The 243793-nt window shown below is 55.6% G+C and overlaps 13 protein-coding genes and 2 non-coding genes across 18 annotated transcripts; 7 read left to right on the plus strand and 8 right to left on the minus strand.

Annotated features, from left to right (window-relative positions):
- Positions 1 to 21477: 21477 nt before the first annotated feature.
- On the minus strand, positions 21478 to 50636 carry RTN4RL1 (reticulon 4 receptor like 1). Its single transcript, XM_030962676.1, has 2 exons — positions 50605 to 50636; positions 21478 to 24610 (listed from the first exon to the last, which is right to left on the minus strand). The coding sequence occupies exons 1-2, from the start codon at positions 50615 to 50617 to the stop codon at positions 23253 to 23255; spliced, it is 1371 nt and encodes a 456-aa protein (XP_030818536.1). The 5' UTR covers positions 50618 to 50636; the 3' UTR covers positions 21478 to 23252.
- Positions 50637 to 52399: 1763 nt separating this feature from the next.
- On the plus strand, positions 52400 to 69699 carry DPH1 (diphthamide biosynthesis 1). The gene is made up of 12 exons (XM_030962906.1): positions 52400 to 52465; positions 53114 to 53260; positions 55424 to 55487; positions 62756 to 62877; positions 64549 to 64703; positions 65325 to 65446; positions 66589 to 66657; positions 67354 to 67510; positions 68356 to 68456; positions 68686 to 68764; positions 69066 to 69197; positions 69560 to 69699. Exons 1-12 carry the CDS (start codon positions 52417 to 52419, stop codon positions 69632 to 69634), a joined length of 1272 nt encoding a protein of 423 aa, XP_030818766.1. The 5' UTR covers positions 52400 to 52416; the 3' UTR covers positions 69635 to 69699.
- Positions 69700 to 70007: 308 nt separating this feature from the next.
- OVCA2 (OVCA2 serine hydrolase domain containing) lies at positions 70008 to 70763 on the plus strand. The gene has a single exon (XM_030962907.1). It carries the CDS (start codon positions 70029 to 70031, stop codon positions 70728 to 70730), a length of 702 nt encoding a protein of 233 aa, XP_030818767.1. The 5' UTR covers positions 70008 to 70028; the 3' UTR covers positions 70731 to 70763.
- Positions 70764 to 83371: 12608 nt separating this feature from the next.
- Positions 83372 to 87809, plus strand: HIC1 (HIC ZBTB transcriptional repressor 1). Its single transcript, XM_030962932.1, has 2 exons — positions 83372 to 83708; positions 84373 to 87809. Exons 1-2 carry the CDS (start codon positions 83657 to 83659, stop codon positions 86316 to 86318), a joined length of 1998 nt encoding a protein of 665 aa, XP_030818792.1. The 5' UTR covers positions 83372 to 83656; the 3' UTR covers positions 86319 to 87809.
- A 285-nt stretch (positions 87810 to 88094) lies between these two features.
- SMG6 (SMG6 nonsense mediated mRNA decay factor) lies at positions 88095 to 196272 on the minus strand. The gene is given in 20 exon segments (XM_030962928.1): positions 88095 to 90122; positions 91660 to 91741; positions 91979 to 92190; positions 95397 to 95550; positions 102278 to 102424; positions 105362 to 105538; positions 134062 to 134263; positions 142351 to 142519; positions 143001 to 143117; positions 166820 to 166965; positions 170533 to 170594; positions 185023 to 185235; positions 185821 to 185931; positions 186619 to 186697; positions 187325 to 187431; positions 188104 to 188214; positions 188891 to 188940; positions 188943 to 189082; positions 190900 to 192649; positions 196152 to 196272. Coding segments are annotated over 20 exon segments (4224 nt in total). The 5' UTR covers positions 196216 to 196272; the 3' UTR covers positions 88095 to 89991.
- Positions 193685 to 195775, plus strand: SRR (serine racemase). 2 transcript variants are annotated; one of them, XM_030962935.1, is made up of 7 exons: positions 193685 to 193849; positions 194045 to 194180; positions 194365 to 194468; positions 194538 to 194657; positions 194750 to 194824; positions 195031 to 195240; positions 195501 to 195775. In XM_030962935.1, exons 1-7 carry the CDS (start codon positions 193685 to 193687, stop codon positions 195696 to 195698), a joined length of 1008 nt encoding a protein of 335 aa, XP_030818795.1. In that variant the 3' UTR covers positions 195699 to 195775. The 2 variants fall into 2 exon arrangements, with proteins under 2 accessions (XP_030818795.1, XP_030818794.1); XM_030962934.1 differs by having other exon boundaries at positions 193698 to 194180.
- Positions 196108 to 202185, minus strand: TSR1 (TSR1 ribosome maturation factor). Of its 2 annotated transcripts, none has more exons than XM_030962930.1 (15): positions 201970 to 202185; positions 201778 to 201881; positions 201274 to 201490; positions 201059 to 201193; positions 200324 to 200754; positions 199899 to 200058; positions 199445 to 199608; positions 198955 to 199139; positions 198393 to 198555; positions 198057 to 198167; positions 197630 to 197762; positions 197158 to 197274; positions 196751 to 196891; positions 196568 to 196642; positions 196108 to 196471 (listed from the first exon to the last, which is right to left on the minus strand). In XM_030962930.1, exons 1-15 carry the CDS (start codon positions 202073 to 202075, stop codon positions 196293 to 196295), a joined length of 2421 nt encoding a protein of 806 aa, XP_030818790.1. In that variant the 5' UTR covers positions 202076 to 202185; the 3' UTR covers positions 196108 to 196292. The 2 variants fall into 2 exon arrangements, with proteins under 2 accessions (XP_030818790.1, XP_030818789.1); XM_030962929.1 differs by having other exon boundaries at positions 198955 to 199157.
- Positions 197490 to 197582, minus strand: LOC115911793. The gene has a single exon (XR_004061291.1). It is a non-coding gene; the product is annotated as a small nucleolar RNA SNORD91 family (small nucleolar RNA).
- Positions 198807 to 198897, minus strand: LOC115911792. Its single transcript, XR_004061290.1, has one exon. It is a non-coding gene; the product is annotated as a small nucleolar RNA SNORD91 family (small nucleolar RNA).
- A 133-nt stretch (positions 202186 to 202318) lies between the features above and the next one.
- On the minus strand, positions 202319 to 211437 carry POLDIP2 (DNA polymerase delta interacting protein 2). The gene is given in 12 exon segments (XM_030962933.1): positions 202319 to 204440; positions 205924 to 206003; positions 206406 to 206531; positions 206717 to 206743; positions 207687 to 207823; positions 208064 to 208171; positions 208762 to 208837; positions 209308 to 209404; positions 210159 to 210256; positions 210840 to 210921; positions 211260 to 211383; positions 211386 to 211437. Coding segments are annotated over 12 exon segments (1122 nt in total). The 3' UTR covers positions 202319 to 204325.
- Positions 211438 to 211556: 119 nt separating this feature from the next.
- Positions 211557 to 213859, plus strand: TMEM199 (transmembrane protein 199). The gene is made up of 6 exons (XM_030962936.1): positions 211557 to 211750; positions 211828 to 211901; positions 211979 to 212068; positions 212940 to 212976; positions 213274 to 213386; positions 213477 to 213859. The coding sequence occupies exons 1-6, from the start codon at positions 211579 to 211581 to the stop codon at positions 213570 to 213572; spliced, it is 582 nt and encodes a 193-aa protein (XP_030818796.1). The 5' UTR covers positions 211557 to 211578; the 3' UTR covers positions 213573 to 213859.
- Positions 213860 to 215919: 2060 nt separating this feature from the next.
- On the plus strand, positions 215920 to 219864 carry KIF12 (kinesin family member 12). Its single transcript, XM_030962851.1, is given in 17 exon segments — positions 215920 to 216009; positions 216012 to 216160; positions 216288 to 216366; positions 216448 to 216569; positions 216721 to 216796; positions 216909 to 217043; positions 217129 to 217264; positions 217488 to 217579; positions 217806 to 217941; positions 218019 to 218137; positions 218236 to 218340; positions 218428 to 218687; positions 218863 to 219046; positions 219167 to 219241; positions 219317 to 219426; positions 219531 to 219667; positions 219800 to 219864. Coding segments are annotated over 17 exon segments (2070 nt in total).
- A 150-nt stretch (positions 219865 to 220014) lies between these two features.
- Positions 220015 to 225429, minus strand: VTN (vitronectin). 2 transcript variants are annotated; one of them, XM_030962627.1, is made up of 10 exons: positions 225317 to 225429; positions 225147 to 225237; positions 223386 to 223516; positions 222800 to 222919; positions 222049 to 222333; positions 221804 to 221943; positions 221397 to 221553; positions 221167 to 221316; positions 220390 to 220662; positions 220015 to 220208 (listed from the first exon to the last, which is right to left on the minus strand). In XM_030962627.1, the coding sequence occupies exons 3-10, from the start codon at positions 223444 to 223446 to the stop codon at positions 220090 to 220092; spliced, it is 1305 nt and encodes a 434-aa protein (XP_030818487.1). In that variant the 5' UTR covers positions 223447 to 223516; positions 225147 to 225237; positions 225317 to 225429; the 3' UTR covers positions 220015 to 220089. The 2 variants fall into 2 exon arrangements, with proteins under 2 accessions (XP_030818487.1, XP_030818488.1); XM_030962628.1 differs by having other exon boundaries at positions 225328 to 225389.
- A 1324-nt stretch (positions 225430 to 226753) lies between these two features.
- SARM1 (sterile alpha and TIR motif containing 1) lies at positions 226754 to 236781 on the plus strand. The gene is made up of 9 exons (XM_030962927.1): positions 226754 to 227369; positions 229706 to 230324; positions 230894 to 231106; positions 231231 to 231322; positions 231956 to 232191; positions 232915 to 233008; positions 233776 to 233965; positions 234058 to 234179; positions 234652 to 236781. Exons 1-9 carry the CDS (start codon positions 226948 to 226950, stop codon positions 234779 to 234781), a joined length of 2118 nt encoding a protein of 705 aa, XP_030818787.1. The 5' UTR covers positions 226754 to 226947; the 3' UTR covers positions 234782 to 236781.
- A 932-nt stretch (positions 236782 to 237713) lies between these two features.
- On the minus strand, positions 237714 to 242675 carry SLC46A1 (solute carrier family 46 member 1). The gene is given in 6 exon segments (XM_030962703.1): positions 237714 to 239010; positions 239530 to 239686; positions 240623 to 240706; positions 241072 to 241630; positions 241633 to 241926; positions 242319 to 242675. Coding segments are annotated over 6 exon segments (1404 nt in total). The 5' UTR covers positions 242553 to 242675; the 3' UTR covers positions 237714 to 238934.
- Positions 242676 to 243793: the final 1118 nt, after the last annotated feature.

The raw sequence follows: 243793 nt of genomic DNA on the forward strand, positions 1-243793 counted from the left end.
GAAGCTGATAATGAAGGTTTTTTTAGATTTCAAGTGATTTAAAAAAAAACTTCCAAATCCCAAGTGTATCAGCTATGTGGTAATTGGAGCTTGTGCTGTCATTAAAAATGACAGCTTTCTCCAAAAACATTCTTAGTGCTTGTAAAATGCAGCTAACATAACCTATATTTAACTTGTATTAGCTAGAATTTCCTTTCTGTGCCTGCTTACTTTCAGAGCTTTGGTGTGAATACCAAGGTCCTGCTCTATTCCTCAGCCATGAATTATTTTACCTGGTTGGAAGAATAGAAAGCTTTTAACCAGGGTTGGGCCGAAGGTATCTCTGTGATTTTCCCCATAGAAATTTTGTAATTTTTTTCCCCAGCCAGCAAGCAGAAGCCATTCTTTGGGCAGAAAGAAACATTAAGCTCTAATGTGTGTGACAAGAAAGCCCAGGTTGCTGAAGTCTGGGACAAAGCTGTTCTTTAACCTCCTTGAACAGCTCTTTTTTTTTCTTTTCTTTTTTTCCTTTTTTTTCCTCTTTTTTTGTCCCTCGGTGGTCAGTCAAAAACATTTGCTTGTGGAATCGTTAAGGCTCTGTCCCATAATTGAGATGCTGGGTGGCAATCTGCTCCCCTCCTCCGCCTGGAAGTGTTCCACACAGAGCCCTCTAATTAAACAGAAAATGGTTTGTCATGTGTAACTGCCTCTTCTGAATGTAACAAACTCATTTCAAGAGATGCCAACACCATCTTTATGGCTGTTTTAATAATCTTCTCTTGAATCAGAGAGGGCTCTAACCTCGTATTTCACTTCACCAGCTGTTTATTTTGCTGTTTGCTTGTTGATTTTTTGGGTTTGTGGTTTTTTTTTTGCACTGCGAATGTGTAGACTTTTTTTTTTTTTTTTTTTTTTTTTTTCCCCGTGTGTGTGGAAATCCTCATTAAGAGTAACTGAGTTGAAGTCTGTGAAACAGTCAGTTAGGGCTGAGGCTTTTAAGCTTTACTATTTACAGTGGGAGCACGTGCAGGCTTTGGGCTCCGAGCCTTGTCAATCAGCCCCCGCCTGTCACAGGGGGTGGGAGCCCAAAAAACTCCACTGCCAGCCCCGTTTGCTGGGGAATGGAGGTGTTTAGGCACTTTCCAGAGCTGACATCTATTTTGCAGACAGATGTGCATGCCACAGCCACCCTCCACACACGCCTGTAATAGAAACCATTAGCTCCCCGCTCCCCCAGCGCGGGGGAGAGCTGCAGTGTGTTCTTAATGCATGAAGTGTGGTCTGGGTAGGACACAAATAGTGTAGCAGATTACCAGGTGAAATTGGCTTTTACCTCTCCCCCATCCTTCTCAGACACTTGCCTGCCAAACTTCAGCTTTTAAGTCGGTGCTCAAAGAAATTCTCCCTGTGTAAAAGGCCTCTTGCTGCCTTTTAAATTGGCTAATGTTTGGCAGAAAATCCGAATAGCGGGTACAGTTATTTAGTGCCTTCATTACTTACTGCCTGGAGACTTTCTCTGATATTAGTGGCTCCTGTTTATTCAGGGTGTGCTCGTGTCTGCCTCTCTCTCCTGACAGCCCTTTAGGTAAGGGAGGACCTGGAGGAGATCAGGGTGCTGTGGCACAGCTCTGTGTCCTGGGACAGCACTTTCTCCTTGGACAGCTCCCATCTCCTGTGCTGGAAACCCAGACCCTGCCTTGTTGTAACAGCTTCCTGCACTGGTTAGATGAGGAGCAGCGTTCTCCCAACAAGCCACGTTGTTAACATCCAGCTGGGATGTGAAAATCACTTCTAGGTTTATGTCTCTAAATATTGCGAGTATGATGCCACCATCTTCAAAAAGGGAAGGAACAGCAAGCTGACTCCTGTCAGTTTGTTAGAGCATATTTATAACTCAAATGCTAATTCCTGCTCTTGACTCATAATAGCTTCTGAATTCTGAATCTTTAAATTCCGGATCTCGTGTTTTGAGGTTAATCCATTCAGATAGATTGGGAAGCAGAATTTATAATTTGGAGAAGTAATGTCAGTCCTTCTTTGCTTCAGTCAGTCAGTCCATGTTGGCTATAGATCCCACCAGCAAGCCGCTATTTGACCCTTCCTTATAGACTAGTCAAACCCAAACCCAACATGTTCATTTTGTCTGACTTCATCCTGCTGTTCCCTTCCTACTCATACCTTGGCCCATAAGCTTAAGAGTCACAGGAGCTGGCTGTCAGCACACTTGCCTGATTCTGATTTAACTCATTCAGCTTATTGTGAGCCTTAACCTATTTTCTGTGCTGTCTCCAAGTGTACAGCTTCTGCAAAGAGATTAATAATTCAAAAAAAATATATCTTTAGTCTTCAAACCTCTCCCAGGCAGCAGCGCAGACTTAGAGGGTTTGAAGGAAGGAGTGGCATTAATATCCCACCTATCAGTGGACATGGTCTTTAGCATCAGCCCTTAAGCCAGCCTTTGCAGTCAGAGCCTGTGTCACCACAGCTCCTGGCTGATGCTAAAGCTCCAGGAGCTGCCTTCACCTTGTAGAAAGCTTTGCTTGACTTGCTCTCATTATACCCTGGTGTTGTGAAGGATTTTGGGGAGAGCGTGCTCATTGCCAAGTGAGATTGAAGGAAAAGAGTAGCTGTGTTTTGATTTAGAATTTTAATTACTCTGCTTGGAAAAAAAATGCAAAAAAGATAAAGCAATTTGAAGGTGAATTTCTTTTTGAAATTAAAGCTTAGTGTCTGATGGGAAGGGTTTTTTTTCCCCCCTCCTCAGTTAACAAAGCTGGTGGAAGATCACAGCATCGTAATGGTCCTGTTAGTGTCATCTCCTCTGATTAATGGGATGTCACCTGGTGTTAATGACCGGTCCAGTCCTCAAGCACCAACCTATTCCCATGCTTTGCTCCTCTTCCTTGAGCATTTTGAGGACATTGGGGATCTCAGAGCGGGAGATGAGCCACATCCCCTCTCCCAGCTCAGGCTTCTCATTGAATTTACCAAACCCGAGGTGGTTGATTTAGCATTTCCCCTCAAGGGATGCTCCTGAAAATAAACTTTAGACTCTGCTTACACACCTTAGTTTATTGTGGTGGGTGCTAAGTGCTTGCAGGGGGGGCATTCATCCCAATTGAAGCCTGCAGAACGCTGTGTGCCAGCTGTGTGTGACTGCTCCCATAAATCCCCCTTCCAGGAGTTCCTGGCTGTGCACTTTATAAGTAGGCTTGTAGCAAACACCTTGCAATACATATTCATTATTTCAGCTTTGCCTAATGCATAAGGGCTTGGGGATGGGGGGAGAAGGAAGTGGCTTCTTCTCACCAATTTATGTTCCCTGAGCTAATCCACCTCCCCTGCTTGGCACCGTTAACTTTTAGTTGCAATATTTTGTGTCTCGCAGAAGCAAGTTTTAATTGCGCCACAGAAGTCCCTTTCTGCCAATAGTTCATTACACTTCATGAATGCTCCAACTGAAGAATGGTCTCTCTGGATTAGCATCATCTTCCAGCACACCCGTCCTGCTGGATGGCTGTCAGGTGAATTTGATGAAAGAGTATTTCTGAACGGAGCCAAAAAAGTGCTGGGGGTGAGATGCAACAACCTACAGGCTTCCAGACAAATGAGCAGAAAGCAGGGAAAGCCATAATTCTGCATTCAGGACGTCACAGGCATGGCAGGAGCTTTGGAAGGTCTAGATTAAAAGGGAGCTATTTTTCTTCTGGAAATAGGAAGAAGGGATTTGGTGCCAGTCAGAAGCAAAGCCTCCCTGAATCAGGCAGGAAGCAAAATTCACTGCAACAGTTCCTCCCAGAGCTGAGAGCAGCTGCAGTGCCTGATCAATAGGCAGGATCCAGAGGTGCAGGCAGGAGCATCTCTAATATGCCCACACTAATTAACTCTGAATTAGCAGGTGTCTGTGTGGAACCTTTCAATGATCATCCCAGGATTTAGCAAGCACTTCTGTGCAGCAAAGTGTTGCCTGGGCTCTTCCTCTCCACAAAGCTGTTAGTGACCCTGGCTTGCATTTGTGGGGTAAGTGAGCTCCATGCTGCTGCTAAAGCTGAAGGTGATCCAGCAGTGCAGCCACTGGAATAACCCTTGGAAATAGGGTTTAGGCTATAAACCTTGTTTCAGCTGTCTCATAAGAGCTGCTCATCCTGGCAGATAAGTCATGGTGTGCCTGTCTTTAAAAAAATGACTGGCTCAGCTATTGTCTGCATAAAATCACCTTTGTTTATAGTGCATTTTTCCTAATGGCTCGAGCAGCAGAGTAAAATTTAAATAAGTAATTATTGTGCAGAAGGCGCACGCTAAATGGAATGATTTCCCTGGCTGCTCTGCCCTTTTGGCTGCACTCTGAGCACAAGGCAACTCCCCTGGTGATCAGGTGGGTTCGACCAGGCAGGTTTTGGCAGCTTCTGCACCTCTGCTGCAGCAGCTCGTCTGCAGCTCAACATCTGCCCGAGCAAATCAGCCAAATTATTGGTGCAGCCCAAGGAAGACTCTAAAGTCTGGAGGATTTTTAAATTTTATTTATTTTTGGGAGGATTATGGGGTTTGGTTTTTTTTTTTTTTTTGGTTGGTTGTTGTTTTTTGTGGGGGTTTTTTGTTTGAAACTGAGAAAGGCAAGAAGCACAGAGCCTGGGCTTGGATTTTTCTCCCAATAACTCGATGTCCCTCCACAGAGTGGCCCTTGAGAAAGCCACCAGCACTTCTTCCGGGGCCAGCAGGTGGAGCTTGAAGAATAGCATCAATATCCAACCCCTTTTGAGCTAAAGCCCATTGAGTGGGAACTATCTGTGCTGAAATCCTGATTGAATAAAAATTGTTCATTATGCAAACTGTCTGGTTCAGTACACAGAGGCAGCCCCCAGGCACAGACCCCAAGTAGCTGCTTTCTCTTTCCCCAGATTAAAACATATGAACTGCTTTGATGTAATCTTATAACAAAGCCTAATGGACATTTTATATCCTCTGAAGTTGACTGTCATTTCTCATTGCTCTGCTTCCTCTGGCCTATTAATACTCCAACCCAGGGAGTGATTTGGGCTCTTTTGCTCGCAAATACGGTACATTTCCCATCCATATTTAAGTTTTTTTTATTTATGTTTAAATACTGTTAGATTACATTACCGTATGTTTAATCCCTTGTTTTTTCCATAGCTATTTATCATTTTAATGGAATGCTGCAGAATATTACATTGTGCAATGTGTTTAAATTGATAAATTGTATTAGAAAAATATTGGATAGGATTTTTAATGGTAAGTGGGGCTTTAGTAGATATATTTTCTCATTAGTAGAGTAACTGCACACAGACTGCATGAGGCTGGAATGTTAAGGATTTTGGGATAAGCTATATTTATGACTTATTTGACTAATTAAGGCACAATTTTATCATAAAGTTTTTTCCCAGACTTTGCTGAGCAGGATGAAGGAGGAAAAGTTGCCCCAGTGCAGTTACTCTACAACATCAGTTGCCATAACAACTTCATGCAATACTATATTTTTACTTGAAATTCCTTTTAAGACTCAGTTGCTGTAATAATTTGTTTCAGCTGCTAAAAGGCATGTTTCTCTTTGTGGTGGTTTCAAGGCTCTCATTACAGTAACAAAAAAGTGGTTGTGTTAATATAGACTCTTTTCATTTCAACATATGCAAAAGTTCAATAGACTCCAAAAATAGAATTAAAGGGTGGAGGTGATGAATCTGCTATAAAATCTCTTCCAGTCTTTAGGAAAGAGGAATGGGTTTAGCTAGTGAAGGTGAACTTTATTAACAGCCTTATGGAGAGATGCTGCTGTTACTCCCTACCTGTAATTATTGCACCCAATGGGAAGCTAAAACTGTAACTTCATGTTGTGCCTCCCTCTGCCTCACATCACACCCAGGCCCTGTAACTTCCACAGGAGATGGGGAATGTGTTTGCTGTCCAAAAGAGCTGAGGCATCAGCCAGTCACCTTCCCAGGGATGCTGTTGCTGTTTTGTGGAGCTGTCCCAAAGTTTTTTGTTCAGGAGCATCAGCTCCACCTAATCTATCTGCACCCTTAAAATTCATTAAATAATCACCTCACATGAACATGTATTGTCTAGGTTTTAGCCATGGGCATACTGAAAGTGTAAAAAACAAATTTCAGGCAGCCTGGAGCATCATCTGATTTTTGATTCTGATGTTAATTCAGTGGAAGGCAAGGAGTGCATGATAAGAAAGTTGCTCGCTTTTATTTTTAACCCTTTCCCCTAACTTTGGTGGTTGTTGCTTTCTTCCAGGAACACGCTGTGCTGGAGCAGCCCCTGCCCATTGAGCCAGCCTTGTGCTGTTTTAAATCCCCCATCTGGCTTCTGGCATCTCACGGTGCAGGCAGCAATTCCTCGAGCAAGTTCTTGTTCTAGTTCAGCATATGGACCCTGCTTCTACTGGTGCCAGGCAAATAACAAAGTTTTTAGCTATTTGGTTAATTGAGACAGTCAAAATACAGCTTTTTTTGGATCATCTCCAGGTTTCTCAGGTCCATGGAGCAAGAGGAAGAGATGTCCTGATGGTTTTCCCAGATGTTTTTTCTCCTAGGGAGGATGAGGAGGCAGGAGTTGAGATGGTGTTTTGATTTCAGTGCTATTCAAGTGCCAAAGGATTGTGGCTTTTCTAGCACAGCCCTTTTGGAGCAGGACTGAAGGTGATAAAACCACTTTTCTTCTAGGGCAGAGCCAGTGTTTCCTTTCTGGAGCTGGGGGGTGCAGAGAGCCTAAACCCTCCTTTCCTCCCTGCTCCCAGAATATGGAGAGGATTTACCCTCACTGCAGGAAGGAGAAAACACCAAACTCCTTAAAATCTGTGATTATCCCTCCCCTCCATGTCTTTGACAGGATTCTGACTCTGCTCTGCCATTTTACAGCTCTCCAGCTGGATCTTAGTCTTCCAATACATTTATGACTCTGCTGCTTTTTCCTGCATTCTGGTTTTTTTTGTTCCACCCTTTCCTAACCCTGATTCTCTCTGCTGAATGGAAAGGGTTAAAATGGTTGGGTTTTGCATCTCTTCTCTCTGTCCAGTTCCTACCACGACCCCTGGATTTTTAATAGCAGTGGAGATTATGGTCATTTAATGCAGCCCCCTGCCTGCAGCAAAATCTTCATCAAGGTTTTCCTGCCGCCTCCCTCAGGCAGCTCATCCTGTTGTTTAATTGTCTTTAAGCATTCTCACAGCTTCAGATTTTAACTGTATTTCCCTCAAACTGTAACTGTGGCTGAGTTTTGTGGCTCAGGAGAGTGACCCCTTTACAACTTGGTGTCTGTCAGCCCTGGCTGTGAAATTTGGGCTGGGCAAATTATTTTGGGTGAGTAGAGATGATAGAAAAGGGCATGTCTCACCATGAAAGATGAATCATTCCTTTGCCTTTTACTCCTTGTTGTAGTAACATTATTCCTGAGGAATTTTTTGCTGTTTATGTGATTGTCAGATGTGATTCCGTCAGAATTACAAAGGAATTCAGCCCGAATTAGTGGCCACTTAACGTTAGAGAAGGCTGCGATGTAAATGTACTCCATGATCTCATCTACAACTCAGTCCTTAGCGGATGCTTCAAGGTAGATTTTTTTCCTAAAGTGGTCATAAATTGCAACCAGTCATTGGACTCCCTCCAGTCCTAGAGCAATTACTGGGCCAGTTCAGCTGAAGGGTTTGATCAGGTGTTTTACTAGCAGGATTTTATTTCACTAAATGAACATCTCCTAAAGAACCGGGAATGTAATATTTACACCTTAAAGTGCTGCTGTAATGGCGCTGCATTTAACTTCACTAGGAGACCAGGAATCCTGTGGTAAAATGCCTGATAACTGCTGCATTTACCAGGGGGATGAATTTATAGCATTTGAATTCCTCCAGCAGAACAAAGGGCTGTATTATGAAAGGACCCTCTTCTCCCTAACAAAAGCTTCGAGCCAAGTCCTGCTTCCTTCTCTAGGAGACAGTCGTGGTGTTGCTTTGCATCACTGCAGTTGTTGCCTTGCCTGACTGCCTGGGAAATGTTTTGGATAAGTCAAAAGAGAGGGGGTGTCATCCTTCTGGTTCACCCTCCACAGGTTTTGTGTTATTTAGTGCCATGTGCAGATTCTGGGACAGATTCTGCAGTGCGAGCTCAGTACACGGAGAGGAGATGGAGGTGGGATTCGAATCCACCTCCTTCAACCTGGAGTGCCCATCCTCCCTGCAAGCTGGAAGGCCCATGGCACAACCACAGAGCTTCCCAAAGGCTCTTCCAAAGGCTCTCAGGGATGTCCCTCATCCCTGGGCCATCCTGTCCCTTCCTGGGACTATGAGCATCCTATAAACCATTGCCATCTTTACTCCTGGCTGGTGGCGCCACCTCCGTATAAATAATTTCTGTTATGCAGCTTCCCTTCCCCTCTATTTTCATCCACTGGTATTAATAGTAGCTAATTATTGCTTTTACTATTGGGTCGTGTGTTGTAAATACACTAAATGTGGATCGTGTCCCGTGCGTGCTGGTTTGGGTGCTAATGCCTGGATCCTGCCTCTACACATGCAGCCTAATTGCACTGCTCTGCCTGGCATGCTATTTTTTGGGATAATTGCTCCCAAAGTCTCAGCATTTTAATGTAGTCAGTATTACATGGTCTGGCTAAAAATTGTTCTAAGCAAACCTCGGGTCCTATCCCAAAAGAAATCATAGCAGAGCTTCCTGGGAAAAACGGGGTTTTTCTTCCTCTCTCTCTCTTCCCTCTTCTCACCCCTGCAGTTCACTGTGCTGGGATTACTGGGGTGGCAGAATCCCTCAGAGCAGAGCCCTGCTGTCACTCTGCTGCCTGCATCCATGGGCGGCAGTGAGATGAGTCGGTGACAACCTGGTCACTGGTGAAAAATCTTTTTAATTATTTAAGTGGTGGTAAACGCCTGCTCTTATTGGTATGGGCATAAGCTGCAGCTCCTCTAATTTTCCTCTTTAATCTCTCCTGGAGGAGCTGAGTGCCTGCTCTCCTTGGCATTGTGTTTCCCTAAAGAAAGCTGCTTTGAAGAAGTCGGCTCCCTGCTCAGGATGCTGATGCGGATGAGTCCCTCAGCAAACAAGTTTCAGGCTTTTACACTAAAAGCACTTGAGGGGTATTTGTGAGTGTAATGTCAAGACAGCCTAATGGGAGATATGAGCCCCGCTCAGATTTAAACCACGCAGCACTGTGAGCTTCCCAGGTGTGATCTTAGTGCTGATTTTGCCTCTTTCCCCACTTTCCATTTGGGAGATGGAATAAAGCAAAATCCCGTGCTGCCTTTCGCAAGGAGACCGTCTCCTCTACTGACAGCTCCAAGAAACCTCCCTGCTGCTCTCTGGGACCTTTGCCTTCCCCCTCCCAGGCCAGGAATGCAGATACCCTGCTCCTTTGCAGAGGGAATGCTTTGTGCATGGATGTGTTCACTCCATCAGCAGCTGATTCTGGTAATAAGCAAGTCCTACACCCTGGGCTGTACTGCTGCAGAAGAGCTCATTTTCCTCCCTTTCCCACTCTTCGGGGCACAGCAGAACATATGTGCTGTTACCTCTTAATTCTTCTGTGGAGCATTAGGACTAATAAAAACCTTTCAGGGTTTCTGATGTGAGAAGCAGCTGCCATTGCATGCTAAGAGAAAAAAAAAAAAGACTGATTAAAATAAAAAGCCCCACGCACTTCTCCCAGTAACAGGGACAGGGAAAGAGTTTGTGACCCCCTCCTGTGGTAGGTGACACTCTTCTTTGCTTGACTAATTGCAGCAGGGCTGCATACCTGGGTGGTAATGAGGGACTGAGCGGCGGCTGTACCCTTTAAATAACAGAACACTGAAGTGTCATTGCTTTCATGTTTGTCTACTCGCTTCTAATTATTGAAGGCAGCTGACTTTAAAGCACAGGCCATTTCCTCCCCTTCCTGCAGCGGGGTCATAACAGCTTGTTTATACACTCCTAAGCTGGCTTGCTGCAACAGATTGTGACTTTAAATAGAAGGTTGCTAAGAGTGAGGTAAGGGTGCCGGGAGAAACGAGCTTTCTCCAAACAAGTCACTTGGTATTTCGGGGAGATGGGAGCAGCAGGCAAAAACGCAGCGCTGGGAGGTGCGGGCTGGGCGGCGCTCGTTGGCGGTGGTTGGTGAAACAAAACAGCTCTGTGCATATGTAGGTACCTCTGCTCTTTTAGAAAGCACAGGGGAGTGGGATCGAGCCAGCCATGTCCCGGAGAAACCTCGCCCAGGATTTTCCTGGACCACCTCACGAGACCGTGCCGTTACTGGTTATTTATTCATCCTCGGCAAATGCCAGTAGCTCCTGTTTGGCGTTGGGCTGAATATCAAGAAAGTTGATTCATTGACTTGAAAAAAACAAAACAAAGCCTACACTGGACAAATGCTAGAAAATATGTGTTGGTAAAGAGGTGGACTGAGTGATGAACATATTTTCTATCTCTCATTTCTCTGACTCATGGCACTAACTTAGCGCAGATTTTATCTTATCAAAGAATTAATTACCCACATCCTTTAATTTCATATATATACAGTTTGAGATTGTTGTTTTTGTCTTCAAATGCCTCTTATCCTCTCCCCAGTAGACTGTTGCTGCTAAATAGATGGGATTATTTTCTTGGTGGCCACGCCAGATTTATTTATACTGCTAAATCTGCATGAGGAGTTGGGGTGAAGACAACTATCAGGCTGTCAAATTTAGCTTTACCCCCTTGGATTTAGTCCCTGGCAGGCTTCTGCTAAAGTCTTGGAAAGTAAAAATTCATTAGATGAACCTTAGCATGATTTTTCCATGGCTCTGATTTTAATCAAAGTGCGGATTTGAAATTGTTCTATCGTTAGAATCTGTTGACTGAACGTCAATGCAAAGCAATTCCCCCCCTGCCTGGTGTAGAGATGCATCCTGTGTGCTTAGGTAAATCCCAGACTGAGGGAGTGGAACAGCAGAAAGGGTAGAAATTGGCCTCTGAGGTTTGCAAATGCACTGCAGGCTGATGTCTCTCTGCATTTCAAGGACTGAGGTTCAATTGCAAGGCTGTTCTTCTGCTTACCCATAATGGGCAAACTAATCAATTAAAATGGTCTGTTCTTAAGCCATCGCAGAAGGGAAGGCTCGTTTCTAGTAACTGCCTTGCAAGGTCTGAAGGATGCGGGTTTAACACAACAGCCTTTTATCTCCAGATCTGCAACATCAAGGCGCTGTGTTACACGCGGGTACCTGGAGCACAGGCAAGGCAGATCCTGGGGAAGCTCTTTAGGAGGTTACTAAAGACTGGTTTTGCATAAGGCAGCGGAGTTGGTTTTCTCTGAAGACCAATTTACACAAGCCCCAGTGACTGCAGTGAGCCTGGAACTCCCAAACCTCAGGGCTGTGGCTCAACATCCTAAAAGGAGATATTGAGGCGCCAGAGGAGAGCTGGAGGAGGGTCACACTCACACCAGATTTTTTTATACTTCGAGATGGAAGCCTGTGTGTTTAAGAGCTTGTTTTAAGAGCCTGCATGCCCGTGTTTTCCATAATACCTCCTGATGAGATCCGCCCTGGGTGTACACGTTTGAATTTTAAGACCTTTGCTTTCCAGGTCAGCACGGTGCCTAACTCAGGCCCAGCTTCCTTGTGAATGAAAGATAATAAAAAAATAAAATACAGAGTAAGGCGTAGTGTGTGCTGCTGTGGTCTGAGTGTGCTGTGAGGCTGCAGGTAACCCCCCTTGCCTGGCCAAAATCCGCTGCGTGACAGGCGGCAATTTTGTGTGCTCGCAGAGAATTTTGTGTGCTCGCAGAGCATTTTGTGTGCTCGCAGGCAGGATGAGGTCAGAGCGTCCTGGCGCCGGCACCGGCGAAAATTCGGGATCAGCCGGGCTGGAATGGGCGGCTGCGGTGATGTAAGGAGCGGTGTAAGGCAGAGGTGAAGCCAGAGCCTAATGACAGCTCCTGCCTGCCCGCGGAATTCTGCATCGAGATCAGCACTTCCAGCAACAAAAGAAAGTAGGTCAGAGGCAGGTCCCCCTCCCTGCCTGCGCTGGAAGCACATGTGCTGGATTACACGCCTGCAGATTGAGGCAGGAGCGAGTGTGATGGGTGCTTTTCCTTGGGGAAGGTGCCTGTCAGAGCAGAGCGGGGCTGCTGTTCCCACCGTGAGGTTTTGTGATGGTGTTCGCAGGGGTCTGAGGATGAGGGAAGAGACGAGGATCTGACTCCATGTTTCAGAAGGCTTGATTTATTATTTTATGATATATATTATATTAAAACTATACTAAAAGAATAGAAGAAAGGATTTCATCAGAAGGCTAGCTAAGACTAGAAAAGGAATGATAACAAAGGCTTGTGACTGACTGAGACAGTCCGGACAGCTGGGCTGTGATTGGCCATGAATTAGAAACAACCACATGAGACCAATCACAGATCCACCTGTTGCATTCCACAGCAGCAGATAATCATTGATTATATTTCGTTCCTGAGGCCTCTCAGCTTTTCAGGAGAAAAAAATCCTAAGGAAAGGATTTTTCATAAAACGTGTCTGTGACAAGGTTTTCCACGGAGCTGCTGCATTCCCGATGTCTGGAGAGCTCAGGGACCCATTTGTGTACTAAATCTGGGGGGATCTGCCCTCATTCCCCCTGGTTTGGGGCGGGGGTGAGGCACCTGGTGTGCTCCTGGTCCCTGCCCATGTTTGATGCTGAGCCTCTCCTTGCCTTGCTGCAGCCATGAAACTCCAGTTCTACTTGAACGATTACCCGACACGTTAATTGGGACTCCCGCTATGATTAAAAAGAAATTTCAGATTAAGCCCGCCATGCTGTAGAGCTCAGGAAGAAAACATCTCTTTATAAACACAGCAGGAATGTGGGGACTCCATTATTACTATTTTCTTTTAACTTTGAAGAAGCTGGCTCTCTCTGCTGTTCAGACCACAAGGAAACAAGTGTGGCCATCTCTCCGCTATGGTCAGAGCTCAGTGGAAGGGATGCTTGCAGGGAGATAAAATTGCAGGGTGTTTCTCCTTCTTTTTTTTTTTTTTTTATTTGAACTGAATGTGATAACCATAATGGATTTATCTCAGGAGATTTCAGATCCTGTCTATGGCAGACTCCGCCACTCCTAGGCACAGCTCAGGGGAAGTTCTGTACAAACCAGGTGAGTGGGCAAGTGTGGTCCTGGCTCTGAGGAGCAGAATGAGGTGTTTAATTCATTGCACAACCTTTGCAGTGCTGTTGTTGGCCAGCTCTGAGAGTGTCTCCAGCTTGCCCTGTCCTTGGGGAGCATCCCAGGTGAGCCGCATTTGATTGTTGGTCCCACTGGACGCCACTGGGCAGGGGATGTGCTCCAAGACTGGTGATACTCTCTTCAACTCCCAAATATTTACTCTAATTATTTTCAGTTTGGAAGGCTGTCATGTTTCCAGTCAAAATCCAGCCCTCCTCCTCCAGACAGTGCCTTTCTGATGGAGAACATCAGCTGAGGGTGTCTCCTCCTCCTCCTCCTGGAGCTTTCTGTGTGCAGTGGCTGAGGCAGGGATGAGTTCCCTCTTGGAGGGACACGGGGGGCTTCCCCCTGCCCATCACACAGCAGGGACCAACTCCAGCCCTTGCAGAGCACCAGGAGATAACTGTGTGTGTGTTCAATATCCAGAGCAGGAATCTCTGTGGGTCTGCAGCTGCCCAGCCCTGCCTTTGCTCCGTGCTGGACTCGCTGAGCCAGTGGGTGAGGGCAGCAGTAGATTATCCCCCGCTCCCCCCTGGATTTTTTTTTTTCCCTTTAAACTTACCCTTTGGTGTTCCATCTGAAGCAGCATGAGGTGAGTAAACTCCACTGCTCAAAATAAGAGCGGATAAGCTCAGTTTACTTGCATTTATTCATGACTTCACCACTCCACTGGGGCCTGAAAATCAGAGCCAAAAGAAACTGCAGTGAAAATTGGCCTACATGCAATGGCTTTAAATAATCTGCCCTTTTGCTCTAGTTCTGGGTTGAGATGTGCTGGAAGCCTGAGGATCTGGGATCTGCCTTGATGTAGGAGCTGCTTTTTGTTTTCTTTCCCTGGTGTTGGTTTCTCCATGTACAGCATTACTTGGGGGAAGTTACAAAGTGGGGGGAAAGGGAAAAAAATCTGCTTGAGAAATGCTGCATTTAGCGCACGACTCAGAATTACCAGAATCTGCGCAATGAATTAGCTTTTATTTCCAAAGCTGTAAAAAGACAGAATACTGAAATAAAGTGAGCAGCCTGTGTCCCAAATATTGACACCTGGGAACAGAGTATTGTATTGGACTAAAACACATTGTCCTGCTGGAAGAGGAGGAGCTCATGTTAGCAGTGAATTCTTGTTTGCCCTTACTTTTGTGCAGGCTCTCAAGGCAAATACGATTCCCAGGTGCCCTGAGGAACATGCATGTGCCTGACACTTGCACCAGGCAGGGAAGGAGTCACGCAAGCCATGGGAGAGCTGAGAGCTCTGGGTGAGGCTCAGCTTCAGCATCTGAGCAGAAATAGAAATGGATCCATCTGCAAACCAGGTCATCTCTGCTCTTGTGCTTTTTCTCCTGGGCCCCCTTGAATCACATCATGATTTTCCTTTCCTCTCCCCCCCCACCCCGCCCCCAGCTCCCTGCAGCTGGGATTACTTTTCACATACTCTGTTCACATAATTGGCTCTAATAATTTCTCAGCTCTCCAGGCAAATATGTCCACCTTTCCCCTGGCAGGGCTGCACACACCCACTCCAGCCATCACGTCTGCCCTCCTTCCTGCTGCTCCTGCCTCTCCCGAGCCCTTCCCTTCTCTCTCCCTGCTCTAATCTCGATAATTCCCATCTTCCTTCCCTGAGATCCCCTCAGCTGATGGCTTGGGGATCAGCTGTGCTGTGCAGCTCCCTCATGCAGATGTCCTTGGCTGGTCCCAGCTCTGCTGCAAGGAGATCCTCCAGGCCCACGGGGAGATGGAGCCTCACAGGAGGAGATGCTGTCAGGCAGGGCTGCTCTGTGCCTCTCTGCTCTCTGGATGCTGGCACCAGCGTTTCAGGGCAGTGCTGTGTCAGCAGCACATGTGGAGGGGGGATTTTGGGGGTTTCCCATCTTTGCTGCAGAGAAAACCCTTCCAGCTCCCCGAGGCAGCCGGTGGCCGGGCGCTGCCGTGCCAGCTGGAGTGCCAGGGAGCCGAGGCAGGCTGCTAACATCCCGGGGTATATTTAGTTCAGGTTTAACAGGGGCTCCATATGTGTGTGTTCTCTTGTTTCCTTTTGCTTTCTACGTGCTAAGTAGATGCAGGGAAGAGTGGAGAAGTGAGGGTGAGGTTTTGCTGCTTTGCGCTCTGCTCTCCTTTGCTGGGCTGCCTCCCCGAGCTGTGCCTTGAGGAGCTGGAGAGGAACAAGTGTCCCAGGGACTCCTTCAGTCAGGGATCCCTGAAAAAGTGGTAAGGGACATGATTTCTCCGGGAGCAGGGCACATGGTGCAGATTCTGCACATTTGGTCCTCCCCAGGATCCTTTGGTGCCAAAATAGTCGCTGCTTTTCCCCTTAAATTATTATCTTTTACATTTTTATATTTCAGAGGGAGGTTAAGGCATGAGTTGAAAATCACACAGATAGCCTGTGATTCCCAGGAGGGGTTCCAGGAGGGCTTTTTCTGAGGACATGAGGGCATGCAAGGCACTTCATGAGCCAGAACACACAGAGTCGCTTCCTCAGAGAAGATGTGTGAGGAGCCAACACCTTTGATTACAGGATATTTTAGCTGTAGAAGGATTGACTGTGGGAATCATGATGGAAACCTTTTCCAAGGAGAGCAATTTGTATGCACTATTGAGAAATCAGGCCTGAGAGAAGTTTCGCAAGGTCTGTAGGAAAAAAAAAAGAAATAACCAAGTCATGCTGGTAGGCTCAAAGTGGAGGTGTTAAATTTCATCCAAGGGATGGGGAAGGTGCAGACAAGTCCTGTCCTGGGGGTGCTGTGGTACCTGGCCAGGTGGACAGGGATCACCTGGTGCAGCTCAGATTGAGGCAAACAAAATCCATCTCTAGGGATGGTGGCATTGCTGGGAGCTGGATCTGCTCCTCTGGGGAACAAAGTGTGTGGATGTGGGGGAGAAATGGAAATCTTCCTGGGCAAGTCAGCAAATAGCCAAGAATTTCGTTATTCCATAACAGCCTCAGCAATCCTCAGCCTGTCATATGAACAATTCTGTATTTTAATAGAAGTGTTTTCCTTTTCACCATGTGTGGCAGAGCAGCCCCTGAAAAGCAGCAAAGTTTTCACTGTTTCCATCGGGTTTTGGGTTTCCTCCAGCTCCATTTGTTTAAATTTCCTGTCCTCCAGGCAGGTTTGGGCAGGTGAGGTGCTCAGTGTGGGTGCTGGAGCCTCACAGGGTGTAGCAGGATGTAGTTTTGGCAGGATGGAGGTGTAAGACACCAGAGATGTTCTGTTGGCCAGGACATAATTGCAAATCACAATTTGGTACTTGGATTTTGAGACTCTGTAAGTACAAAACAACCCCAACTCCTGAAGCTTCCAGCAATGCCTTTTGTCCCTCAACAAGATCAAGGGTTGGGTTGCAAAACACTGATTTCTGCCTGGATATCCAGAGAGGAGAACTCGACTCTTTTCATCCAAACAAGACCCATAACGTTAAACCCATGCTTAGTATCCCCCTTTTGGGTGGAAAGCACAGGATCCAGAGCATCTGGCAGGTGCTGCAGCGTGTTGGCAAAAGGGAGACCACAAACAAATGGAGAGGAGAAATGGAGAAGAGGAAGGAAGTGTTGAGTAAAGTTAGGAAGTGTTTTACAAAGCAGATGGCAAACAACGCCTGCCTGACCCTGTGCCTGTCTGCAGCACCAGGGCTGTGACAGGGAGTGCAGGAAGCTCTCCATAAATCAAAAGAACCAAGACTATCCAATTTGTTCATTACTTGGAGTATTACTTGCTGTGTTGGACTCGTGTGGCTATTTTGTTTAGTTCCTTTTAGCTGCGTTCCCCAAAAAAAAGAAAAAATTGTGGAGCGTAACTATATCATTATTCCCTTTATCCTTAGATTCTTTCTCTCTTTTTTTTTTCGAATTATTTTCTTTTTTTCCCCGCAGAAGATAGCGAGGGAGCCGTGGTGGAGCTGGTGGTGTTAATGTTCTGCAGCAGGAGTGAAATAGCCTGGAGATGTGCAGCAAGAGCAGGGGCGTGTGCCCTAAATAGGAGGGTTAAACAGGGCTTATTCTGAGGGAAGCAGTAATTGCAGCTTGCGTGAAGCAGTAATATTCTTTTGTGCATTATTTACCCAGGAACATCTGCTAATACATATACATTCTCCGGTGCATGTAAACAACCTGTGCAGGAGGAGGATTAGGAGATTTATAAAAAAATTAGAAGGAAGTTAAAAGGGCAATTAGAAGAGCAGAAAGAGATATTGAGCAGTGAATTAGGGAGGATATTTTAACACACAATCAGAGCTCCCCAAGACGTATTCAGAGCAGAGAGAAGGTAAAAGAGAAAATTGGCCAATTACGAAATGATAGCGGGGAATTGGTGACATGAGAGAAGGTAATGGCTGATTTGTTAAACAGTTATTTTGATTCTGTTTTCACAAAGGAGGAAGAGGATGGAGGGGCAGCTCCAGAAGGGACTCAGGCTGTGCGGATGAAGGTGGGGATGAGCCTGCAGAGAGATAAAGCTGCATCTGCAGAGTGGCTGGGCGTGGGGAGAATTTCACCCGTGTTCACAGGGTGGGGGGAAAATTGGATTTACTGAGCAGCAATTTCCAGCAGGGAGCTGGGTAACGAGGGACTTGTGCTGTTCACCAAATCAGCTGCCTTTGAGTGGGGACCAGAGAGGTGGCCACTGAGCTGACACATCCTTCTCCCTGCTGAAGGCTGCTTCTCTGGGAAAGGGGAGGACAGACATGGATGGGGACCCTGCAGGGGTGCTGCTCCTGGGACTGTTTTTTTTGTGGGCAGAGATGGTTTTGGCTCGTCAGCGTGACACCTTCCCCAAAAACACACATTGCAGAGTGTGAGCACCTGTGCCCTGCTTTCTGAGCTGCTTTTGCTTCCATCTGTAACCCACAAACTCCAACGCAGTCAGGAATACAACAGCATCCCTGGCATCACTGTTCCCACCAGCGCTGGTGTCTGTATCTCACGTTTCTCCAAAGCAGGGATGAGCTCAGGGGCTGCTGGATGTGCTAAGGGGGGGCTGGGGGCACTGGGGGCTGGTGCCCACCAGCAGGACCTCAAGGAGATAATGATAAAAAGGGAAATAATCTTGGTAATGGGAAATGAGCTCTTGGGAAGTGCTCCTGGGGGAGTGGTTGAAGCTAAGACAGGGAAAGAATACACAGGCAGGGGATTTAGGGAAGGATAAACTTGAAGGGCTGCAAAAAAAAAAAAAAGTGTTATTTAGCTGCAAGGAATGTGGAGTGGTGCTTTTGTTCCGCTCTGTCCCTCTGAAGGGGAGCATGTGGCAAAGCAACTTTCTGAGACAAAGGAAAGAGTTTGGAATTGGTGCAGGGGGGGCACAAGCGTGGTCTGGGAAGTGATGGGGAGTACAGGAGAAGCTGTGGTCTCGTGGTGTTGGTTTAGGCTGATAAACTAAAAATTTATTCTCAGTATCCAAGAGGTGTTTGGTTTTTCATCCTGCCTGGGAGGATAAAAGAGATGCAGTGTTGCGTGGTTTCTGATTTCAAAGCATGTACGAAAAGCTCCATATTAGCAATTATGGGATGAAACTGTGGAAAAGTGCTACAAAGGAGAGAAAATTGGCTCCGACTCAGGAAACGGGATTCTGCCGCTGGGAGTGAGTTCCCAGAGGCACAGTCTGGGGTCTCTTCTGGGTTCTCTGGTGTTTATTTTTTTTAATGGAAAGGATTTGCATGAGCAGCCCAAAGTCAGAGTGTTAAAGCTCACTGATGGGAGGAAGGGGAAAGCAGCCACAGCGACAGGGGCTGATCTCATTTTCCAGAGCAGCACGGACTGGAGAACACTCAAGGAAAGGCAAATTGATGAGCAAATAAAGGCTCAGGTGATGTTTTCCCAGGGGGGGTGTGTGTGGAGCTCACAGCTGAGGTGTGGGGAGCTGCTGGCAGTGTCTGCCCAGGCAACAGGGCCTGTCTGTCCCCACCCTGAGAGGGGATCAGGGCACATCCAAAGGATGAGCTTGTGATAGGAGCATGGAAAGGTTCAGAATTTATAGAATCGTGGAATCATTTAGGTTGAAAAAGACCTCTGTGATGATAAAGTCCAACAGTTAACCCAGCATAGCCAAGGCCACCAGTAAACCACGTCCCCAAGTGCCACATCCACAGGTCTGTTAAATCCCTCCAGGAATGGGGACCCCAAGCCAGCTGCCCTTGGCCTTCTTGCCCACCTGGGCACACCTGGGCTCATGTTCAGCCAGTGCTGGCAGCACCTCCAGGTCCTTTCCCACTGGGCACCTCTCCAGACACTGCCCCAGGCCTGTAGGGGTTGTGTGGGGTTGTTGTGACCCAAGTGCAGGACCTGACTTGTGGCCTCGTTGAACCTCATCCCACTGACCTCAGCCCATCCTTCCAGCCCAGCATCACCTCCAAGGGGCTTCCCAGCACTTTGGGGATCAGCTCTTTACCCCTCTCATGCACCTTGGGCATCTGGGAGCAACTCTAATGAGATCTTGAGTTTCTCCAACTTATCTGAGTCAGACAATCTCTGGCAGTCAGGGTTATACCTGAGTCTGCTCCACTGGAGAGCTGCAGCAGAGGAGAGGGGATTTCTGCCACGCCTCAGAGCAGCATTCAAAATGCATGAAGACATGCTGTAGGAAGGAGCTGGGGAAAAGACACACGAGCATGAACCCAGGGCCGTGGTGAGCTGAACCCCGCAGCTGGGAAGTTCATTATTGAGCCTGAGTGTCAGAGCATGCCATAAAAATTTAGTTTATCCTCAAAGAGCTGTGGTCGTGGAAGAAGGATGGGAATGGGGAGGGATGGCAGCTGAGGAGGAGACAGGAGGAATATCAGGAACCTGTGTGTCCTGGTTTGGGCTGGGTTGGTTGATTTTCCTTCTAGGAGCTGTGGTTTGGGTTTGGGATGAGGATAATGTTGATAACACATGGATTTTGTTGTTGTTGCTCAGCAGTGTTTGCCCTGAGTCAAGGACTTGTCTGCTCCTCTGAGGATGCTGTGGGGCACAATAAACTGGGAAGGGACAGCTGACCCTAACTGGCCAAAGGGATATCCTAAACCAAATGGAATCATGGTCAGTGCATAAACTGAGGGTCACTGCTGAGGGACTGGCTGGGCATCAGCAGGTGGTGAGCAACAGCGTTGTGCATCACTTGGTTTGCATATGCCAATTCCATGGTTGCTATTATTATTTCTCTCATTTCTGTCCTATTAAACCAGCCTTATCTCAAGGCATGAATGTCACTTGTATTTTTCCCAATCCTCTCCCCCATTCCAGCACGGCCCTGTGGTGTTCAGCTGCCTGCCAGGTTAAACCACAACGTCATGTCAAGAGACATCTCCTATTTAGCAGGGTATCATGTCTCCCTTCTGGTTTTTAAACAGTTGCCTTTATCACTAGGAGTTAGAGCACTTGATTGACAAGGCTTGTAATACACCGTGGAGTTGCCTTTATTTTTCCTACATGTTAAAGGAAAAGATACTAAAAATACAATTATGGTTTTGAGCCAGGCGTAGTCTGTTCTAATATAATTCATCTCAAAGACTATCCACCGTGCCTGCTGCACCCAAATCATTTATAAAACATTAGCATCTCCTGTGCTGACATTTCACTCCTATATTACAGGAGTTACACACAGACTTAAAAAAAAATTAATAAAGTGCTTCTCTTCTTCATTCTCCCACAGAGAGCTTTGATTTCCAGAGTATGAAACGAAATAACCAACATAACAACATGCTCCACTTCTGAGGGACAGTGCCAGACTCATTCAGTTGCTATTGGTTATAGAGAGTAGGACATGAGGGAGCTATTTCAGACCACGGATTATTTGTTCTGGCTGCATTGGACATCCCTTTAGTGGAGCTTTAGAGCCCTGTAGACAGAAAAGTTTGGGTAGGAGCTGGAAGGCAGAGGGCTTGATGAAGTAACCTCTTCCTTCCTCCTCCCAGAATTACTCTTGCTATTCCCCAAGAAGTGTGGCTAAAAGAGAAGCATCCAAGCCTCTGGCTTTCCTTGCTTGCAAGATGGACAGAGGAGGCCATGCCCCTCCAGCTTCCCACTCTCAGCATCCAGCTGCTCGTAAACACAAGTGCATCGGGGAATTTTCTGCTTCTCTTTTCAGTGAGAGTTTCCCTTTCCATTTCCAGATACCTCCAAGGGATCTGTCACTGTGTAAATACCCTCTCCCCTTCCCCACAGTGGTTGGGAGAGCAGATTTCCCCAGCTAGCCCATCCTTCCTGGAGCTAATTGTGTGTCTGATGGAAAACTGCAGCTGTTTTTTTCGGTATTTCCAGCCCCCCACCTGAGCCACAGGCTCGAAACACCACCACTGAAATATGGTTATGGAAAGAACAGAAGCTTTTTCTTGTCCAAGATCACTTTTATTTCCCTTGTTTCATTAACTTCAGTGTCTGTTTGGTCTCACACATCCACGCTGACAGGGAATTCACACCAACAGCAGAATCTGGGCAGCACCTCCCCGAGCCCACGGGCTGCCGTCGGTGGAGCTGCCGGCTCTGCCATGCCCCCGACCAGCAAACACATCCCTCCAGCACATGGTTTAACCCAAGATGAAGGGAACAGGATGCCCTGCTCCCTCTCCTCCACCTCCCCACAACCCCCTTTGTACAGCTCTCTTGGACCACGGATTTCCCCCTCCTGCCATGGACCAGGAACCTCGGGCACCGCGCTTCTCGCCGGTCCTCTACAAGCTGTCGCTTCCCCCTACTCTGACTCTTCCAGAATCTGTTCCTTTTAAGAAACAAAACCCCTCCTGACTCTGTCAGGTCTGTCTGCAGCCTGGGAGCTGCTCCTTGCTGCCCCAGTGAAAACCTTAGTCCAGCTATAAAGGTCCTCACGCCACTGCCACGGCTGGGAAGCCTCTCTCTGCCTCCAGCCCCAAAACCAGCCCCTGTCCTCCCCGGGGCCTCGAGTGCTCTCCGGAGACAGAGCTCTATGGCTCTATTTATTTGGGCTAATTAATCTCTCTCTCTCCCCCCTGCCAGTTACAAATTAGGATGTAAGGGTGAATTCTGGCTCTCTGGGTATGGACTTTGCTGCATCGCACACAGCCACCCCCTCAACCCCTTCCCAAAGTTTAGTGCTCTGAATTGCTGAGAACATTGGTCCGTTGTGGTTCCCCCGTGTGTACTGAGCCCGCCCGATGGCTTTCAGCATCTGTAGGCACTGCTGCCGGTTTGTTTTCTCAAGGAAAAAAAAATCATATACTGGTCTGCTATAAATTCAATAATACAATCCTTAGTTCTGAAGATACAGTTTCCATATAGTTTATAAACATTGTAAGACATACATATGGATAATTGAGGGGAAGAGGGGGAGCCTGTGCAATTGTTGGGGTGTTTTTCTCAGATGTGTGAACATGGTTACAAAAAACACACCTCCTGCAGGTACCTCATTTCTTTATGTGTTAGGTTTGTTGGGGTTGGGTTTTTTTTTTTCTGTTTAATTCCGCCTCTAATCAGTCTTTCCTTTGGTTGTTGGCTACTCCAAGCCCAGCAGGCAAGCCCTGTTCTGCTGTAATGCCTGAGATATTCAGGGGTTTTGAGATTGTCTTCTAAGAGATTCCCAGCCAACTTTGGCCTCTGGGTTTGGAGCCAAAAGGGCTAAAACGTGGGAGAACCAAATGTCCTTATTACATCGGCATCAGTGTCCTTGCACTCACTTTCAGAGAGAAACAGTGTAGGCTTAATCGGTGATGGTTTTTACAGCAATTATGTTCCTTTCGGTAATTGGAGGGGTCGTTCGGAGCGCTCTCAAACGAATGGGATTTCACAAGAGCATGGATACAGTCCATTTATCTGGGTGCTGTCACCGACGAATTGGTTACCACCCCTGTTATCTGCTTTTTGTAAGGTTGGCTTTTTTGTTGTTATTGTCGTAGGTGCTCGGTTAGGCTGTTTGTGACAAGGTGTGATAATGCCTTTTAATCTGCTCCCGCTGCGCTCGGCACAGTCCGGCCGGGCACGGAGACAACCCTCGCAGGAAGCCGAGACAACGTTCTTCCCTTCGCCAGGCCAACGCTGAGCCATGTACAAAAAAACAAGAAGAAAAGAAACTCTGGTCCTTTGTAGATTGGTGGCAGTACAGCTCCGCTCCGTCCGCGGCCGGGGCTGGCGGGGCTCAGCGGATGACGGCCGCCAACACCACCAGGAAAACCAGGAGCGACGCCCTGAGCCCTGGGCAGCCGGCCGCCTGCTGGACCCCGCTGGGCGGGCGGATGGGCGTCCGCCGGGTGCACTTACCCTTGCGCTTGGGGGACAGCGTGGGCATGGCCCCGAAGCTGTATTTGTGCTGATAATCAGGCACATAGTCCGGGAACTCCTGCCCGTTTTTCCCCAAGGACACCGGTTTGGAGGTTCGGTTGCGGCTTTTGTGGCTGGTGCAGTTCTTGCCGGGTTTGCGGTAGCCTGGCCGGGAGCCCGGCGGGCCGGCGGGCTGGTTGCTGTGCAAACTGTTCTCAGCCCCTCGCTCCTTCCCCTTCTCCTTGGAGGAGTGGTGAGGGTGGTGGGATTTGGAGGCTCCTCTGTCCGCCGTAGAGAAGGTGTGTGTTTTCATCTGGTGGAGCGACTCGGACCCTGAACAGTTCCTAAAGTCTTCTGCTCTTAGCACCTTGAGGTCCTTGCCGTGCATCTGCTCGGGGGACTCGCAGATGACGCTGGAGCTGGAGCCTCTGAACCTGTGCAGCCATTCCCAGAGGGAACGGGCTTTGCAGTCGCAGCTCCACGGGTTCCCATTCAGCCTGAGAAACTCCAGGGCTCCCAGGTGGGCCAGGCAGTCCCCCTGCAGCTCCGAGAGGCTGTTATTGAACAGGAAAAGGGTGGTCAATCTTCGGAGGTCATGAAAAGCCCGCCTATGAATCCACTGCAGCTGATTTTGATGGATGAGCAGCCGATCCAGGTTTATTAGTCCCCTGAATGTGTTCTGATGGAGGCTCCAGAGCTTGTTTCCATGGAGAAAAAGATGGCTGAGGTTAACCAAGTCAACAAAAATATCATCCTGAAGGAACTCAATGTGGTTGTCTTGCAGGTAAAGGTATTGCAGGTTGTGGAGGCCACCAAAAATCCCGCTGGGGAGAGAGCTCAGCCCGCACTTGTACAGATACAAGGCATGGAGTTTCACCAGCCCTTGGAAAGTGTCTGCAGCTAAAGCCCTTAGGTAGCGGTTGTCCCCCAGGTCCAGCTCTTCCAGGTTGATGAACCCGTCGAAGGTGTTGGGGTCGATGAAGGTGATGTTGTTGGAGTAGATCCAGAGGGTGACCATGGAAGGGCTGAAGTGGCCCCGCAGCAGCAAGGTGATCTGGTTGTTCTGGAGGAAGATCCTCTCGCTGTCCTCGGGGATGCCCTCGGGGATGGTGACGAAGTTGTGAGCCTGGCAGCTGACAGTCATCGGGGAGGGGTAGCACACGCAGTCGGTGGGGCAGCCCAGGGCACCGGGCACCTTCAGCCCCAGCAGCACCAGCAGCAGCTCCGCAAACCCCCCTGTGCGGAGAGAGGGGAGAGCGGCGTCAGCGGGAACCGGGCACCTCCCGCCCACCCATCGCTGCTGCGGAGACTATTCCGGGTGAAAAACGCCCCCAATTAGCTCAGCCCTCCTCTCTGCTCATGAATTACCCACGCGGCTGTGATGAGTAGGCTCATCACCCACGGCAGCTAAAACGTGATGTATGGAGTACTCCCTGCCTCCTCTCCCTGCCTGCAACAGGCGCCTGGTTGTGTTCCCAGCCCGGAACAGGCAGCAGAAACTTTCTCGGTGAGAATTCACGCTGCCAGAGCAGGCAGCGGAGCCCCTTTGCCCGCAGGCAAGGAAACGCCGCGGTGTGAGAGCAAACAGGGGGAACTCAAACCCTCGCAGGTGTCCCCACTCCTCTCGAAATGCATCTGTTAAATCGCCTGCACATGTCGGAGAGGAAAAGCTGCAGAGACTCAGCAATTCCCAGCGAACCACCTAAAATTACACGTGTGCAGTGCATCCCACTCCCCGCAAAGGCACAGACCCATCCCCACCGTCTCCTTTCACTACAGTTGTTAGACACCACCATCCACCCCGAAACCCGAGCGATTTACAGGGAAATATGTTGTCAGCAGTTGGTGGAAAAGGCTGAGCCGAAAACTCCGTTTGGAAGTGGGATGCTCAGACATATTTTTAAATGGATGTCCTGTGGCAAAGCATATTGCATCTAATGCTACAGGATGTGCCTGTGACTGGGGCTTTCTCGCAGCAGAGAAGCAGAGAACGAGGCAGAACCGTCCCCTCCCTCTGCTCAGCTCCTCAGAGCTCGGGTTTCGCCGCCCCGCTCCCGTCTCGCTCCCACTCCTCGCACCAGGCTTGCTTTCAGGCTATTCCTTCTGCGCCGAGTGGCTTTTCAGACTCATTGCACTAGACTTGTCATTTCTCATTCAGATTTTCCTCCTAGATTTGGCTTTTTCCTCTTACACGCAAAATTTGCTCATGTCTAATGAATTCTGCCTCTGGACTTTGCAGGCAAAAGGAGTAACAGCGGAGCAGCGCACAGCTGCCGGTGCCATCCTGCCCACGAGTCCTACTCAGCTTGTACTAATCTGAAAAACGAGAGTGGAAGTGGAGTTCATCTCTAATTACTCCACGTCGTTATCACCAGCTAGTCCAAGAGCCAGGACCCCTTGGGCTTTTACAATCCTTCTTTTCAGTGCCTACAGCCTAATATGAGTTGGAGGCACAAAAACCTCACTGTTTTCTTATTAATTGTGTTTGAAATATAACTGCATGGCTGCTGTTGCCTTTTCCCTGGTATGGAGATCTATTGCCGTTTAGTTAACAGCAGGTGACCCGTCCATCTAGACCCACCCTTTCAAGGCAAAGTTGCCACATTTTTTAGATAAACTGGGTTATTCAGACTCTCCATAAATCACCAGTAAGAGCCAGTCATCGCTGACTGGGCGGTTAATAGGGAAAAAAATAGCATCGCTGCCCAAAGCATGGGATGGAGCTTTGCCTGGGAATGGGAATGAGGGGGATGACTTCCAGGCACTGCCCTTCAGAAACGAGGCACGGGCTACCAGGAGGGATGTCTCATCCCTGCGCCACTGCCAAAAAGGGCTGGTGAGTCGGGAACGCTGAATTCGCGACAACTCCTACGGCTGTGTAGGAAAAGGAACATTCTCCAAGTCACTGCCGTAGCATTTTGGCTTTGCTGTCGTGCCTCTGCACGATGAGCGAGGGGCTGCGCTGGTGGGAGCGTCGTGCTGACTACCCAGAGCTCCCTGCCAAAACGGGAGCCCTGGCTGCCACTCACAGCCCGGGAAACAGCGGTGTCCTGAGGATATTGTGATTATCCTACAATGGGAGAGATAAAGCAGTGTTTGCAGATATGTTCTGCTGGGTTTTTTAACTCGAGGATGTGGCTCCACCAAGGTGGGACAACTCCACGTCCCCCGTCTTACCTCGGTGACACCGGAGCACGGCGCCTTCCGTAGGTCTGATGTTTATTAGTAAAATCCTGCCAGGCACAAGTGCTGTGACGATCTCCCACATGCAGAGTCTGTTATTGCAAATACCAAATCACAAGGGTCTGAATCAATAAACCATCTCCCAGCTACACGCAGCAGGTTGGAAGATTACATATTGCTTCCAAACAACAGTTTTATGCGCTCTTCCGTGACACGACAGTTGCCAGGCTAACGGGATTACTGACGGGAGGTGGAGCTGGGCAGGGATCTGGGAGCGTACAGGATTTCACGTGTAGGGATGGTGATGACAGGAGGCTGTTAGCAATGCATGGTGATGGACCAAGGCAGCCCAGGCCTCCCTGGAGCATGGCCAAGGTAGAGGTTCCTGCAGAAAGGGAACGAAGCGTTTAACAGCTCGCTGCCTGCGGGGATAACTCCGGAGGTAAAGGTCAGAGGGAACTGAGTTCATCTCTTTAATTAACAGGCGGCTCTGAGTTGATGGCTGGAGCTCCTATGGAGAGAGAGATGGGATTCCTGCAGCCAGGGATGGCGGTGAGGATAGGCTGGGGTTGTTACTGGTTCTCAGCTTCCTGAGAATAGGATGGTGGGAAGAAAAGACAGGGATGTCTTTTTCCTCCTTGCAGCTTGGGAGTAAGGAGAATGGGGAAACAGAAGGATGGATACTTAGAAAAAAAGGGTGAACAGGACTTGGATAGAGAGTAGGTTTACATTAGGTATAATGAAGGAATTTTCCTTGCCAGGGTGGTGAGGCCCTGGCACAGGCTGCCCAGAAAAACTGTGGTTGCCCCATCCCTGGAAGTGTCCAAGGCCAGGTTGGATGGGTCTTGGAGCAGCTTGGTCCTTGTGGAAGGTGTCCCTGCCCTAGATGTTCTTTGAGGTCCCTTCCAACTCAAAGCAATCTGTGATTCCACGAAGGTCTGGACTCCCACAAGGCCTGTGGTCTCATCAAGGAGGCCTTCCCTCCAAGCCTGTAAAACCTGCTGACTGCTTAGTGCTGTGAGAAGCTGCTGCTCTGGGACTGCTCCCAGTTTAGATCTGGGAATGAGATCCCCCAAAAACCAAAGAGGTCATGGAGCCACGGAGCTCCTGAGGCTGGTAACACCAGCACTGGGATATACAGCTGCCAAATCCCACTGAGGCTTGACAGCCAGGAGCTCTTGGGTCTCACTGGGCTTCCCAGACTGCAAAACACCATGGGAGCCCCCTGAGAGGCCCCAGCCCAGCTCTCCTGAGAGTTTGACCCTGTCTAACTTGTTATTCCTGACTCAGCCCTTTCAACTTCATCTTGTAAAGGTTGTGAGGCACACGGAGGGTCACCAACCCATGTCGGAGCTCACCGGCGAGGGAGAGCTTCAAAAGCAGCACAGAAAAATCCTCCAGGAACCTGCTGGTGAAGTGAGTAAAACCAAATCCCTGCTGACATGGATAAAACCAGCGAAGGGGTGTTTATCTCCTGCCTTTCTCCCACTGACATGCTGTGTCACCCCAGCCTCTCTCGCCAAGTCCTTCTGCTGCCTCCTGCTCCTGACTGAGGTTTCAGTGATTGGAATGAATTCGTCTGACTGTCCAAACCATTTCCCTTGTAACATCCCTCTAATTGGGCATTAATTAGGCATCAGTTAATGAATGCTTGAAATAATTTATCTTTGGATGCGTCCAGTTTGCAGTCTTACTTTTAACAGCATTAGACTCATTATTAGATTAACATCTTTATAAATGTTCTCCATTACCTGCTTGTTTCCATTGTCTTAGCCTTATTACTGAGAGTGAAAATCACTCCTCCCACATGCATTATTGATGAGTAAGGACTTTCTATATGTAGCACGGGATTAATTGTTATACAGTGTAATGCATTTAGCGTGAAGCCTCAATTTGTGCAGGAGCTGAAGGCAGCCAGAAGAATGCAGACACCCGGAGCCAGCATGATCAGCCAGACACTGCACATCTCTCTGCAGCCCAGACCAGGTTCCTCCCAGGCCGGTGCCAGCACAGGAAGAAATTTGAAAAAAAACCAACAAAAACCCCTGGTTTGATACCCAGGATCAAAGACAGATGGTTTGAAGGGTTGCAGCACTTCTCTGCCACCACGGCGGGGACTCTTGACTCTGCAGTGCCACTTGCTCCAGAGAGCCAGGTGTACCTGCCCTGGCAGTTTTCTTGCTTTTTAAGGTTTAGAACACTTTGCTGTACCTCTGAGCCAGGCAGGGACTCGGCTTCTTTAGAACACGATGCCACTTGCTTTCATTAGGAGGCTCAGACTCGAGGCCAAGACATCACTTAGGACAAGGATGGGGGGATCCTTGCCCTGCAGGACGACCCCAAAAGGCAGCCCTGCCACAAACCCCAGCACCCCCTCTTGGCGAGCTGCTTCTCTCTGATGGATATTTTCACCTCTCCACCCGGACAAGCTTATGTGGGTCAGAGCCTGCCTAATTCTCCAGCAGGAGAATCCGCTCTCGAGGGTGGAGCAGGTTGCTTCTCTTCCAAATCTCTCCTAAACCCACCATCTGCTTTGGGAGACCCATCTTAGCTCATGTCTACATGCAACTTGACTGCCTGCTTACTGTGTCCATTACCAGGGCTGCTCAAGCTGTTAGATTTATAAGCTCTTTAGAGCAAAGCCCTCGTCTTCTGGTTGCTGATTTATGTATCTTTGCTGCCATAAAACACTATGTATAGCTACTACATAATATAAATAATAATACTTAACCAGAGTGCGCTACAAGTGGGGACAAAGCATCTGCTCACAGGCGGGATTATCAAAAAGGGAGAAGCTTCCTCATCACTCACCCTCTTTTGAGGCCAAACTCACACCTGCTCTAACACCAGCACCTCACTGAGCTCTACACAGAGATTTTCCTCTCCTGTTCCCACCCTGGATCTATCAAAGGATTTTTCAAAATCCACCCCTAACAAGCTGGTGCACAAAGACATGACTGCAACCCCCGGGGGGAAAGTACACTTTGAAACTTGGGAACGACCTCAGAATTGGATGTTCACATAGAGAGAAACTGTTGTTTAGGGAGAAAAAGCAGCCTCAAACGCTCACAATTCCATCAGCTAAGTGAAGGACGATGAAAGGCAAGGACAGAGTAGCAAAAGCAACTGGGCACGAGCCAAGAGCCAAACTCAGGATCTGGGATGGTTCGACAAAGCAGTGTCAGACCCTGCTTAGCAGCTGCAGGGTTTATTTCCTCTTATTCTTTTTTTTTTTTTTTTTTTTTTTTGCAACACAGAGGATAAAATAAACATGCCCATGCTGACTGTCACAAAGCCCAAATTCCCCAGCGAGCAGCAGCTCCCTTTCAGCCTCTGTGCAAAGCCCCTTAGGTGCTGCCCCACAGTCCTGCAGCAGGAGCATCCTCACTGGGATTGCTCCCAAAACATCAGCTGCAGCTCCCAGCACCAGCACACACGAGGCTTTGCTTTCTACACGAGCTGCTTTTCAGCCAGAGAGTGGCAGCCACACATCCACCTTCATCATTTTTTTTTTTTTATTTTTTTTTTTTTGCGACCGGTGTCATAAATAACTGACAGATCCCAGCTGTTTGGAGTTATGGTTTCTGATGGAGTGACAGCTGCTCCCAATCCCCCAGTCATCACCCCGGCAGTTCTGGAACATTTCAGCAACATAAAAATCATTGGAGATAATTTCGGTTTTGCATAATTTGGTTAGGCAAGCTGTGATTTAATGGCAATTATGACCTCCGAGGCAGAAGATGAGCTTGGAGGCTACTGGCTTCACACGACTTTAGCTCGGGGTGCAGCATCGGGGATGTTCCAGGGAGATGGCACTACAAGGAAAAAAAACCTTCTCCAGCAGCTGGAAATTGCCTTCCTTGGCTGGCAAGTGGAAGCTCTGTTCCCACAGGAAGAAGCATACAAGGAAATTTGGAAGGAATAGTGCTAAGGAAAGCTTTGGGAAGACACTGGTGCCAAAAGATGCATCAGGAGGTACCTTTTAAAGAAAAGCCAGGAAAAGGCTGTAGACTGGGGAGTGCTTTTGCAAACCCTTCTGTGTCACCAGTATCTCGTGTGTTAACGGGTACAAACATCCTCTTGGTCGCTCTGAGAGCAAATCCTCCTCCTGTGACTGAGATGGGAGAGCTGGAATCAGGAATGGGCAGTGGCCTTTGCAGGCAGCTGCCTGCTCTGGGCACTGCCCTCTGCTCTCCCCTCTCACAGGGTTTCTCCTGCTCTGGGCTGTGTTGTCTCCTCTCCCTGGGTGCTCCTCACCCATCCCTGAGCCCCTTGGTTTGCATTTCTCCAGCTGTGACTGAAAGGAGCAAACCCCTGGGCAGCCAAGCTGTGCTGGGAGGTCAGCTGAGGATGGAGAACCGTGCTCAGGAGCTCTGGGGACATCATGGTCTTTCTGGCTGGGGGCAAAACGTGGCTTTACAGCAGGAACAACTTTTGTTTGGAGCTGAGAAGGTCCAATTTCCCCACTCCATCATGGCTGTCAACCAGATTGGGGTTTGCTGTGAGCTCAAGCTCAGGGCAGAGACCCAGGGCCAGCAGCACCCCAAAATCCAGTCCTTTAGGATGTTGCAACTTCAATTTACATTTGCTGACCTGGTAACTGGAGCTGCTCACCTTCCCCCACCAAAGTCAAGGCCAAGGTCACCTGGAAGTTTCTGGATGGTGGTCATTAACTCCTATTGCAGTTTGAAACCAGACCATAAATTTCATAGTGTAATAATGTAAAAATCAATAACTCTGTTTGAAACAATAGCTTTGTCTTCCATTTCAGCCGGCTCTGATATCTCCCCACAGACCACGTCCCTCTGAATCACACAAACAAAGAGAGAGGAGCCATGGGTGGTGGGGCTGCTGCTCCCCCTGCCAGGTGCCCAGTCCCTCCATAGTTACAGATTCAATTAGTTCATTTATTCCTCTCTTGCAGTTAAACTCGAGGATGATTGAACAGGAAAAAATAAGGAGCCTTTTACGCTCAGTCTCTCTGACATCCCGTCCAACACGGCATCCCTGAGGCTTTCAATGTGAGAGCTGCCCAAACCCCTGCTCTCTCTTGCCATGGGCAGCAGGGCCAAAACCCCAAAATACTTCTGGAAAGATGCAGAACCAACTCAAACAGACAAAAAACAATGGAAGTCCGCTCATTTCCAGCTCTGGCTTTCTGGGCGAGGGAGGTCTGGCTTGCTCTGCTTGCTTATTTTCTGTTGTTTGCTGTAGCACTGGCTCAAAATATACATCGAGAAGCAGGATTGTCTTTCACATGTTGGTGGATGTGTGATCCTCAAAAACAAATTAGCACCGATTCACTTCTATATAGAGTGCAGCCGTCAGGGAATCACTCCTGAATTCACAGTGAAGGAAAGTAATAATGCTTCCAGCGTGCTAATCCTCTCCAAGAGCAGCCCCTGAACTCTCTCCTGGTGCTGGAGGCACCATTGGAAATTACAATTGTACTGAAAAAATAATAAATAAATGCAGAAATTGGCAGGGTTTGTGCTAGTCCAGAGGATTTGTACCCTAATGTGGAACTCCCTGTTTAATTAGCACTCCTCTCTGTCTGCATCTCCTCCTCCTGCTCTCAAGCTAAAGAAAAAGGGGGAAAAAAGGAGGTCAATGGTAGAAGTGGCTGTGGGATTGAAACTTGGCTATAGAAACTTGTTTAATTTAAATGCTTCTTTCAGCACTAACACAGGCAGAAGCAGAGGGAGTGTAGAGTGTGTTTCCCCAGTATAATCTGCCCTGCTTAACCCCAGTTCTGAGCACACCTTCCGTGGCAGGGATGCCCTTGGTGGAAAACTGCAGTGGGATGCTGCTGGTCCTGCGGCTGCAGGCACAGGGAACAGCCCCAGTACCTCAGCTTTGGGAGAAGAGTGTTTAAATCAGAGGCTGGGCTGCTGCTTGCAGCAGCTGGAGACAGATCTTTGGGATGGGATCATTGGGATGGGATGGCATGGGATAGAATATTTCTGTTGGAAGGCACCTACAATGATCATCTGCTCCATCTGCCAGAAAGATAAAGCTTGTTATTAAGGGCGCTGTCCAAATGCCTCTGGAGTACTGACAGGCTTGGGGCATCAGCCACCTCTCCAGGAAACCTGTTCCAGGGTGTGACCACCCTCTGAGTGAAGAAATGCTTCCTAATTCCAGTCTAATCCTCCCTTGGTGCAACCATTCCCACATGTCTGTCCCTGGACATCAGGGGAGACAGCCCATCCTCTTTTGCTGGGTCTGCTGCAGGGTTTATTGTGTCCCTGTGTCTCACCCCACTGGGCATCTCAAAAGCCACTGGGGCCTTTTTGGAGTGCAGGAATGCTGGAGGGAAAGGCACATCTCTCTGTGCATGGACGAGTCAAACCCTTGGGTCCTGCTGTGGCTGGAGGGGTCAGTGCACACCAGGATGCTCCTGCTTCTCCAGGAGAGAACAGCACGGACCAGGGAACACCCTGAGCAGGATTCCAGGCATGGATAAGGGTTTCACTAGACATGGCACTGCTGTCCTGACCCCCAGCAGGCACCAGGCTGGTCCCCAGCACAGGACAGGGCTCTGGCAGGACTTGCCAGCAGCCTGCAGTGAAGCTGGGATAGAATTTGCCAAAGGACAGGGAGATCTCGAGGTCCTTGAGAAGGGACTAATAATTCCAATTGCCCCCGAGGAAAGAAATACAGGAGGATGACTTGAGCTTAGTGGATTGTCTGAGGCGTCTCAGGGGATCATCAGATACTTCCACTCCCTTTTTGTCCTGAGGTGACAAGTTTTCCTTCCCATTCACAGAAATGCAAAGCAGTTCATTCACAGCAGTAATAAGAACGATGTCCTTTGTAACAAACAGCCGGGGAGTGAACCCTTCGAGGTGCTTTACAGCAAAACAATTGCAGATGAAATGACAAAACCCACCCCAGCTGAGCACCAGCCAGATCGGGTATCAAACGCTGAACAAGCTCATGTGTAGAGAAAGCAGATTCACCAACCCCTCTCCCTGCCAGCAGCTGGCCAGGAGCTCCAGAGGGTTTCTTTAGGATCAGAAATACAGCCAAAACTGAGCAAATATGAGATGGAAGAGCAAAGTGACAGCTGCCCGGGCTCTCAGTGCACGCTTGGCTGCCCCATCCAGCACACATCCACAGGAGATGGAAAAACTGGAGGCTGTGGAAAAGCAGGGATGTGCTGGATGGATCTTTACCTGGCTGGAGCTGGGAATGGACAGCAACCCAACACGGAGGCAAAGATGGTTTCATGCAGGGATGGCTAATAGGGAGGGCATTAGTCCTATAAAGTTGTAATCCTGCTCAGGTCCTGGCCCCAGCAGCGTCCTGTGCCACCGAGATCCACAGGCCAATTCTGTGCCGTGCCACATGGGCTCTCTTTCATCATCCCTTTTCAGCCTTTCTGCATTTGAGGTTTACTGGATGTCCTTGTGTTTGGTGGAGAAGAGGGCAAATTGGAGCCTGTCGTGTACCTTCTTCCTCATTCAGCAGCACACCATTGTGCCTGCAGCAGGGGGGAAGGAGACGGACGGGCAGGCATCAAAGCCGCCGGCTCTGTCACATTTTCTTCCCCCCCCAGCCAAAAAAGAAGTGTTGGCGTCATTTGGAGCCCAGTCCACAGCCTCAGGTCTCTCTCCCACACCCAAAAAGGGCAGCAGCACCTTCCCTTGTGCCCTTGGTCTCCTCTCAGGGAGATGCCACGAGCCCTCCAAGTGAACGTCCCTGCGGGTCAGCAGCCGAGCGAGCACTGCAGATTCCAGCAAAGCCCCATCCCCACTGGAGCCAGCATGCTGGGTCACGAGCACGGCTGCCTTTCAGAGACCTCTCCTGTGCTTTGCACTGAACTTTTTACCAGCTCATGAAAAAGGCAGTGATAAAAGCAGAGCAGTGTGAAGAGCTGAGCTGTGCCGCTCCTCTGGCCGGCATCCGGGGCTGTTCCGAGGCTTAATGAGCCGGTAGGAAATGCCATGTGCCCAGTTGGATATTGGGCATTGTCACTCTCCCACACAGCTCTTGGGCTGTGTGGGGATGTGAGGGACCTGAGCACTGAGCAAGCAAGGCTTTGCCACCCCCTGGAATCTGAATGTTTGGAGCAGTTGGGTGCTGGGAATTAATGCGCAAGCAATGAACGTGGTCAGGACACGGCGCTCTGCTAATATCCTGCTTTGTCTAGCTCCAGTGCCGGTATTCCATCCCAAAATATCCCCCTGAACATCCCTCTGGGAGTGGACTTTGTGGAGATGCTGCACATCCCCCAGCACCACGCAAATGCCTGCATTAAAAGCTTAATAAAAATAGCTTGATAACGGGATGTGCTCCCATCACCGGCAGCTCTCGAGCCCGCCAGCCGATTCCTGTGCCTCCAACACAGCAAGGCCAAGTAATTATGGGATGGGTCTGCAAGGTCCTGACAGTCTAATTTCTATTAATTACAGCCTGTGTAGGATCCTGTCACTGTGGAAGGGGGAGATGGGGAGATGGGAAATCACTGCAGGGCCAGGAAGATGCTGGAGGTTGGTGGAGCCGAAACATCTGGGCTGGCCACAGATGTTTGGTTTTTCATGGTGAGAAGCAATGGGTTGGGCTGGATGGAGTGATGGGGATGTTCTACCCTCCTCCTCCTCGTGTTGTGTGGCTCAAACGCACGTTCTGCAAAGTCAAAACAAATTGCAAAGAGCGGAAATCAGCAGTTTTAAGGGAAAAGAAAAGAAAACAAAAATAAGATCTTGGCAGAAGGATAAAGGAAGGCAACTGAAATGCTCATTAAAACCGAGGGGCCCCACTTCCCTGTCCAAGTGGCCACATCTCTGGAGGTTCCCAGATCCTTTGAAATGCCTTGTCAGACAAAGTCTTTCATCCTACCTGATTCTGGCTAAATTCATGGACCCAGAAATTTTCACTGGAAGCGTGAAAGACAGAACAACTCCATTCTGACTTTTCACTTCCCATCTGATCGCTGTTGATACAATTTATTCCTATGACAGCATCTGCTGCTTTCATGGGTTTTTTTATTCTGAAGTACAACTCGTCTTTGTTAGTCCCATTTCCAGGCCTTTCATCATTTGAGTCACAACATAAAAGGCATTTAAACACTCCTGCTTGGAAACCAGGCTGGGAGAGGGTGGGAGCAAGGAGATGCCATGCCACCCCAGCCCCAGCCCTCCTCTGGCACGGGATGGGCTGTCCTGTGGGTGTGCCACAACCCTTTTGTGCTCCCACAAGGATGGCAGTGATGGGGATGCAGTGGTTCCATTTTGGAGTGATGCTGTGAAATCCAGGTGTGCTTTGCAGCACAGAGCCCTGTACACCACATCTCTGCTGGGGCAGCATGTCTGTCACCTACCACCGACCCAAGGAGAGTTTCCAGGGCCTCTGTGCCCTCTTCATCAGCCAAACCTCTCATTAGACAACTAATTGCCTTTTGCTCTGCAGCTCCAGACCAGGCTGTGGTGCTCAGCTCTCCATGTCCCTGTGCTGGGGTCACTCTGCCACTGAACTCACCAGGGACCCTTGTCCCCAGCAGTGCCAGCAGATCCTGGCATCTGCCGAGCTGCTGGAGGCACTGGGGAGCTCAGAGCTGCCCACAGAAAATTGGAGTCTAATAATAGCTCGTGGTGTTGCACCAGCAGAGAGCTGGAACAGCCACGTCTGGCAGGGAGAGGCCACGGCTGCTCCTGTGTGCTCAGCTGGAAGAACAACAACGCCTTCCCCGGGCTGCTCCTCCCTGCAGCCCCCCCTGTGCCTCACAGACCACTCTCCACACCCCAAGGATTCCCTGCCCCAGCAGCGTGGCTCACATCACCCCCAAATTCCCCCTGTGAACCCTGTGACAGGGCTTGGACAACGTGGAAAAGCCACTGGGGGCACAGGACGGGCAGGACTCACCCACCACGCCCTTGGAAGAGCATCTCTGGGATGTGGTGGCCTCTCCCCCTCCTGCTTTAATTCCCCTGCTGTATTTTCCACTCCAGCAGGCATTGCTGGCACCTGAGCAGCCTCCTGCAACATCCCTCATCCCACCTGGTGTCTCTGATCCTGGATCCCTTCCCTTGTCCTCCCAGCTCCCAGGAAAGTGAGCGCAGCTGGAAACTCTGCTGCTGCTTATTGGAATAACCTTTCAGGATTCATTTAGTGCCGCTTGCTTCCACCCCACCTTCCCACCGTCAGCACTTCACTAATTGCAACTTTTAACTCCTTGTGCCCAGGTAGCCTGAGAGCAGCAGCTGCTGCCAGGAATGGGGTCCCTCTGCCCCCCATCTCCATTTCCTCCTCAGATAAAGGGTCAGCCCAGTGAAGCATGAATACCATGCCTGACCCCATTCCTGCTCCCAGCTCACCCCACAAGCTTCCTGCTCTGGGAAAACGCCACAAATCCCAGGCAAAATCCCAGCCACCACCTGGGAGCATCAATCAGCACACGGCTGGGCAGGGAAGAGGCGAGAGATCCCGACGGCAATGGGAGCACTGTCTGCCTGAGACTTATTCAATTATGGCTCTCGAGTTCAGCCTGAGCCCGGCGCGGCGGGGACGGGGCTGACAGGGGAGGGGGTGGGTACAGCCCCCTAATTCAATCACAGGGCACAGGCAATGGTGCAGCTGGTGGGGGAGAAGAGCTCTTGCTGTCAACACAGAGATAAGGAGGCTTCCACAGCCTTCCTGGATGGCTCTGCCCACTGACCCCTGACAGCTGCATTTCCCAATGCACCAGGAATGGCTCTGTGTCGTTTTTAAGGGCTGGGGTCTGGTCCTGTGCTGGTGTGGCATCGGTGCCACCACACAGGATTGCTCTGATCCAAGGCCACCTGCACTGAAAGGTGGGATGTTGCCAGCTCTGCTGCCACACAGCTTTCTGTGCAAAGAGAAAACGAGCCAAGAAACTACATTTTCAGGAAAACTGAGGTGTTTTTTACGTAAGTGCAAGAGCAGGGCAGGAGGAAGGTGAGATGCTGTTTCCCAGCTGACACCATGAACCAGCGAGTGTGACTAAAACTTGGGAACGCTTTGCACAGGGGCTCAGGCACTGTGGCGAGGCGCTGAAACCTCAGCAGCTGCTCAGGGAGACGAGGACAGAGGGACACAATCAGGTAGGAAAGAGAGGAGAGAGCTGGGAAGGCAGATGCTTTCCCTGAAAGCATTTCCAAGGTCAACGCTGCAAAGTGGAGCAGAGCGAGGGTTTGGCTCAGGCAGGGAGCGGGACCACGCCGGGATGCTCGGTGGGAGGCAGAGGAACGCCCAGCTCCCAATTCCCCAGCCCAAGGGAGGGCTGAGGGAGGCACCCAGACAAGGTCACGGTCCCAGTGGAGCAGTGAGGGAGCTCCGGCTGCGCCGGCTCTGCCTCCGCGGCAGCAAATTCAATCGTGGCCAATAACAGGGTGGAACAAAACCCAGCAATGCAATAAAACCTCCCGGCGCCTTGTTCACCTGCAGCCTGAGCAGCGCAGGAGGTGGCACGGCCTCTGCGGGCAGCCTGGTGCCTGGGGAGCCCGGCAAGGGCAGGGAGGGTTCGGGGTGGCCCTTGGTGAGCTTCCCACGGGTGACAGCTCATCCCGAGGCTCACGGGAGGAGGGGGACAGGCGGATTTCTGAGCAAGGGAGAGCTGCTGATGCCTTAAGAAGCGGGGAGGTGAAATCCAATTGTGCAGCATCCACGGCTGCCATTAACCTGTCTGTGTACTCCCGTGGCCGCCCATCCCTCTCTGCCTGACAGCCAGGGCTGCCCGGGCTGCCCGGGGGTTGGTGCCTGCCTGCTGCAGCAGCACACAGCCCTGCCGCAGGCTTTTCTCCCCTGTGCTTCGAGCTGCTTCCAAAATGGAGAGCTGGCTAAACATCCCCTGGTGAGCCGGGGAGAGGCAGGACTGATTCCTGGAGAAGGAGAAATGGTGGCAGCGTGAGATGGGCGGCTGCAGGAGGAGCTGCCGGGGCAAACCACAGCTCCCAAGTGAGGCCAGAGTAATAATGGCATCAAACTTCCTTGAAGGAGGACATTCCTTGGGAATACCCCTTGGGCATTCAGCTGGTAGCATCATCTCCGTCATCTCAATCTTTAGATCTGGGGGTCTTAATGACAGCTTTTGGAAGCACAGATGGGTTCCTGACACGTTCCTGGAGGAGGCAGCCAGGTGGGCATTAGAGGGGTGCATTTTTCCTCCTGGCAGGGGGAAAAGGCAGGATCTGGACTCGCTTTGCTCAGCCCCACACTCTTCCTGGCCCATGGGGAGGCTGAGAGCAGGCTGGTGGGGAAGGGAAGGGAGAGGAGGGGCGGGGAGCAGGGAGGAGGCGCAGCCAGCCCCACCAACCGCCTTGCCTCTCTGCATCCCAGTTCCATTTGCAGATTTATTAAATCCAGAGCCAATTCCGACATAATTTCTTTCAAGCAGCTCCACCTCGCAGGTGTGCGGAATTTATTTGAGATAAAGAAAACCATCACAGAGAGACAGCAATCTTCAAAGACCACCTCGGAGACCTGAGAGAAATAAAAACACTAGCCCGTGCAAATGTGCAATTAAGTTTCAGAATACTCCTGCTCCATGAAAAGCTCCGTCCCTGCAGAGAACAGGCCTTTAAGGCAATTTTCCCAAACCCTATTCAGCATTCACTCAAAAATGCCTTTTTAAAACAACATGTGATTTTTTTTTCCCCCTCCCTGCCTCATTCCTCCTCCTCCCTGCGCTTGCTCCATCACTCCCAGGTGGGACACAGACAGCTCTGGTGGGGATGTGGTTCCTCCCCACTTGGAGGGGGACAAGAAGCACAGGAGGGGTCCCATCCACACAGGCACAGCTCTGTCACAACCTCCAGTCATGTCAGATCCACAAACCAGGGATTTTTAGAGCTACTCTTCTTATTCAAGGAGACCACGACACCAGCATGGCCCCGCCTGGGGACAATTTGCCAACTATTCCCAGTTGAAGGATCTTCATATCCCTTATTCATGGGTCATTCTCTGCTTGGTGATTAATTAAAAATGCATAATTAACCTGTGGAACGCAGCACTGCCATGAGGTATCGGGGAGGCCAGGAGCTTAGTGGGATTCGGGGGAGGATTATATGTTTAAATGGATAATGAGAACATCTGGTGGTACATTAACAGGGATGAAGGAGAATTAGGGAGAAGAGCTTGGCCAGCCACCAGCACAGGGTGCAGGAGGGTGACCACAGGGCTGGCTCAAGGAGGGCACTGCTGCTCCAGCCACAAGCCTGGCAGAGACACCAACACACCCCTGCACCCTTGGGAAGTTGATTTTGGGAATGAGTGGGTGTGTCTGGGGATGAGGCAGTGATAGAAGTGTCACACAGGGCTTTGGGTTGGAGGTGACTGCTTGGGACAGCAGGACGGTCACAGTGCTGCCAACTCCTTGCCACAACACCAAACCCAGCAACACCTCTTGTCCATGGAGACCTGTGGCATGACTGTGATACCCTGATAAATCAGCCACAGTGGCCTCAAAAGCCCAGGAGAGCATCCATCAGCTGCAGCACTTGCTGCAGGTGACACCGCGCCTGCGTGCGCAGCCATCCGTGCTGCTGGTGGCGAGCTCTGGAGTCGTGGCACGCGACCAAGAATCCAAGGAAAAGTGCAGGAGACACAAAAGGAAGCCTCAGCCAACCTGCCCATGCAGGGTATCCCAGCCCAAGGGTGTGCAAGAGGCGGTTCCTGGGAGTCTCCAGCTTCTGAAGAACACGCGGCTCCCAGGACTGAGCCTGGCACACACCTTCTCCCTGTGGCAGCATCCCTTATCCACCCCAGGCTCCACACAGAATCACAGACACCACCCAGCATCCCCCTTGCATGGTGGGCACAGACCATGTGCTTTGCTCCACCTCTCTCCCCCAGCCTCAGAAGTTTTCTTGGAAAAGCCTGGCAGCCACAGCCAGGGACTCCGAGAGCAAACTCCGGGCTGACGACAGGATTACTAAATCCCTGTCAGCAAACAGGGCTCAAGCAGCTGCTCTTTTGCATTGTAAATCTGCTGCTCCACTGTTTGCACCAACTGATGGCTGTGCAAGGCCTGGGAACCGCAACATCTTGGGGTGAAAAGCACTGAGGGCTCTTCAGCAACATCCCCAACAACTGGGGAGATCCTCAGCTCTTCATCCCACTGCATCACCAGGCTCCTGCTTTGCAGCAGCTTGGAGAAGGAGGGGATGCTCAGTGCTCCCAGCAGGACTCTGGATGCTCTCCATGTTGGCAGAGGTGATGCCACCAACCCAGCAAGACTGGGCAACCAGAGGGATTTTGGGTGTCGTGTCCCCTCTGGGCTCTTTGCCGGTCCCCTGGGACGAGGTGGCTGCAGCACATCGTGCTCAGCCTGCCGAGCACGGCCAGGGCCTGCCGGGCCGGGGTTAATCTCGTTGTCACACTTTCCCTCCTTCTTGCTGGCTCGGCGTGCTTTGACCCGCTGTGAAATTGTGGCCAACAGCGCTGAATATTTTAAGAGCAGCAATGCAGTGATGGCCGCGCACGGCGGAGGAGCAGCAAGGCAGGCCGGGAGCTGGGCTGGGCCCTCACCTCCCCCCCCCGCCACCACCAACCCATTAGCACAGTTCAGGGAAACCTAAAAAATTCAAAAGACACTGAAATATGCAGCATTTTTTGCTCTCCCTGGAAATGACGCGCTTCGCTTCCCAGATGTTCCCGAGCAGGACGTTGTAAATAAGAGGCTTTGTCACACAGAGGGTGTTGCCAGTGGGGCTGGGGGATGCTGCAGAGCCCAAACTGACACCCCAAAGCCTGTCCTGGGGACAGAGCCATGCTTGGGGCTTGGATAAACCTGCACTGCCATCAATGCCCATCCTCAGTAGCGCAGTGCAGCCATTAAAGGAGATTCCCCTCTCCATCCTTGGCCTCTGCCGGCTGCTCCCTGCCCCTTTCCCCCTCGGGGCATCCCCTCGGTGCCTCCTCCCCTCGGCCGGGCGGGACGCGGGTGCCGCAGGACCTGACGCAAACACCTGTCCTCAGCACTTCTGCTATCTGGGGCACAGCAGAGCAGCAGCGGCGAGGAATTAAAAAAAAAAAAAAAAGAAAAAAAGTCTATTTGCATAAACCTTCCAAAAAAGAGGAGCTGGAGCCTGAGTCTGGAGAGCTGGAATCTCAGTCAGGGACCACTGGAGCTGGTAGGAAGTGCAATAAGTATTTGGGAAGCGTCACCAGGACCTGGGCACGTTCTGCCACCAGGTCCCTGCATATCCCCAAAGTGCTGCCCCAGGGCTTGACACCCCATCTAGGAGTGACATTGGGACACTTTTGTATTCAGGTCTTAAGAGGGCAGATTAATCGCCATGTGCTGGCTCTGTCATGCGCAGGGATATATATTCTTCTCAGAATTTACAAGTAGTTCTGTCTGAGAAATAAACAACTGGAGATAAAAATTACATTGTCACCGTGCAGGTGTGATGGATGGGCAGGACAAGCCTGGGAGTGCCAGCAAGGTGCCACTGGCACCTGGGACAGCTGGGACTCCAGGAAAGGCAGTGGGATGTACTCCACCAACCCCAGCCCGTTGTGTCTCTGTCCCCAAAGCCAGAAAAAGCGGGAACAGCCACCAAGGCCATCCCCAAGGGAGGGAGATGCCTGGAGAATGCAATGCTGGTGATGGGTGACCAGGATGCAGCCGTGGGAAGATGTCCGGAGCAAAGCAGTCAGTGACAGAGGGGGCTGCAGCCCCCAGGTCAGCTCCTTGTAAAAGCCTCTTGGGCTCTGTCTCAAGCCCCAAATCCTCCTCTCCTGTGTGTTTCCAAGGTCAGCAATGGGCAAAAGACAGAGCCAGGCTGGCAGCCACAGGATTCCCCAGGGATGTGAGAGAAGGATTGATGCAGTTTACACCAAGCCCTTTCTCGATTGGTTTCTCCTTCATCCTTCTCTGCTTCCCGGGGCTGCACTGCCTTGGCCTGGCTTGTCAGGGAGTGACAGAGCACATTGCCTGCTGGGGTCACTCCCTGGGGAGGGACAGCCATTGGCTCCCTCACAGTTTAAATCTGAATTCACACTGAAAGCACTGAAACAGCTCTGCGTGGATCCTCTTCCCAGCCTTGGGCATCCTGAGGAGTCATGACTCGGCTCAGCCTGCCGGGATGGAGATCCCAAAACCATCTGGGGACATCCAGCTGCCCCCAAGGCGGGTGCCTGGCTCCAGGCTGGCACCCAGCAGCTGGTCCAGCAACTGCCTTCAGTCTATTAATAAAGCTGGAGCAGCTGGTAGAGCATCCACCGCCAGTCCTCGGGATTTATCCACACCGCTCTGCCTTATCAGCCATGCTTTTCACAAGCACTTAAATTCAGGAGGAAAAGGAAAAAGTGAAATCAGATAGAAATGCAGGTCTGTTTGCTGTTTTCTCCAATGAAATGGTTCTGGGTAAACAGCAGACGCCTTTGATGAAATCCCAGCAGGCTTAAACAATAAAGCTGGTTACAAACTCAATCTGGCGCAGATATCAGATCTGAAATTGTTTCAAAAAACATGTCAACATTTTCTAATGCTGCTGCAAAACTTCCTCGGCACTTTGCCACAAGCTGCATCTGTGACGCAGGACCTGCGCCGCTGTCCCAGCTCCTGCTGCCACTGCTGCACTTCCCCTGCCCCGGCACCTCTGCAGCCCCCTGCCTGCTGGGAGGGACACCCTGAGCTGCAGGAGGATGCTCAGCAGCATCACCTGGGCTGCAGGAGATGCACATTCCCAGCCCGGGGCACACTGGGTGGTGTTTTCCAGCTGTAAATGCAGTTCCCACCCCCAGGCACAGCCTGCCTCAGGGTTTGCAGTGCTGCATGAGGGGCATCAGGCAGCGTGGGCATCCCTCTCATCACATCCCAGGGATGGAATTCAGCTCTGGGTTCATCCCAGGTGTTAGCAAGGACGACTGAGTTTTCCGTGTTAAAACAATTTGCAAAGCCTTGTGGTGGCAGAGGAGCAGAGCCTGGTGCCCCTCCTGGGCTCTGCCTCCTGTGTGCCACCTCTGCATCCTGCTGGGACAGGATGAGGCTGCACGGGGATGCACAGCTCCAGCTGAGGGAATGCCTGGCTGGGGGCAGAGCTTGGTCCCTCTCCTAAGGATGCTGGGCACAACAGGGACCATCCAGTGCAGGGCAGCTGGGTCAGGGTGACAGGGTGTTGGGGTGACTGGGACCATCCAAACTCAGAAAACACGCAGAGCTGGAGTGCAACGAGGCAGCTCCTGAGCTGGCATTGCCAGGACCAGCCTGCCAGTTACCTGGCACTGGCACTTCCCAAACTCTGTCAGCACCTGGGGCTCTCTGGGGGACAGCAGGGGATGCAGCTGAGGGGGTGAGAGGATGAGGAGGAGGGGGAGAGACATCATCCCACCACAAACACAGACACTGGTTAAAAAGCCAGCACCAGCTCTAAAGGTATTTGGGGTCTCCCAAAGGCTCCCACCTCCATCCATAAAGGATCTGCTCCCTGAGTGTGGGGTAAGACTCACTCCTCCCATTTTGGATCCAGCCCTACACAGACCCCATCCCACACCCCAAGGAAGCCCCCAGCCCAGAGCTGATGCCTGCCACACCTCATGTCCCGTGTGGCTGTGATGGAGCAGCAGAACCTTCATCCCTCCCACCACTGGAATGACAAAGGGGAGACAAGAGAGGATAAACGGGGTGCGAGGAAGAGGATGAGGAGGATGGGCAGCCCTGGGGGGTGCAGGGGGCCAAACCTGAGCCCCAGAGCAGCACAGGGGATGTGGCAGAGCTGTGACCCCGGTGCAGAGGTTGCCTCTGCCATCGATCCCTGTTGCACTCAGGCTCATTAGGGCCGGGGAGCTGCTGCGAGCGGCTGCTGGAGGAGACAGACGGGGGGAGCGCTCGCTGTGGCTCCCTGGATCGTATTAAATATTTACTTTGTTTTGTTTTGTTTTTCCCAGCTTATATTGATCAGAGAGGGAGTGGGGGGGGGGGGGGTGGGGGGAGCAAGGGGGTGCTGTTGGATGCCGGGCGGGAAAAGCAGAGGAAACGACTGAGCTGGAAAACGGGGACAGAGCGTGCCAGGGCGTTCCCGAGGGATTCACCTGCTCTCCCAAGGGACACCCGGCGCTGTCACCCTACAGAGATGCTCCCCACAGAGCCATTCATCCCCTTCAGGGTCGCGATGGGCATCGCCAGCACACGGGGGGGAGCAGTGGGGCGGCTTCCACTCCCCATCCCACACCAGCCCCGCGTCGAGAGATGCGGGATGGGGGGGATGCCCAAGGCAAAAAGCATCTCCTAGCTCGGGGTATCCCCCCACCCCGGGCCGGGAGGGGCCCCCCGCGCCCAGGCTGGGCCCCGGGAGCGGCCGCGCAGTCGGCACCGTTTCTATTTCGAGAGGAGCTCTACTGGAAAAGGAACAAAAGCCGAGGGAAGCTATAAATAGCCTCCTCCTCCTTCACACCAGCGCCTCCTCCGCCCCAGCATCCCGAGGAGGCCGGGGGGGTCCCGGAGCCTGGCCCGGGCTCAGCCCCACTGCCAAACCCCCTCCACGTCTTGGAGCCAACATCTCCATCTGAAAACCGGAGGGAATAATAAGCCGGGGAATCTCTGCCGCCGAGCAGAGCTGGCTCCGAGCAGCGCTGTGTGCCGAGTTACCCAGCGGCGGCTCTGCCCAGCCACAGCCCCGTGCCCCGGGGGATTTGCCGCTGCCCAGGCGGGCTCTGCACCCAAAAGCACCCCGCGGGCACGGATTCCACCACCTGGGGATGCTCCTCTTGTCCCTGGCCCTGTCTGCGGCTGGCAGGGAGCAGGAAGAGCCGAGGAGCTCGGGCAGACCTACTTTCAAGGCTTTAATCCTTTTTGCTTAAAGAATCTTTTTTTTCCCTCTCTCCCCTCTCTTTCTTTTTTTTTTTTTCCTCCCCTTTCTTTTCCTTTCCGCGCGGCAAAGATGGGGTCTGATCAGAGGAGAGACGCAGGGAGCTGACAAGCTGCGGCGTACGGAGAGAAAGGAGAAAGAAATACATATTTATTACCCTCAATTATTAAAAAATAGATAGCAGCAGATCTTAGGCCCTGGCAGAGGCACTGCAGAGTCGTTTGTCTGAGGACTATTTTGTTTTTTAAATTCCATTGAAATTATAATACGCCGGGGCTTGTTAGCACAAACACCCCGGCACATCCCTGCCGAGGGGGGATCATCCCAGCCCCTCCGCTGGCTCGGGGGTGCCTCCCGCAGGGTGGCTGTATCCAGCACCCGATGGGATGCCGGATTTGCAGGCAGCGGGGAGGGAAGGAGGGAGGCTCAGGGAGGCAGGAGCGGATGCAGCCGGCAGCTTCTGTCCCCCTCTGCCTTCCCCCCGCGGGGATCAGAAGGGATGTGCCCGGTGCTAGCACGTACCAAACGCACATGGATGCCCAGCTGGGTGAAGGTCTCATGGACAAGATCCTCAGCCAGGTCACCTCGGGCCAAAACAAGCCCGGTGACATTCTCCGGTGACATTCCCCGTGCCCAAGGACGGGCTTTGCGCCCCTCGGGTGCCACCGTGGGGGTCCCGCGGTCACGGGGATGGGGTTTCCCCGAGCAAACCGATGCAAACGCTGGTGCAAATGCAGCTGGAAAAAAAAAATAAAAAATAGAAAGCGGTTCCCAAGTGCGGCACACGGGGCTGGCGGAGCCGCTGGCACCTCCCCTCCGCTTGCAGGGCTGCTCCGTGAGGAGCCCAGCCAGAGCAGCAGCAGCCAAATTCCCTCCCAGTAAACAGCGGCTGCATCCTCCCTCCCCGGGTGAGGATGGCGATGTCGGGACCTCGGGAGCACGTGGAGCACCTCCGACACCCTCCGGCTGCAGCACCGAGCCCTCCCCACACACGGGATCTGTCGGGATGTGCCGGACCTCCACGGACCTGCTGTGCCATCACCTCTCCAGGGCCAAATCCCCTTGGCCGTGAGAGGAACCAGCTTTTGGCACCGTGAGCCAGCAGAGCGGTCACGGCTCTCCCGGCCCAGGCAGGAGCATCGCTAAAAGCTGCTCACCAAAGCTGGGCGGGCTCCAAGCTGCCGTGCCGGCTCCGAGCCGCTGTGCCAGCACCACCGGGAAGCAAGCAGCCAGCGGGCACATATGCTGTTCAAAAGGAAAAGGAGCTTTCTACACCAAATGGAGCTTTTTCCGCTTAATAACCCCCAATCCTAATCTGTGCAAAGAAGATTGCCCCCCGCATCTTCCCCCGTCCCGCATCTGCCGCTCGCCCTGCCCGCACTTAACACCCCATCAGCACCTGCCCCCAGCAGGGAAAGCAGGAGAAAAACCGGCCCCGGGGAAAGCGGGCGATGCCCAGCATTGGCTCATCTCTGTCAGCAGCGAGCCTTCACCATTTGTCATCAGTAAAAATAATACTCCTAAAAGTGTCCCCCCTCTGATTGCCGGGCTGTGGGTTTCCATGGTGATGCTGCTCCGCAGGGATGGCACAGGGGGATCGGTGGGATTGGTGCTTCCTCCATTTGGGAGATGGGACGCGGTGTTGACATCCGGAGCGAGGACAGCACCAGCCCTGCTGCTGGCACAGCATCCTGAGGCTGAGCCAGCTCTTTCCACCTTGGGCTTGAGCAGCCTCACCCAAAATAGCAGGGGAAGAGCAGCCTTGCTGGAGAGGACAGGGATGCTCCTGTATCCCAGTGATGCTCCTGAGGCCGTGCCCTGCACCCCGTGCCAGCACAGGGATCCCCAGCTCCTCCTCAGTGACTCCCACCAGGATCCCCCTTGCTCCTGGCCTCATGGCTCTCCCTGCAGCCTCCCACTTGTTGCAGCTGCTCTTAAATCAGATTTCAGCCTCCTTCAGTGAGCTCTGAACAAGGGCAGCACCTCACCCATCCCAACCTTCCGGGAACCAAACAACAGCCACCACTGCTGGGGTGTGGGTGCCTGTGCTGCTGCTGCTCCACCGAAGTGCTCTGCAAACATAATCTGCTCTTAATAACCCAAGTCTCTATTGATCGTGGCTGAACCCTGGAATTGCACTTGGCAAACAAAGCCCGAGTTTTTGGCTGTTTGGGGGAGACTGGAGCAGCTCCCTGGGGTGGGGATGAGTGGCAGTGTCACCCAGGGGTGCCCCAGTGTGGGGCATAGTGGGACAGGGGTGTGGGGCTGAGGTGTCCTGGGTCACTCCTGTGCCAGGGGGGCTTTGCCTCTACAGCCCCACAGGGGCACTGCCAGGAGCAGGGGACACCCCAGAGAGAGACAGCCCTGGTCACACCTGGCCACCACCACGTCCCTCCAGGCTCCCACACTTCCCTGCCTGGTTCTTGCCTTCAGACAAGATTTTGGCTCTTGCTGTCAAAACCCATCAGCAGTTTCCAGCAGCCCAAGCTCCTGCCCAGCCTCAAGGCAATGACATCCCACTCATGGCCTCATCCTGCACACCATGGAGCCCCCCTGCCCCTGCTGCTGGCCTGTGCCACTGGCTCCAGCACTGCCAGGTGCTTCAGGGGAAGATGGGTGTGAAATCGCACTGGAAAATGCATCTTTTTACATGCCCCCAGCAGGTTCACTGATGTTTTTAGGCCAGCGCTTCGAGGCCACCTGGAGTGTCACCCACAGCTTCCAGCACCCAGATGGGACTGCAGGGCACCGGGTGTGGCATTTTAGGCAAAAGGTGGGAATAACATCCAGCCAAGCTTGGCCATGGCTCTGACCCTGCCGGGCTCCCCCAGTGCAGGTCACTGAGCAGCCACAGCTCCTTCACACCCTGACTCCAGGTCCAGGCAGGTCTTGTTGCTGAGCCCTCCTCTCTCCCCCCAGCACCACCACAGGGACAGCCTGGGCCACATCCTGACTCCCTCCCTTGCTTCACCGGGCACAGAGAGCTTGTGGCTTCCTATCAGCTCTTTATGAAATTAAACTTTTATAAGCAGAAAGGTTTCTGGGCTCTTGGCTCCCCGGCGCAAGAACCGCAGTCCAGCCTGCGCCTGCACCCTGCCCACTGACTGCTGCCCTGGCAGGGAGGGATGGAGGCTGGACACCCCACTGGCATGAGCGATGGAAGGGACAGGGATGTGGCTGCCCATGACCTTGGTGTCATCCTTGACCTGGAAATCTCCTTCTCCTGTATCGCCAGTGTTGCGCTCCTGCCTGCGGCCAAGGCTGTGACACCCTCGCCCAGGATGGAGCTGCACCCCACGCTATCACCCACTGCCACAGCACCAGTGACATCCCACAGCACAGAACCCACCCTGGATCCCACCAGTGACTCCACAGATGAAGCTCACGGGGTGCAAGAGGCCCAAAATGCCCTCAGGACCAGCAGCACTCGCCCGGCCATGCTGCCACCATCCTGCTGCACACCGTGTGGCACTGCCTGTGAAGCTGTCCCCTCAGAGCTGCCTCCCTTGGAGGTGTCAACCACGGCACAGCTCCTGCTGCCTCAAGCCCTGCCATGGCCCCAGCCTCAAGCCTGGTCCCCGGCAGTGGAAGGCGGTGGCAGTGCCACCATCGGCCCGCGCTGCCACCCACCAGCACAGCCTTGCCTTGCCACCATCCTTGACAAAATCAGCCACCCCAGAGCCCCACAGAGGGGTTTGGCCCCAGCCCAGTGCCCCAGCAACAGCTGTCCCCTTGTCCCCTAGCTGCACATGCTGGTTGTCCCCTCCACACCCTGCTTGGGGCAAATGTTGGGGACAGGGACGCCCTGCCCAGGGACACCTGGCCACGGTGAGGCAGGGAGGGGAGAACCTGTGGCAGGATGGAGGCCTCTTCTAACTGCCTGTTGAATTATTCAGGAACGGTATTAACTTATAAATGAGTGTGTTTGACTGATTTTGTGGTTGATGTACAGATAAATTCTAATGAAAGACAGCTACAAGATTTTAAATTATTAATTAGACTGCCACTTAACAAAGCCTATTTGGCACTCTATTTCCTTGCTTAACAAGACAAAAACTTTAAGAATAGGTTTTGCTTGAGCCCACAGGCTCTTCAATTTGCATTTTGTTTTCCTAGCTCCACAAATGAAAGCTGTAGATCTTGACCTTAACAGGCTACCCCTGGTGGGATCCAACCCTGTCGGCAGCCTCGCTGCCTGCCTCCACCTCAGGCTCCCCGTTTCCCAGCCTGGATGAGGCTTTTCCTCCACCAGGGCTGAGAATCGAGGCTGGAAAGCAGGACAGCTCCAAAGCCTTGGGGTTTGTTCTCAAGTCATCAGCTGGGCTGGGTTAATACACCAAACAAAGCTGAGGCTGGAGCCAGAGAAAGGAGCACCCGAGTGCGAGGCCACGCAGCCGCAAGGTGACATTTCCCCAGCGGGAAAAAGCCTCTCTGGGGTGGCAGAGGGGGCTCTGCCCTGCCCGGGGGTCTGCACCCCAATGCCAGGGGCTGCACGCACAGCCTCGGCACCTTCTCCTCTGCCCGAGCCTCGTCGGAGAGAGGCGCATGTGCTGCCGGTGGCGAGGGCCGGGCCTGGGGCTGTGCGGCCGCCGCCTCCCCGGGGCACGGGACAGCACTGGGGGGTCCAGCCGGGGTCCCCCCGCATGGCACCGCTGTCCCCAGCATCTCCCGGGACTGGCCCCGGTGCAGCGGGGCCGGGGGTGCTGCCCCCCCCATCACCGTCCCGGACCCCCCGGGAGGGCCGGCAGCTCCCCTGGCCGTGATGTCACAAAGCTCCCCGATGATGTCCCAGGCGGTTGCCATGGAAATCGCGTGATGTCACAGCGGAGCGATTCTCCTCGGGGGGGGGGGGCCGAACGGGACGGCTCGCCCCAACTTCCCCGCCGAACCCCCCGCGCTCCCCGCTGAGCTCCGTGTGCCGTTCCCTCGCCCTGAGCGACGAGCACCGACCCCCGCCGCATGCCCGCCGCCTCCGGGACCCGCCGTAGCCCGGTGCCCGCGGGACCCGCCGCGTCCCCGGTCCTGCGGGACGCGGCGCCTGCCCTGCCTCCCTTCGCTCCTCCCGGTCTCCCGCCTCCCCGCCGCGCTGCGCTCCCGCCGGTGCCGCTCCCCGGGGGGTGCCCGAGCCTCGGTGGCGGCGCCGGTAACCGGCGGCGGCGGCGGGGGGGCGCCGGCGGCGCGGCCCCAACTTCGGCGGGGAGACAAACTTCGGGGCCGGCCCCGCTGCCCCGGTGCCCGCGGCAGCCGGTGCCCTCCCGGTGCGCTGCTCACCTTGGCGGAGCATCTTGGAGCCGGGGCGGGCGCGGTCTCCCGCGGCAGCGGCGGCGGCGGCGGCGGCGCTCAGAGCCTCGGGCGCGGCGGCGGCGAGCGGTAGCGGCGGCGGCGGCTGCTGCTGTACCGGGAACGAGGAGCCGGAGCCCGGGCGAGCGGCCCCGCGGGGCATGGCGGGCCGAGCCGCAGCGGCACCGGGGAGCGCCGGCCCCGGAGCACCGGGGAGCGCCGGCCGCGCCTCTGCCCGCCGCGCGTCCCGCCGCCGGCTTTAGGGGAGCCGCCCCCTCGGGGCTGGGGCCGCCGCCGCCCCCCACCCCCTCGAGCAGAGCCTATAAAGGGGTGCCCTGTGCCGGTGCCGCGCTGCCTGCAGCGGCGGGCGGGGCTGGGCAGGGCGGGGCGGGGCAGCGACGGGGGGGGCGGGCAGGGCTGGGCTGGGCCGGGCTGGGCTGGGCTGGGCGAGCCCCCCGGCCCCCCCTTCCGCCGCCGCCGCCGCCTCTCCCGCCTCCCGTGGACAGTTCGTGAAAGTGCCGCTGCTCCCGTTCCCCGCGCCGCCGCCCTCCCTCCGCCCCACCGGGGGTACGGCCCAGCGCCGCCCCCCCCCGGAGCTCTGCGGTGCCCCCGGGACCGACTGTCACCCCCGGCACGTCGTTGTCCCCTCTGCCGTCGCCGTCCACACCGTGCCCCTTTATCGCACCGAGGCTCCGCCGCGCCGCCCCGCGCCTGCCGTGATCACGGCTGTCCCCGCTGTCCCGCCTGCTTAGCGCCGTCCCTGCCGCTCCCCGGGGACCGTCTGTCCCCTCGGCCCCTCATCGTCCCCTCTGCCCGCCGTGTCCCGCCGAGATGTCACCGTCCGACCCGGGTCTCCGCTGTCCGCGCTGTCCCCGCCGGCACGGCACGGTCCCAGCCGCTCCCTACCGTGCCCTCCGCCCCTTCTCGTCCCCGCCGTCCCACCGGGGTCACCGGGGGCTCTGCTGTCCCCTCTGCCTCCCGGTGGCCGCTGTCCCCTCTGTCTCCCGGTCCCTGCTGTCCCCGCACTCTCCGCCGCGGTCCCGACACCCCGGTGTCCCCGAGCTGTCCCCGCTGTCCCCGGACAGTCGCTCCCGCCTCCTCCCCCGTGCACACGGAGGGTCCCGTTATCCCCTCGGGAGCGCAGCTGTCCCCACCGCCCCGCCGGGATCGCCGCTTTCCTCGGGGGGTCCCCGCTGCCTCCTCGGTCTTCTGTCGTCCCCTGGAGGTCCCCGCTGACCCCGAACTGTCCCTCCTGCCTCTCGAGGGTCCCTCTTGCCTCCTTCCCTCTGTCCCACGGCGGCTCCCGTTATCCCCGCTGCCCCAAGAGGGTCCCGTTACTCCACCGGGAGCGCCGCTGTCCTCACTGCACCGTCGGGATCCCCGTTATCTCCAGGGGGTCCCCGTTACCCTCGAGTCCCTCTTGCCCCATGCTTCGCAGGGGTGTGAGGGGGTCACACACGGACCCGTCACCGTGACAACGCCCCCGGTGCCCCCGCCCCGTCCCCGTGTTAACGTTAGGACAGGTTAACCCTGAAACTCTCAGCACCGCGAGGGATGCGGCGGCACCACGTCCCCGACGTGAAGGGCGGACAGCCCCGCCATCGCAGCGTTTGTGACATCCCACTGCACCCCCAGCGTCCCTCTGGGACCGTGCCGAGAGCGCTCGGTCCCCGCCCGTCCGCGCCGCCCGTCCCGTCGGGGCCCGCCCGGTGCGCTCCCGAGCTCGATCTCTCGGCCGGCGACTGCTCCGGCCTTGCGCGGGGATCGCTTAGTGCTGCCTTCCGCCCCCACGTGCGCACAGCCATGGCGGCCCCCATGCGGGCCGGGAGCGCGGCCCCGGTGCCCGCCAAAGGTGCGCTGAGACCGCCCCGGCGCGGCGTCCTGCTGCCGCTACCGGCCGCTGTTTTGCTTGCCTCGACGGGGGAGGCCCGGCCGGTGGCGGGAGGTGGCTCCTCCACCGTCCCGGCCGCCCCCGCCGCCGGCCCGGCCCAGCTGGCCCTTTGTCGGTTGTGCCGTGGGCCGTGCGGGGAGGGTTTGGTGGCTCGTGAGTGCCGGTGTTGGGCGCTGGAAATAGTGAATAATCCCCCTGCTGTCACTCCCCCGCTGCACTCTGGCATCGCCGAGATGTAGGGGGGCGGCTGCTGTCGGGGGGCGGCTTCGGGATGAGGCTCCCGGGGATGGCTCACCCGGCGCTGGGCGGCTCTTCCCGGTGGGATAACGGGATCCCCTTGCTGGGGAAACGGGGGTGCCTTAGGGTGTCACTGGGGTGTTGGTGGTGAGCCGTGAGCGTTACCGCGGTGCTTCCTTGGCTAAAAAGCCGCTTTGTCCCCCAAAAAACGAGAGCAATCTGCCCCCGGCGTGCAGGGCAGGACCGCAGCCCTTTTCCCCGCCTGTCCCCAGGGGTGTGAGCAGTGACCCGAGGACAGCACGGTGGCCCGTGGCGGGCGGGCTGCGCTGCCCTCTGACCGCTGCTTTCGGTGCCTCCCCGTTTGTCCCGCAGCCCGAGCCCGGCGGGTGGCCCAGCAGATCCCCGAGGAGATCCTGGGCAACGCGGAGCTGCGGGAGGCGGCTCTGGCCCTGCCCCCCAACTACAACTTCGAGATCCCCAAGACCGTCTGGCGCATCCGGCAGGCTCGGGCCAGGAAGGGTGAGCGCTGCCCCGGGGCATGAGCGGGTTTGGGGCTGGTTTGTGCTGCTGAGCCCCCCCTGTGGGGCAGGTGAGGCTGGGGCTGAGCTGCTGCTGTGCCCTCGGTGTGTTTAGGCTCTGTGTTGGCGAGCTCTGCTCCTCTCGAAGGGGGTTAATAGATCTGTATCTCTGGATTATAATCACATTGGACAGGACAGGTTGAGCTGCGTGGACCTGTCAGCCTGGAGATGTGTCTGGGATGCTGGCCAGGTCCCTGCTGGGCTCCTCTTGCCTCTCTCCTCTCTCCCTGCACTTTCCTGACACGCTGCTGGGGCTGGCAAGGGGGAGCCCCACAGCAGCGGGCACCGGGTGGGGCTGGCAGGGAGCTGGGCCGTGCTGCTCCCTGCTCTGGACCTTCCTCAGAGGAGCAGGGAATGATCGTGGAGGCTTCAGGAGTGGTGCCAGGGCTTTCCTGTGCATCCCACTGGGTGCTCAGCTAGGGGGAGCAGGGCTCAGAGCCTCCCCTTCCACCCCCGGGTGTCACCAGCGTCCCCACCCTGCCTTCCCCTGCAGACAGGGGCTGCTCGTGTGGCAGAGCCGGATTTGCAATGCTTTGTATCCACCTGGGAATGGCTCTGCCTGCTGCCACCGAGCTGCCAGGGCTGGCAGGCGTCTCGGGGATGTTCTGGAGGCTGGGCTGCTCGCGGCTGCCATGCCGAAGGGCCGGAGGGTGTGGGGCTGTCCTGCCCATCCCGGCTCTGGGGTGGGAGTCAGGGCTGGGCGTGTCCCAGCAGGACTCGGCGGGGCCGCCCAGCCGCGCTGGCTCTGGCTTTCCTCGCTGTGTTTTGCTGCTTGGCACCTCCTAATTAAATGTAAATATGCGGCTGGGATTTAGGCTTCCGAGCTGGGAGCCGAGCCCATCAGCCAGCCAGCCGTGCTGGGATTTAAAAATCCGCGTGTGCAGAGAGCAGCCAGGGGCTCGTTGCTGGGGGAACGCAGCCTCCCACAGGGCTGCAGCCAGCCCTGCCTGCTGCGGGCTTTGGGGGGGCTGGGGAGCACCCCCTGTCCCCATTGTGCTGTGGCAGTGGAGAGCAACCTCCTGCCAAGCTGCCGTTTGCAGATTTGGGGTGGAGGGCAGCCCCAAATGGGCCAAAATGGTCTCAAATGGGGGATGCTGGGATGTGGGACCTCATCCCTGCCAGGTCAGGCAGGGGCTGGCAGAGATGTGCAGCTTTCCTGCAGGTTGGAACAGGGTGGGATCAGCCTGATTTGAGCCAGGCCTTCACACAGCTCCACGCTGGCCAGCGGGTTGGGCCTGGGAGCAACGGGGATTTTGTTGGAGGGGAATCTGGAGAGAGTGTTTGGATAGATAGCATGGAAGCTGGGATATCTTAGTGGGATTGGGAGGTGAAACAACAACAGGATTAATGGGGCCTCCTCCATTTACCTCCTCCATCATGGTCCCTGCTCCTCCCCACCACCGCGTGGGGGGCTCCTGGCTGGACCCCAGGCACTGGGCAGTTTGCTGGCCTTTGGAGGAAGAGGGATTGTTCTGATTGTTCTGTGAGGAGGGAGCAAATGAGGAAACATGAATTTGTTGTTGAATAAATTCCTGCAAGGCACAATGCTGCGGCTGTTGCTGGCCACCCTCCTGAAATGGAGAGAGAAGCTGCGAGGGAGGTGTGGAGAAGGGCAGTGAGGATGATCAAAGGTTTGGAGCAGCTTCTGTATAAGGAGAGATTAAATAGGTTTAGATCCTTTAGCTGGAAAAGAGGTGAACGAAAGGGGATATGATAGGGATGTAGAATTGTGAATGATGTGGAGAGGCTGAACAGGGGATGATTATTCACTCTTTCTTGTACCGGGAGAACCAGGGGCACGCGTTTACATTATTAGGGGCAGGTTTAAAATAAACAGAAGAAAGTACCTTTCGCTGTGCAGCACATAATTAAAATCTGGAAGTCATTACTGTGGGAAGTGGGAGAGAGCAGCAGTATCAGCGGGTTCAGAGAGGGACGAGGTGTGGATGCAGCCCAGGGCAGGGCAGGCTGCACCCCGGCTGCCAGAGCCACACGGATTTTTGGCCAACACCTGGCTGCTTTGGGGAGGGTGGTTTGTGGCTGCACCTTGAGCTGGTCCTCACTTTAGGATGTCTCCTAACCCCGTGGCTGTTTCTCTTCCCAGTGGCCCTGCAGATGCCAGAAGGGCTCCTCATGTTCGCCTGCACCATCGCTGACATCATTGAGCGGTAAGAGCGCGGCTTTTCCCTGTGGGGCTGGCCAGGGGATGGGGGCTGCTGCTGGGGATGGGTTGGCCACTGGGCAGGAAGAGGCCCAGGGCTGTGGATGAGGACGTGCTGTGGCTGTGGCCACAACCTGGCTGGGCACAGCTGGGCAGCCCTGCGGCGGGTGACAAGGACCTGCTGCCATCCCTGGGGACAGGGACCGGCTCGGTGCCAGCCCAGCCCTCTCTGCCCGGCTTCTCCTCCCCTCTCCGCTGTGCGGGGAGCTGCTGACAGGCTCAGCATGGCGGGCCCCGCAGGGGTGCTGGAGCCAGGAGCAGCCGTGTTAACAACCGGCTGACGCCAGCCCGGTGCCACGGCAGCGCCGCCGGGGAGGGCCGGCAGGGGAGGGCCGGCAGCGGGGCCACCGCTGCGGCAGGGACCCAGCCTCCTCCCCCCGGCCTCGTCCTGCCTCTGCAGCCACGGAGATGGGCAGGGGCAGCCCTGCTGCGGCTGGGGAGGCTCGAGGCCACGCTGGTGGCATGGAAAGGGTCGCTCCTGCTGGGTGACCCCTTCGCCACGGCTCCTCTCTTGATTTTCCCGAGCCGCTTGAGAGGCGAGGCTGAGGCGCTGGAGAGGAGCCGGGCTGTGCAGTGACAGTGGATGCAGGCACCTTGCAGAAATTGGCCGTGATCTCTTTCCTACTGAGCGCTTCTGCCTTCCTCCCCACCCACCGCAGCCCCCTCCGCAGCCCCTCTCTGTTTTAGCACCATGAATTAGTGCTAATAGCACTTCGTGCCTCGTCTGCCATCGGGGTCGTGGCACTCATTAGCAGCTGCCTTGCCTCGCTGCCGTGCTGGGTGGGAAGGCAGCCGTGCCCGCGGGCTTTGTCCCCGCTCTGCCATCCCCACACTGGGTGGGAAGGTGGGCGCGGGCAGGGGACGGGCGGGGGGGCAGGGGATGGGTGCGAGTGTGGGCAGCTCGGCGTGGGTTTGTCCCTTTAAGTGGAGCTGCCTCCTCTCCGGCTTTGGCACCCAGCCGCTTTCATGTCTCCGACTTCAAAGGCAGCGGATTAAGGGGCTCTTTTATCTGAATGAAACCTTAAGCCCCACTTCCCGGTGGATGGTGGATTCCAGGGTGCTGAATGCCAGGGTGCCGCTGGATTCTGGGGTGCTGGCATCCTCCCTGGGCTGGTGAGGGGTGCTGCGTGGGTGGAGGTGCCCAGCCAAGGGAGGGGATGTGGGGGCACCGATGGGATGGTGTTTGGATGTGGGATGGCTTCAAGGCTGAGCAGGAGGGCTGTATCCTTCCCTCACTGCCGTCATGCAGTACCCAGAGACACTCCACTGCCACTCCCTTACTGGGAGCCCTGGGTGCCATCCATTACAGCACTGCCAGCCAAAGGATAGTGGCTGTGGGCAGGAGTGAGCCCAGCCCTGTGTCCACTCTCTTGGGGACATACTGGGGACCCAGCCACGCTGCTGGAGGTGAGGTGTGAATCGGCAGGTGGCCTCGTTAGTTCCTGCCTCTTCCTGCTATTAATATTCATGGCCAGCATTAATGTGGAATGGAAGCTCGGCCACCCGCTCCTGCTGGCCCTCCTCACCCAGTGCTGGGGCCCGAGGAGCCTCCAACGTGACAGGAATCGCTGCAGCTGTGTGCTCTGGCTGCTGTCACCAGGCTGGGGACAGGGGCTTGGGGTACCATCAGCCCTGGGCTGGTGTCCCCTTCCTCTTGGTGACAGAGAGGATGTGACAGGAATACCTGTGTGCCCATTGGGGGCATTGCTCAGCGAGCAGCCCCTTTGCCCAGCCCATCCCCAGAGCCTCCTGCCCTGTCCTCGCTGGTGGGAGTTTGGGGGGTGACTTCCCCCTGCCCTGCATTCCCAGCTGCTGGCTGCAGAGCCATGCCCGGGGCTGTGCCCCTGGGGTGACAGCGCCCACCCCTGTGTGTTTGGGGTTGAACTGGAGCCGTGTCAGCTGCCACTCAGACGGAATATTTATCCCTTCTGCTGGAGCTGCCTTCTAATAGAATATTTGTGCCGTGGCCTGGTGGTGCTGGGAGAGCCGAGGGCGGGGATGTGCCTCACTCCCCCGCACCACAGGAGGGGGACACGCTGCTCGCTGCGCGTCTGTCTGTCCCCGTGCTGTGGGATGGCAGTGTCACCACGTCCCTCACTGCCGTGTGGGAGTGAGCAGGGCCCCGGGGAGAGCTCCGTGGAGTAAGGAGGGGAGGGGGGCGGCCAGGTCTGAGCTTCCCAGCATTGCCCTGGCGCTGGCCGAGCCCCCAGGGGCTGCGGGGATGAAGATGTTGCCGGAGCATCGCCAGAAAGGCCGGTGGGGTTCTCAGCCTGGAGCCTTTGAAACCGAGAGCACACTCGGAGCATTGACCGGTGTGAGGCCACTTAATTACCCTTAATAGGTTTGTCATTGTCAAAGCTGTGCCGGGGTGGGCCGGGCTGCCGGTGGGGAGGGCATCGGGCCGGGGGTCTGCGCGCTGCCGGCGCCACATCACGACACTCCTGAGGCACCTTCCAAATTGGCTCCATTTGTCACGGCTGATGTAATTCGGCAGGGAGGAACTCGTGCTGGGGGGCGGCAGCGTGGGGGGAGCTCGGACCACAGCTCGGGGAGGGGCAGCCCCCCCAAGCCCAGCTGCTGTCGTGCCGGGGAGGTGGCAGTCGTGTCCCCCCCTGTGCCACCAGCTTGCAGCCGGGGGCTGTGCAGCCAGGAGCGGGCCCCTGCTCCCCTCCCTGCCGGGCTGGAGCAGACGGATCAGCTGGGCTCTCAGCTGGGCTTTTGATTCCGTGTTAATAAAGTCGGCTGTCAGGCTTCGCAGCTGTTAATCCCTCTGTCTTCCTGTGCCACGCCGGGGTGAGAGGCTCCTGCTAACCAGCCGAGCCTTGGTGGTGGGGATGGGCAATGGCAGGGGAGCTAGAGGTGTCCTGATGCCCTCAGAGGCTGCCCTGCCATAGCTTTAAACACCTCCCAACTCCCAGTGGCTTTTAAACACCTTTTTAAACACCTCCCAACTCCCAGTGGCTTTTGAAGATCCATATGAGACAGTGCTGGAGGTGCACATGGCGTCCTAATCTCATCCTGGTGACTCAGGAGCATACAGGGACTTTTTGGAGTGACAGCAGGTCCTGGTTGAATAATAAAAGAGTTAAACATCTGTGTGCACAGCCCAGCAGCTGTGGCAGAGCTTGAAATGACCAGGACAAAAGAGGCCCTGATGGATAGTGTGCCCTACACAGTACCCAGTGCCGTGGCTGGTGTGCCCAGCAGGTTCCCAGTGCCAGCAGGTGCCAGGTCCCTTGGCCAGGCAGGTCTGCCATGTGGCACTGAGCAGTGTGGCACTGAATGCTGTGATGAAGCTGGCAGCATCTCCAGGAGGTCCCAAAAGGCCACCATGGGATGCTAACAGAGATCAGGATCTGGCCTCAGCTGCACAGTGCCGTGGCTCTGCTGGCCAGCACTGCCTTCCCTCGTCCTTTTCAGCACAACCTGGAGGCTCTGGCAGCGGGTGCACGCTGTGCAAGGGAATTTAATCACTGTCATTAACCACACAACAGCATCATTAGGAGGAATGAAGTTCTCACTTCATTGGAGATGTTCAAAACCTTCTACCCGGGTGGTGGCTGCGCCAGGGGGATTGGGCTGGGGGGAATGTGTGAGGTCTATAGGGCTGGCACCTTCCAGGGCTGGGATGTGCCAGCACTGGTGTGGTGCCCACCACCAGTGCCCCATGCCCCCTCCTTGTGTCCCACAGAGCTCTGTGTTGTGAAGAGGGGACAGGCATTATCCGGACACAGGATGGTCATGGTGCCTTTGCAGCCAACATGCACTGACCCTTGGTTTGCCTTATTTTGGGTTTTTTTTTTGCTGCTACACGACCAGCAAAGCTGGGGTGCCCTGGGGCATGCCCCTTGAGAGGTGGTGCTTGCCCTACCACCTATAGTGAGGACAGAGTGGGAAGTTCCCTCAGGGGGACCAGCTGGAGATGGTTCCTACTGGGGGGCTGTGGGGACACCCACCACTTCTCCCCATCATGCCCCACTTGCAGAAGCTCTGTGGGGCTCCATCATTGCCCAGCTGCAGCCGGGCTCTTCCAGCACCAATTGCAATAAAATCTCAAACTCATTATTTTAATTATGTGCAGCCTTCCTGTGCTAATGAAGTTGGGGAGTCTGGTAATGGGGCTTGGTGATGGGCTTCTCTGCTAATTGAGTGCACTGTTCTCAGCCAGGGCTGGGCTCAGCCCCCACAGCCCAGGACAGCAGCACCCACAGGTGTCCTGGGACAGGCTGGGCTTGGGCACAGGGCAGGCACTGGGGGTGGAGTTTGTGGGGTGATTTGGGGTGGTTGTGGGGTATCTGAAGGGCCACATGCAGGTGAAGCATGTCCCTGTTCCCAGCACAACATGCAGGCACCCTGGCATCCCAGTGCTGCCTCCATCCTCCCACAGCACAGGGCTGCCAGGACTGGCCACTCTCAGCCCAGTCCCTTCAATCCCCTCCCCCCCACGGGCTGGTGGACACACAGGGGCTGAGGACTCATCCCTGCTGGGGAGAGCAGCTCTGCCTCATGGCTTGAGGACCAGCGCTGTATCATTCACACGCTGCCAAGGGACCTCGCGCTCCTGCCAGCAGCAAATGCTCTCATTCATTTTTCGAGGGGCTGGGATAAATCAGGGCTGCTCCAGCCAAGTGCCTGTGCTCAGGTGACAGGGGCTGGCTACCCCATGCTTGGAAACATGCAGGCCCCATGTGTGCATGGCTCTGACCCAGTGTTTTCAGCCCCAAAACTTGTCCCTGGGTTGCTGCTGCCTCCATCCTGCGCTGGGGAGCAGGGCTGGGAGAGTCTGAGGGTCCCAGCTGGGATCAGAGCCGGGACCTGGCCTGCCCTGGGGCACATCCTGCCAGTGCTGAGCATGGCTCTTTATAAATGGGATTTTGGGAGCCATCTGTTTAAAGGAGCAGGTAATGAATTAGGGGGAGATGAGAAAAATGCTAAGGCCAGGCGGTTTTTCAGAATGAGCCGGGGTTTGCGGGACGTAAAAGATGAATAACCTCCCCACGTGTTCAATATTCATGAGCTCCCAGCTGTAATGAGCATCTCAGCACTGGGTGGGGACATCCCTGTCAGCACTGCCAGCACGCTGCTGGGACCCATCCGTGGCTGTGACAACTTCCAGGGACACAAAACACTGACAAAGATGCTGCCTTGGCTGCCCCTTGCCCACGGCCTGGTCCGGGCTGGTTGGTGAGCAGCTCCCCAGCCCGCGTTGGAGGCAGGTGGCTGCTAATTGACATTTCCTTCCTCTGTAGTTTGATGAAAGACTCTGGCGACACTGAACTGATTAAAACATCAAGGGGAGGCCCTGGTGCCTGCCTTTGATTTGTCTCTGGAGATGATTACGGCGCCGCTCGATTGTCCAGCCCAGCCGGAGCGGGTGATCCTGGTGTGTACCATCCTGGAGCCCCTCCTGCAGCCCCACCAGGCTCCTGGCCTTGCCAGGGTTTCCTCCTCACCAGGCACCATCCCATGGCATCTTTGCTCACCTGTGACTCCACTCCCTGCAGCCAGAGGAGGAATCTTGCCCATGGCCAGCACAGGGCTCAGCCTCATCTCTCCCTGCCCAGCTGCAGCCCCACACATCAGGCAGGGCCACGGGCACCTTTGCCCTCCTCCTTCCACTGTTGCTATTTCACTTTCTTGCTCTTCACCCCCAGGGACTTTCTCTGGGGTTTGGGCCAATTTGCATACATTTTAATCTATAAAAAATTAAGCGGTGCTGGCTGCCGCTCTGAGTCAGACCTCCCCATCCTGAATCTTAAGGAGCTGAATAATTTTCCACTTTTGCTGAGATGTGTGGAGTCTGATTCATGTTCATCTCATCACCTCTCATTAGAGGAGGGGGCTGGGGGCTCGGAAGGGTGGGAAGAGCCTTCTCGAACCTTCACTGGCAGCCCCCAGCCCCACGCTGTGACCACGTGGGCAGTGGAGGAGCCATCCTCCCATCCAGGCCACGCTGGCCGTGAGGAATTGCAGGATTTGGGCGCTGGCAGGGTCCTGCCCATCTTCTGATGTTCCCCAACCCTTGTGGAGCGGGAGCTGCCCGGGCCAGACTGAGGTGAGGATGGCTGTGCCCCCTCCTCGGGGATGCTCTGGCATTGCTGCTCCCCTGTCCCCCTCCCCGGGCGCTGACGGATGGGCCGGAGCTGTTAATATTCAGCACGCTCCGCCATTTCTCCACCTTCTGCCATCTGCCCAGCTCTGCCCACCATTTCTATTCTTGCCGCCGACGTAACGCTCCCTGCCTGGCGCTCAGGGGGAGTGCGGGACCCTGGCCCCCAGCCAGACATGGGTGCTGCAGGGGGTGACGCTGTGCCAGGGCCCCCTCCTCCCCTGGTCCCCGGTGCCAGCAGCAGGGGGGAACCCGCTGGCACGGAGCTACAGCAGGCCTCAATTAAATAAGGAATTAGCATCTGGTTTAAGCAGCCCCTCCAGGCACGGGGCTTTGTCATCGCGATACCTGCTCTCATCCTGCTGCGGCAGCTCCCCGGGAAGGTGGCCAAGCTAATAATCCCCCAAAATGGTGCAATAAATACCCACAAAGGTGGTGCCTCTGAATCATGCCAGAGCCCTGGCTTTGCTGCTCGGTGCTGTTGTGTGCCCCTTCACCCACAGGCTGGCAGGTGCCAGGTGGGTGTGGACTGGAGCACTGGGGATAGGGGACAGCACCAGTGGTGGTTTGGTGCTTCCTCTTACCAAGTGCCACTTAAACACCAGCTCTTCTGGAGGTCACACAGCTTGGCCAAACTGACATCTAGGGCTTACACAGCCAGGTGCAGATTGGATTCACCAGCTCACACAGCGCCCACAGCCATGGGGTGATGGTGGCTTGGCTGGCACCACAAGGGATGCCAGGACAGCTGTTCTGCCCCTCCTGGTGGCTCCAGTCCCTAGAGCTGGCTGGTGGAAGCGGTGGCACCACGCTGTGCCGGGTCTCCCTCTGCTGCTCTCCCCGCTGGAGCATTAGGAATCTGGCAGCGTATTGTTTGATGAGTGGATAATCCGCTGAATTGCAAACAGCTTTACCCAATTGAAGAGGCGGATTACCGCTCTCCAGCTTAATCATGTTGACATCTCGGAGAGTAGCCAGCGCTTGTCCTCTCCGGCGCGTGGCTCGGTGGCGCGGGGTCCCCCCATGGTGACATGCCACGGGGCTGGGGGGCAGGACCTGGGCTGTGGTGACACGGCTGTGACCCTCAGTGCTGTGCCTTCCCGCAGGTTCACGGATGCAGAGGCAGTGGTGATGGGAGACGTGACCTACGGCGCCTGCTGCGTGGATGACTACACGGCCCGGGCCCTGGGCGCTGACTTCCTGGTGCACTATGGACACAGTTGCCTGAGTAGGTGACACTGAGTCCCAGGGTGCTGCTGGGGTGGCACAATGGAGGCTGTGCTGCTGCCACCATGCCACACCAAGCAACTCCACACCCCTCTGGATACCAGCTTGGAGACTTAGTGCCAAAGGCTAATCCCTTCCCAAAGGGCTTTCTGTTCTCCAGTTCAGCTGCTGGCTTTGGATGGGGCCAGGCTGGCTGGGTGGCTGCTCACAGGCAGGATTTGGGGTGCAACAGGGCGTGCTCATCCTGCTTGGCTGCTGCAGCAGAGCACAGCTCCAGCCGTGTCCCTGAGAGCAGAGCAGCGAGGCCATGGCTTGGCAGGACCCCCTGGCCCAGGGGATGAGGCTGCTCCTGCTCCCCACCTGGCCTCTGAGGAGTGATGACAAAGGGAATGATGGCAGAGGAGAGCAGGGGCCTGGGGGTCCCGCTTGCCCCAGGGCCAGGAAAGGCAGCTTTGAGGGTACAGTGCAGGCTGGGCGGGGAAGGGAGGAGGAGGAGGAGGCTGTGTGCTCCCCAGGCGGACAGTACTCTGGATCCAGTTGCCATGGAAACTGCGCTGCTGTCCCAGATGCTGCTAACTTTGAAGTCCACCCAGGATGGAATCAGCCCAAAAATAACAATAAGACGCTCTGGGTTTTAAGGTGGATCTGCAGAATTGCCATAATGAGTAGGAGGTGTGTGCATCCCTGCTGCTGCCACGCTCCCAGCTCCTGGCAGCCCTCCTGGACGTTTATGGGGCCCTATAAATGGGTTTGAAGAATTGCATCAGGCTCTGTGTGAAATACTGACTCCCCAGTTGAGAACTCTGTCCTGAAAGCCACGTTGGTGTGAGCATTCCTGGTGATAAATATGTGTGCTAGGTGCTTTGTTACAGGAGGAGGGTTATGGGCACCACTGGAACAGGGAGTATAAAACTCCTGGTTTGTAGCTGCTGCTCATGAATGAACAGCAGGAAGGAGAAGAAGGGGCCGTATCCATCAGGCTGCTCCAGGGAATGGGAGTCACATCAGCTGGAGCTGCTCCCTGCAGGGACAGGCAGGCACTGCCATGCTGACTGTCACCAGACCAGCTGCCATCTGCTGCCCATGGCCTCGCTGCCCTGGCCTGCTCTGGGTTGGGTGCATCACAGGGCAGAGCTGGGTGGGTCACAGGGCACCCTGGGTTACCCACGGGCTGCTGTGAGGATGCTGTGCCCCTTTTGAGCTGGCCAAGGTGGTCCTGTCACCAGGGTGGCCGGTGGTGAGGTACACGATGCTTCCTGCTCCCTCCCAGCCCCACGTGCCCCGCAGGAGGGAGTAATTTGCACTTAATTGTGATCAGGCAAAGAGCACCAAAATGGGAAGTGAACGTGGAGCTGTGGATCGATGTGGACTCTGTGTACTTTAATTATTCACTTAATCGTGGTGACAAAGGCTTCTTAGCACCAGGGGTAATTAGATTTGTGTTCATTGATTCCCCAGGCTGCCATTATCTGGAGAGAAACAAGCGGGTGCTCTCTGTGGCTCCCATCTGCACCCCCTGCCCTGGGCGCCAGCACAGGCAGAGGGGTGGCACAGCCTGCCTATGCCAGGGCAGTTTGGGACACAGGGAGCCCCACCAACAGGCAGCAACAGCCTGGGGCTCGTGGAGCCCTGGGTGTACCCACATTCAGACTTTGTCTCCTCCTGTCACCAGTTCCTATCGACTCCACCCAGGGGCTGAAGATGCTCTATGTGTTCGTGGACATAAAGATCGATGCATCCCATTTCCTTGAGACCATTCGCTTCAACTTTGCAGCAGGCACCTCCCTGGCCCTGGTCAGCACCATCCAGTTTGTCTCCACGGTGCAGGTGAGATGGAAATCCCTGGCTTTTGTCTCCCCCTGAGTTTTCCTGTGGCTCAGCCCTTCCCTGTCCCAGCCCCGAGGCGGGAGCAGCTGCCCCGGGGGTGCTGGTGGAGCTGGTTCCCCTCTGACGAGTCGCCGCAATAATGTGGTGCTGCCATAACGTTGATCAAGTACTTTATAATAACTCTGATCAATGTTTCATGGCGGCACCCCTCCCCTGCTCCCCCGGGAGCTGCTCTGGAAATGTCAGGGCAGGCGCTGGAGCACTTGGCATTTTGATGCAGTGCCGGCAGCGGCCGGGGAAGCTCCGGCGGCTCTGTCTGTCTGCCCCTCAACGGCCGGCTGGGCAGGAGGGGAGGAGATGAATGAGCCTCTTGAGCCGTGTCTATCAAAACACGGGGCTATCCAAGCGTTAAGCCTTTTCCCTTGTCTTTTAATTGATACTTTGGTCGAGCCTCGCTGAGCATCCCCGGCTGCGCGGGGCCGTTCCTGGTGCCACCCCGAGCGGGCTGGCTCCCTTCCACTGGGTCACAACAGCTGGGGCTGCCAGGGTTGGGGTGTCCCCAAGGGTCCTCAGCCACCTTTTGTGCCATGCCTGTCCCTGCTGACCCCACATCTCCCACAGGCAGTGTCACAGGAGCTGCGTTCCCAGTACAAGGTGTGTGTGCCCCAGTGTAAGCCACTGTCCCCAGGAGAGATCCTGGGCTGCACGTCACCCCGGCTCGCTCAGGACACGGATGCCATTGTGTGAGTACCCGGGGTCCTTCCTGCGCCCACTGCCTGGTTTTGTGCAATTTTAGGGCTATCCACAGGCTGGGATGGGCCCCCTTCAGCTCCTCATGCTGCTTTAAGTGGCGTGTGCTTGTAGCACGGAGGAAATAATTGAGTCGTATATCAGAATAGATAATAGATGGAAGGGCGGGTGGATAATTGGAAAAGACAAATGGCCGGGGCCCAACATCACAGCAACATTAATTTTATTTAAGGACAGCAAATTAGAGGGAGCACTTCGCTTCCTATCACCTAATTATTTTAGGTAATGGAAATGCTTAATGTACTGTGAATACAGTGTGCTGCAGAATAAATAAATACAAGGACCCCACCCTTGGGGGGTGCTGGGGAGCCCAGGTGTGGGTTTAGGCCCTGCTGAGCTCCTTCTTGCCCATGCTGCTGGGAGCCAACAGCACCAGTGCCTTTCCAAGCACGGCCATGCAGGGAGCTGGGCTCCACATTGCTGGACACGGGGGCAGTGAGAGCTGTGGATTCATCCTGAGCCACTTTCTGTCTCTCCAAGGACGGCAGGGGCAGCCAGGCTGGCACTGCATTGGTGAGAGTGGGTCCTTGCAGCTGGCACAGGAGCAGCAGTGCGGTACCAGCCTGCGCAGGTGCACTTGGCCTTACCTGCGTCCTCCCTGCATTATTATTTTCTTCTTTGCACCGTCTCTGGGGCTAACTTTTGCAGACAAATTAGCTTTGATCTCCCAAAATGTCATTCTCCAATTAAGGGCAAAATCTAGTCAAGTTTTACGTCTGAATTCATTTTCCAGGCCCTCACTCCATTAGGGCAGCTGAATGAAAGGCTTTGAAATGTAATTGCTGACTGGAAATCCGATTAGAAATGGAAGCAGCAATGTCTAGAACCAGCCACTGAGATGGAGCAGCTCCCAGCCACCCCGTGCTGGTGTGAGCACCCCTCCTTGCTCTGAGCACAGCTGCCCCTCCAGCCCTGCCATGCCAGGGAGCTCTGTCTATGCCTGCTGCCCCTGGGTCTCACCACAGGAGCTTGAATTCCTGGCATCTCAGCTGTGCTGCAGTTTGGAAAACCAATGGACACGTGGATGGGGTGCTGCTGTCTCCCAGTGCCATAGCTCTCCCTCTCCTCTTGGCAGGTATTTGGGCGACGGGCGCTTCCACCTGGAGTCCATCATGATCGCCAACCCAGGGATACCTGCATACAGGTACAGACACCCACTCCAATCCCATGGTGGGGACCACCCCATCTTTCCCCATGTACCCCTCCAGGGCTGGGCAGGCATGGGCAGGTGAGAGGCCACGGGGTGGGTGAAGAGGTGCTTGGGGGAGATGAACACCAGCCATTTACTCCGGCTGAATATAAACATTTTGACAAGTACCTGTGAAAGCTCGTGGAGGTGCAGCCATTAAAGCCCGGCTGCTGCAGGCAGAGGCCATAAAGCGCGATGATGAGGCCGCTGAAAGCAGATGAAATATCAGGAGTGAAAGGCTGGGCCCATTTGGAGGAATCTGAATTTCCTAGTAGGTCGTTTGTTACAAACAGGAGGCGCACGTCAGGTTTATGGCGCTGGTGAAGCTGCCGAAACCCGAGTGGGATTTGATTAAAATTCTCCTCGTCAAACAAAGCAACAAATCAAAGAATTCTTCATAATTGATGAGCCAGGATAGGCGGGGGGAGCTGAGTGTGAAGCCGAGCACGGAGCTGAGGCTGTGCTGGGCGTTGGGGTGCTGTGGTGGGACACTTGTCCCTATCCCTGTCCTTGTCCCCTAACGAGCCGGCTGGGCCCTACATCAGCCAGGAGGACAGATGCTGTGGGAAGCAATTAGTGCTAATGAGGGACGGGCATCACTGGGAGGAGGGCAGGTGATGGAGCCCGTGTGAGCCTGGCTGTGCTTTGCAGGTACGATCCCTACAGCAAAGTGTTCTCGCAGGAGCACTACAGCCACGAGCGCATGCACCGCGCCCGGCAGGACGCCATCCTCGCTGCCAGCACTGCCCGCTCATGGGGCCTCATCCTGGGCACGCTGGGACGTCAGGGCTCCCCCAGCATCCTACAGGTACCAGCCCACTCCCCAGTGTCCCCACCGAGCACCAGGAGCTGCTGTTGGGTGTGGGGAAGGACTGGGCCATCGCTGCCAGGGTGGATGTGGCACCACTGGCAACCCATCAGTGGCACTGGCCCCGGTCTGTGTGGGCAATTAGCAGCAGATGAGGGAGGCTGGACAAGGGCTCATTAAACCCGTTCCTGGGGAGAGCTGGCCAGTCTTGGAGAACCCCCCTCGCCCAGACAGCTCGGCAATTAATTGGCTGGGTTTGTTTTAATTGGATGAACTTCCGATCAGGTTCAGCCTCCCTGCTCAGCCGCCGTGCTGGCGCTTTCTGCACCCCGGCTGGGAGAGGGGAGCAGGACAGCAGAGTTCTGCCCTCTGAGCATGGTGGCCCTGCTGACACCCAGAAGTGCTGGGGTAGCCACAGGTGAGATTTGAGGCAGGGCAGGAAGGTCCCCAGCTGCTCTTCCACAGCGGGCATGGCCAGGGCTGGCTGGGCAGGGGGCGATTAGTGCTGGCTCTGGAGGACAAGGACATCTCTGGCCCCTCTCCTCCTCCTGCAAGCCCTGGCTGCAGCCAGCCCGTGACAGGCGGGTGTCCCAGGGCAGGCAGCCGCTAACGAGAACAGATTGTTGTCATTGAGCAGTAATTACTTCATTAGGCTGAGGCACGTGCTGGGGAGAGCTGGGCACAAGCCGGAGCCATGGCCACAGTCTGGCCTATGACTGCCAAGGGGACGCGTGGCACAGAGCTGGGACCCACAGAGGGTCTGATGGCCAGGAAGGGGCTGTGAGCAGGGCTTGGGGGGCTTGCTGGGAGACCCTAACCCTGCCAGGTGCCTTTTTCCCCTGCAGCACCTGGAGTCACGTCTCCGTGCCCTGGGCCGGCCCTACGTGAGGGTGCTGCTGTCTGAGATCTTCCCCAGCAAGTTAAAGCTCTTCCCAGAGGTGGATGTGTGAGTGCTGCTGACCCCCTGCAGCCCCAGGGTGCCCCATCCCTGTGCAATTCCTGCTTGAAGCTGTCCCTGACACTTCTGTCCTGCTGTCATGTGCAGGGAAGGGGCAGGACTGTCCTTAACAGGGTGGTGCTGGCACAGTAAGGACCTTCTGGGGTTCTGCTGAGGGGCTTCACTGTGCCTTGTCCTTCCCAAAATGCTCATCCTCACTGTGACATTTCCCTTCCAGGTGGGTGCAGGTAGCCTGTCCCCGGCTCTCCATCGACTGGGGAGAAGCCTTCAGCAAGCCACTGCTGACACCCTATGAGGTGAGCACCCCTCTCTGTTTGGGGGGGACAGTCCTGGTTTGGGGTGATGCACCAGAGCAGGCTTGGGGATGTCCCTGCACCCAGTGTCCCCTCCTCTCTGCACCTGTGCTCTGTGCACATTCCAGGCACGCTGCTGGGATAGCCAATCTTTTGTGAAACCGGTGGGATTCCCAGTGCCTCGAGCTTTGCCCCAGCAGTGCCCTCCTCGGCACACCAAGCTGGATGCTGGGACCTCTCCCAGCACCACCAGCTCCCCCTATGCGGGCACCACTCGGGGACTCATCCCCATTCCTCTCTGCAGGCTGCGGTGGCTCTCCAGGACATCGAGTGGCAGCAGCCTTATCCCATGGACTTCTATGCCAGCCAGTCCCTGGGGCCGTGGACGGTGAACCACGGTGGCACACAGCCCCCGCGCCGCGGCCGGCCGGCACAGGTGGGCAGCGGGGGGACACCGGGGTCCCCGCTCGGTCCCTCGGGCCGGTGAGAGCACCGCGACGGGCTGAGCGCCCGGTGCCGCTCGGTGCCGCTCGGTGCCGCCGGTGCCGCTCGGTGCCGCGTACCGAAAGCGCCACCCCGTGGTGTCGTTGCCACCGAGCAGTAACGGGGACAGTGCCAGCCCGGCCCGAGGGAGGGACACGCGGGTTCCCCCAGCCTTGTCGGGGTGAGCGCCTGCCGAGCCCCGCGGCTCCCCGGGAATGGGGGGGTTGCCCCCGGGGGTGCTGCGGGCTGGGCACGGACCGGCTCATCGCAGCTCCGGCCGGGGCTGGGACATCCCTGACCTCGCTGTCCCTGCAGGGGAAGCCACCTGCGCCCCCCGCCCCGCCCGAGGGTGGGGAGCAGCCAAGCACCGGGGACCTCGCAGCTTCTTGAGTGTCGCCCGCAGCCGCCGCGCTCCGGGACCTGGCGTGGGCAGCGGCGGGGGCACCGCTGATGTGAGCACCACCGGGAGCCCCTCTGCTGCAACCGATGGGGTCGCACCCCGTGACTCGACAACACCACTACCCGCAAGGACCGACCCCGGCTGTCGGCGGGGAGTTGCCCCTTGCAGGACCGGGCCGTGCCGCCGCCCTGCCTGGATCGCACCGGGGGTCGCGTCCGTCCCGCCCCGCCGGGGCTGCCCCGTCCTCACACCGCTCCGGCGACCTCCTGCCGCCAGGGGGCGCCGTCACCTCCGCGGAGCCGCTCCGCTCGCTCTCGTCTGTCCGCCCAATCAGCGCGCGGCGTTTCGGCGGGAAGGCGGAAGTGGCGCTGCCGGGGCGCGGCCATGGCGGAGGCGCGGCCGCTGCGGCTGCTGGCGCTGCACGGGTACCGGCAGAGCGCCCGCCGCCTCCGCCAGCGCACCGGCGCGCTCCGCAAGGCCCTGCGCGGCCGCGCCGAGCTGGTGGCCATCGACGCGCCGCACCGCCTGCCCACCAGCGCTGAGGACGACCCCGACGGGGATGACCCCCCCCGCGGCTGGTGGTTCTCCGGGCCCGGCACGTTCGAGGCGGGCGAAGCGGCCGCGGCTCCGGCGGGGCTGGAGGAGTCTCTGTCGGCCGTGGCGGCGGCGCTGGCGGAGCACGGGCCCTTCGACGGTCTGCTGGGCTTCAGCCAGGGCGCGGCGCTGGCCGCCATGGTGTGCGCCCTGCGGGCCCGCGGCGACCCGCGCTTCCCGGTGGCCTTCGCCGTGCTGGTGGCCGCGTTCGCCAGCCGAGCCCCGGCACACGGACACTTCTACCGGGAGCCCATCGCCCTGCCCTCGCTGCACGTCGTGGGCGACACGGACGCCGTGATCGCAGCGCCCCTGAGCAGGGAGCTGGCGCAGTGCTTCGTGGAGCCCGTGGTGCTCTCGCACCCCGGCGGGCACTTCATCCCCGCGGCTGCGGCGCAGAAGAAAGCCTACCTGGAGTTCCTGCAACGCTTCTGCCCCGGGCAGGGCCAGGCCGAGCGCCCAGAGGCTGGGGAGGCTCGAGAACGGGCTCTGTAATAAAGAAGGGCTCTGGTGAGCCATGTGCAGCCACCCATCCCGTGAAACATCACTGTTTCCATGCCTCCAGAGGGACCAGAGAACAGCTCGCTGCACATTCTGCTCTTCAGTGTTCACCCAGGCCAGGCTAAATGGTTCTTTATCTCCCTTTTTTTTTCAGCTTTGTTGTATACATCAGTATAAAATATATATGTATATATATATGTGTGTGTATATATATATATATGTATTTAAAGTTATATATAACATATATAACATGTATGACATGTAACACAGGAGTGTGGGGTGTGACAGTGAGGGGGTTGAAGGCAGGAGGGTGACACTGCTCTGTGGGCAAGGTGCTTTCAGAGACTCCAACACCTGTTCAAATGTGAGTTCCTCAGCTCAGCCACAGGAAGTGTCTGCAGAGCACAGAGCTCTCGCAGTTCTACACCCCAAAACCCCGTGGTTTTTAATATCTGTTAAGCCAAGCTTCCAGCTGGTCTGGGCCTGGAAAACCCTCTCATCCTTGGCAGTGCCAGGGCTGGTGTTTGTTTCAGGAATGGAATGCCTGCTGGCTCGGTGTGCATGTGTTGAATCTTCCCTGCACAAAGTGCCTCCATGAAAAAGAAAAGCTTGTTGCTGTTTGTGGCTCTGTATTACCCAGAAGCACAGGAAAATCTTTATTGCTGTAACAATTGCAGGTGTCCTGCTCAGCACTGGGCACCAGTCTCAGGAGAGGAGTGCTAGCAGAGCTTCTCTAACCACAGCTTTCCTTGGGGGTGTAGAGCTGGTAAAAGAGGGAAATGGGGTGAAAAAAAGTGAATTTTTCCCCTGCTTGAGCAGCAGGGCAGTGCAGTGTCAGCTCTGTGAGGCTGCAGGACACTGTGCTGCTGAAAGCTTTCTGTGCTCACTGAGCTGGGAACAGGCCTGGCAGTGCTGAGGGTTAAAGCAGCACTGCAGGGCTGAGCAGCTCAGCCCCAAACCAGCACTGCAGGGGTGAGCAGCTCAGCCCCAAAGCAGCACTGCAGGGGTGAGCAGCTCAGCCCCAAAGCAGCACTGCAGGGCTGAGCAGCTCAGCCCCATCGCGTTTAGCCGCGGTTTGCAGCACCGTGGTGGTGCTGGCAGGAGGATGTGGCTGTTTCCCCGCAGCCCAACCCCGCTCTGCTGTTGCCCCGTGGGGGCTCGGGCAGTGCTGGCCGTCTTTGCCACTTCACGTGGGCTGTGTCACATCTGCTGCGGAGCCGTGGGGTGTCTGCACCCCTTGGTGACACCACGGGCTGGGTTTTGGGGCTGCAGCTGTGGCCGAGCGCAGCGATCAGCTGTGACAACGCCCCGGAGCTTTTGTCCCCGCTGTCCCCCCGCCGCCGGGCTCGCAGCCCCGGGAGCTGTTCGGTTGTCGCCGAGCCCCCTCCCGGTGCTTTCCCGGCGCGGGGGGAGGCAGCGCAGCCATGGCCGCCCACCCGCACTGCGGCCCCGCAGCCCCGGCAGCTCCCGGGAAGAGAAGGAAGGAAGGGGAAGCAGCTCGGGGTGCGGTGAGTGAGCAGCACGGTCCCAGCTCTGCAGGCAGCTGCCTCGGTGGGTCGGGGAGGGATGGGTGACCCGAACTGCGGTTCCTGTCCCTTTCGCGGGGTCTGCATAAAGATGGCTCCTGCCGGGTGTCTGCTGTAGCGGTTTAAATAAATTATTTAAACAGATAAACGCGACCTTTGTCCGCAGGAGGTGCCTGTGTGAGCAGCGCGGGGAGGTCCTGCTTGGTCCCGGTGTGGTGGGAGGAGGGAAGCGGCTCGGAGGGGTTTGCCGTGGGAATCCTGCCCTCTCCCTCCTTTCCTGGCCAGATGCCCTCGGGCTGGCCCCTGCATCTCTCGCAGATCCAGGTCTGTTCTTGGGATGCAGCCACAGAACTTGGCTGCCCTCAGAGGTGAGCCTGGAGACAGGACTGGCTGATGTCCTCCCACCCCTCACTCAGCTTCATGCTGGGGAGGTAGTTCCCTTTTCCATCACCCGGCGTGGCCCAGGGGAGTTGGTTTTCCCCCCAAAACAGCGTGGCCTGTTGCTGTTGCTGAACAGGGGGGTGATGGAGTGAGCCCAGGATCTGGATGGCAGCTGTGCCGCTTGCCTGGGACAAGAGGGCCCTGGGGACAATCACCAGTGTTAGCAGCAGCTCCGGGAGCCTGGGTGTTTCAGCAGGGGGATGTCACCCCTGTCCCCAGATGTGCCTTTCCATACCCCAGTGCAGCCATGGGAGCCACCTGTGTGACCTCAGGGGCAGGAAGGGCCCTGGCTGTGGCCCTGCTTGTGAGGAGTCTGCTGTGGGCATGGAGTCCAGGGAGAGCTTTGCTGCCCCTTCCCTGGGTGAGCAGAGCCCCCAGCCCTGTCCCAGTGTCCCGGGGAGGGCAGGAGGAGCCTGGCATGAGCAGAGACTCTGCCAGGGCTGCCAGTGCTGCTGCTTCCCTGCAAACTCCCGGCTGTTTTCCCACCTCTCCCCATGTCCCCTCACCCCTTTCCCCCTGTGTCACTGCCACCTTAAGGTCACTGTCACTGCCCTGCCAGCCACCCACTTGGGGCACACCAGGCACGGGCAGGGGTTCCTGTGGGCAGCGCTGGAGAAAGCGACGTCCCGCCGAGCCTGGCATCAGGACGTGCGGCTCGTGCCAGGGTTTGAGCCTTACTCATCTCACGCTCTTCCTCCTCTGTCCCCACCAGCAGGACCTGCCAGAGGTGTGGGGAGGGGTCACTCTGGGAGGGTGATGTGTTTCCCAGGTGGTTTTACAGCAAGGCTTTTCCCAAACCTGCCAAGGTCCTGCCTGTGAAGTGGCAGTGGCACGGGCAGGGCACAGCCGGGACCGTGCCTGGGCCCCGCTGCTGGAGCAGGACCAAGCCGTAGGGAACAGCCCCCCCTTCCCTGCTTCACTCGCAGAAGCTTCCAGTTGTGGCTGAGTCACTCCTGCTGTAGCTCCTTCTCTCTCCTTGTTTTGGATGGAAGTTTTCCATGGAAACCCACGCTGGGCCGGGCTGCAGGCTGGGATAAACACGGCTGAATCACAAAAGGCCGTTTCACCAAGAGCTGTCAGATGGCAGCAACAGTGTGGGGGGCCAGTGGGCACCTGCGTGGCCTTTGGGGGGGCAACAGCAGCACCTCTTCCTGCAGCCCCCACCAGCTTTGCTGGCTCAGCCCCCCCGGGCCCACCCTAAATTCCTACGGTGCCAGGATGCCACTTGGCACTGCCGGGAGCGGGTGACAGGTTTTGTCTAGAAGTTTTCTGGGGCCACATGCTTTCCCAGGAATGCACAGGGAAATCCCATCCAGGAGAGTCCCTTGGGACCTTCGCTGATGCAGTGTCCACCCCTGTCCTCAGCCGCCGGGCTCTGTAGGGTCACGGCTCGGAGGTGCCAGGAAGACCCTTCCCACCCTCCTGGCCGTGCACGGGAACGCGCTCTGAAGCCGCTGGGTGCGCTGCCGAGGTCAGGCACGGTGTGTGCCATGCCTGTGCCCTGCTGAGCACCAATCCAGCATGGAGGAGGCCGTGGCAGGGGCTGTGATCCTCCTTGGCACCACGTTCCTTCCCGGCACCGCTGCGGTCTCTGTGCTGAGGAGGAGCACGGGAGCTGGACAGCCTCTGTCCCCTGGCGCCGGCGGCTGGCCCCAGGCCCAGCGGCTTGGAAGCGCCGTTGGAAGACAAGTCCTGGTGTCAGGAATCCAGGATATTTTTAAGGACTCTGGAAGAAAAACTGATTCCAGGGTGTCAGCGGGAGAAACTTGGCCTTCAAAACAACAGTGCAGCTGGAACGTTCCCGGGCTGGAGCGTGGGGTACAAGGGGCCACAGCGCTGCCCACAGGACATGTCCCCTCACCCAGGGGTACCCTGGAAGGGACACTGGTGTCACCATGGCCTGGACCTCACTGTGATGCTGTTGGTGGGGTGTAAACAAGGAGGTGTTTCCCAGAAGATGGAGGGTGGGTTTTGTGGCAGTGGCAACTTTGCAGCATGGATGTGCTGGAGATAGCTGTGGTTTTACCTGAGTGCTGGTGGGACTGCCCAAAAATCCCTGTCCTGGGGGTGTGAGGTGCTTGGCCTGTCACACCCCCAGGCAGTCACACCCCCAATGGCAGCAATGGGAAAAGCAGGAGTCAAAGGGGACAAGCAAGAGGCATGTCAGGGCACAGCAAGAGCCTGCTACCTCTGATCCTCCCATGTCCCAGTGTGGCCCTGCTGGCCCCTCTGGACCTGGTGGTGGCAATGCCTGTCTGGGTGAGGGCAGAGCTGCCAGGTGCATGACCATGTGGATGGTGGAGGATCCTAATGGGGCTGCTTTGGAAAGGGAGAGTGTGGGAAGAGGACCCTGCGTGACCCTGCGTGACCCCACTCAGTCTAGATGGGACACCATGGGAGCCCTATGCCGCAGGATCCCAGGACTGAAAGTTCTTGTTCAAGGACCCTTCCTGTCCCTCTTGCCACTGCCACCCTCACCCAATTGGGCCTGACCCTACATCCCCGGTGTCCCCATGGCAGTGACCTCCCTCCCCTCCAGGTCCGTGTGGTCCTACAGCCCTTCCAGCCCCCTCTCGGTCTCCAGGGCCGTGAGTCCCCGGTGCCCCCCACGAGGAGCCCTGCCCGGCCAGCACCGGTCGCCGCCGGCTGCTGAAGGCCCGGTGCCCGGTGCCGGGGCAGGCCGGGCCGCTCTGACTTCGCCGCTCAGGAATCTCCTGGCCGCGCCGGGCGGGTTGTGCAACCTGCGACCGCCCCCGGCCGCCCCCGCCCCGGCCCCGCCGGCCGCGCTCAGTCCCCGCCGCCCCGGCCCCGCCGCCAGCCCCGCTCCGCCAGCGGCCCGCGGTCCCTCCCGGCGGGGGGACACGGCACGGGGGGACGGGACGCCGGCTGCCGAGCGGACAGATGCGGCGGGACGAGCCCGGCGGGGACGGTCCCCGAGGGGCTCCGTGTCCCCGCCGGGAGGGCAGGTGAGGGGCTGCGGGGCGGGGGCAGGATGGGGGATCCGGGGAGGGGGTCCCCACCGTTCCCGCTGCCCGAGGAGGAGCCGCTCGGCGCCCGCCCCCCCGAACAGTAAGAGTTGATGTGCGGTGAGCTGCATCCTGCATGTGAGCTCCTACTGCCCCGGGAGGCGGGCCGCCCCCGACGGGACCCCCGCCGCCCCGCCTCCGCCGCCTCGGGGACCCCCGGGGGTGGGCGAGGGGGGGGAGCCGGTGCTGCCCGCGGTGCGAGTCCGCCTGTCCCGGCGACCATGGCTGTAGACTGTTACCCCCCCAGCGGCACAGTAACAATCTAAAGCCACGGTCGCCCGGGCGGCGTCGGAGTGGGGGGGGGCCGGGAGGGCGGGTTGGGAGGGGGCAGCGGTGCCTTGGCGACGGCGAGGAGGCGTCCCCGCCACCGCAGCGAGCGCGCCCGATCCCCACCGGCGGCGCGGGGGGGGACTCCCGGTGCTTGGGAGGGGGGGGGAGTGTCAGTAGCATCGGCAGCATCGGTAGCATCCGCCCACCCCCCCTGCCCGCCCCCTGCCCTCCCACGCGTGTCCGCCCCGCCGGGAGTCCCCCCCTACCTGGGCTGCAGCGGGAAGGCGGGGGGGGGCGTCCGCCGTGGGGGGGTCGGTGTCTGCGGGGGGGGAAAAAGAGAGCGGGGTCAGGCGGGCACCGGGACACCCCCCCATCCCCGCCCCTTCCCGCCTTCCCCCCGCCCCCGTCGGGGCGCGCTCCCCGACGGCTCAGCACCACGGACAGCGCCCGCCCCCCCGGCGCTGCGGCGGGGCCGGGGCCGGTGCGGGCCGGGGCCGGGGCCGGGGCCGGTGCCGGCGGTGGGTCATGCTTCAGTAGCCATGACTGTAGACTGTTACTGTCCTGTCCCTACGCAGCAGTAAGCAGTCTAGAGCCAAGGTGCCGACGCTCTGACTCGGGCTCTCCTCGACGGGGTCTCCGCGCTCTTTAGACGCAGCGGGGTGAAGGCGATCGACCCCCCCTCCCCGGGCTGCGGAGCCGGCAGCACCCGGGCTGGGGACACGGGGCTGCGGGGGAACCCGAGGGAGGCGGCGGTGGAGAGTGCCTGGCACGGCGGCACCGCGGGATGGGGCTGGGGGGTCCCGTCGGGGGAGGCTCGGAGAGTGGGGGTACAGCGGGCGCCGGTGTCACCGCGGAGCGGGACACACGCGCGCACGGCCCCGCACGCGGATGCGCTTCCGCACCCCCCCAACCCCTGCAAGGTGCGGGCGGCCGGTCCCCGCCGTGCGCCCCCCGGGGCGGCCCCGCGCTCAGCGCCCGCCCCCGCGCACCGCCCCCGCCGGCGCCGCCGCCCGGCCCCGCCGCCCCCGCCGCCCGGCCCGCACGTGGGGCTGCGCCAGGCGGCTCCGCGCCGCCCCCGCCGCCGCAGAGCTCCCCTTCCCCCGCCCCGGCCCCCGGTGCCCTCCGCTCCGCCTCACCCCCGCCCCGGGGCCGGCAGGTGCGGCGGGGCTGCCGCGGGGCTCCGCTGCCCCTCCCGCCCCCGCGCCGGGCTCCGTCCCCGCTTACCTGCGGGCCAACCCAGCCGGTGCCTTACCTGCTGCGGGCCCCGCGGCTGCCGGGCCGGGCAGGGGCCCCGCGGCTCCCGGCGGGGCCGGCGCCGGTGTCGGTGCTGCGCTGTCCGCAGCGCGCGGGGCTTTTATAGGATCGGGCTCGTAGTAACGGGGATCTCGGCTCATTCATAGAAAAGCATCAACCTACACAATGACGTGAGCGCTACGTCAGCGAGGAAATTTAGGGAACGGGAAGACGCTACTATTTATATCGGCGCGGGGGGAGGACAGCGGCCCGGAGCCGGGCAGGGGGTCCGGGCTGCAACAGGACCCCGGCCCTCCCCACGATCCCTCCGGAGCCCCCCCTCGTTCCCTGGCTGCTCGAGGAGAGCGGTGGGGCAGCACCCAGCACCCCACATCCCTTCTCCACCTGCTGCCAGACCCAGGGGCCGTGCACCCACTGGGACACAAACCGAGGGTTCTGTCCCCCAGGATTGCCGCGTGGGGCACCCCCTGCCCCAGACAGAGGGGTCCATCCAGGGAATGGACGGAATTACACATGGGAATCCAGGGTGCCCATCGCTCCTGACCAACCTGCTAGGCCAGAACGTGGCCCCATCCTGGCATCACCACAGGGCTGCTGATTTGGGGCTGTCTGAGCCCCCCGCCACGGCAAGGGGTTGCACAGGGGTCCCCAGACCTGGGCACCATCCTGGGGGTGTCCCCTGCCCACCTGCACCCCTCACCCACATCAATGTCCTCAGCAGCACCTCCCACGTGCCCCCTCATCAGAGCCCCTGTCCTTGCAGTGTCACAATCACCCACGGGTGCCACCCCAGCGCCCTGCAGGACAATGGGACAGCACAAGCAGTGGTGGGGGGTGAGTTTAGAGTACATGGGGCGAGCAACTCACTGCAGCACCGTGCTGCCCTGACCCCTCCAGCCTCACAATGGGGGCTGGCCCTCACTCCCACCACCGTTGGGTCCCCCAAAAACCATCAGTGCTACAGAAGAAGGTTGTGGCTTCACGGGTGAGTTAATTTTGGCCCCTTGCTCCTTCCCAAGTGCCAGCACCCCCCAAGATGGGCTTAGAGTCATATCCAGGGGGATTTGGGAGCATCCTTTCTCCCATTAAGCACCTGTGCGTCCATCCATGCATCCATCCATGCATGCCCCCCACTCCTGCCGGAGCCGTCTGACCTCACTCTGCTCTGGCGAAGCATCACACCGGTAACCACAGCAACAGCGGCGTTGTCATTGACAGCAGCATCCGCGCCCGCCAGCATCCGCCGCTGCGCAAGGCCGCGCTGCTGCAAGGCCACACGCTGCTCCGGGGGCCTCAAGCCACGACCCCCCCCACTCCCGTACCCCTCACACCCCCAAATACCTGCAGAGCGCCTCAGAGATTTAACCCCTCCCAACCCCACCGGCACCTCCGCATCCTCCACCGACCGAGGTGCTGCCACCCCCCTAGAACTCCCCAAAACGCCTTTCCCACCCCCTGCTGGATGGGGGTGTCCCCCTCCTGTCCCCCTCCTTGTTTTTTTTCCCCACGCAGCACCGGTGCTCGCCCCGTCGGGGCTCTCCGGTTCGGCGAGGGGAGGTGGGGAATCGCTGCCGCAGCGCTCCCCGCCGCAACCGTGACTCAGCCCGGGATTAGTCAGCAGCTGGGGCCGGCCCACCCGCAACCGGCTGCGCAGCTCCGCCGCTCCTCCGGGGGCCGCGACCCCCCCACTGCACGTCCCGGTCCCCCCCGAGGCGCACACGGTCCCCCGAGCGGGACGCGGAGTGCGGGGGTCGCGGCCCCCGAGGAGGGGGTGCCGCATCCCGGAGCGCGGCCCGTTGCTGCCATCTCGTGGGCTTCCCACCGGCGACACAGCCGTGTCCCTGCCGTGGGAGGGGGTGAGAGGAGCCGGGGGTGTGCGTGGGGAGGGGGAGGTCACCTGTAGGGCGTGGGGAGGGGGTGGTGGGTCAGGGGGATTGGAGGAGGAAGAGGGAGAGGAAAGGAGATCTCCTTGTGCCATCGTGACTCCACAGGGGAGGGGTCTTCACCTGCTTGGACGTCACCCTACAAGGAAGGGATCCTACTGCCCCACGGTGCATCACTTCAAAGGAAAGGGTCTCACCGCCTCAAGCCCCAAAATGTCACCCTGCTGGAAGTGTTCCTCACCCCATCTGGGCATTGTGCCACGAGGAGGGGGTCCCACTGCCCCATGAAGCATCCCCCATAAGGGAAAGGTCCCAGTGTTTCACCAAGCATCATCCCACAGGTGTGAGACCATCACCTGCCTGCAGAGAAGGGGTTCCATACCCCATCAATGTCATCCCACAGGGAAGGGGTCCCACTGCCCCAGCAAACACCTGGCAGGGATGGGTGCCCTCATTTGACTGAAAATTGCCCCCAGGAAGCATCACCCATAAGGAAAGGGGTCCCATCATCTCACCAAACTCTGACCCTCAGGAACAGGATCCTCATCTGCCTGCAGAGGACGGGTCCTGTCACCCTCTCAGGCACCATCCCACAAGGAAGGGTCCCACTGCTCCACAAAGCATCATCTCACAGGGATGGGTGCCCCTTTCTTCCTAAACTCCCCCCCATGAGGAAGGGATCCCATTGCCCCCCAGTTCAGAAAGGGGAATTGCAAAGCCCTGCTCCTGGGGAGGAAGATCCCTGAGCTCTGGGATATCCCAGGACTGTCCAGCTGGACAGCATTTCAGTGGAAAACACCTTGGGGGTCCTGGGGGAAGCTGACCCTGTGTCCTTGGGATGAAGGAGGTGAACGGTGTCCTGCTCTGTGTTGGTTGACAGGATCCTTCCCCCTGCTCAGTCCTGGAGTGCTGGGTCCACTGCTGGGCTCCCAGCATGGAAACACTGCAGAGAGTCCAGGGAAGGGGCACTAAGAGGAGTAAAAGGCTGGAGCATCTCCCGGAAGAGGAGAGGCAGAGGGCTGGGAGAAGAGAAGGCTCCAGGGCCCTGTCAGTGCATGCACACCCCCGGAGGGAGGGAGTGGAGAGGGCAGAGCCAGACTCAGCTCCTGCTGCCCAGTGCCAGGACCAGGGGCAGGTGGCACAGACTGAGTGCCACCATCAGGGAGCATTTCCACACTGGGAGGGGCTGGCCTGGGCTGCCCGGGGCGTGCTGGAGTCCCCATCCTTGGAGATACCCAAAACCACCTGGGCAAGGTCCCGTGCAGCCAGCCCTGGGTGACCCTGCTGGGGCTGGGGATGACTTCCTGAGGTCTCTCCCAGCCTCAGCTCCTGCTGTTTGACTCTGCCTCGTGCACCTGGATATCCTTCCACAAGGAAGGGTTGCCCTGCTCCATGAAATATCACCTTGCAGGGATAGGTGCCCTTGTCTGACCAAGTATCACTCTGTAAAAAGGGTCCTCTCAGTGTCACCCCAAAAGCAAAGGGTCCCATTTCCCCATCGAGTCCACAGAGAAGGGTCCCCCAAGCCCCTGGAGCATCCCCCCACAGGGAATGACTCCCATTGTCCACCCAGCAATGCCACCCAGGCAGCACAGCCGGGAGCAGCCACCCTGGCCGGGCCTGTGCTGTGCCAGGGAAGCTCTGCCCTTCCCAGGGATCCTCTCCTGATGGGGGCACCCGGGAGAGCTCGGCAGGGTCCCGTGGCTGCCCCCAGGGCCTTGGCACTGCAACAGCTCAGGAGATGGGCAGGGGTGACCCAGGGCTCAGCACTGTCACGAGTTCTGCAGCCTCAGCCGCTCAGGTGGAGGGGACGCACATCCATCCCCCTGCACACACAGGGGCGCAATTTCGGGGCTGCTCTGCCCCGGCACCGCCGGGAGAACGGAGCTGGAGCTGCCAGCGGGGGCTGCAGGCTCCTGGCGCTGCCGGATGCGGCCCCGCTGGCCAAGGGCAGTAATGGAAGACATGTGTGTGGGCTTTGGGGAGAGGCTGCGCTGGGAAACAGGGCCCTGCAGAGACCGGGGGGCTGTATCCTGTCCAAAAGCCCAGGTCCCACATGAAGCCAGGCATGCGAACGCGATCCAAACCACAGCTGGATTTGAACCGAATCTCCCAGCATCTGGGCTAATTTGCTGCAACTTTGATTGATCGTGGGGAGGGGGCACAGGCGGGAAACGCTCCAGCTCAGACCTCCCAACAGAGCCAATGACTTAACCAGAGCTGGTTCCAATCTGCTCAGCACATTGAGGCGAAAATGCCCCTTTCTCTGCGCGCTGCCGGGTCCTGCAGCCCGGCCGTCCCCGATGTCCCTCGGAGCTGGACATGGGCTGCAGCTCCCTGGGGACACCCGGCAGTTTCTGAGAGCTCTGCGTGCGGAACGCTGGCTCGGGCTGCTGCATTAGGATCCCTCCAGAAGGCTGAGCAGGACAGGACGGGGGATACTCGTGTAAGAAACCCCCCTCCACCTGCCCCAAACCCCTGCGGGCACCGATCCGCCCCTCTGCTCCTGGGAGAGGCCGGCAATGGGAGAGGAGCTGCAAAGGAGGGTGGAAAAGGTGAAGGGTTTTTCCATCGCCTCCCTCGGCCGCTGCCCCCGAGGCTCGGCGTCACTCAGCAGGTAGCTGGGGCAGCCCGGGGTCCCGGCCGGCCCCGGGGGATGCAGCTGTCTGGGAGCCGCTCGCTGCCGTGATTTATGCAGCTCAGCCCCATAAATTACCGGCACGGAGCCCGCGGGAGCCATCGCTCACAGCGACGTCCAGAGCTCGCTGCCAGAACCTGAAACACTTCCAGCCGTTAATTGAAGAGGGGGGTGAAAAAAAAAAAATGGGAGAGGGGGGGAGAAATTAGTGCCCGGGGAGTTGGGATTGAAGCGCGGCTCTAACGAGGGTCGCCCACGTCCCGCTCCCAGGATCCCGGCTCTTCCTGTGGGCAAGAGCCCAGCATGGGGAGCAGGGAGGGGAATTTCTGAGCCTGGGACGAGCCCGCGGGCAGTGACACTCCGTCCCGGTCCCCAGGGTGACATTTCCGTAGTGAACCGGGACACGCTGAATCTGAAGGGGATCCGAGGGTCAGTTCCAGGTGAGCGATGCTGAGCTGTGAGGGCAAGCGCTGCCACCAGCCTGCACCCTCCCTGCCAGCACCCATCCTGTTTTGTCCCAAATTCAGGGCTGGCCAAACCCTGTCCCAGGCATCAGGACCCCAAAATTGGTTTCCCTTCACCAGGGGACGGGGGTTATGGGGTGAAACCCCAGGTGGGAGGGATGGCCCTGCTCGGGGTGCCCTGCTCAGGTCAGGGGGTGCCAGCGGGACACCCCAGGATTAGCAGCCGGCCTGGGGAAGCCCATCACGATGCTTTGCCGTACCAGGAGGTTGTGCAAGAGGCTGCGGCTGTGAGAAAGGAGAAGTGAAAGTGTGAAGCGAGAGGCGGCTCCCCCCGCGCCAAGGGGGGTACCCCATGCTGCACCCCAAGCCCAGCAGCTTTTTCAGCGACGGCTGCAGGGATAAAGCCGAGGGAAACGTGGCTCTGCCTCCTCCTCCTCCTCCTCCTCCTCCTCCTCATCCCAAACCACCGCAAGCCCCCAGCCCACCCCAGCCACCGCCACCGCACATCTGGGCGCCAGCGCTGCGCGCCCCTCCCGCTCTCTGCTCTCCCCCCTCACCAGCAAATTGCTCCCGTCTGCCCTTCCCTCCCTGGTCCCCAGAACCCTGCCCCACATCGCTCATCGGACACCACGTTCCACCCTCCGCACCCCAAAACGCGACCACCCTCTCCAGCCTTCCCAACCGATGGGCGCCCCCCCGCTCTGCCCATCCGCACCCATCCCTCGGGAGGGGCGGCCAGCGAAACCCCTCTGCTCCATCGCTCCCCAGCCCCGTCCGCCCCGTCGGGTCCCACCTGCCGGGGAGGAGCCGCCGCCGGTACCGGGCGGGGTGGAGCGCACCGGGAGCCGCTAGATGGCGCCCTACGAGCGGTACCGACGGGGGGGACACATCGCCCTTTGCCCGGGGACACCCCCGGTCCCCCCCTCCCCGGGGCTCCCGGCCCCACCCGGGCTGTCCCGGGCAAAGAGCGATGTCCTGAGGATCGAGACCCCCGAGGGGGCGGTCGGGGCGCGGCAGGAGAAGACCGGGAGGAGGGAAAAACCGGGCTGGGAGGAGGAGGAGGAGACCGGGATGGGGAGGGAGGGGTGTGTAAAGGGGGGGGCCCGGCTTGTCGGTGCCCCGCCCGGGGATGGGAGGAGGAAAACCTCCCGCCGTCCCTTTAACAGCCAGCGGCGCTGCTCGGAGTTCAGGCCGGGGTCAGGGGGAGTTCGCAGCCCGGGTTTCACCTCCGAGCTGGCGGCGTCGGGAACCCCGAGGAACCGCTGCTGCTTCTTCCACAACCACCTCCTCCTCCTCTTCCTCCTCCTCCCGTTCCGTAGGACCGGCCGGGAGCGCGGGGTATGGAGGAAGAGAAGCAGCAGAGGAAGAGGAGGGTGGAGGGGAGCAGCAACCGGCGGCGGCCCCCCCGGGGCTGAGCCATGAGAGTTCACCGAGACCTCAGCTGGCTGGCGGAGGCCACCGGACGCCCAGGTAAAAGGAGGGGGGGAACACCCCGAAATGCGGGAAATCGGCCGAAAAGCGGCTCCGCGGGCTCCTGGCTTCACGCACCTGGGCGGGGGGCACCGGCACCGGCACGGAGGCGGGGAGGGGAGGTCCCGCTCCCCCCCGCACCCCCAACCGTCCCCCCGCTCACCTCGAGGCGGGGAGAGGAAACGGGGGCGGGGGGCGCCCGGGGGGTCCGGGACCGGGGCGCATAAGAAGCGGGGCGGCGCGGCGGGGAGCGGGACAGCGGCGGGGCGCGGGGATCGGCGGGCACCGGCTCGGCGTGTCCCCCCCTGCTCTCCCCCGGCAGGTGGGCGCGGGGTCTCGGGATCCCACGGCTGGCGGGGCCGGGGCGCGGCGCTGGCGGCGGCGGCGGGTGATGTCACTTTCTCCAAAACCCTCCGGGGGTTTTCGCCCCCCTCCCGCCCCCCCGACCCGCCGAGAAACGAGCCCCCATATAAGCGGTGGCACCGGCCGGGCGGCCGCGCAGAGCGGCCGGGACCCAGCGGCGCGTGGGGCTCAGACCCGCCCCCGCCACGCCGCCCACCCCACGCGTGGGTGAAGCCCCGGCCGCGCACGTCGAGCCCCCCGCGCGTTGCGGCGGGCACGCGGGGCCGGGCACGGCGCTGACGGCGCGGCCGGTGTGTTGCAGGGCGGCGGGCGAGGAGCGGGATGCTGGACGCCATGGAGGTGCCGAGCCACTCGCGGCAGCTGCTGCTGCAGCTGAACACGCAGCGCACCAAGGGTTTCCTGTGCGACGTGATCATCGTGGTGCAGAACGCGCTTTTCCGTGCGCACAAGAACATCCTGGCCGCCAGCAGCGCCTACCTCAAGTCGCTGGTGGTCCACGACAACCTGCTCAACCTGGACCATGAGATGGTGAGCCCCGGCATCTTCCGCCTCATCCTCGACTTCATCTACACCGGCCGCCTGGCCGAGTGCGAGCCGGGCAGCGAGCAGAGCCTGGGTGCTGTGCTGGCTGCCGCCAGCTACCTCCAGATCCCCGGCTTGGTGGCCCTCTGCAAGAAGAAGCTGAAGCGCAGCGGCAAGTACTGCCACCTGCGCGGGGGCTACGCGCCCTACAAGCTGGGCCGCGGGCTGCGGGCCGCCACGCCGGTCATCCAGGCTTGCTACTCGGGGACGCCACGGCCCGTGGACCTGCCTCCCGTGGAGCCGGCGGCGCCTCTCAACACTCAGTGCGGGGAGCTCTACGCCTCGGCCGCCCAGGGCGCCCCGCTGCACCCCCACGGGCTGTGCCCGCCCGAGCGCCACTGCTCGCCGCCCTGCGGCCTCGACCTCTCCAAGAAGAGCCCCACCGGCCCCTCCGCCCAGCTCCTGCCCACCGACCGCCTGCTGCCCAGCGAGCCCCGCGAGCCCTCGCTGCCCCCACGGCACGACAGCCCCCCGTCAGCGCCGGCCTCCTGGGCAGCCACGCCGCTGCCTACAAAGGACTCCCCGCCGGGCGCTGAGCCGGGGGGGCACCCCCACGCCCCCGACCCCTTCCGCAGCACGCCGCCCTGCGCCGAGCCCCCGCTGCCCCGCGCCGACGGGCGAGAGCTGATGTACCGCTGGATGAAGCACGAGCCCCTGGGCCCCTACCTGGACGAGGGGGAGGCGGAGAAGGAGCTGGAGCGGGAGGAGAAGGCCGAATCGCCGCCTGCGGCACCGCAGCCCCGCTACCCCAGCGTGGAGAGCAACGACCTGGAGCCTGACAACAGCACGAGTGAGGAGACGGGCAGCAGCGAGGGCCCCTCGCCCGGCGATGCGCTGGACCGCTACTGCAACCACCTGGGCTACGAGCCGGAGAGCCTGGGTGACAACCTGTACGTGTGCATCCCCTGCGGCAAGGGCTTCCCCAGCTCCGAGCAGCTGAACGCCCACGTGGAGGCCCACAACGAAGAGGAACTCTATCACAAGGCGGCGGCCGAGCAGGCCGTGCCCTTCCTGGACAAAGGTGGCCCGGGGCTGGGTGACATCTTGCGGCCTTACCGCTGCTCCTCCTGCGACAAGTCCTACAAGGACCCGGCCACGCTGCGGCAGCACGAGAAGACGCACTGGCTGACGCGCCCCTACCCCTGCACCATCTGCGGCAAGAAGTTCACGCAGCGCGGCACCATGACCCGCCACATGCGCAGCCACCTCGGCCTGAAGCCCTTCGCCTGCGACGCCTGCGGGATGCGCTTCACCCGCCAGTACCGCCTGACCGAGCACATGCGCATCCACTCGGGCGAGAAGCCCTACGAGTGCCAGGTGTGCGGCGGGAAGTTCGCCCAGCAGCGCAACCTCATCAGCCACATGAAGATGCACGCGGCCGGCCCCGACGGCAAAGCCAAGCTGGACTTCCCCGACAGCGTCTATGCCATGGCCCGGCTCACCGCCGACCAGCTGGGGCTCAAGCAGGAGAAGGCGGCCGAGCTGCTGTCGCACACCTCGCACTTCCTCAGCGACCCCAAGGCCATGGAGAGCCTCTACCCCCTGGCCAAGTTCACGGCCGAGCACCTGGGGCTGAGCCAGGACAAGGCGGCCGAGGTGCTGGCGCAGGCTCCACACCTGCACACCGAGGCCGCCCGGACCATAGAGCGATACTCGCCCCCCTAGCAGCGGCCTGGCCGGGGGGCTGGGGGGGCCGCTGGGCTCCCCTCGCTGCCCCGTGTGGAGCTGGGGGGGGGCGAGAGGTGATGGGTGCTCGTCCCCAGGCGCTGCCGGCGGTCCCGGAGAACTCGCTCAGTAGCGAAGGTGCCATGAGAGCTGCTCCGGGATGGATGGACGGCGTGTCCCTCGGGAGAAGCCGATAAATCAGGGACTGACCCCGCGGCACCTCCGCCCCCGGCCGTGGGGGGTGCCGGGACCCCGGCACCGGGCGGCAGCGACGCACAAGCTGTGAGGCCGGGCTGCGCCCCGAGGCTTTGGAGGACATGAGCCCGCTCCTTACCTCAGGGCTGCCCCCGGGCCAGGGGACGCCCTCGGCAGCCGCCGCGTCGCTCCGGCCCCGCGCCGGGAGCCGCCAGCGCTCGGCTTTGCTGCGACGGGACCCGGACTGTGCCTCCCCGGGCGCCGTGAGTAGCTCGTCCGTCGTGGCCGGAGCGACGCCTCCGTGTGAGCGGGAGCGGCCAGCGCTGGGCCGGGGGTGTGTGCCCGAGCATCCCCGGGGGCTCGGGACGGACTGACGGAGGGGGACGGTGCGGGCTGAGCAGCAGGCGCGGGACGGGGCAGCGGCGGTCACGTCCATGCTGGGGGGCCGGGGAATCGCGATGCTCCTCGCCCCGAAGCAAGCACTGAGCTCCCGTCCCCGGCGCAGGGGCTCAGCCGGCTGCTCCCCGTGTTTTTGGGAGGTGGGGCAGGGCCTGTCCCAGACTGAGCCCCTGGGCCCTGCCTCGCCCATCAGGGATGCCCGGGGCACCCGGGCCAGCCCCGGGACCCGGCGGATTCGCCCTCGGGCGGCCACACTCGCCTTGATTATTTTTTATTTTTTTATTTTTTGCCAAAGACGCCCGTCTCCAGCGCGGCCGGGCCGGGCCGGGGGGTCCATGACAAAGACAAAGCGGTCTCTGGTTTGTCAGCTACGGGAGGTGGGCAGGGGCTGCGGGAGGGGGCGGTGGGGCAGAGCCCGGGGGGTGATGTGACCTGGGGCCGAGTCCCCCCCGGGCACCTTCTGCCGCCACCGCAGCCCCTCTCCCACCTTCTGCTCGGTGTGGGCCAAGTCCCCCCAGCCTGGACCCCCCCGGCCCGTGCCCTGACCCCTCCGTTGGGGCAAATGTGAAGCTTCTCCCCCCTCCCGAGCCCCCTCCTCTCCTTTGCACACGAGGCTCCGGGCGGCCGCCAGCAGCGACTGCCCCCGGCCTCGCAGCCACTGTGCCTTAGCCTGAGCTCCTGCCCAGCTGCCCCGGGCATCCCGGGGCTGTCCCGGTCCCCCGGAGCTGCCGTGGGGTGTCTGGAGGCGGCGGCAGCACCCAAAGCACAGCTGGCAGCGCCCAGCGGGGCCCCGGCCCCTCCTGTATCACGTCCAATTTGTACACGGGCTTCTCGCCCTTTTTTTTTCTATAGTCGAAACGGAATGAGCAATAAAGTGACATTAACACGCGTGGCCTCGCGTTCTTCTCTGGGGAGGGGCTTGGCTGGTGCAGGGCTGAAGCTGAGCACGGCTGAGAGTGACCCTGGGGGTCACCTGTGGGTGCAGAGCTGCAGGGAGGGGACCCAAGGGGATTTGCTGTGCATCTGGTTAGCCGAGACCCTCTCGGCTGGGGGCAGCAGCAGATGCAGGTGGGACAGAGTCGCTGTCATCCTTACAGTGTGTCCCACTGCTGCCCCTCCCTGGTGTCCCCCACCCCAACCTCAGCAGCAACTCATGGGCTGACAACAAATGACACACCACGCTGCACTGACACGTTTAATACTAAAAATTATTAAAACCAACTTAACATCCCGAACGCGGGCGCTGCCTCAAGACAAGGGCTCCCAGCAGCCTGGCAGGGACGGCCCCAGGCGCTCAAGCTCTGCTCACTGTTGTGCCACCTGGTCTGGTGGCACCAAAACTGTCCCATGAGCCTGTGACTCATGTGGCAGAGCTGCAGGGCCCTCCAGGCTGGTGGTACCTTGGAAAGGAGCTCTGGGGCAGCGCCGTAAGAAAACAAACACTGAAACACACCCGGCGTGGAGGAGAAGGCAAAGTCTCTGCAAAGCTGGCAGCCAGCACGGCTGTGGGCAAGCAATCGGGGCGTGGGTGCTGTGCCAATGGCTCCGTGTGCCCCACAGCAGCCGTGGGCACCCCAAAGTCTCTGTGCCCAGTGCCCCGGGCTGGGCACTGCTCTGGCACAGGTTATCCAGCACAGCCCGCGTGTCCATGGCGCTGCCGAGGCTCTGACCCTGCTGCTGGCCCTGCCCCTGGGGCTGGGGGCTGGCACAGGGGTGGCCGAGCTTCCTGATGCAGACTCTGGGTCTGAGCCACCCACACAGGAAAGGAAAACGCTGGGCTCTGTCCTGCTGCTTCCTCTGCCACCTCTGCCACGTCCCTCCCACGGCTGCGGCGCCCCAGCGGGGACCAGGGGTGGCCTTGGGGCTGCTCCCACCCTGGCTCCTGGGACTGGGACTTGACATAGCTCCAGGGGCTCTGGTTCAGGGGTTAATGCTCCCTCTTAGCTTCTGTATCTGGCGTGTCACTGGGGATGGGACACTTGGTGATGGGACAAGGTGGGGTGTGGAAGGCTTAGCAGCACCCCAACCCCAACTCCAAGCACAAAATGACCCAGGGACGAGGCAATGGCTCCATCCATGGACCCTCTCAGCTAGGCAAATAATGGGGCTGAGCATTTCTGTGGTTCTCTCTGACTCTGCAGCCATAGGCAGAAGCCAGATCCCACATGGAAGAGGGGTCTGTGGCAATGTGAGGACACAGAACCCATGGGACAGCCGGTCCTGGGGTCCTTGGAGAATTCTGTTAGCCTCACACTGAGTCCTAGGTCAAAAGTGTGCCTAAAGGTAGCAGGGTAGGACTAAGGAGTTTGGGGGAGAAGGGAAGGGGCAAGGAACAGCTGGGGTGGGCAGGGGATCAGGACAAAGCAGCTGTGGGGGTGTTCAAAGCCTCCCCCAGCAAAGCGGGCAGGGCACACACCTGAAAACTAACCTACACTGAAAAAATGAAACTCAACAAGCAAACCCCGCAGCATGGAGAGGACAAAGCCCTCTGCAAGCAGCACTCCTGCGTGGGGCAGCACACGGTGGGGAAGGGGATGGGGACCTGGGGCTGTCTGGCCATGCAGGACAAATAGGCTGGGGCAGGGGGAAACCTGCCCTTGAAATCCATGGCCTCTCCAAGGGGTACAGGCTGGACTAAACAATCCCAAAGTCTGTGCCGGCGTGTCCCCAGATCTCTGCCCTACGCAGCCTACCAACCCAAAGAGCCACCAAGGCGTGACTCGAGCTCTCTGCACCCAAGCAAACCAAGCAAAAGGCTGGTGATCCAGCACAGGGCTCACCCAAAGCTTCCCTCGCCAGCGGGGCTCTCCAGCTCCGCGCTGGCGCTGCCCAAAGGCCGGCGGGCCCCTCAAGGGCCCAGCCTCCACGTGAACCATCCACAGCAATGACCTTCCCAGCTGCTCTGCCCTCGGGGGGCCCTTCTCAGCACGGCCATTCCGGGGTGGGTTGAAGACGTGGCGTTTATTGTTCGTGGTGGGCTGGCGGCGGTGGCGGCGCGGCGAGGCGGCCGCTGGAGCCGGGCTCCCGCCGTCAGGGGCTGCGTGACTCCCTCAGGGGCCTTGGGCCCCCCTTGGCCTCCTCAGCCCTCCTGAGCCCACTTGAGGAAGGTGGGGATGTCCCGCACCGGCACGTTGCGGGTCAGCGCTTTGACTCGCAGGTTCCGGTCGTCCGTCAGCAAAACCACTTCCCTGAGCAAACGGATGGGATCGTCTGCAACGAGACACACACACGGAGCACAGTGAAACTCTGACCTGTCCCAGGCCCTCCATCCATCCCATGGTGCGCTCCCCTACCCTCCCTGCTCCCAGCTCCCAGCTCCCTGCTCCTCGCCAAGCTTCCTGGTGGGCCTCACACACAGCCCTGCATCCCCAAGGCCATCTGCTCCCCTCTCTGTGCTGCCCAGACGTGATTTGTGATCACTGCCCACTGCCCACAGGGGTGGTGGACTGGCCACAGGCTGGGAAGAGGAGGTCCCTGCCTGACCCAGGCCAGGAAGACGGCCTGCGACCCTGGCTCCAGCAGGAAGCTGGTGCTATTATTCTGTTGATCTCATTATAAGATCTAAAGCCACCCCTTATATTTTTGTGGAGCTTTTTTGGAGTCGCCACTGACACCGAGGTGTTTCTGGCTGGGGCTCAGACAGACACTGGGAGTTGATGCCTGAGAAAGAACCAGAGGGATCTTGCCCCCAGATGGATGAGCTGCCCCGCACGCAACGCGCCGGGCTGGGATGTGGGAGCCACGCTTACGTGTGTGCGAGGCAGGGGAAGCATATGGGCTGTGTGTAAGCAGCTGGGTCCTGTGACCAGAGCACTGTTCCTATGAGCACAGGAAACACAGTGCCTCCGAGCCAGGACGGGAATGGAAAAAACAGAGTTTATGGGAGCCCAACATGGGCCCAGACTGGCTGCGCAGGGAGCAGCAGGACGAGGGGAAGGGGAGGGTGGCCAGGAACGCGGGCTATGGTCACGGTGTTGGGACTGGGGATGGTGGGCAAGCACCTGGCTGGCCTGTGCTGGAAGGAAGAGAATTAGGGGCTCAGCGGGAAGGCAGGGCAGGGATTGAGAGCTGCCTCAAGTGGGAGCGGGAGGTTTTGCGCGGACACTTTAAGAAATGTGTAACAATAAACATCCTCTGCCCCGCGCTGGTGACGCGCCTCCTTGTTACAAACCAGAGGCTGTCAGCTTGTCAGGCCCCATTCCCCATAATCCACATGATTTCAAAATTCAGCATCATTTGCACATAAACATTTGGTGACGGTTTCTCTGTGAATCTGACAAGTTAAGCTGCTAAGAATTCGTGCTGACAAATGCGGGTTGATTTCTTGGGCAGCTGCTGATGTGATTCCCATCCCTGCCGCCCTGGCAACAGCCTGGAGGCTGTCTGGTCCCAGCACACATGGCTGATGCCAACCAGGAATGCAGAGGAAAAAGAGTCCTGGACAGAAGGCATCAGGGGTCATGGGGAGGAGGTGTTTTCTGGCCCTTTGTCACCACAAAAAATGGATCTGTGGATGTTTATGGTGTGTTTGTCACAGGCCGGGGCATCCTCAAGGTGCCATGAGGTGACATTTGGCAATGAGGTGGGAGGGCCACAGCCTGGGGCTGACCGGAGGCAGGAGGTGGCACCTTGGTGTTGAAAGAGGCAAAATGCAGGAGGGAACAGATCCAAGGGCCATGAAAGAGAAACGGGAGGAGTCTGTGGAATGCCACAGAGAAGGGACAAAGAGGATGTGAGGATGTCCCACCTTTGTTGGAGGGCATGAAATCCTTGGCCTTGTCATTGCAATAGTGGAGGCAGCAGGACAGAATCAGGTCGTCATTGTTTCCCTGGAAAAGAAAGGGCAAGGTTACCCTTGACAGGGAAAACTTGTGCACCCTCACCACCCTGACTGCTGCACCGCCTCGAGACACCCCAACACAGCTCATGGGAGCAGGGACACAAGGGCCTGCCCAGCCAGCTGCAAAGTGGGGGCACAGAGCCCCCCCTGTTCAGAGCTCATGGACCTCAGGGTCCCTGGTTCTCCCAGAGGAGGTGGTGGCAAAAAGCTCCCCGATGCCCCTTACCTGCTGGCCAGTGGTGTCCTCACTGCGGAAGGAGATGGACTCCAGCTCGTTGCCTCGGCTGGTCAGAGCCCTCAAACAGTTGTCCCTGCTCTCAAATCGCTCCTCCAGGAACTCGATGGACTTCCTGGCTCTCTCCTGCACTTGGCGGGCATAGCCTGTGGCCCGGTGCTCCATCTCTGGGCCCTTGGCCAGGCCATCCAGCTCGTTTATCACTTCAAACAGGAAGAGGAGGTACAGTTACTATGGGACAAGGTGCTCCCGTGACCTGCTGCTGGAGCATGCAAGTTGCCAAGGCCTCAGGGCCGGGGCACTGGGAGCTGGCTCAGGAAATCTGGGTTCAGCTGCTGCAGTGTCCCTGTGCTCCTGGACTTGGCTGCAGGTCTGGAAAAGCTTTGCTGCCTTCCACCTCCGTGGGTCACCTGGCTCAGCCCCGAGAGCTCAGGCACCTCACCCCCGCAGTGTAACTGGTGAGGGCAACTGGCTCTCCCCTGCCAAACACTGGGGAGCATCACTGTGCCCCCCAGCCCACCGTGCTGTACCACGCCAACAGCACGTCCGTGCCCAGGGCTGTCAGGAAACCCTGAACTCCTGCATCCTGCTCCTCTATCTCCGAGCACAGCGATGGCCCGTGGCACTGTGCCTCCTGCCCGTGTGGCACTGCTGCCTCCGGCTGCAGGGCTGCACATGGGAACAGGAAGCAGGCAGTTCCCACCCTGGCACTATTTCCCACACAAATCCCAGGCCTGTTTTCCCACTTGAAGCCACCACCCCGTGCTCCTGGCAGGGAACACGCTCCTTTCAACGCCTCACCCATCTGGCTTTGCGCATCTGTCCTGCCTCGAGACGAGCTTGGAATCCAGGTGGATTCCCAGCCTGTTCACCTTGACTGGAACCTCTTGTACTGCTGCCAAGTGGTTGGGAACTCCAGCTGCTCCATCCTGACGAGCCCAAGAGACCCCAGAGCTCCAGGAGGGACCAACCCTTGGGTGCTGGGGCTGCTGGAAGAGCCGCTCTGCATGCATGAGTGATGATGCTTGGGAGCACATCTGGACACACCCTTGTATGCCTGGCCTCACAGCTGGCAGCAGGGCTGGGCACACAAATGTGCATCCAGATGTGCAAACAAGTGTCCCCTGGCTGGGCTGGTGTGCAGGGCTGCGTGTGCACAGAGCTGGGGTGCACGTGTGTGCGAGGGAGCCTCCGCGGGCTCTCTGTGTGTGTGTGTGTGTGTGTGTGTGTGTGTGTGTGTGTGTGTGTGTGTGTGTTTGAGCCATGGCTTCATTTCTGAAGATTGTTTCCGAGCTTGGAGCCAAGTCCTGAGTTCAAGTGGGAACTATGCATTCCTTGGGGGGTTCGGGGAGAGAGCTCGGGGTCTGAGGCCTCTCCCCAGTGCTGTGAATCACTGCCCGGGGAGCCTGCGTGATCGCTCTGTTCCATGGTGAGACTGGCACTCACTGTCTGGGTATTCCAATTAAATCTGCGTGGAGCTGCTTTGCTCTTCCCTGGCTGGAGACTCTTCTTGCTACCGACCTGATGCTGCCATTTCCACACAATGCACGGCTGGGCCCGGGGTGGGGGGAGCCGTGCAAGAACGGAACATCAAACAGGAAAAGCTGGTATTCCCTCCCGAAATCCGCCTTCCTGCTTCCAAGCTAAACAGGCTTCAAAGGGGAGGCTTGTTTGTGCTTCTGCACCAGGCCTGGCTTCTCCATGGCGGGGTCAGGCTCAAGGAGCACGGAGCAGGTTAAAGAGCAAGAGAAACAAACCCAACGAGAAGCCAAGCGCTTAACCCCTTGCTGCATCCCCGGGAAGAGCAGGGAGCAGTGCTGGGGAAGGGCACTGGGCCTCTCTCCAGCCTGCCCATGGGACATGGCACCAAGGCCTCTGTTCCCAGCAGCCACAGGCCCTGGGGATGGCTTCCTCCTGCCCATACTGATGGCTGTCCTGGGGGATGAGGGGGAATGTGACCAACAAGTGCATGGACAGGGAGTTGCTGGCTTTGGGGTGCTTCTGGGGGGCTTGTGGCAGCAGTGGGAGATGAGTTACTCTGTCCCCATATGACAAGGCAGCAGGATAGGAGGGCACTAAAAGTGCTCAGTTGTGCCCGTGGCAGCACAGGCCAGGCTCCTTTTGCAGGTTGAGGGCAGCAGTATCTTGGACAGGGGGAGGACCAGAGTTTTCAGCTCTCCTGCTGCCCCTGGCTGGGGTTTGATGGAGAAGTCTCCCAGCAACCACTGGAGTGCACCAGGAGGCAAAGCCATGGCTCCAGGGCAGGTCCCAGCTCTCCCAGGTGTTAACATGCCCCACAGCCCCCAGGGCTTCCCAGGCTCTGCTGGTGCTGCTGACTGCCTTCCCTTGGCTTCTGCAGTGCCAAGCCACGGAGCAACTTGGCAGCTCCTGTGCTGAGCTGGGCAGGCATCCAGCCCTGCTCTCCCCACCCAGGGGTGCCAGCCCCCAGAATCCCTCCTGAGCTGGGCTGCTCAGCCTGAGGGAAAGGGCAGCAGCTGGATGTTGGCTCTGGGACAGGCAGAGCTGTCTGCTGGACACCAGGAGCTGAGAAGGAACCCCCACAATGGCTCGGAGGGCAGCACGGGGTGCACCTGTGCCACCTCACTGCCTGCACAGCCACGGAACCCAGCTGCTCCCCATCCTCTGGGGGCTGTGGATGGGATGTGAGCTCTGCAATGCACTCCTGCCCCAGCCTCTCCTGCTGTCCCTGGGGATCCTGTGAGTGCCAGGCTGGCACCGGGCCGTGCCAGGCGCCGCGGTGGCACTGGCAGGAGGAGCGGCACCTCCAGCCCGGAGCGTGATCAAACATCCAGAGCAAAGGCACGGGCCCAGGGCTGCACCACCCCGGGAGACCACCCAGCAGCACAGCCGTTATCTGCCAGGGTGAGTGTTTACCAATAACGGGAACCAGCTTGCTGTTTTACTGCGAGCTTTATAAGGAGAAAAAGAAGGGCTGGGCTTGAGCGGCTCCGAGACGCTGCTGGGACACAGGCCGGCCATTTGCTCAGCCTGCCTAAGCCCCAGCTCAGCTGGGATAAGCTATCTGCTCTGATTGTTTAACAATTCCTCCTCCTCGCTCCCTTCGAAATTCCCTCCAAATCCTGTTTAACACCCATCTGCTTTCTGCCAGCCCCTGGCACCCCCAAATGCAGCACCGGGAGAAGTTTGCTGAGCGCTGTGGGCAGAGGGCTGGCAGGGAGGGAGCAGGGTGACAGGGGCTGAAGGAATGCCAACAACGACTGGGATGAGACAGGGCAGGATGAAATCCAGTCCCACGGCACAAGCTGACCAGCTCCAGACCACACAGGCACTGAGGGCACGTGGGGCATGGAGAGAGGGAGCCAGCCTGCAGGAACAGACCACACCAGGGGAGAGGGGGAGCCCCCACCGCAGCACTGGCCCTACTCACCAATCAGGGGCACCACCAGGATGAACTTCCTGCAGTCCAGCAGCGTGACCAAACTGCCCAGGTGGTCGATGAAACCATTGGTGTCTGGGACCAGAAAGACAGGTCTGATCTCCAGCTCCATCTGCCTCATTTGGCTCTGGTCTTTCAGCACGGCCTGGAGGAGAAGGAAGGACACATGGTGAGTAAGGAGGATGTCAGTCCTATGATCCATGGACCCTGAGAGCAGAAGATAAGCCTGGCTGGCACGTACAGATCCATGGGAAGGGGACTGGGAGGAGGCTGCATTCATCCCACCTGCCCCCAGCACACATGGGAGCAGGATGGCAAAAGCCTCCCAGAAAACATTCTCCTAGAAAAACAGCCCTGTCCAGGCTTTGGGAGAACTGGCACCGGCCTTGAAAACGGAGGTATTTTGGGAATTGTCCTATTTGTGGGACTGGCAGTTGCCAGGACCATCTGCACTGGTGCCAAGGGGGAGGGAGGACAGGGGTTCTGGGGCTTCACATGGAAATAGGTCAAGGTGACAAGAGACAAAACAAACCAATTTGGGAAGCATAAGTCTTGCCAACAGCCTCCTAACACAGGGACCCCAAGCAGGCAGCCAGAGGTCTGTGGGGTAGGAATCCTTGGCTGAATTTCTCCTTCACTGTCCCACCACCTCCTGCACATGCCTTGCCTTTCCTGACTCCATCCAGCTGGGAAACCAGGTGGGTTCCAGCCCTGAAAGCTCACAGCACTGTCCTTGGTCGAGCCCTTCACACCCACAGAGACCAGAGGTGCTCACACTCACAGGGAGGGTCTGCTGGGGCTGGCTGGCCGCCCTCTGGGCTGCACCTGGACCTCTGGCCCAAGTCAGCTGCCAAAACGGGACCCCAGAGCTCACGTATGACTTTCGAGGCTCTCGAAGGACTTGGGCTCTTCAGTAAGCCACAGGCTTAAAAAACTCAGGATGCTATTCTAGTGCTTCCTCTGCTTAAAAATAGCTTCCCTGGACTCGCTGATGTTTGTTGCCTCTAATAGGAACCGGTCACCCATGGAGCACAGCAGAGCTGCTGTGGAACACATCCACCATGCAAACCCTTCTGAGATCAGGCTTGGACCCAGCAGATGTGCCCTGGGCACACGTGGTGACCACCAGCCCTGTCCTGCCCAATGGTATGGGGAGCTCCCCCTGCCCACAGCGAGGATCCCAACCCTCCCTCAGTCATGCCAAACCCTCGGAGGCGCACTGGAACAACGAGCTGCATGGGCCAGCAGTGGCCATGGAAAGAAGTGGTTTTTAATTCATCTCCAAGTGTTGTCATCTGGCTTTAAATCAAGGCGGCTTGATGCTGCCACCTCCCACAAGTGTCTCCAGGCAAGGCAGCAAGCAGAACCTCACCACGTGCCTCCCACCCTCCTTCTGGCAGTGCTGGTCCCATGAACCCTTAGGGGAGGCAGGCAGAGCAGGGGGCACGTCAGGTCCTGTCTGCTGCATGCCAGCAGGAGGACATGCCTTGCCCATCACAAAGAGGACACAGCAGTGTCCCCAGGCTGCAGCTCTGCACCAGCCACGTGCTAGATGCCATCCCTGCCTGTGCTCTGCCTTGGCACTCACTGGTGGCACAGGAACTGCTGCAGTCAGGGACAACCTGGAACCAACCCCAGCATGGAGCTGCTGCTGCCCCCTCACCACAAGCAGAACAGCAGCTGGGGTGTCTCCACAGGGTTTTGGGGTGTGGGAGGAGCTGCTTGTCCCTGGGAGGCACTGGAGCCTGCTCCACCTGCCTTGGGGAGATAGAGAAGGGCCTCAGAGAGTGGCAAGCCCCTTGTGGGGCTGCCATAGAGGTCAATGGCCCTGAAGCTGCAGGAAGTGGGGGTGAAACCACACAGCCTCCACTGAACAGTGACAGTGCTATGTGAACAAGAGCTGGTGGCAGGAGGGAACCCCTGTCTGCACCCCAATTCACTTCCTGAGCCTGTGACTCAGCCCAGCCCGTGCAGGTGACCTCGGCAGTGTCAGCAGGACCCGCTGACCTGCTCAGCTCCCCCTCGGGCCGGGGGTGGCGGCGGGGAGGGCAGCACCCTCGTGTGTGGCATTTGCCCCGGCGGGCCGTACCCGGCCGATTCCTGGCAGCCTCCAGCCAGGCCTGTGCCGGCCGTCACGTCCCATTCCGCTCCCCGGGCCGCCCGGTGAGAGAAGGACACAGGATGCGCCGGGAGTGAAAGAGCGAGGTCGGCGGGGAGCGTGCCAAGTCCCCGCGCACAGCCCCGGGCCGCTCGGGGAGCCAGAGGGAAACTCGCCTCTGCAGAGTTCAGAGGCCGGCAGCGAGATTTATTTTTGTTTGTGTGAGTAAAAGGCTGCAGAAGCCTCCGGCCAAGGGGTTTGGGGGAGAGAGGAGTGGCCTGTGATTCATGCGGACGCTGGCTGGCCCCACGCCAGAGATGAAAGGGAGCCCATGTGCGGCAGAACCGGGGAGGCCAGTTCTGCCTTAACCCTTCTGCCGGTCAGTGGGGCACGGGCCCGGGAGGGTGTGGATCGGGATGTCCATGTTTGGGACTCAGCTTCTGTGCTTTTAGGCCTGCCAGAAGCGAGCTGCTGGTCCCACAGTGCCTCAGTGTCCCTAAAACAAGGAGAGGGAGATGGTGGCCTGTGTGTCCTGCTGGGAGGTGGGGTTTGGAAACCAGGGTGGATGGAACAGCAGAGGTACAGCCTCGCCCTGGCCCAAGTGTTTTGGGACAGCCGCATTTTAGCTTTGGCTTGTTTGGGTTAAACAAATAGGCTCGGCTTGGCTCAGCTCAGCGGCAGGGTGACCCCACAGCGCTGGACATGGCAGTGGAGCTCTGAGACCAGGGGCTCCTTGTCCTCTCCTGGGCTGCCAGCTCCACTCCCCTCACCTCCTGCACCCGCACGCTGCGGTGTCAGCGCTGCCAGCACCCGCAGCCCCCTCGCCATCCCTCTGTCCGGCCACGGGGGCTTCTCCCGGGAGCTGGGCCGGAGCCGGAGGTGGCTCCCCCGGCTGCCCCAGCTGGTGGCAGCACTGAGAGCAGACACTCCTGCACACACAGTCCCAAATTCCCAGCCCATCCATCAGCTGCGATCACCTGGGGAATTCCCCGGAAGCCGATGGCCGGGTGAGGGCTCCCGGCGTGGGCAGGGGACGGGTCCCCCAAAAGCCAGGGCTTTGTGCAGAGCGACAGGGGGGCGAACTGAGGGGATCCACCGCCAGCACAGAAAAGGAGAAGGCTCCACACGGACCCTGGAGCTCCGCACACGGACCCCAGAGCTCCTCTGCCCGTGGTGCCAGGATGGCAGAGAGGCCGACGAGAAAAGCGCCAGGTCACACGGGGTCACGCCGCTCAGGCAGCACGGAAGGGCCAGCACCATCCTGCCACCACCTCTGTCCCGCCACCACCCTCTCCCCAACCGCGGCCAAAACCGGCGCCGCTGCCCCTTCCAACCCCGCGCTCTCCGCGGGGATCGGATTTTCCAGGGCCGAGAACAATGCCTCCTCCAAGCCTCTCTGCTCCAGGGCTTCCTCCTCCCAAGGCTCGTCCCCAGCGTCTTCCTCGGGAGTGAACGTGCCCCGTGGCTGGTAGCGCACCGGGGCCGCCGCCGTGGCGGAGCCGCCGTGGGTGGGTGTGCGCCTTCCGCAGGCAGCAGGCACCCGCTCCAGGCAGGTGCTGTGCGTGTGCGCCCGCCGCATTGTTCCTGCGGGGAGGGAGAGCGTGAATGGGACACGGCTAAATTTAGCCACTTACTCACACTACCGCCACAAAGGAGCGGCTGCATCTTAAGGGGGCGGCCGTTCCGTGGGCTCAGAAGGGACAGGAGAGAGGCTATTTTGGGAAGACATGTCATAATTGGCCGTCCCCGGTTGAGCTGCTTCTGTAATGCTGAGCAAAACAATAGCAGCATCCAGAGGAAGAGCCTGTTATGTTTCAGGTGGGATGTTTTCAACCGGTCAGGAAACTCGACCGCTCCCAGCGAGCAGCGGCGGCACAAAGGACAGGGGACGCTGAACAGCATGGACCGAGGGCTGGCCAAGCAGCAGGACATGCTGTGGCTTGGGGACAGCCCCGTCTGAGAGAGCTGCCTGCCCCAGCAGTGTAGCTGCCACCTCTTCTTGTCCACCTGCCTGCCTGGTCTCTCCTCCCTCTAAACACCTGAGATGTGCCTCGCTTTTCACCTCGTGCTGACGCATCCCTGCTGTCAGCAGCTGTCACCAGCTCTGTCCCAGTGTGGGAATGCGGTGAGGGCAGTGGCAGGCTGGCAGTGGAGCCAGGGAGCTGCCTTGCATCTAGAGCTGACCAGGGACACAAGAAACCCGATCCTGCTCTGGTCTATCTTTCCTTTCAGAGCAATGGTTTGAGGTCTGTGCTTGTGGAGGTGAGGTGAGTTCCCTCTAAAGCTGGTGCTGGCTGAGGGCCACCCCATTTGCCATTTATCCTGCCTGAATCTGTGCTTCCCCAGCAGCTAAAGCCACAGTCCTGCAGATAGCCAGGACAAGGACAGGGGCCTAAGGAGAGCAGTGAAGCTCAAATCCCCCTCAAGGTGTCAATCAGCAGCACAGCTGGGCTGCCAGAGACTGGGGAGCAAGGCAGAGGCAGGAAAACCTGCAGGGGAGAAGGCAGTGACTTGATCCATGAGAAGTACTTGCAAATCCCAGGTGAGGCTGTGACACTGTGCTCTCCTTGGGCACAGAAAGGAATCACACAGGCAAGAGATGAAGGCTTTGCACCCTGGGGGACTGCACACACCATCACAGATTCCACAGGAGGCAGCCACAGCACCTGGACCTGAGTCCTCACTGCTGTGTGGGGTGCTGAGTCCTGTGTGCTGAGCCAGGGGCCACATTTGCAGGACTCGGATGGAGCTGTGCCTTGTCCCCAGAAAAATGAAAGGTTGACTTGGAGAGCATCTGACATTCCCTAGGTGGGCAGTGAATGAGAGGCTGTAACAGGGAAGGGAAAAGGTTCCCAACTCCCATGAAACACTAAATCTGTTGGGAAGAGCAGAAAGGTCAAGGATCACAGGTTAAGAGGGAAAGTGGAGGGGGTGGATGCTGAGCTGGCTCCAGCCTGGCCTCCCCCGGCAGCATTTTCCACCCGAGCTCCTCTGCTGCTCCAGCTGCGTGGTCAGTACCCGGGCAGGGAGAGCACTGGGGCAAGCACACGTGTTCTCCTCCAGGCCATTCCCAGCCAGCTACGGCCTGGATGACTTTACTGAAGCCCCAAGGACTTCTCCTCCACCCCGCTCCTTCAGACTCCAAGTGCACCTCAGCTCTCAGCTGTGCAGCCCCTGAAGCTGCCCACACCCTCATTTTGACCTCTCTCTGCCTGCGAGCATCGGCCCCAGCACGGCTGAGGAGGAAGGGAGGAGCAGGCCGGGGGGAGAAAGCCCCTGACAGCATCAGGCAGCCCCCACTGTCCCTGCAGAGTGGGCAGTGGCCATCCCGGGGGGCCCCGGTGCAGCTGCGGCGCTGCCCTCCCCGAACATGTGCAGTTCCTGTTTGCTGTGTCTGTACAAGGCGCTGGGAAGTGGGGAATTTACTTACACCTCCCGCTTAACAACCATGGGAGGCTGGAAGGCTTCAGGCCGCTTTAATTTACGGCCCATCTCTCCAATCTCTCACTCGCTTTTTCGTTGCTGCTTTCTTCCTCCTCGCATTAACGTGACCCAGGTACCTGCCAACAATAATGGACTCGCTTGTGGGGGCGGCCCCTCCCTCCCTGCACACAAACTTCTACCTTGATATGGATTGCTCCGAATTCAAAAAAAAAAAAAAAAAAAAAGCGGGGGGCTGAAAAAGGAGAAAAAAGGCGAAATCTGCAAAGGTTGGGGTGGGTTTGGAAAAGCGAAGCGCAGTGGTTCTGGGCCCGGCGCCAGTAGCCCGAGGGTACACATGTGCAGGCTCTCCCAGTAGGGCCTTCAGCAGCCCTGTTTTACAACCACCTCGGCACACACTGCAGAGTTCACGCATATGGCCAGACAGATGTGTCTGGCTTACGTTCAAGGCTGGAAAATGAAGAATTATGGAAGTGAAGGGCCCTGGGCATTAGAGAGGGCGGAGGTGAGGGGGAGGGGAGCCAGGGAGAATTTTTCCTCTGCTGAGAAATCCTCATCTGGGCCGAGAGGCTGGAGGAAGAGGGGTTGCGAGCGAGGAGGCAGCCAACAGCCATCCATGCATGTGAGATTGCTCTTAAAGCAACAGGGTGCATCTGCTCCCAGTTCAACCAGTTTACTTCACCAGCTCCCATTGGGAAACACGCTCTCATCAGGCCAGGGCCAGGCCAGATCACCTGCATCCCGTCTGTTTGTCCCCATAACGATGGCAACGTTCTGGCTCCAGCAGCCCTTCACAGACTATTTTTCCGCCGCTGGCTCCTGCATGAACTCTGCTGTTCACGTCCCACCCTCTCCCTTGTCTGTGCCCCGTTGCACAGGAAGGCTGATTTCTCACCAAATCTGGCTGCCACGGAGCCTCTGCCCTGGGTGGGAGCACAGCTCACTGGCACACACACACAGAGGAGCTGCTGCCCTGGGGCACAGCTCGCTGCCTGGCACACACTGCACTGCAGCCAGCAGCCAAAGCACTGCCCTGCCACTCCTGGCTGTGCTGGCAGCTCCACAGGGAAGCTGTGTCTGCCTTCAAGTGAGTCCCCAAAACATTCATTTCAAGGCCTGCGAGGGCAGAAACCCACATTTCTTACCCAGGGTGGGGACAGCAAGCCAGATTTGGACCTTCCAAAGGGCCACAGCTGTTTGCTGCTGGGTTTCACAGAGGCAGCACGTGGCATTACACCCAGGAAGGTTAAGGTCATCCCAAGAGGCCTTTGAAGCATGGTAGGAAAAGAGCTGAGCACCACTGGCACAGCAAGGTGGGGTCAGCCCATCCTACCTGGATCTTGTCTTGGCGGCGCTGCTGCTCAGCCACTTTCCTGGCCAGTGCTTGCTTTTTGGCTCTGAGCTCCTTGATGTCCATCTCTCCTCCACTGCCTTCAGTCTCAGAGTCATCTTCAAAGGCCTCAATCCTCACATCATCCTCCTTCTTCCAGGAAATGCAGAAAGAGAGAAAAACAGGAGGGCAGTCACTGTAAGGGGTGCTGGTGGCAGGGATCATTCTTGTTCTGCTCTTCCTTTTCCAGCAGACAAATCCCTGTCAGGCAGTGCATCACCCCTGACTATTTCTAAACATCCAAAAGAAGCCAAATAAATAGTAAACCTTCAGGAAATGACAAGGTGAGACAGGAGATAATGGGCAGGAAAGGCAGCGACCAGGCTGGGCAGGGGCAGCCCAGCTTTATGCTCTGTTCTAAAATCACACCCTCTTCCTCACCTTGGGAAACTCTTCCCACAGCCTTGGGTGAGTCACTGATGTTTTATTGCCTCCAATTCTGTGAAATCATGGTATTTCCCTGTCTCTCTGCTTTGCCTGGCTGCTTCAGGCTGCACATCCCTGTTCAGGCTGCTTCTTCCCACCTCCCTGCACCAGGGCAGTACAAGGCTGCTCTAACACTGCTGCCTCATCCCACAGGGCACACGGGCTGCTCATCCTGACAGGAACCTCAGATCCATCCACTAACTCAGGTGCCCTTCTCCATTCTGACCTCTGAGCAGGCCAGAGAGATTCCTGCACCCACCCCAAAACTTCCAGCTGGTCTGGAACAGATGTTGCAGAAGGAGATGTTCAAAATCTTGATTTTAAAGCTCCACATGATGGAGCATCCACTGTGTCTCAAGGTCACTCATTTCAACAGTTAATGACTTCCTCTGTTAACATTTCCACCCTACTTCTAGTCAGCCTTTGCCATGCTCCTGCTCTCCAGGACCCTCGTCTTTGCTGAGTTCAAGGGTCCCTGGTTCTCCAGCCTCCTGCCCACACCAGCACATCCAGACCATACTGCATCTTCTTCCTCTCCTAGAGACCCTTCCCCACCAGTCCTGCAGACCATTCCCAGCATGCCTGCACTGCCTGAACTGGAGACCCCAGAAGGAGCCATGCTGTTCCTACCTGAGGTGGAGGCCACACTGGCCTTTCCCCACATACCCAAATCTCTGGGATACAGGAGGGTGGGAGATGGTGGCTGGTGTCTAACTGGCCATCACTCACAACCAAGCTTTGCCCAAGCTTTGCTCTCTCCCCACTCATTGCACACCCAAAGGGGAGCCCACAAGTCCCTGCTCCTCAACAAGTGTCCCACATGTGCTGCCCAGGAGCCCAACTCTCCACTGCTGCCTGCAGACCCCTCACCTCATGCAGCCAACCTTGCTCCCCAGTGATCATGGGTGGCCTTCCCAAGCCATGCCACTACCCATCCTCCCTTCTCTGCACAAAATCCAAGGGTTGTGATGGGGCTGGGTAGAATTTCCACATGGCACCTGGCCAGAAAAACCTGCTCTAAGCCCTTGGAGGGCTGCAGGAGACAGATCCTGCACAGAGGGGTAAGAGCAGGGCTCCACTCCCTGCCCTGTGCAGGCTGCCATGACACGTGTCAGCAGCAGGGACTCGTGGTCTTAATTTAGAACAACCCCAGTGCTGCACAGTCGTGCACTCAATCATTTCACCCAGGCCACAGAACCACCTTCTCTTCTCTCCCTGTGACCTTTTAGCCATGGGAACGAGGAAGATGGGAGCCCTCAGGCTCACTTCCCTCTGCTGGGACAGCCTGGACCACAGGGGATGGGGGGACGCTGCCAGAGGGAGAGTGTCACACCTCAGGGACAAGCCTCTGTCTGATGCAGATCTGCTGGGGGGGGTCAGGACCTGCTTGCCCCACAGTGCTGGTGGTCACTCTGGTGAGCTGCAAGCTCCCTTGAGATCAGAGCCCAAGAGGGAAGCTCCAGGGTTGCACAACAAGCTCATGGAGAGATTCCCACAGCTGAGTGAGACTGTGGGGACAGGGCAGGAGGGAGCTATCCTGGTACTGTGCTTGCTCACAGCAGGAACTGGAGGGACTCAGACAACAAAAGGAGCCTTCTGAAGAACAGGACCATCCCTGTCATGACACTGGGAAGAACCTAAACACCCTCCCATATCCCACATGCCAGCTTGAAAACCTCCAGCACCTTCTCCAGAACAGGACAAAGATCCAGGTCTCCCACCTTACAGAAACAACTCTTGCCTGGGGATTTGCTGTCCCCTGCTCAGCTAGGACAAGGAGGGTGCTGAGTACAGCACTGCTCTGGGCTTCTCTGAACTTTCTGACTTTCAGTTCCCATGGGACAGAGAGAAGGTGCTGTCCCTGCTCAGGGTGACATCCCTGTGGCTCTGAGTGCCCAGCCCCAGCACAGGGAGGGGAGCCAGAGTGAGCCTGGGCAGCACCAGGCCACCCAGCCTCCCGTTCCCAACGCCTCTGCTCCTCTCTCCTGTTTCCCTGGCCTTTCCAACTGCAAGATTAAACAGAAGAAAGGAGTCAACCTGCAGAGCAGCTGGCAGGGCCCTTAAACACACACACGGAGCCTGGAGTGAAGCAAGGCCTACAGGAACAAGCAAGGGCAGAAAAACAAGAGTTGAATTCCTTAATCACATCAGGATGTGAGAGGCAGGGGAGGGACGGGGCGCCAATGTCAGCTCTTCCTGTACGTGTGCTGGAGGCTGGAGCTCAGGCCTCTGCTCAACCAGCTCCACGGCTATAAACTTGATCCTGAAGCTGAACCCTGACACCCCCTCGCCCACCTCCTCTCCAGGGGCCGTGGTGCTGCACGTTATTAAAGCTGCCCCCACCCTGGGTATGAAAAGAGCAGCATCTGGAACTCATAGCGGCGCGAGATAGAGGCGGGCGGGCCGGGCTGGCAGGAAAGGGCACGAGCGAAGCACACTCAGGAGACAAGGGCTGTGCACCATTTGCCCCCCCTGCCTCCCCCCATAAAATGCACACGCAGCTAGGCCAGCTATAAATAGCGGGAGCTGCAGGGCAGGCAGAGGCTGGGCCCCACAGGGGTGATTCTTCCTTCACCGAGGCGCGCTCTTCCCGCACGGTACCTGATCTTCCAGTTGTTTTCCCTCTTGGCTTCCCATTTCCTTTCCCATGGCGTCTGGGACGGGTGCCACTGACACATATTTTCCACCCTTGAATGCCAGCAAAGGCTCTTCTTGTCCACAAAGGGCTTCCAGGAAATACTTCAGAACTGTGACCCTCTTGCAGTCGGCTGCAATAACCTACGGGGTGAGGACGAGGGGGTTGGGGAGAGGGAAAGGAAAACAAAGTCAGTGCAAAGGGGAGCGGATGAGCAACGACCAGGGGGAAATGTTGGGGATAGAAGGCCCAGTGGGATGCAGGCAGCACCACAGGGATGTGAGGGGTGCCCCTCTTCTAAACACAGCTGGAAGGGGTTTGCCTTGCTCTGCAGTCCCCAGGGAAAAGGAGGCAGGCAAAGTCAGGGCATTCAGCACCAATCCTGTCCTGCTTCCTCTGAGCACTCCAGGGTTGCAGGACTTCCAGGGCACAGCCAGTCCCCTGCCCAGCCCCAGCAAATGGGGGAAAATCCTGCTGAACCACGAGAGATCAATGATGTGGCCTATCCCTCTGCTTCCTTTTGGCTTCGTTGCTGGATTTCCCCCCTAAAAGCTGTGGAGGGATGCAGGTGTGAGAGTGAGAGAGTGGGGGCACTTGAGAAAACCTGAGCTCCATCTCACCTCCAGCCCGACCCCGTCCCACAGGCCCATCTCACAGACCAACTGGGGAGCCCTGTTGGGGAAGCTGGGATGGATCTGGCCTGAAGGAAACTCAATAGCTTGGGTAATTATCCAATTTATGAGGCTCTCGAATGGAGTTTCCAGAGCACGGGAGCCCGGTGCCTCCGCAGCCCTGTCCCACGTGGCACAGCCTCAGCCGGCACCTCTGCCACGCCTGGCCTTGGCTCAGCCTTGTCCCCTTGCAGCAGGGCTCTGCACCTGCACAGCTCTCCCCTGGTGCTTCCTGCTGACTGGTGTCACCCCCAGGGAGCTGCAGATTTATAGGGAGAAAGTCAGCAAAGGAGATTAAAAGCGCTACACACTACGGACACAAAGTCTGTGCTGATGCCTGAGTTTCCCCTGCCCCAAACCACCGTGGGTTTGCTGTGCTTGTAGACCAAAGCAGTCTCAGAGACCCCCATCCCAAAAGAGTCTCTGCAGGCCGCCAGGATTGGGATTTGGAAGCTGGGGAGAGGGCCAGGTGCCTCACAGCCAGACACACACACACCATGTGATGCCAGGCCAGGTGCTGGTGTGGTGGACATCACCTTGTCCCCGATGGTGCCTCGGTGAGCCAGGGCTGGCAGTGGCACTGGCCCTGCTGCACCAGGCTGCCGTGAGAGGAAACTTCTGCTCTTCCACAGCACTGCCAGTTTCCTCTCTGAGGCTAATTTTAACCACTGTGTCTCTGCCGTGCGTGTCAAAAGCCCGACCCTCCTCTGACCTCCAACCCTCCACCTCGGCCGCTGCCGGAGCGAGGCACCCTCGTGCACCCACACCTGGGGTTGCCTCTGCTGCGAGGTGTCCCCCCGAAATCCTCCTGTCCCCCTGTACCTGCATGGCAGGAGAAGCTCTGTCCTGCCCACAGAGGCAGCTGCTGCTGCAGGGAGGTGGTGTGAGCAGGGTGATCACAGGAATTAGTATTTTGAGGACCACTGATTCTGCAGCTATAAAATGTGTCCTGTGGTACTGAGGTGGGCAAAGGACAAGGTGACACCAGCTCAGCAGCTCCAGGAGCTGCTGGGGACCCTCTTTGCCAGGACAGCCTTTTGCTGCTTGTGACATCCAGCCAGGAGCAATCCCTGCAAGTGTCACCATAGGAACATTCCCAACCTCCTGGCTCTCCTTTAGGAACGATTGTGTGCAGGGGAAAGCCCAAAGGAAAGAGAACATGAGCGAAGTGGGAATGGCTGTCATGGGAAACATCCCTCCTGAGAGTTCCTGAGAGCTCTGGGCTGCAGCTGAGGGAAGTGGTGGAAACCTCACCACTGGCTTCACCCCCAGCTCCACGGGCTAATGCCACGGAGACCCAGCCTGACTCACACGGGGTAACTTCTGCCCAGGGATTTTCCAGTCTGGGTATCTGCAGTTCTGTTGTGCCCATGCTGCTGGGCAAGCAGAGTGCCCACCACTACCAGCCACGTGCCAGGGGATGCCAGGATGTGGCCAAGAACAGCAGCAGAGGGGAAGGGGATGTAGGAACTGCCTGTATAGGTGGGGAAGAGATGGGCGCCCCATGCTGAGGGATTTCTCAAGACACCTCTAGAAATAAAAGCCACATCCATGAGGTTTTCAGGAGGGGCTGAGTGCTGGCACAGTTGCAGTGCAGCCATTGCTCCACAAAGGCTTAAATCTGAGACTCTTGGATCAGGAATGATTGGGCAAAATGCAGAAGAGCTCCCTTCACCCTTGGCTAGGGCTGGGGACAAGGGCAGGTGGGATCACTCCTTCCTCCCCTGAAGAAGAAACCAGTAGGAAACACCAGATTTCCTGCCAAGCCAGCACAGCACATGCTTAAATCCAGCTCATCTGCTGGGGGGGAAAAGAGCCCAACCAAAAGGCCCATGACATAATGCCACAGCAACTCGTCTCATGAACACATTTTTCCAGCCCACATGAATGAAAAACAGGGAAGGAGCAAATGCTCTGCACATCCCCGTCACGTGCAGCCCTGCCCGGGGAGGACGCGGCAGAGCCCCGGGCTGCCGGCAGCCAGGCTGGGAAAGAAGTGACCCGTGACTGGCACCCAGGGCTCTCTGAACGGCGGACAGGGACCTTGCGTGCTGCCCAGCAAGCCGCCCGGGGCAGAAACTTCCTGTTTCAGGGTGGAAATGTGAGTGGCAGCGCCGGGATCACCGCGGTGGTGCTCGCCCGGTGCAGGTGGCAATGCCAGCGGGGCACGGTGGGGACACCGGGAGCTGTGCCCGACCTTCCCGAAGGAATGGCAGTGTGAAATGGCACGGTGGGGATGTCTCTGGTGATGTGGCAGCACACACCTCAGCCCCAGCGGGGAATAGAGCCCTTCCCCCTCCGTGCAGGGCGACAGCAGGAACTGAAAGCCTGGCTCCGAGTCACTGCTGGGTATGAAAATAGGCCTGACACGAACGCAGCCGCTCTCAAAGGAAAACCGAAAACGAGAATTGCTGAAGTGGTCTGGTGCCCCCGTCCGTGACCCGGGCTCAGTTCCCCAGAGCCACCCCAGAGCCCCTCGCCACCGCGGTGCCTCTCGGGGACACGTGGCTGCGGGCCAGGCGTGGGACTGAGGCAGCTCGGGCTGCAGCAGCCCTGATTGCCATCGGCGCTGGAGGGGAGACACTCCCAATCTCCTGCTCCATCAGACACGCTCACCACCAGGCTCCAGCACCAGCCACCCACTGGGGGCTGGCCACGCTGCCGAGGCTCATTAGCCGACTGCTAATTCATGGGTCACACATTAACATACTGATCATTGAGTAAGACACAGCGGGACACACATTAACACACACTGACTGCCTGTTGAGACCCACAGGGCTGCAGCATTAACTGTACCAGCTGTTGTGTTCTCAAAGCCACTCTGCAGTGCCAGGGCCACCAGGACCTCACGAGTGTCACCTCCTGCCAGCAGTCAGTGAGGTTCCCCACTCCAACCAGGGCTTCCCAGATCTAATGAAGCTGATCCCCTCTATGGTCTCAGCTGCATTTCCCCCCACTGATAAAACAGGCAGAAGGGAAAGAGCATAGGACTCCACACCACAGCACCACATGTCCTCCAGAAGATTTAAGGGGAGGGAAGGGCTTGCTCTGCGAGCTGGGAGCTCTGTGCCTGAGGGGACACCTGCACCTGGTGCTGGTGACATCACCAGAAACCAGCCCTGGCTCTCGCTTTGGGTCAGAGCAGCCTCAGCCCCCGGGCCGGCCCCGCTGCTCCGCACTCCGCTCTCCCTCCCGCAGCTCCCAAAATCGCTGTCACACCCTCCGCCGCCTTCAATCAACTTTTACAACTTGTTAATTTTACACAGCGTCCTAAAGAGCAAACAACTGGGAGGCAGGAATGCAGATTCCTTCAGCTAAGTCCAAAGAGCCTCTGGCAGCCCAGCCAGCTGGCCAGGGGAGCTCTGCTCAGCCATGGGGACCTGCCACATCCCGGGGGGACACGGTCCCCACTGCTGCTGGAGGTGTGTGCAGGGATCCTGGCAGCTTCTCCCTCGGCAAAACCTGCAGCTCCACGAGGAAACAGGAGGCAGCAGCTCTGGAGAAGTGATTGCTCAGAGGACAGGCTGCCATTGCCGGCTCTGCATTCCTGTGTGAGAGGGGGAGACACCAGCACATCCTGACAGCTGGATTCAGAAGGGGAAAAGGACATGAGAAGTTTGAGTCATAGCATGGAGAGATCCCATCCCAGATTGGGAGATGGGAATGGGATAGGACAAGGACTCAGAGCCAAGCTCCAGCACGATCCAGAGTGGGGATGACACTGTTTTTGCCACATCATTTTAAACATGTCTTAGCTGAAGTAGCTGAACGATGCTGAGACCAAGTGAGCCCCAAACAATCTAAACCACGCAGGGACTGCCCTGCCCAGCTGAAACGTTTGCACTGACCCTGCAAAACATCCAGGCAGGCCATGGCGCAGTGCCTCCCTGTGCCCTGGGCTGCCTCCTCCCACCCCTGGAGAGCCAGCTCGGAGGAGGAGCACAAAGGAAAGCGCCTGCCTCCTTTGGTCTCATCCCTTCTGGGTTTTAATCTCACAGGCTTGCACAGAAGCTGGGCTGGGTTCAACCCTGGACTCATCACAGCCCAAACTCCCCTGGGTTTGCTCCCCACCCGAGGAGCCCCTTGCTCTGCCCAGCCCCAAACGCAGCTTGGAGGGGTTTGGTTCCTGGGCAGGGAGGCCCAAGGTGTCCAAACCAGCTGGGCAGAGGCACTCACAGCTGGGTGTAACCCTGGTTTCGGCAGCTGAGAGCTGCCTGCAGGCACAGGTCTCTCAGAGAAACTTTTAATTTCAATTAAGCCCACAAGCAGGCTCGGGGGACGTGGTTCCCACGTGCCTGCAACGCTCTGTGTGACCCCAGAGAGCAACTGTGGCTGCAGCAGGGACCAAACCAAGGCACCTCTGGCTTGGATGGATCTCACTGCTGGATCCTGGGCACCAACCAGAGAGCACATCTGGGGAAAGGATCTGCCCCATCCATGCCAGATGCTCCATCACACAAGAGGAGCATGAGAAAACACCCAAGGAAGGCACAGAAGTCCAAAAGAACCATTCCAGTTGCTCTTCCCCGTGGCCACAGCTGGAGAACCACTCTCCAAAGAGAGAGTGTGGCCATGTCTCATCCCAAACTCTCTCCCAGCACGTTGAGCCTCACTCAGGCACAGCTCCAGCCTCTGCACTGGGGCACACACAGTCTCAGACGAGTCATCACAGCAGATGTGCTCTGGCCTGGCAAACACCTCCGTCTTTCCAGCTTGAAAGGCCACACAGCTCAGCCAGGACTGGCCTTTAAAGCTGGAAAGCAGCATGGAATGGGAGCCAGCTGCCCACCATCCCCAGGGCTTGCTGGGCTTGCCTCATCCAGCTCAGTGATGCAGAGAATACACATGGGTGACATAAAGGTGCAAAGTGATGGATCTGAGCTGAGTCACCCAGTTTTTGGGGTCAGAGACCAGAAGAAGCCCTGAGTAGCCTGCACAGATTCCTGCCAAAGTTCTGGTACCTGTCACTGCTGGCAGCTGTAGGACACCAGGGTGTAGGACAGAGGGGAAGCTGTGAGCAGCTCTGGGGCTTGGAGCCAAAATACCTCTGAGGGTCCTGCAGGAACCTTTAGTTAATTTTGTGGAAGAGTCCCACCAAAGCCAAAGCAGATGTTCCAGATGAAAAACCATCCTCCAGATCCACCTAAAGTTCCTGTGCCCAGGATGGCCTGGAGAGCTGACACAGCCCAGCCCAGGACCAGCTCCTACCCTGGAGCTACACAGCCTGGAGAGGAAAGTTCCTGCTGGATTCCAAACCAAGCTTTTGGCTTTCACTGATGCTTGGAAAGACTTGCCCTAATGTCTTACTCACCTGTTAAATGTGCTAAAGAACTTCACTGTCAGATCCAGGGAGCAGCAGCATTTGCAGCACGGAGCAGTTGGCTCCAGGCTGCATCTGACACCTCGCAGGCAGGAGGTGCCTCTTCAGCTTGTTTGATTTTACCCCCACCAGAGCAGTCCCAGAGAAGATGATGGGATACAGGAAGCTTCCAGTGACTAATGGGGATGTTTCACCTGGTTTATGAGTGTCTGATTCTCCTCGTGTCCTCAGGCATTGGTGCCAGCACCTCAGCAGAGGCTGTGGGCTCCTCCACAGAGCAAAATGGTGCCTCCAGCAAGACACTGCAGGAATTTTTGCAGGAATTTTCGCTGGAGAAAGAATTTGCTTCCACCCACCATGACCACATGTGCTGATCCCCACAGCAGTGACATATCCAGGGCATTTCTGCTCTTCAAGGTGAAGCCTTGAGCACAGGACCACACATTTAAATTGCCTGTCATGTGAATGAGGGGCTGAAAAATCACAGCTGTGAGAGAGACAGACGACTCCTGGAGAAACAGTGACTCACACACAGGGACTCCCTGTTACAGCCACCTCAGTTTGCCTTCCTGTCTCTCAGCCCAGCTCCCAGCACATCCCCAAACTTCCCAAGGAAAGAAAGAGAAGAAGTCAGGCCATGAGTAAAGCCAAGTCCAAAGGAGCCCACTCTGCTTCTCCCTTGCAAATCCTACTGGAACACAAACCAGGGAAGACAAATCCCTGAAATCCTGCCCCTAACCCGTGGTCTCAGGCTGGGGAAGGAGGAAGGCAAGCTCCTTATCCTCAGCAAAGCCAACATGGCACCACTGACAGCTCTCACAGGGCATGGGCTGCTCTCCCTGCCGCAGGAGCCTCCAGTCCTTTCCTTTTCGGGGACTGGGGGAATTTATTTCCTCTGCCATTTCGGAGGATGCCTGCCTTGCCAGAGATTGTTTTGCAGAGTTCAGACAGATAAGAAAGTGGTTAGCAGGCTCTTCGGTGGAGGAAGGGAGGATTGCTTAGTAAGGGAAAGGCGACTGCTCTGCTCTCAGCAGCCGCACGCTGCCCTTCCTCTGAGGCCACCATCAGAGGACACTGGCGTTGGGGACAAGGCAGGGCCACCCCCTCACCTCTCCACCCTGGGGTTTTTTTTGGGTACATCTGCTTGTGGGGCCACGCTGGTGACCAGAGACTGTGTTGCTGTGCCAGGACTGGGATCTGTCTCTCCTGGAATTTGGGAAATGTGGCTGATGAATGTTCAATCCAACATCTCGATTGCAAATCTCAGGGAGCTCTTGCGACAGTGCCCTGAGACAGAGCCCCTTCTGCAGGATATGTGGAGGGGAAAAAAAGGGCAGGAGCCCAGTGCAGGCTGCCCCGTGCTGTGGGGACACTGCTGTGGTTATCTGGCACCCTCCCTGCTCCGGAATGTGTCTCTGGAGCTGGCCCTGCTCGGGGCTCACAAGGAGGAAACCCTGAAGATTCACCAGCAGCACAAACTCTTTCCCAAGGATTGCCCATGGAGACAATGAGAAACAGCCCCAGGATTTCACCCACTGGGTAACTCAGAGATTCCTGTCCCACAGGACAAAGCAGCAGTGTCACAGAGTGCTGTGACAGTGGGAAGCTGGGTGGTGGAAGGAAAAGCATGACAGCACAGGAACGGGGAAGCTGGGCTGGCAATCTACAAAACAAAAATAGCATAAAGGTGCAAACCAGAGCTCACCCTGACAGCCCCCACCTGCCCAATCCACCTCCTGCCCTTCCTGTGTCACCTCTGCTTCAGGCAGAGAGGCAAGAGCTGGAATATTCTGCTTGGTCCTGGCAGAGCTGGCTGGGAAGCCATTTCTGTGAGTTTACACAGCTTATACGTTCTCCATGCAGTCCCTGGCTGCCTTCCATTGCAGATGAGAGTTTTATGTCGAATTTTAAGTTTGACCACAAATATTTAAACTTCCTTGGACCACAAATGCTGTATCTTCTTTGTGGTTTAGTTGGCACCAAATGAGTATTTACAGATCCCTATATGTCTGTCTGTCATTTAAATATCTCACGGAGGTGCCAAAGGCTTCCAAAGCAGAGGGGCTCCTCCAGCAGACCCCTGATTTCTCCCTCTCTGCTCTTCCTTACCCAGCACAGGCAAGGGAGAGGTGCAAGCACTGGCCAAGCCCTTGAAGAGGGCACAGCTGCTCTGGCCTGAGCATTTCATACTTGCACTCTATTAAGTTTTCTTTCCAGAGAATGTCATCTGAGATCCCACCGTAACTTCCACAGTTCCCTGCCCTGGTGGATACTTGAACTGGGATGAAAGCGTTTGGAATTTTCTCCTCTTCTTTTAGGAAACTGAGTCTACAGGAGACTGTTTTAATGAGAACCACTAAAACCTCCTAAAGCAGCAAAGCTCCCACCTGGCCACTGCTTGCAGCCTCCCCAGAGGGTTTTCACTTCCTCAAACACCAGCAATTCTCAGCGGGTGATAATCCCAACCTGCTGAACTGGGACCCCTCTCTAGGTAAACTGGTCAGAGTGGTTAGAGCCAGTGGCACAACGGTATTGAATTCAGGCAGGGCTGTTTGGCCAGGAAAATGCAGCCAAAGAAATACCACAAAAGATCCCTCCTAAGCATCCACTGCCAAAGGAATTTGGTGTTGCTGTTATGTGGAGCTGGATGTGGAGCAGAGAGCCGAGGGTCCTTGAGCTGACACCCAGCAACAGCCAAAATCTGAGTTAAAGGCATGCACTGGCTTGAGTCAAGGTGTGTGTGTATTTCAATTCCTTCAGACTTTTCAGTCTAGGACACAAACTGGATGCTTATCCCATCAGTTTCAGGGGAATACAGAGATGTTGCTCCTGCAATTCTGCTTTTCCCATCCCAGGGATCCACAGCACCGTCCAGCTGTGGCAGCACTCCGGGAGCTCTGCCATAACTTCCACCAGCCCTTAGGGACACAAAACAACAGCATGCCCAGGGCAAAAGCTCCAGCGATGGCTGCCCACATCAGAGAAAACAGATACCTGAGTCAGAGCCATGGGGTGAGAAACCTCTGCTCTCCACAAACCAGAAGCCAGACAGAGCAACGTCAGTGCCGAGCTGCCCTGGTGCTGCTCACACGCCTCACCAGCCCTGGATGCTGCTGGGAAGCTCAGGGCACTCTGCCTCTCCTCAGCTTTGGAAGGGGAAGGAGAAGCAGCTTTGCTTTGAACTAACAAAGCCCTGGTGAAAGGGCAGCTCACGGGGCTGCCATGTGCAGGAGGAGCTCCTCCGACTGCTCCGTCGGGGCCAGCGTTGAATTCCCTTGAAAACAGAGGGTGGGGATAGAGCAGGCAGTGGAATAACACCAGAAAAATGCCACCACGGCTGGCAGGCAATGGAATAACACCAGAAAAATGCCACCACAGCTTGGCTGGCTGGGACACCACAGCCCCAGAGATATTACCAACACTGGCATGTCCCCCCCGCCGCAAGAACCGTGCTGGCAGCACGCTCCGGGCTGGGGCAGGGCGGGAAGAGGCTCACACCATTTCCAGCAGCCACTGCAGGGAGGGACAAACGCTCTGTTTTGCTTTACAGTGAAATGCTGCCACTTAGGGGACTCCTGATGACGTTCTTGTGCTTGAGAGCCCATGTCCTCTTCCAGGAGGGGCTGCTCCAAGCAGGACATGCTCCCTTAGCCTAGCAGAGAGGTGATTTTCAGCACTGGCCCTGAGCTCTGGCCCACTCAGATCCTGCTCTGCTTTAAGGAAGCAGCAAGCACAGCTCTGCTACTTATACCCAATACTCAGCTTTTCTGGCAAATGATTAATGGCCTGAGTCTTGCAGTTGCTCGCTTCCAGCTGGGCCAAGAACTGCAAACACACCTAGGGAAGGGAAGGAGGAACTGGAACGTTGGCTCGGTGGGGAAAGGAAAGCTATTCGCTGTGTCTTTGTTTTCGGGAGAGCTCCTCCTCTCGGGAGTGGGATGCTGAGTGCAGAGCAGGGCCCTGCCCCAAAACGGAGGAGCTGAAGCAGAACAATAGGGTGGGGACTCTGGATGGGCCCCGACAAGTGGGGTGGGCTGGAGCAGGGGCACCAATCCATACTTTTGACTTCATTCACACTTACAGCTGCATTAGAGACATTTCCTGAAAGCACAGTAGGAAGAGAGGGGTATTCACTCACTCCACCCTCCATCTAACACCGTCCTCGCGATCCAGCCGTGCACCCAGAGCCAATTCTGGCCTCTGGCAGAGCTGCAGGCCAGACATTACAAGTGCTGGTGTGAGCAGCACAGGTCCCCACCCGATGAGCAGCAAGCAGACTTGGAGCACAAAGGAGGGGTGCAGCAGCCAGCAAAAAATAAAATAAAAAAAAATCAACGCAGGGAAACGCAGAGCATTGTCCAAGGTGGAGAAGAAGGTGTCAAAGAGTGGGATCTGAGTGTTTGGCTTCAGGACAAGGAATGGTGCAGCCCCTTGGCGACATCAGATGAAAGGAGGCAGGTTGTCCTGCAAAGGAGGGCAGTGACAGCCACGCTGCACAGGGGGCTTGGGGCAGGAGCTGAGCCACAGAGGCGAGCACATGGCCGTGTCCCCAGTGTGTCATCTCCTGGCTGTGCCACGAGCTGCCGCAGGAGCAGGGGATGGGAACAGTGACGAGCCCTGTGCCATGAGCTGCAGCAGGAGCAGGGGATGGGAAGGGTGACGAGCCCTGTGCCATGAGCTGCAGCAGGAGCAGGGGATGAGCCCTGTGCCTGACTCACCCAGCCCAGGAGCCTGCGCAGCCCCGGCATCAGCAGCCTGCATGTGGAGCCTGAAAAACAACTTTTTTTTCCCCTCTTTTCTAAAAAACAAAAAGCCAGACGCCCTCTTGCAGATCTGGAGTTACTCAGGCTGACTCACAGCAAGGCTCTCCTGGCTCTGCTGGCAGTGCCTGCATGTACCTGGAGTGGGCTGAGCAGGCTGTGCTGGTGGTACCCACAGTGTCACACACCTGGAGCTGTGGCACTTCCCTGACTGCTGGGACAACAGCCTGCTGCAGCCAAGCTAATAATTTTCAGCTTCAAACTTCAACCATTTTTGGTGAATCCCCGAATGAAAAAAAAAAAACCCAAATAAATGAAGACTATAATTTTTTTTTTTTTTTTTTGTAAATGGGAAAAGTATTTCTTTCATTCTCCCATAATACGAATCCAGCAAACAGGAAAAACATGAACCCAAACCAAAGCTCAGACATCACATCTGGGGAGAGACCAAGCATGGAAAATTTTAATCCAAAGGTTAATGTTTGGGAAGCTCCGAGTGTGTGAAAAGAGGGGTTAGATGGGTGCTGCTCCGCGGCTCGAACAGTTATTGCCGCCAAGTGGCGGCTTTCAAACGGTGCCTGCCTGCCCCAGCCCAGGCACTCGGGGTCAGGAGCTAAAATAGAAAACAACTGAAATCACTGGAAGCAAACAAACACTCAGATCAGATGCTGGAAAAGCCAAGCGAGGAAGGAGCCAGCAGCAAGAAATGCAACTCGAGCCCTGTGACTGGGAACGGCCTCCTGACTCGCCCTGGGTGAATCCACCAAACCACATGCTGCTGGTGGCCCTGGTGACCCTCTGCTGCTCCCCCACCCCTCCTGTGCCACCTCCAAGGTCACTTGACAGCCCTGTGACACTCCTGTCCCAACTGTCACCTCCATCTCCTTTGCTCACTACTCGGCAGGGTGACACTCTAGTCGTTGTCACACCTTGGGGCTTTTTCCACCCCACACTTTTCTCACCAGAACCATCATTTCCTGCCCAAAGACAGAGCACCCAACTCCTCCCCTTCCCCCTTCACTCCACCCCAGCAGAAACACCTCCCTGTACCTGCCCAGAGCAGCATCTCTGCTTCTCTCCTGCTCACTCCACCCCTGCACCTCAAGCTGCTGGGCTCCTGCATCCCCAATCCTGCAGCAGCTCTGCCCTCAAAGCATCTCATGCCCCCATTTCCCCCACATCCTGCCTCCAAAATGCCTTTGTCTTCATCTTCTGCATTAGATTATGCCCTTTCCAGACTGCTCCTTCCAGACACTAGAAATCTCTCATCCCCAAAGCTCCAACAGAATAGCATCCTAATTGCCTTTGTTAGGGCTGGGGCCATGCCTGTAAAACTGCCACGCCGGGTCGGCACTAACAATAGCTTAAAAGCTCCAGGAGTTCAGCGTGGAGCCCTCCCACACTAAAGCAAACACAAAGACAAGGGACCATATGTCTGCAGAGGCAGCAGTGTCAGGTGGGGCTCCCCGGGGGTGGGAAGGGAAGGCACGGCCCCGGCAGGCGTGAGAGCATCCGGCAGAGCCACGCTGCACCCCGGCCTTCCAGGCAGCCTTCCTGGGATCAGCCAGGGCTCAGCTGCTCCCCAGGACCAAGGAGTGCAGCAGGCCCAGGACCTGCAATGCCTCCATGGTCGTCAGCAGCCTAAGATAGGAAATGCTGAGTTATGATAACTGGACCTTAGAAATTATTTTTTCTGCCTTTGGACCCTTGCTTATCTCTCTGTAAGACTATAGGTCGCATTCCCCCCGACCCCTACTACTGGACAATTCCTAAAACCTCTGTACCCTATAAAAACCCTACTTTTGCCCAGTTTGGTAGAAGAGCTGTCCCTGAGAACCTTCACAGAAGATTCAACAAGGACACTCCTGTGGAACCCCACACAGCCTTCTCCTCTCCTTGCATCTGCCCAAGGCACTTAGCAAGCAAAGAGCTGAAATCACAAATGAGCTGATATCACCTAAGCTTGCTAAAGTAGCTGGGAGCTCTTTGGGAACTCGGACAGGCTGTGCTGTGCAGGGCTGAGCTATCTGGACCCCACTGCAGCCCACCAGGGATACCCCAAAACCCGGCTGAGGCTGCATTAAAGGAGCTGCAGCACCCGTGGGCTGGGCTCTGCACTTGCCAGAAGGGCTGGGCTGATCCTCTCCCAGCTCCTGCCCAGGCAGCTGCTCCCTGGAGCCACGGGAATGGTTGATAATGGAGACAGAAAATGACTGTGACCTGCTGCAGAGCAATGAGTGACACCTCCCAAAGAGCTGGGATTGCTGCCCCCAAGGTGGTGGTGCTGACCAGAGAAGCACAAGGATGGATGATGGAGTTCAGCTCCTAATATTCTAATTTTGAGGCTGCTCAAGGTGTCAGGCTGCTAGGGGACACACAGACACTGGCCAGAGAGGAGGAGAATGGGAACTGTCAGCTGTTAGCAGAGAATCACTGCAAAAGAGATGGGAAAAACAGAAACTAGTGTACAAAAATGGAAATGATTCTTTAACAAACCGTTGGGTAAGGTAAACCCAGCTTAGGACCAGTGCCTTGCTTGGCTGAGCCTAAAATCCAGGCACTTCTTGCTCCCTGATCACACACTGCAGGTAAAAACCTAAATCTGCTGACAACTAACTGCAGAAACATGGAGATAAAAATGAAAAGGAAACAGAAGCGAGGCTGAGGGAAAACACCAGGAACCTCTGTAGACACTGAATGTCTCTCTAAGCTTAGCCCAAAAAAAAGGGCTCTAAAAGCACATGCAAAGCACCTCTGCCTGGGCAGGGGAAGGGAACAGAGATGCCAAGGGAAGACCCTGAGGAGCAGCTGAAGGGGAATTGTGGCAGGGCTCACCTGCAGAGGCAGGTGATGTGATGGAAACGTGAGCAGACCAGGCTGGCAGAGCCCTGGCTCAGGAGTGGGCTCCCTCAGGGGCTGTGCTGATGGAAGCATGTGCTAGCACGCTCACAGGAGCCTCAGCAAAGGCCAGGCGTGCTCCAGCTGCCCCTGGACCATCACTCCTGCTCCTCATCCCTCCAGCCAATGGGGAAAATGTAATCAGAGCAATTTCTATTAGCAAAAATATAAAGACTTGGAAGCTCTGGGCTGTCTCTTGACAACTAATTAATTACCAGGTAGCATCCCATTGAAGCTGCCAACACAGCACACACAAGTTCCAGCATGATTTCAGGAGAGGGATGAACTTTACAATAAACTGCAGAATTTTACTTCATCTCCCGCCACCATCTGAGATCCTGGGGGAACAGGAAGGAGTGGCAAGAGGCAAAGTCTGAAGCCATCTGGGATCATCATTAACTCCTTCACTCGTGGCCTCTGAAACAAAAATGCCGATTTTGCTGTGAGCAGCAGCTTCCAGCCCGATGAGCTCCTTGGATACTCCATTTCCTAACTGCTCTTCTGGCAGTTTCTGCCATTCCCAGAAGGAGGACACAAAGGGACAAAGGCTACTTGGGCTGCAGAGGCTGTCAGGGAGAACAGTGGAAGCTGCTACCCATTATGATGTGTTGAGCTTTGTCAGGACATCTCATACAAAAAAAAAAAAAAAAAAGAAAAAGTAACAACAAGACAGAATTGAAGACTGGGATGTGTGACCTGTCAGGGAGCTGGGCTTGGGCAGCCAGGACCAAGAATCTCAGAATGGTTTGGGTTGGAAGGGACCTTAAAGTTCCAACCTCCCTGCAACTGAATACTCCCATGCTTCATTATAAACCTCATGGCAGCACTGTGAGGTCTGAACTAGGAGACAACACATGAAATCTGAGGATATTTAGGGGCAGTCATCCCAACATAACATTTCTCAGGGCTCTAGAGCCACAGGGGAAGATAGCAGAGGCTGTTCAGTGTGGCACAAATGGCCTGAACGACTCAGTTTTTCTGCACCCAGGGTGGTATAAAATTGACCATCAGCAGCACCTTGATCAGCACAGGGGGACAGTGCTATGTTTGAGGACTGCTTTGAGGAGCTTTGTTACATGTGTCAATTCTCCCACTACTCAAGATAACCCAGGCAGCTTTTGGGAGGAGAAGCCTCCATCTCCCTGCTCCAGGCCAAGCTCTACTGGTGGCCACAGATTTCAGCACAGCCACAGGTCAACTTGCTCAGGTGCAAACGTTCTGGGCTAAGCCAAAACATTTCTTTTCTTTTTTAGATTTACTTGATGTAAGTCCAAAAACTGAGATGACATCAAAGAGCCCGTTGAGCAGATCCCCTCCAGAAACACAGGGGGACTTTACCTCGTTAGCACAAACACGGTTCCCCTGCAGACTTCCTGGGAACAGCTGAAGCAGCAGCACACTTCAAAAACCAGCCTGCACATCACAGGGCTTGGGGAGGAGCTCTCTTCTGGCTCAGGATTGTTGTCAACCCTTTCAAAGCCCACGCAGGATCACACACAAAAATTGTCACAGCCCTGGGGGGAACAACTTTCCCTTTGTCCCCAGGATATGGGCTGTAAAGGCAATGGCAGGGCAGGAGCTGTCACAAGGAGCAGGCAGGGAGGGCGTGAAGCCTGATGTGAAGGGGAGAAAGAGAAGACTTAGAGGATGGATTTACCCCTGCTGGGACTGGTCAGTGACTGTTTCCCATGAGCTAACAAGAGGAATGAGCGTCCCTTCAGGATTTCAAACCCGTGCCAAGAGCTCAGCTTTCTCTGAGGGATGGCAAGTGCCAGCACTTCTGTCCCTGCTGCAGTCCCCAGCTTGGATCTGCTGCTGGCTGGGGTCTGAGGTCACTTCCAGAGGGACACAGGAGACCTGCAGGAGCCCAGGCTAAGCCGTGGCATGGAGTGACAATCAGAAGATATGCTGCTTCCTGGAAGAATTGGAACTGATGTGCAAATAATGGCAGAAAAATGCAGGGCAAGGGAGGGTTAGAGAGAGATTAGTCTGGGGCACACTCTGGGAGATACACAATGTTAAGTATGAGGGCAAAGGAAATGAAAACTGGAAACTCAAACATAGTCAAGAATCCAATCCCAGCCTGGGCAGGAAGTTTACACTCTGCTTCTAAATATACATGTTTTTAAATCAACAAGCTTTCTTGTTCCTCAGCTCTACTGTACATCCACACGGGAGAACGAACCGGATGGAGGCACTGCCAAGCTCTCCTGGAGAGGTGTCCTGAGCACAAGGGACAAGGCAGGGGTGACAACATCTTTGCTTCCCTGCTCCTCAAGATGCTCTGGGAGAGCAGAATTCTCAGCTCTGCTCTGCTGCTCAGCTCAAAGCTCACAATGCCTTCCAGGCAGACTCTCCTGGGCTCTCCAAGTGCCTGTGGACCATGAGGAGAAGGATCCTGGGCAGGGCTCAGCTCTGGTGCCTCCTTCCTCCCTGCTCTCTTCTCTGGCCACTGCATTCATGCTCAGCAGCCGGATAGTCACATAGTTTTTTTAATTTGATATAATTATCTCCTAGAAATTACTGTACACAGCCTCTTGGGATCTAAAGCAATTAAGTGAAGATAAATTTCTTTCATGGAGCAAGCTGTCAAAGGATGAAGCAATTTCATTCCCCATTTGAAGTGGAAGCTTTGGGTCATGCATGGTTTATTTGAAACAATGCCATCACCTAAAGCTGCTGATCTTATCTGTCTCTCTCTGTCTCTCCATTTCAAACTGCTGAAGATGTGCAGCGTGGCACTGCCTGAAGTGATGACATCTGGCACCAGGCCAGCTACAGAAACAAGCTGCTCCTCCCCGAGCCCGAGTGCAAGAGGCCAAACATTCCTATTAAAAAGGGGGAAACCGAGGTGAAATCTGGGAAGAGCTGAAAAGTGGGAATCCTGCCTGAGGGAACAAGCTCTGGGAGGAGTGAGGTGCCAGCAGAAAGGGATGGCACTGGCCAAGACAGGATGGGGCATCTCTGAGGGGTTGTGCTGCCAGGCTTCCTCTTCCTCACCAGGCTGCCCTGGAGCCATGTAAATCAGGCTTCCAGGATTTCATCATGAGGAGGGAACAGCCCATGCCCTTCAGTCTGTATGAGGAGAGACATGGCAGGGTGGAAATTATATCCCATTAGCACACGCGTGCTAAGTCTCTCAGAATTTCCAGCAAATTCTCTCCTGTCCTCACACTTCACCATGCCAAGATGTTTCATTTTGCACAAAAAAAAAAAACCAAACATAAAAAATGAACTCATTTAAATGAGTTCATTTTTTAAAGTGGTGGATTTTATTCTGGAAAGGGGAGGATGTTGTAGAGCAAAGTGTGGCTGTGGTGAGGGCTTTGCTACCTCCACAGGATCAGAGATTCCAGAGATTCCCAGGAAGAAAGGCATTAGCAGGTATTCCATACTTCCCAAATGAGGAGACCTGGAGGATCTCTCCCTCCCCAGATCAGGACAGTCACTAACTCAAATCCCAGGGAAATTGGTGAGGATGCTCATGTCTAAATGGAAATTTTATTTATGAGTGTGAAAAGGGGCAAGTGCTGAGCAAATTCAGCTCCCACGGCCTGGACTGACGAGAGCATTTCATCCACGAGGCTTCAGCAAAGCTCAGATCACTGCTGATTAAATCTTTACTCATTAAAACTAAAAAAAGTTACTGGTACTAGAGGGAGCTAATAATAAAAACTGGCAAGGGGTGCAAGTTCCAGAAGCATCTGGGTGACTTAAGAGCACAAAAATGATCTTCAGGAGTGACCTCAGCAGCAGACGTGTGGCACGTCACCGCAGCTGGGAGGTCACTGTGTGAGCTCCAGGAATGCACAGCAGCAGGCACGTCCCTGACACACCCTGGGGAGCTGCTCAGAGACACTTTTCCATGGGAATCACACATGGAACAGGTACCTGGTGAAGTGACACAGCTTTTAAAGGATGTAGCAAACATCCTTCAATCATGTGTGGAACAGGTACCAGGTGAAGTGACACAGCTCTGGAAGGATGGAGCAAAAACATCCTTCAATCACACATGGAACAGGTACCAGGTGAAGTGACACAGCTTTGAAAGGATGTAGCAAACATCCTTCATTCACACATGGAACAGGTACCAGGTGAAGTGACACAATTCTGGAAGGATGGAGCAAAAACATCCTTCAATCACACATGAAACAGGTACCAGGTGAAGTGACACACTTCTGGAAGGATGCAGCAAACATCCTTCAATATGCATGAAACAGGTACCAGGTGAAGTGACACAGCTCTGGAGGGATGGAGCAAACATTCTTCACTCACACATGGAACAGGTACCAGGTGAAGTGACACAATTCTGGAAGGATGCAGCAAACATCCTTCAATATGCATGGAACAGGTACCAGGTGAAGTGACACAGCTCTGGAAGGATGCAGCAAACTCCTTTTTTTTTCTGTGCCTGGATATAAATCTCCTTCCTTCCCTAATAATGGCTGCTGTAATAAACATCACATCGTTTATGCTTAAGATAAATACGGAACCAGAATGTAAATCTGTTCTGCTGTTCACAGAGCAGGCAGGCAGTAACTCCTCAGAAAACACATTTGTCTTCATACTGAGAGCTTGTGTTTATATGTGCATTCACCTATTCCAAGTACAACGAAGTTTTGGGAAAGTTTAAAAAAATAAATCAATGAAATTACTACAAATAAGAACTGTAGTTGTCAGTATTCATAATATATAAACAGATAGACAAATATTTGTTACATATGGTGGAGAAAATGCTTTATGTAAAATGCTGGTATGTAAAATGTTAAAGGCAAATTTTGTTAATTTAAATAAATTATGGTTTTTACCTTATGTTTAAGGAAATATATGCAAATATGTTATGGGGAAAAATGCGATTAAATTATCTGCTGGATTAAATATCCAACATTTTTCATGTCCCACCACAGACACAGCCAGGCCAGCAGCAGTCAAGCTGCTCATGTGGGGTCTGTGTTTGGGAAGAATTTTAATGCTTCCCAATGAACCTTCCCTTAGTACCCCCCTGTCTTCCTAAGGGACACGGGTGGCCTGGGGCTGAGGCAGGGGCCTGAAATCCTGGGTATCAGGGGTTTGTTCTCATCCTGAAGCCAAGGCTTCCTGTGGGACCAGCTTGGTCCCTCAGCCCTGTGTACCTCTGTTGCCAATCCCTAACAAGGAAATTGCTTTTCCTTCTGTCACAACGTGTTGTGGAGATACGTTCATTAATGCCTGGGAAGTGCTTTGCCTTCAATGACTTTGAGGAAAAAAAATCAATAAATAAGATTATGGTGGTGTCTTCCTCTCTCTGGGGTTTGGGATGTGACAACAGGAGGGCACTGAGGGTGACTGCTCTGTCCTGCCATGGGAGCTGGGCTCTGCAACCTCGCCCAGCCCCAGCCCAGTGCTGGCAAACGGATTTGGCATCCACAAAAACAACACAAGCCTCAGCTGGGAGCAGAAACGTGGGGAGCAGACTCCAAGCTCAATGACAGAGGTCACCTTCCGTCTCCCTTAGAGACAGAGTAGATCCCCATCTGTTATTTGGGCTGACCACTCCCTGCATTCCACCCCGTCCACTTCTTTGGCAAGCTCTGCAGGACGTGGATCTTTCTTATTCAGGATAACAATGAGGAGTTATTAATTGGGTCTTTTTTAGGGTTTCCTGAGGTCCTTCCCATAGCTGCCTTGGTGGAAACCACAGGCATCCTCGCCTTCAGATGGGATTTAAGCATTTCAGCTGGGCAGAGACAAAACAGTGCCATGAAAGAGGGTCCCTCTAAAGCTGAGCTTTGGGCGGAGGCCAACAGTCAGGTCAAGGAGTGAGTTTAGTACCAGAAAGAAGAGTCTGAGCAATGGCAGCATATCCAGCTGGCAAAGTTGAGGCAAAGATGCAACCCTTAGTCCCAGGGACCTCTCATGTGATCCAAAGCACCACAATAACACATGAGCAGCACAAAGATTGTCTCAGGCCACGCTTCATGCCCAGGAACAGCTCAGCCAGCCAGAGCAGCCTTTCCATTTCCTCAGAGCTTCTCTGGGTAGCAATAAGAGATGGCTCATTGGGAGGGGATCCAGCATTAATGGTGTTTTAATGAGGCCTTTCAATACACTTATAGACTAATCAGCAAATTCCACAAGGCCTGGGCTCCAATATGTCATTCCAAGTACACTAAAGCCGTGGCAACACCTCTGCACAGCCAGAGCTGTGCACTCCCTGGGCCTGATGTCCTGCCAAGAGGTGGCAGGGTTTGTGCTACCTGGGTGCTGGGGCAGCAGAAACAAGGCCATTTCCCACTGCAAAATCCCAAGGGAAGTGAAGGGTGGACACAGTGTGCTCCAAGGAGGTGCTGCACGTGGTCTGCCTCTCCTTTCCTAGGTCACTCCACTATCCCCAACCCCAGGAACACACGGTCAGCGAGTTTCTTGAATAGGACATTTCCCGTTTCCCAAGAACCTGTGCTGAACCCCTGGAAGCAGTTTTTAGGACAAAAGGACTAAACACAAGTTAAGTTTCCCATCTCACTACACAAACCTGGCCTGACCATGACACGAGTGAGGACGTTGGACAACGAGCGTCATCTGATCCGCACGGAAAGATCCAACCCCAGCCGTGGGACAAGGCTGATTTATCCTGTCAGTCTCTGCCTCGAGGAGCTGATGATCCCATCTCACTTCCAGAAAACACTTTAAAAGAGCCTTCAGCTGACAGCAGAGCCAAGCTGTGCAGGGCTGGCTGAGCACCCGACACGTGCTGGGGCACGTGCACAGCTCGCACCCTGATTCACTTGGAGCTCACGCTGTGGTTGAAGCGCCCTGTCCAAGATGAGCCTGGAGGAGAGGCAGAGGTGCATCCAAGGCTGGGGAGGAAGGCATGGAAACATCACAAGCCACTTGAGAAAAGTCCCCACGCAGCGTGGTAGCGCTCCTTCCCTCCCCATGCCAGGAAAGAGGCATTTCAGGGACAGGGAAGGTTGTTTCCACCAGCTGCTGGTTCTTCCCTCCCTGCTCCCCCCCTGCAGGAGACAGGGCTGCCTGGAAGGCAGCACCCTGTACTTCCCTGCAAGCTGTGCCCAGACCACAAAGCCACTCTGCCTCTCACTGACACAGGGGTGAGGAGAACACGTGCAACTGGATCTTAACACGTTGGCAGGTGGTTCCTCACCTCGCAGTGCGACTGCAGTTCCCACACACAGCCCTCAGCGCCGGGCAAAGCAGCAGGACCCCAGCTCTGCACAGAGCTTAGATCTGCTCCTCCTGGCCCCCCTGCCTGCCCAGGGCTATGGAAGGACCTGCTCACACCTGGCTGTGGCCAAGGGGCTGCAGGGCTTTGAACTGCTGCTGCCTTTCACAGCCCGATGCCATGGCCGTGTGTCAGCAGCCCCGAGCTCTCGCCATGGCCGGGCCAGAGGATGTGAAAAGCTCCTATGCCCCAGAGACTGCAGTGCACAGGATACGGCCTGGATTAAAATCTGGTCAGCAGAGGTCTTAAAATGTCAGCGTAAACAGGAGGGCAGTGCTGGCGGGGCCACAGGGAAGCCTGCTCGGGCTTATGCTGCTTAACAATAGGTTCAGTGACCTGGACAAAGAAAACCTCTCCTGATAAAGCCAGCAGATTAGACACTGACTCAAACCCTCCCGAGGTTGCAAGAGAGCAGCTCAGTAACAGGCAGAAACCTGGGATTGCTCAGTCACTTGCTTAGGAACAAACCCCATGCTATTTACCACAGTTAATGGCAAATTGTGCCTGCAGGAAGGAGCAAAGGCTGCAGGACACTGGGAGTGTCCATGGGTATAGAGGACAGTGGGACAGCACAGTGTCACCTCCTCCTGAGGAGCAACATGTGAAGCCTGGACAGTCACAAACACACCAGGAGAGCAGCTCAGGGGATCCAAACCATGCCCAAGACTGTTCTGCCTCTCACTCCATCTATTCAGCTTATAAAAAACAGGATGGGAACTGGGGGGACTTGGGACACATTTACATATCAGAGTTAGAGCAGCAACCCACAACTTCCCAACCTACAGCAAAAGTCAATTATTGGAAACTGAGACAAAGCAAATCTAGCCGGGAAATAATGTGTGTTTTTAACAGTGACTGAAACTGGGCCTGGTGACAATTTGCTGAGGATCCTGAAGGGTTCTCAGCCTTCCAGAATCAAGGGTTTGTGCTTTCTACAAGACCTGCTGTTGGAAATTTCCTTGTGGTTTCATGAGGCAGAAAAAACCAGTGGAGATGGCCACAGCTTCCCCAGCTGGCCAGCATCCGGGGCTCTCCCGGGCTGGATTCCCCATTCCCAGAACTGACACCACCCTGGGCTCCTCTTTGAAGAGGGGCTTTCTGACCTGTGCATTCTTCCCAGAAGTTCCCCGATGTTCAAAGCACCTTGCTGACAGACAGGCAGGTGTGCCTGTGACAGTGACCACCTCCCCAAAGCCGGTGTGGGGGCGGAGGGGAGGGGGTGGCCCCCCAAACACAGCCCTGGGCAAGGCACGGGGGAGGGCTCCCAGCCCAGCTGTGACATTTCCTTTCACCTATACCTGTACAGCTGTTTCCTACAGGGCTGCAGCCTCGAGTGAGATGTGTGAGGCTTCTGTAGGTGCTTGGGAACAAGATGGAACAGAAACGCTTCACACCTGGCCCCAAAATTACAGCACGCTGGCAGGTGGCCAACATAAACTGGCAGAGTACCAGTTGCAATGGACATCAATTAAGCAGCCTGTCATCCTCAGACTGCAGGCTTTGCTTTTTGTGATCTGCATCGCTCCTTAAGCCTTCAGCAGCACCAGCACTGGAGTTTTCCAGATGGGATCATTTCCCGCAGATTCCACTCGCTAGATTTATTGCAGGTTTTTTTTTTTCTTCTTCTTTTTAACCCACCCCCCCCTTCAAGAGGCTGAACTGTTATTCCACATTGCAGATTTCTCCAGTGCTGGATTCAGCGTCCTTGTGCCGTGCTAGTGCTTGTTTGCCATCGGTTCACTTCACCTTTAGCTGCAGAAACTCAGTTTTAAGAATATCCTCAGAACTCTCTTGGCTTTAAAAGTGATTAAAAACTGAGGCCAAACAATAACTGAACAGGATTCCTCTCTGGAAGATGCCCTGCACAGCCCTAGAAGACGTTGTAGCAGTCACTGGACAGGACTTGTGCCTGTTGCTACAATGCTGCATTTAAAACAGCACAACAGACACCAGCGTTGCCTCCTCTGCTACCCAGACCTGGGGACATGGACTGAGCCTGGCACTTCCCACGTGCTAAAAGCACCTGGAAAAGGCAGAGAGAGGCTCCCACGGTGCCCACACAGCCCCTGGCACTGGTAGCTCAAGGTGATGCCAAGGACAGCTGAGGAGTTCAAAGCAGGTGATGTTCCCCACACTACCTTCATGGTGGCATAAAATCCAGCCTCTCCTCCATCACCCCGTGACATCATCTTCCAACATGGCCCATAATTTAGTTTAATTGCCTTTTACAATCCAAAGGCACCACATGAAAGGGAAGGTCGAGGCTGGGATGGAGTTCAGATACTGGTCAGAAAATGTAAACACCTCTAACTCTGCCGCCTCGGGGCTGCCAGCTCCTGCCAAATCCCTGCTCCCAGCAGGGCTGCCCGTGGCGGGGATCCTTCTTCACTGCTTGTTTGGAAACCAAGGCAGGCAGGAATGGAAGAGTTTTTCAAGCATGACTCCTCATTGGACTCTCCTCCTTGGGGCTCCCATCTCTGCTCACAGTTTCCCTTTTCCTCTCTGGACCAAACTCCAAGCTGGAAGCTCTCGCTCTCATGGGCTGAGAGCATTTGCCTGCCAGCTGGAGGGAGATGCTCCAAGGCTATGGAATGGGAATATGGAAAGGATGCTGAGAAAACAAGTTACATTTGCTCACTGGGGTTTTCACTCTGCTTACAAAGAGTTTGTGTTCTCAGAGCCCTGGTCTTGCTACCTTTTCTCTGATGCCTTGCAAAAAGTCCTCCCAAAATCACTACAGTGTGGCCACTCCAAGGTGGATTTAATCCTTGGCATTCCAGGAGTCATTAGGTCTCAGAAAAGACAAAAAGCCTGGTGTTTAGAGGCATGACAGAGCCCAGTCACTCCAACAGCTACTCCTCCTGGGCTTTTAAACCTGGGGCTCCCTTTCCAAGAAGCATCAGACATGACTACACGCTGCCAAGAGATCTCTGAGAGTCTTAGGAAGACTGAAATACCATAAATAAGTGAAGTGAATAACAAGACAGGACTAATTTTAGCCCAAGCCTAAATAATAATTAGCTCCTAAACAGCTACTGCCCAATCTTGAGCATGTTGGGGCAGCTAGAGAGAGGGTCACATTTGAACTATCCATCTGGGCTGGACAGTGCAGGGGAAGGAGATTTGGGATTTCTAAGGAGAATAGAGCTTGAGATTTAGGCTATCTGCACTGACAGGTGAGTGAAACAAGGAACAGCACCAAGTGTAGGAAGCTCACTGGCCACCCCAGAGCAGGAGGAGCCATGCAATACTCAGCTTGTAGGTCTGGCAGTAAAATATTGCTAATTAATTTTCAGAGCCTCGCGTTTTAGGGCTTTCATTTGCCTGGTGAGGTGAGACAGGGTTGAGGCCAGTTGAGTGGTGAGTATCTGAGATAGTCCACTCCACACATGAGCATGCACATGAGGGAAAGGAAAAAAAGTGCCTTTCTGTTTGAGAGGAGGGAACCACGGTGACTGGCCCTATAAGCACATGTATTAATCATGCACCGTCTGGTTTTAATCCACACACTGCTGATCCTGCGTCTCACTGTATTGTTATCAGGGGAAGGAGTATTTCTCCTCAATCTTATTCACCAGCCAAAAGCCTGAAAATGCAAAAAACACATTTGTGAAGTGCCTTCCCAAGGACCCTGGGCCCCGGACCTGGTGAGCTGGGGCTGCTGCCTTTTTATTGGCGTTTAAAAACCTTTTATTAACGTGTGTCAGGGCTGGGGGAGGAGAGACAGGCTCAGGTTTCAGGACCCCCCATGCAGAGAGGTTTATTGTGGGAAGGGACATTAACACTTTCTCCTCCACATCTGCCCATGGCTGGGGCATGTGGCAGAGGGTATGCTGGAGGCAAAGGCCTGGGGGATGCACACGCTGAGCCCATGAAGAGCTTGCAGGGATGTGGGCAATCCCTGCCTGCAGAGAGGAGAACTTCCCTGCTCTGCTCCACATCAGGGATATGTGCAGCCCTCTTCCAGCTTTGCCACGAGCTCCGTGGGGTCACTGCAGAGCAGGATGCTCTCGAGACAACAGCATCCAGTGAGAGCTGAGGAATCCAGGATGTGCCCCAGGTTCCCAGGGCTGCACCCACGCACCATCACCAGGACCCAAGTGTTTTCCATTACCAGCACCATGACTCCACAGTTGCCACCTTCCCCCTTCCCGACCTTAACTCAGCCATGCTGCTCCCTGCTCCTGCCTGGGCTGCAAGGCTGGGTGAGGGAGGTCCTGGCAGTGTCTCCTTGGGCTGCAGAGGCTGCAGACACAGCTGACAGCTCAGGCACCAGGCTGCATAGTTTGCTGCTGACTGGTACGGTCGGTGGTGTTCCATCACACAAGCTGCAGTGGAGATGTGCCCAACACACACACCCAGGAAAACAACTCTGAGTTCTGCTCACCCCAGAGCCAGCTTTTGTTGGTTACAGCTCCAATGACAGTGCAAGAGACGATGGGAAGCTCTAAGTGTCCCACTGGCTCCAGCAGGAATTCGAACGCGCGGCTCCATGGCAGCGAACGGAGGCAGAACGTTTTCACTCAAAATAAGAGCCAGGCCAAATGCTCAAAAACTTACTGAGGAACTCTGGCTGAATTCTGCACTCCATCTGCTAAATGGGACGTGGAGAACAAAAAGGAGTGGGAAGCACAGTGTTTGTCCTATGCAGCTTACAAAACAATCACCCTCTTGGTAGAGTAAAAGAGCCCAACACCATTTTAAGCCCAATTCCTTCTGGTCCTGCCTTTCAACAGATTCTTTTCCTCTGAAATGTTACAAATTAATTAAGAAGCTGGAGGGTAAAAAAATGGCCAAAGGATTTGGAGCATCAGCAAGCAAGGTGAGATATCCTTGTAGTAAAAGCCAACTGCCTCTTCCTAGTCTGTTCCACAAATGCAAGTGGTAGAAAAGGGACCCAGAGTCACTCTGGCACACCAGAACCCACAAGACATTCACATTGTGCCATATAAAGAGCAGTACATTCTCATTGCCTCTCCAGCAAAGAATCTGGGCTGAAAACTGGGCCAAGACTGAGAACACAACAGAAAGAAATTTGGTGCAAAAAATAACTCCTGCTAAAAAGCAATGAAAAATCAGTATGGGAAAAAAATCAGTGCCAGAGAGAGTTGCTCTGCTGCCATTGCCTGCTGGAGGCTCAGGGACACAGATCCCAAAATGCCACCATGCTCAGCACAGACCTTCCACTGCAAACAGCCCAGAGATGCATCCCCCACGCTCAGGACGCTTTGGGTTGGAATGGATCTTAAAGACCATCCAGTTCCAAACCTTTGCCATGGACAGGGACACCTTCTACTAATTGGAGCAGGTTGCTCCAAGCCCTGTCCAACCTGGCCTTGAACTGATGAACTGCCAAGGAGCTGGATTCACCTGGGCTCTGCATGGGAGGGCAAGGAGCAGATGGTGGAGTGGAGATGGCACACAAGTTGAAGTTGGGTTGGGGGATTCTTTGCTAGAAAGTGCCTTTTTGTATCTTGCTCACAGTCACTCCCATGTGGGTTTGTGCCTCTCCGTCCTGGCTGGCTCTGCAGTGCCTTCTGCAGCACCCCACTCCTGCAGAGCCCAACAATTCCTTCATTAATGCTGCAGAGGGATAACATTTGTGGAACAGGGCAGTCACTTGACTGTATTGACGCAGCTGCCACTGCAGTCTCTTTCTAGAGCATTTCCAAATGGCAGAAAATGGGCTAAGTTCATCCAAAGAGGTCACTTTGCCTCCTATTCCAAGGTGTTTACCTCAGCCCAAGCTGTACCTGAGAGAGTCACCCTGCTTGCTTTTAAAATCTCCACGGCTGGAGAGCTCCTGAACACTCACTGAGGAGGCTGCTCTCAAGTGCTGAACTACCCAAAGGTACGAAACCTTTCCTGAAGTTTCTTAATTTATTTTGCTACAATTTCTGCCTGTTCCTTCCTGTGCTTTTCAGCACGGAGCTGGAGGACACCTTGTTCTCCTCTCTGCCTCTTCCCCAAATTTCCTTTAGACTAAAAAGCCTCAGGTCACCCAGGCCCTTCTTGGAAATCAGGCTTTTGAGCTGTCTTTGCTAACTCACTGTCCTCCCCTTCATCCTCTCAGGTGTCCTCTGCACAGTGAACATGCACACCTGCTGTCTCACCTGTCTGACCATTAATAAAAGCACAGGTCAGAAAGAAATAAAGGGCTACAGGCACAGCCAGGCCTGGCTGTTTCCCTCAGGGATCAGTGCTGCTTTTGCAGCAGAACTGAGATAACACCACGGATGATATTCCAGAGTTCCTGGGTGGCTGGTGCTGAGCTGTGAGAGCACCAACTCCCACCTGTGGAGTTGTGCAGTTTCTTTACAGAGCACCAGAGCCAAAGGGAGCTGGGACAGGGAGAACTCAGCTCGGTAACTCAGGTGTAGCTACAGGACAAAGACACAAAGATGAGTGTAAGTGCCTGGCAGGGCAGGTAGATGGCACTCCAAATAAACTGGTGTGTGGTTAGAGGAGGTAGAGTTCAGGGAATACTGACCCCCTCCCACAGGTTACAGGGTATCAGAGTTGCTCAGCCACCTCACCTGCCTGCTGGGGGCTCTGGTTTGTGGCTGCTGGGAAAAGAATCTCTGTACAGGGACACTTGGATGTGGCCTGAGGCCACCACACACACTGGGCAAACCTTAGGGCAGCAGTGGCAACTGCACGCTTCTTATTTTAGCCCTGTCATATAGAGCCTTGAAAATTCATGTTTCCACAGACACTTCCTGGACTAAGCTGCTTCCCCAAACTGAGAGGGCTCCTGGTTTTACTGGAAGCCTGTGCTCCCGTGCTGCAGGCAGTGCTGTGAGCACAGGTTGGGGCAGACAGAGAAGTGAAACAGAAATCTGCACCTTCGGGTCCCTCTGTGAGAAAGGTCCTGAATTTCTCACTGTCATTTCAGGACAATGTCATGAAGAAGAAGTGGCACAGGGAAAGGCACCTTGCCATTGTCACCCGCAGGCTCTCCACAGAAACCTGCTCTGCATCCCCACTTCTCCTCCTGGAGCATCAACCCCTCAGGGAGGGGACACTGCAGCTTCCCAGATGAGCCACGTTTTTGGAGCTGCAGCTCTGCCTCCGAGCAGGAAACTGTTGAGAGCCACTCTCATCCTGTCGTGCCTCCAAGGGCGTGCAAAACAAATGCCATTGTGCCTCCTCCATCCCCCACCAGGCTCACACACATTCTCCAAGTGCAGCCCCCAGATCCCTCCTGGCCAGGTGGTGGCAGAGAGCAGACCCAAAACCCCACATCAACAAGGGAACTGATTTCATTATTCTAAAAACAAACAGCCAAAGGAAAGTTCAGCCTAGAATGGGCTCCTAGAGCAAAGAAAGGAAAATAGAGAGCGGGCAGTGGGGAATGCTTCATATTCCTAAAAGCCTTTTGTACGTTAACACATGGTGTCTGCTTCTCTCTAGTCACCTATTTATCACTCTCCTCTTTAGAGAAGGAAAAAAGTCCTGGCTGCCTTCCTAAGGCAGAGTTTTGTGGCCGGGGGGAGGGGGAGGGTGCTTTAAGCATGATGCAAACCATTTGGAGTGCACCGAGAGCTCTGCCAACACAAGCTGCACTATTTAAACAAGTGAGGAAATGATCGTATATACAACATGCCAGTGAGCACACACACACCAGAGGAAGTCGAGAGGGGTTTTCATGACACAGAGCTGGATGTCAGCGGCTGAAAGGTCGATATTTTCCCTTAACACCCTTCTCAATGACTTAATCGTGTTCCGTTTGCACAGAAAACTTCCCAAGAATAAAAGTCTGGAGGAATCGAGGGGGGATGTTTGGCCTACTGCTGACCTTGTCCGAGGTCCTCTCCACGTAGCAGGGCTCCTGGGGGGCGACCAGCAGGGGAACGAAGCCCGAGAGCAGCCGATCCTCTTCCAGGCTAAGCAGGGCAAGGTCGTCATCTGGGTCCTTGTACAAGGGCACCTCCGACTGATTCACTGTGGTCAGTATGTTACAGAAGTCAGCCAGCGTCGCCCACACATCTACTGAGACCCTGGGAGAACGAGGAGAGACGTGAGCAATTCAGGGCTGGAATGCGTTGGGAGTTGCCTGCAATGCTGCAGCGAATACCAGAGAGGTGAGGCGAGGCGAGCCCGGCACCGCTGCTGCTGCTGCTGCCCTGCCCCGCGGGACGGCCCCGCCGCAGCTGCGCTGGCACCGACCCTGCCAGGGACTGGGGACCATCCCCCTGCACGGGGACAGCTCCCGGGATGTCCCCTTGCCGCTGCTCTGCCCACCTCTGCCCGCGCGGAGCGGCTGCCCTGTGCCCCGCTCCAGATGATGTTACTCAATTTCAAAGCCTGCTGGAAGGACAGAGTGAACACCCGCGCTTGCTGTCGGGGCTGAAGGGGCTCTTGGAGGGCTCCAATCCACCCTGGGGGGCTCCAGCCCAGCCTGGAGCATCCTTTCCTTCACACAGCTCTTATCTGTCTGCAGCCACAGAGATTTCACAGCTAAACCCAGCCATGGGGGGTTAAAGCCGTGTTTTGTTTCTGGCCGTGGGTTTCAACTCTCACAAGTGACCTGCAAAGCTGCCTCTGCCATGTCTCATGTTCCCAGAGTGGCAGTGATGTCCAGGGTGCAAATATCCATCACACATCACAACCCAGGGAAGGCCCAGCACTCCAGAGAGTGTGGAGAAAGCAGGGAAACAAGCAACAAGCATGGGGGCACTACAGCTGACCAGGCTGCCTCGCACTGCATTTCCCCCTCCTGTTTCTACAAACACTCAGATTGGGTTTTTTTAAGATGTAAACTGGGATTTAAGTAGGAAATAGGGGAAACTGGGGCTGATGGGCTTCTGGTGGGCTGCTCCTCCAGCCCACACCTCTGGAGAAAAGCAGAGGGAATCCAGCATCCCCGGGGGGGCAGCAGGGACCGGTGCGGGCCGAGGCAGCCCAGGGCTGGAGGGAGGCCCCCTGCTCTTTGAACTGCTCCAGGTGGACAGAGTCTGCACTGGGTTATTTACGGGAATCAATGTACCAGGAAAGCACACTGAAATGAAACATCTTGTTTTCAAGAGCGTCCTGGGAGCCAGGCAGAATGAGGAGCCATTAATCAAAGCCCGGCACGTAATCAGCACACGTGTAAGGCAGAGTCGCCCATGTCCCTGAGCCAGCCCTAGCCCACGTCCTGCAAAGGAGGAGAGGTCCTTCAAAACCCTCTGCTCACAGACACCAGGAGCTGGGTTCATTCACAAAGCTCCATCGCTTGGCTCAGCCAGGTCTGGCTGTCAGAAATGTTTAAATATGGAAAAAAATAAACAGTTGCAACACGTTTTTCGGAGGGATCTGTCCGAGGCCCTTTGTGATGTAATGGGAAACGCTGCGTTTGTGCTACCAGCTGGAAAATAAACAGAGCTGCGAGGGTTAAAAGGAACTGAACTTTCCACGACCCCTATCTGCAAAAGAAGAAAATAATAAGAGGAATGATCCACTGCCCCACAGCCCTGATAGTTTATCCTCCGGCCCAGGCTGCAGAGACAAGCACCGGATGTGATAGGGCTGCTCTGGGCCACCTCCAAGGCGAGCTCTGCCCATGGGAGATGCACAGGGCTTGGGAGGCTCAGCCTCCCCCAGTGCCCTGCTGGCAACTGGGCTTGGCTGCCTGAGGCCAGTCACATAGCACTGGTGGGGCCCCAGGGCCACGAGGGCTCGCTGGGATGAAGGAGGTGCAGAGGCATCAGCAGGGAGAGCAATAGGAAAAGTGCCCAAAACTGCCAGGGAATGAGAGCACTGGGGTGTTGGGGACAGGCAGAGATGCAGGGGACATTTCCAGGGGGCTGGGACAGCCAGGTGTATGGGGCTGTGCTGGAGGAGAGGGGAAAGGAACACATTGTAGAGAGCTCGCCCATATTCCCAAACAACAGAGCTGCAGGCAGGGGATGATGATGACAGTGAGGGTGAGAGGGAGGCAGAGGGCAGTGGCAGGATGCTGGGCTGGACTGGGATTCACTGCACGGCCAGGGTGGTAGTGGCAGGAGCATCGGCACAGGTAAAGTACAGGAAGCACCTCCCTCCACAGGGCTTGGCATCCAAAGTCAGAAAAATGCCACAGGAGCAGTCACTGGGCTGGCACTGCTAATGCCCTTGCAGGCACCCAGCCCAGCAGCTCCCTTTCCTCTCCCCCTCAGCAGCACAGCCAGGCAGGGCACCCCTCACCACCCCTGAGTGTGAGAGCAGCCCCTGCCACTTCAACCTTCACCTACAGTTTGACAGTGCCTTGCCACATCTCCCATTTGCCCTGAATGTGACAGATTCCCACCCTGGGCTCACTTCAGTCAAACCTCAGACTGTGCTGGCTCCCTGGGTAGCCAGCTCTCGCTGCCCTGCTACCCCAGCAGCACCCTGCAGAGCATTCAGAAAGCCAAGAAAGAAGTAGTGTTGGCATTTTTCCCTGGTTTTCTCCTGTGATGGCAGAGGCAGCACTGCAGAGATCAATTCTGACCATTTTCTGCCACCCCCTCCTCCTCTGCAGCTCATCTCCCATCACTGCCACCACCACCATCATTCACCAGCTGCCACTGCTGGCAAAGCCAGCGAGGACAAACGGCTCCCACTGACACCAACAGCCCTGGGAATCTCCTGCTGGGACATGCACTTGCCCTGGAAGGTCACACAACACTTGTGAGCCCTGTCAGCCTCTTTCTCCCCACTGCCTCTGCCCAGCACCACTTCATGGCCACCCCCAAGCATTTCTGGGTTATGTCACCCCCACGGTGCAGCAGTGCTGGAGCCTCTGTGCAGAGCCCAGGCAGCTCCAGGTGCCTGGAAGCTCTGTGCATGCACAGTGCCACGGCTTCACCGTCCCTGTGCGGAGGGAGGCCCCGATTACTGACACTGAGCCCAGGCACGCAGCTCCCAGGTACGGGGACGAGGCTCCCAGAGCTTTTAACCGAGGAAGCGAGAAGGGGGTGAGCGCGAGGTCTTTCCTCGGAACCGGGGTTCATTCCCTTCCCCACAGACACATTTACATTTGCTTATTCCACTAGGACGGGGAAAAAAAAATAAGAGTTAATTTCTTTTTTATTGCCTCAGGATTCCAGGTTTAATGTAGCTGTCAGTGTGAGCGCAGCCCAGCTGCAACGCCGACGGACACGGCCCGGCCAGGCAGCGGCGAGAGTGCGCGGCGAGCTGGACCGCAGCCCTGGAGCTGAGCACCGCCCTGGAGAGGCTGGGGAGGGCCCCTGGCAGAGATGATGCCCAGATGGGCATCACCACAAGGCAAAAAGCACACAGCAAAGCATGGAGAGAGCAGAGGATGCCAGGGTGAGCCTGATGCTCACCGAATCCCCGCCATCCTCACCGGGGGCGCGCGCTGCCTGGTGATTAATATCAAGCACAATGACCCCACGTTACAAGCCTGCGGGGGCCTGTGGAGGTGGCCATTTCCTGTGTAATACCAGCTTGTTTAAACACTAACATCCAAACTGCACAGCTGCAGCACAAACCCGGGAAGCGCGGCGCAGAAGAAGCCCTGCATTGTGTTCCCAGCGCTGCCGTGCAGATGGCAAACGCCTCGGGCTGCTGCTCCCGGGGCTGGGCACTGCCGGCTCCCAGTGCCCACAGGATGAGCTGCTCTGCATCCTCCTCCTCCTCCTCCTGCCTTTCCTCTCTCCTGGACCACGGGAAGCTGAACTACAAGCAGCTCCTTTGCAAGGAGCAAAAAGGGTTGGCCATGGGGGTTTTTCCCAAATGCCTTCAGCAGCCCTGGTCTGGGCTCAGACAGAGTAGGATGAGGTGGTCACAGCCCTTGTGCATCAGTGATTTCCCCCACTCTGCCCTGCACATGGTCCCTCTGGCCAGCCAGGCATCCACAAAGCCATTCCTCCCCCAGGAATCCACCTTTTGAGCTCCTTTACCCAGGAGAGGTGCAGTCTCCTCCCAGCCAGCCCCTGCTTTGCCACAGCCCCCTTCTCCACAGAGACTTTTGGCTTCTCCTTTGGTTGACTTTATCTCCAATCTCAGCCTGGTTTACACTACTGAGACACCTCCGAACCCTGGCTTTGATATCTCGATAGGGAAACTCTGGTGGCCAGAGTTACTGAGGATGGGATCTGCAGAAGGGATTTTCCATTTAGTCTCCAGCAAACTCCAGCAATGTCTTGGCACCTCTGTGCAAGACTCTGTCCATCCCTCCCAGTGGGAGCTGCCATCTCAGTGACACTTCTCCACAAGAGCGAAGTGATGAGAGCGATCTGGCACATCTCTCTGGGAAGGTAAGCTCTAGAATGTGCTCACAGCTTTTGGATTTAATTTAATACTTGGTTTAAATTAACCATTTTTAAATGCTTGCAGACAGTCTCCACAAACTGAGAGGCCCTTGGCCCCGTGTGGAAGGAGCATGGATTTGCCAGGGTCAGCCCTGCAGCAGTTTGTGTGTCTAGTCAGTGGCTTCCCCATCAGTCCTTGTGCTTCATTTAGCAGTGGATTAATTGTGGCAACAGAACAGAGCAAGGAGCAGCTCTGCCCAGCCCTCTTCACCTTCTTCCCAGCCACACGTCCCAAAACGGGATGGAGTCACTTACACAGCAGCCTCCTTGGAGATCCACCTTCTGACCCATCTGCTGTCAATATCTCTGCCTTAGGGGAGCCACCCTGCTCCCTTTTTCCCAGAATCCCTGCTTTTACACTCCAATCTCTGCAATTCACTCCTGGGGACATTTGGTCTGAAAGACACTTCTCCACCTGCAGAGAACTTGACACAAGGTTTGCCATGAAACATGAAGACAGAAATTAATTTTAAGATACAGGAGTGACAGCTGCTTGCTGCTAGGAGACCTGGCAACACCTGGTTCAGAGACACAATTCCTGAGGCACTGAAGCAGAGATGTCCAAGGTTAAGTTTAGCTCCTATTCTGGAAAGACATGAGGAAAGAGTCATGGAAAGCTCGCTGAGCACCTCTTCCAAAATAGGAAGGACACCTTTCACCTCCCAAATTCACACAGAGAGGTAGTTAGGAAGTCCAACAACTGAAAATCTGTTCCAGAGCATCCCCTGAGCCATGACGACCATGCAGTGTGGCCAGGAGATGCAGGAGTGCACTAGACCAAGAAGAAGGGTGGATTTGGGGAAAGATGCAGCTTCTCGCTTGGGTTGAATTCAAGACTGCTGAGCCCCCAGGTAGGAAGAGGCTGCCTGCCAGGAAGCAGGGTTCATTCCCAAGCTCCCACCAACAAAAAGGACCCTGAAGACACAGCCTCCTGAGCCTCTCATCCCACTCCACAGAGCCCACTCCTGCATGGCTCACATCCATCTGCTGGCTTTCGGCAGCGCTCACCCCTCACACCTTTCCCTCCGCCTCTGTCCAAGGGGGAAAGCAGAGAGCTGAGGAATTTGGTGTGGGGTTGGTTTTGCTTTTTTTTTTTTTTTTTTTATTGTAAGGACTCAAATCCAGCAGTGTGATAAATGCATCCGAGCTACAATTAGGAAGATATATAGCATCAGAACGCGAAGGTCTGGGCAGCGTGGTGAAACGCGGGCTCTCCAGAGCCCCAGCTATGTTTCCCATTATGTAACCCTGGTCATGGGCAGACAGCCAGACTCCAAATGAAAAAGAGACTCTGGCTTGGCACCGTTTCTATTTTCCTATCCTCATTCGGGGTCAGCGCAGTGTCATACAGCTGCAGAGAAAGCTCCGGGGATTAAACCTGGGAAAGACTCCAAGACCAGGACCCGGGTTCAAGTACCAGCTGAAAGCAATAAACCAACTGCCACAGCTGGGCTGAGTTTAGACGTTCTCAAAGTCCCCCAGCTCTCTCCCATATGAAGAAGGAGCGATTGCAAACATGGCAAGAGAGGCCTTGGGATGCACAGCCCCAGCCCAAAGCTCTGGCTGAGCCCTGCCAAGCTGCCCTGCTGGCCACGAGCCCAGCCCAGCATTCTGGCCCTGGATGAGCTGTACTTTGATGCGAGCTCTGGGCTCTGAGTGGGCTTCCAGGTGGGTATGAGGCCTGTTTTTTCCAGAAGCTTTAGCACGTTCATGGCATCTCTGCAGGGCGCTGCTGTGCTTCAGGGGATTTCTACATCCTTTCTCTGTGCCCATGCCATCACAAGAGGCAAGGAAAGTGGTTTAAGAGTATCCTACCAGCTTCTCTGTTGGCAGTGGTGGATCTCACAGCATGTCCCAGTGGCAGGAGCATGTGTGACATGGCCCAGGCCCCTCACTCAGCTCTAACTTGGCATCTGCACTTGCTCCTCATGTGCTCTCCCTGCTCCTGAGCTCACCCTGCCCATAAACCTTGGCTTACTCCACCACGCCTGCTGCTCTGACCCATGTTTTACTTCTAAACTTCTTTGAAGCTGTTCCTATCTAAACCCTTGGACTCGGTGGCTCTACCTGGTTCCTGAAGAGCCCCAGGGCAGCCAGCAGGCTTGTGTCAATAAAGAACTGAAACACTAACCCAGTGCTCTCCTTTTCTTTTCCTATCCCCAGGGCAAATGTTGCAAATTCCAGGTCATGCCCAAGAGCAGAGCTGTTTCCCTGCTGTTCATCACTACCTACATCTCCATGGAAGCTCAACCATTGCTGTCCCAGAGTCCTGGACCACCAACACCCATCCATACAAGAGGTCTGGGCTGGAAGAGCAGCATGGCTAAGGCAGATTCTCCATGAGAGCCAAAGAGCACCAGAGTGGAGGAACTGGGAGCCAACATGGGGGACAGGATGGGCATGGTGGGACAAAAGGGACACCCTCCATGGAGAGGCCAAGCAAGACAAGAGATACTCATTCCTCCATTGAACACATCAGGATCTTGTGGAGTAGAGCCCCGTGTCTACGCCCACCACTCCTGCAAGAGCCTTGGGGTGGGCTTCCACCACCACCACCACCAGCAGCACCTTCTTCCACCCCAAGGAGCAAACAGGAGCCTGCACCTGCTCCATCACCCCGGGGGGACATGGACACAGCCCTGTGCCCCACAGGAGAGGGAACAGCTGGTCCCAGGGCAGGCGCCGCGCGCTGGCTGAGTGAAGCCAATCAGAAATTCCATCTTGAGGCTGCCCCTGGCCAAGGGCTCGGCGCTCCCTGCGAGGGGAAGGGGGGATTGGTGCAGCCAGGCTCACGTGATGGATCCCAGTTTGAGTTCCTGCCCAAAGATGGGCAGCAGTTCACATGAGCAGGCAGCGGTCCCACACCGAGCAGCCGACAAACAGAAAACAGACTCCATCTCCACAAAATGAGGCCCAGAACTTCCTGTGTGAGATTTCCATTTCCTCAGCCAAATGAAAAAGAACTGGAGTAAGAGGCAATAAACCAGGAGAGCAGGACTGGACCTGACGCACGGAGAGGGGACCCATTAATGGTTAAGCCACTTTGCTGGATTACTCTTAATGCTCCTTCCCATCACCCAGGGTTCTGGCTCCTTTGGATTAACAGTAAGACGTGATTTCAGGCTCTGGATCCGGAGCACCGGAGGCAGATGGAAAATCCTGCGGGAAAGCAGCTACGGAGCATGCTCAGACGCCGTTTGCATACTCCATACTTGGCCCCTTCGCTCAATTTTCTGTCCAAAAATATGCAAATTGCCTAGTCCGCATTATGGACTAATGGGCTGAGATCGGCCAGTTTAGAAAATTAACCCTTTTGTGCGTCGTAGGGTAGGGACAAGCGGTTTCTGAAGGAGAGGGGAGGTGAATTTTGGAGCTCCAGGAACAGGCAAGCTGCTCCAGGCTAGCCCAGCCCAAGCAAGGTTGGCCTGACTCAGTCAAAAAAAAGGCAAGAAAATGCTTATGCTGGAAATGGAGTTCCCTCTGGTCCAGAGGAGGGCCCTGCCCATCCAGCTGAACACTTAAAGGAAGGTGATCCCAACAAAACCAGATGCACATCCTAAGCAGAAAGTCAAAATCCACCTCATAAGCCATCTTCTAACACATGGAAACACAGGGCAGCCACCAGGCACCCTCCAGCCCCACTCACACATCAATGGAGACGTCACTGTGTCACCAAGGGTGACAAATTCCCAACATTCCCTGGGCAGTGGGTCTTGCCTGGGTGCCACAGCCAGCAGTAAAGCATGAGCAAGGGGGAAGGGTGGCACGAGGAGCTCAGGGAGGGAGCAGAAACCAGAGGGTGCACGTACTGTTTGGGGAGCTCAAGAGCCGTTGGAGGAGGGTTCCAGGTGTCCGGGTGGCCAAGCATCCAGTCCGACCAGACCTTCACACTGGGGAGCAGCTCCTTCAGGTCCTGGGGCAAGGCAGAGACCTTGATGTCGTCCTCCTCATCCTCCTGCTCCATCTCTTGTGGCTGAACTGCAAATAGAAGATGTGAGGGCTGAGGCAGCTCACCACAGCCAGGCTCAGGCAGGGACTGGGAAAGTATGACACAGATCCCAACATCCCAGCCTGGGACGCACAAGGGAACAGCCACAACCCACAGCAAGCACAAAGACAGATCTGTTCTCCCTCCATGGACTGCCCTGGAGGGCAAGCCAGGGTGTTTGTGATCCCTTTTATTGAGGGCAGCAGGGTGCCACAGCACCAATCACAGAGATAGGATTCCCAGGTCCCAGTTTTGGGAAGTTTCCCAGTTGCTGGCAGAAAGCATGGCCTCAGTCTACCCCTTTCTTCCAAACATTTCTGTCTGCACACACCAGGGGCTTTCCTGCAGCTGATCTAGCTAAAACCTGGGCACAGCTTGGGATGCTGGGGGACAATCCCAAGACCCCAAGAGACAGGAAGGGATGTAAAAACTTCGTGGGCCCCTGCAAGGACCCTGCTGCTAAGCCCTTACCTGGCACACATTCCCTCAGCAGGCTGGTGCACCTCCTCACCAGGAGGGCAAACATGGAGAGCCCCAGGGCTGTGGCCTGTTCCTGGATGACGGAGCGGCAATCCTCAGAGATGCACTCTAGGAGACACAGAGGGTTTGGGTCACATCTGGTTTCACCTGCACAGCCTCCCTTTCTGCATCCCACGAGGGGCAGGGGTGAGCAATTCCCTATTTTACACCTGTCCCAGACATAATTGCTCCACTTAGGAAGGAAAAAGGTGGTGAGTGGCTGCTCTGGAGTGGGAAGAGGCTGCAGCCCCCCTGCCCACACCATGCCCAACCCCATGGCATGTGCTGAGCCAGCCAGGACCACGCTGGCACGCAGGGCTCCCAGCACAGAAGCTGCTGCTGGGGGCTGATGCCTTCTCCTGAGGAGGAGGGGATGTTTAAGTGTTAAAAGGGTAATTAGCTGCATGTTTGATCTCTGTCCCTGCTGGAGTTTTAACCTCAGCAGCTGAGGAGGGGGCTCCTCCCATTAGTTTCACAGTCAGACAACAGCTTGTCAAGAGGGTTTAATTGGAACTGTTACTCAAGGAGATGCCACACGACCACAGCTCTTCCAAAGAGAGCTGGCTCAGAGTGAGAGCAAATCCCCCCAGCCAGAAACCACTTCTGAGGCTGCTGAGAGCAGTGGGGAGCTGGCTCGAGGGAACTGCCTGGAGCCAGCCTGGGTTAGGCTGGGGAGGCCAGCAGTGCCTGGGACATGCCAGCCTGCCCCAGAGCTCTCACAAGGGCTTTAAGCCTTAAGGGAAGCCTCTGCCCTCCCAACTCCCACTGTTCCCCATCCACATCCTCCCAGGATGTGGGGGAGTGGCTGGCTGGGGAGAACCCACACATTTACTGGGTTCCTACCCATCAGTGCTGTTTGCTCTGTGCTCCTCCCTGGCTTACTGCAGCATCAGAGCTTCCACCTGAGAACAGCTGCCCCAAGCCAGGCAGAGGATTTCTACAAACTCACAGCTACTGACTCTGAATGGGCGAGTGAAGCCCCAGGGCTGAGTAAAGAAGGGAGAACTCCCAGAGCCCCCCAGCTCCCAGGCACCTCTGCTGGAGACATCAGCACCAGCCACATGTCAGCAGGGGGGTGTTGGGAGCTCAACTGCCCAGATGTGGCAGAGCAGGGATTTTGAGCAAACAGCAAGAGGATTAGAGCAGGACACTGAGACCAGGTTAAATCTGGGGCTAGCAAAACACCTGAGGTGCACAGAATAAATAGTGGGGTTTTAAGGACAGATCATTTCAGAGGAGTGGGGTGGGAGGTTAAAAACATCCAAAAAAAGACAAGAACGCATCAAGAAAATACAGGAAAAATAAGGAGGAACATCTGAAGGCTGGATTGACAGTTCTTACAGATGTCAAGGAGTTCAGCATCCAGTGTGGAGGGTAACCCAGGGTAGCACCAAAGGCACCTGGTAGCTGAAAGAGGGTGCTTTGCTCGTGGAACCAGGCTGAGCTGGTGCTGCAGAGCAATGGTAGGAAGTGCTGTACTACAGGGGCTGTCAGCTTTTGGAGGAAACATAAAACTAAAGATGTGACCACTCTGGGACAGTAAATCTCTTTCATGAAGCCTTTCCCACAATTAAGAGTGTTAGTCCCAGTGCTCTGGCCACAGTCCAGTCCAAGAAATTACAGTCATCTTCCCTGCGCTCCCTCCCCCTGCACTTGGGTGAGATGCTGTGAGAGTCTTCCCTTCTTGTCTTAAATGGACACACAACAAGACCATGGTGGTCCAGCCACCACATCTGAGTCTGGCAAGTCCCCTGGGTGGTGAAAATCTCTGGGCATTTCAGCATGGACCCCCATACCGTGAGTGGGCAGCCCCCAGGACTCACTGTGCTCACAGTGACCCCCCCAAACTGAGCTGGTGCAAAAGCTACATCCTGACCCCCTCCAAAACAGGCAAAGCTTAAAACATCTGCTTCAGTGCTTGTGATGGTGAAGGAGATGAGCATCCCATATTTCAGGGTGTATTTCAGAGACTGGCTCCAAAAGCTGGACCAGTGCTCTGTGGTGGCTGTGGCCAGGCTTGGTCCCAGCCCTTCCCACTGCCACCAGCAGCTCTTGCTGCAGGCTACAAGTTCCCCACACAACATTTAACAGCCAAAATACAGTTAAAAGTCTCCTGCACTTGAGCTGAGGCAGATACAGCTGTCCATCAAACATCCTGTGCTGCTGCAAACATGAACTGTGTGCCCACCAGCTCATAAAGGTGCCTCAATGTACCTCAGCCCTGCTCAGCTCTGGTACAGCCTGCAAAGCTGCCCACTGTGCAGTTAAGGGCATTAGGACACCCACACTGAAAGGGCTGCTGTCACACAGCCCCAGCTCAGCTACCATGGGTGTTGTCAGCTCATCATTAAACTCATAAAATGCACAAAACTCCCCCAGCCCTGAAAGTTCATTCATCGGATGAGCTCATCAGCCTCATTCCCAGGAGGCTCCTCCAGCAAAGAGAGACAAACATCCAGGTGGGTGCTTGTTCAAGACCCCTGAACATGCACCAGCAAAGGCTCTTAAGAGCTTAATTGTAGGACAAAAGAGGAAAGCACCATAAATCAGGAGAAACTTTCTCTCTGTGCCTTTTCACCACTTTCCTCGGGAGGCTGGGAGCTTTGGCTTGCCCTGAGCTGGGAGCCAGTGGCCAGGGCTAACAGAGGATGTGGGGACAAACCCCAGGCTACCCCTGCCACAGGAGACAGACAAGGTGAGGGGACAATCCAAGGGCAAAGCACTTGGGGTGTTTAAACAGAAACTTGTAAATGTTTTGAGTGATGGGCAATAAGGAAACCAATTCTCTGGGCCCACTCAGTGTCTGAGCCTAGCCTGGCACTAAGATGAAAACATTTTGTACAAAATATGCTGAAGTGAGGGCTGGAGCAACAAATCTGCTCTGGAGCCCACAGGGCACCATTACTTCTGAGCTGAGCTGGTAATTACGTCTGTGCTGCTGGTAATGCACAGTAAGACACAAACTTATTGGAAAAGAGATGTTTTTGGAGAATGGAGTGACACTTAGGTCATTTCTGTCCCTGCAGTTGCACAGCACTAGTAAAAATGGAGACACCAGCTGCCCCAGACTAACAAGAGCAGGCAGAGAGATTCTGACTGCTCAAGTCAGGGCAAACTGTAATTCCCAGATCTGTTTCCCCAGATCCACAGTGGGTGCAGATGAAGCAGAATGAGTGTCAGGTCCACAGGCAACCCTGCACCCTACCCCCGCAGGCTGTCACCAAAAGCTCGGTGACAGAGACTTCAAGTGGCATCAATGGCACCCCAACAGCTAAAGCTGCCACAAATCTACTCCACTTCCTCCCCTGAAACCCCAAATGGGGCTGTCATCAGACAACCCTCCCAATTCACACCCAGCCACGCTGCACAGCTGGGGCACACCGTGGAGGTGTCAGGCAACTATGCAAAGAAATCACGCACAAAGGAAGGGGCCACGAGGTTACAAGCTCTGAGGTAGCTGGAGCTGTGGCTCCTCTGTGCCACCAGCAGCCACAGCAGTGACACTCCACAGGAAATCACCCAACACCACCAACCACAACACATTCCCCCTCCACCTTTCTCCCGCTGTAAGCCAGCAAACGTCCCTGTTAATGCCAGCCCTGGATAAACAGCTCCTGTCACGTCACCTCTCAGCTCTGGGAACACCAGTGCTCAGCAGGCTCACAAATGTCACCTCTCAGCTGTGCCACTGCCTTCAGAGGTGCTGCGTGGGTGCCGAGGCAGGTGGGCAAAGCTGGCACTGCTGCCTCAATAACTGCTTGTTAAACCACAACCTAAGGTCAGGGCTCCTGCACTGGCAGCCAGGACTGACTCAGGGTAAATGCACAGCCTTGCCTGTGCTGCTGTACCAACACACAGCCCCTGGAGGCACGCTGCAGCCAGCTGAGCTGGCCTAAAAAGCCTCCTCTGGGGAGTTTCCTTAGGCTGGAGCTGTTTCTTGACCACTTGTAGCCCCACATCAAAATCAGCAAAAATCCAGTCTGTGGAACACTGCATGGGGCTAGGAAGGAGCAGGCAGAGCATTTTAAAGCAGTCACCAAACACTGAAATAACTGATTTGCACTAGCCCACTATTCAAAGGCTGAATTTTCCTCAAAGATCTGTCTGTCTGCACCAGAAAAATAAATGAGAGCCCTGCAGACCCCTGTGAAGGTCAGACTGGCAGCAGGTCACAAGCTGCAGCAGTTCTGAGCACCCTGCCTGACACTTGCCACTTGTCAGCCCCTTTTTCTAGCTGGCCCAGACTCTGCTGAAGTTTCCATGCTAGGTGCCTGTGTCAGCCTGAATTCTCCTGGAAATCTTCAGCCAAAGCAGCTCAGCCACTTGTGAGAATGAGGCTAGGAAACAAGATAGTGGCCTACCCCTGTTTGTAAAAAACCACTTACAACCTTTTCCTTCAGCTAATCTAGCAACTGTAAATCCTGGAACAAGGATCTGAGATTTTGCTGCAGAATAACCTTTTTAACAGAGAGTTTTCCTGTCCTACTAGAAATCTGTCCACACTTAGCCAAGCTATAAACATGTGAAAGACAGCAGTTTTTCCATACTCAATAGGAATTCCTTTCAACAGTTAAAACCTGCTAAGATTTCACCCTCCTGAGCAAGCTCCATCTTCCTACCTCCCTTCACCTGTGTTACAGGCAGCAGAGCAACTGCCCTGCTCCCATCCAGCAGGTGGGGACTCCTGTAAAAATGTCCTTGTATGAGTGCCTGAGCTGGAGATTGGACCCAGGCTCTGAAGCAGAGCCCAAGGGTGAGAGAGGGAGAGGGATGGGATGGAAAAAATGGGAGCTGATGAGCATCAGACTGCAAGAACAGAGCAAAAGCAACTGGGAACCAGCGATGAGTGGTTTTTCTGAAGATCAAGAAGAGGAGTCCTCCTGTTTCTTTGCATGTAGGAAAGGGTTTTTTTTTTCCCAGCTGAGGTCTGGGCTGCACAGAGAGCGCTGTTTTCCTAGCAGGAGGCAGTTTCCTGCAGGGATTGCAGGGAGCTGGGTGGATCAGCAGCTGCAGCGCCCTCTGCAAGCTCCTACCTGGATCCTCCCGGGTTTTTTGGGCTCTGCTCCCACCCAGCCTGCAGCAGAGCCCGACCCAGCACTCCTGCAGCCATAAATCTACCTGTTCCACGGGGGAGAGGCTGAGAGGCAGAGAGAAAAGGGGACTTTTGTAGCGGGGAGAAATTAGCGTTTCTCTGAGAATGTTATATTCATGGAAAACATAAACCAACTGTCGTCAAAGTCGTCTGAGCTCAGGAAATGGAGCGGCCGGGAGAAGGCTGCCATGTGGCCGGATGTTATGTATTTCTAATTAGTGCTATACATCTTTCAGCAGAGAGTGTCCCTTTGCTGGGAAACACAACGCGCTGCCCTTGTTATTGTAACTGTCAGAGAGTGCTTAAACAGATAATCTCCAGGAAAAGTGATAAACACATCCCCTCTCCCACTAGGGTGTGCAAAACAGCAGTGCCAAAGCTTTATTAGGGCAGCACGACCAACCACAGGAAATGGGAATGGGAAAAGAGCAAGGGGCAGCCGCCCACGAGGAGAGGGATTTGCTGGAGGAAGCTTCTGGTGGCTGCTCCAGTGCCATGTGCTGAAGGAAATCCTGCGAGGGACAATCGGGGCACAGCCAGCACAGGACACGTGGGCTGCTCACGGGGATGGGGCAGGGGCTGGGAGTGAGGGCCCCCAGCTGTTCTGCTCTGAGTGTGCCCCCAGTTTGGGTGGAAAGGAGCCACAGGAGCCTTCAAGCTTACAAGCAAGCAGAGGACATGTTCCTCCATCCACCCATCCCAGCTAACTAAACACAAGGAATGCTGAACCTTCCACAGTTAAAACAATCCCAGCCAACAAATCTCAAAGGACACCAGATTCTTTTGATTGAAGCAACCAGACAGCCTCAGCCAAGGGTCAGGAGGGCTCCAGTGGGACAGCCTCCATGCTGGCCTCTCTGTCCTCACCTGAGCTGTGGCTCCAGGCTGGAAGCCCAGAGCAGTGCTGGCAGCAGGTGATCCCAGTGCTGGCAGAGCAGCAGGGATGTGCTTTGCTCCCAGGGAACAACAGCTGAAGCCACCTTTCCTGGTGACAGGGTGAAGGACTGTATGGGAAGGCACTCAAAAGAACGAACAGTTCCATGGCCACAGTCCCAGGGATGACATAAGGGGCTGGCCAGGGGACACAGGAGCTGCAGGAGCTTGGTGAGCACAGGGCTGGGGGCGAAGGCACCCGCCTGATGTGTCAGCACATCAGCTCTGGAGGCACAGACAACTGATTCACCAGCTGGCTGCTGCCCTGAGGGGAAGAGACCCGAGCTGGGGTCACCTCGGAGCTGACACCACCTGAAGGCAATTCCTCTGCTCCCTCGCTCTCAGACACAGCTTTCCCCATGGTGAGTCACTCCCTCCCGCCAGACACAGCCCTGGCACGGCTACAGGGCAGCCCCCCGGGCTGGGGCTGTCTGCAGGAAATGGGTGAGGAGAGCTTTGAGGAGAGCCCTGCTGCCAGCCCGGGCTGGTGGAGACCGCACACAACCACGGGAATAAAAAGCAGCAAAAGTGAGCGGGGTGCTCACAGCTGTGGGGCATTTCCCCAACACCCCCTCGAGGGAGAGCTGTGAGTCACTGGCACTCCCGGCTCTGGGAACTGGCGAGTCACACACGCACTCATCTGCCCCCGAGAGAGCCTGGGAACCTGCAGGCACTGCTCAGCCCTGCCTGATACCCTGGGAATGATGGGCAGCTTTCCTGGAAGGAAGCTCCCACACTCTGAGCAAACAGGATGGCAGCTCCAGCCCCTCCAGCACTGTGGCCCAGCTGAGCATCACCACCTGCAGCACACAGGGCTGGACCCCTCCCAAAGCAACCTCAGGATTTTAGTAATAACCTGGATGCCCCCAAACCACCTCCCTGCACTGGTGTCCCCCTGTGGAGAGGCAGGAAGGCTCTGAGAGGGTCTCGGTCACAGCAGCAGCAAGGGGAACTCGCTGCACGTGTTCCCAGAGCAGCTGGGGCCGCCCAGGAGCCTGCAGCTCCCTCTGCAAGCCTGACTTGTCCGAGGGAAGGAAGGAGGGAGGCCTAGGAGGTGAGGAATGCCGGGGGCCTGGGGAGGATGGAGCAGCTCTCCCTGTGGAAGCCATTAGATATTCAACACTTCATTTGTTTCCAGCCGTCCTGGACTGCAGCGCTGGGCTCTAGGACGGGAGGCTCTTCTCTGACGTAACCAGGAAGCAGCTGCAAAATTAAGGAATCCCTCATGACATCATAAAAAGGGTCGATGGTTTACAGGGGAAGGTATAAAAATTAATGACATATTCCCACCCGAAGCAGAGAGGCTGCCCAGGAGCCACAGGGGAAGCCATGCTCTGCCCAACACGAAGGGGCTGCCTGCCCCAGACAGCTCTGTGCTGCCAGCTCCCTTTGGCTGATCCAGCAGCTTGTCTCTGGCTCTGATTGTCCCTCAGCCCAGGCAGGGCTGGATCCTTGCACCTGGGGTGCGATAACCAGCTCAGTATATCCTTCCTGACCCTGATGAACAAAGCTTTAGGGAATGACTTTAGGGACAGCTTTCTTGTGCACTCGGGGCTGGCCAGGAGTCAACGACAAAACACATCATTGTGAAGTGACTATTAATAATGCTAACTTAATAAGAAGTTATTAATTTCCACAGGGAAAGCAGACACGTGCACAGAGTGTCCCCAACACCCCAATTTCTGAAGCTCTGAGAGACCAACAGGACCTGCAGGAAGAGGCAATGGCACAATGTCCCTCCCCTGCACACAGCTCAGGCTAGGTCAGAAAGAGTGACATTAGCCTTGAGGACAAGCACAAAGCCATTTCCACTTGAAAAGGGAAAAGGATAGTGGTTTAAAATTAACTACAGCCTTTTCCAGGAAATATCAGTGGAAAGAAGCAGCCATTTTTAGAAATGTTATTCTCAGAAATTTCCTGAAAAGACCCATCAGTCAAAACACAGATTGAAGCCATTTCCACTTGCACTGAGCAGCACTTTGGAGCTCTCCCTACACGCTTGGGGTGCCTGACCCAGCCAGCAAGGGCAGGATCCTGCTCTGCCCCCCTGACCCCAACGAGGCTGTGGCAGTCAGTTTGGGATGTGGAACAGCCCCTGCAGAGTCAGAAACACTCCCCCTGCCTGGGGAGGCACATCCATCCCAGTTGTCACCAGTCACATTTGCGCTGAGACACGCCAGTCCCCGACCATCACAGCTGGAGCAGAGGCACCTCCAGGCTCACCCAGGCTGGCAAACCTGGAGAATTGCCAGAGGAACTCTCATTTCTCAGCACTGCCCTCACTGGAGCCACTCTGAGTGAGGGAGCTGACGCTGGCACTTGTGACAAAGGCACAGCAAAGTGCCAGCAGTGTCACAGCAGATCCCCAGAGCCACAGGTTCTGCTGCCAGCAACTGACAGCAACGTGAGCTTGACCCGTCTGGCAGCCAAAAGGCTGGCAAATCTAAATGTATGTAACTCCTGGCTGGCTCATAAGGAAGTGTGTCCCTTCAAGCTGGCATGCCAGCTCATCAGCATATCTATAGCTCCAGACCAGCCTGGCACCAGCTGTCTCTTCCTGTGGAGGGAATATTTGCCATAAAATGCACAAGCAGGATGCGTTCAGATGAAACAGGGAATGAAAGAAGAAAAATCATGGATGATAGAAATGGAAAAGGGTTTTAGGGGCACTGCAGTGATGCAGAATGGAAAAAGAAAACCCCTGATGGCCTATCCTCTGTCTGCACAGATCTGTCAGCTGTTTTTGAAGATGCCAGAGCTATGAACCTCACCCAAAGAGCCAGTGAGGAGCTGGGGAGCTCGGCTGGATTACACAGCAGCAAGGCAAGAGCTACCAGCAGCCCCCCAGGAGCTGTGTGTGCCCAGCCATAACTGTGTCAGATGTTATTTACAACAGGGAGGAGGTGTGAACAGGGCTTCCCAAGAGATTTCCTCCAGCCCTGAGGGGAGTTTACAAATAAGGACAAATAACAGCAGCAAATAACAGGCAGCATTTTGCACCCCCCAAGCTCTTCCTGGGGGTGAGCATGTCCTTGGCAGCAAAATGTGAGCAGACAGCCTGGAACTGGCATCCTTGGATATGAACCTGGGTGAGCACTCTGAGCCTGCAGTTAAAGCTCATGAGAGCAAGTGCCTGCAGACAGGAGCATTCAGAGAAAGGAGCCTTTGATGGGGCAGGAACAGCAAAGTGTGGAGTTTCCTTTTCAGCACATTCCCTCCTTTGCTGCTCGTCCTCCTAGGGCTTCCTGAGGGCCCAGTGTTTGCAAAGCAAATGCCAAAACATGAAGTGAAATCCGTGCCCCCCTCCTAGCTCTTGGGAAGCAGGAAACCCCAGGGTCTTCATCAAACACTTGCAAGCCTGAACTGCCTCCTCACCTCCCACTCCAGCCCTGCTTGGTCCCTCCAGCCTCCCTGGGTGATGGCAGTGGCACCCCCAGCCCCAGGACACCCCACCAAGAGGGGCACAGCCCAGCCACTCTGCCTGCAGCGATGCTTACTTAACAATTTCCATTATAAGACCTTGGTTTCAGTTCCTAAGAACTTTGCCAAACTTTAACCATTTAGGATGCAATCCTTCATGCCAGAAGCTTTCTTCGAGCTAAATTTATTGGGAAAATTTCAACTACAAAGGTTCAGCCATTTGCCAGAATGAGGTTAGGGAAAATATATTGTTCTTCTCAAGTTAAAAATTCTTTTGACCATTTCAGCAAAATCCCTAGCACCTTCACACTTGGAGCAGGAACCAGAAGTTTGGCAGGGGACAGCAGAGGGGTCTGGGTGTGCCTTCTGCCATCTCCATCGTGCTTTGCCAAGGTGGGGGCCTATGGAAATCGGGGTGCTCACTATCAGACAGCCCTCTCATGCCACTCCAAAAGCAGCAGCTGGTTCACCTGCTTGGACAGAAGAATAAACCAAGCCAGGAGAGGCACTGGAGAGGGAAAAGCAGGTGGGAAAGGGGGCTGAAGCAGCACAAGAGAGGCACAGCACAGCAGCCCCTTCTCCAGCCCCCTCACTGCTCTGCTGGCACCATCAGTGGCTGCTCTCCCAGAGGATCCCAGCCCCACACACGCAGCATTCCTGCCGTGGCAGAGCCTTGTGTGGTGCATCCAGATTCACGTGCCAGCCAAGGATCCCAGATGAGCTCAGCCTGGTTCCACGGGGGAGCTCGCTTTTCTGAAAACTATGGAAACTACACATGCAGAAAAATCTCAGAACACCAGACTTGGAGGCATCTATGCAGCTTCAAGTCAACTCCATCGCACTTACTCACCATAAAGCCGTCCTAACGACACGTCACTTTTCCTCCCCTCAAGGTACCATTTTCAGTCAACACAGAAAATTAACAGGCAGCAGAGACCCTCCTGCAGAGTGTTCTGATGTGCTGAAATGTGCACGTGTTCAATGAGCCTCAGGGCTGCAGGACCAGGTCATGGTTTGGGGGATTAAGATGGAGAATTTGATTCCATTCCTCGCCTTGGTCCTGAACTTTCAGGGCGACCCAGAAGTCCCCTTAATTCCTCCCAATGCATGTGCTCAGCTATTTTTGTGTCCCTCACTTGTTGGCTGGATGGTGACACAGAGGGGATGGAATTTGCAGACACTGGGCAACTCTGCTTTGATCAAAGGCAGCTCCTGAAGGATTATGCTTTTAGGAGAGCTCCATCTCTTGCATCTCAAGGAGGGCAGACAAGGGACTAGAAAATCTGGTATCCAGCTTAAGCTCAGTTCCCCATCAGTACCATGAAAAAAGGCACCCAGACCCAAGATTTGAGCACACATCAGTGAGTTTACACCATCCAATTATTTAGACCTGAATCTCGTAGATTTTCCTACACTTCAAGTGGCACCAAGCACGACAATAACACTTAATTAGTGGCTTCCCTGGAAAACTCCCATGAGAACAGAAAGAAATTTTACAAGCAAAAGAACAACAGGAAAATTGAGCTGGGAGCTCTTTGTCATCACCTTGTCTATCACAGGAGGCTTTGTGTGCCTTACACCACACCTGAAGTGCCACTGAGCACAGCCTTTGAGGCTTGCTCTGTTTGAAAACAACCCCCAAAAATGCTCCTCGTGAAGATACAGCCAGATTCACCCTCCAGAGCTCTGGGGATGGATGGGGACTGTGGTCTGTGGAAATTTGGAAGAAGTTCAGCAGCGAGTGGTGCCATGCAAAGGGAGGTTCTCAGGTGTCGAGCGAGCGATTCCCTGCGGGAAAGGCCGTGACCACAGGCACAAACCCAAAGCACGCAGAGAAACCATTCCAGGAAGTTCAACATCCGAGCCCCGCTGTTAGAAAATACGATCTCAGTGCTCCAACAACTCACATGGAGCCGGAGCCTCGGCTCCCAGCACACGTGCGGGCTCACACAGGCGATGGAGCACTCAGCAACTAAAGAGCCTGAACCCTCCACATTCAAACACATCACACTTTTATGCCAAATTCCTCTTTTCCCCCATGATTTGAGATGGGATTGGCACAACTGTGATATTCCCTGCAGCTCCTGTTGGCCATACAGAGGGAAAGGCTGTGCTGGGGGTTGGTGGGCTGGCCATGGGGTGCCCCAGCACCCCTTTTGTTTGCTGCTGTGTCTCCTGGCAGGAGGACACGAGGGAGCTGCAGGCTCCAGCGCCGTTTCCTGCAGAGATTTGAAAACCTGTTGCAGTTCCAAAGAGAGCTTCGATTTCACTGTGACCAGCAGCTCGGAGACTCATAGTTACTATACAGCCGAATAAAATATTTTTTCATAAATTTAACGCCAGCATGTCTGTGTTTGGAAACTTTGAAAATCCATGTTGTATGGTTTACTGCACTGGAAAAGGTGCCAACAGAGTTTCAAAGGAAGGGAAGTGTATAACTGTTTCCTTTCAAATGTATTTTCCAATGGGATCCATTGAGGGAAAAGGCTGGAACTAACTAAAACATTATTAAAAACTGTTATGAAAAGAGACAGAGAGATGGAAAAAGATAGACAAAAACTCCAATACACAGCCGAAAGGGAGGGAGGGAGACAGGCAGCAAGAAAGGGGATATGGGCAGAAAGACACTTTGGGTGGGGAAAATGGGGCGAGACGGGGAGTTTTAACTGGCAGTCACCCTTCGTGGTTTCATATTGTTGCAGATCAATTGATCAGGATTTCAAGTGCTGCTGGCCCGGTGGCACAAGGCGAACCACAGAGTTGGCTGCGAGCGCAGCCCTCGCGAACTGCTGACCTTCAGTTTTCAAACCAAAAATATTCCTTGGGAAACGGTTACACCAGGTCCCAGCCCCGAGGCTGCCAAGCGAAAAACAAGCACTACGGACCTGAAGCAACGCCCCGAGTAACTTACACCAAAGCAACAAGCAGGGCTAGTAGCCTGAAGTAACTCCCTGGTGTGATTCAGCCGGCAGTAACCGCGCGTGACATGTGTGCAGAGGGGCTTGGCTCTTCCGTCCTCCCGGAGCGGGGAGTTCTCCAATCACCCTCTGTCGGGATGAGCGTCGGCCCTCAAGCCGCTCCCGCTCCCTTGGCCACGCTCAAGCTGCTCCAACCAAGCCTATAAATACCAAAGCCATCGGGTCCATATAGTGCAGTCACAGCCTGATTCCAAACCACCGCTCCGGCTCCAGGCGCAGCCCTGGGTTTGCTGCCCTGCGAGCGGAGGGGGAAGCCAAAAGGGGCTGAGAACGCACGTTTTGTCAAAGACTTCAGTGCCCTGGCCATCAGGAGGCTGCCAGGGTCGGGGCTGGATCTCTGTTGCTCTGCCAGGCTTCAAAGAGCCAGGCCGGGGGTGGGCAGAGCTCAGCGAGCGCCTGCAGAGCTCCAGGCCTGTGGTTCCACGGGGTGTAGTAACCCCGGGCTGTAGCACACATGTCGAGGGATGAGGGGAAAAAAATAAACAGACAGACAAAAGAATGAGGATGCTCTGCCAATTCCAATTGTGCAGCTTTTATTTTAAATGCTTATCAAGCTGAGAAAGAGCAGAGTTCTTGGAAAACAAGGTTTCCTTTCTTCCCATGCCAGTGTCAAACACCCTCAAGGACGGGTACAGCACAGGCGCTCGCTGCCGGCCGCCCTCTCCACAGCCGCCATCCCGTCCCGTCCCACCCGCCTCGGGAAGGGTTTCCAGCTCACAGCCCTGGTGTTTCTGGTAAAAAGATCTCTCTGATTTTTTTTTTTTTACTATATTTATATATATATATGTATATGATTTTTTTTATTAATCTCCAATCTGGCTGGGTTCAAATTATGGCCAATTACCCACCAACACTTCTCGCTAATAAAATAAATTTTTACGGGCCCTAATTACTGCTTTCACTGAACTGCTCTACAGGAAGCAGAGAGGCTGTGGCTCTCCAGACGGCAGCAGACAGGAAAGCTACGGCGAGGAGCCCGCGAGTGTAAACGGAGGGGATGGAGGGGGAGCGCGGCGCGTGTGCCATGCGCACGGCGCTGGCCCGGCCGTCAGCCCCCGTCAGCCGCTGCACCCACCACCTGTGACGCAGGGCTGCTGCTGAGGGGGACAGGAGTGACGGCCGCAGCTCCACGCTGGCATCCGCGGACGCGAGCCGGAGGGGAAATCGTGTTTGGAAAGGGCTGCATCCATCACACGTGACGGAGAGGCTGAGCCGCCTCCCAGCGCGGCACAGGGGTCCCCCCGCAAGCAGCGCACAGGGGAGGCGGCTCCTCAGCCCAGCGCGCACCTTTGGTTCTCTCTGTTCCAATCGCAGCTAATTGAAGGAGACACAAATAGCAGGAAGGCAGAAAATCCCTCTGAGAACGCGAAGCATCCAGCCTGCTCCCTGCTACACACACACACACACACACACACACGCTGCTGCCCGCCAGCACAGCGCAGCCCCAAGGGGTTCCCGGGTGTGACAAATGAGCAGAACCCACCGGGTGACTGCAGCCCGCAGCCCATCCTGCCTGAACCCCGCTGCTCCGGGGGAAGCAGGGAGAGCAGAGCCGCTGTTCTCCGTCAGGGAACACCCTCCGAGGCAGGAAAGCCGTGGCAAAACCACCAGCTGCTGGAGCCCTCTGGAGCGCGGCTGCCACGCAGGTATCCCGGCTCAGCTGGGGAAACGCGGCTCTGCAAGATTGATTAATTTTTTTTTTTCCCTTTCTTAACCGGGATTACACTAATTTCCAAGGCCTAATGGAGTCCAGCTGTGACGGGGAGGCAACGCTGCAATAGTACAAAGACCTTTGCACGTTGGTGCAAACTTCTACAACGCTCAGCGCACACACACACACACACACACACAAAGCCCTATAAAAAGGATGCACTGCAGCGGGATATTTTTAGTCTTGACAATACAGCCCTAAAAATACGACTTTGCTAATACATCACTACAGAAATATTCCCAGTGTCCATTCAGGAACGGTTTAAAACATTTATTTTTGTTTCCTTGTGCAATGGTCAGAGAGGAGGGAGAAAATAGAAACTCATTGATAAGAGGAAACGAGAGAGACATGAAAAATTGAAAACTACCTAAAAGCTCATGGAGAGGTTTATTTTATTAGTTCTTAATAAATATCTTGCAGATTTCCTCAGGAAATACACCAGATCACATGTAAAATAGTTTGGTACTGATGTCAACTGTGTCAGCATATGAAATCTATTAGGGTGAAGCCACAGCAGGGTGATCAGCGTGCTGAAAAACTGCACAGCACTGAGGCGAGGGGGGGTGGGGGGAATCTCACGGCCCTTCCAAATTCTTCGAGAGGTAAAAAAGTCAGCCAAGACGCAGAGAGAGAGAAAAAAAGATCCCACATCCTGCTTTGCGCTGCCAGCAATGTGAAGTGCCCAGAGATTAATTCTATGTCTGGCCTGGAAATGTGACTTTAAAGCATTGGAGGGAGCGGGGAGGAGGAGGAGGAGAGAGCAACGAGAAGGCCAGGAGAACCAGGACTGGCACCGTGCCACCGACCCCCCTCCCATCCTTCCCAAGCCGTGTTTCAACGTAGACAGCAGTAAAGCCCAACAGACGGCAGCTCCCGGGGCTGCCAGGGCCTCGCACCAGCTGGGGCGCGTCTCCCGCTCCCCGTGCAGATGGGCCCGGGAGCATCACTTCCTCTGCGCTGCTTGCCGAGCCACCCGCGCCCATGTGGCCGCCTTTGGCCGCTCTCCGCTGCGGCCCCGAGCGCGCTTGGGGCCCCCCGGGCGGGCGGGACGAGCTCGGCTCCCAGCACCAGGCACGAGGGTTGTCAGCCCTTGGCTCCTCGGGCTGAAGGGTTTATGCTGTTCCCAACCCGCCTTTGGCAGCCGGAGCCTCCTTCTCCATCCCCGTGCCATTAGCCGGGGAGCAGGCGCTGCTTTCGCAAGACGCCCCAGCTCCGCTGCCGGGGCTGGCAGAGAAGCACCAGGAGTTCACTGAGCCAGGGTCAGGGGGCCAGATGATCCCAGGAGGGATGGGAGAAGGGGGAATGGAGAAACTCTACAGCCAAACCCATCCCCGTGGGGTATATTCTTCCCATTCCACAGTGATGTGCTCCTGGCTGCTTCTCTGGGTGGGACTTGAGAGACCCAGGGGCAGACAAATCACTCGTGCTCTCTGTGTGTCACCTAACAGCCAGCCTTAAGGCCACCATGGCCATCATCAGCCACACAGACCAGCATTAAAAATGACCCTTCCATTAGAGATGGGCCATGTGCCTTCAGGGCTGTCACTCAGCCGGGGTTAAACTGTCCTGGTCAGAGAAGCTGGAGTGAGCATCACACAGCCAGAGTGACACCTGAAGGTCACACCTTCCTCCTGACTGTCACTTAGCACAGGCAGAGCCAGCTCTGTGCTGTCAAGAACCCACTGCAGGGCACACACAGCCTAATGTGGGAAAATAAAAGATCTCCACACCTAAACCTGCATGGGGTCACCTCCTCAGACATACACAAGAGCAGAAACACAGCCTTGGCTGTGCTGCCATTCTTGATCTCAACATTAAGGCAAGAAGAGATCCCAACAAGCTCCCCTAGCACTGGGCACAGCATTCCCAGAGGGACTGCAGCCTGTAAAAAGAGGAAGGCAGGATGGAGCTGGCAGGGGATGAGCCTGTGGGGCAGCCCCTGGGAAGGAACTACCCTCACTGAGCTGGCAGGCTGCACCCAAACCTGCACAGGGCACGGGGCGGGCAGCCCTCCCTGCCTACACCTGGAAGGTTATAAAACAGCCCCTCAAGCTCAATCAGGAGTTTTACAACTTCACAAAGCAGCATAATTAGCCTAATTATACAGTGTTCTCTCAGAGAATTAAACAGAAATACAGTAATTGACTTGGTGCTACTTAAAAGCATGAGGAAATCAAAGGTGCAAGGCACATTAAAGAATCAGAAATATCTCTTCAAAAGCAAAAGGACTTCCTGTCACGCTGCAAACATCTAAAGCTTCACCAAAGCTGCTGCACCTGGTGCACCTCACTCTGACTGCCTGGCACCCCTCTTTCTCCACCTCCAAAGCTGGGGAGATGCAGAGACCTGGGACCTGCCTGAGCACCTCCTTTCTTGTTCCACAGCAGGACAGACGGACACAGTGTGCCACTGCTCCATTTCCTGCCTTTCATTTTACACAGCAGTGCTGCTTCTTCATCCAAATAGTGGCTGGACTCAGTGTTTGCAGAGCTGGCCATGCCTTGGAACCACAGCAAAGCCTCTCCAACCTCACCTCACCTGTCACTGATTGTCCTGATTTGCTGCTTGGGCTGCTGAAGCTTGGCTCTAAAGCAGACTCAGGCTTTGTGTTTACAAATCATTTCCCCTCGATTTGTTGCCCTGAAATGAGATCCTGCTATCACCTCGTGGAACAGCTTCAAGGGCAGATGTAAGGATGTGCTTGTGTGACAGGCAGACCAGGCAGAAGCCCCCAGCAAGCTCATCTAACACCACTTGATGTGGACTTTGCTGCACTTGAGCTGGAGGGCAGGAGTGGAGAGTCTGACACACCAGCAAACTCTCAATTTTGCTGGAAACCTTTCCCTTCCCTGCCACAAAGCCCTGCTCAATCTTTTGCCTCCCAAGCCAAGGTCTAGATTTCAGAAACCTGAACTGCCAGTGGAAATTCCCTGCAGCGCGTTGATTATTGCATCTCCTGCTGGCACTTGTGGCAAGGGGAAAAAAAAGTCACATGGCTTTCTGGACACACGTTTCACTAAGGAGTCTTGCATCAGAGGGCAGAAGCCAGCAGCCAGGAAAATAACTCCAATTACGGTAAATAAATCCCCAAATATGTGACAATCTGCCTTTTAAACAGGAAACAGAGGGGAATAAGCAAAGGAAGACTTTGGTCTAAACATTGCTGCCACCAGCCTCAAGAGCCCGAGAGCAAGACTCTGAAGACACGTCTGGGCCAGAATTATTTCACCTGAACTTTACTGATGTGTCTCAAGTCCGAGACAGCTTCCTTCCCTGAAGGGAAAGGCGTTGACAGTTCCCAGCAACTGTGCCAACCTCCAACACTCCCAGTGGCTCAGGGGAGAAACCCTGGAGGGTCAGCTGCCATCTCTGGACACATATGTGTCCCTTAGGAGGCTCAGCACAGGAAGTTGTGCGGCTCCTGAGATGAGCACTGCAGGTAGCACTCCCTGCACCACTTCAGCACTTCCTCCTACTCACACATGTCAGGGTATGGGTTGTGTCTGGACACAGGGAGTAGCAGATATCACTAAATAACACTAAATTCAGTGTAAAAGCCCTTTGCAAAGGCAGTGGCATCAAAGAGCCAGCTCGCTCAGGAGCCTCAGTGCAAGGCAGGCAGCAAGGGGGAGGATGGACACCAGAATTATCCAGCCCTCCTCTGAGTTTCCTCTTCTAAATACCACTCAAATGCAAAGCAAATACAAGCAGCAATGTGAAAGGAGGGGAAGGATAAATTAAACATCCAGTTCCTCCAAACTTAAGGCCTTGGGAAGTGTTATGTCTTAACACCACCTCACTAAAGACAGCACTGCCCAGTCTCAGAGGGAAAGTCACACAGCAACTCCAGGTGCAGCTGGAGATCTCAGTGCACACACCTCAGTCCACAACTGCTGTACATCAACCAAAGCCCCAGCACCCAGAGAAAGCCAGATGTCAAACTGCTCCACTCCAGCCTCCCTGCATCAAGTGGGCTTTGCACTGTGAACTGAGCCCCCCAGGCAGGTGGAGGGACCTCAGGCTCTGCTCTCACCGGAGCACAGGGCTGCAGATGCTCAGCGTCCCCCCGGCACAGCCCTGCAATGTGACATCTTCATCACCCTCCTGGCTGTTTAGCCCAAAGGTGTCACAGCTCACAGCTGAAGTGTGTATTTACCACACAAAGAGGGGAATTCAGAGAAAAGGACTCAGTTCTGCTCCCCAGGTAGGGAAACATCAAGTTGCTTCTGCTGCTATCTATAGCCAAAGGTTCATTAAGCTTTCTTTTGTGCCTAATTTTAAAACTCCACCAAACCAAGGCAGTTACCCACTGCTTTATTTTTAAACTTGGGCAAATGCACTGGACTCTCTTGCAGTTGATTGCCCCCACCTTTTGTCAGCTCCAACATGCAAGATGTGGTTAGAGCAGCACGAGAAGAGGTGGAGATGAGGCTGCCGCAGGTGATCAGAAGGTGCTTCCTCTGAGCCTCTCTGATGCTGCAGCCAGCTCTTTGAGCAGAGCTGGGTCCGAGCGGCACAAACGAGCTCGTGGCAATGGTCAGAGCTGAGGCAGACACCACCAGCCTCTGCATCATCTCTAGGGATATTTTAAGGGTTTAGGCTACAAGCCTGAGCAGGTGTGGTCAGCAAAGCGAGACCTGCCATGTCCGGCACACGGCTGTGAGGAGGGTGGAATGGCAGCAGAGCTGGCTGCTGATAACCACAGCACAGCCTCATCTCAGGGCTCTGACCTCCCCAATGAAAACAGAAAGTCCAGGACCTGCTTAAGAGCTGCAGGGGATTTGCACTGACCTACAGATCTTCCCTTTTGTGTATCAAGATTTGGGCAAGATCCGTATCTCAAGCTGGTGTCAGTGTTCAAGGAGCAAGCAGGGCCACGTGCCTTAGCAAACCTTGCACAGGCTGCAGTCACAGCTGTGTGGCAGCAGCCCTCTCTGAGCCAGGCAGAGTCTCTCCAACCCCTGCAGCACCAACCTGCTCAGGCCCAGGTCTCAGGACACCAGTGAGGCAAAAGCCACAGACAGCGCTCGGAAGCTGCTGCTGTGAAACCTCCCTTTCTGCACGAGCCTTCAGGGTGTCCCAGCTGACACCACCTTGCACAGAGAACCCAACCCTGTCCCACTCAAGAAGACAGACTCAGGGTGTGCAGAGCAAAGCTCAGCCTGCCCCTGCCACATTGAGCCCTCCTCAAACCCAGATGAGCACAGTCCCTCTGCCAGGGCACAGCTAGTAGGTTTTCCTCCTTGGCAGAGCAAATGCCCTGTGCACGGCTCACCCTGCCCAAACTGTCACTTTCCACTTTCCCAATCCTCAGCTAAAGCAACACACTTTGGCCAGACCCTCCTTGTTCCTCTGTGCCCTGACTCTGCTCGGCCCTGGGGGATGCAACTTCATTCCCTACATGTGCTGAGGATGCACATATGGCAGCCCCCTCCCCTCTCCACTTCCACCTAAGCCCGACCTCCTAACAACCTCCACACTGCACAACTCGACCGGCCCAGAGTGCCAGAAGGCATCCAGGTGCTGCAGCCTGATGCTTCACACCCACAGCCAGACAAATTTGCTGGGATTTCCGGGAAGTGTCTCTAGGGTGCCCCGTGCTGCTGCACCCCCACCCTGGTGTGTGCTTGTTTGGAATGCGGGGCCGTCGGGGGGGTTTGGGGGGAGAGGGGAAGTTATTCTGGTGGTGGCCTATGAATAACATCCAGTGATTTATAGGAAGTATAATCCAATAATACAGTAAAATAAAACAGTGTGTCTGAGATGGGTTTGATTCCAGGAATTATAAAACAAATTATTAAAGAGAGAGAGAGAGAAAAAAGCCTCAGAGAGGCCAGATTGGAGTAAATTGGGCACAGATGGGCTGGGAGGGGGTTCCTCTCTCTCTCCACTCACCGAGATGCCCCTGCCGCAAGCACGGCTTCAATTAGTCTTTTCAGAAACCAGAGTTTTATTTCTCCAAATTACAGAATTAAAAAAAAATTAAAATTCTTGGAGTGTTTGTGGTCGGGATAAAGGGATCCAAACTTCTCTGTGAGTTGGTTGTGCAGATGGCTACCAAACTGTTAAAACGGGCCACCCCACTAGGGCCCTGCCCCAGGCAGAGCCCAGGATGGCCCAAAACACTGGCTGGTCACCAATGTCCCATCCTGGGAAGCACCAGCAACTGCAAGTCTCTGCCATGTAGAGTGACCACCTCTCTCTGCCTCCTTCCCCTAGGTGGGCGCTCCTTGTCCCATGGGTTTGAGGTCTGCAAGAAGCTTTTTCACACCTGAAGTGCTCCTGACAGGAGGCAGTCGGGTCAGTGGGACCCTCACTGGCTGCATGCCTCCCTGGACAAAGCAGGAACACACTGTTTGATGCTGAACAGCAGGGGATGCACTTCATGTGGGAATTCTTTGGCTTCCTCTGTCAGAGAAAACAACAGATCCAATTCATCTCCCAGGATCTTCCCAGTGCTGCCCGGCTGCACAGGCAGCTGAGACCAGCTCCAGCGTGCCTGGTGCTGTCCCTGGGGACAAGCACAGCTCAGCTGCACTGGGCACAGGCCACAGGGCCCTGTCTGTGCTCACCTGAGCCCTGGCACCCACTGCAGGGTTCAGGTAACCACAGCAGTGAGCTGCGTGGGAGGAGGATGTGAAATGCCACGTGCTGCTCACAGCTGGCTGGTTTTGAAACCAGTTTAAACACAGCACAAAAAAAGTCACCCTGTCAGAAGAGCACACGGTGACCTTGCGGTTGGTGTTGGTTGGTTTATGAAAAAGTGGCAGTGGCTGGGAGAAGAGACACAGAAGACATGTCACAAATCCCATAGGGGACACGTGCCAGGGCAGGGGCACTCCTGAGTGTCAGGGCCAACCCACAGCACAGCAAAAGAATAGGAGTAAAAAAGCAAAGAGCAGCAGATACGAACTATCATGCATGAGCCCCACCCTCCTGTGCTGCCCATTGCCTTACTGAAGGTCTGGGACAGACCAAGCATAATCCAAAAATGGGAGAAACCGAGGCTGAGATGGGGCAGGATTGTGTTTGGTGCAAACCTGAGGAAGAGGGAGGACAGGTGCTTAACACAGCATTTAATTTTAAGTTCCCTTTTTCTTAATACCTGACTCTTTACTTAAAAGTTCTTATTTAGGGGTTAAGAATTTCACAGAATTCCCCACATTGTGACTGTTATGCCAGTGACATCTCACTGTGACCTCCAGCACCACTGGATCTCGGCACCAGGGATTTGTTACACACCAGACATGGAGCAACAAGCACATTTGCAAGTTTCTCAGGAGTAGCTGGGGCTCCAGAGACCTGGAAATACACAGCCTGGAAGGGAGGGAGCAGCTATCCCTGAAGAGAACACCCCTGGACAGCAGGGGAGAGAGGCTCAGACCTCCCTCCCAGCCCCAAACCCACGGATCTCCTCCTGCTACTGCACACTGAGTGTCAGGCCCGTGAGATGGGAAGGACACAGACACGCTCTGCTCCCAGATTTGCAGGAGGATTTCAGTAGGAGGAGATCTCCAGAGGCTGTTTGGTCCAACTGCAAAGTTACATCCAAGCTCTGCGGAGTGGACACAGCCAAGCTCTGACTGCAGCCGGCTCCCCAGCAACGCTTCCTGGCAATTTGGGATGCAGGCAGGGTGGGACTGCTGCTCCCTGCGTCCTGCCAGCCTCCCACAGGCCCACAGGGGCGGCTCGGCCCCCGGGCTCCCTGCTGCCCCTGCTGCTGCAGCACAGGGAGGTGACTCATGTGCTGGGAAATGGAAACCCGACAGCACCTTCCCGACAGCGTTCCTGCCGCGCTCCCCCAGGCCTCTGCCCACAGCAGCCTGGGGAGCGAGCCAGCGCCCTCGCTCCACGCAGGGGACTCCGAAATCCTTCCAACATTCCTGCCTTCCTTCAAAACTCCAGACCCTTTGCTGTTCTGCTTTTGATTTCCATCTGCACCCAGCTCTTCCCAGGATGGCAGCGTCGGCAGCGAGCCCGACCTGTGCTGTGCCAGCACTCGGCGTACGAGCGCTCCGAGACCACCAGGGCGTTTGTGCTGACAGCAGGGTTTGCTTTGCCAACACCACTCTCAGCGATATTTCAGGGTCACCAGAGCAAAGAGCCCTCAGGGAAATCCCTGAAGGGCCCTTGGCATCAGATGGCAGCCGTGGTGCCATCCGACCTGCAGGCATTCCAGGAGCTGCCACCTGCTCCGCACGCAGCCTGCGGGCCCCGGCAGGAACAGGTTTGCTTTCTCCAGAGATCCAAAAGCTGGGAGCAGCTGGCAGCTACCCACACAGGAGGCAGAAAACTCTGAGAATACTTATTTTTCATGAGATAAAAAGCACTCCCTCCGTCACTCACACACATCCACAACTCGGCTGTGGAGGGACGAGCTCAGCCCAGCGGTTTGAGAGCTGGGATTGCTTCCAGCTCTGCCACAGGGGCTTGCCATCCATCCCAGACAAATCTCATCCTCTGCTTCCCACCCACCCCTGTCTGTGGCACAGACACCACTATTAATTCACCTACCAGGGGTATTATTAATATTATGAATACAATAATTACTGTCACGCAGAGGCATTTGCTTATAATCACGAAGTACTTTGCAGCTCAAAGATAAACACACCATCACTGGCTGGCATCTGGCAGGCAGGAGGGCATGGCTGCCTCACCAGTGGGACTGACAGCTCCCCCCAGGAGAGGAGGGTGCCTGCAAGGCAGCCATAGGAGCCACTTCTCAGCCCTCCAGCTGGTGCTGGTTTGCTCCAACAGCTGACCTTGGCCACTGACCACCAGCCTGAGCAGTGGCCAACTGGCTCACGAGGGAGGGATCTTCCAGCAGCAGCCCTCTGGGGCTCAGCCTCATCATCCACACGCTGGCCTTAGCTGAAATCCATCAGCTGGAGGCCTTCATATCTGGGATCTAAATCCCAAGGCATCAGGATGTGAAATGCTGTTTCCTCCCACCCAGGGAGAGCAGCCCCATCCCTGCTCCCAAACTCACAGCTCAGGCAGAGCTGGGTACCTGCTGCTGAGCGTGTGTTGGAGGGGACACAGGGAAAAGTACAATCCCTGGAAGCATCATTTTAAACTCAGTGAAGAGGTTCTGGTTTGGTGGCACCTCTGTTGCCCAGCACATTAAACTTGTCAATGGTAGAGACCATCCAGGCTGCTGGGTGGATGGAGGAAGTGAGAGGAGGAGACTAATTAACACTAGATCTGTGCTGTTCTCTGAATTACCACGGGGCACAGGCTCCAACCTGGTGTTTCAGAGAGTGGCATCACATCCCCACCTACCTGCATGGACACAGGCAGCCACAGCCAACAGCTGAGGCCTCTGAGACTGCCCCAGCGCTCCTGGTGCCAGCACAGACACTGAGCAGGGCCCAGCTCCAACGCTGGGAAGGCAGAGCCATAAAGCAGCATTTTCCTTGTGTGCTGATGACTCAGGCTCCAGGGGGATGCGATGCCTCCTCACTCCTCAGACACCTCAGCCAGCTCCAAAGGCCCAGCCAAGGTCCCTTTGTGTTGACACCCACAGGCATCCAACCACCACTCCCACCTCCCCATCTGGTGTGTCCCCCGCCCTTCTCCACGTGGGGAATGTTTCATCCAGTTTCCATCCAGTTTCCCCTCCAGCAGCACGTGGTACCTTTGGGCTGGGAGTTGTACACTGCAAACATGTTGATGGCCACGAGCTGCAGCATGCGGGTGCTTCCGATGGGAGGAGGGCTGTGCTGCAGCAGCACCTGGAACTCCCTCAGGACCTCCTCGGCCACGGCAGGGAAAGTCTCCATCCTGCAGACAGAGAGAGAGGCTGTGGAGAGCAGGCTGTGGAGGTGGGCATGGCTCAGCCCGTGTCACATCTCGTGGGGAAGGGGGAATCCCTGGGGTGCTGTCTCCCAGCCAGGAGCTGTGGGGAATGAAGGTGCAGGCTGCTTCCTTCGAGAGGGCAGTGAGGGATTGCTCTGTGATCGACAGGCAGCATTCTTTTGGCAGGAAAACACGGCCTTTATGAGTCATTTCTGACCAACCATTTTTTTCTACTGACTTCTACCAATCTGGGAGAGGTGCCAAGGGGCCAGCAGCTCACTTGGACCAGGAGCAGCCCATGGGACTCCCAAGGCTGCAGCAAAATGCACACACTGGTGCCACATTGCGGATGTGGCAATTCCAGTGCATTGAACGCCAGCCAGAGCGTGCTTCCTCCAGAACTCCTCGCTGCAACATGGCACCGAGCCCTGTCTCCCCCAGGCTACACACTCTCCAGCACTGTGATTGAGCCCCTAAACTTCATCACTTCGAGCCCCACAGGACAGGGACTCTCAGACTGGCGGAGCTGCTGACAGTGTCAAAGCTGGAGCGGGTCCCCACAGCCGCTGTCGCGCGTCAGGACACGGCAGCCCGCGGCTGCGGGGCCACGCCTGGGGATGGGGTGAGCTTTCAACACCCCTCACAAGCGCCCACGGAAATCTGACACCTTTATCCTGCTCTTCATCGCTGAGGAAATTAGCTGAGGTCACTTATCAAAGCTGTTGGATCCTCAGCAACCTCCCAGAAATTTTTACAAAGAGCACGGTCAAACCCCAAAGATGACTGAGGTGTGGTTGCCCACAACAGTCCTCACCTGGTATCACATGAAGACAATTTTACAACCAAGAAGCTGCCCAAAACCTTGGGAACTACTGAGGGGGGAGGTCCTCCTGTCCCACTGGCTCTTTTGCAGAGTTTGCTGTATTGATTGTTGTTCCTACACTAGAAAAAGCCACAACCTAACCCAGCAGACTGAATATCTTCCAAAAAGTGCCCACACCAGTTATAAGTTACATTACCAAGTGCCCACATGGGAGTGAGGGAGCCAAAACCCACAGAGGATGAGGCATCTGAAGCTGGGGCAGGCAACCTCAGGGGCCTCCACAGCAATTTCCTCTATCTTCCCCCCAGGAGATTTAGATCTTGTGATATCACCACCGGCTGGATTAATGAGCCACTTCTGGTAACCCACATGGGCAATTCTGCTGGGCTTCCCCAACAGACTTCAGGACAGTGACAGTTTTATTTTTAAAGATAGAAATGGCTTTCTTTTTAGTCATATTTCATGGGTGCTTTTCATCACTTGGGTCTGCCTACCAGCAGGGTACCCTCTCCCTGGGCATTGTTTGCTGGAGCAGTTCAAAGTCTCTGTTACCTTCCCAAAAACATGGGCTGGAACAGTCTCCTTGTACTTTGTAGCTGTGCAGAATGGAGCAGCTCTGACAGTACAAATGCACTGCTTTCCCTGCAAAAGGCAACTTCCCTGTATTTGGGGCACAGCCAGAGAATTAGAGCAAACTGATTGCTTCTAAAGACTTCCTAATTTTGAGAAATCTCAGACCACATCCAGTGTATTCAGCAACATCCTCCTAGGGCAGACAGCACTCTGGGGATGGAGGAGCTCTTTGCAGGATGGGTTGTTACTGAGGAGATGAAGATTATTGCCAAGGAATAACAACAAGAAGGAGTGAGGGCTTCCTTAGCTCCACCACCTGTGCTTTGATACCACAGCACATCTGGAACAGCATGCAGTAACCCCACTGAGCTCAGAACCAGCAGGTCAGGAGCCGAGCGGAAGCTTTTAATAAATTGCTTACCTGTGGTTTTAGGAGCAAGAGTCCAATTAGGACAACATCATCTTTTCCATATTTTTTCCAGATAAATCACCAGAGATCCTGCCCAAAAAGGACTTGGCTATTCCTCACCTTTTACCTATTTTAAGCACGGAAGCTGTTTAGCAGGGCTGGACGATTTTCTCTTCCTGTGTCATGGTATTACTTTCTAGTTCCCTTCTAAGTACTTCAGGGCATATTGTACCATTAAACATACTTGGGTTTTCTAAATGACTGTCCTGGGAAGCAACTGCCTGAAACGCTGCATCTTAATTTCACAAAAGCCTGAAGAGCCAAATGTGCAACTGATCTCTGCTACATCCCCATTAATCCCCTGCTGGCACCCGTTCAAGCGGAGCTCGACTGCGAGCGCGGCCCCACAGCGCCGGGGACCAGCAGCTCCCCGGATGCTCTGCCCTCCAGCACAGACCCTGCACTTCCCAAACCTTCCCTGGGCTCTGGCAGCTCTCCTCCTTTTTTCCTGCAGGCAGGACACCCAGCTGTGCCTCCTCGCTGCAGGCCAGCCTGGTGGCACATGAGGGGATAATCAGCGCCTTGAGAATCAGGGAGAGATCAGCAGTGACCCTCAGACTCTTGGATCTCCAGCAAATCAGCAGCCTCTGCTTCCCTGGTTTTTGTGAAGGGTCCAAAGTGCCCCTCCTGTGTGGTCACCCCTGTAAGCACTGGAGACAGCAAGTGCTGAGGTGCTGCTGTGTGGCAGGATCTGAGCTGTTCCCAGCAAGGACAAGTTGTCACTTTGCACCCACACAGCCTGGAAAAGGTTGCACCCTCCCAGCCCTGTGACCTGCAGCCAGCAGTTCCAGAGGAGAATGAAGGAGCCAAGAGAGCTCAGGAGACTCTGCTCGCTTCCGAGCTCCTGGCAGGCTCGAGCAGAGACCACCACTGCCAGAGACCCACATGGGGTCTCTCCTCAGCAGCTGCTCCCACACAGTGAGGGCCAGACTGGACCTGGAGCAGAGGCAGCTCCATGGGAAGCCCATCAGCTGCGAGGCTGAGCTCTGCCCTTGGGGTCACAAGGGTGTCCCCTGGGCTGGGATCTCAGCCCAGGCTGGGATCAGGCTTGCTTTGCTTCAAGGGGAGCTGTTCAATTACTTGAAACCCATTTCTGACAGTCACTGCCAAGGGCACTCTGTTCAAACCAGTTCCCACAGCCAGGGCAGCTCTCAGCTATGGGGCTTTCACTGAAATGGCAGTGAGGAGATGAAGGGCAAGGCTTGTTTTGCCATGTTTGGATGGCAGCTTTCAGCCAGCACATGGATCTGCCTCCATGGCTTTGTGATCCTCATAGGCAACAGCCACGGAGACCCCCCAGGAGCCACCTTTGAACTGGGTGAGGGCAATGGAAGAGAGGGGGTTAAACCCAGAAATTCAAGTGGAGGGGGCACAGTTAGGTGATGGGAGAGAGAAAACAGCCTCTAATCCCTCCTGTGTGTTTGAACCATCTGAGCTCAGCTTCTGCCAGAGGGTCCTGGGGCATGAGCAGGAATGGGCTTTGAGGTGGGGGAAAGGAAAAGCCCAAGCCCAAGCTCCAGCCAGTGTGGGTTGGAGGGCGGGTAAGGAGAATAAGAACCAGGAGGCCAGGCCTGCAAGAATTCACACCCTGTGCCCTCAGCTCCAAACACAGCTTAGTTGCTAACAATATTAAATTCCAAAAAGACTTGTAATGTAGGAAAATAAAATAAACATCCTGCACACTTACCCAATCCTGGTAAACAGCTTCCCATGGGCATGGAGAAAACTGAGGATGAACCTTTTGTTCAGCTGCATGGGAAAAAAAAAAAGAAAAAAAAAAGAGAGAGAGGAGAAAACAATTAAACTCTCTCCTATTTCCTGTGAATTAAGAATGTCCCCAGTGACAGAAGAACCTGGCCTGGATGCTGGGGGTGGCACTGGAGATGGGAACCAAATGGACATGCCCAAACTCTTACAAACATCATGCACAGAGGCAGAGGCAAGTGCCAAACAGCTGGAGCTGGAAGCAGAGCCGGGAGAGGCGGTGGAGACACAGCACCCTCTGCCGGGTCCTGTGATCCTGCACAGGGCTGCTGCACCCCGGGAGCCCCAAACCCACACCCTGGGCAGCCCAAACCTGCACCCCAGCAACCCACAGCTGATACCTGCACCCCAGGCACTGATAGGCAAAGCTCTCCTCCCCCCTGTCTCATCAATTCAAAATTTAGCACAGCCTAAGTGGTTCTGGAAAAGGAGTCTCCAAAGGCAGCGTTCCCACTGATGGAAAAACACAACCCCACAAGCACCAGCAGCAGCCTGTTCCGTGCTCCTGACTGTGTCAGAGGCAGAGCAGCAGCTGGACAAGGCAGAGAGGGAGCAGGATGTCCTCCCGAGCACTTTTCTGCAGAGCAGCCAGCACAGAGAGCTTAGCAACAGCTCTCACACTTGTTCGTGCCCTGCCAGGAGCAGCTTCCAGAAGCCAGGGAGGATTGGGGTGATACTGCATCCCCTCATTTATCTGGTGCTAGACGCAGTGTTCAGAGCCAGCAGAGCTCTGAGACCCTGCCTTTTTAACAGCTACTGAGCTGCCCAGAGAAGCTGTGGATGCCCCATTCCTGCAAGTGTTCAAGGCCAGGTTGGATGGGGCTCTGAGCAATCTGCTCTAGTGCGAGCTGTCCCTGCCCATGGCAGGGGGGTTGGAACTAGATGGTCCTTAGGGTCCCTTCCTACCCAAACCATTCCATGATTCTGTGGACATGGAGCTGGATGTAGCACACAGTGTGAAGGCAGCTTCCTGCCCTGCTTTGGTCCCCTGACTCCAAAACCTGACTTGAATAATTACTTACTCTGCTGCAGGCCACCCCTGCTCGCCCAGCACAGCTCTGGGCTTTCCCAGTCCTTATCTGCAGGGCTCTGAGGATGGCTGTGGGTGGGTAAGCACTCCCTCAGCCTGGCCCTGGGGGTGGCTGTGTCACAGCAGGAGTGGACTGGCCTCCCTTTTACCTTCCCCAGAGCAGGAGGTTTTCCTCTCTCGCCTGTGCCTGCACAGCCTCAGCGTGCTGAGAAAAGCCAGGCCCCCAGTGCTGCGAGGGAGATGCTGACCAGGAGCGACCCAGAGCACCACCATGCTGCTCCAATCCACCCAGGGCTTTTACAGCTTCAACTCCCCCACTTCCACTCACAGGGGGAGGATAAGATCACCTGGCAGGGCTGTGGCAGTGGACACAGGGCAGGCACTGACCAGAGCCTCCCGAGCTCTCTGCCAGGCTCAGCTGCAGGGGACAGTCGTCACTGGCATCCTAGCTCTGGTGCCACCTCCCAGCCCCATTTGCTGAGCCCCTGGGCTCAAGCCATGACTGATGCCAGCTGCTCTGCACCTCCAGTGAGGTGTAATTAACCCGGCTGCGTTCCCGGAGGATCCATGCAGGAGAATGATGCCCTGCTGCAGAGCTGCTCCTGGGCCATGTGCGAGTTTAGACATAAAACCTGTCTCATAAAACAAGCCAGACCAATTAAACTGGCCCCTGCAGCAAGGGGTTCTTGCTTACTCACTATTTTACTGCTGCCCTAAAGAGCCCTTTCCACTAGAACTCAACTTGATTTGCCACCATTTTATTAACTCTGCAGATGGAACCCAGAAGAGACTGGGGAATACTGGGACAGCACAGCAAAGCCCTTATTCATTCTGGCAGTGAAGTCTGGATATAGCTGATTCTTCACCTTAGGACACTATGATAATTTTGAGAGCTTGAAGCCTTTAACAGGTCTTTTTTTTTTTTTTTTTTTTTTTGCAACAGCTTGTGGAGGCAAAAAAGCTGGTTTGTGACCAGCCCTGGCTGAAATCACAGACCCTGACACTGACCCATCTCTACTGAATAGCAACACTCATGGGCAGGCTGCAGGATGGGGAAAGAAGAAATTGAGCAGAAATTTTCCTCCAAGGCCCACATTCACCCACGGGTGCTCTGCAATCCCCACACTTTACTGGCAGCGGGGGAAAACCAGAATTCCCCACCTTGAATGGAAAGTGACACCCAGCAGGGACATGCCCAGAGTGTGTCCACAGACACCCAGCTCCAGGAGGGCTTGTCAGGACATTGCCTTCACCCCCATTTTCTCACAGCAAGTTTCACACTCAGCCTTTTCACTCACAGTCCCAAGGACTAACCAGTCACACTCCCCAGCATCCAGTAGAGAACTGGGACACAGATATGTGCTTACTTATAATTGTTTTCAGGAAATGTGATACCTGCCTCTAGGAATGAAGCATGTTTCATGCTTCTTGCCAGTTTAAATCACAACCCCAGCAAGCCCAGGCAGAACCCTGTGTGCCCCAGCACTGTGGCATCTCAAGCAGGCACCTCACACTTTTTTCACCACTTTTTCTCTCACAGCCTCGAGGTTTTGACGAGCTCATCACTCAACTTTGGACCTTTCATCTTCGGGTTCATGCAAAGGCCACGGGGCTGCTTTGACTGGGCTTTTCTCTGGATGACTGTTTCTCTACAGACTCACCTGTCCCTCAGCCTCTGGGAGCCCTCCCAGCTCCTCCCACCACACTCAGCTTCTCACGGGGAGAGGGAAAACAGCAACCTCCATGAGTGGCCTGGCACAGAGGAGGAAATTCTGTCACCTGCTGCTCTGCATTCACATGGTGGAGAGGAACACTTCCAAGAAGCATTGTCAGCATGCTCACTATCCTGACAGTGCTGCCATGAGACCCACAACAACTTCTTCTCACTGACTGTGCAGCCCAAAAGCAGCCCCCTCCAAAGATTTCCCAAAAATGGTCCTCATGCTGATATCAGGATGCCAGACCAGGACTCCCAGCACACTGACACTGCTGCCCTTTGTGTGCAACGCTGCTCCTTGGGTCAAGAAACCAAATTTGGATTGTCCCAGTTGCCCACTTGGGAAAAGCCCATCAAGCAAAGCTTATACAACAACAAAACTATGTCAGAAACTGGATTTTGGCCCTTGCAGCTGAAAAGCGGGCATCACCGATATGGAAGTTATGAGCATATAGTGAAGGCATTAGTTACAAAAACAAACCAGCTGTCAAGAAGAAGAAGGGGTCCCTGCACACAGTAGTGCCTGAAGCTGAAAACAGCTGTTTCAGCTGTCATGAGTCAGCATGTGCAGACAGACTAAATCCACCTGGGAAGAGGCAACCTCACCAGAGGAAGCAGCCCAGCGCTGCTTGGGGAGCACTCACACACCTCGCCGCCAACCCAACTGGATTTGTTGCCATGGAAGGAATCAACAGTGACTAACAACTTCTTGTGGAGCAGCTAAAAGAGCAGAGATAGCAACAGGGCTCAACAGCCAGCTCAAATCTCCTCGAGGCCACGGGGAGCGCGGCCTGACAGCAACACAGAACCGCTCGGGCAGCTTTGGGAAAGGTCTGCCTTGTCTCCAGCCAGCAGAGAAGAAAGCAACATTTCACCTCCAGATCCTGCACTGAAAATGGTGTCCCCCACCCAGCAGAGCAATGCTGGAAATGCCACTGCAGGGCACAGGAAATGGAGTGCCATGATCAGGGCTGGAACCCGTTTGTCTCCGGGCAAGGAGTGCACAGAGCTTTGGCACCTGAGCATCAGCCCCAGCTGGGAAGGAGGCACCAAATAAGGGAAAGATTTTGGAGAAGTGACTCCTGGGGAAAAAGCATTTCAAGTTAAAAATTGTTACTTCAGGTTTGGAAGTAAATTCCAGGATCTGGTCTTTATCAAGCGAGGCAAACTTTCTTCAACATCAGCAAAGCATCTGTGGAGCAGAAAGTGGTGTCAGAGTCAAAATAGGCTGCAAGAGACAAGTCCATTAATCAAGAGACCAGATGCAAAACTGCCTGTAACAAATGTGCTGTCTCCACTGGAGTGGAAGGGCCTGGAGCACAGCAGGATGTTCTCCTGAGTCTAAGGGTCTCCTCAGTGACAAGGGGTTGGGATACAGACCACAGAGCCACACAGCTCTGCTCCAAAACACGTACCACACTCATCCCAAATATTTTCAGGGTTTCTTGGGCAGTCAGGCTTTTCCAGGCACAGCTTCCTTGCTGAGAACTGTGTGAAATAACAATCCAGGCACTCAAAACGTGCCATATTCTCACTCCCAGCTCAAGGGTTAGACATACCACGTTAAGATTATTCCTCTTTTTCCACAGGCAGCTCTCTCAGAGCACCCAGCCCAACACTGTTACAGAAATTCCTGAAAAGCCCAGAATGCTGCAGTGGGCTCAACTGGCAGGATAGCAGGAGGAATTTTTACTGCTACAGGTGTAACCCCACCAAAGTGCTGGTGAAAAGGGTTTTGTGCAAATGGCTACCTACATAAAGGTGATGAGACAAAAGGGCTGTTAAAATTATCTGGCATTTCTGCAGCGTTTACAAGGTACCCACAGAGCTGTGGGCAAATTCCAGCTGGGCTAATTACCATAATCACTTCTCTTCATATACCACCTGCAACCACAAATGGATACAGGGCTTGCCTTGGCTGCCTCGTGCCACGTGTTTGGTGCAGGTTTCTGCTTAGCAGAGCAATGTCCTGCCCTCAAATGGATTCATTTCTGTAGCAGTAAAAGCAATTCCAATGAAAATCCCGCTACTTAACATCAGGCACCACACAAATGTAAAATCCAATTTGCTGTGACATGGAAGAGAGAGGGAACCCTGATGCATCATGGCCTTGAGGTATAAAAAAAATTAATTTACAGGTAAAGAGACACTGAGACACTCCTGCAGCTCCCTGGTCTTTTGCAGTGCAGCAGCTCCATGGCTATAAAAGTTACAAGCCATCAACCCAGCAAAGAAAAAGAGGAATTTAAGAAGCTCTCTGGCAAAAGCAGTGAGCTTTTGAGTTCTTCCTTCACCCCAGCAGGGAGCAGGTGAAAGGAAAAATGTTAAGGAAGAAAATTATCTGCTTTAGTAACGTAAAGATCAAGCTATGGTAACTTCACTGGCTCCAGAACAAGTATCTGACTTCTAAATAAATCCAGCATAATTTAGTAACAAATTTACTAGCAGAACGTTCAACTCAACGAAAGCAGGTCGAATAGAATATTTATATGTGTTACTTCCTTTTCAACCAAGCTTGTATCTAAATTTGGTTTCCATGAATTAGTAATATGCAACATTCTTGAAAAAATATTATCATTAAACGAATAAACTGATTCAGTAACCTCTTAAAGAGAGGACTTCAGGGACCCTCACTGAACTGGATGGAAAGAGGATTGGTAGAGACTCACTAGCAACATTTTTAAGCAACAAAAGGAAATTCTGCTGTCAAACTGCCCGTTTGGAGCAGTAAGTAATGGTGGCTACAGAACATTCACACAGGGTTTATTATAACAGCTTCAAAATCTGGGGGTTTCCAGCATCAAATGTCATGTTATTCATCTGGCACCACATGGAAAATGAAGTCTCCAGGAGACTGTGCCCAAGGCAGCTTCTCCACAAAGCCTTTAGGGACCACAATGGCTGAATTCCCAATGCCATGTCCAGCAAAAAGGATTAAACACATCCCTTGGATGAGCCAGCAGAGCAGGGACTGGACAGCACACTCACATCTAAATACAGCCCTGTGGGGGATGGCACTGAAATACTGCATCCAGCTCTGGTGCCCTTCTTTTTAAAAGGATGCTGAAAAATTGGTAAGGATCCAAAAAAACAGCCATAAAAGAGATTCAAAGGCTAGAACTGATGCCTTGCAGTGAAAAATTTCAACAGCTCAATCTGTTCAGTGTTATCAAAATAAGACTGGGAGGAGATTGGATTGCTGGGTGTAAAGTGCCTCCGTGCTACTTAAGGGCTCTTTACGCTTGCAGAAGAGCAAAGCATGGGAACAAACTGGGAACATTCACTCTGTAAATAAGGTAAAAGCATCTCAAAACTAGTGCAGTTATCACTGGAATGAACTCCCCAGGAAAAGGGTGGATTCTCAAGGCTGGATGTCTTTCTGGAAGTACTGCTTTAGCCAAACACGAGTTATTTGGCTTCATATAGAGGTAGCAGGGCGAAATTTAAGGACCTGTGATATACAGGAGATCAGACTAGATGATCTAATGGTCCCTGCTGACCATAAACTCTCTGAATCTATGCAAACATGCCAGAGAGTCCTCAGCTGAGATATCAAGTTCACTTTTGACACAAAACTTTTCACAAATTGGCTCTGGTGCTGCAGGTCGTTTAGGATACAAGCTCAGCTCTTCAAGGCTGCATCTGGTTAAGCACTAAAGCCCAGGCAGAGCTTTCTGTGTCCAGCAGGTAAGGGGGAGGCCACATGTGCACTAAAGCAGCCCCAACCAAAAGCAGCTTATACTCAAACACTCACTGTTTGCCAGGAATAAACAGCATTCACCTTTCTGTGACAGAAAACTGACACAGAGAAATGTGTGATGAATTCTGGTTGTAAGAGATCAGCTGCTAAGGCAGCTCAGGGTGCTGTCAGCCTTCTTCACTACTCCAGAGTAGATTATTTGTGGGGTTAAAGCACAAAAGAGGGAGATTATGTGAGAAATTAAGGGTGAAGACTGAAGAGATGGAACCCTGAAAGGCTTAGCATGGAGTTGGGCCAAGAGAGGAGACATTTGGCCAACAGGCTGAGCAGAGACAGAACCTTCCAGAAGGATGACAGCATTATCTCACGCAGCCTTCACATCCCCACAATGCCCAACCAGGACAACAGGAGCTGCTCCCAGCCAGGCTGCTCCCACAGGTAGGTAGGTGTCCACCCTGCTGCATCTCCCTCTCCACTTGGAATTATGCAGCAGTGAAATCTGCTGGGGAGGAAGAGGAGAGCCAAGGACAGAGGAAATGACAGAGTCCAGCAGGTTCCACTCCCTGATCCTCCGGAAGGAAGTTTCTTTCCTAGTACCCAACTCCACAGTGGATAGGAGCCTGTCTGGAAATGGCTCATTCAACATTGAAGAGGAATAAACATTCCCCATGGCAGAATTAAGAGGTTTGGTTGTGGGATACGAGGTGCCAATCTCAAAAAGTCTACAGCAGACAGCAGGAAATGTTGGCCTGGGCCAATTTCAGACAAAGATCAAGGTTAGACTAACAACAAAAAAAATCTCAAGAGAAATCTCTGTCTACAGCCTTCACCCTGCTCTGGAAAATCTCCCAAATCCTGCTATTAAGATATTTTACTTCCTTTACCAGTACTGCCAATCCTGGCAGCATTCTCATCTCAAGTGCAAAGTCTCCCTCCCAACACCACTGTGCAGCACCAGGATCAGCAAACCCAGCGCTCTGAGAAAGGCCTCGTGTGCAGCAGCAGGAGGGGTTTGGTTACACACAAATCCCTGCCTGATCAGCACCAGCAGGAGAGGAAATGAGGGAAGAGTGACTGACAGGGAAAGGCGGTTTCTGGATGATTGTGTTTGGTTTTGGGGTATGAGAAGCTTGTTGGAACACGAAGTCTCTCTCCCCGCGCCGCAGCCTCTTTGAGCACAGGGATGGAGCAGAGCCCCTCACAAAGCACAAGTCATTGATGTCCTTGTAGTGCTCCCACCTCTGATCCACCACACACATTAGCACCAGATGCCTGCTTGCCAGAAGGAGAACATGCCAGGGTCTCTCTCCCATTCAGGCAACATCAGTCCCTGCCTTGTTCTTCACAGCTAAATCAAACCACCAACTAAAAAGAAGAAGGGGGGGGGAAATTATCAACACCAACTTCTGGAAACTGTTACAAATAGCTCAGTCTTCACTTTCTGGGTAGTGACAAAAGGTCAAGTTGTGCTGGAAAGGATTATTTGGGTTCTACATGACATGAGTGCACAGGCTGGACTGGGCTCTGGTGGAGCAGCACTGAGCATCCACAGCACATCACAAGCCCAGGCAAAGTGGAAGCAGCATTTTCTGCCTGGATTGCTAACACAGGAATTGCAGCTGAGAAGGTTTTTATCAGCAATTTGAAGTGAAAACATAATTTATTAAAAAAATCAAATGCAAGCAGGGATGGTGCACAACTGGCAGGCAAAAAAAGCCAGGGCTGAACTGCATGGCTGAGTGTCACGTCTCAAACCCAGAGAGACCAGGAGTGTGGTTTTGGTGTTTAACCAGTTTCAACTGCAGCCTGGCACTCTTTTACTTCCTCTGCAGAGAACTCTTCTCACTGCTGAGGGAAAGAAAGCAACCTCATCACGCGAAACAAAACGGCTTGAGTAAAAATAAAGCCCCAAGGTGGTTTGGTGGCTGAGGTCATATCAGGAGGCAGAGGGGTTGCAGGCAGGGGAAAGCACTCAGAAATACTCATGTTGCCAACCAAGAAAGAGATTACAGAAAAGGAGGCAGGGCAGAGAATTAATGCAAGTCCAGCAATAAAGAGGCTGACAGGCCTCTTTCACACGCCACCAGCTCCCCCGTGCTCAAAACAGTTTGTAAACTGTTTCCTAAACACAAAGGGAAAAAAAAACCCCAGACCTAGTCCTGACCTCCATGAATGAGTAACCAAACCCAACAGCTTCCTGCAAGCTTGTGGGGGTGAGGAAAATGAGGGCAGGACAGAGGGAACTCCACACTTCTCCCTCTCAAGTCTCACTTTGGGCACAAAGATGAAGGATGCAACAGCTCTTGCTGTTCTCTCATGTGGGTGGTGGATAAAGGCCAGAAATAAGGGAAGGCAGCCCTCAGCTGGTGCCTGGCATTCCCACCCCAGAGAGCATCTCTGCTTCTTGCTCTGCTGCAGGGGAGGCTCAGCAGTGCTGGCAGCTCTGCAGGGCTGTGCATCAGGAGCAGGCTGGGGGGGAAGCACTGCCATCCTCTGACAGCAAGGACAGCCCAGAGCACAGCACACCTCACACAAAATCACCCACTTCAATACTAGAGAGCATCTAACCAGAGAGGGGACAAACTTCCTGACACGAGTCACCCTCCTGTGACAAGGTGATGACACCCTAAGAGCTTGTGTGCATCCCACTGGCTCCTTCCATGAGAAAAACCCCAGGGGACACTCCCTCCCTTTGGGGACACACCTACACCGCTGCTCTGGTGGGGCTCAGATGTTCACCTGCTGTGGGAACAGCTCCAGCAGCAGCACACAGGGCATGTGCAGGCACTGCTGAGCTACTGGGTCCCATTCCCTCCACTCTCTGCACCAGCATCTAGTTTTGGGTTAAAAAACCCCTAAAAGCATGCAAAACTCAGCACATGACATCATGTGCAGCCTGCAGGGTTACCTTTTTGGGGAGCCATGCCCCAGCAGTGGGGGGAAGGCAGCAAGTTTGTGTTTTCACCCTGCCCATGTAAACCACAGGCACAGCCCCAGCTGCCTGGGCTCATTTTCCAGATCACAAGATCCTAAAATGGAACATTCTGAGGGCTTTGCCCACCTGACACCACGGAAGGATCAAATGAGAGAGCCCTGTAGGAGCCCTGCACTTCATCCAGCAAAGATTATTTATAGGAGTCTGCAAAGAAAAGATCAATCTTTCACTGTCCTGAGTGAAACCACCCAACCATGCTGGCAGTGAGGAGAAATGCTCCCACCAGCCTGGCAGGGATGCACCAAAAATAATGAGTTCCCCAAGCAGCCCCTTCTCTGTGCATCTGTATGGAAGAACAACCATCATTACAGCAATACATCATTTCCACTTCTGCCTGCCACTTACCTCTAGCCATGTGTAATGGAACAGAGTAACAAGGTGAGGGGAAGAGCTGAGAGTGGAGGGGGAAGCTCTCAGAAACAGGGGTGTCTGTGGGGTGTATTTGCATGAGCCGTGCTCAGAGACACCCAGCTCACACCACAACAGCCTCTGAACAAAGCAGACACTCCCAGGGAGCAGAGGCAGTGACATCCAGGCAGCCCCAACTCTGAACTCGGGTCACTTCTGCCCCCGTGTGTGACTGGCCCAGGCTCAAGGAGCAGAATGGCCAAGAAACCCCCAGCACAGCTGCTCCCAGACTAAAAGGAGTTTTTATCCCTCCAGATGAAAAGCCCAAGCTCCACCAGATGAAAAACTGCATGGATTGAAACCAGGCAGGAGAAGGAGCCAGCCCAGTCACCCAAGCGGCTGCTGCCCAAGAGGAACAAGAGCACAGAGCAGGAACAACAAACATCACCAAGGAAAAAGGGATGTGAAACATGCAGGAGCTGGCTGGGACAGGGACCCTTTCACTAAGGACACGAGATCTCTGCTGAGGAAGCAGCTTGGGCAGCCCCGAGCTCCTGCATTCCCAAAATTGCCTGTGGTGGTATTTTCTGCTCACTCATGGAAACCCTGGTGCAGAGCTCCACACTCCCTGCTGCTGAGAAGAAAGTCTGGGTAAAGAAATGGAAGTTAAAACCTGCTCTGAATTCCAGAGCAAATGATTCCACCCCAATTTCTCTGCCACTGCAAGGGGCTGCTGCTCCAGGAAAACCCAAAACCTCTATCCCTGACCAGCAGGCTGGAGGAAAATGGGAATGTTCCTGCAGCTGATGCACAGGGCTGTGACAGCAGAGCTTGACTCTGCCCTTTGCTTTCCCAAGAGCTTTTCTGGTGGCCCTACCAAACTTTTGATGGTTCTACAAGACTGACCTCTCACAAAGAGGCTAAGAGACTTAATTCTTTAATGATGATGAAGTATTCAGCCATCTGGAGAGAAGTATTATTCAATTACTGGCCTGCCAAGGGAAAACCTCTCTTCCCTAATCTTAGCTGCAGCAATCTTTATTAGTGCCTGCATGCTGTGTGTAACACAAGGAAGTGTCTACTGCAGAGCACAGGCAGCAGGCAGCAGCAATTGTGAGAACCTTAACTCAGCATTTCCTGACAGGAGTGATTAAAATCTCAAACTCAGTGTAATATTAGCACTTTCTCAAGAGACTGACAGCCCGTTTGCCCTGTTTACTTTACCAATTCACAGCCTGCAGAGCAAACTGCTTACAGTACTATCAGATTTAAGATGAATACAGAGACATGGCAAATGAAACCAGTGGCAGAGAAGAAATGGCAGAGGTTCAGCTCTTCAGCTCACCAACTGCTCACTTGCTCAGCCTCCTTTTTGAGCTTTTCTCATTAGAAGTGCATACAAAGTGACCAGATATTGCCAGGTGAAGGGTCAGCCTGGGCCCCCCTGCCCCTGCACACCCAGAAACGTGCAACGTACAAGAGACCACAGAGAGCAGCTGTCCACAGAATGAAACCCCAAAAGGCTGTGGCCAAAACAGCCAAAACCCTGAGCACAAAACAGCCAGGCTGCAATTCAAACACCTCCTCAGCTTGTTCTGAAACTATCCCTTGTTCTGTGTGCCAGCAGTGCCAAATCCAGTGACAGGGGAAGGGGCCAAACACAGATTTACACCCCTTGGTGTGCACAGGTGGTGTGTTCCTCCAGTTCTGCATCTTCCTAGAAAAGGGAATGGAGCAAACTGTGAAACAGGCGGCTCTGCCAAGCCTCTACCTAAAAGCACAGTGCAAGGCAAACTGCCAGCCCCACACGCCTCCCTCATCCCAGAAATGGCTGTGGTTTGAGCTGGCCTTCTCACCCTTGCCATCCCACATCCCTAACTCCAGCCTGTGGGCTCCTGACCCTGAAATAAAGCAATTCTGGGGTCTTTGTACGGAGCTGCATAAAGGAGAATGAACAGAATCCTGAGCAGAGATGTGTAGCACATGCTGACAGGGACAGCACACACAGCAGCAGGTCCTGGCAGAGCAAATCGTGCAGCACCTCCCCCTAAGTGTGTCATGTCACAGGACTGGCACCTCACCACCTGCACAGTGAAGACAGCGACTACTGAGGACAGAAAACATCCCCAATCGATTTCTTGCCACCTGTAGAACAGCAGCATCCTCACAGTCAAAGCACCTGGGGCTGGGTTTGAAACAAGAGCCTCTGGCTGAGGGGTGCACACAGCCTCTGTCCCACACCCTGCCCAGAATGCATCCAGAGCTGTTATACCTCTACTTGCAGTGTTATATCTGCTGCTGGCATCTGAACTTACCCATTCTGCCCGGCAAAATCCCCTTCTCTGGCCCAGAAACTGAGAGGAGTTTGGGGCATCTCTGAGGGGCTTTAGGAGTTCTGAGTGGTTTAGGATATTCCAGAGGGGAGTTAGGGGTGTCTGAGAGAGTTAAGGACATCCCTGGGGCAGTTTAGGGGGTGTTAAAGTGATTTTGAGGGTGCAGAGGGGTCTCTGACAGTGTTAGGGGGGAATGTGAGGGGATTAAAGGGGTCTGCAAGAGGGTTTAGGATGACAGCATTATCAGGGTTTAGCACATCTCTGAGGGGGTCTCGGGGTGCACTGAGGGGGTTTAGGGCATTTCTGAGGGGGTTAAAGGGGTTTTGTGGGTCTGCAGCAGCTGCCATAAGGCAGCTGAGCACAGCCATCAGGGCCAACACAGAACACAGCCTGCCTCTGCCTCTTCAAGGGCTGAAGCTGGCAAGGAAGGGACTGGGCAGGCAATGACACATTTAGCCTCATTTCCCCAAAATGACACACAAACGCTGGCACACGTCCCCTGGGAGCAGAGCTGTTCCCTTCCTGCCGGCCGGGGATGTGGGACAGAGGTGCTGCCATCCCAGGGCTGCTCCTGCTCCCGTCCTTCCGAGGCCAAACACTGCCACACTGTGGCAGCTCGGGGCTGCTCGGCTCCAAAACACCCGGGGATGCTGCGACGAGCAGGCTAAGAAGCTACAGCTTCAATGAGGAAGGAGCCCAGAGCTTCCCCAAGAGCTGCTGTCTTCATCCAGCCCACGGCTTCACAGCTCGGGAGCTTTGGCAGCGACACAGATTTCAGGTTTCCTCTCCACGTGGTTATTTTGGGTGATATGGCCCCATAAGCAGTTGTGCCAACTCTAGTGCTGCCCCACAGTAGGCACAGGCAGCCTGAGAATAAATATCTTGGCTGCCAAAACCAACAGTGCCCAAGCCCAGGCCCTCAGCTCCCTTTTGCCATTCTATTTCCGCCCTCAGATCCCTTCTGCCATTCTATTTCTGATGGTGTGACTTCTCCATGATCAAAAAGCTCCTACTTTTCAGGAGCCAACGTTTCAAACAGAAAGAAATCAAGACTAATGGTAAATATCAGTCAGTGTGTACAGACAAGCTGCACTTCAGAGAGCACAGACCCCACTGAACAGAGCAAGGGGAAGCTCCAGCACCAAGTGCTGCGCTACAAACACATCCCTGCCTCCCACTTTGCCAGCTGCTACTCTGCCTCCTGTGACAGCACTGCAAAAGAGAAACCCCCACCAGTGCCCCAAAAACACTGACAGCATCTCATGCCAAGCAGCTTCATCTGTGATTGATGGAGAAGCTAAAGCTTGGCACGTTCCTTTCAGTGATGCTGAGGAAGCAAAAGTCCCCAGAAGAGCTGAGGAGAGGGAAAATAACCAAGGGCAGGAACATTTGAAAAATGCTGCAGCAATGTGCCAGAGCTTATCTTTCAAAGCCCCAAAACTTCACCCCAGTTCCACCCAGCTGAAGTCACAAACACGTTACAAAAGCACAAATCTGAGAAGCTTTGGGCCCCACACTGTGCAGGGAAGGTTTTCCCAGTTCTCTTAAACTCCCATCCTTAACAGCCATTTTAGGACAGGCAGCCCAGAGCTCCCTGGCAAATTCTCTTGCAAGTCAAATGTGCCAGAGCAGTGCAAAGATTCCTGGAGGATGAGCTCCCAACCACCACTGCCTTTGCCCGCATTCCTGGGCCTGACAAACAGAGCTCACCCGTGCTCCTCCTACAAGGTACAGCTGGACAGGCCCACAGGAGACACCATCACTTAATTATATTTTTAATTCTTGCAAAAGAAAGGTGCTGGTCTGGCCTCTCAGCAGAGCAAGTTATGCAAATGTAACACCTACACTGGAAATTGAAACCACGGTTTTCCCGTTCTCAGTGATCATCTGGCAATGGGACAAGTGACACACTTCCAGAACAAGCCTCACAACTGCCAGGGTCACTGGTAACCCTGGTCTCCAGCACCTGACCTCATTTCCCACCGGGAACCTCACCCAAGTTAGAGCCCTCAGAGCAGCAGCATTTTACAGCATCTCGTGTTTGTGCCTCTCTCCTGTTCCACATCAGCCACGCCAGCGCGCGCTGCCAAGAAAGAGATGGTAACAACATGCCTTAAACACGAGAGGCACGAGGTCACCAGCTCCTCAGCCTGACCCAGGCACAGCTCCCACAGGGAAAGCCAAAACACTGGAAAATTTAGCAACAGGAAAGCAAAACAGATCCAGTGTCATTCCACTGCATTCCAAAGACATGAGAGCAAGGGCAGCGGCCGCCTTGTGCGGTACTCACGTCGCTGGGGCTGAGGTTCCCAAGCCCGTTGTCCTGCTCAGAATCCCGGCTGGACTCATGGCCCTGGCACGAGCGGGGGTGGGAGGGATGGATCCAGATCTCCAGCCTGGTGGCATCGTCTCCCACTTGTCTCAGTGTGGATTTCTTGCCCTTGCCCCGGCGGTTGGGGCTCACATCCAGCACCTGATGTTTCCTCTGCTCCATCTGCTCGGACTGGGCACACAGGACACATTCGGATCACCCAAGGATCAAGGGTCAGGGGAAATGTATCATTTCCTATTCACAGAAAAATCAGCCCTTTCCCCTGCTTCACAACAACAGTAACTCATGGACATGTCCAGAATTTGGTTCTGGCTCTGCAGGACAGTGCAGGTGAGCAGTTTTCAACTCCAGCTACCACAGGACAAGAAAAGCTGTGTCCAGTCCCAGGAATGTGTGGCAGCCCATGTGCTGTATTTGGGGTGACTCCCCGGGGCACAAAGGCACTGCAGCCTCCCTTATCCATCCCCACACATGTGGGGCACCTATGGAATAAAGCAATGATTGCATGCCAAGGCCATGCTGCAAACCACAGCAACCAACAGCCCTTGCTGAGCTCAGCTGAATCAGTTTGTGACCCAGAAACAAAAGATTCAGCTGCCCAAACCACCCCAAAACCACCATTCTGAAGGCTGCGTCTGTCATAAAATTTTTCTTAGAAGTAGGTAAGGAGTGTCTCCAAGTCTAAAAGCCACCATTCTCTCCATGCTCTGCAGCACAGACAGGTGCAGCACCCCAGAGCCCAGCTCCAAGACTCACCTTGCGTTTTGTCTCCTCAAACAGACTCATCAGGCTCTCCTTGGCAGTGAGGATGGGGTTGCTGGCAGCCAGGCTGCGCATGTAGTAGTACACAGCATCCAGCTTCCTCCTCTGCAAAATACACAACAAAACAAGAACAAATGGCTCAGAGCTGCCACTCCTCTGGGGCATTCAAAGCCCCAGGGCTCCCATGTTTTCCCCTTCTCCCTCCCTCAATACTGCCCGGGACAGACAGACACAGTGAGAAAGGTCATGAAGGAAAGGTGCTTCTGAACTGCTCCACTTTAAACCAGCATCTTCCAGTGTTGGGAACTGGCAGATCCCTGAGCCCCAGCATGATGCTTCCATTATCTGCTGCCACATCTCCCCTGAAGTCATTTTTCCTGCATGGCTGGAGTAGCCAGCACAACTGAAACCCAGGGAAATCACATGTGGATGTTGCTCAGACCAATGCCCACAGGTTCGGTGATAAGACAGCAAACAGATGGCTCTGAGCACAAAAATCTCATGCAAAAAGTGGGCTGTGTTTTCAACTTAAAACAATTACACTCTCAACAGCCCACAAAACAGTCCCCAAAACCCCTGAGGGAGTAGCGTGTCTCTGACAAAGCTGCTTGAAGCCACAGCAGCTGGAATCCACACAGCACATCCTGCCATCAGCCTCTTTTTCCTTTTAAGAAAAAACCCAAACCATCTGAGCACTGCCCTAAACAATGCATTTCTCCACCAGATGGAATCTCCCAGCCATCCCAGAGGCTCTCCCTGTGCCTGCACATCCTTGCCTGAGGAGCATCTTACCGTGTAGATGGCCAGAAGTGCCAGCTGGTTGTACGGGCGGCCATTTTTGGGAGCAATTTGCTGAGCCTTCAGGTACCAGCTGGGGAAGGGAAAAAACAGAGAGAAAAGGTCAATGAAAGCACATGAGGCTGCCTTCCTTGTCCTCAAGGGTGCATAATTCCCCTTGGAATTGGCATTTCTGCAGGGAATTGGCCCTTCCCACAAGTGTCCTCTGCCTGCAGGAGTGAGCACAGACAGTGAGCTGTGCCCATCCTTGGCACTGAGCAAGAGAGGGCAGATCCAGCTGTAGAAGGAAAGAAACATCCCTGGCTAATACCCCAGATAAGCAGGGGGCAACAAGTGCTGATAAGTTCTGATGGAGTGAGAGCATATGGATGCAAGAATCACCAGAAAACACAAGAGCAAATCTACCAGGCTCAGTGGTCTAAACCCTCCCTCCGTGCTGCATGATCAGCACAGGACAATTTCCACCACCTCCATTTCTAGATGGAGGATGACTGGATCTGGCAGCTTGCTCTCTGGAACAGCAAAACCCAGCTACACCTTTCACCTTTACAGGACTGTGATACAACAGAGGAGTAGAAAGACTTTAAAAAGGAAGGGAAAGCCTTCTTTGGCTAGAGACAAGTTCAGGGATGAAATCACACCCAGCCCTGGTGTCCAGAGGCAGAGGCTGTGCTGGAAGGACACAGCAGCTGGTGCCTACCTGCGGGCCTTGCCGTAGTTCGCCGTGTCGTTGGCCTGCTCCCTGTAGCGGCAAATGTCCCCCTGGCAGATCATGCACCTCTGGGCACTGATCAGGGCGTACTTCACCTGCAAAGGAGCAGCCATGGAGCACCTGGGACACAGCCCTGACTCACCTGCAGAGCCAGAGAGCCCACAGGGGCTGTACAGAGCCAACAGGAGGTCAGTGACACACTGAAGGTCTCACAAAAGGGCAGCAGGATGAAATGACAAGGTTCCAAGCCAATCCCCAAAACATCTCCTCTCTGACACAATACCCAACCTCTCCCCAGAAGGGGGTTGTTCAGTCCACGACCAATTTGAGGACAGCTGTTGGATAAACACATCTCTGTGGGAATGGAGCTGGACTAAAATATCCTTTCCCAGCTGTCCCTGCACCTGCACTCACAGCTCAGGGCAACATGTCAGGGAGGCAGCACAACTGCCAGCTTTCCCTCATTATTCTGGATTCCACAGGCAGAAAAAAACCATGTTCAATATCTCAGGAAAGGTCAGGGTGCCTTTGGACACTGCTTTATTAGCTCTGGTCACAGAGCTGGTACAAAACAAGCTCTTTGCAAAGGAAGCTAAGAAATGTTACTGCACCAGAGTGCAGAGTTGTCCAGCAGCTGAGAAAGATTCCCTGCAAACAAACTGGCTCTGTTTGGAGCAGAGCTGCCTGCCCCTTGCATTCAGGCATTCACCTGTGCACCTTGCACAGGATTACCAGGATGAGAAGTCTCCAGGAGGAAGCCAACCTACCATTTTCCTGAGAGGTTTACTGCGGATGGCCATCCCATCCATGTAGTCCTCCAGCTTGAACTGGTAGGAGACCTGCAGCTTCTGGAGGAGGCCATCAAAAAAAGAAGAGCCCTGCAAAACACACACACACATGGATGTTATGATTTTTCTAATGACAAGCACAAAAACACCACACCAGCCCTGCCATGTGCAAGAAAGGAGCTCCAGCTCCCCGAGGTTTGGGCTGTTCCTCTTCAGAACACAACAAGGAGGTTGGGGGATCTCCAGCCTCAGAGGTTTTTAAGACTGAGCTACACAAAATCAGGACTGACTGGATTTAGAGTCTTGCTTTGAGGAGGAGGGTGGACTAAAGGCCTCCAGCAGTTTCTTTTCTCACCCTAATTCTTTAAAACACACCTTCTCAGGTCTGTCAGCCTACCTGGTACAAAGACTAAACTAAGCTGCAGTTTTACAGAATGATTTCCAAGCAAATTTGGTAAAGTTGCCACAAACACCTCCAGGAATGCTTCTGTTTAGCTTCACTTCAGGGCATTTATTTCATTTTAGCTTAAATCAATTTCTAATTAACACAAACACACCAAAACAAACTGGTTTTAATTGTAACAGATGTCTACCTTGACCTACACCTGCCCCACTAAACCATAAAGTTTCTGAGCATCCTCTTTGCATAAGGATGACATGAATAAGATCAAGATGACCAGCTGCCCGATTACACCATCCCTTTCTAAAAACCAGCCAAGCCCACCCAAAGGTTTAGTGGAATCTGGGGATGTTTCTCTCTTCTTACCTCATCTAGAAGCAAGAGCAGTTTGTTCCGAATTTCTTGGGCATTTTCCCCTGAGGGTCCTTGAGGAGCTGCCGGAATTTCTCAATCACCTGGTAAAAAGCATTTTTCCACAGCAACTGGTCCACGTTCTGGGTGTCAGAGAACTCAATATCCATGAGGATGCACCGTTCATAGAGCTGCAGCATCTCCACCCTGCAGCAAAACACAGTCAGGGAGGGGTCAGTGCAACAGCAACTGCCCAGAACACAGGGAACACGTGCTGAACCACCTGCTGCTCACATCCAGCTGCCAGCAGCACTCACTGCCTCCACACACAGCCCCCAGGGAGGTGGGAGCTGCTGCAATCTAACACCCCTTCCTGCTCTGAGAGGGCAAATCCAAAAGGAGCATCTCCCTGGTACAGGTGACTCAAAATGGATCAAGGCTTGGCAAAGAGCAAGGCTGCAGTTTGTCAACAGCAAGGCACAAGTGTCCCCTGATCCAACACAGAGAGCACACACAATGCTCTGAACACACAAGGTCTGGGCCAGGAACCAGAATACAAAGAACCACAGGGCAACAGAGATCTTGCCATTAAAAGGATCCCCACTCCCCTTCCGTCCAACCAAAATACACAGAATACAACAAAATACACACTTCCTCAAAAATGAATGAGCTGGGAACAATGGAAAAAAGCCTCAGAGTCCCAGAAATCACATTCCCCTTCTCAGCTACCTACAGCCCTGCCTGGATGCTGGAGCAGAATTCCTCCCCAAATTTAATAAAATAGCTGCAGGCTAGGAACAGGTCTGAAACACGTGGGGCAAGTTAATGGTAAAGGGGATCCTCAGCTGTTCCTGCCTTATTCCCTATAATCTTTCAAGTACTCAAGAAACAGTAGGAGAGTGTGGATGGTAAAGCCTGGAGTGAAGCCAGATGGCAATGCCTGGAAGAGCCTGATAGGTTAAGAGAAGGATGCTGCTGGCTTCCTGCCCAAAGCACAGAGCCAGGATGGGCTGCCTGACCCTACACAGTCCCCAGACCCTGCACACACACCTGGACAGCACAAACACCAAGGGAACTGGACATTTCCACAGATGGATGTCGGGTAAGAGTCCCCACACAGCTGGGACTGTGTGCACTTGGACACAGGCAGGACACAAGGGGCACTGCCAGCAAGGACAGGGTCAGCTATGCCCACGTTCCCAGGGCAGGGTGGGCTTCCACAGGCCACAGCAGCACTTCAGTGTTTCCTCTCCCTCCACATAATAGCTCTGGGAGACCTCAGCTCCTTGAGGAAGACCTGAAACCTCAAGTGCTGCTTCAATCACAGACATATCCCACCCTGTGGTTTATAGAGCAAGTGCCCAAAACACAGAACAAGCCCTGAAATGAGCTCACTTGCTAGATTTGCTGTCAGTCAGCTCTGAAAAACAGCCTCCAGAGAAGCCCTGCAGACACAGAGATCACAAATAAATGTGAAAGATGCCAAGTAGGAACTTGTTACAGACATATTAACCACCCCCCAGGGCAACAGTGTTACTGCTCTCCTGACAGACTGGCATCACCAGGCTACTCCCACTGGAGTGTCACCACGCTGAGTGGCATCACGAGCAAAACTACACAGCACAGAAAAGGCATTGCCACTGACAGCACCAGGAATACACAAAACACTTCCTGAGCACACACTAAGGATAGGTAAGAAAGCAGAAGTCTGACAACAAACACTGAGAGCACTGGAACTGAGAAACATCAGCTCCAGCAAGAGCCAGAAGAACCAAAAATCTGCAGGAGGTGCTCGTCCTGCTCCTCTGTGTCCCTGCAAGGCATTCACCAAGCACAAGAAGCCACAGGGAAGTAACATCCATCCTCACCCACAGCTTCCTTCCACCACCCACACACCGCTGGCACACAACAAACAGACCCGGCACATCAAAAACTGACAACCCAGTGCCACATCTCCCAGCCACTGAGATCCCCAAGGAGACACCATTCTCCTGTATTTCACCCTCCCCAGCCCACCCACCAACCTCAGCTGGGCCATCTTCTCCAGCCCCTCCGGGCTGATGCGGTCTCTGGACAGGAGGTTGCTGAGCTGCTGCTCCTGGTTCCCAGCCTCACGCAGGAGTTTGCTGAGCTCCTGCTGCTGCATGTTCCTCATCTGCTGCTCCATCTCAGGGCTCAGAGGAGTAGGAGGGAGTGGGCCACACAGGTACTGCCCTGCCTGGCCAGGGTACCCAGGGTAATAAGCTCCTGGGTACACCCCGTTGGCTGGACCCATAGGATACTGCAGGGAATATCCCCCGTAGGGATACTGGGGGCCTTGCCCGGAGGCACGAGGGTAATAATAGGGGTTGTCAGAGTTTTGGAATTTATAATAGGAGGGCTGGGCCTGGCGGGCTTCCCCCCAGGAGGTGGGGCTCACTTCATCATCCGTGTCTAGGAAGTGAAGCTGAGCAGTCTGGCTCTTCAGGGCGGGTTTTTGGTCCGGGTTGTTTGGGTCCCACAGGCGGCGGGCAGTGCCACCTCGGCCCCGGCTCCGGGGCCCTTTGCTGCCAGCCCCGCCCAGCAGGAGCCTGGGCCCGGGGTGAGTGGCTTCAGGGACACCCACTGAGCTGGCAGAGAGGTCCGTGTTAGCAGGCAGGAACAGAATCCCACGGCCCTTCCCTTGGGGCTCCCTGCTCTGGCTCCTCGCCTCTGAAACCTCTAAGGCCTTCAGGGACTTTTTTTTATCTGTATCTGCCAGGCCAGTGTCCCTGTTCATGGTCCTGCTGTCAAATGTCACTCGAAAGGGTCCCTTGACTTCCCTGCCGTTGCTGCTCCATTCACTCTCGCTCCTGGCAGCTCGGCTCTGCTCCGAATGCCTCCTCCTGTCTGAGCTCCTGCTGGAGACGTACACCTCAGCCTCATCAATCCTGTCATCGTCCAGGGAGTCTGTGGAAGACACAGAGAGCTGCTTCCTGGGACGTATCCTCTCCCTGGCACGCTCCTGCCTCCTCTCCACGCCATCCACGAGCAGGGCTCCGTCCGTGCTGTTGTTGCTGCCGGCCGAGCTGGTGCTGCAGGTGCGGTAGCGGCTGCGCCGCTTGTCCGTGCGGGAGTAGCGCTTGGTGGAGCCCAGCTTCCCCGGCAGCCCCTCATCCCCCGCCCTCCTCACCCTGTCACTGCGCTCTGCTCGCCTCCCTTTATCCCCCCTGGAGGCTTTCAGTGCTTCCCCTGCCTGGCTCCCCTCTCTATCCTCCTTGCTGGATTTGATTTTCCTGTTGGTGTCTTTTCCAGTGCTTTTCTCGGTCTCTTCTTCCTCGACTTTCAGCTGCTCCATCCTCCCGATGATTTCCTCGCTGGCCGACTGCAGGGAGGGCTCTTTAGCAGCAGAGTGCAGGCGTTTCCCAGGCTGGTAGATCTGTTGGTCTGGCTTCTTGGTTCTCCTGGGGGCCTTTGGACACCATTCATCCACAATGGGCTGCCTGGATGAGTTTTCCTGGCTTTGCAGGCCACCTTTGGTCTCCGTTTCTTCCTTTTCCTGTGAAGGACCGTTCTGCTTGGGGCTATCACTTTTGTCACAGTCCTCCACAGCTGGAGCTCCCACTCCCACAGCGTCCTTGTCCCCAGCACTCTCGTCCTTGTCCTCCTCAGCTCTGCTCCTTTCCTTCTCTGAGGCCTCTTGCTTTGGTGATACAAGTTTGCTCCTCAGTCTGGAGAGGCCAGGCTTGTAAATCTCCTGGTCTGGGCGCCTGTTGTCTTTGCGGTGCCTCGGCTCCTTCACCTCCTTCATGTTTTCTGGGGAAAAACAGACAGAAGAAAGTTACTCCCAGGGACCAAAAAATAACATGACAAATATACAAGTCAAGGTAAAGAGCCTGCCACCCTCAGGGCAGATCCAGGAGAGATCTGAAAATCTACATCAATATTCACGGAAAATCACAGAGAAAAAGTAGAAAATGAGAAAGTGACACAACTGACCACATCCTCGGCCTGAGCCATTTACAAATCCCATCCTGCAACAGGTTTTTCCTCAAAGCACAACACCAGACTGGAGCACAAGCAGCAAGAATAAAGTTGTATCACCGCAGGCTCAGCAGCAGTCACAGCCTGCTGCGGGTGCAGGAGCTGCCATCCCCAGCAGCGCCCGCTCTGCCACCGGACCGTTTGACTCAAAGACGCCTTTCCCCCTTGCTCACAATCCGGTAACGTTTCTCTCCTCCTCCTTTAACCGTATTTACAAAAAAAAAATCGTTACAGAGCCCAGGCCGGACCCGGCACGGTTAAACGCCCCACCAAAGCCGGGCTGCTCCCCGCTGCATTCCCTAAACTTTCTCCCTGCCAGTACCGCAGCCCCGAACCCCGCCGGTACCGGGGGCTCGGCCCGGAGGACGCCGAGGGGCTGGGACTGACCATCGCGGGGCAAAGCCGCTCCGGGTGCCTCCACCCGCCCCGCAGCCTCCCCGTTCTCGGTACGGGGCGCTCCCAGCCCGGACAGCCCCGAGCCGGCGCCGGCGGGGCGGCAGCTCTGCCCCAAGCCCTACCGCAGGCGCAGCGCGGCCGCGGGGCCGTGCGCGGCCGCGGGCAGCCGCCCGTGCGCGGCAGGAGCGGCCCAGCAGCGGGTCGCGAGTGCCGCCGGCGCCCCTCACCTCGCCCGCCGCCGGCCGCGCGCGGCCTGCGCCGCCACCATGTCCCGCAGCTCGGCGGCCGAGACGCGGACGCGCTCCAGCCCCTCCGCCATCTTGGCAGCGCCGGGGCGGGCGGCACCGACGGCGGCCGCGCAGGGACAAACCGCCGGCGCGGGCGCGCGCAGGCGCGCACGGGGGCGCGCACATGGCCGCGCCGCCGCTGGGGCTGGGCGAGGTGCGGGATGCGGAGCGGCGGCTGCGGGGCCGCATCCACCGCACCCCGCTGCTCACCTGCGCCGGGCTGGACCGCATGGCCGGCAGGAGGCTGCTCTTTAAGTGCGAGCTCTTGCAGAAGACCGGATCCTTCAAGGTGCGCGGGGATGGCGGCACTGCGAAGCCCCGGGGCAAAGGTCGCTCTTTGCAAGAGGAAACTCGCGTTCCGCCGGCACCCACAGCTCCTGCCGCCCTGTTAATTCCCTGGGGTGAACGGTGCTGCCCAGGGCTCGGGGAGTGGTGTGAGGAGAACGTTCAGCCCTGCACACCGAGCCCTGCGCTCTCCCCGCAGATCCGCGGAGCCCTGAACGCCGTGAGGAGCCTCGTTGAGGAGCGGCAGCGCACGGGCCGGGAGCTGCCCCGCGCTGTGGTCACACACAGCAGCGGCAATCACGGGCAGGCACTCGCCTGTGCTGCCCAGGCAGAAGGTAACCGGTACCCCAACCCAGCCCTGAGAGGCAGGCACGGCGTAAATACAGAGCTGGTTCTGTTGGAGAGGATGGAGATCCCGCTCCTGAACCCATGCAGGAGCTGGCATTGCCTGCCCCTGCGGTTTGACCTGGCTGCTGTGGCTTTTGGGCTGTTGGACTGACTCCCTCTCTCATGCCACAGGGATTCCTGCCTACATCGTGGTGCCCCGGAGTGCCCCGCAGTGTAAGCAAGATGCCATTCGTGCCTATGGTGCCACACTGGTGCCATGTGACCCCAGTGACAAGGTAAGGCACAGGGGAGATGGGCCAGGGACACTGCCCAGGCAGAGAGGTGACTGCTGTGCTTTCCCTTAGTCCAGAGCCGAGACAGCATCCAGAGTAGTCCAGGAGACAGGAGGAGTCCTGGTGCACCCCAACCAGGAGCTGGCAGTGATTGCAGGGCAAGGCACCATCGCCCTGGAGGTGCTGGAGCAGGTGAGGGAAATGCACAGCCCAGCCCCTGCAGGGGCACAGCCAAAAAGGGGGACACAAAGTGTCAGAAGCCCTCACACTTCCTTTCTGCACAGGCACCCCAGGTAAATGCAGTGGTGGTTCCTGTGGGAGGTGGAGGAATGGTTGCAGGAATAGCAGTCACCATCAAGGTAGGCAACAGCTCATCCAGGAATCTCCCTGTGGCAAGGGCAGGACTCTCAAGGCAGGCAGCAGCTTTTAACTTAAAAAACACAAAGAGCCAGCAGGGAAAGTCTGCATGGCAGCAGCAGCAGGGCCTGCTTACCCCCTGCACACACAGAATCAGGGGACAGGCACACACTGGGGTCACCCCAGTGGCTCCTCTTGCTCTCCCCAGGCTTTGAGGCCAGATGTGAAGGTGTTTGCTGCTGAGCCAAGCAATGTGGATGACTGTTACCAGTCCAAGGTCCGAGGGGAGCTGACCCCCAACCTCCACCCGCGGGACACCATCGCAGACGCGGTAAAAACCAGCATCGGGCCCAACACGTGGCCCATCATCAGGGATCTGGTTGATGATGTCCTGACAGTCTCAGAGGAAGAAATCAAGGTAAAGGCTCCGAGCTCCCTTCTCACGGTAGCTGCCAGCAGGCAGCTGCCTCCAGCCCTGCCCTGCCCCTCTGCTCTCACCCCAACACACTCCCAGAGCAGCACAAACCCCTGTGCACCACTGCAGCTGTGACACCCACGCTGTCTCCAGCTGGAAAGGGCTGTTGGGAGCTCTGCCCTCCCTTCCCAGAGTGCTGCAGGGATGCCCTGGAGCAGCCTGTGCTGGCTGCTGGGCTGACAGCTGCTGCCCTGTCCCCACAGCGAGCCACGTGGCTGGTGTGGGAAAGGATGAAGCTGCTGATTGAGCCAACAGCAGGCGTGGGACTGGCGGCCGTGCTCTCGGAGCAGTTCCAGGCAGTCCCCCGGGACGTGCAGAACGTTTGCATCGTGCTGTGTGGGGGAAACGTGGACCTGAGATCCCTGACCTGGCTCACAGACCTCTCTGGGAAAGCAGAATGAGGATGGAGTGGTGTTTCAAGGAATGAAAAGCTCACTCTGAATTTGTGCGGTGGTTTGTGCGCTACTAAAAACAGATCGAGTCCAAACGTTTGGGAATTTTTGTGGAGGGACAAGGGAAGCTGGCATTGGTCTCTGTGGGGAGCCTGGAAACAAAGCACTGCCTGTTCTCCCCTCCCCAGCTGCCTTGCTCTGGCTCAGGCCTCCAGAGATCTGCACTCAGTCACCCTCCCCAGCTGCTACTTGGCTCTTCTTTCTCAGCAGCACAGGAACTGCCAGCAAACTCCTCCACACAGCACAATCCCCCACACCCCACGTGGCAGGGCACGAGGGACTGAAACAATCCCACTGGGGTCAGTGGACAAGGGGTGCACACAGCCTCCTGGCCACCACCATGACAGAGGCACTTAGGCATTTTTGACATTTTCCATTAAAATAAATATCTATAGCTGGTACCTGAGCAGCAGCTGGCGACACAGCTGCCCCTGTACAGACCCCAGCAGTAACACGTCCAAGGCATCAGTGCTGTCCTCACAGTGCACGGGCCAAGAACAGCATCCAGGCAGCCAAGGCACAAACTCCAGCCATGCTGGAGACTCATTCCATCTCCACCTCCTGCTCTGGCAGTGCACTCTCACTCCTCACCCACGGCACAGGCTCAGGGACGTGAGGGTCGTAAGTCCATTTGGGAAAAACGCGCTTGTAGAGGTTCAGCAGCACCGTGTCCTGGGACTTGAGCTGCCCATCAAAGTGGCACTTCATGTGCCCATGGGTCCCTAGGCAGAGGGCAGAAGAGGCCATTAGCAGTCTCTCAGGGACAGGAGGATCACACCATGACAGCAACACAGAGATAAACACCAAATCAAACCTACCTAATGGCTCCTTGATGTGCCCTCTGCGTCCCCACTTTGTCCTCAGCTCCACGGGCTTGAACCACATCACATCCTCTGGAGATGGAAACACGAAAGGCAGGTAAGGAACAGGCTGTGCTGCACCAACACAAGCACAGGGACAGAACTCCCAGAACCCCTCCTCCCACCAGAGACCAGCTGTACCTCTGTTGAAGAACATGTATCGCACGACAGCCATCTTGGTGAAGATCTTGAAGGGGTGGCCACTGAGCACCAGGCGCTTGATGACGATCCTGTCGGGGTCCACGGAGAGCAGGGAGCCTGTGGCAATGAGGTCGTGCATTCCTGCCAGGCAGAGTCACTATTTCACCAGGGCAGGTGCCTCCATCACCCCCTCCCCACCACAAACCCCTTCCCCAAAGGGCTGCAGGCCCAGAGCAACCCCACAGCAGGGACAGACAAGTGACAACAGGGATGGAGAGGAGCTCATCTCAAACAGCAGGAAGGGAACAGCTTTTTCAAGTCATGCTTTCTGGAGAGATGCACTTATAAGCAGGGTATGGAGACGGTTTGTTTCCCAGACATCACCTCCTCAGCATTTATCAACTCACCATTACTTCTCTGTTTGAAAAGCAGCACTGAGGCAGGAGGGAAAGTGATGGGAGCATAGACAGTCACCACCAGGGCAGCATCTGGGCGCAGGAAACGTTCCAGCTTGTGCTTATCAGCTAGGATAGAACAGCAATGATAAAGTTCAGGCCAAGAGCAGCCCACAGAGCTGTGGGAAACCCCAGAGCTCATTGTTCCCTATTCCACAAACACCCCTGCTCTCCTGGCACTGAGTACCTGGGAATGAAGGTGATCCTTTGGCATGGAACCTGGGCCTTACCTGGATGAGTGAACCACCTTTCCCAAGCCATTCTACTCCCCATGATTTAGTGCCTGCCCTGGAAGCCTCAGAGCCTAGGATTGAGTCTTCACAAGAATCCTTCAGCCAGGTTCAGACACCACGGCTAAGACATCACAGGCTTCCTGCTCCAGAATTCCCAACCCCACTCCTGCTGTACCCAGTCCCTGGCAAACCTGAGGTGTGCTGGGAGAACAGGGGGGATGCTCGGAAGCGCCTGAACCCGCAGTGGAAGATCAGCTCCTCCTTGGCCCTCACTGGCTCGCTGTTGCCCGGATGCCGACGCACCAGGAAGTTCAACACGGACATCTGCAAGAGGCAGCACAGTCAGGGGCTGCTGGCAGGGCTGCTGGGCAGCAGAAAACAACAGAGATGAATGTCCTGAAAAATGGGGTCCCAAAAGGTCACTGGTCACCAGTGCCAAACTCAGACACTTTCTCCTAAACCCCCCCAGAAGTTTCTGTGTGCTCCAACCTGCTCTGAAACAGGAGCAATGTGGGGAGATTTCAGCCCAAACCCTCTGCAGCCAGACCTTCCCCAGGCCATGCAGCCTGAAGGAACAGGGAGCTGCACATCCTTCTGAGGTATATCCCTTGTGTTCACCTTTTGTTCATGGGGAAGCAGTGAGAACAGCACCAAGGGTTTCCCCTCCTTGAAGCTCTCCATCACCGAGACAGGGACATTGCAGACGTGAAGTGTAACGTACCAGCCCACCTGCCAAGACAGGAGCAGTTGTGAACACTTCCCTCAACAACAAAAAACAATTGTCAGAAGATGTGCCTGGATTAGGGAAGAAATCCAGGAGAAAACTGTTTGAACTTAGGGCTTCATGCTAAGAACCAGCTGGCTGAAAGATCCACCCAACCACCTCCCTGATGAGTCACTCCTACTGGGAGCAAAGGAACACAACAGGGAAAGGGATGAGCAAAAGGGAATTACCGAAGCTCCCTCAGTCTCCTCCTTCTCTATTTGCCTGAAGAGGTTCTTCCTGGTTCGGGAGAAGTCCTGGAACTGGAAGATCCTGGCATAATCCCTTGGAAGATTCTCTTTGGGGTCCCAAGGAGAAGTCCGGAAGCTTTTGAGCCCCCTGTACTTCTGGAACCTTGAGAACAGAGAGCAGGAAAGACAAATTACTTCACCAACTGAGGTGAATCCCACCCTTCACCACCAGCTGTGGTCTGCAGGGTCTCACACCCTCAGGGAGGACAAAGGGTGCAAAGCAAACATTAGCCCTCAGGAAAGATGCCAGTGCAAAGAGAGCTAAAACCAGCAACCAAATCCCCAAAGAAGCTGTCCTTGCCTCAGGGACATCCTCCTCTCTCTCTCAGGTCAGGACCCAGCTCTCCCTGCCAATGCTATGGAAGCCTCAGAGCCAAAGAGAGTCTTCACAAGAGTTCTTCAGCCAGGTTCAGACACCACGGCTAAGACATCACAGGCTTCCTCACCAAATGAAACAGAGGCACCTTCAGCTCCTCTCCCAGCAAAGCATCCCATTTCTTACCTGACTCTGGCAGGCACATCCCGTGGCGTGTCCATCTCATCTGGAAACATCTCATCCATTCTCTCCTGCTTGTATCTCTCCAGCATCTGCTCATCCTCCTCCATCTTCTCGTCATACTGCTCATCCCGCAGGCACTCGGGCACGGTCATGGTCTCGCTCTCCTCCTCCCCAGCCTCCTCCTCCTCCTCACTGCTCTCCCCCTCCTGGCACAGGGCAGCACAGAGCCTGTGAGCACACAGAGCTGTGCATGCAGCACTGGCACCCTGGGTGTGCTCACATTGTGGGATTTGGGACCCCAGCCAATCATTTTGGGGTCTAACAGGCCAAAGAAGGAACGTGATACATGCAGGGATTTAACAGTGGAGATCCAGGCCAGTCCTGGCTCTGCACCATGCCCTTGCATAGACAAAGCAAGCTGGAAGGACAGAATCTTCCTAAAACATGCAATAATGGCCTGGAGATCACCTGTACTATCAGCTCTTGGAGGTACCTGAGAAATTGCCTCTTCCATCAGATCATCATCCATGTCGTCATCTTCATCATCATCATCATCTTTCTCACTGCCTTCTTCTCCATCATCCACAATCCAGGCAGCCTGGTACTTGGATGTGCCTTTGGGGACCTTCACCACCCTCCTGTTTGCCTTCAGAGAATCTGTAGGATTCCCACCAGGTGTTAGTACAGGAACAGTTCTCCTTCCCCTCAGCACTATTTACACCAGGACAGCCAAAACCAGATCTAGACTAGAATTGCTTTTTTTTTTTTTGCAGCACAGAATTTGTCAGGACAGCCAAAACCTGCTAACTTGCCAGGCAAACCACCTGATGGGACTGGGGATAGAAGCCATCCCAGCTGTTTCTTCACAGCCACCCTGGTGACAGAAGTTTCTAACAACCCTCCTAAGAGGGACAGGGAAGAAATACAGAGCTATTGCTTCTGCTCACCTTCTGCTTCCTGCAGCTCTTCTTCAGTGGGCCATGTCTGCTCCCCTTCCATGGGATCGGGAACCACTTCTGACTGCAGAGACTCCTGCTTGCTTGGGTCTGCCTTCATCAGCACCTTGACATCTTCCTCCATCTCAACAGCACCATTTCCAGAGTCATCCTGAAGGGGAAAGGCAGAGCTTCTAGGTCTGAACACAGCCAACTGAAGCTTGCAGTGAGTCTCAGGTGAAACTCCCTTCATGATGTTGTGACATAACTTCCATTACACCCTGCAGGCACAGAACCTCAGCCCAGCACCAGAGCACAGACAAAACTCCCTTTCCCCTCTCCCCACCCACATATATTTCCCACAGGTGTATTTTCCCCAATGAAATTTTAGAAACCTTGTGTTCTAAAAGGACTGACAAAGCCCTCACCCCACACACCTGAACCTCCATGTCCTGCTGACTCCTCTTCTGTCCTTTAACCACGCGTGGGTTCAAACACAGCGGGTCAGGGGGAGCATCCACCTGGCTCAGCTGGAAGTCCCCGTGCCCCACGATGTGCACCAGGCTGTTCACGTGGAGGGGCTGTCCCCGGACAAAGCCAGACACCTTCAGGGTCCCCACCAGGTCACTGTCCTGGCTGGGCACAAACTCAGCAGCACGGGCCAGCAGGTGAGCGCGGCGGGCACGAAAGGCCAGGTGCCTCTGCTTCTGGGAGCTCAGGTGCCTCAGGAGCAGCGAGGATTCCTGCTCTGTGTTCAGTGGGAACAGCTTGGCCTCAGGAAAACGCTTCTCAATGCACTTGGAGAGTTTCTTCCTGGCATCTATCCTCTTCTTAGGGGGCAGGTCAGTGCCTCCCGGGACAGCCAGAGCTGGCGAGCAGAGAACAGAGCTTGGATCAGATCCTAAACCTTCTGCTGTTCTTTTTACCAAACACAGGCAAATATTTGGATGTCAGCAGCCCAAATGGCCAGATCTGCACCACAGGTACAAAGACAGTTTCACTGGTTTCTGTGGTGCCCAACAGGACAAGGAGCAATGGCCATAAACCGAAAGAATTTCCACCTCAGCGTAAGAAAAATATTATTTTCACTGAAGGTGGCAGAGCCCTGAAATTTATTTACTGTGACACTCAATCTCCACGAAGCACCCTCAGAAACTCGAAACATTTCTCACCATAACTGGGGAGCCCCTGTGCGAAGAGGCAGGAGAGGCAGTGCTCCCCTGCACTGTCCCAGCCATCCACAGGGTCCAGGATGAACAGCAGGGAGTCAGCAACTTTGGCAAGGTCTAAAACAGCATAGAGATCCCCTGCACCCAAAACACCTCCGTTAGTGGGGCTGCCAGAGGCACCAGAACCAAGAACCCAACCCACAGCGGTGCCTCCTCACCTGCCTGGGCTGTGACAAAGCGCCAGCGCTGCTTGAGCCGGGGGCAGAGCAGAGCAAAGCCGCCAGCTCCGCCCTCATCCGCACGGACAGCGGCCGAGTCCTGGCTCTGCAGCAGCCGCAGCGAGTCCTGGGCCGCAGCCCTGCTGTGCAGCAGCACCACAACCACGAGGTGCGGGGGCCCGTCCCTGCTGCCGAGGCTGCGCTTCTCCGCCAGCACCTGCGGGCACAGGGGCAGGGCTTGAATGCCAACCCGAGCGCGGCTCCTCTCCCGCCCCCGGACCAGGCCAGGCTCCCCCACACCGCACCCGGTCCGTACTGCTCCGTTTGACCCAAACCCAACCGGGCCCGGCCCCCGCTCGTTCCCCCGGCCAGTCCCGAACCAGCTCGGCCGCACCACCACACCCGGACCCCCCGGCCCCAATTCCAGCCCCCTCCGGCAGAGACTCGAACCGAGCCCTTTCCCGCTCCCCCGCAACGACTGGCCCGCTTTCCCCGGTGCCTCACCGTCTCCTTGCGCTGCCGGCGGAGCTGCAGCGCCTGATGCCGCCGGTCCACCCTGTTCAGGTCGCGGAGCCGCCGGCGGGGCTGGGCCTTGACGGGGACGCGGCCTGGGGGGGGGGGGGACGGAACGTTAAGAGAACGGTCAGGGCTGGCCGAGAGCGGCGGGGAACCCGCGGAGCGACCGTCCCGCCTCACCTCCAGCGCGGCGCTGCGAGGAGCCGCTGTGCTTGCCGCCCTTGTGCGCCTTGTTCTGCTGCTTGAGCGGCCCGGGCCGGTGCGCGCCCGCCGCCGCCATCACCATGCTGCCGCCTCGCCGCCACCGCCTCGGCGCGGCCGCCGCGCGTCACTTCCGGCGCGACGGGGACTGCGGGGATCCACGTGGGCACCGGGAGGGAGGGAACCGGGACCGGGACCGGGACCGCGAAAGGAGCCCCGGGAATGGGAAAGGAGCCCCGGGAATGGGCAGGGCCGAGCCCCGGGGCGGGGAGGGAAGAGGCTGGTGGCCGTAGCGCCGCTGGGCAATGAGAGGCGGGAGGCAGAGGCGTTCGTTCAGCGCTTTATTGGTTGGTTCTTTGTACAGGTATTTACACCGAGAGGGGGACGGGGCTCGGCCGCGCTCCGGGAAGGCACCGGAGGGATGAAGCGGTTGGGGAAAGGCCCTGCCGAGCCTCTGGCATCGCGCCCAGGCGCCAGGACAGGCCGGCAAAGCCTGCTGGAGTGGAAACATTCCTGCGGTGCCCCGGTGTGTTACCGCGGTGACCTCGGTCTTGCCAATGATTATCCTGGCAGGAATGTCCGTCCCTGCCTCAGCCCCGATGGGACATCACCCCAAAACCCAGCAGAGCCTGCCCCGGGATCACTCCATCCCTTCGGGGTGGAGCAGCGAGGTTAAACATTCACAGGGGTGTTGCAATCGCCAGGAAAGCTGAAGTAACCCGAGGGAGGGCAGGGCAGCTGCATGGGAAGGGACAAGCAGGGTCCTACCGGCTCCTGCTGCCTCTGAACTCGAGGCATCTTCCCACCTCCTCCTCCTGAGAGGAAATCAGCATGACAGCAGCAATGGGGGGTTGTCAGCTGTGAATGGTCTTTAGGGATTCTTTTCTACCCCTAAAAGCAGGCTGGCTGTTTGAACCTTTGAAAGTCTAAGTTTGAGCAAGGACTACCTGAGAGGAAGGAAGACACAAAACTGAAGAGACTGGTGACAGATAAACACTGCAGTGATTGAGTCTCTCTAAACAGGGATCCACTGCCTGTGGGACAGCATCAGAGTCTCCCCCCAAGGCTGTTTGCTCACAGCTCTGCCTTGCAGGGCCAAGGGCAAACAGGCTGCTCAGAGGGGGCTCCAGGGAAGAGGGAATAACTGGGATACTTCTAAATCAAGGAAAACATCCTGTGAGTTAGTTACACCTTGTCATTTAAGCAAGAGTAGGAAAGGAGGAAGGGTGGGAACTCTTCCTAGGGTTATCACAAAGCCAAGTACTCCTGTCTCAGAGTCATGCAGAAGTCTGGAAACCCAGAGGCAGCCAGAAGGGTCCCACACCACGGGGGCTGATGATCTCTGCAATCCTCAGAGCTGCTCTGGCTTTCCCACACATCCATACATTGTCATCTTAGAGGATTTCACAGTCCTGCAGGGCCCTCCAGATACATGCCACCAAAAAACCCCAACCTGCCAAGCAGAGCAAGCAGGAGCAGAAAGCCAAGCACTCCCTCACAGCATTCCAGGTGAAAACAAGCAGGAACTACCAAGGAAATATGGATGCAGCCACAGCGTGAGCAGGGGAGCTGCTGAGATGGAAATCCCTGCAGCAAAGCAAAGCCCTGGCAGGGGAAGGACTCCCTCAGCTCTCCTGTGCCATCACAGCACAGAGCCTGGTGCTCTGCACACACAGGACACTGTGACAGCACCATATGTCACCCACCTCGTCCCCTCTGCACCCTCTTCTCCAAGAAGAACAGGCTTTGTATCACAGCACAAAGCCCAGACAAGCTGTGCCACAAGTGGAGCTCACAGGCTGCTCCAGCCCTGGCTGGATCCCAAAAAGCAGCTGCACTGCAGGAAAGCTGAGCTCACATTCCTGATCCCTAAAGGAGGAGCAGCTGCTTCTGAAGCAGCAAGAACTCTGGGGGAGCAACAAGCTGGGACAGGCTGGATGCAAAGCCATGGCCTTGGCTTAGGAAGGAAGACTGGTTGCAACTGGAAGGGCCAGTTTATTAGAGAAACCTCACATTGCAGAGAAGTCACAACACATTGGAAAGAGTCCAGGCCTGCTGAGGGGGGCCAGTCTTCTGCAGCAGCACAGATCTACATCCCCCAGCCCCAAAAACCCAGCAGGTGCCACAGAGGGAAAGGTTACCTGGAACACAGCTTATGTTTTACAAGCAGCCTGAGAGAAGAGTAGTAAAGTTCCAAAAAAAGCCTCCCTGGCAGACAACAGTTAAAACAAAAATGGTTTAAAATGTTTAAAAGCTCCGTGTTCTTGGCTGCAGCATAAAGGGGAGGCAAAGGTCTACAACACACACAGGCCTCCGTGGCTCTGGGCACTCTGATCTACCAGTGAAGGCCGGAGGGAGGGGTCTTCTCATCTTTGTTGCTTTCCAGGGAAAAGGGTGGGATTCGGACATCAAAGTGGGAGCCATCAGGCCTCTCAAATCGAAAAGTGCCCCTGCAAAAATAACGGCAGAGGTCACACTGAGGCCAGGGACAAGCACAACTAGGAAGCACAGCAAAAAGGTAAGACCTGAGCTCTTCAACATCCTGGGGGTGCATCTGCAAGGCTGGTCCAGCAGCAAGGACATGGGCTCAGCTGCAAACGTAACTCATTTATGGAGGACTCCTGGGCAGTTTTACAGCACATCCCTGACACATTTCCTGCACAAAGCTGTGATGATTGCAGCCCACAGGAGTCAAGCACCCTTCATGCACCTGCAGTGGTGTTTACCCAACTCCCACTCACCAGGAGACAGAGCCATCTGAGCTATTTTTACAGACTGGTTACACGTAAATTCTGATTTGTTTTTCTTGGCAGGAGCTCCACTGGTTGTCTATGACATTAAGAAATCCCATCACAGATGTAATTTGGAACAGCTTCAGCTTTGCATTTCAGAGCTGAACCTGCCTGTCCTGGTACAACCATTTGTTTACTGCTCTGAGCTACAGACAGCTGTACTGCAGAACACAGCATGGGCCAGAGGGCTGTGGAGATAAATTAAAGGTTCTCAGGACAGAGAGGACACAACTGAACACCAGAAGTCATAGCTGAGCAGCTTCTGAACTGCAGAACCTTTGTCTCTTTGTCTTCAGGATGTATGCAGAGAGGGAAAAACTACCAGACCATCTGGTTTTATTCCTCAGGGCATCCATTCAGGCAATTTAAAACACTTCACATGGCAAACAAGGTACGCCCTATATGCAAAGAGCTGCTCTCCTGCTTTTCCCAATTCAAATGCAACCCAACTTTGAAGGAGATTTCCTTAAAAAAATGCAGAAGGACCTGTCATACAGAAGGCAAGAGGTGGCTGTGCAATCCTTGTCCACACAGAGTGGTGGCACTAAACGTGCTAACCCAGCCAAAAGGCAAATAAAGGGAAGCTGCTTTAACCCCAAGGCACAGGAAAAGAACAACTCAGCTGGGCACTTCCCTCCTTGCACTCACAGAAGAAGAAATTTAAACAGCAGTTAGACTGAAGTCCTTACCTGGTCTAAACTGGGAAAACCCTTGCATGCCAATTTCTGACACACAAGTGCATGGAGAGGGAGTTAAAGCCCAATCCTCTCTCAAGAAAGGAAATATCAGAGCACACATCCCTGCTGCTGAGGGAATCACCAGCACAAGGCCTTGGCTCTTGCACCAAGGACAAAAGGAATAACTTCTTCATGTCTTTAAATCCAGTCTAGCACAGACCACAGCAGGAGGAGAGATTATCCTGGAACCCCTCCTGGTGCAGAGAACCGACAGATCATCTTATCACTAACTAGGATACAGCTAGAGAGAAGCTCATCAGATTTTAGCTACCAACTATGCCCTGTCCTCTCCACTTCCACCCAGCTTTTAGCCACAACCCCAGGCTGCAAACTGCACCCCAGCTCACTGCTGGGGGGTCCTACACCCAAAACACTGCTGCAGCAATGAGGGGTTCTTTTCTTACCACATGTGACCACTGGATGCCTGCAGGGAGACGTGGCTGCTGTACTGAAATGCTGGCTGCTCTTTGGACAAAACTGGCTCCTGAGAAAACAAGAGACCACTGGGCATCAGCAATTCTACCACAGATAGGCATCAACAGGAAATTTATATAGCATGAAACAAAACCAAAGAGAGATCTACACCCAGCATTTCTCCCAATTACACAGCAAACAATTTGTCCACTGAGTAGCATCAGAATCGTGTTATTATTCCAGTTTTCCAACCACCAGTCATTTAGGATCACCCTCTAATACTCAGTGGGAAGTTTCAGTTCATGCAGACAAACAACAGATGAAAAGCTCACGTGACTTTTTTCACTGCCAGCTTCCCACTCCATCTATTTAAAGTGCCCACTAAGCAATGTACTGGCAAATCCACACAACCAAGTGAGAGAACTCCAGAAAAGGGCTGTGTTTCCCAAAAAAAAAGCTGGATGGTACCTACCCTTCCTACAACCCCACGGCCCCGGACTGTCTCCAAGGTGCCAGACAAGCTGAATATCCTCCAGTGCCGTTCTCTCAGCTGCACCACCTCACTGTCCAGGTTCTCCAGGCGAATGCAGTAGCGCCACTGGGCAGAAGAAAGACTCTTATCAAGAGCTGGAATCAGCTGCAAGCAGTTGATAACCTACAGCTGGTACTGGGAAACAGTTGCCAGGCAAAGGCTACTCTCCCTCAGAGCTTATCACACTGCAGTGATGCCACAGTAAATTAACTCCTTCCCTTTAGCTGCTCCGTGATACAAGAGGCACTTACCCAGTAGACGTGGGAATTCTGGGCTTCCTGTCAAGAGAAACAAAAGACTTTAGCAGCTGCCCTTGGACATGTGGTGCCAAAAACCTCTTCAGCTGTCACCACAGCACCGGCACAGGGGCTCTCACTCCGTGCCAGGGTGACGCAGACAACTCACATGAGCACAGACAGCTGCTCTCTGAGGCCTGCCATCAGCAGAGCCTGGCACTGCCTCTGCTCTACACTATTCATGACGTGGGAGATTTGCAAGGAGCTCGTGACAACCCCCAGGGTTCATCTCCATGTTAATTATGCACTTTCTACAGATCTAAAACCACCCCTTTCCTTGCCTTTGGGCACCTGTTTTTCTGACAAACACCAGCTGGATCCACAAAAGTTGCAAATCCACACCAAAACATGCACATGCCACAGCTCAGACTCCCCAACAGACGTGCTCAGAAATCACAAACTGCTGTGGGAATTCCCAGCTCTCCCACTCAGGAGTCTGTTGGAGCTGCGTTATTTTGGATGGTCCACGTGAAGTTCCGTGCTATAAAGAGCACATGGTTATCAGCTAAATCCAGAAGGCTTTAGCCAAACCCTCTAAAGCCAAACAAGAGGCAGGAAATGGGCAGGATAACAGACGTGGCTGTTGTTAGAGAGCAGATGGCCCCAGCCTCACCTCACGTGACTGAGGCACTAACAGGACCAATTCAAGTCTTCCCAAAGATATTGCTAGCACTGTTGTGCAGAACATTACAGGTTATTTATTTCCCATCCTACTGATAACCAGCAAAAGCCAACATGCAGGAGATGTTCTCCAAAAATATATGACAAAACAGTTTCATGTGTATACTCATGAGAAGAAAATGGCAACTGTGGTTAAAATGTCATTTCTCCAGTAAGCAGAAGGTACCTTCAGGCAGCAAACCAGTCTTAACAAAAACAAGCAAGTGAAACAGATGGCAGAATTACCAGAGCAGCAGAGACTTACCCTCATGCCCATGTAGAAGGGGATAACAGTGACACGGATGTTCTCCGTGGTTTCTCGGTGCACATCCGAGAGCTCCAGCCAGGGGTGGTTCTTCTCCTGCCACGCACACAGAGTGTCCCTTGCTACAAAAGGTGGGACTGTGGGGAGGGAAAGGTGAGAGGAAACACTGTAGCTGGAGTGCTCTCCCCTCAACACAATTCCTTTCACATGGTTAAAAAAAATATTCAAAGGCAGTTTCAGTGTAACAAACCCCAAGCCAGACATGATTTTTATACCATATCCAAGATGATGGGGTTTGGGTATTTTTTATAGAGCACTGGGTATTTTTATAGAGCACCATCTGGCTCTGGAGAATTCCCTGTGCAGCCAGAATTTACCTTTTGTTTGGTCGTACATGAGGAACCTCTCAAAGAGCTCATGCTGGATGGGCACTTGATCAGTGGAGCTGTAGGGAAGGATGTCTTCATGGCTTACATAGTCTAAACCTGAAAAAGAAACCCCAAAACCTATGGAACTTCCCCAGCAGAGAGCAGCTCAGAAGTATCCTGGCAGAAAAATTGATCACCCTGGTGAGGAAAAAGGACTTTGGCAGCAGAAGTTAAAGCTAATATCACAACTGCAATGAAGAATGGAGGAGATGTGCCAGGAATAACTCTTGGCAGTGTTCTCCTGTGAGGTTTTTCATGGAGGGACTCCTCTGATAAACACATACTGCCCTGCAAAGTGCCTGCACTGCCCCAAAAGCACTCTGGGCAGGAAATGCCCAGGACAGGAATAAATCCAGCTGTCCTGACCACAAAGTACAACAGCCCATATACAACTTGGTATGGGATCTATGCCTCAAAAGCTCAATCAGACATGGCTGTGTCTGATCACAGAGGGCCCAATTTGCAGCTATCCAAAGGGTTTCCTGTACTTTAGTCACTCTGTTGTGTCCAGCACAGCCCTAAGCTATGGACAGATCCACTACAGAATGTCCTGTAGGAATTGCTGCTTCACTGGCAGGGGCTGACCACTGATATTTTTTCTGACCTCACCTCACAAGGAGCAGGGGCTGCAGGGGGATTTCACTCACCTGGGATGGCATAGAGGGCTCTGCTGTCATCATGATTTGCCAGGAACGTCACTGCCTCTGTCTGTGATCTCTGGGACTGAGAAACAGGGAGGTTTTATGACTTTGTGTGCATTGCTGCAGGACAGTTTCCAGTCATATTTCAGCTCATTAGTGAGATTTATAAAGCACATAATGTTTATTTCATTTAACCAATTCACCTCAGAATTCTGTCCATTTAATTCCTCTGGGCTAACTCCCCACTCAGACAAGTGAGAAGCATTTTCAGTGCTGCAGCCCACACTCCTAATGACCTGTGTGCAACAGTGTGGGAACAGCACCAGGAACGGGAAAGGAGGTTGGAAAGGGGAAACATGATCCAGAAAACAGTTGTATGACATTCCAGATGATCTATCTCAGGGAAAACATGCCTTGAAGAACAAATTTATCCAAAATTCCTAACTAATCCAGTTAGCCACCAAACTAATTTTCCTTCAGTGCCTGTCCCTCTGAACCACTCATGTAAGAGAAGATACTCGAGTTTCAATACCAACATTACTCATTACTTACTATATGTGGACAATCCCGGGCATCTATTAACACCTGGTAGTAAGTGTGTGTTTTACCCTTGACCTCTTTGGAACCATGGCCTGCCACATTCTCGCTCCTAAAGAGAAAAGCAAAGCTCTGAGCTCAAGCCCAGGATGGCAGCAAATTCTTGTTACCAGGACCAAGCACTTATAAACAATGATATTTTAAAAGACACATTTTGCAGCCTGTAATCATCTGGCTGCACCCAAACCAGAGCCCCACGAGCCACCCACACAATGACAGACGAGCTGAGATGACCATCAGTGGTGTCTGACACAGCTCCAACAGCTCAGAGGTTTTTCCTGCTCAGTGCAGGCTCCTCTCTGGGGTGGATACTCCTACTGCCCTCTGATCTTCTCTCTGATCCTCACTCCTTCCCAGCACAGCTCATCACAGGCCAGGGGAAACACAGATGCAAGAGGGGAGAGAACTGAATAACAACTCAAGAAGGATGAGCTTGGCTTAGTGGGCTGAAGTTGAGGAGGAAGCTGACAAACCCAACTCACTGGCAATCTACAGCAGCCTCCAAGTGGTAACACAGGAGCCTGGATCTAACTCAAAAAGGGTTTTTTTTGTATAATACAAAATGCCATTAGCATAATTTTAACTGATTTTTATTTACTCCATACACATACTTTTATCTTTCATACTTCCATCATGTCTCTAATTAATAATACTCAATAATGAAGTATCTCTTTAATGACCTCCCCTAGTTCACCCTCATGCAAACAGACTCATGCCATTGCCCCTCCTTAAAAACACTTTTTTACCCCAAATAGGAAACTCACTACAAAATGTAAATCTAACAGTCCAAATCCTCAAACCCTTACTTTTCTGTGACAGGAGAAGCCACATCCCGATCATAAAGCCTGGCTTGCCAGGGAAACAGGACTATTCCTCGATAGCCAAACACACTGTGCAGGAAGAGCTGGAGGGGACAAATAATTGCAGCTGAATTATTTTAAAAATCTGTTATCTGAGGTAAAACTACAAACATTTGCAAAAAGTTTAATGTGTGGTATGGGGATACAGGGAGAAACATCATTGTGATGACCCAGAGCACAAAGAGAGAAACAGTTTGGGATGGGAGAAGAAATCCATGTCATCTCTATCCCATAAAAGGGAAGGACTAAACCAGTAATGCAGTAATAGAGTAGCAGAAAGGAGAGACTGCTCACAAACAGATCTGAGAGTCTTAAAGACAGGAATTACAAGTTTAATTCTTATTTCTCAAATTGACTGATTGTCTCTTTGGATCCTTGAGGGAGAAAATCCCAAAGCAAGACAGTGGAGCAAACGCCATTGTACAACAGTTGTGTTGTGCTGCAGATTCTTATCAAGCTGCTATTGTCAGATGACTGACAAACTGCAGACACAGCACTGACAAGGAGCACCGAGCTGTGAAACTCCCGGCCTTCTGCTGCTGACTTTTCCTTACAGGCAATCCCTCAGCTGCCCAATCCCTGTGCCAGGAGGCCGCAGGGCCAGCTGTGCCCCCCAGAACCCCTTACCTGGCCTGTCTCGTATTTCCCGTGCTGCTTCGGGGCCTCAAACACCCCCACGGTCTCCAGCACTTTGCCCTCGGGACGGTTCCTGGCAGCAGAGAGGCAGCTTGGAGGGTTTGCAAGGGCTACAGCAGCCGCCAGCCCAGGGGGACACTGCTGCCCACCTTGTGTGTCCCCCGGGCACCCCAGAAGCAGCCCAGTCCCTGCCCTCCACCCTTTACCAGTGTCCCCTCTGCCCACTGCCCTGGACACCCTCACCCAGTTGTTCCTTTAGCCCAATCCCTCCTCTCCCATATGTCAACCGTGACAGCCCCCAGCTCCTTCACAGTTTCCCCCCAGTGACTCAACAGACCCCAACCCACCCCCAACTCCCCTCACCCTCAATCACCCCCTGTCCCCCCTCACCCAAACCCTCACAGGCCTCACCGCGACGAGAGGTGCCGCCTCGGCGGCAGCAGCAACGGCGGCAGCGCCGCCACCGCCCCCCCGGTGCCCAGAGCCCGCAGGTGGCGGGCGGGGGGCGGCTCCCAGAGCGGGGGCGGCCCGCGGGCCGGGCCCGGCCCAGCGCCGCCGCCACGTACCGCCGCGCCGCGCCGCCCGACATCCCACCGCCCGCGGCCCACAGTGCCCCGCGCCGCCCGCCCCGCCCGCCGCCCGCGCCGCTCGCGCCCGCCCCGCCCCGCCGTCTCTATGGTTCCCCTCGCCGCCCCTCCCGGTCGCCCCGGCAACGCCGGCCGGGCCCAACATGGCGTCGGCGGTGCGGGCCGGGCCGCGGCTGCGGCGGGCGGTGCGGGCCGGAGAATTGGCGGCGCTGCCCGCCGGGCTGAGGGATGAGTTGGAGGCGGCGCTGGCGGAGGAAGGAGGGTTGGTGCCGTTCGGGCTGCTGCGGAGGCTGCACGCCGCGCTGCGGGAGGCAGGTAGGCCGCGCTGCGCCGGGATCGCGCCGTGACCGCGGCCGGGATCGCGACTTGACCGCGCCGTGCCCCGCCCGCAGGGTCTCCGGTGCACCTACACGAGCTGCTGGAGGGATGCGAGATCCACCTGCCCGAGGTGCCGGTGCCGCCGCGGGTGAGTGAGGGCCGGCCCGGAGTCGCGGGAGGAGGCGGCGGCTCCCGGGCCTCACGGTGGGTCTGTGCCTCCCGCAGAACCCCGAGCTGGTGGCACGGCTGGAGCGGATCAAGGCCAAGCTGGCACACGAGGAGTACCAGCGGATGACCCGCAACATCACGGGCCAGGTGAGGGGCTGCTGCAGTGCCAGGATTCATCCCTCAAACACGTGAGAGCAAAGGAGATTTTCCCCCTTAGGGCGAGTGCAGTGCAGAGGGGATGTGGCAGGCACTGGAGGAGAGCACACTGTAAACACATCGGGAACAACAGAAGTGTTGAGGACAGAGGTAGGACAGGGTTAATAGGGTGGTGAATTAGACATACTGACTTTTGGGAACTGCTCACTGTGCCAGAGATCTCAGGTTCTGTTCTGGGAGACTGAGCACATGCCGTAAATGTTTGACTGGGAGCATCTGTGCTGGTTAAATTTTTGTCATAGTTTAAAAATTGCCTCATTCATGTCAAGGTAAAAGCTGAAAATGCAAGATCATATGTGGGCACTCATTCTTTCCTGAGAGAGCTGAGATGTTCTGGCAGGGTGACTGTTCAGACAAGTCAGCATCCCTTCCTGCTGGCATTCCTTGGGATCCCATTCTGCCCTTCCACACTGTACCTGGCATCCAGGTGCACATTAACTCTCATGGGAAGATCTGCTTTGCTCTCTGCCAAGATGGACCCCTCCAGGCTTGACCTGGTTTAGTGAAAGGCGTCCCTGCTCATGACAGGGGCTAGAACAAGATGGTCTTCAAGGTCCCCTTCCAAGCCAAACCATGCTGTGATCTCTAATCCAGGGTGGTTTTAGCAGAGCTTGTGCAAAATCTCAGAGAAACCTTTGTGCTGTGAAACTGCTGCTCCCCCACAGCCCACCCACCCAAAACCTCAAAGTCTTGGGGATAGGACAGGGCATTGGCATTGCTTTTATTCTGCACACACATTAATAACATTACTATCAACATGAAAATACACGTGATCACAAGCTGTTTCAATCCCTTCTTTCAGGAGATGAACGGCCCATTGGCTGAATTTGGGAGGCAAGGTGAGTGGCTCCCTGTCCTGTTGGCATGTGGCAGGTCAGGCATGGGAACTGCTCCATCTCCAGCTGGTGACAGCCCTTCCCTCTCGGAATATCTCACCAGGAAGTTTTCATGCACTGAAGTGTTCCTTGAATAAAGGAGCCTCTTGGTCATTCTTACCAATATTTCTGGAGGCACCAAGCGTGTGATTCCCCCAGGATTACATGTACAGCTGAGGCAGCTGTGCATGATTACACTTTGAGTCCAGCCCTACTCCCCAGCCTTACCTAAAACCAGCTCCTCCACCCCTGTGTCCCCAGTTCGCTCGGTGAAAGCCGTTGTCATCACCATCTTCAACTTCATTGTCACCGTGGTGGCCGCCTTTGCCTGCACCTACCTGGGCAGCCAGTACGTCTTTGCAGAGACAGCAGCGGTGAGTGAGGCAGCCCTGGAGCCCCTCTGTGCTGTGTGCTGGCCAGGCTGGACAGCCAGGGTCACCTCTCTGTCTCTTTTGTGTCCCCAGCGTGTCCTGTCAGCTGTCATTGTGGCCTCGGTGGTGGGCTTGGCCGAGCTGTACGTGATGGTGCGGACCCTCGAAGGGGACCTTGGGAAACTGTGACCATGGACTGCAGGCTTCATGCTGGAGGATTTTGTCCTCTTCAGGAGCTGCTAATTTGGGGCAGGTCTTGTCCTGTCTGTGCCTGTTCCTGCTGCACTCCTCAGACTCGTCCTTTGCTTCTCACTCCTGAAATGAATTATGGGTTGGAAATCCCAGAGCTGCAGAACAGGAGAGGGAATGGCTGTGGACTCCGACCACCCCAGCAGGGAGAGGGGCATCAGCTCCTGCCATCCCTGTTCTGGGAAATTCCTGTCCTTTTATTCTGGGAATAAATAACACTGTGTGTTCCTGCGTGTTGGGAGGTGTCTGATGGTAGGAGAAACATTGATGTGGCATCTAAGACACTGCAGAGATGTGAATCTCCCTCTCCCTCTGCATCTCCTGTCCAAACCTTCCTGTGCCTGCACTCTGAGGGGTGCCTGGTGCTCCCAACCCCCTGCCAAAGGGCGCCCAGATCCTGGAGGTAGGGATGGAATGCCCCTCAACACTGAGCCCAGGGGTTTCTCAGGTGCTGTGGGACAGAGAGCAGAGCCAGCTCGGTGCACCCACAGCAGAGAGGGGACACCCACAGCAGGCGCTGGGGACCCGGACACCTGCCGGGTGGGCGCTCTGCCAGGGCGAGACACAGTGATTAATGCTCTGATGGCAGCTAAGCCCCCCTGGAAACACGGTTTAATATCTGATCCAGGGAGATCTGCCGGCACCTGCGAACGTGCCTGCGGATTAGGGGCGGCCGCGCCACAATCATCCCTGGACACGGCCTCAGATTAAGGTATTTTTTCCAAAAGATTAGTCGGTATTAGGGAGCTGATGGGGAGCTGTCCCTGCTGTGGCCGCACCGGCATTTAGGATATTGGATGACATCCTCGGAGCCTTTGGGACCGGCAGTAATTCCACACCCTAATGAAATCGTGGCACTAATCCGGGGGGGCGCGGTGCCAGGGGGTCCCCCCTAGAAGCCAGGGGTCCTGGCCATGGCTATGGCTCGCCCAGGTTGGTGATGGCCGCGCTGTAGATGAGGTCGGAGATGGAGCCCAGCGAGGTGGGGAGGCCCCGAGCGGGGCTGTGGGATGGCGGCGGCGGCAGGGCAGGGGCCGGGCACGGGATGCTGCTGTCGGGAGGTGCCGCGGGGGGACCCCGCTCCCCAGGCGGCGGCAGCGGCGGTAGCGGTGGCGGCTCCGGCTTGGCGCTACGGATCCTGCGGGCGCGGCGGTTCTGGAACCACACCTGGGACGGGCGAGGGGAACTGTGAGACACCGACAGCGCCCCGACAGGGTGGCCCTGCGGAGGAGAGGGTGCCCCGGGAAGGAATGAGGGAGGGATGGAGGGGAGGGTCCCGCCTGCGCTCACCTGGATCTTGGCCTCGGGCAGCTGGGTGAGCTCGGCCAGGCGCTCCCGGGTGGCGATGTCCGGGTAGGGCACGGCGGCGAAGGCCCGCTCCAGCTCGGACAGCTGCCCCCGGCTGAACGTGGTCCGCCGCCGCTTCCGCGGCCCCCCCGGACAGGGACAGGGGCAGGGGCACGGCCCCGGGGCGCCGCCCCCGCCCGCCGCCCGCCCGCCGCCCGGCCCGCCCGCCCCGTCGGGGAAGCGGAGCAGCGGCTGGGCAGCGCGGGAGGCGCCCGGGGCCGCGCTCATCCTGCCCGGCTCCCCCGGGCCCGCCGCCGCCCCGGCTTTTATCCCCCCCGGGTCCCCCCCGGCGGGCTGGGACCGCCCCGAGCGGGCGGTGCTGTGCCCCCCCAGCCCTTCCCAAGGGCTCTCGGGGCCGATCCCTGCTCCGCGCCCCCGATGGCAGAGCCCCGGCAGCCCCGACTGACTCCCCAGCATCCCCGAGGACCGGTACCCACACCAGCTGCTCGTACAGGTCTCCCCGCGCCGCCGTCGGGGCACGGTGGGGCCCGTGAGGGTCCCAGGGCTCGGGGACCCACCTGCCACCCGCCCCTTGCCCGCCCTCCTCCGCTCGCCCCCCGCCGTGCGACCGCCGCTCTCCCGCAGGGCTGGCACGGTCAATGTTTAACCGGAGCGGCGGTACCGGTTGTGCGGGGCAGCCGGGGCCGGCTGGGGGTGGCTCCCACCAGGACCGGCCGGGCGCTGCGGGCACCCCGAGCACCGGGTACTGGGGGCCGCATGGAACCAGAGGGGGAGCGGGGCGGGGACCCCCAGGCCGACCCCGGTCCGGAACGCTCCCGCGGGGCCGGGACAGACCGTAAGTTGGCGGGGAGACGGAGGAGAGAGAAACCACCCCGTCCTGGAGCAGCGGGACTTGGGCAGTGACTGCCCGACTGATACAGACAGGGGGGTGGCATCACAAAAGGGCTGGGGGGGGACAGGACCGTCCTTCTGCGGCGACATGGCGGGGACAGTGAGCTCTGTCCCCGGCCAGGCCTCAGGGCACAGTGGAGGTGGGAGGACGGTGCGAGCACAGCATGACCGGGGGTCCCTCTGTCCCAGCCCCCGGGGTGCCCGCGGGCAGAACCCCCCAGCTGGGGGGCACCCACCACCCTGCTGCCCTCTGTTCCCCGAAGGAGTCCTGGAGAGCAGCGGGGGAGGCCCGTGGAGGGCAGAGAGACGCGTCTGAGAGTGGTGCTAAGGTAAGGGGAGACGAAAGGGCTCAGGGACGCGGCAGGAACCTCCCTGCCTGGGGCGAGGTCACAGCAGGGCTCCCCAGGGTCCCCGTGCAGCGACACCTCTGCGTCCCCGTCCACACCCCACCCTTAGGGTCCGGCCACTGACCTGCACGGAGACGCGGCGAGGTGACCAGCAGGTTGTGCACAGCCTCGGTGACGGCGCCGTGCACGTAAGTGCCACCTCCCCGTGGGGGTGTCGGGCTTGGGGAGGGCTGTGGCACCCCCTGAGCCGCCGCTGTCCCCACGGCCAGGTAAGCGCGGCCAGGCACGATGCCACCTTCGGCTTCAGCGCCGTGTTCGACGCCGGCGCCTCGCAGGAGGCTGTATTCGAGGGCAGCGGGATGAGGCAGCTGGTGGAGCTGGCCATGGACGGGTGAGTCCCGGAGAGCCCCCCGCGGACCCCAAGCCTCCAGCCAGCCTACGCCGGGCCTTTCCGGCGGGTTTGCACTGCCCGGGCTGGGTCGGGAGGTGGCATCGCTGTGCCACCGCCCGCGGCCGTGCCTGACGCTCAGCATCTTCCACAGCTTCTCCTGCACCGTCTTTGCCTTCGGGCAGACCGGCTCGGGGAAGACCTACACCCTGATGGGACCCCTCGGCCAGGTACAACGCTGACCATCTGACCCGATCCAGGTCGTGGGATGAACTCTCCCCACCCGGTCATGGTGCAGGCGGGTGCCCGGTGTGACCGCTCACCATCCTGGCATCTCTGCAGAGCGACACCCAGCCGGCGTCCCCTGCTCTGCTGGGGCTGATGCAGAGATCCTTCACCTGCCTCCTGGAGCAGAGCCGGAGCCGTGCCTCTGACCTGGCTCTCAGCGCTTCCTACCTGGAGATCTACAACGAACAGGTAAGTGCCTGCCCAGCCGCCCCCTCCGGCCCTGCTGGCAGCCCGTGCCCCGCTCCCCCGGTGCCTTCCCCCTGCCACATCCCAGGTCCGGGACCTGCTGAGCCCGGGACCGCCGTGCGCCCTGCCCCTGCGCTGGAGCAAATCCCGCGGCTTCTACGTGGAGAACCAGCTCAGTGTGGAATTCGAGAGTCTGGAGGCCATCGTCAGCCTGCTCCTGCAAGGTGCTGAGCCACAGGCACGGGGCTGGGACATGTTCAGGGCAAGCTAGACCTGGTGTGGGGGGATTCAGCCCCTCGCAGACCGTCCCAGGGCTGGTGGCGCTCTGATGGCAGCCAAGAGGAGCGGCCAAGGCAGCTCTGGTCTGGCAGGGGGGGCTGAGCAGTGGATGCTGTGGGGTTGGGGCAGGGATGTGGGGTGCCGTGCAATCAATTCCTCCCTCGTCAGGATCCCAGAGGCGCCGGACCTCGGCCCATGCCCTCAACAGGCACTCGAGCCGCAGCCACGCCCTTCTGACCATCCACGTCCGCAGCCGAGCTGTGAGCGCGCATCCCGCTCCTGGGCAGGGCTGGGGGGCTCGGGGCTCAGCGCGGGGGTGCAAACAGCCCCACGGTGGGGGGGTCACGCTCTCCTCAAGGATACCTGGGTGGGGCGGGAGTGAGCAGCCGGGAGTCCTATCCAAGATCCAGGAGTCGGGACAGTGCTGTGGGCCTTGGGGAAGGGGTGATGGGGGTCAAATCATCACCCCTCAACGTGCTTGTCCAGGCCAGCACCTGCCCCAGCAAGCAGGGCACGCTGTGCTTCGTGGACCTGGCTGGCAGCGAGCGGGTGAAGGAGACTGGCTCCAGCGGGGAGCTCTCCGTGGAGGCCAACAGCATCAACCGCAGCCTCCTGGCGCTGGGTAAGGGCTGGGGAACCCGCCCTGGGAGCGCCCCCACCAGAGCCCTGTCACATCCTGTGTGTCTCATCCTCCGGCAGGACACTGCATCTCCCTGCTGGCCAAACCCCGAGGGAAGCGAACGCACATCCCCTACCGGGACAGCAAGCTCACCCGGCTGCTGGCTCGCTCCCTGGGCGGCTCGGGCATCACCCTGATGGTAAAACCAAGCAGGAGGCTGGGCAGGGCTCTCACCCCGTGGAAAAGGATGGTGACCCTCTGGATGACAGCCCACCTACATGTCTTCCTGGTTGGCAGGTCGCCTGCATCTCCCCGTCCTCACGCTGCCTCTCAGAGACCCTGAGCACTCTGCACTATGCCAGCCGTGCCCGCAGGGTCACCACCAGACCCCTGGCCAACAGGGTATTGCAGACAGGGACCCCCTCTGAGCTCCTCTCCCCGCTGCTGGGGCCCCCCTGACCCACCCCTTTATCCACCCACCCTTCCCAGGTGTCCCGGGAGAAGCTGCTGCAAACCTTGGAGCGAGAAATCCATGCCCTGCAGCTGGAAAACCTCTCCCTGCGCCAGCAGCTGTGCCTGCCCAGAGTGCCAGTGAGGGGCACGGAGGTGGCAGGGAACCCTCCAAAGGCATGGGCAGGCTCTGGAGACAGGCACGGCCCTGCAGGGCAGCTCCCGCCAGAGGGAACCCCAGCCTGGCCCAGCCTCTACGGCCTCCTGCGGGACTTCGTGGTGGAGAACGAGCAGATGAGGTATGGGAAGCTTGTGTGGGACCCCTGGATAGGGGATCAAGGGGCTGCCAGGGCAGCCAGAGCCCTGGCTGGGCAGCACCCTGCACCAACCAGACTCCCTCAGTGACTCCGTGGGGCTGGGCAGGGCTCTCTGGAGGCTGCCAATGCCCTGCTGGGCTTCCTTACTGCTCCCCAGGCATCCCCATCTGTCCCCACACCTCAGAGGTGACATCCCAGCTGGCCCATCCCACAGAGGCACCCGCAGCTCCTGTGACAGCCAGCCCCTGCTCCGGAGTGCCCGCAGCCTGCACATCCCCCAGAGGCTCCCGGTGAGGCAGCGGCGTCCTGACACCACCCCCAGCTCTGTGCCCCGGCTGCCGGTGAGAGGGAGGGCTCTGCAGCCTGCAATCACAGCAGGAGAGCATGCACACACCACCCAGCCATGCACACACCACCCAGCCATGCACGCACCACCCACCCACTGCTGTCCTCTCTTGCAGAAGCTCCCTCCTGCCTCCAGCCACCCCAGCTGCCCACAGTGCTGCCCTGTGCCAGCTGATGCCACCATGTTCGAGGTACAGCCCCAGGGGTCTCTTTGGAGGGGTGGCACAGGGGTGGCACAGCCACCTTGACCGCTCTGCTCACCCCAGGTGCTGCCAGTGCCTGCTGTGCCACAGCCAGTGCCCCCTGAGGGAAGTGCTGGACAGGAGGACACGGCTCTGCCTGGCTCCCATCACTCCCAGCCGCACCAGAGGCAGTGGTGAGAGACAATCCTTGGGCATCAGCTGCAGCTCAGGAGTTCCCTGGAGTTTTGGGGGGTGGTGGGATGGTAGGTGAGGTTTTGTTCATGTGTCCTCATGGCAGGAGTCGTGGCAGGAGTAGGAGTTTGTCTCAGCAGCATCCTCTGCAGCGAGAACTGCCAGGCCCTGAGCGTGTCCCCAGCGCCGAGGGAAGGGTCATCCCTTCAGCACCACCATGGCCGGGGCTGCCAGAGCCCAGAGGTGAGCAGGGCAGTGCTGGGAGAGCAGGCAGGGCCTCGGATGGGCACCCAGCCCTGCTCAGCCTCTCACATGTGGGGCTGTGCACTGATCCTGGGGAGATGGAGACCTGACCCTGCTGCTCCCCGCTGGCAGCTGCTGGCTCTGTCCCTCTCCTCCAGTGGGAAGAGGCACTGGACTGGCTGGCAGAGCAGATCTGAGCTGCCACAGGCACACCATGGTTGGGGCCAGCATCGGGGATCTGGCACAGACTGGGGGGGACAACCACAGCCCTCGGGGACACGGGACCTTGGACTGCAAGGACTGCACAAACCATGGCACAGACGGTTGGATGGATGGACAGACAGAGCTCTCGAGCCTGCATGGCCCTCACAGTTTATTTCTGTCTAGCTGGGGCTGTGCTGCTGGTGGCTCCAGGGATCCCATCAGGTGCTCTCCTCCCCGGGCTGGGGGCAGTCCAGCCAGTACTGGGCGATGGAGCGGGGGTAGCGTGGCCGCACCAGGTCCACGCGCTTGGTGCGCAGGTTGACACGGTAGTACTTGTCTGGGGAAGGGGACATGGCAGTCAGGACTGTCCCCAGCTCTGGGGAGCTGCCAGCCCTCACTGCCAGCACCTTCCTACTGCATCCTGAAGCCCTGAGACATTGCAGAGAGAGAAGAGCCCTCCCCATGCCCCGGCAGCCCTGATCCTGCATCATTCCCGGATCCTGCCAGACCAGACTCACCTCCCACAAAGAAGTAAACACTCTGGAGCATCTCACACGTGGAGCCCGACAGCCCATCGCTTTCAACACCTGATGAGTCGGGGTCATTTTGCAGCCAGCTCCAGAATCCCAAGTTCAGTGACCGGTGGTGGTTGTACCTCTTGCGCTGGCGCCGAGACTTCCTCCTGCGGGGCTGCTGGGAGGCCACGTAGATCCTGCCGGCCATGGCAGCGTCCAGGCGGCTGGGCACGCCCCGCCAGTCCCGGCTGATGTACCACGGCCCGTTTGCCCCGGCTGCAAAAGGAGCAGAGGCTGAGGGAGAGGGGCAGCAGCGTGCCCGAGACCCACAGGAAAGCTCCAAGGGATCCCAGCCTGGATGGGATGTGTGACAGTGACACAGGCTGAGCCAGGAGTGGCCCCCCACCCCCTTGGCTTGGATCTGCTGAGTCCCCCTCTCCTCCTCTCTATCTTTCATTCTCCCTGCCCAGGGCTGGGGTTTTGATGTGGCATCTCCAGCTCCAGTGACAATAAACAGTCCCCAGCAATGACACCGTGGTGTGAGGCAGCTGGTGATGGGTTTGGTAATGGGGGGCATGAGGGCTGTGAGGGTGGGATTTGGGATGCTGTGGGAGGTGCAGCTGTGGCCTGGGGGGTTCCAATGCATGGCCTGGGCAGAGGCGATCGCTCATCCTGCCCACCTTTGCTTCCAGGTATTGCTCCCTCCTCCCTGAGTGTCTGCATCCCTTGTGCCCTGTCAGTGCCCGCTGTTGGGACCTGCCAACCCTTCCCAGCCCTTACGCATCCTGCTGCCAAAGAGGAGCTGGAAAACATCCTCCCAGCTGTCCCTGTTCATGAAGGCATAGTGCTTGAACACCGTGGAGGGGGAGGACTTCTCGCAGTCGGCCTGCGTGGGCTGCTGGGCGAAGTCGTAGGACCAGTAGTACTTGTCTAGGAGAGGATGAGCAGGGTGTTAGGGGGGGACAAGCACTGCAGGGGTGCCCAGTGGTGCCAGGCTCTGCCCCCCTTACCCTTGAAGAAATAGACTCTCTCGTTGCCATGGTAGCTGTGGGCGGGCAGGGCGAACGCTGCGTCCACGTTGTCGGGGATGCCCTCAAAGCCCTCGGAGATGTCCCGGGGGTACCCAGGGTCCAGGGCTCCATCATCAAAGCGCCAGTACTGGGTGCCCTGGGGCGTGGGGGACAGAGAGGGGTCACAGGTGCAACATCCCCCAGCCATGGGTCTGCCAGGAGGAGTGAGGGGATGATGGAGAGCCCCATAACGGGGCTGTGGTTGCTTGGGGTCCCAGAACAACCACAGGGATTTGGGGTTTCTGGCAACCACTCTGTGTGTGTATAGGAGGTGCCAGAAGGGGATACAGGGTGGGTTGGAGGATTGTGTTGGCCACCCTGGGAGTACCTCTAGCCCTGCAGCCCACCTTGAAGAGGTAAGTCTTGCCCTGGCAGTTGATGCGTGTGAAGGCTGCATCGATGGGGCCCTCGATGCCCCACACATCACTGATGAGCTTGGGGTAGCCAGGCCTCACACTGGTCTTGTCCAGCTCATAGAAGTACTTCCCTGTGGAGAGAGGAGAGGTAGGGGCAGCAGGAGGGTCTACAGACACCAGCACAGGGTGACAGCATGGCAGCATGTCCCACGTGCCTGGGAAAGTCCCCAAAGTACCTCGGAAAGCGTAAAGGGAACCGTTCTTCAGGTCGGTGAAGGCATCAAAAGGTTTCCCGCTGCACAGCTCCTCAGGCTCCTCAGAAACACCTGGGGTGGTGTTGGGCACCTCTGGCAGTGTCTCCTCAGGGTTTGGCTTGCTCTCTGGCGTGGTCTCCACCGGCACTGGGGCTGTGGGCAGCTCTGTGGGCTCTGCCACGGGCACCTCCTCGGTGACAAAGTCGACAGTGAGGTTGTAGTCCAGGTAATCGTCCTCCGGCAAGGCAAAGACGTCTCCCCGGGTCACTGCAGGAGGGAGCAGTTGGTTCCCCCTGGGTTTGGGTGCAGGAGATGCTCCCTCCCAGGCAATAGGGATTTATAGAATCATGGAGGCATTAAGGTTGGAAAAGCCCTCTAACATCATCAAGTCCAATTTAACCCAGCACTGCCAACTATGTCCCCAAGCACCAAAAGTACACATTTTTTGGAACACTTCCAGGGATGGTGATTCCACCTGGGCAGCCTATTCCAATGCCTAAACACCCTTTCAGAGAAGACAGTTCTCCTACTAAACAATCTATCCAATTAGCACAGATCCCATGCTCCATATGGCAACGAGCCAGCTCCCAAACCCCCCTGTGCTGCAGCAAATCCTGATGCTGACTTCACCCCTCAGCCACAGGTGGGTGCAGAGCTGACCCAGCACAGACCCCACGTGTGGAGCACCCATTCCCCTGTGCCCTGGCCAGGAGGGTGGCCATGAGGACAGTACCTTTGGCTTTGCAGACGGTGGAGTAGTCACTGCAGCAGCTCTGGTAGTACACACAGAGGGTGTCACACTGGCACTTGTGCCCTGCATCGAAGCCTTCCTCACAGCGGCCCTCACAGGAGTCTGCAAAAACCACCCCACAAATCAGGAGGGGTGATGTGGGGCAGGGCAGTGGGGCCCATGCCTCCCCTCCCCTCCCAGCCCAGCCCCATGGGGGGAAAACAAACTTGGGGATGTCCTGGTTGGGGATACCCCACTCCTTCATGGTCAACTCCATCACCAGGGGTGACAGCAGCTCCTTGCCCTGCTCCCACTCAGGTCTTGCTGGGATGGGAGCCACGGGCTGGGCTGTGCCATGCTCCCAGTTCCGTGCTGGCAGCCCAGCTGTGTATGGGCAGGGATTTGCCAAGGCACCATTGACACTCATGTGCTGCCCACTGCCTTTCTCCCCATCCTGCAGGGTGCAGCCAGCATGGCCATGGCCACCATCCGCTCCCTCCCCACCCTGCCCAGCCCCTCCACCAGCCCAGGAACCTCTCTTTCTCCATCCCCAAAGCACCTGGCAAGGGTTTGGCTGGCTAAAGCTCACCTTCTGCAGCACGGGTGGTGGCCAGCAGGGCCAGCACGAGGGCAGGGAAAAGCAGCCTCATCCTGGGTATCCCTCCTGCGACTGTGCGGGCTGCAGCACGGCAGAGCCCCAGCGTCCAGTGTTTGCTCAGCCTGCCCCGGAGGGGAAAGCAAACAGCCCAAGGTCGGGACAGGGGAAAGGGGCAGAGATGATCTCCCACCCAGCTTCCCCCACAGCCCACACTGAACTGGGGGTGTCTGCTGAGGGGGACAGGGGGTGTAAACAGCTCCTCCCCAGCCCCGGTGCAGGGTGGGCACTGCTCAGAGAGTGGGCAGGGACAGCAGATAGTCAGGAACCAGTTTTGAGGCCCTGCCACACTCATTTCATAACACACCTCATGGTGTAAAAGCAGCCAGCTGTTTCCCAGCCTGGTCTTGGCAAAGCCAAAAACCCAAATGAGATGGGATGGGGGAGCAATGCTCAGAAGAGAAAGGGGAAAGCCCCGGGCTTATGCTTGCCCAAAATATCACCAATTGAAGGGCTTATTCTTGGGATTTCAGCTTTCTCAATGTCAAGGCTGGAAACAGACCTGGGGAGCCCCAAGGCAGGGTGGCTCCTCTGACGGGGCAGATGCCACCTCCATGCCTGGGGACCAGAGGCCAGAGGTGAATGGCCAGGGCCAGGAGCCCTCAGCGCTTTCACTGCAGAAGGCAAACAAAGGCCTGTGTATTTTGCTCCCGTCATTCCCTTTCCCACCAATCTTTCAGTTACTAATTAATGTCGACTCAGCTCTTTTGGCAGCTCCTGATAACTCTGGGATGTTTATTTAATCGGGGCAAGGAGCAAATGCACACGAGGCTGCAGCAATCCTGTCTCTTCTGCCTCTGCTGGGACAGGAGCTCCAAGGGATCTCTCCCAGCCCTCGGGCAGGAGTGGTGCAGCTTTTGGGGGCAGAGAAACCCGAGCAGGGTGCCAATTCTCCAGGGGTCTTTGCCAGCTCAGACACAGGAAGTTCCCGGCGTCATCTGCTCCTGGCATCTTGCTGGAAAAAGCTTTATTTGGTTTTGAGAGACATTTCCACCTGGAAGCCCTGGGGAGCTGAGGGCAGCTACCAGACATCGGCTTTTGGGGCAGAACTCCTTCTGCAGACCTCACCCCACTCCTTGTCCCCTGGCCTCAGCTATGGCAGGGCTGGCATTGTCCCCAAGGGCTGCACTAGGGCTTCATCCCATCCCTGTTGAACCAGCCCTGGGGGACAGCAGCCCTGCGAGGGTCAGGCTTGCAGGAGGCTCTGGGGGAGAAGGGCTGGGCGTTGTCTGAGCCGCTTTGGCTGATCAGCTAAGACAAAGCTCCCTCTTGCTGCTCCAGGCTCCCAACCACCAGCCACAGCCCCGCGAAGGCTCAGCGAGCCCTTCCCTGCCAGGAGCAGGTCCCAGGAGAGGGGTTGGGTGGATGAAGGGGCCCCGGGGAGCTCCTGCAGCCAAGGGCTGAGCAGAGCCAGTGAGCAGAACTCGGGAAATGGGGCTGAAACCCCAGGGCAAGGCTGGGAACCGCTGCAGTTCCAGAGCCCAGGGTGCTGGGTCTGAAATCTCTCCCAGAAAAAAGCAAAGCAAAGCAAAACTAAAAGCAAAACAAAGCTCAGCTCTCTGGGTTAGTCAGGACAAGCCGAAGGGAATGGTTTGAATTCTGCTGCCCCTGGGCAGCAAACCCTCTGCTGCTCTACACTGCAACAGCCCTTATGGTCACCCCTGATTAATAATAATTTATCGGGAAATTCCTTACTGGTTCTGTGCCGAGTTTGTTCTGCAGTTTAGTGCTGCTCGGTGTTCACCGTCCTTCCTTGTGGAATGATGTCCCTTTCCTCTGTCCGTCCCTTCGAAGTGGATTCAGAGAGGATTAAGAGCGACTCTGTCACATCCAAACATCAACTCGAATTTAAGTCTCAGGCTGACCTGGCAACAACCTGGTTTGGGAGTCAAGGATTTAAGCTGCTCCTCCCAGCACGTCCGAGAAATGCCCAAAGCATTTAAGCATTTCTGCCCTGAGCACGTCTGGCCTGGAAAAAAGAAAACAAAAGAGGCCCAGGCTGCCTCTGCTCTTTCTTTTATCATGCAAATCCCGAGCCCACCCAGAAGAGCTGCTCTGAATTTCCACCGAGCAAGGGATATTTGCTTCCTGCTGGTACCAAACGGGTTCAGAACACCGTGCCAGGGTGGTCACAGCCTCACCGTGACCACCACGGTGCCTGGTGGCCTTTACCTGCACCCTGTGTCCCCTTGCTGGTCATAGAGGGTCCTGAAGAGGTGTCCTGCAAAACCAGCGTGGGGGTCCCTGCCTGGCATGGGGGTGACACCGCAGCAGCAGCTCGGGCACAAAGGGGGATGTGAGCCATGGGGACAGCAGGAGCAGCCCCAGCTCGGGCTGGGCAGGGAGGGCTGTGGAATAGAACGGTTTGGGTTGAAAATGGAAAATTGTCTCGTTCCAAATCCTGTCACGTTCCACTATCCCAGGTTGCTCCAAGCCCCATTAACCTGGCCTTGGACACTTTCAGGGTTGGGACATCCACAGCTTCCCTGAGCAAGCACTTCACAAGTGAAAATTTTCTCCTAGTATCTAACCTAAATCTCTCATCTTTTATTTTAAAACCACTCCCCCCTGTCCTCTATTCATGTAAAAGTCACTTCCCCTTTTATTAATGAGCCCTATTTAAGCATGGAAAGGCCACAATCACAGAAACATAAAATTCAGGATGGAAAAGCCTTCTAAGCCCGACTCCAGCCGTTATCCCGGCACTGCCAAGCCCACCACCGAGCTATGTCCCCAAATTTTGAGACAGGCATTTCCACCTGGAAGCCCTGGAGAGCTGAGGGCAGCTACCAGACATTGGCTTTTGGGGCAGAACTTCTCCTGCAGCCCTCACCCCACTCCTTGTCCCCTGACCTCAGCTATGGCAGGGCTGGCATTGTCCCCAAGTGCCACATCCCCGATTCTGTTAAATCCTTCCGGGGCTGGTGGCCGGTCCTGGAATCTAATCTAAATCTCTCATATTTTATTTTAAAACCGGTCCCCATTGTCCTATCGATATCTATTAATGTAAAAAGTCACTTCCCCTTTCATTTATGAGCCCTATTTAAACACGGAAAGGCCACAATCACAGAAACATAAAATGTAGGATGGAAAAGCCCTCTAATTTAGGATGGAAAAGCGACTCCAGCCGTTATCCCGGCACTGCCAAGGCACCACCGAGCCACGTCCCCAAGTGCCACATCCCCGATTCTGTTAAATCGTTCCGGGGCTGCTGGCCGGAGGGCTCCGGGGGGCTCAGCAGCGGGAGGAGGGGGCTGCAGCCGCCAGCACCGAGCCCCTCCTCGGAGAGAGGCGGCGCCTGCGCCCGGTGACATCAGCCCCGGGGACCGGGATGCTGAGCCCGGCTCGGGGAAGGCGGATCCCGCCCCGCTTCCAGCTCCGCATCCCGGCCGGGCAGCGGGGGCGGCGGGGCAGCGCATCCCCCGCTCCGGTGTCCCGGCAGCAGCGGGGGCTCCCCGCGGGCGCGGGGCCGGGCATGCCGCGGTAGCCGCCGCCGATGCTCGCCCTGCTGCTGTCGCTGCACACGCTGGGCCGGTCGCTGGCCATGGCGAGCGCGGAGCTGCTGGCGGTGCCCGGCTGTGCGAGCCGGGCGGGCGGCGGCGGGGTGTCCCCCGGGGTGGGCACCGAGGCGCGGGAGGCGCTGGAGCGGGTCCTGCCCGTGCTCCGCAGGGCCATCGGCCACGCCGCGCGGGCCGACACGGCCCAGGCGCTGCGGGCGGCTCTGTCCGAGGTGTTCCGGCTGGTGGAGGAGGCCTGGGGCATGCCCGCCGTGGGGAGGGACGTGGCCAAGGTGCTGTGCGATGTGATCCGCCTCGAGGGGGGCCTGGACCTGCTGCTCAACCTGCTCTACACCGCCGAGCTGGAGACCAAGTGCCAGGCAGGGCAACTCCTGGAGCAGATCCTGGTGGCGGAAAACAGGTGAGTCTGCAAAGAGCCCCTCAGCCTCACCCTGCTGGGCACAGCCCCCACAACGGGGTGGGTTCAAAGGGATCTTAAAAACATCATCTCAACCCCCTGACATTCCACAGACCAGGTTGCTTCAAATCAATCCAACCTGGCCTTGACCTACCTTCACCCATCCCCACAGCCCCAGATTTCCCTGCTGTGGGTGCTCTCAGTCGCACAAACCCCCTCGGATCCCCACAGCTGGAGGGAGGAGGAGCAGCCCCAGCCCAGGGGTGCTGGTGAGGACTGGGGTGTCCTCCTGAGCCCCCTCAGCCTCAGGTTGAGCTGAGTCAGTTTGGCTGGCTCAGAGCATCTGGCCCAAAGGACAAGGTGTGACTTTCCTTTAGCCATAACTGCAGCGCAAGGAGGACAAAGCCACTCCCCAGAGCCTCCCTGCTGCTGACCAGGGCTGGGATGAAGCCATAAGGAGGGGTCAGCAGCCCCCAGCCGCACGTTCAGGTGTGTGTGCTGCTGCCCAGGACAGGTGAGAGGTGCTGGGATGTCTCTGTCAGAGCATGGGCACTGTGTGTGTGTGTGTGTGTGTGTATACAAAGGTGCATGTGCACACCTGACACATCCCAATCACAGCACCCACACACAGCTCACCCTTCCAACACCCCAAATGCACTCTGACAGTTCTGCTCTCCCTGGAAAGGAAGTGGAGGGAGCCTGGCCAAAGGTTGCTCTGGTTTCCTGGGGGATGTCTCTTGCTGACAGCCTGGGCCTCACTTCATGCACTGGCAGGCAAAAATAAGCAGCAGCTAAATCAGGAAAGCCCATTAGGGTGGAATTTAATCCCAGGAAGCATCACTGGCATGGTCTGCATTCAGCACTCAGCTCCTTAGCAAGAGAAAGCATTTGCTGGAGTTGTTGTTTCTGCTCCAGGAGCAGTTCATGCTCTTGGAGCAGCCATGGCATTCCAGCCCCTCGCTTCCCACAGCTCCTGAGCCATGGCAGGGAGGTGTGGGGCTCCCCTTTGGGTCCAGCCTCTCACTTGCAGAACTCTCCCAGTCAGTGCCCAGCAGCAGAGGTGTTGAGCCGGGAGCTGGACAGGTCCTGGCTGCATCTGCAGCTGCAGGGAGTCGGGGACCTGTGTTTGTCATCCAGCTCCATGGCTGAGTCCGGGCTCGCAGCCAGGCCCAGCCTGAGGGTTTATTTATTTTTTTTTTTCCCAGGGCTCTCCACAACATTTCCTGTCAAACCCACCCCAAGGTCAGTGAGAGCCCTGTGGGTCACAGGCTTCCCAGAAATGCTCGTCCTGCCTGCCAGCACAGAGGCTGGCGTGCCATCACCCCACTGTGAGTGTGCCACCGCCCTCCTGAGCAGGGCGTGGGGCACCAGGGCCAGTGCTGCCTCCCTAACAGACCAGCTCCAGCACAGTGGCACCAAATGGCCGCTGCTGAGGGCAGGAATGGAGCTGCCACTCGCCCCAGGAGCCTCATGGGAGCACAGCCAAGAGCTCATCTCAGAGGGTGGGCAGGCCCTGGCACAAGGTGCCCAGAGAAGCAGTGGCTGCTCCATTCCTGGAAGTGTCCAGGCCAGGCTGGACAGGGCTCGGAGCAACCTGGGCTGGTGGAAGGTGTCCCTGCCCATGGCAGGGGCTTGGACCTGGATGAGTTTTCCAGTTTTAGGTCCCTTCCAACCCAAATCATTCCATGACCCTGATTTTCCCCTTCCTCACTGCATTTTCAAGGCACAGCCCCATTCAGGTGTCATTTTAAGCACAGGCCTCCCAAGACCAGCCATGGCCAAGCAGCAGCTGGTGGCCCCTGGCCACCTATCCCAGGCTCTTGCTGTTCTCTTCCAGAAGAGTGCAGGGTGAGGAAATAAAGAGCTTCCCTCCAGCTGCCATCCCAGGACAGACAGACCCCCGTGCCCCACTTGTGGACAGGGCTGCTTGGCTGCTCATGCAGGTGTGACAGCCCTGTCCTGACAGCACTGACAGTGGTGCTTAGGGGACAAACAGGTTTCACTCCCAAACACAAAACACACCACAACAATTCTGGCCCAGCAGATCCATTTCCAGCCTGACATTAGCCCACCCTGCCTGTTAATTGCTATGAAGATCCTACCTCGAGCATGAGAGCATCCAGCGAGGGTAGGTGGGCTGTGCACCCCAGCACAAATTCTTCCATCAGACCCACACAGCTTCCTCCAACACCAGCCTGCTGCACCTTGCTGCACTGCATATCTGGCAATGGGATAAATGCTTGTCCTGGGATAAATGTCACCAAGGCATGGGCCACACCAATCCCTGCTGTCCCTCCCTGCACATCCACCTGCATCTCCTCCCCATCTCCTCCCCACAGGGACCGCATCGCTCGGATCGGTCTGGGCGTGATCCTGAACTTAGCCAAGGAGAGGGACATCCCCCAGCTGGCCCAGAGCGTCTCTGGGATCCTGGAGCACATGTTCAAACACACAGAGGAGACCTGCTTCCAGCTCATCTCCGATGGAGGCCTGGACACCATCCTGTACTGGTGCCGCTGGACGGACCCCGCCGTGCTGCGCCACTGCGCCATGGCCTTGGCCAACTGTGCCATGTACGGGGGCCAGGCCAACCAGCGCCTGATGATCGAGAAAAAAGCAGCAGAGTGGCTCTTCCCACTGGCCTTTTCCAAAGATGATGAGCTGATCCGGCTGCACGCCTGCCTGGCCATCACGGTGCTGGCCACCAACAAGGAGATCGAGAAGGAGGTGGAGCGCTCGGGGACGCTGGCTCTGGTGGAGCCCTTCATCGCCTCGCTGGACCCCGAGCAGTTTGCCTGCCAGATGCTGGGCAGCAGTGACAACATCCAGGGGAGGACAGCGCAGGACCTGCAGCGCCTGGTGCCCCTGCTGGACAGCTCCAGGCTGGAGGCTCAGTGCATCGCCGCCTTCTACCTGTGCACCGAGGCTGCCATCAAAGCCAGGCAGAAGAAAACACAGGTAAAGGGTAGGTTGGCCTGGAGGAAGGTGATGACAAAGGGAAAGGGTGGCACAGCTGCATCTTGGTGTCTTTTGGTCCTCAATCAGCCCAGTACATCTTGTTGGGAAGTGTGGCAGTCGTATTTTCTGGGAAAAATCCCTTTGCCCAGGATTCTTCTCCTGGGAAGCTGAGAAGCCTCAGAGAAAAAGGAAAACAGTATTTATCTCATTTGCTTCTCCTGTGTTTTGCTGCTTTGGAATGTGGTTGGAGATTATTTATCCAACAGGAGATTGTTTCACTGGTTTCATGTGAATTGTTTTCACTCATTGGTCAATCCGGGCCAGGCTGGGTCGGGGCTCTGGAAAGAGTGACGAGTCTTCATTAGTATCTTTTAGTATCCTTTCTGTATTCTTTAGTATAGTTTAGTATAGTTTTAGTTTAGTATTCTTTAATATAACATAGTATCATAAAATAATAAATTAGCCTTCTAAGAACATGGAGTCAGATTTTTCATTCCTTCCTTCGTCTGGAACAATAGGGAAGAGGATGAGGGGAGGCAAAGTGACATCTCCTCCCTTTGTGTCCCCAGATTTTCAGTGAGATCGGGGCTACGCAGAGCCTGAAGAGGATTGTGTGCTACTCCACCAGCAGCACCACCTCCTCCCTGGCCAAAAAGGTGCTGCGCCTGATAGGGGAGGAGGTTCCTCGGCGCATCCTGCCCACGGTTCCCAACTGGAAATCCTGCGAGGTGCAGACGTGGCTGCAGCAGATTGGATTCAACAAATACTGCCAGAGATTCCTGGTAGGGCTCTGTGCTGGCGGAGGGACACATGGGGAGGGACACTTCTGCCCCATCTCGCAGCAGAGGTGCAAGCATCTCACCCAGCTTTTCCTGGGACCTTTCCAGCCTGGGTTTCTCTTGGCAGGATCACCAGGTGGATGGGGACATCCTCCTGAGGCTGACAGAGCAGGAGCTGCAGAAGGATTTGGGGATGGACTCCAGCATCACTCGGAAAAGGTAGGGCCACCACCAGGGCACCCTGGACTGCCTCAGGCCATCACCACAGTGGCAGGGCCAGGGACAAGGTCTCTGCCTTTCCCTTCTTGCAAAAACAGGAATGGAGATCCTCCAAATGCAAAACCTGGACTGCCAGGGCTTTTCCACTGCACTTTTTGCAGTCCCAGAGAGATTTCTGTAATGGGACCACTGCATCTAATTAATGGCCAATCACAGCACAGCTGGCTCGGAGAGAGAGTCCGAGACAGCTGCCTTTGTTATCATTCTTTCTATTCTATCCTTAGCTTAGCTAGCCTTCTGATGAAACTTTTTCTTCTATTCTTTTAGTATAGTTTTAATGTAATGTATATCATAAAATAATAAATCAAGCCTTCTGAAACATGGAGTCAACATTCTGGTCTCTTCCCTCATCCAAAAACCCCTGTGAACACTGTCACAGACTGTGATTGGCCATTAATTAGAAACAACCACATGAGACCAATCACAGATCCACCTGTTGAATTCCACAGCAACAGATATTCATTGTTTACATTTTGTTCCTGAAGCCTCTCGGCTTCTCAGGAGAAAAAATCCTAAGGAAAGGATTTTTCAGAAAATATCATGCCTACACTGCTCCACTTGTCCCCCCACCAGGTTTTTCCGGGAGCTGACGGAGCTCAAGACCTTCGCCAACTACTCCACCTGTGACCGCAGCAACCTGGCCGACTGGCTGGGGGGCATCGAGCCCAAATTCCGGCAGTACACCTACAACCTGCTCACCTGTGGCATCGACCGCAACTTCCTGCACCGCGTGACTGAGCAGCAGCTGCAGGAGGACTGCCACATCCACACCGGCTTCCACCGCGTCCGCATCCTCACCGCGGCCAGGGGTGCGCCCGCCGGGCAGGGAACGGGCTGGAGGGGTGCTCGGGATGAGCTGCTGTTGGAGTTGCGTTGTGATTTTAGGATTTACTTCAGAAATTTGGTTCTTCTTGTGATGATTCTCTGCTAGGTGTGTCAGTCACTTCTTTCTCGCTCTCTCTTGTTCCTCGGTGAGTATTGTCTGTCAGTCTTGGCGTTCTAGAAGGGTGTCGAGTGATTGGCAGATTCAAAGGATGCCTCTTACTCCTGTGGGGACATTGGGCCATCCAGGTGTCCTTTGTCTTTTGAGACCTCCTCCCATGTACCTGGGTGGTGGCTCCCTACCCCTTCCTTCCCCCTTTCCCCAGGGTTAAAAGGAACAGCAACCACTTGGGGAGTTCTGTTGGAGCTGTTGCTGCATTCAGAGCCCTGTGGGCCAGAATAAAGCTCTGGATCCAACCCCTCCATCAGAACCAACTCCTTTCCTTCACCATCGCCTTAAAGCTTCTCCACAGAGGGAAACCCTGGGGGTAGAGGGCATCCTTTGAATCTGCCAATCACTTGAAGCCCTTCTGGAATTCCAGGATTGACAGACAGTACTTGGAAGGGTTCAGGGAGGAGAAAGGAGAGGTGATTGACACACCTGGGAGGGAATCTTCAGGGGAGGGACCGGGTTTCTGAGGTAAACCCTGAAATCACAACACAACAAGCTGCTGGTTTGTAACTCCTGGTGGTTGTTTTGTGCTGTCTAGAGACGCTGCACTCGCCCATCACGCTGCAAACCACGACCAACGGGACCGACGTGTTCATCAGCTACCGCAGGAGCACCGGCTCGCAGCTGGCCAGGTGAGCCCTGCAGGGAAGGTGGGTGGTCAGCCGTGGGAAAAGTGGGGAATGGGGAGGAGGGAGAGGCTGCCAAAAGCTGCAGAGGAAATGGGGACAGCACATGTGAAAAGCTGCACAGTGGACAGGCCAATTCCCAGTCCTGTCACTGCCACTTTGTGGCCACAGCTCTCTTCCCAGAGAGCAGCAGGAACAACCTCCCCAGGATCTCTCCTGGGGAAAGTCTGCAAGAAAGCTCAGACAAAGAAGAAATTTCTTATCTCTACTTGCTGCTCCTGTTGTTTAGTACACGTGGAATGTGTTATGGAGATTGTTTACCAGCAGGGATTTGTTAATTAGACTCTGGTGATGGTTGTTTTGATTGATTGACCAATAAGGCCAAAGTTGTGTCATGACTGTCTGTAAGGAGTCACGGGTTTTTCTTTAGTATTTTATAGTATTATTATGTATTATAGTATGTAGTATAATATAGTATAACTTAATAAAGCAATTCTTCAGCCTTCTGAAATCACTGGAGTCAACACACGTTATTCCCTGGCCTTGCTACAATACCATTTTGGCACTGATTGACCTTTTCCTCATGCTCCTAGAGCTCTAGGGGATCACAGCATGGAGTCAATGTCAGCTCCTCGTGTTTTCTGCATGTGCCCAGACAGCTGGGCTGGAGCTGGCATCTCATTCCCTGCTCCTCTGTCTCACCGTGTCTCAGCCAACGTGCTGAGACAGCAAATGAAACCTCTCCTCATGGCGCTGTCCCCTCTTGCCACCAGCCTGCTGAAGGTCCACCTGCAGCTCCACGGCTTCAGCGTGTTCATCGATGTGGAGAAGCTGGAGGCAGGGAAGTTTGAAGACAAGCTGATCCAGAGTGTCCTGAGTGCCCGGAATTTTGTGCTGGTGCTCTCAGCAAACGCACTGGATAAATGCATGGAGGACCCCGAGTGCAAGGACTGGGTACACAAGGTAAGAGATGCCACCAGGTGGGACCTCTGGTGGGAGGGAGTTGGTGAGGGGCTGATACAGGCCCTGAGCACCTGCATGTCCTGTTCCTGCAGGAGATTGTGACAGCCCTGAACTCGGGGAAGAACATTGTACCTGTTACAGACCATTTTGAGTGGCCAGACCCAGAAACGCTCCCCAAGGACATGAGGGCTGTCCTGAAATTCAATGGTATCATGTAAGTAAAAGCCACCCGTGCCATGGGGCTCCTTGACACCTGGGGAGAACAGCTTGCATAAGGAGCAGCAAAGAGGCCAAGGACATGGGGACAAACAGATGAGGGTGGCAGAACAGATCAAAGGGACACTGAGTCACTCCAGGTGCTCCAGAGCTTGCAGGGAGCAAAGGTTCCCACCACATCCCTGCTGCTGTGCTGGGGCTCCTCTGGGTGGCACAGGGGACACTGCTGGGAGGACACACATCCTCAGTGATGCTGGCAGGTTTTACAGCTCACCTGGCTTTCTTTCCCCCCCTGCTTCCCCTTCGTGCACCCTGTCAGGCCATCCTGCAGCACCCATGGGGAAAAGGGAGCTCCTGGAGAGCTGGGGTGGAGGAAAGGCGTCTCTGGCCGGCCCAAATGAACTGAGCTGTCTTGTGGCACCCCACACGCAGCAGGAAAAGTAAACATCACATTTTCCCCCTCGATTCAGGTGGTCCCACGAGTACCAGGAGGCCACGATTGAGAAAATCATCCGCTTCCTCCAGGGCCGCTCCTCGCGGGACTCCTCGGCTGGCTCGGAGAACGGGCTGGACTGCCTGCACTCCCTGGGGCAGAGCTAGAACCAGCACAGCAGCCTCACAGACTCACAGGTGACCCCTTTTTTTTTGTGTGGGGGTCCAAATTTATCCCTCCTGACTTTTTTCCTATCTTTGAGAGAAAACCTGTGACTCTTACTCCCTCCCAATACAAGCCCCTGGCCCCAGCACTCCCTCCCCCAGCGCCTGGGGAGCCAAGCAAAGCTGGACTCTGGCATGGATTATGTGTCTTCCACGTCCGCCTGTGGGGTGTGAGGGTGACTGGCACCATCCAGACCCCCACAGGCAGCTGCAGCTTCCCCCAGAAACACATCCAAAGAGAGAGAACCTTTGGAGGACTGAAAACTGGAGAAGTGTTGAGAATCCGCCGTAAGAGGACACAAGGGAGACAAGAGCAATTGAGAGGAAGGTGTGGCTCTGCCGTGTGCCCCAGGAGTATCCTTGTGGTCAGAAACTGAGAGCAGCAAAGGGCAAATAAAAATTAAGCCCTAACAAAATCTCGGTGTTTGGGAAAGATAACCCACAGGGGCCTTCTGAACTGCTTTATCTTTCCCAGCAATGTCCCTTTATCACAAGAGCTCCTTCCCTCCTCAAAGGACTTCCACCTCCCAGTGCTGCAAAACCACTTTGTGCTCTTACCTCTGGCAGTGGGAATTTGGGGTTAGACCACGTGAAGCTTCTGCAGGATCCCTGCAAAAAGTGCTTTTCAAACACCCTCCTTCCCTCCATCTGAAGTCTCAGCTTCACCACTTTATCAGGTCTGTATTTCCAGGGCACTGGAGGCTGGATTGTGATCCTGGAAAACTTGAAATCCACGCAGGGAAGATGCCAATTGCTGTGCTTGTGGAGTTATTCTACACTGTGGCTGTATTTTGTCCTGCTCCCGTGGTCTGTGCCTTCAGCAGGAGCTGGTGAATCTCTCTGCTGACCACCACACCCCCACAGCCCTGCCTGAGCTGCCCGGGGTTGTCCCTGCTCACTGCTGGATGCAATCCTAAGTAACACTTGCTTCTTCCTATCAACCTCTTCTCAACACCCACCTGGGCTTTTTGCAGCTCCTCACCTTAAAATATCCAGAAAAAGTGGAGTTTTTGCACAGGGCTGGCAAAGGATGCTCCAGGACCATCAGAGCCTGCTGCCAACACTGCAGGTGGGGAACCATGGGCATCCTGACACAAATCCCTGCATTCCACACTCCAGGCTGCTGAATCACCTTGAAAAACAAACAGGCTCCTCTTCCTATCCTTGCTCAAGAAGAACTCCACCTTTTCAGGAGGTAACAAGGAGTCTCAGCCAGCTTGTCCTCCTCCTGGCTCTCCCTGGAGCCCTGCTTTAACTGTCAGGAACACAAACACTTTCTTCTTTTGGCTTGGATCCACAAACATATCAGGGGCAGAAAAAAAAAAAGAAGTTAATTCTGGTGCTTTATGGATAGTTCTTATCAGGTCCCAGTTAATGGCATCTTTGCTCTCCAGTGAAAGGTTAATAGCCATATTTGCCCAGCATTCATCAGAATTAGAATCCATCTAATCTCCAGAATAAATAACAAGAAGGCAGCAGATGAGCCCAAAGGTGAATCTGCCCAAGGATAAAAGCCTCCTGTGAGCTGCTTCAGGGAAAAGCCTCCAGTAACTGAATGTCAGGGCCACTGAAGCAGTCCCACACAAACAATCCTAAGGATTTTCCTCCCTGCAATAATCTGGTAAATGACTGTGTCTTGTTTCCCAGGAGCTCTGCAGCAATCAGCCTCCTCACCCAGCACTCAGTGTGGAGCTTTACTCATTCTCCACAGCTCAGGTGTCTCACCTGACATGAGATCCCATCTCCTACTCCAGCTGCCTGGACTGTGACTCCTCCTGTTTCCCCATCATTATCTTCACCTTAATGAACTTGCCCTGCTTCTGGCAAAGCATCCCAAACCCAGCCCCTTCCAGCTGGAGCAGACCCAAGGAAATGAATTCCTCTCTCCTCACCCTCTCTCATTCCTTTGCTCTGCCACGTCAAAAGTGTTTGGAGTTATTCAATCAGGCATTATTAATAAATCTGGTTTTTACTCTAAATCCCTTCCTCTTTGTCTGTATCACGTGCTTCTCTCCCTGCAGGCTTTTCACACTTGCTTTTCCTTGCCAGCACGAAGCAGAACTGACATTCCCAAGCAGGATTCCTGCAGGAACCCCTCACTTCCCACTCACCTTTGCATGGGCTGATGCACTGCACCCCCAGGGACTCTGCCTGCTCTCACCAGCCATGGCTCCACTGTTGCAACTCTTGGAGGGTGGCCTAGAAAAACTTCGGTTTAATTTTTTTAATTAGGCATAATAGCTGCCATTGAATGTGTCCCCATGCAGAGCCAGGTCTCACCTCCCTGCACAACACTGAGCAGCTGCTTGAATTGGCACCCAGGGGGTGGAGAGGGCTCCACTTCACAATCAGTTCAGCCACAAACATCCACTGCAACGTTCACAGCATGCCCTGTTCCTCAGGGAGGCCAATTCCAGGCTGAGCCCAGCAGTCAGACCTGTAACTCCAACCTTCCCTGGCAAAACTGCTTGGGGCAAGTGGCATAACACCAAGTTCTTCAAGCCTCCCTGCTTCCCTGCTCCCCAGTTCTGCTTCTACCACAAACTCCCAATGGACAGGGACAAAGCTGGGTTAAAGTGTTTCACATTTTCTGCACACTGAAGGACAGCTTTCAGACAAAGCTCTCCTGCAAGCTTTACTCTGGTGGTCAGGAAAAGCAAGTTTTGGCTGCTTGCAAGTGCCAAACCTGCATTTTCCCTGACTTCCCACTCTCACACACTCATTCTCCACGAGACAGATAAATTCCTGCTGCTCCTTCTTTACTGCAGTCTTCAATAAAGGACTGAGAGGTAAAATAATGGAGAGAAACCTCCAACGAGTCAAGGACAAACGATATCAACAGCTGCACAAGATATCCAGAGTTTTATGAACCATAAAAGAGCATGGAGGTTTTATTCATTCTGAAAGTAACAGTAAAGTCATTACTGCATGTACCTGAACAGCATGTGCAGTGCAGTGTACACAGAACTGCTGGTTTATGGCACGTTGAAGAGAAAAAACAAAGCATTGCAGCAACACAGGTAATGCTTTGGAAAGAACAATTATAAGTACCATGGACACGGGGTTTGCTTGCTGGCATCAACAGATCCCAAGCAGCAGCACTGAGATCATTAACACAAGATTATGCCACATACAACAAAAAAGATTAATCTTAAAGACACTAGTCCTGTCCCCAGCTTGCTGAGGAAGGGCTCTGGATAAGCACAGCAGGGATTTCACATGACTGGGGCTCAGATCTGCACCGTAAGGGGGGAACAATTCTGACAATTTTCTCCTCAACTTCATAGCTTTTGGCTATGTCAATTTTTATGTCAATTAAGGCACCTACAGGAGTTGCTCCAAGGATCCTCGTGGGTCCCTCCCAACCCAGGATTTACTCTACTGGCCCTGCAGTATTCTCAGATGATCTGCTACTTCTCAAAACCACCTCTGAGATCCTGGGCTGAGCTGCAGGCAAGGCAGGGCATACCACTGGCACTCCTACCAACACTTCATGAATTAGATCCTCCTCTTAGGACACCTCTGACTTGCAAAACTAAAGCTGGTTCAGTCAGTAAGGACAGCAATAGCACTCCTGTGCTAAACTACCCCTCTCCATAAGGAGTTCTGTGGCCTGGCATGTCACATTTGTTGGGTTTTTACCGGCAATGTGATGATTTGGAGCATCTTCTCCCCACAGCAGGACACTTGGGTGCCTCACCCACACCAACAGCTCATCCCTGCACACTGGAATACCCTGAGGGGAAAATGCTCAGCAATTAAAGCAGAACTCAGTCCTCTCTCCCCACTAAAAGCAGGGCAGGGCCTTCTGGCCCCACCAAACCCCAAACCATGAAGCAGCCTTGCAAAAGGCCCACAACAGCTTGATTGGCTCTTGGGTCTCTTGGGTTTTCTGTGACAGATGAGCCAACACAACGTTGAGGAGGCATTCACAGCTCCAAATCAAGATCCTCCTGTGATTTCCAATTATTTGGCATTTAAAAGTCAGTAAGGACAAGCAGAGCGTCCCTCCCACACTGATCAGTCCTTTGAGGGAAGAATGAAGTGCAGTGTTCAGGTGGACACTGCCATGCTGGCCAATTCCTTGGTGTTAAATTCAGTCTTTTGTGGGGGACAGGGAAGCCTCTTGGAAGTGGTTGTAGTCGTGTTTTGAATCCCAGATTTGTATCCACCTAGAAAAGAATGAACAGTTTCAGCTTCCAAAGGCACATGGGGATGTTACTGAATTGAGTGAGTCTTAAAAATTTCAGGGGAACAAAACAAAATGACCCTGCCAGGAACTGCTGCACTTCTGCAAATCCTTCTCCCAGAACCTACCAGGGGATTTGTTTTCTATCACAACAAAACTTCTGCTTCAATTACTAAAGAAATTACAGGAAGAGAGACTGCTGAGAGAGCTCCATCTCTTCCATGAAGAACTTTCAAATTCAGTTCCAGATTTTGGATTCCATTGAGGCTGCAGTGAGGCTTTGAAACACTTTGAATATTGGGAGCTACACTACTCAGGCTGCAGGTTTGTCCCTAGGATTCAGATTCCAAAGCAAATGACCTGCACCTCTTTTTACTGGAGACACCCTCTCACAACCAGAACTGAAAATATGCCTTAAAAACTGCCAGCTTCTATCCTAAGAGTAAACAGTATTTTCCATATGACATTGCAAGGCAAAGTTTGAACTTTTGAAGTAAATTACCCAAGGATAGCTGCTGGAATAAGGAGGATTATAGCCCCAAAGAGAAATGGGAATCCCCTCATGAAGTGCAAGGTGGCAGGGTAGAGAGAGTTGAACACTCCTGTAGACACGAGTGAACACAGCCCTTCCACGCAGGCAACAGAAGCAAAGAGAGCACCTGGAAAAGAGAGATAAGAGGTTAATGGTGAGATAGGCAGGTGGTTATTGCCTGTAAACAGCTGTAACACATCACCCTCAGTGCATTCTGCCAATCTTTCCAAGGGTTTGCACTTGCCATCAGAAAAGTGTGTGAATATAAAGCATGGTAAGGTGGGACAGGACTGGCCTGGCACGTCCAGCCTGTGGCCATGCCCACCTCACCAACCTGCAGGATTTGTATCAGAAGATGACCAGGACATTATATCAGCTGGATTGTAAATGCTCCAGGCCAGGGCACCTCTTATCACTTGTTAAACATTAAGTACAGCACAAGATTTAGCACCATAAATGCGCTGTACGTGCCATCGCCACCCTAAAATAAGAAACCTGAGTATTGCAAAATCACCTCTCCATTGTTGCCACCTGGATTCCCTCCTCCCCCTGTCTGCCCCAGAGACATTCCTGTGCTGTGTTTCACAGCAAGTGCAAACCCTCCAGACACATAACTGGACAAAAGGCAAACATGCTCCTCCTGTGGGTTATCCGTGATCTTTCACCGTGGTCAATGATACAACCCTCCAACAGCACCTGGTTCTCCCCACTGTTATTGATCTACAGAGGAAAGTTATGGTCAGGAGAATGACTCTTTTCTCCTTGTTATATAATCCATTTTAACTCTTGTTCCTTGTAAAAGCTTTGGAAATGAATGTATGGATGAATGAACTACTCCTGCTTTTCTTCCTTTGTTCTCATCTTGGAAATGCAGTGAGTCTGAATCAAAGAATGACAATTATTTGGGGGGAAAAAAATTAAATTACCTGGGCCTAAGGGTGAATGCAGGGGCACAGGAGTCCAGAGGAGTCAGGGAACTCCCAACCTCCCCAGAGTCTGCTTTCAATATTCCAAGAAAAAAGTGTTTCAGGATCTGGCTTAAGCACAGTGGTTAATTCCTTACCTTGTTCTGTCTCACTGACCAGCTTGGAGAGCTTGGATCTGATGACTGGAGTGGCTGCCATGGAAAGGAACAAAATTCCATAACCTGTGAGCAAGACACAGCACATTAGGGAAAGCTCACCTGAAAAATAGAGCCTCCCAAGTCAGTCCCAGAAATGTGCAGCTGCTGGCAGTGTCTCCCTGCTGTATTTAAACACAATTCACCCTCCTGGATCTCATAAGGCACTTCAGTCTGTGTCTGCAGTGTAACGCAGTTCTGGGAAGCCTAATGTTCTAGGAACTACATGGATGCACTTCCAAATTTGGCCAACACTGCCCTTAGCAAGGCACAGTTTTGTTGGTGCATGAGGCAGAACAGTTTTGTTGGTGCACAAGGTAGAACTTCCTGACGTGCCTGAACTCCCCATGAAGCTCACTACCAGAAACAGGGATTTAAGCCTCCAGCATCACCTGTAAACATCAGTGGCGTTGTGGTAGCAAGAGACATCACCACCAGCCCAGCAATGTTGGAGATCAAGCCTATCTCTGCCACCCAGATGTCCTCAAGGCAGAGCTGCAGCAGCCTCAGCCCCGCCAGGCTGCTCAGGTAAGCCAGGTAGCTGGCGGCCGAGCCGTACCCGATGAGATCAGAAGCCCAGCACAGAGGGAAGCCCAGCTCGTACACCACATAGATGTCCTTGGCTCCAAAATGCACCGTGACAATCAGAAAGAAAGCCAGGGAGTACAGAGCCAGCTTCCACCTGGAGCTCGGCTGCTCGGGGGCCGCGTACAGCCTGAACACAGCCTTGTAATGGCTGAGCGTGAACAGCTTGGCCTCCTTCTTCTGCTTCACCGACTCCCGCAGGAAGAAAGCGGCGTAGAGGGTGGCAGCAAGGCTGGCAGCGAAGGCCAGCCAGAAGGGGTTGATGTAGCCCTGGGCCTTGCGCCACTGGCCGCCGCCAATGCTGGCCACCATGCCCGCGGTGCCCAGGCACGCCTCGAGGATGGCCACGCGGAACGTCCGCGAGCGCGCCGCTCGCTGGTGTCGGCCACGTAGGAGAAGCAGCCGGCCAGGATCAGGTTGTAGTCGCCCGTCAGGCCGCTCAGGATGCGTCCCAGGAGGAAGAAGGCGACGTGCAGCTCCAGGTACATGACCAGCAGGTAGATGGCTGTCTGCAGGGCCATGCCTGCTGCGGGCAGGATGAGCGCCGGGCGCCGGCCCACGCTGTCGCTCCATGCGCCCAAGAGAGTCACGGAGAAGAGGCTGACGAAGAAACCTCCCAGGTTGATGTAGAGGTTCCAGTGGGACACCAGAGCTTCCACCTCCTGCAGGAGAAACAGGCAGCTGAGCAGCTCCAACAGCACCCACTGGGCTCCCCACTGCGGGCGCTCCCTGCTTCCATCACGCTCCCCGCTCCCTTTGGGGCTTCACGTTCCCTCCTGACTCTGCTTCCAGGGACTCCCAGCTCCTCTCAAGCTCCCTGTTCCTCTTGGGGCTCCCTGTTTGCCCCCGGGGCACCTCTCCTCCCCTGCTCTGCTGGGACCTCCCGTTCACCCTGAGCCTCCCGCTCCCTCCGGGGCTCCCCAGTCCCACGGACCCGCCTTCCCCCGGTCCCCATCCATGCCGCGCTTCCCCTCAGGGCTCTCCCGCTGACTTCTTCATCCACCCCAGAGCTCCCCGAGCTCTCCGGTCCCCCCGTGTCCCCCGGTGTCCCCACCTGCCGCAGGGGGTCGGCGGTAGCGTTGCCGTCTCCGCAGCCGGAGGACTCGGTGCTGTTGCGGTCGCTGTAGCCGTGCTCGGCCCCCAGCCGGTCCCACAGGTACTGGGTGGCCAGCGGGCCCTGCAGCCCCAGCGACACGGTGGCCAGGAACAGCAGCGGCTCCACGGCGGGCAGCGACAGGCGGCGCCGGCCGCGGGGCACCGGGGGCTCGGCGGGCGGCGGAGCGGCCATGGCGGGGCGGAGGCTCCGCCGGAACGGGACTGACACGGCTCCGGAACGGGACTGGCACGGCTCCGCCCCGAACGGGACTGACACGGCTCCGGAACGGGACTGGCTCTGCTCTGCACCGGAACGGGACTGACACGGCTCCGGAACGGGACTGGCACGGCTCCGCCCGGAATGGGACTGACACGGCTCCGCCCGGAATGGGACTGACACGGCTCCGGAACGGGACTGGCACGGCTCCGGAACGGGACTGGCACGGCTCCGCCCGGGATGGCACTGACACGGCTCTGGAACGGGACTGGCACGGCTCCGGAACGGGACTGATACGGCTCCGCCCGGAACGGGACTGGTTCGGCTCCGCCCGGGATGGCACTGACACGGCTCCGCCCGGAACGGGACTGGCTGTGCTCTACCCGGGATGGGACTGACACGGCTCCGCTCAGAACGGTTCAGGCTCCGCTGTGCCCATAACGGGACCGGCTCCGCTCCCTGCGCCGCCGGGACCGCGGGGGTTCCCGAGACCTCTCGGCGCTGGCGCTGCAGCGAGCCCGGTGCTAAAGGTGCGGCTCTCAGGGGATGATGTTCCACGAATCGTGTCATTTTTGAGGCGAGAAAAGCCCTCTGAGAGCATCGAGTCCAGCGTTGACCCCGCACGGCCAAAGCCACCGCTGAACCGTGTCCCCAAGTGCCACACCTTCACCCAGTTAAATCCCGGCAGGGATGGGGCTCCACCCCTTACCTGAGCAGCCTGTGCTAGTGCCCAAGAACCTTTTCCCAATATCCAGCCTAAACCCCCTGACATGCCTTCAGCTGTTCCCTAGGTCCTGTCACTGGTCACCAGAGAGGACAGAACAGCCCCTGCCCCTCCAACACCCTCATGAGGAAGCTGCAGGATGCCATGAAGGCTCCCCTCGGTGTTCTCCAGGCTCAACAAACAAAGCAAAACATAATTCAACATTTTAACTGCACTAGGATCAGCAAAATGCTCTATTTAGCAATATACGATCACTTCTATTAATTCACAGCACGTTAGAAAATACTGCTTTTTATAAAGGACAAAATTACTTAGAAACTCAGTTAATAAAGAAGGTTTTGGCTGTGCTGTTTGCTTTTCTGTGAGGTTTGGCTGCCTCAAAGAGCAGATCAGGAAGCAAAGACCAAGTTGTCCTTGAAATTCAAAGCACACAATTCAGAGTATTGATTAAACCTGTTTATATAAAGTGGAGCAGTACCACTCATTTTGCAGT

Source organism: Camarhynchus parvulus, chromosome 19 (assembly GCF_901933205.1).
Source record: "Camarhynchus parvulus chromosome 19, STF_HiC, whole genome shotgun sequence".
Taxonomy (NCBI): domain Eukaryota; kingdom Metazoa; phylum Chordata; class Aves; order Passeriformes; family Thraupidae; genus Camarhynchus; species Camarhynchus parvulus.

What these genes read in the sequence shown, in the direction of transcription:
- DPH1 (XM_030962906.1), top strand. Translation starts at nt 52,417, where the DNA reads ATGGCGGCCCCCATGCGGGCCGGGAGCGCGGCCCCGGTGCCCGCCAAA. An exon ending in AGTTTGTCTCCACGGTGCAG is followed by an intron (nt 64,704 to 65,324) that starts GTGAGATGGAAA and finishes CATCTCCCACAG; the next exon opens with GCAGTGTCACAGGAGCTGCG. An exon ending in GCCGCGGCCGGCCGGCACAG is followed by an intron (nt 69,198 to 69,559) that starts GTGGGCAGCGGG and finishes CTGTCCCTGCAG; the next exon opens with GGGAAGCCACCTGCGCCCCC.
- OVCA2 (XM_030962907.1), top strand. Translation starts at nt 70,029, where the DNA reads ATGGCGGAGGCGCGGCCGCTGCGGCTGCTGGCGCTGCACGGGTACCGG.
- HIC1 (XM_030962932.1), top strand. Translation starts at nt 83,657, where the DNA reads ATGAGAGTTCACCGAGACCTCAGCTGGCTGGCGGAGGCCACCGGACGC. An exon ending in GGAGGCCACCGGACGCCCAG is followed by an intron (nt 83,709 to 84,372) that starts GTAAAAGGAGGG and finishes GGTGTGTTGCAG; the next exon opens with GGCGGCGGGCGAGGAGCGGG.
- SRR (XM_030962934.1), top strand. Translation starts at nt 193,790, where the DNA reads ATGGCCGGCAGGAGGCTGCTCTTTAAGTGCGAGCTCTTGCAGAAGACC. An exon ending in CCCTGGAGGTGCTGGAGCAG is followed by an intron (nt 194,658 to 194,749) that starts GTGAGGGAAATG and finishes CTTTCTGCACAG; the next exon opens with GCACCCCAGGTAAATGCAGT. An exon ending in GAATAGCAGTCACCATCAAG is followed by an intron (nt 194,825 to 195,030) that starts GTAGGCAACAGC and finishes TGCTCTCCCCAG; the next exon opens with GCTTTGAGGCCAGATGTGAA.
- TSR1 (XM_030962929.1), bottom strand. Translation starts at nt 202,075, where the DNA reads ATGGTGATGGCGGCGGCGGGCGCGCACCGGCCCGGGCCGCTCAAGCAG. An exon ending in CTCGCAGCGCCGCGCTGGAG is followed by an intron (nt 201,882 to 201,969) that starts GTGAGGCGGGAC and finishes CCCCCCCCCCAG; the next exon opens with GCCGCGTCCCCGTCAAGGCC. An exon ending in AGCAGGACATGGAGGTTCAG is followed by an intron (nt 200,059 to 200,323) that starts GTGTGTGGGGTG and finishes TTTCCCCTTCAG; the next exon opens with GATGACTCTGGAAATGGTGC.
- TMEM199 (XM_030962936.1), top strand. Translation starts at nt 211,579, where the DNA reads ATGGCGTCGGCGGTGCGGGCCGGGCCGCGGCTGCGGCGGGCGGTGCGG. An exon ending in CGCCGCGCTGCGGGAGGCAG is followed by an intron (nt 211,751 to 211,827) that starts GTAGGCCGCGCT and finishes CCCCGCCCGCAG; the next exon opens with GGTCTCCGGTGCACCTACAC. An exon ending in TCTTTGCAGAGACAGCAGCG is followed by an intron (nt 213,387 to 213,476) that starts GTGAGTGAGGCA and finishes TTGTGTCCCCAG; the next exon opens with CGTGTCCTGTCAGCTGTCAT.
- VTN (XM_030962627.1), bottom strand. Translation starts at nt 223,446, where the DNA reads ATGAGGCTGCTTTTCCCTGCCCTCGTGCTGGCCCTGCTGGCCACCACC. An exon ending in GCAAGACTTACCTCTTCAAG is followed by an intron (nt 221,554 to 221,803) that starts GTGGGCTGCAGG and finishes CCCACGCCCCAG; the next exon opens with GGCACCCAGTACTGGCGCTT. An exon ending in CCTCTTTGGCAGCAGGATGC is followed by an intron (nt 220,663 to 221,166) that starts GTAAGGGCTGGG and finishes CTCCTTTTGCAG; the next exon opens with CCGGGGCAAACGGGCCGTGG.
- SARM1 (XM_030962927.1), top strand. Translation starts at nt 226,948, where the DNA reads ATGCTCGCCCTGCTGCTGTCGCTGCACACGCTGGGCCGGTCGCTGGCC. An exon ending in CCAGGCAGAAGAAAACACAG is followed by an intron (nt 230,325 to 230,893) that starts GTAAAGGGTAGG and finishes TTGTGTCCCCAG; the next exon opens with ATTTTCAGTGAGATCGGGGC. An exon ending in CTGAAATTCAATGGTATCAT is followed by an intron (nt 234,180 to 234,651) that starts GTAAGTAAAAGC and finishes CCCTCGATTCAG; the next exon opens with GTGGTCCCACGAGTACCAGG.